Source organism: Colius striatus, chromosome 2 (assembly GCF_028858725.1).
Source record: "Colius striatus isolate bColStr4 chromosome 2, bColStr4.1.hap1, whole genome shotgun sequence".
Lineage (NCBI taxonomy): Eukaryota > Metazoa > Chordata > Aves > Coliiformes > Coliidae > Colius > Colius striatus.
This window is the reverse complement of record NC_084760.1, coordinates 90,056,934-90,345,291: the sequence shown is the minus strand read 5'-3', so window position 1 is coordinate 90,345,291 and position 288,358 is coordinate 90,056,934. Positions and strand designations below refer to the sequence as shown.

At 35.9% G+C, this 288,358-nt stretch overlaps 2 protein-coding genes across 2 annotated transcripts; one reads left to right on the top strand and one right to left on the bottom strand.

Moving 5' to 3' along the window:
- Positions 1–67,013: 67,013 nt before the first annotated feature.
- SPATA17 (spermatogenesis associated 17) lies at positions 67,014–150,359 on the bottom strand. The gene is made up of 10 exons (XM_061990733.1): positions 150,292–150,359; positions 145,435–145,524; positions 143,420–143,501; positions 137,625–137,675; positions 132,134–132,237; positions 114,987–115,110; positions 99,017–99,220; positions 94,022–94,173; positions 85,422–85,557; positions 67,014–67,156 (listed from the first exon to the last, which is right to left on the bottom strand). The coding sequence occupies exons 1-10, from the start codon at positions 150,357–150,359 to the stop codon at positions 67,076–67,078; spliced, it is 1,092 nt and encodes a 363-aa protein (XP_061846717.1). The 3' UTR covers positions 67,014–67,075.
- Positions 150,360–150,641: 282 nt separating this feature from the next.
- On the top strand, positions 150,642–278,559 carry GPATCH2 (G-patch domain containing 2). Its single transcript, XM_061991443.1, has 10 exons — positions 150,642–150,862; positions 158,953–159,666; positions 164,899–164,960; positions 171,553–171,735; positions 172,811–172,890; positions 235,357–235,421; positions 237,685–237,724; positions 241,361–241,431; positions 261,382–261,464; positions 274,812–278,559. The coding sequence occupies exons 1-10, from the start codon at positions 150,807–150,809 to the stop codon at positions 274,979–274,981; spliced, it is 1,524 nt and encodes a 507-aa protein (XP_061847427.1). The 5' UTR covers positions 150,642–150,806; the 3' UTR covers positions 274,982–278,559.
- Positions 278,560–288,358: the final 9,799 nt, after the last annotated feature.

Here is a 288,358-nt window from a genome sequence, read left to right as displayed (position 1 = left end):
CTAATGATGTTACATTTGTCCTGCAGATGATGTAGAGCACGCTGCAGAGGATGAACAGCTCTGCTCTGATCACTCCTTACTTGGCAAGTACTCGCGCTTCACACCAACACTCCTCAGCACCATTAATATTATATATAGATACCCTTGTCACAGATTTACATTCGGTGATCCGAAATCAGGACAGGAAGGGTGAAGTGTGGAGGGAGGGGGTGTGGGTGAGGAGGTGATCTGATTTATTGTGAGGAATGTTGGTGAATAAAAAGGAAGTGATCAAATTTATATTAATGTCTTGACCTATATTCTCAGTACTGCTTTTTTCACTGCTCAGCCCTAAAGTATCTTTCTTTCTGCAACAGATTTCAAAAAGTCTTTAAAAACATGATGGTTCGGTGTCTTGATATTTATTTATTTGCAATAAGATCTTTCAAATCACAATTTTGTGCGTGGGTGGCAGCCCCTGGGGAGATTAATTAGTCACAAAGTAGAGGCCAGGTTCTCAGTCTCTAAAATGATTTATGCATGATCTGCATATCCACAACTGGATGCACAGAGAAGTCCTGAGCACTGACACTGTAAACCACCATGCAGTTACCACCCTTTACATACACATCTGTAGATCATTTGCGTAAGACTTACTTTAAAGTTCATCAGAGAAAGAGCAAGTCTTTGGTATACACCTTGCAAAGGAAATGCAATATCAAGCCGTTCAAAAACGTGTCATAAAGATGGTAAATCAAAGAATGTAAACTTAGAACAGCAGAAATAAGATTACTTACAACCTAACTATAACGTCTTTTATTTATGTCTTCTAATATTTAATTATTTAGCACAATGAATTTTTTATCAGATTCCTTTCTTTGTTCAGTGCATGTGGAAACTGGCTCTGGGGATGAATCAGGTTGTTGTAAAGAAAGAGATCTTTCCTGGAAGAAGGCCAGCTTTGTTTTTCAGAGGAGATAGACCACAGGAGGTGTGAGGAATAAGGCAGAAGGTTTCCTGAGGTTTCTTACGTGACATTTGCTAAGTTGCCTACATTCGTATACTGATTTCTCAGTAACTCCCTTGAGGTTTGTAGGTCAGAGTGCTAAAGAGTGAAAAAACCACAATATTTCGAGTATCTATGCCCCTCTTCTGCTTAAGTGTGGCAGAGATAATAAAGTCACCTTAGGAGTGGCAGACCATATAGCAAAAGTGCTGTTCTTTGCTACATCTCTCAATAGAGTTAGAACTATGTAAGTAATCAATTGTACAGTTTGTAGAAAATTTCCCTTAAAAATAATATGAATTGAAAAGTGGGAAATTGGCAATTTGTGCTGATTATATTGTTTCATTTCTGCCTTCTTTTTCATTTTTTCTTTTTTTTTTTTTTTAAATAGAAAAAGTTCTAATTTGTTCCTGGGTGAAACATTGCTTCAAAGTGAAAGAGGAATAGTTTCATACAGAAAGCACTGAAATTATGTCCTTTTAAAAACCTGTTACTGATTGGAGGATATTGAAATGGACTGTTTTGTCCATCCATTTTAAAAAGGGGTTTTTACTCATCTTTAATTTTTTTGCAGTAGCAACTGTCTGAAATTGGTACAAATTGACCAAATGTTTTTGTCACAAGAAGCTATGTCTTTCAGTACAAAAAAATGTTCTGACTGTTGTGCTCTAGCTGAGATTCCCCAGACCATGGGAATGCTACAGGAGAGAGTATATTCATAGCAGCAACCTGATAGTTCTTGTTTTATAGGAGAATATGTATGACTCACACACTACAGCGGAACTTGAATCCATAGTTAATGCAGTATTGCAGTGAAGCGCTAAGCAAAAACCCACCATTATGAGTACTGCGCAGTGACCCAGTAAGTTAAGCTCTCTCTCCTACCCACCTCAGGTAGATGGTCAGCATTAAGATAATGATCTCTTTATACTTCTGAAAAGTATATTCAAATAAGTCATTTACAGTTCATTAAATACCTGCTCTTGGTACTTGAAATGCACAGCTTTATAAGAATGTTTTGACATGTATAATCTAAACCCCAAACAGTACAAAACTTTGTTCTATTTTCCTGTTTTAACAAAAGAGGTTTCTGACATTTTGTCACTTTTCTGAAAGGATTTGGCAGGAATGTCACCATGATTTTAGAGCTTTGGTTATTGAAGCCATGGTGGTTAGCTAATGACCTTCATCAGTTTGGTGCTGTCCTCTTCTCTCTGATTTCTAGTTCAGAAGACCTATTGCTATTTGCAAAATTGAAATTGGTGGATTTTCAAAACATGAGGTAAAAAGTAATATTTATGTCCCAACCATGGCTGCTTGATATATTCATTCACATCTAGATTTATTGGCAATAATCAACTGACACATCAAGCTGAAGCTAATACCAGCTGATTACCATCAATGCAACTAGGCATGAACAAATACATTATAATGCCTCGTTGCAATTATAAAGTTTTCTTATAAAATGCTTTCAAACTACTTACATTAATTTAGTTATAAGGCTAACACGTACTGAGCAGGAAATTATGTTGCATTAATTTCAGTACTCACCTCTCTTATTAGCCAATCATATCACTCTTCCACTTTCCATTTTGTAATTATCATTAATTACCAGTTTATAATAAGTTTATTCAGTTAATTCAGTGCTGTTCATGCCCTGAAGCATAAACCAATATTGCTATCATTTGAACTTGTGACTAATTAAAAAATTGTAGTACCATTAGTTAACTTGTTCTGTAAATGATTTCATCCTTTCAGGTAACCCCAAGAATTTTTTTTTTAATTATTAGTATTATGAACAGAAATAACAGACATTCCTGACTAGTTTCTTTGAAGTTTGCCACAGCAAGATCTTTGATGGTTTTGTTTTGAAACATAATTTTTATCAGAAATATGAAACTGAAATAGGTTAAGCCAGAACAATCTAAAATAAATGAAAGTAGAAAGTAAGAACCGGATCTTTTACAAAATTATTTTATCTGCTCCATAACAGAAAAATCCGAAGACACAGACATCTGAAGGTAAAATTCAGGAATAAAGCTTCCTGGAAACTAAGCAGATTGTTTTATTGAATAACTTTTTCTTGCACCATGTTAAATAGGGCTAGACAATGTCATTGATCAAGTACCGTAAAGGATCATCTTGTACTGAGTAGAAAAGATAGACTGTCTTCTGCCTGTAACTACTTTAAGAAGCAGGGACACCTAGATAAGGTCGCACAGCAACATGTCCAGGCAGGTCTTGAAGACCTCCAAGGAAGGAGACTCCACAACCCCTCTGGGCAGCCTGTGCCAGGGCTCCCTCACCCTCATAGTGAAATAGTTTTTTCTTATGTTTAAGTGGAACTTTTTGTGTTCCAGCTTCATCCCATTACCCCTCTTCCTGTTACTATCTACTCTAGACAAAAGGGATGTCCCAACCTCCTGACACTCACCTTTTAGATATTTATAAATGTTAATAAGATCACCCCTCAATCTCCTCTTCTCCAGACTAAACAGCCCCAGTTCCCGCAGCCTTTCCTCGTATGAAAGATGTTCCATTCCCCTGATCATCTTGGTGACCCTCTGCTGGACTCTCTCCAGCACTTCCCTGTCCCTCTTGAGCTGAGGAGCCCAGAACTGGACACAGTACTCCAGATGAGGCCTCACCAGGGCAAAGTAGAGGGGGAGAAGAACCTCCCTTGACCTGCTGGCCACACTCTTCTTGATGCACCCCAGGATGCCTTTGGCCTTCTTGGCCACGAGGGCATATTGCTAGCTCATATTTAGCTTATTATCAATCAGGACTCCCAGGTCTCTCTCTGCAGAGCTGCTCTTCCGCAGTTCAACCCCCAGCCTGTACTGATGTGTGGGATTGTTCCTTCCCAGGTGCAGGACTCTGCATTTGTCCTTGTTGAACCTCATGAGGTTCCTCTCTGCCCAACTCTCAAGCCAATCGAGACCCCACTGAATGGCAGCACAGCCTTCTGGGGAATCAGCCAGTCCTCCCAGTTTGGTGTCATCAGCCAACTTGCTGAGGGTACACTCTGTCCCCTCATCCAGGTCGTTGATGAAGATGTTGAACAAGACTGGCCCCAGAACTGATCCCTGTGGAACTCCACTGGCGACAGGTCCCTAGCTCGATTCTGTGCCATTGATCACCACCCTCTGGGCTCTGTCATTCAGCCAGCTCTTGATCCATCTCACTTTCCACTCATTCAAGCCACACTGCTTGAGCTTTCTGATGAGGATGTTATGGGAGACAGTGTCAAAACCCTTCCTGAAGTCAAGATAGATGACATCCGCTGCTCTCCCCTCATCTAGCCAGCCGGTTATGCGCTCATAGAAAGGCTATCAGGTTGGTCAAACAGGATTTCCCCTTGGTGAAGCCATGTTGACTCACCCTGATAACCATCTTATCCTTCATATGTTCAGTGATAACATTCAGGATAACACATATTTTAGTTGGTTTTGCACCAACTATCCCCAGTCTCAAAGCATCCTTGTAGTTGGGAGATTTTCACACTGCTGCTGGGAAATTTTCCTAGCAGAAAAGTCACACATGAGAGCACAGGGAAAGACAGATGTCACCTTGAGCCTCATCATCTTTAGATAATATCCCACTAAATTCATGCTATGAATAGGATGCAATAGGCAGAAAGATACTTTAATAGAACCTTGGCTCTTTACCACACAATATGGTGCCAGGCACAAAAGGAGGTGGAAGAACAAGAACCTTTCTGGGATGACAATGGAGGAGGAGGCTCAAGTAATGACAAACTAATTGCCAGTGTGAATTACCATGAGGCTGGAGCCCTGAATTGACTCAGAGTGATTTGTTCAATGACACACAGAATATCTATAATCTCTGAAATCTAGCCTGATTCTCTCAACCTTTCTGTTGTCTCTGATTCCTTTCATAGCTCCAGTCACTTGAATTTTATTACTGTCTGTCTGTTCTTAGCATCATGGAAACAGCCACACTGATAAGGACTAGTAGTCATTTTGTTGTCTCTGTTACTACTAAACTGCTTCAAACTTAGCAGCAAAAAAGCTTTAAGTGTGCAAATATGGAATAACTGGTACTTCACAGTATTGTTAGATTCGAATGAGGTTTAGATTTTATTTGCTAAATATTTCATATAAAATAATTTTTTCAATCTTGTTCTTCATATTGATACAGTCTGTGCAGAGGGATTAAAAATTCTGATCTCACATGGATGGTTACAAAGCATGGTTTTGATTAATCAGAAAATTGGTTTAATCATTTGTTGCTAGGAATAATAAATTAATGCAGATGAAATCTGTACTGCTGTCTGTTGAACTATGAGTCCAAAACCACAGACATTTCTGAGAATTCAGAGGAACTACCTATGTGAGTAAGAATATTCATCTATATGTTTGGTCTGAGTCTTCACTGCTCTGTTTGAAGTATTTGAGATGGTTTGCTGTTGCAGCTAACATTTAATTTCCTTTTGTATTCACAGACGGTAAGTAAATATTAGGAACTAATGTGGCGAGGCATATTAATATTATTAGCTGGCATTTTGAATAATGGAGTCATGATAAAATGCTACAGTGGAGAGGGATTCTGGACAAAGATAATTAATTGTCTACAAACTTTATTCCAATATATTATGACTTTTGTACTTAGATAATAACTCTGAAATCCATGCTTTAAGATTTGGTTTATAATCATATATTGAATGTCACTGTGGCTAGGTTACACTGTGCCACTTCAAATACAAATAATAGAAACAGAATTTCACTGATATGGTCACTTTTTTTGAAAAATATAATTCTAAATGAAATATCACGCATATGCTTACAAGTTGACTATGAATTAGAGAACCTTTATTTACTACAAGTCTAATAAAACAGAAGACAGGATTAAAAATAGTCACAGAGAAAAATACTCTATCAACAGGAAAGGCTTTTGGAGGTGAATAAGATTTTGCAGCAACAATGCTGGTATTGATGACTTCTGAGATTTTAACTCTGTGATCTCAATAGTATCCAAGTGAAAATGAGATTTTGGACATGTCATACGTTGGTTTTCTGCAAATGTGGGAGATGGGAACCAAAGCCCTAACTGTGCTATGAGTTGCCCTGAAAATTCTCTTAGGGTCACTTCACTTTTCAGACCTCTGATTATTGGGACAATACACCTGCAAGCTATATTCCCGTGAGTAGACCCTCCTCCTCACTCTAGTAGTCCTGTGAATTCATGTAAATACAAATGATAAGCTTAGGCTTACTGTTTATTTGCATGTGTACTTTCATTTTAATTTCATTTTAATTAATGAACCATTATTTCACATCAATAAGTACTGTTGATTTCCTTCTTATTTAAAAACAATAGGTTTGCATACACACACACACACACAAGTACACTTTCAAACAGAAAACAGACCACCTCTTCAGAAAAGGAAGTATATTCAGGAAAGGAAAATATGTATTATAGAGAGTTTTTACCCAGATAAAAGTCAGCTGTCAATATGTGAGTACTTATCTCAGAAAAAGAATACCAACTGTAGTTATATGTCATGTACCTTTACTCAGAGAGTTCTGCATTTCCTGTGATCGGTCATCTCTGTAGAAAAAATAGTCAGAAAATCAATAAGTAGTGTAAGAAACGAAAGAAAAAGTAGAGCTATTTTGGATAGAGTATTTCTCTCTTCATCATTGACAGAGGTAAGAATTTTGTGACATATAGTAGCATGTAATTTGAAAAACTTTGATCCAAGAGGAAGCAGAGTATAAAATCCACTGTGAGGTCATTCTGAACTGATAATGTTTCAAAGATGTTTCATGTACTTTTAAGTATAAGAACTATCAGAATATGCAAATGGTCTGAAGTAGAACTGTTGCATTTCCATATTACATAGGCTTGAGGACAAGGAATTACAAATAGTGCAGATATACAAGTGTTATTTTATAAGCAGTTGTGGATACAACTTATTGCCTGATTTAATTACTTTTGATTAAGTGATCAACACAATTTAGATTCTATTGTTCTAAAAGTAATTTGTAAATAATAATGAGGTAGAAAAGTGTTATTTGTAAAGAAAAATAACATTGATAACGAACAAAGATAGGCTAATGACAAATACAACTGAAACTCATAGTAGAATCAAGACTTGATGCTATATCACTGTGCTTCAGTCATCTTTTACTCTTTCTGGATAATGATGTTAGTGCCCCTCAATTTCACTTGAACATTTAATCTATCCTGGCAAATTTCTGGCAATTTGACTTTTCTCTATTGCTGTTCAAGAGTACCTGGAATCTCAACTTCTTTCTGCATTTGAAGGTTAGCGGTGTGGCTAAGAAATCCAGGCATCTTATCATATTCAACAGCAGTTGCTGTCTCAGAAATATTTCTTACTTTCTAAACCAAAGGTTATGGTACTGAAAGACTGCATGAATGCTTAATGCTAAAAAGAAAGGTTTACACTGTCCTAATATTTAATTTATTTGATCATGATAATGTTACGAACCTTTTTGTTGCAGTTTATAATAAAAAAAATGTAGCTGAACTACAGATTTACAAAGATTTAGAAAGTATGCCAATTCCACTGTGCCAGAGAGATCTCTAGCATCACCTCCATTTTCACAGATCTGAAGAAATCAGTTTCAGATTCTGGAGAATGGTGAAACAATGAGTGTCTTAGAACAAGCAGCAAGACAGTGATTTCAATTTATGTCTTACAGATCAAAAGAGAGAAGTGAGCTCAAATCCTAAGCAATGTTTCAAGATCTGAAACATGGGGGAGAATTTCTGAAAGTACGATCAACCAAAAATAGCTAAATCTCTTGATCTTCAATATCCTTCTATTAGAGGATGTTCACTTCCATGCACTATTTAGTTTACAAGTATTGATGCACTGAATGAGTTTTAAGAAGCAGCAGGGGATTTATGGCCTCCTGTTTTGTTATCTGGGTCATGAATATAAGAATTTCATTCTAATGTCCTGGAGCTGTATCATGCATTGATTTTTTTTTTTTTAAACAGATTTGGCCATTGATTTAAATGGGGAGTTCTGCTTAAAAATCAATGGCACAATATGGCCCCGAGACATTAACACATTCAGAATATTGATGAAAAAGGAAAAAGAAAACCTTTTTTCAAAACCTTTTTCTCTCAAAATATTATCTTTCCCCAGAAGGTCCACACATTCTCCTGGATGTTCTTTTATTAAGCATCAATGCTGTTGAATACAAGTTAAAAATTAGATTAAAAAAAAAAAAACCCAAACCAAACCCCATATGACTGGCATCCAACCTTTTGATCAAATAATTGACTAATCACTCACTGTGGTACAGCTTCACAATCAACTCTTCCAACTAAACTCATCTCCCCTGACCCCCACCTCACCACTTTCCCTCCGCACTTCACTTCAGAAAATGTTCAGTACAGCCCATTAAGGAACACTTTAATTCAAGAGAGTCTGGCTGATCAAGAAAAATTAAGCTCCTAATAACAGCAAAATCGAAAGAAATTTGGACAAAATGACTCTCCGCATCACAGATTTTGTTTACTAGTGGGTAATTAATTCTCCACATATGTTGGGAACATCTGTCGCAGTGACCTGCCGTCGTATCTGTGAAATGACTGCTGTGCAGCTCCTCTGCAGGTCATTAGCAACGCTCTGAAAGGAATCTTCCTCTTTCTGCCCCAAATGGGTAGTGCTCGCTGGGGTGTCTGCATCCCATGAATCAACCATGTCCTCCCCTGCTTCCAGCACCTACTTCTCCTGAATCACACAGTGCTCAGAGGAAGAGCTGATACCTGATAGGAAAAATCAGATGGATTTCATCTTCTGCTGCATCACCTGAATTTTGTCAGACCTTCTTGGGCTATCCTTTTTCTCATCTAAATAATCATCCTAATTTAGTGCTTTAACAGCTAAACTGTCTATTCTGTTTCTACTTTACCAATGGACTTTGATAAACTGATAAGAGGAAAATAGAGGGTTTTTCTGTTTCTGCACAAAGCTTCCTTTTCTGCCTGTACAGGGGCATCCAGACAAAATAAGGATGTGTCAAGAGCGGTAAAATAGAGGCCAAGTTCCCAGGCTTCAAGTTCCCAGGCTTCTTATTCAATGTCTGTGTTAAATGATTTTGTAATATCCAAGGAGTGAGTCCCAATAGAGGAAATCTTCCTTGATTGGAGAAGTATCAGTGGATACTGATGCATATGCAAATCCTTTTTTTACCATAAGCAAAATAAAAAAGCATAACCCCCCACCCACACAAACACACAAAATAATTCCACAAACACAAAAGGCAAAGCCTAGTATCTGTACTTGAAAACCGCATTTAGGTCATATATTGGCCAAGTACTGCTCACGTGCCAAGGCATAATCACATGCTTCAGAGCTTTAGACATTATTTTCAAGGTCATGCAGAAAATATTTTCTGGTGAGGCAAGTTCCCCTCCCTTTCTCCCCCCATACCCATAGGGACTAGAATAAGCTGAGGAGGGTGAACACCTGCAGCTCTTCCAAGACACCTGTGTTTACAATGAATGCCACAGAGCCAACAAATCTTCTTTCATAGGAAACAAAAAAAGATGCAGACATCAAAGAAAATTAACCTGAGATACCATTATATACAAAACAAAGCATTTACTGTAAGAATCATATATCTCCCTAATGTTTTATTGTAGTCAAGATTTGCAGCTCCTGCCATTCTCAGATTTCCTTTCATTTTTAAATACCTTTTCTTACCTTCCCTTAATACGTATTATATTCTGAAGTTTAGGACTAATTAATGTCTTTAAGTAATCTCCTAATTCCTTTTTCTCAAGGGATGCTGACACATAAAAATTCTGGGTGGATCTGAGCCAATGTAACCTGGTGCAGCTCCATTGGTACCTGAGAAACAGTGCTAATCTATACTGAGACTGTTGGACCTCTCTATTCACTAAAATAACAACAATGTATCCACTGTTTCAGATAGTAACAGAAAGGAGAAATCCTAGTTTTAATGCATGTTCTGAAATTAAGAAGTTACTTTTATTTTCTGTGGTAAAGGCTGCTCCATGTGTAGTCTGAAGTAAACCACGAAGAAGTTATAATCTGTAAATCATTATATATATATATAAAATACATGTCTTGCTGTTGAAAAAAAAATAGTTGTATCCATCTTTCAACATATATAGTTTGTTTATATGTGTACAAATCACTTCAACGAAATTGTAGCCAGAGCACAAGACTGGGAATTGGTAGTTATAGGAGCTGCTCCTGACTCGGCTGAAAACTACTTGTGTGACCTTGGCAAACATCTTAGGACTCACAGGACTGATGGCTGTTTAATGAGATAATCTCCTATGAAAAATAGGGGTGGAGGTATGAGGCAAGAACATATGTGTGTGCATGAAAAGGAGTTTCTGAGGTAAACAATTACTTAATCAAGTCAGTGTTTTAAAGGTTTTGTTACGTTTATGTAAAAAGTCTGAAATTATCAAGACTGTAGAAACAAGAACAAATGGAAGAATTGTATCACCAGAGTTGCCTTGTGGAAAGCAACAGGGTCAGAAGGCAGTTCCAAACCAAACTGCAATTCGGGGCAGGATTTGGTTTTGCACTAGGAAGAGAACAGGCTACCCAGGCAGCTTAGTGGTGACTTTGACAGCAGGAGAGAAAATGAAGTTGAAACACTGGTCCTTTACAGTACTGGAAACACTGGACGAATTCTCTAGCTGAAGATACAAAAACTTGTTGCTTTGGTTTTACCATGAGGGTTTGTTAAAACAGAAATATATTTTGTTGTATTTCTAACAGGAATAAGACAGAGTGTCTGGTTTCCCCATGTGGCCCTGGGGCTCAAGGAGAGGAATCAAAGAAAAATTGAGAAACGCAAAATCTAGTAGTGGTGTAGAGGCTCTGGCAAGTGATCTCAGAAGCAGCATGGCCTCCAGAAGACAACACTCAGATGTGTTTATGTATATTTATATCTATTCGATTCCTATGTCACATGGTACTAGTCAGAGTTATATCAAATATTTGATAGTTATTGCAATGTGGTAAGATTCAGAATCATGTATTTCTAGGTAGAATTGTTTAACAAATGCTTCAATGCAGATGTTTTCATCATGGATCACAAAAAAAAACAATGCGAGAAAGTTGGCTACGATGATTGGCATAGAAGCCGTGAAACATTTTTGACAATTAAGTAATATATGTAAATCACATTCCCATCTCCATCATTCAGTCCAGTTCCAGAAATTCGAGAGGACGAGGGTAGTGGGGAGAAAGTGGACATAATCTCAGGCTTTGTCTTTGAAGGTCACAGCAAATCTACACACAAGTACTGCATCCTGTACTGTCTTCCTTCCATCTGTAATCCCTGACAGTGTAGATTCTTCTGCATACCTTCAACTGAGAGTCCAGAGGAAGTTGATTGTGAAAGAGTCAGAGCAAATTTGGAAAATTACAGTGTCCAAAAGACACAGGGATATCAAAATGGCTATGGCAGCCCATAGCTAATGTCTCTGGAGACTCCTTCAAAGGCAATCTGAAATATTGATCAAATTTGTCAGAACCTCTTGCACACTAGATTGTTGTGAAGAGATTGTCTTCATCCCTGCATTGTCTTCCTTCACATTTCTTCCCATATACATTTCCCTCCTCCTTCAAGCGGTAAGAAGTTGGAAGTGATTCTTCCAGGGAAGATTTTCATTGTTTTACTTTCCCCAAATTCCTGTCACATGGCTTTCCCCTCACCCTCTCCATGACAGACCTTGGTCTGACCGTATATTATTCACTGTTCCTTCTGGAGGCTGTCATCTCCAGCTCTCCCAGGGGAGCAAACCAGCAGCCAAATATATGCTGATGGCTTTGCTTGTTTAAATCCATAGCAACTTCACTGAAATCGGCCGAATTAGTTTGGTCTGACACCAGTGAGAGGAAGAGCTGGATTTGACTTATTAGCACAATAATGGAGAAATTAGTTATATTACACTAAGGATTTCTGTGATAAAAACATTTAGTTTTCATTTAACCGGTGCAAAGGTAAGAGCATAATTCCCTTAAGGAATGTGCAGAAATAGTAGCCTATATACAAAGAAGGAAAAACCTTAAGGAGGAGTATGCTGTCAGAGAGAGTGATACTAATGCCCATGAGAGCTGTATATAATTAGCTGTCATCATTTACATGGTTAGTTTCTTCACCACATACAAAATATACATAATTACAGTTCAATTACAAAGGATTCATTTGCTGTGTTCCACATTCTATGAATTTTTATGGCACATAAGTCAGTTACCATTAAGTTAAAATCTAGGCCAAAATTCCTAGAAAACCTCCAAGCAACACTTGCTTGCAGGTTGCAGAGGAATCGGCTGTGGCTGCTTGATATTATAGTCGCTAATCTTTCTAAAAGTCAGTGTTTAGTTATTTATAACTACACCAACTACTACATTTGTTGCTCATTAAATGGTAACGCTTGTCTTAAAACATCTAAAATTTGCTGCTTCTGATATATGTCAAAAGGTCAGAAAACTTCAATGAGAATAATTCATCTATTTCAAATAATTCATCTATTTCAAATTCATCTATTTCAAACCCCATCTTTTGTATCTTGGAAATTATTAAAAAGTATGCCACCGAGAAGCCATACCTAAACTGGGATTTTCAAGGCTGATCTTTTTGCCAGGAGTGGGAATGCATCCACTTTAGAAAGAACTATGAACTTCTTGCAAAAATCAGTTCCTATGTAATCTGCAGACACTTTAGCAGGTAAATTGTCCAAGGATTGGAACCCAACAAAAATGTCATCAGGAGTCAGATTTGGGAAGAAACAGTAAGAAAATATTTCCAGGTGTTAGACTGTAACCAAGTATTGCTGGGCTTGAACATGCCTTCACTGCTAAGAAGTGTGATGTCCATTGGATGTCCATTGGCTATTTGTATTTTTCATCTTTTTTTTTTTTATAGATTCAGAGCTGTTAACAAATTAGTGCTTCTATTAGGCACTTTGATAGGAAAAAAAAACCAAAAACCAAAACCGAAAACCAAAATAAGGCAATAAAAGAGACCTGAATTAATTTCCACCTGTAACCACTGTGAGGAAGGGGAAAGGCAATATGTTTAGAAATAATACTAGTGAAGGTCCTTGACTGCAGTGAGTAAACATCTTTTTCTTGGTCTATATATGTCTATGTTAATGAACATGAGTTTTGAACTCAAAGTCTATAGAACAAGACTGACTCTTGAGTGATTGACTAGAAATCAAAATCTCATTGTTAGCACTGAGTGCTGATTTAGCACAAATATTCTTGGTTGGATCAAATTGGTTTTCATAGTACTTTAAAGCTCTAGTATTGTCTTATCAGAGGTTTTACTGACTGCATATACTCTGCTGTATGCTTATCAGGACAAGAACAATTATGCTTTATGGCAATAGTGTTCTCCCTTACTCTCTTGCTCCAGTTCTTGAGCTATAAGACTATTTTTTCTTCCTCCAAATTTAGGCTACTAGAGAAGCTGAGGTCAAATGAAGGTTAAGAAGGGACCCGATAGTTCAGTCATCCTTTGAGGAGAGGGAAAAATGAAACTTAGGAAAAAGAAGTAAGGGGGCACTTTTACTATGTCAAAAGTAAATTCATCATGAATATGAAATATATACATGTACATATATTTATAGAGAAAATATTTTTTTTCTGGAGCTTGGTACAAAGTCCATTAAAGATGGCAGCTTAGAAACAGCAGGCAGAAAACACCAGGGAAAATGTAGGCAGGAAAAAAATCTCATGTCAGTTTATCTTCCAAGAAAAATGTTTTCCAGTTCTTTCCACACATTTAGAAATTAGTCCAAAATACACCAACCATCTCTGAAAATAATTTTTAGGTGTAGAATATGTAATTGAAGTGTCTTTTAAATGAATTAATAAATAACAAACCCTCTATGTACTGCTGCAGAAGAATTAAACTCAAGACTGCTTGTTTGCCACAGAATTTGATGCTGGCCTGAGAGCATTATTAGAATTTCACCCACTGTCAGTTCTACACTTAATGTCCTTCAGTTTTCTCAGATCACTTTCAGCTTTGCCCTACACAGTAAATATCAGTGCACTTTCTGTAAATATGTGTATGTGAACCAGAATATGACTGTTATTAGTTGTGGTGTTACTGATTAATACAGTCTTACTTTTTTTTTTCAGTCTGCTTGTGTCTGCATTGAGTGATCTTTGGATACTAGTAACTGGTCTATTAACATCAATTGAGTGACACTGATTTAACTAAGCTGACTATCTGTACCTTGGTATGCTAAGCATCCTTGACACTTGTGAAAGCAGGAGCCTGTCTTCATAAAGACAGGAAAACAGAAGTACTAAAATGATGAGTTAATTGTTTTAAATTACATCTAAATAAGAGTTCTGGATTATTTCTGAGATTTTTAAAGTTTAAACTTTCGAACACAGATACCTAGATTTCTACCACTTTTCCTTTGTGGTCAAACACTGAAGCTTTAGCAAGGATCAGACTTCTTCAAGCAAATGTGAGAAACTAGAAGCTGCTTTAAAAATGTGATTCGGATGGCATTTTAACAATGTATTTAAACTGCTGGGGGACATGGCTATGAAGACTTGTGTGTACCACACCTTCCTACACACTGCATGCAAGACTGCATTCAAAAATTTGCGAAGTCTAAGCAGATGCTGTTACCATGACAAATTACTTTTTAATCAGTCATAATTTTGCACTAAGTGCTGTATAAGTGCCCTTTGTTTCACTACTTAAACTGTCAATGGCTAACAATGGAAGTCAGAGACTAGTGCCTGTCATTAAAAGCAATGGAAAAAATCAATACAATTTTTAATTAAAAGTGCCCAATGATTTGAGCTTTTAAGAGAGGAATTCTCCTTGTCAGTACATCTTACCTTCAAGTCCTTTCTAGCATTCCAGAAGTTAACACACAAGCAAAGGAAGGTATTTGTAATATGCTCCTGGAAATAGAGACAAGAGGGGCATGAGAAGAATTCAGAGAAAAAAAATTCTATTTGATTGATGTTGTTAAGGAAGGGATAAAGCACATAAGTACTGATGTCTATGGAAACCCTAGAGCGTGCTTTTCTTTAGACTTTTGAAAAAAAATTGAAGAATAAACAAAAGATATCCTTTTCAGTAATATTCTCGATATAGACTTTTTTGTACACACTTGTGAAAAAGCAGCTTGAAAAAAACTTTCCTATTACTGTCATCATTATTGGAGTATTCATGTTATTTGCTGCCTCAAGCATCTTGTCTTTGTTTAGTCTCTTCTTACCGCTGAGTGCTCAGGTTCTTTTTGTTGTCGTGTTTTTTTGATACCTTCTGCTTCTCTGTCATCTGCAAATGTGTTTGTTGAAGAGGCAGATGTATGTTTCACCCATAGTGATAAAATCTTCATTCTTGTATTTAATAGCAGTATTTCTACATCAGTAGATGAACTCTAATTTCTCAATAGAAGAGAAATTGGATAGAAATAAATCTAAGGTCTGAGCCAAATAGATGATCTTTCTGGATACTTTCTGGATGGGAATATCTCCAAAGGGACCAAATTTATTTTGAAATGATGATAGATTTTATGTTTAAATTGTACTGAAAGGCATAGAATATGAGGCAAAAGAACACAAATACCTTAGTATATAGTCACAAACCATATGATTATCAAGTAATTTTGCAGTATATGTGAACTTGGCAGGACCTTTGAAATCTTATATCACTTTTGTATTTTGGAGAATTTTACAATCTCAGAAAGTATAAATGATAAAAAAATATTATATGTTCATTCATGTAAACAGCACTTTTACCTTTTTATAGATTTAGATTTTCATCCTTTTGATTACAAACTGAAGAATGTTAGACTACGAATTACAACTTGGAGTATGAAAATATATATTTGTAGGACTACTTCTGAATTTGACATTGTATTAAATCTTCCAGAGCCTACCATTCTATGATTCTATGATTGGAGCAATAATGTTAGACTTCTGGACTCCTGCAACACAAAAACCATATGGCAATATCAGTAAGCTGATCCTCTGAGCATCACATGGTTAATAGTGCTTTTACTTCTCTACAAGTCATATTCATAAGAAAAATTTAGTTTCTAATATAAGCCATAAATTCCTCCTCATATTTCTAATTTAATTGCCTATGCCTCAGTGCTTTTGTTTTTCCTTTTATTTTCCTCTCTGTAATATGTAAAGAGTAACCTGTTTGTCACAGCAGTACCAGGTTAGCATGTAGCATTTCTTAAATTACAGGGCTTCTGTAAGGACTAATGAAGAAAAGAATGGCAGTGGAAAAAAAAAATTAGTACCAACTATGCATAAGAAAAATACATAATGCTAGCAAATGAAAAAATACCACAGTAGCAATACTACTTGATTTGACAGTGCATCCACCACTCTTGGACACAACCAGCATGGCTTACCTGTCCTGACTGAGCTTCAGGAACAACTTACTCTGTTTTGGTCTCAGTCAGTTTTTCTCATTTGCCCCCTGATAAAGATTCAGATGTCTGGAATTCACTTCTTTAAAGTAAAGTTACAGGTGTGGAGTTGAAGTTGGTGCAGATCATTTCCCATGTTCTCAGTTGACAAGAACAACAATCTTCAGTACTTTGTCCCTCAGTCCAACATAGGAGACTTAAAAAGTTTCAATGAAGATGTAGCCACTCTTCTGTCAAAAGATCTTGTCCACTTTCTGTGATTAACAGGCAAGATGTGATAAGGGATGAGGTGGGATTCAGGGCTTCGCTATCAAGACTGAAGGAATGGTGACAGACCTCCACTGTCTGGACTGAAGTAATCCAGAGTGAAGCCAGCCAAGCTGGCTGCATCTGTGGTCACTGTGCCCCCTCAGAATTGGTACAGGAAGACTGCCCCAGAAGGTTCATGAACTTGTTTAGGCTGTTAATGTTTTATATGGAAATGGTATACACTCCCTTGTGTTCCTTTCTCAGATTATCATTGCTGAAGCAGAACACTACCCTGAGCTGTTGCTCCCATGTCCAAAACTGAAAGGAATCTAGGAAAAAGTGCTTGTGAAGAGGAAGAAGCAATGGTAATTAAGGCAGTAGACCTCTGGAGGCAGGACAGGTCTGGCTCTCAGAATATTATCTTCATCCTGGCTCTTTGGGTGCCACTGACATATGCTTGGGCAAGGATCTTAGTTTCCATGTCTCTACACCATAAGCTCAACAGGCAAAAGAATCACAGAAGTTTAAAGAAAAAAATTACTGCCCTTCCAAAAAGTGTCTGGTATCTACCATGGGTCTGTGTCCTCCAACAGAGTACTTTTCCCATTCCTGTCTCAGACAATGAACTGCAGTATTTCTGGGGAGTTTTTGCCTTTTGATCTCCTTTCTGATCTAATGCAATTGTCCACTGGCAGAAGCGCTGCGAGGTGCAGAATAAAGGAAAGAAGCTAATCTGATTTCCATCCCCCAACCCCAGTATCTACATGCCCTTATTATATTAGATTCCTAATGAGATTCTCTGTCTGCACTCCAGAAACAGGGCTGAAAATGTATGTATATGTGAGGAGGGGGGATGTTGCGGAAGGTTGCCTCCATTTACATCCCATCTTTAATGGATAAAATCTGCCCGTCCTTGAGTTCCAAGGTATCTACCTCCAAGATTTCTTGAGGGAGAAGCTTCTGAAATTGTCAAGACATATGCATTTAACACTGATGTGTCTTTGCTATGGCAACAAATCTAAGCACAGGAGCAATAAAGGGAGCAATCTTGTTGTGAAGACCTTTTACCTTCCTGTCTGATAAAGCTGAAAGATATTCTGACATGTATGGAGAGTATGTTGGAGCGATGTGCCTGAGCTGGGGTTGCCAGGAAGAACTCTGAAGAAACTAGTTTTGTGTGGTTAAGCAGCAAATATAGTTGCTCACTTGTGAGTAGAGTTTGTATGCTTCTAAAGGTTCCATGAAATGGGATGTAGTGATGCATTACTTGCAAATCATCCAATCTATACTTAATCCTTCCCATAAAGTGAACTCTTATCTTCCTTAGCTGTACAGACCCAATGCCAAGCAACTTCTACTAAAGAAGGTGAAAGCTACTGGATGCTGAAGAAGTGGCCAGTACCAGTCATCCCAGGCTAAACTTCGCCATGCACCAAAACTGTGTTTCACCAATCTGGTCATATATAAGCCCTCTCTTGCTTAATTGGATTAAATGCAATGTATAAAACCCAAATAGTATTGCCCAGAGAGTATATAGTGACCATAGAAGATTTTTTTTTTTCCTTGCAAGGAAAGTTTCAACTAAATCACAGAAATTTACTCATTGTAATGTAGGAAACAGGTTAGCTCTCATGTAACAGGGAAAAACCTCAGGCCTCTACTCAGTTCAGTGAAGAGTCTTGTAAGCAAGGCCTGATCCAGTCTCATGTTTGACGAGCCCAAATTTGATTGCTTCAAAATTGAGTCATTTGATCCCGAGGCAGAATCTTTTTTGTTGCAAAGAACCCTCATGATTGCTTGGTGTTTATGGATAAAATGCCTTTAAAAGAAATTTAACAGCCTTGGCCAGGTCATTGATGGACAAAGGTCCACATCATAGAAGCAGTATACATAATTCACCACAAGAGAGCCCCAGAACTAAGCTAGAAAGCTAAATTACCTGTCACTTCCAGAAGAAGTGTTCCCTTTGGGTCAAGGTTGAAATCATTGGTAAACTGATGTGAAGAAGTTCTCACATTGGTCTCCATATGGATTCCTTCCCTGTATCAGGACTATAGAGAAATAAGGGAAGCAGAACGAACATCTACTAACATTTCCAAGTTATTCACAATTCTTATTCACAAACAGCAAACCTCTCCCTGATCAAAGTTTGAGAGACACATGCAGTCATGGAGGGGAGAGTATCAGCATCTCTAAAGCAGCAGTGATTCTTTTGCTAAAGCAAAACAACACTTTTGTCAGAGCATGTATTCTGTTCACAGGGGCATCCTGTCAGAGGTGCAAGGCATTACGGCTTCGTCTGAATACAAAAAACAGCTCATTATTACCCTAGATAGGAAATGCTGCTAGTTACTGGGAGCAAGTATGACTTCAGGAGTACAGTTCATGAGAAGTAGATGCCATCTGGCTGTCATTAAGTGGCTGATTGTGGCTTTCTGTGATTGACTGGTGATTGATTGACAGGTGGTAAAGAGGAAAGGGATATAGTGTGTCAGACAGACATGCCAGCCTTTTGTTTCAGTCCTGTAATTTTTGTGGTGTGTGTAGCTATCAGGGGGGCAATTTTTCTTTCAGTCCCACTCACACTGCAGCCTCCATGTCAAGTAGGCCTGAAATCTGCAGAGAACAACAAGAGAGTGTGGAGAGTGTTTGACTACACACTTAGACTCTCTTAAACTTTTAAAGTTTAATTCTATGACAAAGATGCAATTTAAAGAAAACATTTTGTCCTGTCCTCCCTTTCTCACATGTTCATATTTCAAAAGACTATAAGGAATGAATTATTGTTCTACCACATTCAATTTCTAACAACTTTAAACATTATAACAATTTAATATCAACTTTTCAACAAGTTTTTAATTACAAAAAGTAGAAGCTTAACCAATAGGACTACAATTTTCAATGGTCCAAATTACTGAACTTAACAAAGTAGTTGGAGTGGAGGTGTTTGCTCCACCCTTAAAATCCAGGGCAATAGGCCTAAATTGCGATGAGCAACGTTTGTTTTCTTTAGATATGTGCAGGGTAAATTGGTTTCTGGAAGTACAAGCACATGGCAAAGGCTTTATACAGAGCTGGATCATAAATACTCAGTGTGTAGTTTCTGTGAGAACTGCATGCCACAGGAGCGAGTAGCAGCAAATGCAAGTATTTTTAAGACAATGTTTCAAGTTCTTTATGTGTATGAGATCTCTGCTAGACATCAAATTTGCAGTTTAGGCAGTGCCACCCTGAGGCAGCCTGGCAGGCAGGTAGGGGCTATTCTGAGCAGGACGAAGGATGAAGCAGTTTTTGAGGAAGGCTCTAACATCAGTAAGTGTATAAGTAAGGTAAGAAATCCTCTTGACACAGATCAGGATGATTAGTTGTATCTATTGACTGTGTCTTAAACCATAAAGATTAGAAATGTATCTTTTCCACTGCAAGAGGCTAAATTGTCTTAATGAAGGCTTTGGGGATGGGGCAATCCATGCTTATGAAGTGACTAGTGTATGTCTAAGGCCCTATCAGGTCCACCTAATTTTGCTTTGCACATGTCATGGTTTTGCCCAGCCAACAATGAAGCACAGTAACAGTCTCTTGCTCGCTGCCCCACATCCACCCACACCCTCCTTAGGGCGGCAGAGGGCCCAGCAAGATGGGAGGAAAATAAATAACCAAAGACATTGTGGATTGAGACAAGGGCAGGGAGGGCTCGCTGCCAGTTATGGTTCCGGGCAAAACAGACTCCAGTACTTGACTTACAGAGGAAAGTAGGAAAGTTTATTCTACTACCTACAAGAAACAGAATGATGAGAAAATCACAGCCAGTACTTTAAGATCTCCCTCCTCCATCCCTTCTTTCTTCCCAGGCCCAGCTCACTGCTCCTGATATCTCTACCTCCTGCTACCTCAACGGCTCGGGGGGGCAGGTAATGGGGGATGTGATCAGTCTCTCACAGGTGGGGTCTGCTGCTTCTGGCTTCTCAGAGGACGACTCCTTGCATTCTTTCCCTGCTCCAATACAGGGTCCCTCCCACAGGACACAATCCTTAACGAACTTCTCTGATGTGGGTTCTTCCCAGCAGCTGTGGCTTCTGCCAATACAGGGTCCCTCCCTCGGGACACGGCCTCCTCTGGGCATAGTCTCTGCCCCTGCCATGGAGTCCTTTACGAAATGCAAACAAATGTCTGCTTCGGCAGTCCTCTCCATAGGATGCAGGAGGGTTTCTGCTCCACCACACCTCCTCCTCTCTTCCCTTGCTGACCTTGGGGTCCATGTGGTCGCTTCTCCAATTCTTGCACCACCCCCAATCAGAAAAGAAGGAAGAACAGCAAGAAGGAACAAGAAGAACCTTCCTCTTCCGGTTTCTTCTTCTTAAAAAGTGATTGTGGAGGCACATAATTGGCTCAGCCCCAGAAGTGGGTCTGACTCAGAGGTGGGGAGAGTTTCAAGTAAATTCTTACAAGAACTACCTCTACAGCCCCTTCCTCAGAAATGGTCTCACACAAAACCAAAACAGCACATTAAACTGAAGTCTCTCCTTGGGCAAAATCTTTGATTTCAGCACTAAGAATGTTGTTTCCAAATAAATAATTAAAATAATCTGTTCAATCTCAACAAAGATATTAGAGCAGAAGAGCTGATAAGGGTCATTGTTGATATCAAGAGGGATTTCTGCTTAAAATTTGTCATTGATATTTCCGCACATAAAGAACTTCCACTGAAATCCATGTTTCTTACATAGTTCAAAGTGATTTCATACTACAAATCAATTTTTTAAGCGGGTTTCTAGATGTTTTAGCAATTTTGGACAAAAGAGAATGAAAGAAGTAACTTCCTCTGACTATCTAGAGGAGAAAAATAATCTATTTCATACCACTAAGGTTGGAATATTTGGAATGTTCCAAAATTTAAAATACAATGTGTTTCAAGTGTAAAAGCCTCTATAATACAATGTAAAATATCTTTATATATTTGATAAGCAGTTGAATATATACATGGAACATAACTAAATCCATATAAATTAGTTTTAATAGTTCCCATGGTAACTACACGATGTACAAGAATTATTTAGGTAGATAAAAACATGAGTTAATATTTTATAGTCCTGATTCCTAAATACCTGTTACTTTTTTGATACTACTAAATAGGATAAAATGTTTCTTTTTGCATTTCTTATGTTTGTGCACTGATAGAGTAGCTCTAACACACAGTTCAATTCCTTCTGTTCAAAACAAAGCTTGCATTTCAAGCATTCCTGCATAGAATGCATTCTTACAAGAAGAAGAAAAGAATTAGCTGGAATTATACAAGTTATCACATACAACTCAGTATCTTATTCTGAGAATCAACAAGACTACTGCTACTTTAAGGAAAGATGGTCTCCAAATGGTTTATGAAGTGATAGATCATATATAAATAGGTTGTTTGCTCTCAGTACAGATGCCATCATTACTAACTACTTTCAGGCTCTTTGAGAGCTAAATAATTTCGTAATGCATCATTGAACATTTAGTTGCTTCGGTAGCAGATGGTTTCAGGGGTCCATCTGCTCACAGCAATGTTTTCAACAAGCCCCCTTCACCTTCACCAAAAGGTTCAGAAACATTAGAATATTCATTCCTCACCACAGGTGCCTTTCCTGGAGCCTCCCCATACACAGGCATAGTGGGTCGCACACTCAGAAAGACAGAGGTGGTTTCTGAAATATGTGACTTAATCTATTGTGTGCAGATTACTTCTGTCAGCACATGAAGACAGCTGCAGTATTAGGAAATACGAAGCATCAGGTTACCTGGAAGACAGCTTTTGTTTGTCAGGGGTAGATTTTTAAGAGGCTTGCATCTAAATATAAAGACTTGAATAAATTTTAATAGCATTAATAATTTTAACTGTGTACACACAGCTAACTGCAACTGTGACTGTGTGAACAGTTAAAATTATTAATACTATTAAAATTTATTCAACTCTTTATATTTAGATGCATGCACACTTAAAAGATCAGTGCACAGCATAAATATCCTGATACCAGCTGCTGAAGAGAGAAATCTGATGTAGTGAAGTGCAAATATGTCAAATATGTATTGCTTTGCGGTGTTAACAAGTGTAATAGCAAGGGAATAAGTTATAATATTCTTCTTGTAAATTACCTGTCCTGTATTAACTCCTATATGAGAAATGCAGTGAAGAAACTCAAGAATGAACTGTTAACTCTTTGTTGTACTTTTTTTCCCTTGAGATGAGTTAATTGCAGACAAAAAATTTACAGGGGTCATAGAATTCATTTGGCAAAGGAAATAAACATATTGGAGACGAATTGCTCTATCATCTGTTTTTTTCTGCAGTTTTCTCAAACCAGACAAGAAGGCTCTCTAAGGAGAACACCTCTTCACATAGTCTGATCTGTTGGACACCAATGGGACATGTGAATTAGAAGAGCCTTTGTATCTGAGTAACTGCCTCCGTATTTCACAGGAGAGCTAACCTAAAGTCACTTGGATTTATCCTCTCCAAATTCATATATTCCTAAATAGATTTTCAATTTTGTAAAGTGTTTGGAAATAGAAATGAATCCCAAATTAACTGAAAAGGCTTTGAGCATTGATGAAGTCATCCTGTCTAAGATGAGCTAAGAGATGGGTTTTATGCGAGTAATACAAATTGTTAATGATTTTTAAGTAAGAAATAAGAGTTCACAACTATGTGACATACCCGGAAGTAAGGGATGCTTCTATTTCTGCCCTTGTACCAGGTTTCTAATTTTTTTTGCTTATAAATTGGAGTATATATATATAGTATCAACTTAGATATCTTCTACATCAAAAGCATATAGTCCGTTATGTATTTAAAGGACCTAGAACAACAATGTACTCAACTTCATCAGAGAGCCTGAACCAGTTTCAGTAGGTACTCAAGAGTTCCTTTACCTGTCTAAAGCTAGAGAAATTGTCATCTTGAAGCAATACAATAGGTTTCATGATTTTCTTTTGATACATGACATAGCTTCCGAGTTCTGACTATGTAGCTTGGTGGAAGTAGCTACAAGCAAAGCACTTAGGCTGAAAATTCAATTTGTCATTTAGTGTAACTAATGCAAAAAGCCATCACTAACTTTCCAGTTTTGTCAATGGTGATGAAGTTCTTTTATTTATCTCAACTCCTTCCATCCCCGTAGTCAAAACTCTGATTACTGCTGACTGAACTACCCCAGCATCAGACATCTTCATTTTGTAACAGCAAGGAAAAAATAGATTAGAGGGGGATTAGTTATTTTGTTTAGCTGGAAAATAAAGTTTTTTACTCCATATTACCAGCATTATGACAAAAAGGTCCATATTACATGCATGCAGGTACATCAGTCACTGAAACATCAGTTGAATCTCAACTGCAGTTTGGGATATAATTGCTTTTTTTCTACATAAATACACAGTTGAACTTTTTTGTTATTTTTACCATGTACAATAAATCACAGCTGCAAGCAGTACTTTTAGTAAAAGTCTGTCATGTAAAATCATTTTATGATTGGAAAGATTTTATTTGCGTTGTACTTGGGACTTCATATGTTAATAAAATAATAGCTTTTCCTTAACAATAATAAATAGAACGTGCCTACCAGAATACACATAATAAACAGCTGAAATCTATGGATAGATTATGGCTAAATCACTGCAAGAACACTGCAAAAGCATTCAAATGGAAAGATTAATACTTTAGAAATAAAAGAAATCTTTCTGTAGGGTTTACCAGCTAAAACACTGTATATACTACGTGTGTATACATCCACAAAATAATAAAAGCAAGTGTTCACATGTCTTCAAAGATGATCAATGAGAAAGTCAGTTTAACACTCAGAAGTAAGGGATTGGATTTATACTGGGGCTGTCATTCCCATCTATACTGTCTACTTTGTTTTGTTGTAGCATCACATTATTGCTTTAGATGGCTGTGTATGGTTGTGATGCTGCAATCTTTCTTCAGTGAGTAGCATCACTGACATTTTATGGGACTGCTCATTTCATGAGACTGCTCTTTTTTGCAGCTGCAGAACCTCAGGCTTGATAGCAGATGATCATTTTTTGTCAGTTATCACATGCTCATCACAATATGAGACTTCATGCTACAGTGAATAAAAATCTAACTATTAACAATTAATTCTAACTACTTTGTTTACATTAAAAGTAAGAGGGTCAGAGGACCTTGATCTGATTAAATATTTGTCCTTTGTGCTTTAAAAATACCATGTCAAAAATCTATTTAAAAATGCTCGTAGTGCTTTCTCTAAACAACAAATTGTTGCAAACACTCTTTTTCTCAGGTGTTTGGTTTGGTGCACAGTGCTAGTAAACTGAAAGCTCTCTGAGAAAAGCAAAGCTCACAGATAGGCTGTTATATCTTTTCTTATATGTGAGTACATCTTTCTTACAAACTACTTTGGATGCAAATTTCGTTCTTTGTTCTGAAGTCCTTGGGGTGGCTCACATATATGTGGCATGGTTGTTTTTTTTTTTTTTAAAGATGAAGATTATTTTCCCATATACACAAGTTTTCTGAAGATTTGCAAGTAGTTCTTGTGGGAAAATGCAATGGAAAAAAACCAAAAAAGCAACGTGTACTTTTTCCTACAAAGAAAACTGACAGCACTTGATAAAAATCTATCGAGAGTAATAAAGAGGGTCATATCTTACTCAGAAAGCAACCCAGTTTATACTTTGAAAACAATTTGCCAGTCTTTTCTCTGTCCTGGCACTTGTTGAACTGGCATTTCTTCTGCATTCAGATCATCCCGTGACAGACTCTTCTTCATCACCACTCCAATTCAAATTGTAAGTTTACAGGAAGATAAAATATATCACATTTAAGCTGCAAGACAGCCCAGAACAATCTGAACTAAACTTATGTCTGACTATGACAAGATGGGATCATAACAAAACTACAGTATAACTCTTGTTGTACTTGGACATTGCAAGCCCAAAGTAACTCTCTCTTCCCCTCCTCTGCAGTCCTTCCTATGATTAAATTCACTCAGACCTTGACTAGTCAAAGCCAAACATCACTAGTCTCATTCTACTGATTCATTTCAAGCAGAAGCCATGAACAGCAGCAAAAATGGGAGAAAGAAAAAAAAGAAAGATAAAAGAAAGAGAGTGTGATAAAGATGGTTTAAATACTACAGGGAACAATTTAGAGGGAGAAAGTTTTATCTAAGTATGTAAAACTGAAGTAGAAATCATGTAACAGGTCTTTTAAAGCCATCTGGAGAAAACATTTTTAAGTTTGATGTTGTGATGGCAGATAGATGGATTAGACAGTTTTGTAGGTCATAAATATCTCTTTTCTTTTGTATATTCAACTAACTGATTTATAACTAGAATCACACCTGAATGAGTCTGCTAGATAGTTCATCAGTTGTAACTTCCTTTTGGAAGGAGCTTGGAAACTTGCAGCATCAGTATGGAAGGAAGCAAAAAAAAAGAATGTTTGAATCTGGCATGTCACAAAAATTCAAAGTCATTTCAATGGCAGATCAGGTCAGAAGAAAAAAGATTAGTATTTGTTTTATTGAAAACGTTTGTGCAATGTTAAGATGCAATGATGTCAAATAGACTCACACTAATGTATTCTCTGATATCTACCACTTATTTTCCTCTGGACTGAAATTTTATGAATATAATCACCACTGGAACAATCTGGCTGATTCCAGATCAGGAGAGAATAAATTGTGTTTGTTTTTTCTCTTCAGAGCAGGAACAATGGCCAAATGGCACGATATGATTCCAGATCCTGTTCTCCGAGCCTTACTTTACTGAGTACTCCTAAGTCTATTTTATCTTACTGTGCAGAACACTGGAGTAAGAGGGAAATGGAAACCACAAGTGAAAAACAACATCAGGTAAGGTCTTTCAATTTTGACTCAGGACTGACATGATCTATAGTTCTGATATGTTAATTTACCCCTGAATCACCCTCATGTTAATATGGTGTCATTTTTATATGGTTATATGGTCATAGTTAGTGAACCTTAATAGCCATTCAAAACATGGGACTGCTAGTGCTATTTTTCTTACTCAATTTAATTGCATTTCTCACTTCAATGTTGAAACAAAACAATTGCAAATTAAAATACAATCATTAAAGGAAAATATTTCTGGCATTTATAAAGATATTGCAGCTACTGAATAGCTGACCCATGATTTTAAACTGTATAAATTATAGTGATTAAATCTTAGTCAATTTAAGCATTTCATTAAACATGAAGGGCCATACTGGTATCAGTGTATGCTTTCAATCTACAGCTAGCTGAGCTTTCTTGCTCTCCTGTCACCAGCCCTAGTGTCCTTATTCCCTTTAGAAATTCATAAAAACTTTTTTAGTGAACAATGAAAATTTTAATGACAATATCTCATAGTACTAAACCACATTGATAAAGAGTATTTTCTTACTGGACATCTTTTAAATGAGTTTAAAATTTAAATTAGAAGTATAATTGGGTAAGAGTATGATCTGAAAAATAATAAAAAGTTCCTTAAATCCTCAAATCTGAGCAGTTAAAGAGAGAAATTATGTTGGGAAATGGAAGGGAAATGCAGTTAATTGTATAAACAGTGATTTATGTACACATGCACAGACATATCTTCATATAGTCATATATATCTACATTTTTTTTTATTAATCAGGCACTGAATTAGTACTTTTTCATGACACAGACCCTGCCATGAGGCTCTTCAATATACTTAAAATACACAGCAAGATCTACCTAAATTTACCTTTAGCAGATGTCCAATAAGCCTTTACTGATAGCTTTTCCCTTCCTTTGACTTTGTAACAGTTTTGATCTTCTAATGTTATTTCACAAGGAATTTGAGTAATTTTCTTTCCTGACTGCTATGCCTCTTCTGCTAGCTCTGCTATGCATCTAACAGAGCACAGAATTCTTCCTCTCTTTCTGGCCCCTGGGCTTTTCTTTAAAATAAAAAGCTAACAAACATGCCAAGTTGTATAAAAAAGTGGGATGTCAGTGCTCTGGTGAAATACTGACATTCCATGTCTGCAATCCCAATTTTTAAGGCAGTGTACAAGTTGGAAAACCACCAGTGGCAAGAGCAGTTGCCATTTTGAATTTCACTCTGACTCTCACAGCAACACTGTGGAAGAGACTATCAAGCTTTTAATTTCTATTTACAAATGCAGGTAGACAGTGGTCTCTGTCAGAATAATGCAAAACATGCCAAATCAATTACTGTGTTGTTTGGGGCTGCACATTTTTCATCTTACAGTGAAGGCTGGAAGACCATCAGATATCATCTTTTAAAAATGTTATTAATAAAATGACAAAAGATAAAAAATAGGTAAAAGAAAATTATAGCCTTTTATTAACTTGCAAAGTTATGATTTGTAAGTATAGAGGCAATCAAGCAAGGGTTTTATGAAACAGATTCCTGACATTGCAGTGTTTAAATTCAGACTTTGGTTTATCAGTATGCAGTTGCCTTTTTGCTAAGAAATAGACTTCACTAAATTACAGAAAACTAAGCTTCTCCATTACTTGAAATACAAAGAACTTTCTTGTATTGTCTGGATGAACACTTTCCACAACTTCAGATTTATAGGAATTAAATTTGTTTCACACTATCATAAGATTGGAAATGTTAATATCCCATTTTAAACTGATTTATCTTCATGGTTTTCTTCATATATGTGGCAAACTGATTGTGTATATTTATCTAGTTAAAATGCAAGTCCAAAGTGGCACATTAATCTATTCTGGCACATTAATATCCTCAGTCTCTGTGCTGGAAGTTTTAAATGTAAATTAAAATACTAATATTAAGGTCAGTTTTAAATGGAATTGCAAATTTTTGTTCCAAAAATGAAGTCTTAAAATGAAGCTGAAAATATGCTTTGATGCAGATATCAGAGGGTCTGTAGATACCAAATTAGAGAGCCATCCCATTATTTCATTAGTAAGTTGCTTATGATTAAAAAATACCAAAATAGTCCATAAAAATAATTAATACAAGAGTAGGTTTTATTATTCTTACAGGGAATATGTGATGGTGATAATTTCCAATTACGTTTCTCTTGGTTAGTTAAGATGCTGAAATTTTGTTCTTGTTGACCATGGATTTTCATTCGTGAGGTGGAAAGTATATCAACATTTAAAATCAAACAAGCAAACAAGTAAAATCTAAAAACAAAATCCCAAAAAAAACCCCTTAGAGAATTAACTGCATTAATTTGTAATTTCAAATTATATTTAAATTCCCACAGTCTCACATTTAGTCTCACTTCTGGCAGTCTCATCTGAGTCTATAAATTATATAAATCCATATGTTTGTTTTCACCTGAAGATTAGGTTATGTTACACTAAGTTTAGTTTCTGGATAAAATAGATGAGATTCATTACCTAAGGGTTTACTCTTTGTAGTAATACCAGAAGGCTCCTCTAAGTAATCAACAAGAAGCTGTTCACCTCTAAAGGCAAGATTACAGTGTGACATATGTGGATATTCACTCTTTCTGTTGTTGTGAAAGCTGATGTTCTGGGAAATAGTTTCCCTCTGATATCTTCATCACTTTTGTGCACATACAATCACTCTGGAGAGGAAAGTATTATAATAACAAAATATCTTACAGAACAGTGTAGCACACAAGTACCAAGTGAAGCTTTTTGGAATGAGCAATGATTTAGTTCCTATAAGGGTAATTATTTATAAGGAGTATTATTTATGAAATCTTAAATGTGTGTTCCAGAAGTGTATGTGTTAATTTATTGTGTCTTTTTAATGTAAAAGTTCCTGGAGACTTTTTAGTTTACAGATAGTGCTTTTAACCCAGCTCAGAACATAAGTCATAAAGTTTATGTTTTCTTCAGAAGCAAAGAAGAGGGTTTTTTCTGTTTCCTTTTGCCTTAACTGGGAAAGTTATCTCATCTTTGACAAGAATTTTGAAGTTTTACAGCAACCACATAAGCTCCATCTTTAATAGATGCAGTTTTCCTTCCTTGTTTGTATGTCTTATTATTTTCAACCTTTGGAGTTAAAAAGTTTTTCTAGTGTTGGTTATATGAAAGGTTACTTGGTTCTATATTTTAAGGAAGAGTGTTGAATTCCAGCCTAAAAAAAAAAAATTAAAAAATAACATTATGCTGTTCGAGGGGAGAAAAGGATGGAAGAAGGTTACTTTTCAACCATTTAAACAATTGCCCTGTACTCATTTTGGAAAAAGACAGGGGCTCCCTGCACCCATTTCTGCTCCAATTTAATGAAGTTGTTAAAGTAGCAAGACTGACAGGTTAATTATCCTTTATAAAAGGGGGACAAATTGAACTGTGTCTTTCCATCATTTTTTGATATATCAAGAAGCTCCTGAGGTGCTCAGATGCCACTCTGGTGAATAGAACAACTAATCCACTCTGCTATTCTTTGCTGACCCTGGTCCCCCCATCGGGGCCTTGTAGTATATTGCAGTTGGTTTTTGTTTCACATTCAACAGATTCCACTTTATTATAAATTCAGAAGGATTTTTTTCCTCCATATGTTGGCTGACAGCTTCCCTGAAATAACTGATGGCTAAATTTAAACTCTGATGAAAATTAACCCGAGTGTTAAATGCAAACAGGAGCTGCTTGGAAAGAAAAGAGTTATCATGGTAAATGCCAAACAGTGGAAAATGTGTGTAAATTAATGGAGTCTCACTGGTGACAAGCTGTCAGGCAGTTTGATGGCTCTTGCTAGTGCTTCAATCCCACTGAAGTTGGCCAGAGGGCAACATGGACAAGTCCTGCTTTTCAAAAAGACCGCGGGATGCTTGACAGTAACGCTAACTAGATCATCTAAAGTTCATGGTCAAATAAGATTTTTTTTTTCCTTTTTGCAGAGCTTTGCACTAAACAGAGTTCATGCACAGCTGGGCTATGAATGAGATATCAAATCACAGTTTCTGTACAGCGGTCAAAGAAAATGTAGATTTTAGAGACCAGAAACTTGGGGTGAAATGAATTCAAAGAAAGTTAATTTCAGATAGAAGTTAATATTCTTGTATTGCTGTATTAATTGAAGATAAAGCAATGCTTGAGGGTTTTCTGGATGAAAGTCTCCTGTTCTAGATTGTATTTTAAAGGGGAATTTAATGTATTTAAAATCAAATTAATTTTAGTCCCTGATCAAATCCTTCAACTGAAGCATCCTTCAGCTCTAAAGATTTGACATTTATAGTAATATGTAATATATCCCCTACTTTTTATTGTTCTCTACTTTTTTATTTTTCTACATTTTTATACTGCATATTTAACAAATTAATTAGTTGATTTGAAGCAAAGTGGTCTCACTATTTAGTTATGTGGAAGTGTCTAATCCTGACAATGTCTAAATGCTCTCGTGTAGTCTATTCTGAAACAGCTTTAACATGAAATAAACTAATTTAATGGGAATTAAGTGGAAACCACTATAATGGATCTGGGTGTGGGCTAAGCTCTACAGACCTAAGGCAATCTGTTTCTGATTGTGTTTTTTGTCAAAAATAGGAAGGAACAATATTGTTTAAAGCAGCAGTTCTAATAATTTAATAACTTTTATTCCCAGTCAAATTAGCAAAGCTTCTACCTAAATCACCTGTAGATTGGGCAAAGAGCATAAGATACAATAAAAACTTGCTCTAGTGGATAATTCACAACTGCCAATATTTATATGGGATTAAAGGAACAAAATGCCTTATGGAAATGACTGCCCATATTGGTCAGGATCATGTCTCCTAGACTAATGCTCAAAGGGATCAGTCTTAAAATCTTAGTATATGTTACAAACTGTATCAAGAAACTATATTTTAACAATACCTTGGAGAGGACAAAAGATGAAGTACAGAGCTACCCTCTATAATCCATCTAACTCATGTGACCCCACCACTTCGTATTACCTCCTATGACTGATATCACGCATCCATTATCTGTTTCTCCATTATATTTCTTTATTTCAAATGCCTTCAAAACAACACCAACTTCTTGAAGTTCTCCTTTCCTCTGTGCAGTAGGTTGGCTTCTACATGAAAATTGTCTTTGTCAGGGCAGGTAAAGTTAAGTAGAGCTGGAAACCACTTTATTCTGTATAAAAGTATCTGTCTTGACTCCTTGTGTACAGTGAAACTGGAGACCTGAGTGAAGGAAGTCTGTATGTCTTGATGTACAGAGTTTGCACTTGAGACTGGGAATGCTTGATTGGTTTCAGTGAAAATCAACTAATCTAACTCATAGTTGAAAATGCTTGTCTTTCATTGCATTTTTCTTTCCTTGAACTCTGTCTATATGGAAGAATGATAACTGATTTCTCGTTACAATCAGATATTAAAGCGTGGCTTAATGATAAGTGTACAAGCAGTTACACTAATTTTTGTGGGATTTCTCATACAGATAAATTGTATTTCTCACACTGCTAAATTGTATCTGTATCATTCAGGGTGCAATTAAGAGAGAAGAAATAGTCCAAATAGTCTGTATTCTCTGATCCATTTACTGAATACTCATACTGGTAGTTGTGGAGTATATAGGGGTATTACGTAGGTAAATCAGTACCACACTGAGAAAGTCATTGCTCTGTGTCACAACACCCTTATGAAGTAGTTAAAAGGAAAAAAATGAAAATAGAAACTAATATGTAATCTATGCCTTAAATGAAAATCTGAATATCACAAACTCAGAATAAATATAGCATTGGTTACTTTCTAGGTTTCACTCATGTGCCTATGGTATGTGTATTTTCCTAAATGAGGAAGATTTGCTTGATGGTACAGCTAGAAGTAATCTTAGAACCTGGTCTTCTAACTACTCTTTCATAGCTTCTCTGTGTTTTCATAAACAGCCTGTGACAGCACTGTGTGGTGCTGCTTTATCCTTTCATTGTTTAATTTCAAAATTTAAATCATATGGAAGGAAATTCAGTTATTATAGAACTGTTTGCCATGAGGGATCATTCTGTATGGTATTTCCAAGAACATAAGACTCAGACTAGGTTCACAACTGTGTGCACTTCAACCAGAACTTTTGTTTGTCTTGGTTATCTGTACAAGTTAATTGTGGACTTCATTGACTTCAATAGCCCTTTTGACTTCACGATATTATGTTATGACCTGGAGTAAACCTGATTTCATTTAAGAGAATAGGATTTGTGTTCCTGCTTCCCTGGGCTGTAGTATTTCATCTCCAAAACTTGAAGAAAAAAGTTTTTATGTGTATAAAGGCCAAAACTCTGAACTAGACCTCACACTGCACACGTAGCTATAATGGCACATTGTTTACTCTCCTGATGTGCTTTCATCACCTTTCACATACCACTAGGAAGGCTGAGAACGCTCTTACCCACTTGCACCCAATAGCCTAACAAATAGGGGAGTTAGGTGTAATGTATTCAATCTCTGTCATCCAGTTTCTGTATGAGAGCTGCAACCATGAATATATTGTGTGTAAACTTCTTTCTTGTGAGGCTCAAAATGCCAACACAAATAAAGACTGTCATTTATGCATTTCTACGCACTTGGGGTTACAAGACTTTTCTCCATAAGTAGGGCTAATTGACAAAAGAAATTATGTTTAGAAATTATGTTGTTAACCTATTTTGTGTGATATTCAGGCTTGTGAATTTGCTAACAAGAAATCACATCGACTGGAGTGGAGCCCAGACTCAGAGCAAGAGTGACTGCTACTGCTGCAGCTACATAACACTTGAAGACACATGATCAGTCTGCTTTTTCATTTTTATGGCTTTAGACTCCTGCTCAAAGACAGCAAGGTTGATGGACTTCTACCTTAGGGGGAATTGGCTCTATGTAATGTCTGAAAGATTGAACCTTGGATTAAGCAGAAGGAATAAGACTATGTTTCCAGAACCTATGTTTTCTAATGGGGCTCCAAAGAAACAGAACAAGAGTTGATGAGTCTATTAGTTTCTCTGTCTTCAAAACAGAAGGATCTTTGCAGGATAAACTGCATGTTTAGCACTGCCTTTGTCATATGTTTTAGGTTACATAGACCCCACATGGGAGGGAGAGTCAGCAAGAAACAAGATTTGAAATAAAATATCCACAGCTCCGTGATTCAAGGGAATTTGTGTTTTCTATCTCAGAGTCAGCGCCATTTATTTTAGATAATGCAGAACAATTTGTTTCACAGTGTAAAAACATGCATGTGGAATCAGAAAGTAAACTGTTGAACAGTGATGACAAAACCTGAGGAGCTAGCTCATGCTTAAATGTAAATTGCAGCAAGCAAACTGTCTGTGTAGTTGGTTTCAAGCAAGCTGAGGGTTGTGCAGAAAGAGAACTGCAGCACAGATAACCTTAGAAGGGACTAAGATGTCGAGTCCAGCAGCAGCAATGTGAAGCTGTTGCCACTGCAGGTGTTGCCTCTTCAGGGTGTTAAACTGGCAGCAGGTGAATATAAATAAGGTGCACAGGCGGTGTTTTGAGGAGTAAGGGTGATTAATGAACAGTCTAACCACTGAACTCAGTAACGCAGAATGAAAACACGTTGAACTTGACATGTCTGTGCTGCTGTTTTTGAAAATGCCGATAGCTAAACAGTGTCTCTGAGTAAAAAATATGAAAGCTATTACATATCTTAGGGATGTTAGTAGATCATCTGTTTGCTTAATCAGTAAAAAACTGATTGCTTATCAAGTGTGACTTTGACCCTATTCCTGAAAGCAAGCATTTAAAGAGGAAAATATTTTCTAACTCTGCAATCTTTTTTGGATGAAAAAAATATTCACAGCTCCTTAGGGAGCTGTAATCTTCAGTGCCCAGTATTATCCTACATCTTACAACACAGGGTGTTGCAGAGATACAGAGTGGTTTAAGCTATCTCCAGAACACGAAGCAGCAAAAACCTGTCAGCATGGTCCTGTGTGAATGTTATTTGCACAGCTGGAAGTGTAGAGAAGATGAGATTAAAAAAGTTTTAGTCCTCAGCTAGCGTCTCTTGCACAGGGCTTTGCTATGCTGTGCCTTAGTCTCACTGGGAGCTGGAAAAGAGATTGATAATACAGCTCATTTTTTTGGAGCTGACATGCTCCTGTGTCTACCAGTAGAGTTCCCACAGCGTTTACCACTCTGTTGGTGCTCCTGCCCAAAACTGCTTCCACTTTGACAAGACTTAAACATATCAGTAACTGTACAATGACTGGGTTCTGTCAGATGCATTCTTCAGACTATTCTTTGGTCAATCTTCCTCTGTTTTTAGTGACTAATTGAAATTCATAGCTGATCCTTGAAAGCTGACTCAAAGATTACCCTTATTCTGATGAATACTCTAATCCCTGAGATGGAAAATCCCACTCCTTTCCCCATGGAGACTTGTAATTGTTTCACATAAAGAAGGGTCAGTAGGATAGGTGGGGAGTAATTCACCTAGCAGACTAAACTGCTTCTAATATTCCCCACATATTTCTTCTGTCAATAAACAGATGCATGAAACTATTTTGTATTTTTCTGAGTTCACTTGTTGGTGCTATTGAGGTTTTTTACATTGGCATAGCTCACAGAAGCTGGTTTTACTTGAGTTGTTCTACTGCACATGAACAAGAGCCTGTTCCTAATTTTTGCACAATCTCAAGTTAGCAAGTAGTGACAAAATGTGGATACAGACAAAGCCTAAGAAATGAGCTGGGGCCCATATGAAAGCTTACATCCAAAGTTTATTCCTTGTGTTTCTGTTGCTGCTGAAAATGAGATATATAAAAATAGTGAAATATAAATGTATAACCAAAGATAACTGTACGAACTGATAAGATGTGGGAATCAACTTGCTACTTATCAGGAGATGATGGATAGTTCACAGAGAGATTCTGGAAGTGAGCATAAGTGATGAATCTGATGCAACAGAAAAATGATGTTGCAATCATCAGGATGTGAAGTGAGCAGAGATACCATCCAAGAATTATCTTTAATAGATTGACATGAAAATCTATATCATGGAGATGTTACACAATAAATATCTCCAAGGCTTAGGCACTAGCTTTTATCTGGGCCGTGTTGGAGTTAACGCCCAAGATATGCACCAGAACAACTGATAACAGCAAAAGGGAGGAAGCAAGGAAGTCTCTATAGGAAGTCATATGTCAGAAGATAAAACAAAGTTTGGCTTTTTCTTCATAGTAAATGTAACTTATCACATTAAATAAATGGGAAGGGAAATCACAAAGTCCAAGATTTTATTTTGGACAATATGAGACAGATTAATGTTTCAACATGGAGGCTGGAAGAATATTTAGAGGAAAAGCATAGAGACAAATGCTGTGGTGACTAAATCCCAAAACTAAATCTCTCCAAAGTTAGGCAAGGATAAAGAGAACTACAAAGCAATACACTTAGAGAGGTGAGAGGAGACTAGATCAAAGCTGATGAGATGAAAGTCGTGGCAAGATGGCAGATTGAAGGACACTGCTGAAAAGGATCAGTCAGAGAGATGTGATTTAGCAGCAGAGAGACAAGTGAAGAAGAACAGCTGGCACAGAACAGCTATTGTTGTTGCAGAGAGGATAGGAGGACTGAAATACACATGCAAATGAGATGTGTTAAGACAGGGAAATGAGGCTGATGTTCAGTTGCCTCTTCATCATGGATGCTGAATTGTGAGAAGAAAGATGGTGAGCACAAGAGAAAAGAGACTATCAGTCAAAATCAGAGAGAATACTAAGTGGAGGAACAGAATGAAGAAACTAGTGGCAGCAAATTTAGATGGAGGCTGAGGAGAGGAAGATTGACTGTAGCCTTGTGTGAAAAAAAAAAAGACACAATGGAAAGGCTGGAGGGGAATGGGAGAAGCCTTTCATATAGGTGAAGCACACAGCATCTGAGGCAAATACAGTGCAGGCAACGACCCAAAGAGGAGCTCTCATGCCTTCTAACATTGATAGCCAAAGCAAAGGAAGGGTGAGAAGGTAATGGATAACTTTGTGTGGAAAGAGATAGAAGAAACTTAGAGGAGTAGAGGAGGCAAAAAGCCCAGAAGACTCAGAATAGTCAAGTGAGAGAGATGGTCAAACAATATATCCTAGAAGCTGGAGTGGGGAAAAGGGAGGGGAGAAGTGGGAATTCCCCAGTGACGACCCTCAACAGCACTTTGTGCCTTGTAGCAAACAGGACCTAAAACTTGGCTTTTCTTGCAGATTCCTGAACTGATGACCACAAGATTTACAGTAGCAGTTTAATTTCGGATCTGTATCTGAAAAATATTGGGAATCAAGCCTCTTGAATATTGTGTTATTAGTTGTGTTGCCAGATATGTTATTAGGTTTGCTAGCACAGCATCAGTCATCTCTGAAGTCTATGAATCTGCTTCAGTGATAATACTGATCTTCTGCTTACTTATCTAGTGGATTGGAGATTAGTTTCTATAATCAGTTGATATATTAATGCAATTTATGAATCATTATTAAGCATGGAGATCTAAGAGAACTTGTAGATATATAGATAGGTTTGTTTTGTTTTAACATAGGATAGATATGAAGTAATGGTAATTAATTTGTTAAAATGTTTCAGAGGACAAGGCTATGTATGTGTAAGATATAAGTTTTCCTGTCTTTTTTAGGTTCTGTTTAATGCTTGAAAACAGTTATTGAGCTTAATCTCTTAAAATCTATATTTGTATTATTCTTTGCTTAAAAGACTTTCTTGTACCACCCAGAAAGCGAGAGAAAGCTGCTGTCCTGAAAATATCCATCTCTGCAATTGATGTAATTAAAAAATTCTACTTTTGCTATTTCCCTTCAGGTATGTAAAATGAAAGAAGATTTCAGGCATCATCAGAAACAACTTTGGTAAAAATAACAATAATAATACCAATCATAAAATAGTAATATCAAAACTCCTACCAACTAAGATGCCCCTGTTCTCATTACCTTTTTTAGATGTCAGAAAACATTTCTATGAAATGTGTTCTTACAAGCTGGTCTGAACCACTCTGACATGCTGGGTGATACTTGATGAGTGGCATTACTCTTGCAGACCTCTTGTAAAGGTGCTTTATCAGACAATGTTTTGACAGATTTTTACAGGCATGATTTTATTTTCCCTTCCTTCTTCCATGAATAATTGGAGAATCTCTCCCTCTCTTGTGTATTGAGGGGAAAGAGTATATATTTTGAAGTCTTTACCTACTCTTGAGAGGGAGTTTAAAAAACAATCTCCAAATCTGATGGAGTTAGAGTTACATGGTTTTTAAGAATAGTTACCAGTCAATTGCCCAATGTTAACAATGAATAGAGGTCCTTGATGGTTTAAGCAGTATTAATAGACTCTAAAATATCTTGAATTTAAGGATGCTATGCAAAACCTAATCGGCAACCATCTTCATATCCCCAGTGAATTGAAAAAACCCTGCAAGGCAGGGGAGGCTGAGAGAGGCAGAACTGTCCTGTAAGGCTGCATCAGCCCACAGGTAACTGACACTACCTCTTCCTCCGAACAACTCTGGCCCCTCCTGCTTCTCCATCTTCCTACCTTCCCTGCCATCTGTTCCCGCTGCTCCCGCAGCCTCCCCGCTCTCCTCCCACCAGGGCCTGTCTGAGCAGACGGGTATGAGAGCCTCTGATGAGGTAGGCCTCAGGCCCCTCCATCACTCCTTGCCATGAGGAAAGCACCAGCTGTCTGGCTTCATTTGCATTTTCTCTCCAAAATAATGAAATTATCCATGAGTATCCTGAGGTGATGTGAGACACAAATTTAGGCTGGATGTGTCAGCATGCACTAGGAAGGGAGAGGGAAGGTCACGGAGGATGCTCACTGCATTGAAATGGAGGGCAAGACATCTCCTGCCTGCTGCAAGGTCCCCATGACCCAGGGAGCAACTCAATGTGTGGCACACCTCCCTACCACACTGAGCCCATGAGCTTATCTTCTTATGCGTGACAGCTATGTCCACTCTGAATCAGTAAAAACGGGGATAAAATACAAGTGTGCTTTAGCTTCTTGCCAGCCTTATCCAGATGTCAGCAGTTAGCTAGCGCAAAAGTGCAGCTGGGCAGTATTTCAGTATGTAGGTAGCTGTGTTATTGCAATTTCTGACGAGGCTGCTCTGGCCTCCCATCACGCATTTTCACAGCACTACCATTTTTAATTGTTTCAGCATTTGTTCAGTCACAGCTGTTGTATGGCAAACCTGATCTCTGCTTCATATTTCTGATCACCTAAAGTGGAGAGGAAGATATTTGCTGAATTATTTCCAAAAGCATTGCTAGCACAGTTGAATGAGGAGAACAAGACAAGATTCAAGCCTTGCAAGAGCTCATTCCACTGGTGGTGATCACTGGCTCTTCTGTTTTTACTGTTGCTCTGTGAACATACACAATTTATGTACTGTGTTTATATTAATATAGTGTACAAGTATTTATCAATTGTATGAGGAAGTTGACTTTTCACATTCTGCAGTATCTTTGCCTTAATCATTCTCCAGTAATAAAGACCCTTTAAGATACATGTAGACAAGTTACAACAGAGAATACTACTGCACTCAGATGAAGACTTAAAATATTTATAAAAAAATATATTATGAGAAAAAAAGGTATTCAACTTTTAGTTTGTGTGCATATTTTCTCAGATAAGCTTATGAATTAGTTTATGTATAAAAGTAACTTATTTCAAGTGAATATCATGAAATATTCTCAGAAAGCAGAATTTTTGCATCTAAAAATCAATATTTTCAAAACTGGACTCTGTAATAGATCTATATCAAAACTAATCATAGCCCTCTGATTTTACTGTCAATTCTCCCGTTAAAATCTTCATGACAAAGTAGGCACCATGAACTCATCACAGAGTGACTAGTTTCAACAACTAATATCTTCAAGAATTTGGTAGATTACAATTGAAATTATCTACTTTTTCAATGTAAATTATTTGCTCTGCTGCAGAAAACAAGCTATATATGTGTCTGTGTGTTTGTGTGTGCAAGGAAACAAAGGGCCATCTGCCAGAAAAGATTTGGCCACTCATGACATTTCTAGGCCAGGTGGCTGGTGTTGGATTCCAGAGCAGCCAGTGAGTCTGTGCTTCCTCTTGCCAATGTGGAAAGATTGTTTCCTTCCTATTTTTGTCTTTTGTTCTACAAACAGAGCAACAGTTTAGGTTTTCAATCCAATAGGTTCATTCATTGATCATAGGTTCTTGTGCTGAGAGTCCCCAAGACAAGATGGAGTATTCTCCATGTGGTCTAAGGAGTGCTGAGATACACTCCTTACATGACAATTTCATGGGCAACTGGCTATGCCCTCTTAACATACAGATTGTGACCTATAAAGATCTTTATTTTTTGGACTACAGATTATGTCAGCAGCTATGTGTTATGTGCAATTATGTTCCATGCTCTTGTTGTCCAGAAAACAGTGGAAAAGTTCATCTGGTCATATACTGGACTTTCTTGAAAAAGAGAGTACATTTCAGAAACTGGTATGTTTGTGAGATTTTTCTGTATTCTTGAGGGTGAAAATGCTTTTTCTACTTTGTACATACTTAATATCTTACCTGTGCCCTGTAGACAATGGGAAGATGTGTTGGAGTGGAGAGAAGTTATATAATTATGATGCATCAGTACAGGACTTTCCCTAGTGTGCTTAGAATTTAATCACAAAAGCTTATCATATAGTTTGAGTATAATTTATCTTTATTTGTACTAATCACAAGATTTTGATATCTTTGGCTCTAATTCCTTACTTTTATCTTCAAACATATTGTACTTCATTATTTGTTCTGTCCTACGACTTTGCTCCACCTGTGTTTAAATAAAGGTGAACTAAGTCAAGATGGTGTTATCTAGTTCATGAAGTCTTCTCCTTATTTTGAAATGGAAACAGATGTCATAAGACCAAGACAGTGTATTTTCAAGTTCATGACAGTTTCCATCAGAGCAAAGCTGTTTTTGCAAGTTCAGGATTTGAACAAAGACAGAAGCTGACTTCTGTGATATTCCTCCATCTGCTTAAGAAGGACATGGGTATCTTCTCTCACAGCCGTGAAGACGAGTAGATTCATATGTGAATGCTGATTGCCCACTTGTAGGATATATATCTTTCTTAGAAGTTTCCAAGTCTTGAGTTTATAATAGTCCATTTCAATTTCTGATATCTGCCTGAAGATGTAGATCTACCCATTTGCTTCAGCTGCTGAAGTCATTTTATCTTTGAGGCATTTCTGTACTTGCTTACAGTTCCAGATCATATACCATTTCCACTTTTTCTACATCCAGCCATGGGTATGTTTGATAAGTAAGAGGTGTAATAAATAGTGAAGTATGCATTGAAAAATAGTTCCAAGGACCTGCTTCGGGGGAAAGTTTAAGCTTGGTGACTATAGAGAGCAAGGATGGTACAAAACGTGCAGGTTCTCTGAGACAGGGCAAGATAAGAAGTATTTTGGCATCTACAGTGGTTCTCCGATATACTCAAGAATTGCCAGAGAGAATGATTTAAGGGGATGATAAACAGACAATGCAAAGTCTTTATTATGTCAATCTCTAATTGTGTAAATCCAGGTAAAATTGCATTCCTTGCATTCTTTCTTTCAATTTGGTTCTCACTTCTTCTTTCTATCATAAGTTATTTTACAAACAGCAATGACCCAGACTTCTTCAGTGCTTGCTCACCACATATAATAATGCACCTTGCCTGACAGCTCTTCATGTCAGTCAAAAGTCTAGGTCAGGCACTTATCAATTGACCCTGTGTTAAAGGTAGACCCTCTTTTCAGTACCTGTCAATAGCAGCTTTCGATGCATTTAGAGTGGAGGCTGTCTCAGTAGAGTTATTAGTAAGTGAGCATGCGTGAGCTTTACAGAAAGAGAAGCATTCATAAAACTTTGAATGCACTTTGATGTCTGGTTTATTGGTATTTAATAAAACTACCTTTTTTCCTTCTTTGTCTAGAGGACAATTTTTGTTGCAGTAATATCACTGGGAGATGTGCTGATAGGGAGAAATGCAGTAAGTCCTACTGATGTACACAGCTAAAGCCCTTGCTAATCTCACATCCCTTTAACACAAATGAACACAAATAAAATGCTGGTCTCTTGTACTGTGCTAATGTGGAAGGAGAACCTTTTGATTATTAGCTGCAGTTACCATGAGCTCCCAACCTGGGATGGTGTCTACACTTCTCCTTCTGAGGTGTTAATCACAAATCTGCCAATCCTATCCCACTTACAAGACAAGGAAAGAAATGTGAACATGTAAAAATTCACAGAGGGGCCCAGGAAAATTTCCCTGACACACTCCTGCTGTGACACCACAGCAATTGAAGAAGGCCTGTCATTTGGTTGTCAACCTTTGACCTCAACCAGACATATTTTGAAATGATGTGAAAAGAATTGCTGCGCAGTACGGCTGGCTCCTTACAGCTTTGCATGTCTGTCCTTGATGTCAGTCAAAAGTAGTTAACTGGCACCCATGGAGTCTAAAAAAAAGCTCCTTTAAAATATCAGTAATGACTTCTGTTAGCAAGACTAGCTCTTGTCAAGTAATGACTTTATGACATAAGGTATTGTTTATCTAGGCATCGTTCTCTTACTTGCATTTTAATGAGCCTAATTAATAATAAGTTAGAAGTCCTCAGCTATTTCTTCACAGCTGGACCATATGCACTAATTACACTGAGTGTGCAAACTTAGACTAATCCCTTCGTCAAAAGAAATATTTTAATTTAAAAAACCTCAATGTACTTTTTTTCACCTGATTACTTAAAAGATGTAATCTTTTCATTCTGGTAAATTTGCACAGAATGAAAGTAAACCTGGGAGTGGGAGAATTCTATAATTTATGGTTTTTCTAGTGGTAGACTTCGTTCTTAAAATAATTGAGGAAGATCATTCAAGAGCAGCATAATGTCAGGTTCATTTCTGATGTACGTTACACTCCATAAAGGTAAGGGATAATAATTTTTAAGTTGAAAAATAATCATCAGTGTCTATGAAAGGATCCTTCCTGAATAGAAGTATAAAGGATAACCATCCTTAGGTGCAAACAAGCTGGCGATGCTTCCATCTCAAAATAAAACAATGCATAACACCAGTCAGATAATTCCTTAAAAGTGAAGTTATTATTAGCTCCAGTGTAATAGTAGTGTAGTCAATATTAGATCAATTATTACTATTGAAAAAAAAGAAGGGTGATTTTGGCGTAAATGTCTGTATTTGTAAGCTAATGAAATATAATTTGGTTTTAGAATAATTTTCCTTTTATACGATGTCACTTGACCAATATGTTTTCACAAGAAAAGCTTTTTCAGTTCTTTGATGACAAATTTATCTATTCATCAGTCCACAGATTGCAATAGGATGTATTAGGAACTAGAACAAAGAATTATTTTTCATTTCAGACTGATTATATCACCATATTTGATGATTAACTACACTGATATCAAAATAGTAGTGGTATTACAGATTCAGTAACTAAGAAGGGAATGGTCCAAAAAAAGTATCAAAATCTTGTTGGCAGGTCTAAAAATGGCCAGTCATCAGATGTACATATGTTCTATAACAAATCAGTTCAAACTCACGTATGTCTAACTTCACAGTAGAAGCAGAACTCAAACCAGTTTCATGAAACATGAGCTCTCCCAAGCAGGATCACTGTTGCCCAGCTGTTGTGATTCACAGAATCAGACAGTCCACTTAACAGTTTTTCAGGTTAGGCAATAAAACATGTTGGAATCATATCCATATGCACTGCAAATAGTTGATTTTCAGACTCTACATACTGGCAGGTGGTCATACAGCTTCCTCTTCATGTTTACAAACTTGAACTACTGTGAAGAAACAATTTTGGTAACACTGTAGTTCCCTTTTCTTATTTTTTTAATTCCAAGCTGTTATTTGAATTGAGTGAGTCTGAAGAATGGTGCTGGTGACTCTTCTTCCACTTTTGCAATTTGCCTGTAAGGTTCCTTCCTAAAATTAACAGTAACAAGTTTTTCTCAACGACTTCTATCACTGTGTGTGGAGATACACATGCAAAGGCCTTGGGAACATGTCTTTAATATTAACTTCTGCTAATGGAATCAACAACTCTTGACCCAAAGGAAGCTTTTCCCCTTTTCTAAATTGTTCCTTCACACAATCACATATGAAGCCACTAGACAGCTAAAGATCCATCCACTACAATACTGTCCCTCTGTCTTGATCACTTAAGCTCTTACCCCGTGTCAGTCTCAAAATAGTTTCAGTTCTTTTAGTCATTTCCCCAACACCTGCAATTTCAACATACAGCTGGATTCTTTCTTAGGAGATATGGTGTGTACCTGAGCCAAAGTCATCTATTCTTAATGAGTTACACTGCAATGTGCAGTTAGCAACACTATTAGCTGAAATGCCACAAATATCCTATTTATTAGCATATGGTTTTCAGTGGCAGGAATGGAATGAGGAAATGAGAATGAGTGAATATTGCTATCAGGAAAAACGGTGTTATAAAGTAATCCCACTATATGTACACATTGAAAAGGTCTTATCCAAAAGCTTGGGTTTAAAGTAATCGTACACTGAAAAGACGGTTTCCTCAACAAAATACGACATTAGGTAGTTACCTCAGCCTGGATGCATATGAAGAGTGTGAGGTCTTTTAGCAGAGGAAAAAGTTGCTTGATGTCATGAAATTCGGTTTGCCAGACAGAGACCCAGTTTCAGGCTGGACACTCACTGATGTGGAACTGAAGGCAGTTATTTGTGGAATTCCTACCCCCATGGGCCAGTCAGGGTCAGCATTTGTATAATTTACACATTATTCTGAGGACTATGAAGGTCATTTCATTTTTTTTTTTAAATGAAAGCACAAAATGTGGACTTTTTTTTCTTTCACTAGTTACTTTTGTTCTTCCAATTTACATTGTGATGCTTCTACTGTGGTCTCAGGAAGATGCAATGAAGAGATGAAACCAGATAACTGTAGACTGAGTTCTTTTCCTCATCATCCATCCTGAAATTGCTCTTTCCACTATGCTCTATTCTACTGTATGTAAATTCATTTTAACTGTTTCAGAGAATGTCAGCAATTCCAGCATAGCTTTTGGAAGGCTCTCTGTTCTTCTAATAAATTTTTCCAGTAAGAGGTTTTTCCTGATGTTCTCAGCCTAAATTTTCCTTTTCTTCTTTTCATTCTATTAGTCTCTGCTGCACTTTACTGTACTTTTCCATAATTCTTCATTCCTTCTGGCTCACCCACCATACAGATCATAGCAAACCATTAGCTCACCCTTGCATATTTGTTGTTTAGTCAAGCTTTCACAATGTATCTTCAGACCTTCCAACCCTTGTTTCAATGAAGTGCTATTAACCTTTCAAGTATTGACTCTGGAAATATAACAGTTCTTTCATAATGAGTTACTCCATGCATAATGGTTTGCATGAAAATTTAATAATGATGCTTTATCTTTGTTTTAGAAAAACAGTCACAATTAAATTACAAATATCTTTTACAAAACTGTAACAAGCATTTCTGTAATTTGGAACAGAGGGAGACTTTCCAGCAATACAATTAAATGAGTTTGAAGTTTCTCTTCTATGTTGTTCTCTTGGAAATCTGAATGCTATTGATTGGTTTTCTAATTTGTAGTATTTCCCTGAGTCTTACCAGACAAACAGGGTTAGCACACCAGGCAATCACTCCTTGGTTAAACAATGATGTTCTAATCCTTAGAGTCTCTCTCCATGCACAGAAAGTCTCTGCCTGCTTTACATAGGAGCTTCCTCTATGAACAGACCTCCCTGCTCTGAAGGGCAACATAGTACTGCTGCAGGCATATTTCAGAAAAGACTGTTCCCCCTCCTATTAGGCATTGACCTATGTTCACCTTTTTTTCTCATGGAGATGTACATTTTGGGGGTAGATACAGTACGTCTAGAGATGTCCTTGATGTCAGTGTGCTCTGGAGTCAGAAACAGCACCAACTGAACTTGATAAAATCAAGTAGTGAGTAGAGAAAGGAAACCAGGAAAGACTCTGGGCTGAAACTTAGTTAAAGTTCCATTCTATAGACCAGACACCAGCTACAGCTGTTCAAAGCCTGACCCAAAGTTCCTGGAAATCAGTCTGCTTTTGGTTTTGGTGCTCTTATCAGCTGTGGCAGCACTACCACTGAATGCTTAGGAACTCCAATTGTGAATCAAGGCACAGAAGGAAAAAGAGACTAAGTGTACCTAAATTATCTTCTCTGTACTTAATTTATGCTGATGCTGTTGATTCTAAAGTTTATTCTCTCGGGACCTTCCAAATATAGACACAAAATCCTGTTTCTATTGGAAAGCTGAGAATTTCTCTGCTCCAGAAGGTTAGCTCTCCAGTTTATAACCTTGATATATTATCTGATCCTAACCTTGTTATTTAATTAAGTCTGGGCTCTAGAGCAGTGCAATTCCAAGGTGCTAATACCGTGTTCAGTGAAGATGAGGATATTGCTTTGCATCTTTTTACGGAAAAGCAGGAGTATGAGTGTTTAAATACAATGCTAAGTATCAGTCACAAGAATTACTTTTAGTAGTACAAAGCCTTTTATTCTTCTTTGCTTCCCATAAGAAAGATTCAGCTAATTTAGGTACATAGGACATTATTTTAGCAATGATTAATGGATTAATCTAACCATATGGAATTAGAAAATTAGTGTATCAGTCTCAATATTGCATCAGATATCAGATTATTTTTCTGGTTTAGGACTTTGAGGGCTCATAGAATTGTTCTAGGTGGTTCTGGGGACTGGAAAGGGGGTAATTTTTTTCCTTTTTCCCCTTTTTTGTCCTTTTTTTTTGTTTGTGTTTTTTTTGTTTGGTTGAGTTTTTTTGTTGAGGTTTTTTTGGGGTTTTTTTGGTACAAAATACCAGGACTTTTTTCCAGGACTGTGCTGGGAGCCTGACCTCACCTCTCTGTTCCATCATACAGATTTTTTTCAGGAGCAGAAAGGTCTCCAAGAGCTGTGGTAAGGTGTCTCCATATATTGGTCCACTCTCTTTTTGCCATTTATAGCTTTAAAATGGCATGAGATGGGTTAGCTGAAGGTTGCTGACATAGCTAGCATTTACTATGATTAGATAAATCTACGTTATGTATAGCAGCAGGTTGTTTTGTGAGTTTTTTTAGGGGAGCTGTTTGATGTTGATCAGATCTTTTAAATGATAGAAGTGGTCCCAGTGGAGATGAATTAGTAAGCAGAGGGTAGATGAGGCAGTCAAAAGCACAAGCTGTAATTTACCACATGGTCTGTGTAATTTATCACACAAATGTCTCTGACATACATGGTATGTGTGTATCCTACGAGTCTGATTGTGTAGTACTTACCTGCTCACTGAAGACATCACCCAGCTTTCTCTCAGTACTGAAAACAAGTCTAAGTTGCACTGGGAGTTTGCTACTATTTGATCTACAAAGCATAGCATAATAATGGAAATATTTGAAGCAGAAATTGTACTGAGGATCACCACAAAGGTTTTTTTAAGTCTGATGATGAAAATAAGGCTTACTCTAGATTAGATATGGATGCACAAGAAAGAAAAAACATAACCTTAAGGACTGGAAATGGGTTTATTTAATCAGAAAAATACTCTGTGCATGTCTATAAAATCTAAATGCGGTACCGCATAGGGATGCCTGTGCTGGCTAATGCAGAGACATGTATTTTTTGTGGTCTGCAGATAATTGCATGGATATTAATGAGATGCAGTCGTTTGTGCTAGAGGCAACATTTCTCCTAGAACATTTTATTTGTTCCATATTTTTATCTAGTGCTGCATCAGATTGGTTTATTTTGCTGGAGTTTCTTTAAAATTTGCATTGTGAAAATAGTGCAGGCATCATGCTGTGTGCACCTGACAGTGTTCTGCACCATCAGTAGTCCCTACAGTGCTTTGTGCTATTATGAAAATACTGAAACGGAATCAATGTTTTTCTAGAAAGAGTCTATTGATTAAAAAAGAACACATATATACTGTAATTTTTTTTCAACTGGGACTATAGATCCTATATACGTCCTTCAACAAATGAGAAAGTTACAAGTAAAGAGTGAATAGTCACCATTTCTTGATTATATTTTAAATTAAAAATAATAAATTCTGTACATAATATAAAAGTGTTAACAGAAAGAAAAACAGGAGAATAAGATAAAAGTTCAAGAGTAGATTTTTACTGATAACATAACTTACAAAAGGGTTCTTAATATCTTGTTGTTTCTTAGTACTGCCTAAATATTGATTGTAAAAGCTTTGTATGTGCAGCAAGAGGAGATCCAAGTTCTAGGATGAAGAATATATAACATTTTCATTGCCTAAGGTTTGACCAAAGGGATACTCAAGACAGATCAAAATGAAATAGCTTGAAAAATACATGAATTGTTACAATTCTTTAAATACTTAAAGCGTAGCCAAAAAGAGGATGGCTCTGAAAATCTCAGTGGAGACAGATGAAAAGATTTATCACTCCTAGTTTTGTGTACATGAACAATAATTATTTATCATTCCAGCTAAATAACTGCTGAAAATTATTTAAACACTTAACTTTATTATATTTCAAGGTAGGTACATTTCACATATTTCCTTCTTTCATGTTGCAAACTTGTGAAAGCAAGATTTTAAGATAAGTTTCAGTATTTAGACAAGTTTTAATTTGTGGAATGGTATGAACATTACAGATACCAGACACAATAATGGGGTTCAACTCTAGGTTTCCCCATAAACCAAAAGATTCGTTCCTTTATGAAAGTACTTTGTATATTGTGCATTGGTAAAGAAGGCCAACGGCATCTTGGCTTGGATTAGAAATAATGTGACCGAGGGCCAGAGAAGTGATTGTCTCCCTGTACTTGGCACTGATGAGGCTGCATCTCAAGTACTTTATTTGGTTTTGGGCCCCTCACTACAAGGAGGACATTGAGGTGCTGGAGCATGTCCAGAGACGGGCAACAAAGCCGGTGAAGGGTCTGGAGAACAAGTCAGATGAGGAGTGGCTGAGGGAGCTCGGGATGTTTAGCCTGGAGAAGAAGAGGCTGAAGGGAGACATAATCACTGTCTATAATTACCTGTAAGGAAGTTGTAGCAAGCTGAGGATCAGTCTCTTCTCCCAAGTAATGAATAATAGGACAAAAAGAAACCAATTCAAGTTGTGCTAGGGGAGGTTTAGAGTGGAGATTAGGAGGAAATTTTTCATTGAGAGGCTTGTCAACCATTGGAACAGGCTGCCCAGGGAGGTGGTGGAGTTGCCATCTTTGGAAATATTTAAAAGATGCATAGATGAGATGCTGAGGGACATGGTTTAATGATGGACTTGCAGTGTGAGGTTAGTGATTGGACTCCATGACCTTAAAGGTCTTTTCCAACCAAAACAATTCTATGACTCTACCTTTTATTAACAGCATTACAGTTCAAGACGGGAGACTCCAAAGAGAGACCTTGGGCAAACCTTTAGAGTTTAAGTTCCCCACTCCTCACACAATAATTTGGAGCAACAGTAATATAAAGTTCTGGGGTGTTCTTGCCTTTTATAAGTCTGATTTGTTTGCTGTTTTGTTACAAAGCAGTTGCTAAGTGGTCATCCTCTTATACAATAGCACACCTTCAGAGGCTGATTTCAGCTGATTCTGTAGTTAGCTATAGATCATGTTGCAACATGGTTGTTACAGTTCACATACTATGATCTAAAGGTTTTCTCTACTCTAGCTAATAATGTTTAAGCTGCTGACTTTGTCCACTCTAGCTATTTTAATGTTTAAGCTGAAACTCCAACTTTCAACTAACTTTCTCTACAGCAGGAAGCACGGGGAAGTTTAAACAGCACTGATGCTTGCTGTTGAACTGTTACTTGAGAAACCTACTAGAGTTGCCAGAGGAAGCTTGTGACATGCTGTAAGTTTAATCATGTTCAATTCATTAACACAATTAGAGCTGTGAACAAATTTATCGACACAGCCAGAATCACTTAGAAACAGCTAGTAAGTCATAGATTACAAGGACTTGTTCTCCATTCCTACGTGTCAGGCATGATTCCCTGGCAAAATACATCAGCTGGTCATTTGGAAAAATGTATTTCATGCCAGGTGTTTGCTCTTTTCCCTGGATTAGATCAGATATATTACAGCAGACACAACCTATAACAAAAAAGAGCCTGAAAGCAAAGGCCTTAATGTGCATTAATGTTAGGCAGCGCAAATGATTCTTTTGCTGAATTTACCTACAGATCTATTTGTTGATAAAAAAGAGATACATTTCAGGTCCAGAACTTGATCAAAACCAAAATTCCCTTGCAGTTTGGGGTGAATTCCTCTCAGAGCTCTAGTTTTGTTCTGAGCATGTTCGTAAGTAAAGCAAGTTGAAGAAGTGATGGGTTTCAAGAAGGAATATGTAGAAATGTGTAGGAGAGGTCTGAGGGGAAAGAAAAACTTACCAAAATTTCTAGTTTGTACTTTCACCACAGCACCTCTCTGGTTTTTTTGATCCACTCCCCAAAGAAGAAATTCCTGCAAGGTCAGAACCATCTCTGCGAAAGTCTTTTGATGCCACTGTAATTTCAGCTACTTCCTGGAAATCTGACTGCTCTTAGGCAAGTTTGCTAACAAATCCCCGTGGTTGTTTTCACAGGTCCATTGTGATAAGTGAACCAAGCAGATGGAAGGAAATTATATGAAATATTTTGTGCTCTCTTCTGCAGTTTGTGGCCTGATTTCTCTTCTTTTCCTTCACCTTGTGCGTTAGGACATTTAAGGAAATGAGCTAAGGTGGTGTCTGTGTGAGCACCTTGCATGCAGGGTCACTTTTAATCACAGTTGCTTGGGAAATAAGCTCAGTTCCTGTGTACTGCCAATTTTCTCCTAAGGACTGTTGAATAGTCCTAGTTTTGTAACTGATCTATAATGAAAGAATAAAGATTGTGTGCTTTTTAGTCTTTTCGATTTATTTTGTAATAAATTTTCAAAAGCACAGCTCTCTTCCGCTTGAGCTTCAGGGCACAGAATAGTCCCAGATAAAACAGTTTAACAGCCTAAAATTTATAGCCATTGGGAAATCTACTTACAGACATGTGTAGTGAAGCTCAGAAACAGTTTGATATCTTTTTCCAAGTAGGATTTTGTACCTCTAGGGGCAATACAACAAATCAAAACACAATATGGGAAGGCTTTATGAACAATTTGAACGGTCTTGATTCTGCCTAACACAGGACAGCAGTCTACAGCTCTTCAAACTTATTTCCTTGAAAATAAATTTGACTAAGATAGTTTCCAGTAGATTCCAACAGGGAAGATATGTACAAAATCACATGCAGTTCTCTGTTGTGTCTTGTGTAAGATGTATAAATTCTACATGTGGCTTCTTACCGCTAATGGTCTCTGGCACTAACACGTTAGCATTACTCTCCACAGTCATTAACTCTTACTATTATATTGAAGAATGAGAAAAGGACGGGATAGCCCCCATCTTGGGTCAGGATTGGTGATGCCAGTAACCAAAAGCCTGTCTTTAACTAGTCTGGAGTAAACTCGTGAATTTGCAGGTACTTGTGATGTAAGTGAGAAGCATTTTGAGGATTTTTGTTTCCTACTTCCTGCTGAATGCTTTAAAAATACTGAAATAAAATATATGCTCTGATACATGCATGGCAGTTGTAAAAGTCATATACACCTTTTTTCTGCATTTATAAAATAATTAATTAAATAGATGTACATAATAATATAGTAGAACTGTTGTATCTACCTTAACTGAATTATTAAAAACCTTACATACTGTATAAACAGTCCATAGAACATCTGAAGACTTTTAATAGATACCATAAAAATTAATTAAAAAATATGTAAAGGATAAGCTACCATGAAAACTGCAGAGGAAAAGGATGACTAGTATATATTTTAGATTAAGTAGCTTACATGTATGTTACGGTATTGCTTATGTTTACTTTATGATTTATTGAAAAGATGCATTTAAGGTTTAGATAACCTGGTAGGTTAGTGCTCTAGCTTTTCACATCAGAAAACCAAAGTAAAATTTGGTTGGGTGTTGTTATGTTCCACTTCTGAATGAATCTTTCAAGCAGTAAAACTATTGCAAGAGTTCAGTATAATTCATCAGAACTAACCTTTCCTGCACAAGAGGAATCCATGAAAAGTGTATTTGAGGCTACCAAAGAGGTTGCAATGGAAAAAAGAAACTGACCAATTACACCATTAATGTTATCAAGCAAATAAAAAGTAATTCACTGAGCTGCTGCTATGAGCCAGTAATAGACTGGTGATAACAGACAGCCCTTTTAGCTGTCAGACCAGGGAATGTGATTACCTGTAATTACATACACATCTCAACATGCAGTACCATGAAGAGATCCCAAGTCAACCCTAGGCTTGCTAGGTCCAATACTTTTAGCTAGGCATAATCTTGTGTAAAGTCAAATGTCCATTCCGGGAAATAAAGCTGTACTCTGTCTGCACAATCTCTGTTTGGCACTGCACTGTGCTGTGTTAAGACATAATAAACTCCTCTGCAGGAATTTCGTCTATGGGGGTGAAATGCATCAGTATAAACCAGTGTAAAGCTAATTTAACTGGTTTCTTTCAAAAACATAAAGCTAAAAAATATTCACATTTGTAAACAAACAGCAGCTTTCAATCTGTAATTCTTTTCACCATCTTTAACGCTAACCTTTTACTTCGTATTTGCTTTTTGCATCAGTCTTTCAGTACTCAATAAAAGAAAGACATGGTGAATTGACCACTGCCATATCTATGGTACAAAAGTTCCCTTTAATGATCAGAGACACAGTTCTGCCTCTGGATCCCCAAAGTCAAGCTAACCAGTTTCTTGCCTGCAGCACAAAAACTGTATCTACTTGGAGTTTGCATCAGTAGAGTGGCTGAGACCAACTCACAAGCACAGAAGCTGATTGATGAAGCATGATGCATCCCTTAATTAAGCAGAAGCTACTAATAAAAATGAACTTACTGGATGATTTGTGTGATTCTTGCAAGGCAGCCATATGTGCTGCTTACTCATAGTAGGAAAGGGTGGAACGCAGCTGATGCTGGGAAACTACAAAAGAGGAAACTTGTTATGAGAGGCAGTTTGGCTACTGTCACTATTGAGGGCAGCCCATAATTGATGCCCTCCTTGCTTACCCTTGCTTCTATAGTAAGCTGTCCTCTCCTCCTTGTCTGCACTCTTTCGGCATTAGTCCTTACCGTCCGCACTGCTCCTTTTACTTCTTTGGCTGTGACTGCAGCATTTAAAGGAATAAAATTTCCTAATTTGCACAGCCATTCCCCTTTCTGTGAGCTATAAACATGTGTTTGTATCAGCACACCTTCACACCAGTCAGGGTCCAGACACCTCTTCCTGTGCATGTGTACAATACTTCACTGCACTGTTTTCCTAGGGATCTGGAGTAGGCGCACCCTTAGTGCATGAGATCAGACGGAGGCTCCTGGAAGTCATTGTGCCATTGGCCAGCTGCCATTGTTTTACCTAAGTATGCTGTTCACCTGTTGAGGATCCAAACTGATTTTAGTAAGATGGCACAACCTTGTGGGGTTGCAATGCCAAATAATCAACTAAGTAATAATGAACTAGAGGTCAGGATGCTGTGAAAACATGGCAACATTTTCTTGGTTTCTGTCCATGATCTGCAAGAATTCCTGATGCGAGCCAGAGATACGAGAATGGAATTTAAAGGGAGAAGTGATGTGTGACGCTTGTATCCTCAAGATTCCCACTCCATATGTTTGAGAATTAAAACATTACTTCCAGATGTACGTTCCTTAACAGGCTGAAGATAACTGACTCTTTCACCTAATTTGCTTGTGGGATGTGATAACGTTTCATGCAAATAAATATTCTTTTTCAGCAACTGTACGCAGTGAAAAACAGCAAAGAAATCCCTTCTTCAACATATTCTGTCAACTTTTATTAAAACCAAGCTAGAAACAAGTGGCTAGGTGAGAGCTCTGTAGGAAAGGAACACGAGTTTAGCACAAACCAACAAAGTTAAAACTTAAAAAAAGGAGCAAGCCTCCTATCAGGATACAAAACAGCTGTAACACACATGATACAGTCCTTTCTTTGTGCCGAGCACAGCTGAGAGTGCGGCTACAAGTGCTCAGTTTCCGATGCCACCTTTGAGAGACATGTGGTCCTAATAAAGGGAAACCAAATGATCCCTTTTCTCCATGGCTTTGGTCAATAGATGAAAAAATAGATGAAAAAGTTTAAATTGGAGCAATGGTGATTCAGAGTTAAACATTACGAAAAACTTTCAAACAAGGATAGGTAAGCACCAGAATAGATTGCCCAGGGATATTTTAGAATCTCCATGATTGGAGCTTTATAAGAACAGGTTAGACAAACATCTGTCAGGAATGATTTAGATATAGCTGATCTTGCCTTGGGGTAGGGGGATGAACTAGACAACCTCTAAAGGTTTCTTTCAGCCCTCTTTCCTATGATTCTATAAAAAATACACTAAATGATTGCATGTGGAATTCAGTTTGGCACCTCTAGGTAAAATCTCATTGTTTCTGCTTTTCTGTTGTTCACTTTGCCGCTCAGCCATGCTGAAGATTCCAGGTTTCAATAAGAATCTTAAAAAGCTATTTATTTGATGCCAAATAGTGCTCTGTTTCTTTTACACTGTTACATTTAATTAGGGTTTCTAATTAATCTTCTCTGTGTATTACACTATATCCAGCCATCAATGTTAATAAAATCTTTGCTTAGTTTAAAGACTCCCTGAAAGTTTTCATTTGGAAAGAGAGACCATCTGGCCTCTCTACCTCACTAGGATTAGATTCTGGGTAAAGTGTACTCCATCTGTTTCTGAGATTCATGTGTACCTATTACACAGGAATGTGTGTTGGGGCAAGGCTAAGAAGGGATTTCATTGCCAAGATAGCTGAAAGAGTCAGATGTGTTCAGAGAATTTCTTTTACATTCTTGAGAAAAAAAAAAAAAAGAGAAAATTTATTTTACAAAATGTTCTCAATGTCTCTTTGGAGAAAGGTTGTTTATTGCTTCCAGTTGTGTGAGGTGAAGTAAAGTCTTCCACAGAGGATATACCTCAATCATGAAGATATTTAGTATCAAATATTGAAACAGTAATCCCTGCTTTACACCGGAGTTTCCAAGAAGGATTCTGCCATTGACTCTGGGCATTGCTAAGGAGTCCCCGACAAAGGTGTAATACTGGGAGCTACAGAATCGTGCTGCTGGCAGACAGTACAGCAATGCAAAACAAGCCCACATATTTAAATAGTTTGTAGATAACATGAGCTCGATCCCACCTGCTTGTCTATATCCTCTTAGCATCCCACATGGGATGTTTGTCATTTCCATGCCTTGGATTACTAAACAAAGCACAGCATGTTTTTTGACTGGGAATTTTGGCAGTCATAATGCTTCTCCATCTGGGGTTATAAGGTGACTTTTATCCAGTCTTCTTCCCTTACCCTGTATTTCGAGCAATCTTGTGGATGAAGGCCCTGTCATCTGCATTCTGTTCCAGCCATGGCACATGCTTCCTCTTAGCCTCTGCCCTCATCTTATTATTTAAAGAAGACATAAAGTGGTTATGGGGCAATCACATCCTGTCACCTAACTGGCATCAGATGTTTATTTTGTATCATTTTAGGCTCATTCCCATCTTTCTGTTCTGAGTTTGGTTGGATGATATTAAAAAGATCCTGTGAATTGCTGTCCATATGAAATTTTTGGTAAGTCATAGATTTCTGTCCATAATTTAGTGAAGATCAGGGTTAACAGAATTTTTTCTGTAGTATTTTGATCAAAATAGCTTCTAAGGTTTCGTTACTATTTAATTTAAATCTTATTTCTGATCTGACTGTGAAGCACAAACAATACATTGACATTTAACAAGAATATCACTTTTCCAGCCTTTTTTTGTTCAGATTTTTTTGCCATAGTCAATAGACCATATGCATGAAAAAAATTCCAAATCCTATTGGGTTCTTGTCCTTCTTGACTGAAACCCATAAAGATAAAAGAGGTACAAAAAGGCTTCTAACATTAAAACTACTCTGTTAAAAATTGCCATGGGTATGTGTCATTTCTTCCTCTTTTTTAATGTGCCCTGGTTTTGTTCATGTGTTTTAAAAGAAAAAAGCAGGAGAGTTTTGAAAGAGATAAGTATGACAATTTGGCTCTGGATGCAAGGAACCATTAGCTACAACTTAGCTTCCTTAATGTTGTCATTTAGAACCTGAAGTAGATAACAGTGACTTTCATTGATACTGGCAGATTTACGGCGCCATCATTAAAAAAGAGCCAAGTGGCCTTGATCAATGCTTTCAATGGATGAGGTACGTTCTTGCTTTCCATCAATATCAGACATGCATCACTACTTTTCCAGCCTCTTCTTTTTTTTTTTGTTTTTGAGAAAAGATACAAATTGTGACCAAGGGAAGAGTAGGTCTTTTCTTGAGGCTGCCTGGTATAGTGTTCAACAGAACAGATATCCACACAAAAATTTTCTCTGTTGCACCCATTCCTCCTTTCTGATAGGTTCCACCTCAGGTCCCTAAATAAAGATTGAAATTATTTGAACACCGATAGTTGCACTTTGTATTTTGGAAAAAATCAACGTGATAATTTTCTTTCACACAGGAAAATACAGATTGTATCTGGATTGTATCAGTGTAAAAACTGGGACAGTCTATTAGTTTTCCAGCTCTGCAGGTTAGTAATGACTTTTTCAAGGTGAATCATCTTTCATTCTATCTTTTGAGTCTTTCAAACTTCATATGTTTATATGAGCTTTTCATATTTATAAGAGAATCTGAGATTCCTCAGAAAGAAGAATTCTCATGAATCATTGTTTTTTTTCTTCCTAAATGGACATAAAACCACAGTTTTGGGTTATCAGTCTGGTTGCTGGACTTTGGGGGGAAAAAATACCCAAACCAAACCAAACCAAATAGCGAAATTATAACACTTTGGAAACATTCATAAGACTGAAATAGAAGTTTAAATTTTTCAAATATCTTAAATTGTCTGAACTTTTTTTGTTGTTTTTTTTTTTTACCCATGTTAGAATACTCAGCATTGGAAAAAACTATTCTTACTTGTGACCATGAGATGGTGGAGTTCAAGATCATGGAAGAAGCAAGACATCAAGCTGGGCTGTGATTCCGGACTGCAGGCAAGCTCACTAGCATCTTCAAAGACCTGCTTGGAAGAATCTCATGGGGCAGGATTCTCAATGGTAAGAGCACCCAAGAGAGCTGGTTGATCTTCAAGCACCACTTCCTCCAAGTCCAAGATCGCTGTACCCATAAGTAGAAAATCAGGAAAAGGAGGCAAGAGGCCTACATGGATGGAAAAAGAACAATTGAATCTACTCAAGGAGAACTGAGAAATCTATGCAAGGTGGAAAAATGGTTTGGTTGCTTGAGAAGAGTACAGGAACATCACCAGTGTATGCAGGTACGAAACCCCTTTGGAATTAAAACTGGCAAGGGAAGGATAACAAGAAGGGCTTTTCCAAATACATCAGCAGCAAAAGGAAGATTAGGAAGAATATGAACCCGCTGCTGAACAAAGAGGGTGTCCTGGTGACAGAGGATGCAGAGAAGGCAGAACTACTGAATGCCTTCTTTGCCTTAGTCTTCGCTGTCAAGGCCAGTCCTCAGAAAGCCTAGTCCCTGGAGGAGAGTAGAATAGTCTGGAGAATGGAAGACGTTCCCCTTGGTGGACAAGGATGAGGTTAGAGACATGTTAGGCAAACATAACATTCATAAATCTATGGGGCCTGATGGGATCCACTCACGAGTGCTGAGAGAGCTGGCTGATGTGTTTGCTAAGCCACTCTCCATCATTTTTGAAAGATCATGGAGGACAGGTGAGGTGCCTGAGGACTGGAGAAGGGCCAATATCACTCCAATGTTCAAAAAGGGCAAGAAGGACAACCTGGGAAACCACAGGCCAGTCAGCCTCATCTCCATCCTTGGAAAGATGATGGAACAACTCATCCTGAATATCATCTCAAAACACATGAAGGAAAAGATGGTTATAAAGGGGACTCAACACTGATACACTACGGGGAAATCCTGTTTGATCAACCTGATAGCCTTTTATAAGAGCATAACCGTCTGGCTAGATGAGGGGAGAGCAGCAGATGTCATCTACCTTGTCTTCAGCAAGGCTTTTGACACTGTGTCCCATTACATCCTCATCAAAAAGCTCAGACAGTGTGGGTTGGATGAGTGGACAGTGAGATGGATCAAGAACCACTGAATGACACAGCCCAGAGGCTGGTGATCAATGGAGCCGAGTCAAGGTGGAGGCCTGTGGCCAGTGGAGTTCCACAGGGATCGGTTCTGGGGCCAGTCTTGTTCAACATATTCATCAACGACCTGGATGAGGGGACAGAGTGTACCCTCAGCAAGTTGACTGATGACACCAAACTGGGAGAACTGGCTGATTCCCCAGAAGGCTGTGCTGCCATTCAGTGAGATCTCGACCGGCTTGAGAGTTGGGCAGAGAGGAACCTCATGAGGTTCAACAAGGGCAAGTGCAGAGTCCTGCACTTGGGGAGGAACAACCCCACACACCAGTACAGGCTGGGGATTGACCTGCTGGAGAGTAGTTCTGGGAGTCCTGGTTGACAATAAACTAAACATGAGGCAAAAATGTGCCCTTGTGTCCAAGAAGACCGATGGTATCCTGGGATGCATCAAGAAGAGTGTGGCCAGCAGGTCCTGCTACCCCTCTACTCTGCCCTAGTGACTCTTGTGTCCAGTTCTGGGCTTCCAAGCTCAAGTGAGACAGCAAACTTCTGGAGAGAGTCCAGCAGAGGGCCACCGAGATGATCAGGAGCATTTTCCTTATGAGGAAGGCTGTAGGAACTGAGAGTGTTCAGCTTGGAGGAGACTGAGGGAGGATCTCATTAATACTTACAAGTATTTAAAAGGTGTATGTCAAGGGGATGGGGCAATACTTTTTTCTGTAATGTCCAGTGATAGGACAAGGGGTAATCGACAAAAGCTGGAACACAAAAGTTCCACTCAAACTTGAAAAAACATCTTTCCCCTGAGGGTAAGGGAGCCCTGGCACAGGCTGCCCAGGGAGGGTGTGGAGTCTCCTTCTCTGGCAGCTTTCAAAACCCACTTGGATGCATTTCTGAGTGACCTGATCTAGGTGGACCTAACTGAGCAGGGGGGTTGGACTAAATTTCTAGAGGTCCCTTCTAACCCCTACCATTCGGTGATTCTGTACTTTCTTTTCCAATTCTTTATCTGTTCCTACAAATCTGTTCCTATCATGAAGAACACATTTTTCCATCTTGAACACCTATTCAGAACAAAGCTAGAGCAGTTTTACAATTCCTTTGCATCTAAACACATTTACAAGTTTGTCTCTATCAGTCAAATGTGTATAGAGTGGAAGTAAAGACCAGTGAGACATGTGTCCTCTTGAAACCTGCTGATATTTGGAGATATCATGATCAAAAAAGATACAGACAAGTGGCAGATAATAATAGAAGACAGAAACACAGACATCTGAAAGAACCAGATTTTACACACTTCACTTCTGGGAATCCCAGATGATGATATTGTGAGAAAGACCTGCAAAATACTCCGTGAACTCAAATCAGTGGTCAATGTACAAACCCTCACATATGCCTGCCCTTACTCATAGCTTCTAAAAAAGCCCACAGAAGGATCGTGTTTGCACAATGTGCTTTATTGTCTTCCTTAGCACAAATGAGTAAACTTGCCAGAATCTTTTGTAGCTGGTGCAGATCTTCTGCCAGTCCAGATGCAGGGATCCACCAAGTTGTTACTGAGTAGCAAAGCACCTATGAGGTACTGTCCAAGCTATGATTTTATAAGTGCATGCATGTGGAACTGTTACAGCACTGTGAAGTTCTCACTGGGCCATAGAGACATAACATTTTTCTTTGTTATTTTAAGAGAGATGTGAATGGGTTAAATATTGATGCAGCAAAATCACCTTGTCATTTTAGCTACAATTGTACTAGAGAAGGAATCAAGCAGTTTTCCTTGTAAAAATATAACATTTAAAAAGGAGAGCTGCACCTGGAGATCTTTCAAGTGTCTTGAATACTGTTATTATGCTTGTTATAACATAGGTGATTTCATCTCAATGCCTATTAGCTGTGAAGAATTAAATAAGCAGATGGATATATTTTACAAGAAATGAAATACACCATCACTATTTTCACATCACTAGAATATACTAGTGGTTAAATAGAAATAAAAACTTCAGAGCAACAGAAGCAATAGTCCTCTTTTTTAACAACTTACAGATCTTGTTGTAAATGGTCAGATCTCACCATTTGATTATGCACTTGTAAAGTATAAAGTCATCAAAAACCTTTCCTGAGTCTTGGCGTTCAGTAACAGCTGTGAGATATATGACCATGAATAGAAATGAATGAGAGCTAAATCATGTGTTAATCATTTCCAGAACTAGGTCAAACATAAGCTCTCTCTTGATGCTTACTGATACAGCTGTCTGTCACGGTCATCCTCCTCAACTGTTGTTAGACTACAAGTGACAAACTAACAAGTTGCAGGAGCTGTGATACCAAACACCTATGTGAAAAGCAGTCTCAGTCAGAATTCCTGCATTCTCAGGGGCAAGAATGAATTTCAAGTTTATCCTTATCACAGAGATGTGGCTTTGAGTCACTGCACTGTAGATTCGGAGCAATTGCCATTACTGTTTTGCATAAAGCAAACAGTGATTCACCCTTTCTCAGAATACTTCTTTTTCTTTCTTCTTTTCTGTTTGAAACCCGTATAGAATTGTTCCTACTACTTGCAATATATGTCACTGGTTAGATTTCATGGGGAAGATTTTTTCTATGGTTCCTTCCCCACTTTCCTTGCTCATTTGCCCTGGTTCTTAAACTTTGTGTATCATCTTCTTCCTTTTTAAATAATTTATTTTTCCTTTACATTTGTGCAGCAGCAGTAGTACAGAAGGGTCTCTGTTCTGAACAGGGCACACAAATCTTCTTGTGAAACCGTAACAATGTTTACCCTCACAACAGATCCCCAACAAAAATGTGATGGGCACAAAACAGGACAAGTTTTTAGATATAGGAGTCTGGTGCTCTTCTGTATCTAGTTTAATACTGGAATGACTGTCTGCCTCAGTGGAGTTGTAGCTGATCTTATGGATTGTAAATGACTTTAGAAACAGAGCCTGGCAATATGGGTAGTTTAAGTAATCATCTGGGCTAAGCAGGATTTAAGAATGAAATTTAAGTTTAAGGAAATATAGCTATCTTTAAATAAACTGACATATTCTGAATGAGATTAAGACATAAACTGCTGAGTCAGATCAATAGTTGCAAAATCCTTGTGTTTATGGTACTGTCATGTGTCTTCAGGGAACTGAGAAGAGATCAGAAAGAGCTTTCTGTCCCAAAGAAATGTTTTGCTTTCTTTTTAAAGTCACACTTATTTCTTCAGAATACTCCTTTTGCTCTGTTGTCTAGAGAAAAAGACTAATGGCAAACTAGTTCTCGCCTCATCTGCAGATGGCAATACTTTGTGGCAGAGGAGATACAGGATCTTAAGAGGGAAAGAAATCTTACAAACATAAATTTCTTAAAGAATTGAGCTTTTTACTCGTAATTTATCCTTAACTAGCTTCTTTCAAGGTTTTTTTAATACCATTATTAGCATAAGCTAGAGGTATCCTATGTTGCAAGGGAGATGGAACAAATAGAATGGAAAAAGCAAAGGTCAAGAACAGAAACAAAACTAAGAGGGTGAACGATTCCTAGCAGGGACATGGGCATCTTGTCTATCTGGCATACACCATCGGAAAAGAGGAAAAACGAAGCCAGAAAATGTCTTCTGATGTAACGAGACACCCATGTCGGAGGTTGTTTGGTCAGTGTCTGAAATACAGATGATTATTCATTATTACTCAAAACTAGTAGGTGTATGAGAGACTATTATTGCTGCCAAACCATAAAGTGTGGACAGTTTGTTTCCTGTTTTTTACATACTACACATATTTTCTCCTTTTACCGGTAAGAATTGGCCCAAATTTTGGTCAAAATACCAATGAGAAAAAACAAGAACCATCTTATTCAAGGGAGAAATGTTACAATAAGAGCACATCAGAAGAAAGTTGTTTCTGTACCACAAGTTTACCTTTCTTTCTTTCTACACATCTTTTACCACTGCATAGCTCAGACTTTTGTAAGAAGAGACAATAAATTGGAAGAACAATTTGCAGTAAAAAATGATAAGGTAGAATCAAATGAAGCAAGTGCACAAGGATTCACCACAGCATCTTGCTATAAACATAAAAAGTAAGAAAGTAAATGAACCCTACTTCACCTACTTCTCACAAGAGTACACAAGAAGCATGTCTTTCTAATTTAGAAACACTGTCTCTTTTCAAAACTAAGTAATTGCAAGACGAGCAAGTACAGACTGCAATTGCAAGTGTTCCTTGTTTGTATCATGAGCATACATACAGACTCCAGACGGCTGAAGTTTTTATATTGTTGAATATCTTGACTCAAAACAAAATCAACCTTAACTTTCATTAGACAGCATAAAGTAATAGAGAATAAGAAAGAGGGATCAATTTGGGATAATACTCATCCAGTTTATACACATTAGCTGCTACTTGCATTTGAGGATGCAAGAATGTCACGTGTACAACAGGACCAGTGAATGCATTTTTTTTAACTAAACGTTATATCTGTGGAGTCTCTGTTTGTCTTGAGATGCTTGAGTGATTTACCTCAACAGGTTTATGCATTTAAGAATTTCTTAACCAAAAGATTCTCAAAGGAAGCAGTTTAATGCAAACTCTCAATATGTCACATCTTGGCAGTGATTGCTTAATGCAGCAGTGCACTAATGAATTGCTCCACTGCATCCTCTGATCATGAATATGAATCGGAGTACTATAAACTGAACTCAATGTACTGATAAGTGACTGTATCTGATTGTGCCAGCAGCCAGATGATTTTCTCGTTAATGAGCTGAACTATTAAAAGATGGAAGAATACAAAGCCAAGCCAGCTTTGTGTTGTCTGAGCTTCTTTACTGATGTTTTTTTTCAAGCCTACCAGAAACCATTGTCAATCCATGAAAGAAAATATACCCCCAACAAAATGTTTTACAAATGCAGTCAAGACAAATAAAAATTCTGTTTCAGATTATACGAATGTGACTCCTTTGCAGTTGTAGTGCTTCTGTTTTAATCTGGGGAATCCCAGATAGTTTAAATGAAGGAATTATGTACATTCTGTGCTTTTCAGTCTCTGCTATTCTGAGTATAGGAGCCCATGGCTGTCCATTAAAGACAAAGCTCCTCATCTTTCTAACAAACCCAACTACAGGACCTCCAAATTCTTCAAATTGAGGGCCATGGATTTATTGAAGGCATGTTGCAAACACATCCTTTTCAATAACAATAAACTGTTGGAAACATTTTTAATTTTCATGCTTTCACAGTCTTATTCAATGTCAAGCATTGGTATGTCAAACTTTATTATTGTTGACAAGCACCACTATTTGGCTTTGTGGTTTAAACATGGACACATCTCAGCTGCAGATTTCAATATAAGTCCAGAATGAGGCATCTAGATCAGTTGTAGAACTCTTAACAGTTCTAGATATCTGTTCCTACAGAACTGTAAATTGTGTTTTTTTAAAAAAAACAAAAAAAAATTCCAAAAAACCAAAACCAAAAACTCCAACCAGAAGAAAAAACCCCAAACCCTAGACGGTTCCTCCACAGCTGCAGCATCACGGTTGGACAGGAAGAGTGAATCAGTGGTCAACACTATTATAGCAATTCTTCCTCTAGAGGGCAATACAAGCTAAATGTTTTCTCTGAAAAGTGTTGGGAACATTTTGGATCAGTCTAGAAAATAGTTCTGAAATTACCGGAGAGATTTTCCTGCTTTTACAATATCAGCTATGTGGGAGTCAAAGAAAATTATTGGGCAGCAATATTGAAAAATCTTTAATCTACTGAGTAAAAGCAGATAGATTTGTTAAGAAAACATGTTACCAGACATTTTCTAAAATCCCTGAAATTTCTCATGGTGTGAGATGTTGTGAGAAACATGTACCATGTTGTTGATCCATTTAATGACTTTGCCTGCATTCTTTTCATGAGTGCTGTGGTTAAACCCAAAGGTTTTGAATTCTTTGCACCTGGCATGTAGGCCAATGTAAATGATACAGAAATAACTAACATTATAATTTGACTCTCTCAAAAACTATGATCTATATACAAATTGCTCAGATATCAACGGACATCAAAATATTACAGTCCAGGCTTTTTATACATTAGACAAAGATATCTAAGTGACATATCAGAGATTCTGTTAGCAGGCTGATATGACAGGTTTTCATGGCAAATGCTGCTGCCTAAAGGTATTTGATAAACCTCTTTGGCCATGCAGTATGAAAATGTCCAACAGTAATTTTTGTCCTCTGTACATGTGGACTAAATCAGTTGACATTTAAAAAAAAATTTGTGTTTCTGAGTATGTCTCTCTGCATGTTGAAGGCCATATTTTATTACTGCAGAAAAGTCTCTCTGATAAGACTTTGGCTATATATGTTTTACTATCTGCATTTGTTCAACTACAATTAACTGAAATACATTTAACAAGGCAAATAGAGTAATTATGCCTCCTTTTCTGAAAGAAAATCACAGTGATTTTTATTTGTTTGTTTGTTTTAGATAACTTTAACTGGCTTAAGATAAAAACTGTGAGCTTTCTACGTGAAAACATTTTGATTTAAATGGAAGACCAAAGCAAAACTTTCTTTGGCAGACAGATACATTCACTTGCTTGCCATGGAAGGTTAGCAAATGGAAATTAGGTCCACATCAAGGCTAAAATTTACCTTTTACCTCTGTTCCTATCTATTATAGAGTTTTTAGCATTCACTTCCAAATGATCTTTTGACTCATCCATAATGTGCAATTCCTGTACATAACAAAAACCTACGGTGTCCTCTGTGCTATATACTCTGAGCTTCTTCTGTAATCAAGGGAGTCCAACACTTTGAACATATCCCAAGAGTGACTTTTCAAATTACTACTATTTAATGTTGGGAGTTTTCTCTATCAGACTCATCCATTTGCAATAAAAATGTCAGGGCAGGTTCTCCAGTCCATGCTTTCAAAAGTTCCTGGACAGTGCAGCATCTGAATGGGAGTTACAACTAAAAGAAAAAGTCAAGATTCATCTAAATTTTCAGAGATTTACATGCTTTAGTATTTTAAAAATATATTCAAGTTAATCCTCTGTCAACTTACCATGCATTTATACACAGTTTAAGAGTAATAAAAGTAATAATAATGAAAGAATAATTATTAAATGGTTTGTATAAACATATTTAATAAGTGCTGAATGTGCTTAACGAGAAATGAAAGGATTCTAGGATTATAGTGTGTCCACACAAAATAGTTTGGGTGTAATGACATAAATTCTGTGTGAACTCCAGTTAAAGTATTGGATTCTCCATGAAATATTATTGGCAAAAGAATCCCAAAACCCCAAACCTAGTAAATAATGCAGTTGCTATTGTATTAATTTTGTGGATGCTTATTTAGCTCATAAAATGAACATATCTGCTTTTGTGTAAGAAGGTTACTGGCAAGCAGCTAGTTCCTTAGAAGTGGAAATGTTGGGGTTTTTTTCTTAACAGGAGGAAAAGCATGTGTGTATTAAACAATTACAATTAGAAGTGTTGGTTTTAACATCCGTCTGTGCTCCAGATCCTTAGCTAGGAGCAATACCACCAGCACAGTACAAGATGCACGGTAGGCTTTGTTTTGTCCTGGGGTCAGAGATACTGAAAGGAAGAAAGAGCGAAAGAAAGATTAATTTGATAAAGGCATTGCCATTTCTAATCGGAGTGATGGGAAATTGTGGTACGAAGTTAAAGAGGCAACACAGGATGAATTACTGTGATGAACTACTTCAAAGCTGAAGCAATCAGATAGATAGCTCTCACATATAAAAATTACTGTGGCATCTTTATTCATCAACAGTTTTGCAGAAGTGTTTCATGTTCAATTCCTTCCATGAACAACTAAAGCACTCTGATACATTTGATCAGATTAAATCTTATCGGGGAGACTTAGCCATTGAGGTGGCTGCTTCTCACTTCCCAGAGTTACTTTCTCATTGTCATGCAGAAGAACAAACTTTTCAGAGCTTAAAAAAAAAAAACTCTAAAAAGTGGCAACAGTACAGGCCAGTGCCTGCACTCCTAACCTACTGTAATGGAACTGAAAGTGCTTTTACACTTGCATATGATAGCAGTAAAACTTTTTCACATAGGTTGACAGCTGAAAAACCATGGAAGTGAAATTTGTGACTCCTAGTTCAGAAAGTACTCGTACAAACAGACATCTCATGGAGGTTTTCTTCACATTTGTAGTGGACAAAAGAATCACATAACAAAATTTAGTAGTAAAAAGCCTATTACTGAGAAATAGAAAAGCAAATATATTAGATTGAAATATAGTAAATTGATACAAAAAGCTAATATGGTATCCCAGAGACTTTGGCTGCTGTAAATATTCACAAATGTGATTTTAAGAATTAGGTTGTGATTAGCTCTTGAGAAATGCTGAAGTCCTCCCACGATTCGGAATTATTTGAGTCTTTTGAAGTTAATGGGTTCTGAAGATAATATTTTGCAGGACTGCATGCTAGTGAACATTGCAATCAGATACCAGTTTTATGTGATCAAATGTGTTCTTTTTTGCAAAGCATCAGAGGATTATGTACACATGTATTGGTCTGCTTAACACAGGACTAGGAGTAAATACATAGCTATTTAAAAAGAAAATCAAGTGGATAAATATAAAAACTGCTCTAATAATAAGGTGTATATATTGTTAGAACTTAATTTGTTCAACACTGATGCTGTATCACACAGAGAAGAGCTAAAAGGATTTTAAATAGTATTTTCCATGTAAATAGCCCATCCTGTCCTTCAGAAGATACAAATCAGTGTCCAAAAGGGATGTGTACTATCACTGAAAATGATGAACAGCAATGATTCACCAAATCCATTTATAGTTGTGAGAAAAAAAATGGATGTAACTTTTCTCTGTCTTTCTTTCTTTTTTTAATGTTAAGTGCTCTTACGAATGTGTAACAAATACAATGGGGTTTTTTATCCTAAAGGATTTACATTCAACAAAATACAGCCTTTTCAGAAATTATTTTCCTAATACTTTTTTTTTTTGCAAAACTGTAAAAAATATTTTTAAAAATAAATCTTGGAAGCTGTATTGCTTAAAGATCAAGCAAAATCGATTTACACTCCTTCAGACACAGTATACATCACTTTACAGAAACAGTACTTTACAGGACACTGAGTCAACATACTGCTGTGCATTCACTCAAATACATTTATTGATTACTTATCAGGTGTCTTATATTGTGTCGTTTACAGGACGATTACACTATTTGCCCAGCCCTGGAATAAGTTTTTCCAAACTTATCGAAGAGAACAATCGGTGGTAACACTGTTTGAAAGTCCTAAAGAAAAAAAAAAAGAGACAAAAAAAAGTATTAAGTTTGGCTTTCATGGGTTTTTTTTCTTTCTTTAAGATCCATTTGAGCTCTAAATGTTGTCTCATAATTCCTTTTCATTATATGAGTTAGAATGACAATTATGAAAAAAACAGATATGAAATATAAATTTTTACATAATATTTACATTACTTTGAAGAACACAAGAATTGTTGATTTAATTGTAAGCAAATACGCATTTCAAACTCGCAGTAACTCTGGGCACTGCAAACATTCCCTGTTCTAAAACCTAGATTTTTTTAGTCTTTTGCAAATCATGGTATACAAAACTGGATTCTCATCCCTGGCAACAAGGTAGGTTAAAGACAGCGAGACATCTTTGCCATATATTAACTTTTTGACCTTAGTTAACATTAAAGTATCTGTATTAAACCAGTTCCATGAGAAACAGCAAAAAACTAATAGATATTAAATAAGTGTTGGTGGCTACTAATTGATTAGCTATTCTGATAGAAAAAATGCAAGCCTGAACATGTTTTTTTCCAGGAAAAGTTCTTGGTTATTACATACAGTTTTTAAAAATGCAAAACCTTACAATTCTTAATTGAATAAGAGAAATACATATGAATCTGTGCCTTAAGAATACAATGTAAATACAGACAACAGAGAAGAAAGTAAAAAAAGCTAAAGTAGTCTAAACAGGATTTTTATTTAGCTGCTTAATAATAAATGATCATAGCAAATGATTAGCAAGCGTTTGGTGTTTAAGATTAAGGTTTTAAAGCATTCTTAATAAAATTATTTTCTTTAACCATCATATACTGGGAATAATATCAACAATATAAAATATTTGTTGTACATTAAAATTGTTTTCTGCTTCTGAAACTAATATGCCACAGATGAATTATCGGCTTTCCAGGATCTGATGATGAATTTTTAAGAAAGAAGTTGGTCTGAACACTTTCTATCGCTTTCTGTGCTCAACATGATGCTCTGTGAAAGTACATGAAAATGCAATATCTTCACAAAATTACTGAGGCCATCAGTGAGTGAAAGCTAAAATCTTTGCCTTTTTGATACATTTAACAATTTGAAAGGTTTCATTTTCTCTTAAAAACAGAATGAAAACTATGTATTTACTAAAAAGATCACATGAAGAATTATCATTAGCAGACAATTAATATTAGCAGAATTATCATACCTTGGATAATTTAATTTAGCTTCTTCACAGAGGTCAGCTGAGTCTCCATAAACATACAGAGCAACTACAACTTCTGGTAAGCATCGTGCAAACACTGCCCCAACCCACCAGAGTTTTATCTGCACTGTGTGTTGCCAAACTACAATGATACAATTTCTTACGTCATAAAGTTATTCAGTATGATTCCTACAACAAACTGCTGCGTGAAAATAGCGAGGTAGGCATATACATTCAAAACTAAATACTCTCTGCACAGTGTGAAAGTGAGTACTGATGCATTCTTAACTGTTCACAAGATTAAATTTTCAATGTTTCTCTATGCTTTACGCTGCCCAATTTCTCACCCAACAGAAACAGCCTAGTTGCAAATTTTCTCTTTGTACTTCAAGAATGGCACAGTATTTTAATTTTCATTGTGTGTTTGGCATCATGATCACCTTCTTATGGCAAGAAAAGTTGTACATATAATTGATAAAATAAATATTACTCTAACTCCAACATAACTGCAAATAGTTTCCTTCTAAAGTGAAGCTAGTTGTATTTAATTCAGTAAAATCACCAGGCTAATGTTGTCTGTGGGAATAGAAAAAACTGAACTCCGTTTGCTGAGAAAGCAAACAGATAATATAGCTATCATTTAGGATTAAGCAGTAATTCAGACTAGAATACAGTATGCTTTATTTTGAAAATAGGAAGTATATTTTTTATTTAAATGCAGAAGAGTTAGGTACAGATTAACAACAAAAGCAGTGAACTAGGGGTGAGATGGCAGAAATCAATAAAAGGTGTTTACTCCTCACATCAGGATAAAATCAGGAATGGTAAACCTGAGTAAACCTGAGCATTGAAGAGGTCTTCATTTGCTGGAGCAGACGGCTTTTGCTATTAGGATGCCTGGCCGAACAAAAACAATTGGCTGCCAAAATTAGCTCCTTGGGACGATTTAGGAGCCTTTGAAGTGAACAGTTTTTTGAGCTGGAACTAAGCCCAGGTCCAGCTTCAAACTCAAATCAAAATGACAAAGAGGAAATTTTCTGTGCCACACACCCCCTCAGTGTAAGATTACTTTGGTTTGGCAGCTGTACTGTTTATCTTGTCATTTAAAGCTATTTCGCTAGATACTCACAACTGAGCATTTAAACAACTGGCTCTGATTATGACAACAGCAGTTATGTTTGACCACATTTAGAAAATATCACACAATCTGATGGGTAAATACAAGTGTTGCTGGCTTTACAGTTAGACTAATTAAAGAAGTTAAAATATATATTAGATAAATGTTGCACAGTGTGCACACAAAATATGAATCTATTTTAAAATAACTCCAGCCATTTCTGTATTTGAAGATACAGATTTTAATCAGGTTTCAACAGTGTGAGAAAGTAAGGCCTGAAAACAGCACTTGGCCTTGCAAGCTCTACTTCACAGCACTGGCAGAAAGTCTATCCCACTGCATCATTGTAGCAGCAAAATGAGAAAGGAATTGGAAGCCAGGTTCAAGTCTATATCTAATTTGATAGTGAAATTTAGGTTTGAATCGTGCAGTGAAGCACTGCATCTTGAGTTTAAGCTGATTGCTGCGCAGCATATAAGTTATGAAGTTATGTGGATAATCTTTTTGAAGCTGCAAGAACAAAAGTTGTGAGAGAAGAAAAACAGGTTTCTTCAAAATTATTTTCACTGTCAGTGCCTCATTGTTGGTAGCTGAGATGAATGAGCTCATAAATATAAATTCCTACATATTGATGAGATTGACCCTACCATTTTGCAGCCTCAGGATTATAGCAGCATGGAGTGAGCTTTATGGAACTTTTCCAACAATGCATTCTTAAATCCTGCCATATAATTCCCAGCATCAGAGACCTGTAATTCTCAGGACCAAGACCTACTTTTAAATTCCCAAAGTTAATATAACCTTTCCTTTTTAAACTTGTCAAGCTTTGACTCCTTCCAGTCTAGTAAATTGTAAGCGACTCAAGTTCAACTGACAGAGCTTAACAAGACCTATGGACCCTTTCAATATACTTGACTACTTGATTGTCGTGTGTGCTCATCAGTTCTAAACAATGGAGTCAAAAAGGGTGACATAAAGCCATCAAAGATTTGTCTCAACCAGCATACTTGTGATATCATAAATTAGACCTGCCAAATGTCCACATAGTTTATCTTCAGTATGTTATTATTAATGCGAATTCTAAAGAGATTTTGCATCTGAGTATGCAGACATATAAACACAGACCATGTACAAATAACATCAGCAAACTGATGAGACTATGTAAACCTACCTACCAGCCTGCTGGCCTTTGAAAAAGTGTTCCCACATATTCCAGAGATAAATTTGCACTAATGTTGTTCCTATCAAAAAAAATTTTGAGTACTGTACAATTTCCTGTAATATAATAATGCACTTTGGAATGAGACAGGAATTACAATCACCTTTTTTCTTGGAAATTTAATGAAGTAGAAAGTCAGCTGCTTCAGACCAAAGCAAGAATAGACAAACAGTAGTAGCATATATACTCAGATTCTAAGGCCATGGAACAATCTTGCTTTCCCCACAAAGCCGGGACACATCTCACATGCTCCCCTCATTTAAAAATCTGACAGTATTTCTGAGTGTCACTGTACAGCCATAGTTCACAAGTCCCTCTGTTTAGTACTAAGTGATCATATTTAAGTATCCTGTATGATCCTAATGCTTGTAATAGTAAAATTAGAGTTTTAAATTGAGCTATCATAGTAAGCCTCCTGACCTATTAATAACCACAGAATTCTCTAACCAGGAAGCAAACCAGAAATGGTAAACTGTTATACAAGTAAAATGTTGATCCAGCCAACTTTTATTCCTAGTAAATTCATCAATACTGGTTAACAATACTTCCAACCAGTACAGGGCCTTCTGACATGACAAAATGAGTGTAACAACCCATTCTGTCAATACAACACAAATGTCATTTCAAGTGCTCAAAACCCACTAAGCTACCCTAAAAAAGATTGATTTATGTGCTCTAGTGTTTCTTTGGGGCAAACTTTTCTCACAACTGAAACCAATTAGTGGGACTGGCACTTGTAGTGCAGAATGTAGGTCAGCATCAAGTAATAAAAAAGTATTGACTTTTCTCTGTCTGTAAGCAGCATGAAAGGGGTGCCATGGCCTTGTCGTATATGAAAAGAGCTCCATTAATTTCACTTATTTCAACCAGGGCTGTCAAATACTAATGCTTCTATTGCACTTTTCACACAAAGTACATTGACACCAATCCTGGCCCCAGTGAAACAAGTTTACAATATTTCAGTCAGTGAAAGGGGTACTATCATTTTTAATTCCCTGATGTACATTTAGTCTCTTTAAGCAGCACTGTTCATAAGACCTATTGAGAGATATGAGCTGGGACATTAATAATGGCTACATACTTCTTCCCATGGGCAATAGAATCTATTTCTTGGGCACAGCTTCAACAGATAATCAGCCATAACGTTCAGGACATAGTTGTTTGGTGTATCTCTGTTTTTGTGGCTGGTGGGCACAGACTGCCAATTTTGCTTTCTGCTGTGGAGAAATATCCAAAAATGAGGAATAGGTCTTCTGTGACTTAAGGCTATAAAATTGAAAAGCTAATGCGTTAACCAATTGGGTCAACCATCCTCTTCAAATAAGAGATAATAACAAAAGCCTGGATCATGCCTTAGGGACTGGATCTCATTGTGTCAGTGCAGAGGTACTGACTTCCAGGGAATAGCATGTCTAATTGGAGTTGCCTGTGCCACAGTGGACAAGTGACCGTGGCCGAGAGGAAGGGAGCAGAATTACATCTTTCCCTATTCAGCTTGTCAGTGCAATGCAGAGAACGAGAACAAGGACCCATCATCCGTCTCCTCCTTCAACTGTCTACTCCTGCTGCCAATTCTAATTTTGTTCTTTTGGGTAATCTGTACTTCGATGAAGATTTTGTGAGCTTCTCCATATTGTGGATTGACATAGTGGTGGTCAAACTGACCTCAAACATTATTATCCTGTTTCCCCAAACTGCCTGCTTTTTTTTTTTTTTTTTTGCAAATGAAGTTGTTTATGGTTCCGCGTGACAAGCTTGAGAGCTCCAAGTGTGTTGTCTAACTCATTCCCCAATTACTTCCTGCAAATGCAAACATCATCAACAACAATAAAACTCTTTGATTTAAAAAGACTGGGTGACTATGGTAAAAGGCAATTTTCTACTTGCTTTAATGACTTTGTAAGTGCAAGTCTTACCCTTTGAATCAACTTGCTATTAGATCTTAAAATAAAATGATATTGTATAGTCATCATAAAAGGCGACTTTATAACTTTCTGTATTACACTTACATCAGGCAAGTTTTTTTCTACTTCTTAGTTTTAGTCTTTTATTGACATTATGATACTGTGTTGTAAAAAAAAACAACCAGAAAATTATGTTCACAGTAGGAAATCTAACAATTCTATTTTGATATCCTATCTTCCAAATAGAAAGAAGAAAACATTAATTACTATTTAATTTATGTAACAAACATTTCATTATTATTAGTCTTAAATTTTCATGGAGATTTATAACTGTCATTGGCTCTTACACATTTCATCTTTTTGTATTATAAAGGAGGAAACTAAATTCAAATAGTGCTTTCTAGAAACTATGAAAGATTTCTAATTACGGTTCATTAACTCGAAAAACCACTGATCTGATAATCACATAGGTTTAGATACTTCCTGTGTGATATGTCTGGTACAAGCAGCACAGCAGCATGGGCTCCTCTGACAGTCTAACATGGAAATTATAACTTTATTCTTCCCTTTCTCTAATATTTTGAGAAAGAAGTGCTCTAGTGCAAATCTATGCCCACTGAAGTTTGCTTTCTTAGCTCAGCAGCTAAGCTGTTCTAATTTCTGCTTTGGAGGAAACTGGAGATAACTCTCTGACACAAGTCAAGCTCTAAAACCTCTTGTCCTCATCTGTGCAAGGTGGAAGAGGATGTGTTCTAGCCTTGAAAAGAGCTCCTTTCTGCTCCTGCATGGTTAGAAGCAGTTTGACAAAGGAACAAAAGCATATTCCACTGTACATTTCCATAGCTGCACAAATTAAGTTATGACATGAGAGGAAATAATAATGCTTTGGAGAATGCAATAGTTTGAGCCATTGTACAAAAAAGCAAAAATATTTCTAAATGAATAAGATATTTTGCAGTATGCAACAGATGTATTCATTAAGAACTACAAATATGTCAATCCTTACAGTGCTTTCTCACAGGTGAAGTCAAATTTTCTCTTGGCTTGGATGGAAGTACTGTGAAAGGAAGGACAAAGGAAAAAAAGAGGAAGGATTTGCTCCAGTGAATTAGCTTTTCTCATAGGTATTGCCTCTCTAAAATTAACCTGGGATCTGAAACCAGCCTGTCCTTTTTGTCATGTGTAATATAACCAGCAATGAAGATTTGTGATCCAAATTTGCATTTGGTACATTTACTTAGTACCCTGCAGTCATTTGGGTTGCCCAAGGGGAAGAAAGGGTGGAATTCACAGCTTTACCCTCTAAGTTCATTTATTCCATTTATTGACGACCTGGAAGCCAGATGCTGTCTGGCCTTTCCTCCCAAACATATACTGGCTTTTCAATGTTTTAAAAAGAAATATATTCTAGATAAATAACTATTCAGATAATAAATGTATTTATGTGTATAAAGCTAATCTACTGAAGAAGAATAAATCACCTTTATGTAGACACTTTTCAGGTACTTTCAGACATATTCAGAGCCAGTATTAATATTAAAGGTATAGTTTGCCACATAGAAAGTTACAGTGCGTGCTGTACCATACTTTAGTCAACATTATGAAACAACATCACCCAGATCCTATTCTGAATGTCTGTATTTGAACCAAAATTGCCAAAGATAACATTCTATTTCTGCAACAAATGTATTCTTTTTAAAAAAAGTAAATTAAATTAAGAAACCAATGTGAATTTCTCCACAACCTATTTCATACTTGGATACCCTTGAACTTTACCGAATCTGGGCTAAAAAACAAATGTGTAGTTGAAATAGTTCAGTAGGTATTCAGAATCCCAAGAGATACTTATTTGCTATGGTCATGCAAATGTCTGTTTCTTGCAGAGCATTTTAAAAAAGTATTTTTGAAGAAGGGAATAGATGTTCATCTTAATTAAAGACATATAAATAATATGTCAAATATAAAAACACACTGATGAGCAACACATAATCCTTTTATGAAGTTATTAAATATGAGATAGAACTATGCCTAACACTATATTCCTGTGAACGGAAAAACATAGTCTTAAAACCCTCTGATGAAAAAGTAAAGGACATATTTTTGTCATAGTGCTTTTATTTTTAAATCGACTCCCTTCTCCTGTCCATCACACACACTCCACTAGCAACAGGATTTGTATTAGAAAATAATGCACTTAGGGATAAGTAGCTTGACTTATGCCATTTATAAGCTGCCCCTTTCATTGCCTAATCTGTTCAACCACGAGATTCTCTTTCCAGATGAAAATAAGCCAGTGCCAAGTGTTGACTGCCAAGACAAACTCAGAACCAATTTTAACCTGCTGGACTAAAGCCAGAAAATATTTAACCTGACAAGATCAAGTTGCAACTCTCTCTAACTTGCCAAAATCATGTCACTAGGGCTTAAGGATGAGAAATTTAGAGTTAAAATAAAAAAAAAATATTTTGACTTGAGGATTTCATCAGGTTAAGTTGCACCTGTTTGGGAAAAAAAAAAAAAGTTGTAATCGTTTAGAACCAATTAAAAAAACAGTGTGTTAATTGCATTGTATTTTGAGTATGCAGCAAAAACAGTATTTCAGTTACATTTCATCTGGTTTGACATTGTTCTGGATGTTGCTTTCAAACTTGATTGCTTTAGTTTTGAAATGACTAGATACGCAGATCAGAGGAGAACATTGGATGCTGTGTTGAAAGCTCAGCTAGATAATCTCCCAGAGAATCTTTTTAACCAAGCTGGTAAATTAATATCTAGATGTGCAGACTAATAGATGTAATAATTGTCTGGAGTATCAGGTTCAAAGGGTAGTAATGACTGTTTTGTACCCTAACTGGAACCTGGCTACAAATGTATTTCCTTAGGTGCTATCTTAGGACCTATCTTGTTTAATATCTTCATTGGTGACCTGAAAGTGGAGATGGAATGCACTTTCATCAAGTCCACGGACAACACAAAACTAATGGATGCCACTTGAGGGCTATCATTCAGAGTGATGTAGACAGGCTGGAGGGTTGGCTTGACAGAACCTCACAAAACAGACGACAGATAAACACACCTGGAACAGACTAATTCCAGAAACAAAGCAGGCTGGAGGCTGACAGGCTGGGCAGCAGCTCTGCAGAAGAGGTCCTGGGGGTCTGGGTGGGCAATTAGCTAAAGGTGATTCAGCAATCTGCCCTAGCAGTGGTGAAAGCTAAAGAGAAAAACAGTTTTTCTGGTTTTCAAATGCAATCAAACTTCAGAAGAGTTGGAAATATTCAAAAAAGAAAAGAGCTTTCCCATTTTGCAGGCAGCTTACTCTAACAGTTAACACTAACACTAACACTAGAAACACTGCTCATCTCCTATCCAGCACTCACAAGCAGCCTCACTAACCAATCAAACTGGAACAATAGCTCTTAGGCTAATATCTACTGCTGTTTTTCTGTCTGCATTTATTCATAGATGATAATATATCTTTTTTATGTGTCATGTCTTTTTTCATTTTTCAATGGCACATTTCCTTTTGTGTAAACCCACCAGTTCTTTGATACAGTTCAGGAATAACATCAGAAACACCAATCATTCACTCAGATGTCACAGATTTGTTTTGGCATTGACATGAAGTCAGCTCTATCAAACTGCTGCTAATCAAGAAACCTCAGAGAGAGGAACAGTTGATATTTAAAGCCAGACATTCTTTCAGATTTAACAGTGTTCAGAAAAATTAAATGGATTACACAAATTAGCACAAATTTTAAAAATAGATCATAGAACACTTGAAAAACTAAAACCATGCTGTCTTGGTTATGATACGAATATATGTTATACATATGAAATGTAACAACTTGTGCAAGCATATTTTATAGCAGTGCTGAAGCAAAAATTTTTCATTTTTAGTCTGGATAACTTCCAAACTAAATTCTACAATCTGCTCTCCATATTGAAGAAAGAATTTAGCCTTAAACTTTCTTTAACATCTATGTCTTTAATGTCTAAGCAGAAATTTCAATGTGTAGCTGAGTGCTATTATATCTTTTAAATGAACAGGAACTAGGAATTTTTACAACATTTTATATGCTAATTTATTCATTGACAGTGTAGTAGCAATATAAGTTATACTGTAAAGTTTCCCATACTTCTCTGAGGACTTTGGATTTGAACCTGAAGTGTTGAAATTCTTCAAATAGCAACACACATTTTGGTCTTCCTCCTGCCAAAGGCTTGGGCATCTGCAAAAACTACAAATCATGCCAAACTCTCTGAGTGATATATGGAGGACCACAATCCACTAGGAAATAAGCTAAGACCAACTCATTCATTTCATTTGGGTTCTTCAGTGGGATTTGAACCATCCAGTCCACAAACCATGTCTCATGAGATTGCAGTATACATCCAACCCACAGTAATAATGATTCATATACATATATGTGTATATGCTTTATTGCTACCTTTAGCTGGATTAAAAGCAATATATCAAATTTTATATTTCTGCTTCTTTTATTAGCTTTCTAGCACTTGATCAGCTGATAGAAGCAATAATGAAATGTTTTTTTTATAAACTGGAGTTTGTAAGTCCTGTCCTGAGAATGTAATATTTCAAAAAATAGCCTAAGCTTTGGGGAAAAAACCAATTACAGAAACGGCATTAAAAATGCCAAGCACTGGGCAGAAGCAATTCTGGATCAGTTTAAAAAAGTGATTGATGAAACTCTAATCCGAGCTGAAGGAACAGTTTCACGACAAGCTGTGACCATTCCACACACTTCATTAGCTGCCATAATTAGCCTGGTGTTTCAATTTGTTAGAACTGGTGGGGACAATTTTACTCAGAATGCAAACATCAAAAAAACAGGGTGCCTCAGACTTCAGAAGAGGCTGATGAGAAGCTTTTCTAGTCTCTGTTAACTGAAAGATTAATTACAGCTGATGGGAGGCTGTACTCTGATTGTCACTCTGTCTATGTGCATTACTTTTAGCATTAGAAGAAAGACATGGTTGACACTACACTGCTCAATCAAGCAGCATTGCATTAGCGTGCAAGTCTTGTTAATATGCAATGTTTTCATTGTTTGTCTTTTTCTTCCCCCTTCCCCAAGTTTGAGTCTTTCATACCTAGCAAGTCATACTTTAAAAGAGCAGATAATGATAAGAGTGCTAATGATAAGGACTTACCACTTACACTATCATTCCTTCATGCAACTACAGGGGAGAGATCTTAACACATCTCAAAGCTGCTCGGTGGAAATATCATTAGTTCCCATTATCACAGTCAAAATGTAAATTCCTACTCAAATAACCTCATTATGGAAAACAAAACCAATACAGTTGTGAAACAAATACTGTGTGCATCACAACTTTTATACTTTATCCCCTTTACTTTAGGTGTTATTACCTTTGTACATTAACTCAAAGCTTGTAAGGCTATTTAAATTGAAGTAAAGTCTAAATTTGAAGCACAAAGGTTATTCTTGAATAATTCCGTAACTCTCATTCTAGAATATTAACACATGGTAGCACACCTACTCATAAGTAATTTCTTATGGGGACATATTTTATGCTGAGATCAACAAAAACTGTAAAAGAAGAAAGAACAAAGAAAGTTTCTTTGCTCTATCATGACAGAACATCCTTTTAGTCTGATTTTGTAAAGGACAGGATGAAACCAAATCTTCATTGCATTAAATGAATAAACACTTTGGTGTATTCCAAAGTGGATATCACATTACTGTTTAAAATGGAGCAAACAAGTTTAGAGTTGATATAAATTTTAAAGACAGAAGCAATAGCTACTTACATCAAATGTTAAGACAACAAGCAGTCTTTATTACTTAAATCTCTCATTCATTCCAGCTTAAATGAACAAAGTTGTCTTTTACTGTGATTTTTTCCTATTCAGGGAACGTAGATTGCTCTAAAATTCATTTTACTGCACTGATGTCCTACTGCTCTAAGAATAATCTACTCTTCCTCTCTGAAGAGATCATCAAACAGAAAAAAATTGCAGTCTTTCTCTCAGCCTGGGCATATACCTGGTACAATCTCTCAGAATCCATCCAGAACAGATATAGGTATTAATAACACTCCACATTACACAACTATTCAATCATAATAGGTCAGTGTGACAAAATACGGCATTCAGACATCATTTAAATATATCATTTTCTGTAGTCTTAAGCCTATCTGTTTCAAGAAGTCACTAGAATATGTGCTTCTGATCTTGGACTTCATTTTGCAGACCAGCAATGGTATTGAAAGGTCAGATTTAAAAAAGCAATGCCTATTTATCCTGTGAAAATGGGTAGCATCATTTTTCCTAGAATACTTTCTAAATAATGTTTATTTACATACTGCTTCTATTCATTATGGGCTAGATCCTGCGTGATGCAAATTAGCCTAGCTCCACAGATACGTCTCAATCATGCTAGGTCCTGAGGATCAGTTCCCATACCTGATTTTCAACAATTATATGGACCATGTAATTCTTATAGGTTTGTGAAAAGCTCTCTGCTATTTTCATTTCTACTCTATTTAATCAGCACAAACAAGGCCTAGGTGAGTATTAGCAAATACTAAGAAGTTTGCCTTTACAGATATGCTCCAGAAAGAATTGTAAGTGGCTTCAAAATATAGCTTCTTTTAATTCAATATCATGTCAAATTTAATTGAGCTGAAATACATTAATTTTGGCAGATATATAAACAAACCTACTTAATTTTAAGAACAACCCATCCAAAACTGTCATAAAAAGGCAAGGACAAGCTCCTCCCCATTTACTGTGAGAACTTTTAATTCCAAACAAACAAATATCCAAATAGTGAACGCTTAAAAACAATGTAAACAAAACATTTATGAAGAGCTCTACCACAAATTACTGTAAAGTACTCAAAGCAACTGGTCACCATACTCTATTTCTAACGTGTTTCTGATTAAGTACTAAGGCTTTAAAACGTTTAAGCACAATGGGATTTATTTATAAAGTTAAAACATACATATATCTCTCTCAAAGAAATAATGGCTAAAGTTAGCTCTTTCTATAAAAGCAAGATTTTCTTTTATGCCACTAACATATGAGTAACATTATTAAATGAGGAAGGTAGGAAAAGCAAGACATTTATCACCCAATAGACAAATGACACAGGATTGCTAGTTAGACAGTATAATAAGTACCATCTAATTTTCTCTTTTAAATCAATTTATTCTTCAAAGCCTTGGATCATCATCCCATTTTCCCACTGAGAAATTATAGAACTGAAAATCAAGTTTTATAAAATATTCAACTAGATGCTGACAAATCCTTACAAATAACCACTAGAATGCATTTGATTAGGAGAGTGGTGACAGTATCTTCTCAGTCACTAACTTGTAGCAGTCCCTCAAAAATCAGACTCTGTAACTCATCAGTAATGTTCACCAGAAAGTTTTTCCAGTCTTTCTTTGCAGCCTTCTAGTTAACCACAGATTCTTTTTTGCATTTAGTTAAACAGTAGCCAGGAATATATTGTGCGTATTTTAATTTGCTTCACATCATTTACCTTCCTTCTATACCTAAAAAAAAAAATTCAAAAGATTGCTGTAGTTAATAATCATTTGCATTACATTTATCAAGACTGACATTTTTTCAAAGGCAGCCAGCAGGAGACAATCTGCAGCTCAAAACTTCCAATGAGACCTCTGAAAGTGATCTTTGTAACTAAAAGTATTTCTGTAAATATGACACAGTCATTGGAAAAATCATTATGTCAACTGTCAGAAGTAATTTGCTGTCTGGGAAGGCTGAATGGGTGCATCTTATGATGAGAGATACGTCATTCTAGTCCTGTGAACAAGAGGTAATGTCTAATCTTCCAATGGTTGGCTATTTGCTTCTCAGCAGTACATTATGACATTTACTTAAAAAAGCACGAAATTCAGAAGCAGAAGTTGCAAAAGTAACTTCAATACATTTTTTAATACCCAGTTTAAGAGACCACTTGCTTATTAAGCTGACCTGTGACATCAAATTGGGCAACATGGCTCTTTTTTGGTACTACCTAACCAAGTAGTTGAATATCTGAGCTTCAAAGAGCTTGCAGCTTAAGACTAATGCTGCTATGGGAATTACCTTATGTGGAACCAAGGAACTACTCAAGTTGATTTCACGTGAAGACACAGCAGTGTTCTGGCTCACAAGAGTTATTCTGAGAGCAGAAGATATATGCTGCAGGGTAGAAAGACTTTCCAGGAATAATACTGGAAATATTGCTGTTGTAGGACCAGATCCTTGGGTTTAAATCATTTGGTTTGGTGCAGGACTTAGCGTAGGAATAAATGTGACAGAAAGCAGCCTTATCTTGGAAAAAGATAGTTGATAACTCAAACTAAGAGTCCATTTGGAGCATCTGAATAGAAACATCAAGTCATGCCAGCAGTAATAATCATACAGGAGCCATGTCATTGGCCAGGGATTGTTGGAGTGCAACACACTTTGGCAACAGCCCTTATTATCCCTGACATGGCTCATGAGGAAATTGGTAGTATAACACGCAAACTCTGATAGAACATCTAATAATTCCCCTCCAATATAGCCACATTATGTCAGCTCTGCATTGCTTAGGAAAACACATTGCAGTTGGCTTGGGGAAGTAAGAATCTGATACTCAAAATACATGCTAACTCTTTCCATTGTGTATTAGTGACTCCTGACACAAAGTACAGTAGTAGACATGGCCTTAAAAGCTTTAAAACATGTAAGATGCAGATGTGTATTAGGCAATATCATATGTTATTAGAAAATCTTTTTTTCCTAATTAAAATGAAAACAAGAAAATTCCTTTAAAAAAGTGCCAGGGAGTCACAATCTAAGAGAGAAAAAGTTTACATACACAGTATACTTCTCTCAAGTCCAATCACTGCAACTTTAGGAAATGTGGAGTTCAGGTGAAATATAAATCAATTTCAGGATAGTCTGAGATGGAAAACCATGAATAGTGTATTAAATAATTCTGCCACATAATGACACCATCCACTAGACACATGAATGTTGCATGTTGTTGGCCCTGGGGATGAAACTCATTTTTAAACAGAAGATATCACTTCTCTCCGGCCTTATTTTCCCCTCACAGTAATACTATGCAAAGACAAATTTGCTGTGGAACTACAGGTTGTAGTGGTCTCAGAAGAACGTGGGAGAAAACGGGTCAGCCATGGCATTGTAGAAGAGTCACATTCACTTTTTAAGGCACCGACATTTTTGGGACATATTACATTCTTCCTGTGGACCTCTTTCCATATATCTTAGGGCCCTTTGGGCCATAATGTGAGCAACAATGAAAAAACACAGAGGCTATAGAACTTTCAGAGGTAGCAGACAATATAAAATAGAATTAGTTCCTGGGACACGCAGCAGAGTCTGTTCTTCCTCATAAAAAGTCTAATCTTAGGACTTGTGAGAAGAATTATGCAACTGAGACATTCATAGAGATTTGATTCTTACAGTCTTCTTTATCATAGAGAACAAGTCAAAGATCTAGAATTTTTTCCATAGTCTGTTATCTCTGCTATCCCAGGTAGGAAATTTTTGCCAGTTCTTGGACAAAGTTCCACAATTATGGCTAGTGTAAATCAAACTCTATACTTTGGTTATACAGTAATATTCTTGGCTTAAAATACATGCACATACTGTGTTTGTTTGTTATATATGTCAAGCTTTAATTAAATACTTCTGCAACTTCATACAATCTTCAATGCAGGCAATCACTATCCATAAAAATCAACTGAAGCTGTTGATTGTACCTTTCTCTATACTGGTTGAATCTGAGCCTGTAATGCTCTGTCTCTGGTGACAAAGATGGAAGCAATACAAATACAGTGAAGATTCCAGTAGTGTTGACTAAAGTCCAATCTCTACTGCTCCACCAAAATTAGAATTGTGTTAGTGGTGAATTACAAGGGCTATTTTTCCAAGAGTAGGCAAGGCCATGACAATAAGACATATTTGAACTTGATATTTGATTAATGCTGGCAGTACACCTTAATGATTTCCACTCAACTTCATCTAATTATTTAATTATTTCTCATTATTAATGAAATGAAACAATTCAAAACAAACAACTAGAATGATTGTTTTGCAGTAAGCTCATAATCATCAATTCATACATGTAGAAATCTTCTCAAAATTATATTAAGCTGGCCTGTTGAACTTGAAAGGCATATTTTATCCCAATCAATGCATAAAAGTAAAATTATCCATAACTAAGGCATGTTTCTCTGCTGTACAGTTCAGCTGTAATGATCCCCACACACTGCACTTGCACATCAATTATGATAATCATAATCACGGTCGTTAAGCTGAATGTTCATTATTATCAGGATGCTGGTGACAGCAGATTCAATCATCAGGTGCAATGGGCAGGCAGTCACAGTCCCACCCAAGTTTCTGCAGACAGCGTTGTGCCACATTAAATCTATGATGTGTTCCACATCCCACTCCATTCCAAAAGCTGTAGACGGTAAAGGTCAACTTTATGTTCTGTGCAATATGCTTAGGTTCTCTAAATTAATTCTTTGCAGTACTAGGTATTTTTATGCTTTGTAGATAATAAAATTCTGTTTAGGGCCAAAATGCCTGTGCAAATAATGAAACAGTAATGCAGTCGTACTGTAATTCACCTATAATAAGGCATCAGAGAAAAGAATCTATCAAGAAGGAACATCTTAAAATGTCACATCCTGAATTTTGCAAATAAGAAAACATTAAATTATGTCATTAAAGTCAGTTTTCTAAAATGCACATGCAAACTAATTCAAATACCAATTAAAGGCTGCAAGCTATCATTTCTGCCTCAGTAAATAGGAACATATGTGAGAGTTTTGACAACTGAAAGATTATTGTTGGTGTATTTGATCCCTTGACTTTCCAGGTACATTGGAACCTATCATTGTAGATTAAATTAATAATGACTGGTAATTTTTTTATATTGATACTTTTCACATAAATTCTACCAAAGGCATTCCAAGGTATTAAGACATACGACATTAAACTTAAAATATGTAAACATTTTTATAGTGGTTTACAAATGTATTCAGATTCACTAGAGGTATAGTATTTCCATTTCTTGTTTATTTTTAATGAAGAATTAGAAGAATAGTTTTTCCCTTAACTCAGAAACTTCTTTTAAATGTAAATGGAATGAGATAAAAATTTTCAGATTGTAACAAGATTAAAAGAACTATTAACTTTTCCTCATATAGCTATGGTAATTATTATGTTTAGAGGAAGCCTATGCTAATATCCTTTCATTTTCCAGAAGAAATAGAACAAGGCAATATTTTTCATTGTTGTTCATTTTGCTTCTAAAGTAATTATATAATTTACATACTAATCTTTTTGTGACTTGAATTAAACTACACACTTATAAACACATTATAACCTCAGGAAAATACAACTAGTATGTACTCACGAACGTACACAAGAACAATTTTTTATATGTTGAAACAAGCCAGCTAATACCAACTAATATCAAATAAGACCTCAGCAGTTCAAAGGGGTCATTGGCCACTGACCATTGAACTCCTTGGTAAATCTTCCAGTAGTTTGCCCTGCAGCAAAGATAAATTAAACTTCTCTACTATAATGCTGTCAGTAGCTGAATATACATCATGGCAGGGTTATCAGCCATTCAGGTTGCAATAGATGTTGCACCCACAGAAATATCCACTCATGAGAAACTTCAAGGACGATTACATTTAGTTGACAGTTTAAAGCAAAAATCTGTTTGGTTTTGATAATATTTTGATACATGCCCTTTAGCCTGGTGATACATTACAACATAATCATTTTATTCATAACATTGGTAAATACTAAGTTTTAATACAGTTTAGAAATAAGCACGAGACAGAGTGTTCTTTCAAATTTAACAGTTACAAACATATGACCTCACACCTGCCCATAGGACCTTTTCCATTAAATTATAGTCGAGGTGGAGGTTGGTTTTGGAGTTTTTCTTAGAAACTAATGACTCATTAAGGCAGCAGGTAGGTCATAAATAGTTATCTTCTCTTATCTCTCTGTTTGGGTAAGCAGCTCCCCATTGAAGCTTCATGTACAACTGGGGTTGGAAGGCCTCCTCTGAGCCTTTTTTCTCCAGACTAAAGAGTTCCATCACACTCATGCTCTCATCATAGAAAAGATGCTCCAGAGCCCTTTGTGGCTCTGTGCTGCACTGTCTACCAAGTCTATTATCCTTCTTAATGTCATTATGATACCTAATACAAACACAAGTTACACAAACATTACATAGACTCATGTTAGAACATGTTCTGAGGAAAATTACCTCTTGTACTATTACATAACCAGAAACAAATGAGATATTCCTAACAAAGCAGGCAGTTTAATTAGACTATTTAAAATAAAAATGGCTCTCCACTTTTAGAATTTTCCAAAGAAGGTAAGATAATATTTTGTTGCTTTTAATGAGGTTTTTCCATAATTTTCAGAAGCTTATCTTAATGTGCAAGTATATATGTAATCCCTCAAAAATCAGAAAAGATGATAGAAATTAGAACAAAACCTTGTAGAACTTTAATAACCAGAGCTGTACTTAATCAGGCTTTTAAATCCTTATCTTGTAGGTGAGAGAGGTGTTGAATTTCCTGATACTGAATTTACCAGAAAGAGAGTCAAGGAAGCCTGATATCTCATCATATCAGCTCTAACTATATGATTTTTATAATACACTAGAAAAATTTCTCTTGCATTCCATGATCTCTGGATCAGGCCAAAGTTTACTTAGTTCTAATATAATAACAACCTACAAAAAGTAAACTATTATTTAATTTTTGCAGTGACTTACCTTGTCCACTACCCATTTCTTAGGCTGTATTTCTCGGAAGTGTTTAATTCCATAAGTTTCTTGGCCATATTTGCCCGACCTATGAATTGACGGTTCATATTTCTCGTTTTTACGATATGAAGAAAATTGCAGAAATCTGAAATTCAAGAATATTTAAAAATCAGTTATGGTTTACTCTAAAAGCCCTAGGACTGATGTAAATCATAGATACCAACGTTGACATGAGCACTGCTCCTGCTATTTTCCACTACCTTCTTAATGTTCCTCCTCGGTATTTTGAGAGGATTACTCCAATTTCTCTTATAGCTACTTTTACATTAACTTGGAGTAAGGAGACATAGAGTTTCAATAAGATGAAATTTCTGTACAAAGATATAACTTGGTTAACTTGCATTATTTGATTACTATTTTGGCTGTATATATATATATGAACTACCAACTGGTGTGATGTGAAAAGAGAATGAGCAGGGTTCAATTTGACACCCCAAGCCTTAGCATGCAGCACAGTCTGTGCCAGCTGTCAGTGGCAGACACGCATCACACACAAATACAGAACTCATTTCAGGACAACTTGCATACACTTCACAAGTTATGTAGGACCCTGACACATAACCTCAACCCAACTGCTCCATCAGGACAGAAACATTTCAAGCATGCCAGCAGTGTAAACATCAATGAAGGCAAATTTGCTCCCTATATCTTAAACTAGGTATGCATCCTTTGCTATCTGTTAACCAAACCTAAATAAACCATAATCTCATTTACCAGAATAGTACTAGTGACCATATCTTGTCACAAAGCAAAGAAATAATTTCTTCTGAACCCACAAATGGTGTATTTTACTCTCAAGTTATAATTATGTCCTAATTAACAATTTTTTTGAAGCCTGATTCTTTCACCTTTGGTCATATGGACGATTTGGTCACCTTTGGTGGACTTGCTGTGTACAGTTTGCTACTGAACAGTGAAACCCCAGCCATACCTTTAGGCATGGAAGAGGTTTTCAGATGGATGTCCCTAACTCTTACGGACAGCTACAGGTTTTCTGAGTAGGTTCCACAGCAAACTGTATGGAGGACAGTGAAAAACATTTTACATATAAAGGATCTGCAAGAGACTCTACAAGGATGTCTTGGTTCCATATATTTCCATTTGCAAAAGAGTTATGAGAGCTAATAGGTACATTTTAATATAAAGTAAAATCTTGTTAATTAATCTTGTCATTGCTGGCATTAGAATAAAGAATATATGTCGCTTTTTCAGAAAAGTGCAGGAAAAATCACTATACAATAAAATTAGAAATATATGCTTCAAAAGTTTTAAAAAAATCACTAACTGCCTTGACAACAGGTATAGTTAATTAAAATCCTTTCCTAGATGAAATCTTTTCTGAATCCAGAGTCTCTACAGCAGTTAGACAGTCAAACAAATTTGTCATAAAGATGGCAATTAAAATATTTTTCTTTGTCTCTCAGCTGATGCAGATTCAGAAAATTATTTGTTTGGACTAACTGATCCATCAGGAACTGTTTGGGTATTTATTTTTTTAAATTACATGTCTTTCCATTTCATAAAAATAAACTATTTTAGAATCTTGCCAACTGTATCAATTTATTTTATCAAGTACCACAAATAAATGTCATATAAAGTTCGCAAAAGGAAAACACTGAGTTAGCAGACTTTTAAATTATAGAAAGCTATAGTAGCATGTGTATACTCATGGGAAAGGACACTCTCACATAAGACAGATTATGGTACTTGTAATGCTAATTTGCACATGGGATGGACATCACACACACACAAAAATTAATGTGGCCCCTGTGTCCCAGAGAATACATCGAAGGTGCTGTGAGCCGGCTGCTCCACTTGCAGTTTTTATCACTTCTGAATTGCATTTTAATAGTACATTTTTCTTTTGTTCAGACATGAAAGAAAATTGGCTTTCTCAGGGGACTGGATAGCTGAGAAGACAAGGCTAGCAGTTTAGGGATTTGCCCATATATGCATAGAATTTAGTTGAGCCATAGCATTCATAATTCAATATGAATACTATGACTGTAAAATTTATATACAAAAAGGCAAAAAAATAATTATTTAGGGAAGTAGAAGAAAAAGTAAATTTTCCCCAATAAAATTTCCTGCATCAAGGTTTTGATTTTACTGTGAATCAATTAATCTTTGTTAGCCAGTTAATCAGGCAATCAGTCAAAATCTTTGCCAAAAATGGCATATAAATACTCCATCTATGTTCTACCACGATTGCAAACAAAAAAATACATGTATTTTAACACTTTAAAGACATAACTAACAGTATGTTCTACATGTAGTTTAGCACAAATATGATCTTCTGAATTCTGCTGCCTGTCTTCTCTGAGATCATTAACTGGAGTGTATATTATAGAGCCTGGAATGTATCACTGTGACTGAAAAAATAAAGTCAACTACAATTTTTTCAGGAAGAAGAGATTAAATATTTTTTTTTAAATTAAAAATTAAATGAAAGAATGTCATGGAGTATAATGGTATAAAGTAGGCTGAAGTACAAACTTCATTTTTTTTCTTCTGTCTATAGTTCTGTTGTCACAGCCAGGTGGGCAGATCCTTAGAATGATAACAATTTAACTACAAGAAAGAATCATATGCTTCCAAATTCAACGGTTGTTTAAAGTAAGAATTTTCATTACTCTACTTGAATAAGTTATTAAAAAGAACACTAAAACAATTTTTTGTGTTAAGTAGGGTAACCATATTAATGAGAGTCATACAAAAGTCATTATACCCCCACAACCAATAATAATAGTAAAAAGCAATAGCACTGCAAAACACTTCAGTAATGGTATCGTGTTCTGTAGCTCTATATATACACCTGACACAATTTTTCCCCAAATTAATGACAGTATGTTCTCTGAATGTGACATAAGAGAGATATGGAAGAAGAAGAAAATTAAATCCAGACAATGGTATGATGTCATTAACAACTGCACAAGTTTAGACCTCTTCAGGTTTTTTTCACAAAAAGAAAATAAAATCCCTCAGAGGATTCTTGCATCTGGGCTGCAATTTTTCCTTGTGAATTAAGCATACATTCAGAAATTCTGAAAGTTTTTCAGGAAATATGACAGAGATAGAAGTTGCAGAATCAAAGAAAAATTAAATTCCATATTGATGTTATATCATGACATAAAACATGGTACAGATTGACCCTTTCCAAAAGTTGGTGATTTAATAGGAGGTAAAATTACCCCAAAAAAAGAGAAATTTTAAAATGAAAAACTGTTTCATTTCATCCACCACAAAAACTTGAAGAGATATGCCAAAGAATACATTCAAGGTGAGGCAGAGTTGAAACCAAAAATAGGAAACCATCTCAGGTTTTACAAATAACAGTATTACACATACACAACTTGAGGGAGGACCAGGTCCAAAGCTGGCAGTGTCACTGGTAATGGAAGCCAGCTATGCTGTTGTCAGGACCAAACTAGGTTGAACCTAATCATGTAAAATTGGGGTAAAAAAGACCAAGAAGCCACAACTTAATAGCCAATCCTGGATCTGATAGCTGTCAGTGGCATGCATTTAAATTTCAAAAGACATCCTAGATATTTTTTGCTTAACAAAAATAAAGGCTGCTTTCTCTCTCCTTTCAGTCATCCCATCATGCACCTCCCTGCCATTTCATCTTTCTAATCCTTTTCCCTACATTTTACCTGTCTCATGGTCTTTCTTCTTGTGTGCCTTGCCTACCACTTCTTTAAATTCTGTCTCTTTTATCATGACATCTCTCACTATTGTGATAAGTGATGGAAGACGATTTTTAGACACTGAAGGCTTTCCAATTGGATTGACCAATATGATGGAAGCAGCAGTAAGTACTGGGTTTTAGAGTCCTTAGTAATGGGAGAGGAGAGAGTAGCAACAGAGACACGGAGGATTTGTCAGGTCCATCATTGACTGCAAGGGCAGCAGTGTCCCAGTGCTGCATAGTACCTCTCATTAGGGCACAATTAAGAAGCATTAGCTTTTTCTTGAATTCAAATGGCAGCAAAAAAATAGAGTGGTCCTTCAGCACATTCTCTGAATAAGCCCACCTGGCAAAAATCCCAGTAGTCTAGCAGTAAAAGCATTCTGATACCAGAAATGCTTCAAAATTTACCCAGGCTTCTGAGAAAGATCGACTGCCATAAATACTACCAAGGCACAGTAGGAAATATTAAAACCAGAGAACCAGAAGGAATATTCTGCTTATTTGGTTTTTTTCAACTTTCATAATATTTGTATATACTGTATATTTTTGTAATTTAGTAGTAAAAATACTACCAAGACTTTAACTTTAGATATGTGATAGTGTTGTTAATTTTTTCCACTGCAAAACAACTGCAGTAAGGTATCCATTATTTAGCTAATGAGTGCATATTAAAAACAAAGTGTAATTTGCAAAAATAAAGACAGAATATTTTACTTACCGTATCTAGACAATTACCTTAGAGCAGTATTTCTGTCACAAGAAACTTATTTTTTGAGTGCATTATTACAAATATTGTCTACAGTAACAAACTAAGTACATTCTTTTTCAATCAACTATCAATCACTTTTATCCTAGCATCAGTAAATCTAAGAATCTTCTGGCAAATTTTGCTTAACCCCTCTTTGTGATAATGTAAATTGTCAAAAAAAGCATAGTCTAGTTCTTGTAGGAAGTAAAAGAGATCTCTTCTGCAGCAAATTCCAGAACTTCTTAATTATACGCAGACTTATTATCTGCATCCCCAGTGTTATAAAGTCCCAGAACTTCATTAGAAAAATTAAGATGGAAAAATGAAGGCGCTACTTTGTAAATTTCCAGTGGAAATTAGCTGGAAGAAGCAGAGGAATACTGGATCAAAAGAGGGTAATCATGCTTAACTGTGCCCTAGAGCACCCGCATGTATAATACGATTTGCACAGTAACTACCTCTCCTATTACTGCTTGTTTGGAGTATTCTGTGTTAATGGGGTTAGCTAATTTAGTATTTTAACTTAAAAAGACTCTGCTGATTAATAAATGTTGCACACTGTGCTAGTAATTAAAATAAATGGAAGAGTTACAAATAGAAGTTGAATTGTTAAGAAAACATTATCGGAAAATATATGATAATCCCTGTTTATCATAATACAATAACAGTCCGGAAAATATGCAAATTGTGAAAGTTGCAAAGCATATGGAAAACTAATATAATCTGAAAAAAGTTTTCAGATGTATTATATTTCTATGACATAAAATGTAGTAGCCATTTTCAAGGCAGCTAAGTTAGAAATACAGCAAAAGCCCTTATGAAAAGACTTTTTTATTGGACTGGCTTGCTTTTAAAATTTTAATTCTGTTAATACTAGCAGCTCAAAACACCGATGTTGAGTATAGAGCCTATTTAGAGAATTCACTTATCTGTAAGTGTACCTCTTGTGCACAGCACTGTATAGAACAGAAGCACCTAAGCTGGTTCTAAAGGAAAGTGTTATCTTGCTGAGAATAAGCCCACCAGGAGCACAGCACGCAAGAGGCAAGGCAAGGTAGGGCATGCAAACATTGCACTCTGCAACACACACAAGTGAACCAGTGTGTTCAGGACTAGCTTGGCTATCTCCACTACAGCACTGAGCACAGTCATAGCCAGAAGTTAAGATGACTTACTTGCCTGATGTCACACCAGAAAAAGACTACAATAAATCAGGAAACCTCAGCCTTCCACTATTGCTGGTTTATCCCTGTTCTGTCATCACATTGTAACTCATTCTCACTGACTTTACAAAGGTGTTGAAAAGTACACTTTGAAGCATGAGGCATATTACTTCAGACACATTTCAGTAAAGTTAATGAAAATAATTTACATTACTGTTATCTGGAAAATTAGGCCAGCATGCAGCTGTATGCAACTGAGTGAAGAACTTCTCATGCTCAAAGATCGAAATTTGTTGGATCCAGCAGTTGGTGTCTTAAACTAGACCCTAGCTTTGTTTATTGAGAGGCTATTCAGAAGGGGTCCAACTATAGGGGTCATTCCTATCCAAGCAGAGGGGGAAATCCATTTGTATGAAAAATAGCACAATAAGGTGTAACACCTTCAATCACATGAGACAAAGGAAGAATTCTTATTAGGCTAGATTACTCAGTTGCTTTTTCATTACAACCTAGGAAATTCCAGCAGTTGCTTTAAATAAGCACAACATTCTCTCTTGTTTTCATTTGTACTGCTTCTATCTGCCTCAAACTCTCCCACAGCTTTTTCAATTATTTTTGCATTTTATCAGAAACAAAAACTTTCACAGAACTTGAAACATTTAGCAAAAATGTATTGTCACTTCAAAGAAACCTGATAATCAGAGGTTAGGGGGAACTCTGAATTTTGTTGGAAATTGTAGATATAAACCGACAATTTTTTTGTCTTAAGAGATATCATACAATACTCACTCTGGAAAGACAGAGATCAAGGATTCTGTTTGTCATTTTATGCAAACATAAGCTTTCTCAAAAAATGCCACACACTTCCGCTGCTCACTCTCCTTATTTTCTAAAATAGGAAAATAATCAGCATAGAACACACTACCAGGAAGAAATACAGTCCCAAAGTACACAATTACATAGAAAGAGACAGAAATTTGTCAATTCATAATAGACACTGCTGAGAAGAATCTACTGTAGAATCTGAGTAACCCTTTGCTGACTCCTCCCTGGAGATCAGCATCCCACACAGCAGCTGCAGCATTACTAGTGAGTGTTAGTCCTGATTGTGACCTGCAACTCTGCCATCACCTTTTCAAGGTTACAGATGTGACCCTCACATGGTTGGTTGAATATGAAGCACAAATGGAATGATCACAGCCTGAAAATGTATAATACGCTATGCATTTAGCATCATAAAGCTGAGAATCAGTGGTGTTAGGACACTGCCTCTGTGCATTAAGGATTGCAATAAATTCTTCCTTATCTATAAGGTAGAGACCTCCAATCAACTAATATCTATCAAAATTGGAGACTCCAAATTTATACTGTACCAAATGAAAGCTTCACCATTCACTCACTGAAGAGAATCAGTGAAATATTTACTACAAGATCTGACCTTCTGAAACTGTTGACACAGTGATGCCTCGGGTAAACCTCATCAAATAGACTGGGTAACACAGTCATGCCTGTAAATGAGGAACATTATCCAGCCTCACTTGGAATGCATCAATTAAAACTTATTCAGTGAAAAGAATACTTTTAATGTCAGATGCAAAATTGTTACCTAGTGTTTGTTTGGTTTTTTTAAATTTCATTGATAGAAGCTAGAAAGAGGGGGAGGAAAAAAAAGGCCCACATTTAAGATGAGATGTGAAAGTTAAGCTGCTTCTCCCTCATCCCAATACATGAAAGAATATAGAGAGGAATAGAAAACAGAAGTACATTTTTATATGTAACTTAATTCAGTTATGGTTTTGGTATGAAAGGGACAAAAAGTACGGTATCTCATTTTTGGAACCAAATACAAAGACAACATTGTCTAAAAGTGAAAGAGTAGCTGAAATAGAATTTTTTTCTTTCCAAACTGTTCTCAGTAGAATTTCTATTTAAAGCCACTCTTAATAATAAATCAGAGAAAATGTGAGGAAAACAATCCAACAACAAAAAACATAAAAGCCAAACCATGCAAATGTAATTGAGTCTGGCATTCTTAAGTCCAAGTCCTGAAGCTGACACATGGCAAGATGGAGCTGATAGAACAGCTTGAAACACATCCAAGACAGCAAAGCATCGTGTCCCAGTGAATCAGTGGATCACAAGCTGTTCATGAGGAAAAGTGATTCCTTTCGGTCTTGAATTCTGGTAGTAACATGTTAAAGGATTGTCAAGAGCAGTGAATTCAAGGCAAAAGTTGACAAAACGTAAATTTTTCCTAATTAACTCCAAAGCTTTTATTATTAGAGAAAAGTGTTTCATTATGATAAGAAAAGAACTGGAAATATTTTTGCAATAGTCTTAAATCTTATGAGATGGATTATGTCTGTATTTGAGATTGTACAGAAAAGAAATGGCTTGTCTGACACTATTACAGATGCTAGGGCTTAGGAAAGTGCACTGCTTCAAAGATGATTACAGTTTTTGCATCATGTTTTAACACGTGCAACATATGCTCCCTTCTCTTCCCAGTGAGCTTTGGGAGCCTACTGGGAGAGAAAGCAATTCTCATTGGCATGCAACACCATTTTTTCCTCCTATAGTCTGTAAGCTCCTTGAATACGGAGACTGAAACAGTATTTTTCGCTTGGCAAGGTGCATGTGGCAAAATAGAATTTGCATTTGTTTTCTTATTTTGCATTAAGCCCATCTGTTGCTTTACATATGATTACAAGTTCTTCTATAGATTCATAGATATGGATGGCACATGTCACACAATTACAAGATAGGGTCTCTGCCCTAAACAGTTTATAATCTAAGGACACAGAATTTAGAAGTACGTACATAGCATGTATGCTAGTAAGCTGTCAGGTTTGACATTTCATTTTGTCAGGCATGAAAGGTTTCTGAAAGCAACAGAATAAAGAAAACATTCTCATAACAAAATAAGAAAAACCAGAGAACTTACTCATTGTCATGTATACTGTTTCTCCATTCCTCCCTTTCCATTTCCTCTCTGGCCTTCTCTAGTGGTGAATTGATTGATGCTGCCACTCGCAAGGTTGGTTCCAAAGGCTTGTACCGCTGCCGCAATACTTCAGCAGGATCGCGGAAAGGCCCCTGAAAGGTATAGGATAACGTAAGTGTTTTATTGTGGGGTTACAGTTATTTTCTTTCCTTCTTTTATTCATGACACATCACTGATGAAACAGGACACAGCATGTCTGGGAAGTGTAGCAAGACTTTTCTTCCAAAATAATTTAAGCAGTTCAAGTTGATACAGACTTCCAGATAACACAAAGGTTGATAACAAGCTCCAAAGCTCCAAAGAAAGAATGACAAAGGTGCACTGAAAATGTATTTAACTACTGATAAATATTTATTATTTTAAAACAATACATTGTTAGAAATTATTAGGAAAACTTAATTTTTCCTTACAAAAAAATATGAGTGAAATAAAATCTGATACACAAGTATTAGCTGCATCTAGATTCTCCTTATGTAGAGCTTAAGTTTTTTCATTTACAGAGAACAAATAATGTTTTCCTTGAAAGATATCCTCTTTTCAATTTAACTAGAATGCTACCTGGAAGGGAACTTAATACATGACTTAGATACAGTTATTCTAACAGAATCCGAACTAATGGCTTCAATAATATAGGTGTATAGTCCATTATTGTTAAAAACAAACAAAAAAAAAAGAAAGCTCATAATCCTTTGACAAGCCTATATATATATATTTTTTCCCCCACAATATATTGTCTAACAACTGACCATATCAGCATCAGTGATTTAACAACAGGGGTAAATAGCAACAGGAAGTCCTTTCCAGCCTTGTCAAAGTGACACATCCTATATCTTACTTTTAGTACTAACCAGGATGAACTTACTTGGAGTATAATTAGTGCTATACTATGTTCAGGACAGTTTAGTAGCAACTCTGGATGTAGAAGTGTTGATAATTAATTTTTATTTTCATCATTGTTGATCCTGCAATGAACTAGTGAAACCTTCTGAAACTATGAACAGACAAAGAATCCTAACCACAGTCTTTATTCTTAAAGATATCCTTCTTTAAATAGGCTATCACTAACAAGTCACAGCTGGAGTTACTGCAAGCACTAAGTGAAGACTGTGGGGCTAATAAAAAGAAATGATTCACGCCTCATTTATGTTCACTTATGTTTTACATTAATAGAAACCAATAATAGGAACCAGTTACCATAAAAGTCATGGACCGTAAATAACACAAATGGCAAATAAGTATCATCTAGTACTTTTCACAGCTGGACAGGAGGATTGCTATATTTGAAAGTAGTTAATGGATTTTTATTGGAACTTTACTTTTTAAAGGCATAGCACCATGATTTGGAGACCTTTTTACAGGTCCTAGTAAGCAAGTAAGCATAATATTTACAGTTCTTGCAGATGTTTTCTTGCTTCTACTTTCTAGGCCTCTGTGAAAAAAAAAAGTTCATTTAATGTGACCACAACAAGTCTTTAAAAACAGAATGAAAAGTGTTATCACTTGTGAGAGAATAGTCAATACTAGAATAGGCCATTAAACCTAGTAAGCAATGCTCTAGTAATATATAATCTGATGATCAACTATTTTAAAAGTGTAAAATTTATAACAAAAAAGAAATACTGAGTATTGCAAGAGGTTTGTATGAAGTGGATATATAGAGCAAAGAATGCACTATTATCAAATAATATCAATATAAATACATTTGCTTTCCAAAAACAGTCTTTCAGAATATTTTATTTCTCCTTAATTGTAAAATATCAATTCATATGCGACCAGAGCAAGGGCCAAATCAGATATCCAAGCAAGATTTTTTTCCATCTTTAATTTATAAGACCTTCTAACTCTTCTTCTGTTATTAGTTCAAATGACATTAATATAGTCCAACTACTAATGGAAGACCGGGGGGAAAAGTGTAACTAAGCAAAGGTTTCTCAAACAAGGATGTGCCATCACTGATGAAAGTGCAATATATATGTTGGAATAGTAAGATAATTCTAAACATTCTTGAAGATTTTTCTGTTCTCTGAATCATGTATTTGAAGACACTTACCTAGCAATAGGCATCTAATGAATATATCTAAGATGACAGGACCTCTAAAATTCCATTACCTATTTTCATTTTACAAGATTAAGATTTGTGGAATCTGTGGTAGAATGATGCTTTCAAATGTTTCCAAACTGGTCGTGCCTGCAAGCACTTTGAGCACTCTACCTCCAAAGAAAAATCTTCCTGGGAAGGCCAGGCTAGGGAAGCAAGGGATGGAGTCAACTATTAGTCTTCACACTGAAAGCAACTTGGCAGTATGCTTTCTGTTATTAATGCCTTTTAATGAACAGATGATTAATTTTAGCATTATCTATGTTTCAATGAAAGTGTAGTTTTAGTTAATAATAAAAAAGATAGATCTAACTGATGTGTAAGAATCACTAAAATCTTTCTTTTAAATACACTGTCTTACACACATAGAGCTTAGCTATAAAATGCTAAATTCCCATTGCCCTAAGGGAAAGCTGATAGGCAGCTAATTTTTGTTCCTTTAAACATACATAGTTGACATTCTTGTATAAAATATTCAAACCTATGAGCATAGCAATTTTAGATATCTGAAAGAATAGTGAAGTAACAAGTGACTCATGGTGGGCCTTATAGATATTAGAAAAAAAAGCTTGTTTCCCAAAATTGTTACCACAGAGTAGGACACAAGTATATCTAGTAATTAATTGCTTATTGTCTCACCAGACAACTTTCAGGATGATGCATTCTGATGGGTTTTCAATTCCAGCTGTTTCATCAGCTCAAACCAGTGTCCTTCTCTTAGACATACAACCTTAAATTGTCAAAGTGTTGTGCAGGGATTTAGCCGTGTGACTCCCATTAACATCAATAAGAGTCGCGCAGCTAAATCCACGCGCTGCGCTTTGAAAATTTACCCCACAGTGTACATCCCAGGGTGCTGAAAGGATTAAAGTATTATATAGTAAATTCCCTCTTTGAGGTGCAGAAAATAAACAGAACTCTTCTGGTTTGTTCTAAAAGGCTATCTGTACACGACTGCTGTGCATGTTTCTGAACTTAGAAAGGTCTATAAATATTAGAAAACCTAACAAGAAGCTTGTAAGATACTTTGTATATAGTAAAGCATTTTTGCAAGAGCAACTTAACAAAAAACCTCTGAATTCCCTCTTTAAATAAGTGCATGACTCCTATGCCATATCCACTAGGCAAAATCTTCCCTTCTTATCCTGAGAGACAGTGCATTCAGTCACATCCCAGTGAAGGACTATCACAGCCCCTTTGGTCCCAGAAGGTAAAGTTATGATGTCGCATTTATCTCAATCCTGAACTCCCTCATCACCCAAACCACTTATTGGCTCACATTTTGTCTCTTTTCTAATGTGAATCAATGAGTTCATTCCATGAGCAGGCTCAAGCAGTCAAGGTAGGGGGAACCTAAAGAGGGAAGGAGAAAGGGGAGAGTTGCCCTGAAGCTGATCCTTACTACTAGAAGCAGTGTGGATCTATGTGTGGCTCACCTTCATTTCTCCAAAGCTATTCTGGCAGGCCTGCATCTTCTCTCTGTGCTCTAACGCAACTGCCTTTGCATTCATGTCCCGCCACCAATATAGACTCACCCTGCTATGGACAGGTCAGTTATAACATAAAGATGAGAAATGCCTCTTTTCTGTGGTTTAGCTGGTACGTCCACGGCTGACCCCATTGAAGAACAATGTGGATGCAATCAATAAGCGACAGGCAAACAGTGGTAGGTGACATGCATACACATAGTTTGAACTCAGCAGTAGTTCAAACTTAAAACTGTGCTTGGATCACCTCTACCAAGGGCTGTAATAATGTAGTGAAAATAAGCACATTGATTCAGAGTACTAAAATATCAATAAAAACATATTATACAATTCTGTAGCTAAATGTTAGCTTTTGTGAAAATTACTGAGACAGATTCATTTAGAAGCATTATCCTTCTAAGCAAAATAGAGACAAGACAACTTAAATACAGGACAAGGTATCATGAAAAAAAAAAAAGTGTAAGAGGTTCTGAAGACATTGTGGTCATTCAAAGAGAGAAAGACAAAATATTTCTATCCCCAAAGTACCTATAACAGGCATTTACTGCAAAAAGCTACATGTCATTGTACTGTCATCAGGTCTCAAAAGGTCTCAAAAGTCTATCTGCTGTGTATATTGGGCATATTCCCAGTAGGTTTTAAAAATAAGGTGGCAAAAGCTGTTCATCATTTTGTGGGACATTCATTCTGATGCATTATATCAGAGATCTTCATTACCTTACAGAAAATTTTAAAAAAAATCTATCTGTAACATATGTTGACATCAACTGAAATTAAAATTGAGACCATGACAGTTAAGAATGGGAGATGGGCAACTTGGCTGTGATGCAGAAGAAAATGTAAGAATTTTTGTAATTAAAGCTGACATATAGTTAGTGGACACAAAAGAGCAGGAACTATTCTACACTGAGAGCATGTCTCTTGGCCTTCATTTGGAAAACAATTGCAAAACCACAAAATATTTATTAAAACTCATTAATTTGTCCTATTACCTTTCTTTCTCCATATTTTTAACTGATTTTAAATTGGATTTTAAGAATTCTACCTCTAATGAATCATAATCCAGCTATTCAACTGTATCAGTTCTTCCCTTTGAAATGACTTTTTTTCCCCAAAGAACACAAGAACAATCTATAGAATCATATTTCCCTGTTTTAACATACCATCTAGGTTTCTGTAAGACAAACCTGTTTCAAAGACTTTATATCCTGAATGCAAGCAACTAGATCTATACATAAAAACCAAACCCACAAAAGGGATTTTTGGACTCAACCCAACTCAAGATATTCTGTGATAATCTATGATAAAAGACATGAACAAAGCTGCCTCAGAGACACTGAAAAATGTTACCTGAGGCTTCTGCCTGTCAATAGGAGGCAGGGACTGTGCTGTGGCAAAAGCTGGAGGCCTTCTACAAGTTGGCCAGTCATAGATGTCATCGGCGAAGGGACTCTTCACTTGCTGCCGTCTGTGGCTCAATGGCTTTGACTTCTGTAGCAGCAGTTCCATTGGATCAGGTGATTTTCTGAACGGTGAATTGTATATGCCTGCAATCTGAGCAGAAGATGGAGTTATCTTGGATTTCCACTAACTTAAAAGTCATTCTTGCACTTATTCTATGAATCAAAACAACCCTATAAAATACGTAGTTCTGAGCAGTTTCAGATGACTACTGACATAGGATAAATCTGCAGCTTAAGTGTATTGCTGGGCATTGCATTACAGTTAAAAAAGGATTTAAACAGAATGATATCATGTATATTCTTGGTTTCAGCCCTTCAAATGGGAGAATCTTTCATTTTATGGAAGGAAGAGCTTCCCATATTCCAAACCCATGCTTTATTTCAGGGACATTCAATCTTCTGTCTTCCATAGCAGCAGTTACAGTTATTTTGAAATGTAAAGTTCAATTTAAATGCCACTCTAATTTCCTGTACACAATATGAACAAAAACATATTAACTATTAACTCTAAACACATCATTGAAAAGAAAAATAAATACTTGGGCAAGGGAATATAAATCCTTTCCCTTTAAACTCTGTGTAGCTGACACACAACAAGGACTAAGACAGTGGCAATCACAACATTTCTGAAATTAAAATTGAATGATTGGTTAAGCAGAAATATAAGAAAACTTATGGAATTGTTCCTTTCCAACAAATTTTCAGGTTAAATTGTTTAACTATTAAAATATATTTTGTTTCCATGGTATAAAATTTGTGAAAAAAAAAGAAGTTTCTGAACTGTGAAGTAAACTGCAAGATTCTCTGCTGAATTTGAGACTGCATTTTTTTCAGGTTAGATCATTAATTGCATCACTAGTACAAACTAATACAACAATTACTAACATCAAGCATACATTTCAAATTCTGAACTAGTAATCTACATCATTAACAATCTATGAATATCTGGCAAGTCAAAATTATGTGACAGACAGTTCCAAAATAATTCCTAGAAATTTAACAATTTTATCAGTTTTATATAAAAAAAAATTAAATAGACATGTGTGAGTTGACAATTAATTGTAAACTGTTAAAATGAGAATTCCTACACCATATTGCATGAAGCAAATAAATCACCTATGAAACAGATGATATTTTCTTAAAATACATCTGGTGAAAATGAAAGATATCGAGTTCCTTAAGGATAATTATAGTTTCTACAATGGTATAGTCAGAGTATTCTTAATATTTTTAAAGTAGATTTCTTCAGTTAAAATATATTGTCCTTCATTTTTATCATAATTTTAGTTGTTAAGAAGCACTGAATAAAAACAATAGGAAAAGAAATCAGTTTTGTGAAAGGTAAGGTAAGGAAAAGATTAAACGTTTAAATTCCTGCATTTCACCTTTGGAACACTACTGATGACCCACGAGAAAGGCAGGTAGAGCATCAGTCTCCCCATAAAGTATTAATCTCTTGGAGCTGAGAGGACTGAACACTCCTCAACTAGCTCTACGTCTTTTTCATTAACATATCCTACTGGTAAGTTCCAATTTCTTGTGTCAAAACCATTAAATAAGGCCCATATAATACCTATTGTTTAAGGGACAAACATTCAAAATATTGTTGGGTTATTTAATATTTAATGGGCTTTATTCTTCAACTCTGTAAGTGATCTGGCTATAATGACAATTTTGGCCCTTTATGTTCCCCTGTTAGTGAAAATCCTATAAACTATTCCACTATACTATCAGTCAAAACGTGTAAACTGGGAAAGAGGACGTGACTAGAGACAAGTGATAGAAACATGTGCATGTCAAGTAATCACTGGTTGTTCCTCCAGCTCTTCAGGATGACAGACTAAAATAGCAGGGATCCATGGTTCAAAGAGCAGGCAAGAAGAATCAATGGAGTGAATGCAAAATTGTATCTGTATAGGCTGTAAAATCCATCTGCATCTTAAAAGCTGGGTTCTACAAGTCTGGCTCTTACTCACATAAATATCTTGCGAAGCTACACATTCTCCCAATGCTGTTATTAATCTTGTAGTATTTCATACATTGTTCTATTGTCATTTTCTTATGAGCCCACTATATTTTGTGCTTGCCAACACCCACTGACCTGCAAGCACTACATAGACACAAGCTCTATATATTGTCCTGGGCTTCATTGCACTGTTCCACAATTATTGAATGTATTTACACTATATACATGTTGCACAAGTTCTCTCAAATATAAAATGCTACAGTCAAGGTCTTCCACACAAATTAGGTTCCATGCTGGAGATGTACAAACTGTTTCTGTGCCATAGTCATTACAGGTCTTCGTAATTTTAGTCGCACCATAGCCATTGGATCTGCCTACATTCTGATCAATGAATTTTTGCCTTCACAATGTTGATGACAATAAAAGTAAAAAATGATCGCTCGTGACTACCTTTTTTTCATATGTTACTGAACCGCTCATTGTATTGTTGGAGTATCTTTCCATCCACTCCTATGCCATCTACGTTCAGCTGTTGTATCCTCCCTAATGTGGAAACTGCATTCCAGCCATGCCATGTGTCTGCAGAGGTCCCTCTAGCTACTGAGAGACACTGTTCTCTCATGGTAGGTCTGTGAATCACGTTTATAAAAAACTACCATGTAACTACCATCACTGAAAATGTAAATATTTTGCAGAAGACAAATATCTCCACATGCATCACTGTAAATCAGGAAGATATGGGATAAACCACTATGGCATAATAAAAACTCTCTGAAGTTGGTAGGCATAGTTTGTTCATCGGTAGAAAACCTTGATCAGGGCTGCATCTGCCCAAAATTTCCACCTCTTTTTAAGTGTTTTCTTTAGAAAAGAAAAATAAATTTTTAAAAGCCGAAGAGTAAATTGGATAAAAAAATTTTAACAACAACAACAAAAGAGATTATTTCAATCTACACAGCACAAGTTTGGGTTTTGGTTTTTGTTTCCCTAACTTGAAAAATACTACATGTTAAGTAATGTAAACATTTTTTACCCTGAAAAATTATAGGTAAGAATAACTTTAAAGTGATGAACTGTCAGGGGTTTTAAGAAATTGTGTTGATTCGGTTAGACATACTTAGAGGAAGTATAAATGGCTTCATGAGTGTAATGACTTTCTGAAACTGCATTTTGCAACCTATATTGAGATACTGGGTACATTCTATTTAAGATTTCTTTATTTAAATGTTTGACAGTATAAAAAGCAATAATTCATACAGGGTTCAAACACTCTGAAATGCTACTACTGACTATCTCAAGGTGCACAAATAGGATTGGCTTTTAGCGCTTTTAATGAAACCAAAATTAACCATAATAGATGGGGGAATCCATTTAGTATCATCCCTTGGAATTAATATTGCAGAAAAGATGTCTTAATAAAGAAATGTCTTTTGTTGTTCTGTTTTTACACACTATCAGGTTGAACACATACAGATAGTATGTCAAGTATGAAAATAGATTTGGAATTTCAGTGAGGCCAGTTGGAGACATTAAAACTTGTTGCTTCTTCTATGGTTGAAACTCTTTGTAAGATCTGGGTCAAAATTGATTATGAAGTGTCTTTTTAAATAATAGTTTTTCAAGTGATCCTTGTTAATTACTTTACATTTTAATTATATGTTTTCAAGAATTCAATAAGACGGATAAGAGAGCGATCAGCAGAGTTAGTATCTAGACAGATAAAATTAATACTAATTTACTATAAATTCCCTATGGTTTGTGGTAAGGATTTAGGCCTAGATTTAAAATTGGCAAAGGTTGGCAGGAGAGACAAAGGGATGTTTGGTTCTACTTTCCAGTTCAGAACAATCTCTGGCAAAATTGCTTCCATTCATTTTTTAATATCTCTGCAAATCAGCGTCTTAATTTTGTAATTTTGTGCACATGTGCTGTGTGCTGATGTATCCCCTACTCACTCTATCCTCTTCAGGGAGTTGGCAGTCTGCAGAAATCTAGGAATCTGGAGGATCAAAGCCTTTGGTACTTAATAAATTTGCATATCTTCTTGAGACCAGTACAATGTGTTAAAAGCAGTAAAGCTTCATCTTTTCCTTGCTTTAATACAATGCACTCTCAACTACAAAACCATTGTAATTGATACTGCTTTTTCAATGGCAGAAAAGTATCTGTCTTGGGATATTATCTCATACTTTTATTCCATTTACCCCATCTTTAGTCGATAAGAAAATACGTTACTCTCCAAAATATTATTAGACTACAAAAAGTACCCATTTTCTGCAGAGAGAATGACATGTTTTTCAGCACCCATGCTCCTCACAACTAAGAAGGGATTCTGTCAAAGCCAGTATTCTGGGACTTCATTTCCAGGAACAATTTTATAAAGTGACAAATACTATGGGGAAATCTGTGCTAACTGTTAAAAACCTTACAACTGAGTTATTTGCAGTACTGTCATGCTAACTTCCACCTCAATACGGCCAAACAAATCTCAGGAGGACACTCTGCTAATAGCTTCTTACTGACCTCCTTGCATCAGGCCCTTCTGGTGAATGGTGGCTCAGTGGCAAATATGGCAAATGAGGTGTGAAAGCACAGATTATTTTTTTAGGACTATAGTTCTGACTTGTCAGGGAAAATTAAAAAAAAAAAAAAAGGAGAGAGAGAGAGAAATGAGTTATACAATAGATATATTTTTCCCCTAGAATACTCTGTCTCAGACCTTCCATCATGGAAACCCAAGCATGACCTGGAATATTAATTGTGTCAGGTCAAGCATACTGGCAAATGTACCATTTGTTATCCAGCCATCCTTAGCATTACATTAATATTTTGAATCATTTTGCATTTCTAACATTTTATCATTTAGTTTCCTCCCAAACATTTTCTTATCTTTATAATTAATGGTTGCTAAAAAAGGAAGGAAAAAAGATAAGGAAAAAAAATTATTAATATTAGCTAAGAAAATATTAGGGTTTTTGTATTCTGTATTGCTTTTGACTCTAATTCCATATTTACTGTATGTAGTTGAGTATTCATTTTTATCTTTTCCTGTTTATCATTTTTATGTAGAGAAAAAGATTTTACTGTTTTTTTCTCAGAATACAATAAAGAAACTTTAAGGACCTTCCTTTGAAGGGCAGCAGCAAAAGAAAAGGAAGGAAAGGAAGGAGAAAAAGAGAGAGAGTTAGAGAGAGAGAAAAAGAGAAACAAAGATACAAAGGGAAATACAAGGCTGTGTTGATCCCTAGTGGTATAATAGAACGTGAACAGTTTTATATGCTGAGAGTTTAATTTATTAATTACTTTTTATTATTGTTGTTTCTTGACTGAGCTTTTAAAGTCTACATATAAAATTAGAAACAAAATACGCCCTAACAGAGCCAGTGTACCTACAGCGCTACAAATAATTACACATATAAAATGTAAGTGTGAAGTCAATAGAAACTGTATCTTCAAGTCTTGAAAAAAATTTTACCACAATTTAACTAAACTATTATAATGGTATGGTCTATTTTAATTCGTGTTTGAAAGACTAAAATCATGAACATATATCATGAATACAAATGTTTCATTTAACAAACATTTAATCTTGAAAAAAAATCCTTTGAGGAAGGAAACTTTTGCAAGAGTTTGTCACATTAAGAACCTAAATAAAGTCTTACTTTCTCACTCTGGTTTCTTAATGAGGAGTTAAACGAGAAGGAAAAGGCTTCAACAAAAGAGGGACTTAACTGGGAAATCCTTTTATCTTCCATTGTAATTTGTAAAAAACTAAGCAAGCTGAGAGGAGAGGTAAGAGATCTTTAAAAGCCATAAAAGTAAAAGCATGAAGGAGAGCTGTGAATGAAATATTTGCTAGAGATGGGATTGCTGAATCAACACTGACCAGTGCACTTCATCATAATTATCAGGACATACTACTGCCAGGGGATTTATAAAAATCCCACTCAGCAAATAATTGCCCTGCTGTTAGGAGATAGTCGGAGTGTTAACACACTGTCACAGTCCAGCGTTTAGTAAGATATTCAACATTCAATTACTCTTGCTGAGAACTAAAAGGAAACATGATCATTTCTCAGCTACTGCAGTAATGCTTCCACATGAATTCCAGTCAACAATCTTGTTAATCTCCAGATACAGTTTCTCTAGGAGGTAAAAGAAATACCTTAAAACATTAATGATTTGCGAGGAAAAAACATGTTTATGTGATGTTGCAGCCATGTCTGTAAAAGAAAAGGATTTAAAAAGTTCTAAATAACTGGATTATTGTTGTTAATATATTCGATATGTAGTGAAAATAAATAGATAATATCTTTATTGTGAAATTAATTGGGAAGTCATCTAGAAAAAATCTATTAATACTGTTCTAGCAACAAGTATTATAAAACTATATCCATGAATGAAAATTTGAAATATTAAAATATTTAAGCCACAGAGAATGTATCCTACTAGGAATAAACTGTGATTTTGTTAACTAATATGGACATATTTTAATATTAACAATTAAGAACTAGAGTGTAAACTTTATTCAGATACTGGAAAATTACCATAGTGTGGTTCAACATTCGAATTTGAGATAAAATTTCCTGACTATGGCTGACAATAGGAAAAATGTCACCCAGATTTATAATAGTAAATTCAATTCTCAAGGAGTTAATGCTACTCCTTAGGCCTGATCCTGTAATCCCAATAAAAATATACTTCCAGGAACTTCACCTAAATAAGAATTGGAGGGCCTTGGCTGTTATTGAATCTAAGGTATTTTAGCTTTATTTGAGATACTGGCTTTATGCAGACTGAAGAATTCATAAATGAGTGATGAGTAGTGTATATTCTTTCAAGTGGGATTAATTACCTGTCTTCTGCTTAATATATATTCTGTTTAAACAGAGTAATAGATGCATTAATTATTGTTATTCTGCCTTCAGATTGTAAAGCTTGGTTTAGTACTTTTCATCTGTGAAATGTTTGCTTGATATCAAAATAATAGTGCAATCACATTTTAAATGCACTTTTATAAGTAAACCAGGCTGCAATTTTATGGACTATACAATGAGGTGTTAAGAAAACATTCAAATCTGGTATACTGACCACAGACCATAAAATCAGGCTCTAAACCCAAACAGGCACTAAGTTCAATTCCAGGAAACAAAACTGTAACTGAGTTGCCAAACAGGTTCTAAATGCTTCGCTATTTAGGCAACAAGACAAAAGAGAAACAAATCCTTTGTTGAATGCATGGATAATTGTGGCACAATATCCAAAACACAGCGGCCCAGCAAACGCAGAGACATCCCAAAAATGTATCCACCTTTCATTGATTCTATCTCTGACTGAGGTTTACTCTGTCAAATCTAATTCTTACACAGGCTCTGGATGACTTGACTAGATCATGGATAATAACTTGAATGAGTGAGTGATGACATGGGAAAAAATACTTTTATGATGAAGACACAAAACAGAGACAGAGCATTCAAAGTTCTCTTATTGACTTCCCATTTGACTTCTATTTAAAAACAAGCAGAAAAATAAAATTTTACTTGCTTAATGGCTTTATTTTTAAAATAGGAATGTAAAATTACCATGTATAAAATCTAAGAATCTCTGAAAAACAACCTGTTTCTACAACAATCGTGTATGAATGAGAATTAAGGGCTTAGCTTGAAGAGCAATCTCTGAAGGGGATTTAATTCTTCCATATCTCAATAACTGCATGTGAACTTGCAGACAGTATTTCCTTCCTTCATAGGGATATTTTGAGGCTAAATTTTTTTTGCTTGTGAGAAGTTTTCAGAGCCTTAAAACACTTATTTTAAGGTGTGATGTTATTTACATCTTAAAAAATTAAATTCCATCTACTGTCATTGCCATAATGGAAAAGATTAGCTTTGTAAAAAAAAAAATCAAGTCAAAATTCACTCTTTTTATCACTGGATTGAGGCAAATCTTTGTAATGATACAATTTAGTATCTTTGAAACCATCACACAATATCTACAATAATATATCAGAAGACAGAAGAAGCTCTTCCTAACAGGTAGATTTGGAAATCATACAGTAATTTCCTTTGTTAATGAAATAATTGCTAAATAGAGATTCATTTCTCCAAAAATACATATGTATAACCAAACAATGCAACATTTCACTGCTTTCCATTGTTTCTTATGTCTGTTGCATCGTGCTTACGTGTGAACCTTGCCTTACAGACATATTCTGACACATTTATTAAACAACTTCCTTTAGTTAATGTATAAGGTTAGACAGTGACTAAAAACTCTGAGAAGTAGCAGTATGTTCAACAAAGCTGTGTTCAATGAGGCCAATAAACAATGAGGTGCAGGTTTAATGAACGGTCATAGTATTGTGTTCAGGAAATAATAAAGAAGAGAGAGGAGAATCACATTAGTCAGATTAATAAAAGTATCCAGAAATTAGTAGAAAAGAGTGAGGTAAGATAAAAAAAAAAAAGAAAATATAAAGATTTTATTAAACGATTACTGAAATAGAAAAACTGGAAGCAAAGAAAAAAATAGATGGGGGAAGATAGAGTATTTTCATCGTGTCTGTTGCAGGACAGACATAATTCCCAAATGAACAGTATATATTGGATATGAAACAAAAGCTTTGAATATTGAATAAACTCTGCAAGTTAATGAAAGAACTTTTCAATTATACTATTCAGCTGCCTAAGAGCTGAAAAACAAAAGAATTGGTGTATACATCACTCATCCTGAAGTCTCATTAAAGCAAGGATACCATCAGCGCCACTTCTTAATCAACAGGAAGGTTTGCTGTTGAGAAATGTATGGTATTTTATCTTCATGACTTCTCCCATGCCATTTCTAATCTCCTTCTTCTTATGTACTTATCTCTTATTTAGCATGTACTTCTGACATAACAGTTTCAAAAATTACCTGAGCAAGACCATACATCAGATCAAACTGGTATAAACACCAGATGGACTACTACATATCAGCCAAAATTATCCTAGTAACAATTTCAGGAATGTCATTGGAGTTCCACTCTGTGAAAATGTATGTGAATATGGCTCTGTGTGTGACCTATTTAGTTGGTATTTGCACTACATTGTAATTTCTTCACAATATAGATTCTCTTAAATGTGTGTACCACATGATACACAAAGCCAGCATTTAATACATAACTCACTCTTACCAGTTTTCTGACCCTGCAGCAATACAACCCTTTTGCCACCCTAATTGACAGTAATACACAAAATGTGGTCATGTTTTTCCAAGATCTCAGCATGTACACTTTAGATAGATCACACAGCTTGTCCTTTAAACTTTGCCATTAATCCTACCCACAGGAGTTGAGCAAGAAGTTTGCTGTCTAGAAAAAAACCCACACAAATAGAGATCATACAATTCAGATGCTGAAAAAGACTATTTAAGTACAGGGACCTTCTACCTAGTGATTTTTTAAATAACTAATGCTAGATGCAGGGATACTAAGTGCTGTAATACGTGGTAGATACCGAGATGCCACAATCCTATAACAGTATAACCTACTAGGAGTGAAATGGCTAGTAACAAAGTATTTAGAAGTTCTGAGAAATATTGTCACGTCTACATGGATACAAATGTAAAATCTCAGCTTGCATAGGATCAGTCAGAAAATAGCACTCAAGCTTTACATTCTATTGTGTGTTGAGCTCTTTCTAATGACAGATATTTTTCTGCATAAACTTTTTAATTTCTTTGGATAGTCAACCAGCTATCAAACTGAAATGATTTACAACAAGCAGCCTTTAGGAGAAATAGAGTTTATAATATTGTCACAGGACATGGGTTAAATTATTAAATTTGTTCTATTTTCCAGTTCATTCTCTCACTATCTTTAAAAAATAGGACATGAATATCTTGTTTATGGGAAGCATGGAAAAGGACGAAATTATTGATTTCTGTTGAAAATACTACTTGTGCTAGAATAAGACATGCTAAGAGTGAATGGGAAGTAAATACTGTTCACTATGGAGAAATACATCTGAAATGGTGCATAGCCATCTGTTTCTTAGAGGAGGTAGGTTATAGTGTCAGCAGATAGCATTTCCCTGTCCTCTTCCCATTACTCCCTAACCTATGGTGTTAGCCTTTTCTACACATGAAGATCACCACATTTGCCATCTTAATTTTGGCTTTGATTATGTTCTCTAGGGAGACAACCACCCCTTTTTACAGAAAAAGAAAGGCTGATTGAAAAGGATATGAGCAAAATTGGAAAACCTACAGAAGTTACAAAATTAATTATTAAATGGCTTTGGCTGAGTGTGCACTAAATAGATTCTAGAGGTATTTGTTGGCTTTTAACACTTGTTTTTACATTACCATGATAATGTTTGGAGTAGCAGAATTGCAGATCTGAGTGTTCCTAGGACGAGTAATCCCAAAGGGCAAGAGCTGAACTCAAAGTCTAGAAGAACTAAAGATTTTTAATTGTGTGTGCAAATCACTTAAAGGATATTTTTTGGAACTCAGACCTAGTGGAAGTAACCCTCTAGACATAAATATTTTTCTGTTCAAGTACAATGTCTTCCAGAATCACAAACAGCTCAGGTATTGGCTGCTTCAGTTTACCTTACTTTGTCCTTCTTTTTGACAGAAACATTCAGCAACATTAACTGAGATTCCTTTCAAATGAACTGGGATTGTGCGTATAGTGTCCCACGAGGCACAAGGGTTGAATGATTTTCCTATAGCGAATACCTGTGAATAGACTGATACATCTGCCTTCCAATGCAGAAGTGAATAGGCTCGCTAATCACACATACCTGTCACGAGTATTGTAAGAAGGATTTAATGTAAATTGAGAATCCTTTGGAAATAATATTTTATAAAAACAGAACACTGCAGCATGAAGTATTTTATATACTAATGTTACCCAAATGTAGCTTCAAGCCTGTCAGAGGGCTAGGAAATCTCACTCTCCTCTTTAATTTAAATGGGATTTTTTTATGGTACAAGCTTTGGAAAGAACTCAGAAATAGCTGACTCCTTGGCAGAGAAGTGATGATTGGGTATTAAACACTCATGGATAAGTGGGGATGTTCAGTGACTGGGGTACCTACGTTTACAAAAAAAAAAAAATCCATTTTAGTTCATCTTCAGGAAGTATTAGCAGTTATAATGAATGATAATTTCATCCTCTGAATGTTTTAGAGACCAGATAATAAAATTACAACAGTAAAGACTGAGGAAATAAAATGTAAAAGGTAGGAGTTAATTCATTCTTCATGCTAGCTCAGTCCTTGGCCTTTCCTGAACAGACACTGCCAATAGTAACAAATTATGTATAATCATTTTGTGATGTGGACTGTTCACTCGGGACTAAGCTCAAATGACCAAACTTGCAGCCTTGTCTCTTAAACTGTGGATATGAAGATCAAAGGCCAGAGCTTTATCCACTGAGTCTTCACCTTTATAAGAATAAAACTGCCAGGTGTCCAGAGACAGAGCAGATGTCAAACAGTGTCATTTTAGACCAATTGTTTTTCAAGTTCTTACAGGACAGCACATTAGGTTAGAAGCATATTAATAAGTTGTGTCTTCTGAATATTCATTAGCTTGATCCAGGAAGGATTTTGTGGCCTTTTTTCCTTCCTCATTTGAAACACTTACTACTGATTTAAGTGCAGTAACTTCAGTAGAATTAACTCCTGATTTCCAGTAGTGAAAACAGGGACAAAGTCAGTGGAATGTTTATGAAAATCTGAAATACAGAGAAACTATTTTTTAACATGGAATTTCGTTTGAAAGACTCACATTTGTCATCTCACAGATTTATTACACCAGAATCTCTTGCCACAAGCAACCAGTAGTTGGAGCAGATAAGTTAACTTATCACGTGATGAGAAAGACATGAACTTGACTTTTGGGTTTTTTTTTCATTATCATGGGAATCATATAGGAGATATTTCTTCCAAACAAAAGAAGCTTATGTGTATAATATGTTACTTGAGCAGTTATTAACTGGCATGTACAGCAAATTGATTAAAAGCTCAATATTTCATAACCATGAGGGTTTAGAGCTCATGCATTGTTTCTCCAGACATTATTTGGCAACTTACTTAATTTAAATCAAACTAAAAATTACCTCCTTTTTCAAGTATGCATTTTTGCCTACCAATAGGATTATATTTGTGTTGCATGCTTATCACTGGCCTTATAGAAAAAAAAAAAAAAAAGTGTTGCTGTTTTTTAGTAAAGCTGGCAGGATGTGTATCATTGTACTTTCATGGCAAGACAGTAAACAAATATAGTATTATTAAAAAAATATATATTATTAATAACAGCAAATTAACATTATTACTCTTAGTTATTGTTGATTATGCAAATATCCAAACATGTTTAACTTTCTTCTCTTTAAACTACTTTGCCGCAACAGTACTACTATTTTATTCAAATTAACTGTTTAATTCATATGTGGCTTAAAATGCTCATGTAAATGCAATGTATTTCTACAAGTAGCAGGGGGGAATAGTCACATTTAGGTAAGTTTCTGTGCAAAATACACTCAATCAACTGTTTACAAAAAATAGTAAATATCATATAATCCTATATGCTTTAAATCATCCAATGATTTTGGTGAATGTCGGTGTCATAATAATGGTACTTAATACACACAGCTGTCCCCCAGAAAGGTGGGGAACAAAACAAAACCTAAGTGTAGGTATGCCAACAAAGTATTTTCTAGGCAAATCAAACTCCCCGTTTTTGAGTTTAAAGCATGCACAGACTTATTCTGCCCATGTTTTGAGCCAACCAGGAGCTCTGTAACTGCATTAATTCTTGAGCTAATATACAGTGGCTCTCAACAGGGCTAATTAGTTTGGGTTCAGCCCCATGTTATAGCTCCAGATTGGCTTGGAATGTAATCAAAGTAAGCTCACATCTGTCTGTATAAGACTATTTGTGTATATGTCTTCTACTAGTAACAACAAATAATGCATACTAATTTGATATCCATTTCTTCCTCTTTTTATTAGTTTTTCTTTATAAAGGCAACAATTTATTGAAGTAATAAATGCAAGAATAACAAGTTAATTTGTCAAAATGTCAAAATATGTTGACTTTACCATAGGCCATGCTATTATATACATCCTAGAAACTCCTGTACATTCATGACACCAGCATTCTTAAGTTTGACATTTCAAAATGTGAAACAATGGTACCAATTAAGAACTGGCACAGCCATTTATATATATATATATACATACATGTATAATCTGTGGAATAAGAAGAGTAAATTCTGCAATCAGTAAGGATTCATAGACTTCCAGACCAGAAAGAATCACAGTACTTTGTGCAACGCTATGATGTTTGATCATCTCCCTGTTTAACCTGTACCAACAAACTTGTGAGATGGCTTTCTAGGCTCCAGCTTGTAAGTAGTGGAGAATGGAACTTGACATGTCTTTCTTTTCTAAAACTGAGGCACTACAACTCCTTTAATTCCTTTCTGTTCATAAGTAAACACCCTTTTCTCATCCTTTTTACCTGTTGTAAAACAAAAATATTCAAAATTCTAGGACATATTTGAAAAAAATATTGCAAATACAGATTTTGTAATGCTGTCCATATAACCTGCCTGAACATCTGCAGCCTTGATGCATGAGGTGGCTCATCTCCATCATTGCATCTTGTCATGCATGGCAGGAAGGGAAGATGCCTGTAGCAATCTTTATCAGATCATTTGTACAATTTATTGGGCTTCAGTTAATACATGATTCTACAATAAGTCCAGCTCATCAACCTCCTCTTTCCCTTTGCTATGACTCCTGCACACAAATGATACTTTTTCCCTAAATCACAAGTATATCTAACAATATTTAATTATTGAAATATATACTTTAAAAATATTTATAGAAATAATAGAAATAGATAATTTATTTAGTATATAATGATATAAATTTATTTATATTTATTAAAATGTGTTTCTATTTTATATAAATATATACACATGTTTATCATTGAAAAGTTGATTACTTTCGTTTCCTGCTTCTACTGAGACCTGGATGGACTTTGCTCAGTAATGCAATTAACTATCCCTTGAAGACCACAAGATGCAACTGTAGTTATATCAAAAGTCCAAAATGTCTTCTGCACTGAAGTAAATTTACCCTGTATCTTAGCAAGATACCATATTCTACCACTATGTACAACTGTGGAATACAGACTTTGTAATACTTGGTGTACTTCATACGTATCTTTGGTGGTTTGTAGCTTGTCAGTAGGTATTACATTGATTTACACTCATTTATGTTTGACTGCATAAGAAGATGGGTCTTGGTGTAGAGTTCTCAGCAAGCAAAACCAAGAAAATTTTTGTTCTGCAAAACACTGCTAGCTAAATTTTAATTCTGTAACATTATAAACCTAAATTCATCAGAATATGATAGCTACCGCTGTACTCTACCAGCAGTTCTCCAGGTGGATTGCTGAAATAAAGCAATATTTGTCATTCCTCAAAAATGCACTACAGAGCGCTAAACCAGTATCATCAGAATTGAAGTAAGTTCACTACAATCTTTCTAGACCACGGGTCATTCAATATCTCTGCCCAGACAATTTTTGTACTCCAAGTAAACATATTAATGTTTATGCAATTGTTTACAGACATTGTTCTGTTCAAGACAAGAATTACATAAATTGTTCTATTCAAAGCAATAATTCCTTAGTTTCTACAGTTTAAAACATTATAAAACACAGCATAGATTACCTTTAACATTCTAGATCTAAATCTGAAGAAATCAATTACTGTGAGCTAATTTCAGTTATTAATTAGTTCCCCTGTCTAAAAGTTACTTAGAAAAATTTTCATATTTGTTGCTACATTATTTTTTCAAATAAAATTACTTACATTTTATTTTCAAATTGAGATTTCATAACTGATATTCAGTTTATCAAACTATATTTTTATTTATTTGATAGATCATAAAAGATTCCCAAACAGTGGGAAAGATTAAATATTCTGTCACTAAGTGTCATGGTATTTTTTCCTGTGTCCTTCAGGATTAACAGTTCTTACACACAGGTTAAAATTACCAATCTATGAAAAAGAAACATTTAGTTCATACTAGCATAATCTGATTGCATGTTAATTCCTTATTTTTGTGAAGAACAACCAATCATCAACCAATTGTGGAGACAAGATGCCTTTTTTTTTTTTACAAAAGTTCACAAAAGAGGACTAAAAAAAGGCAAACCCATACGCTTTACCAATCATATCAATTTTGTATAAGATATTTCTCTTGCTATATTCACCTGTCTGTAAAGCAGCTTACATAAAAAAGCTTGAAAAAAATCCTCTTTTATCAATACGAAATAAATGAATCAGTAAATATTTAAAATTTATGAGGTATTTCTATATTAAAACAATCATGCTAAATAAGCTGATTGAGGCAGTTCTAGGAAAAGCTTTAGCTAAAAACCTGCATTTACAATCTATCCTAAAAACAAGCAGAACACAGCACAAATCCAAGCGTTAGCTCAATTAAAAAAAGGGAAAAAAAATGAAATTCCTTCTCAGCTTAATAACTTGTTAGTTCTTGACAAGTGCAACAACACAACAATAAGCCAGTCAAAATGAGTTTTTAAAGCGAGGTTATGCCCTTCGTGTTGTGTTATCACAGTGGCAGATCAAACTGCTGACTTGGACTCTTTCTGCCAGCAGTGCTGATGCTGCCTCTATGAAGCTGCTGTCACAGAATAGTCATGGTACCTGCACTTGCCTATAGAAAAGCACTAAATTGAACTCGAAGTAGTGTCTTTGTGATATCTTTTCAACAAGTCATGTCCCATTCAGCCTGCTAGTTTATCTCTGTCAGGCTGGGTGCCCAAGTGGTTTGCGTGAGCTGTCAGGGACAGGTACACCAACCTGCTCAGTGCTAAGGAGGTAATGCATCTTTCGGGCTTGGTATTTCTTTTCCTTTTCTTTCTTTTCTAGTTCTTTCCTTTTCTCTTCTTTTTCCTTCATTTCTGTGTACTCTTGGAGTTCAATTCTGTAACAAAATAAGCATGCCAATTATATTGCAATAAAATACATGCTTTTATAGCTTCAAAGTGTTCTGCTATTATGTATTAGCAGTATATTGACACCAGTGGAACATTTATAGTTCACTCAGTTCCACAGCAGCAGGAGTCTACATAGATATAACTGTGAAGAAATAGGATAAAACCACTAAAAACTATGAACAGTGTGTTCATTGATACTGCTTACTCTTTTGAAGAATATGTCAACCTAAGTATTTTTATGGCTAGCTATAATAGCATTTTATCATTAAGACTCTTTATGAGTCATTTTAGACTATTTTCTCTAAGCAGAATATAATGTAATTTAGTGATTTTCCTTTAAATAGTTTCAAAATAAAAGTTGTTCACCTATGTTTCAGCTAGTGCCTTGCAACACTTCCTTCTGATCCACAGACATTATGGAACGGCAGACAATAGGCAACACAGGATAAAAGCTGACATTCACTCCTAGATACTCGAGTCTTTTGTAAAGCTAAGAATGTATGCACAGAGAAGAATTGGATGTAAACCTTTTATGCATGCAACGTCCTTAAGAGGAGTTTCCATAGTATTAGGCTTCTTGCACAGGTCACTTACTGCTTTGGTCTGATAGCAATGGTACAGGTCACCAAAAGAAACAACATGACTGCCTCACGCATGACAGAGGTTTGGCAACAAGCAGTGTCATCTAAATGGGTGGGTCTATATATTCAATAGGTTGTAGAAAATTCTTTTATTGTGAAAGAAATAATGAATTGAACCGAACATCAGGTCTCAAAGAATGGAGAAAACTCATTAATGTAATGTTTAGAGGAAAACTAACAGAAAAAGGGCACAGATTTCTTCCTCAAAGGTTTTTTTTCATAGAGTCAAGATTCCCATAAATTATGCAAACACTGGAGTGAATTAATGTTCTATAAGAAATGAATTCTATGTTACTGCGCACTGTGAACGTGTATGGAATTTTTTTGACCTGGTTAGATAAGGTTAGTTTGATTAATATTTGTTATTTTTGTTATTAAGAAATAGCTAGTTCAAATTAACCTGTGTGCCAAAGACACCAAGTATACTCAGTCAAGCATTCAGATTGTTTGTTGTGTAAATTCCAGTCTTTTTTTTTTTAAGCATGTGTGTATACAATAAAATAAAAGGCAAAACAAAAAATACCAGTCACATATCTGGCAAATTCAAATATTCCCACAAAACAGATTATTTAGAAGTCCACGTGAATAGTCACAGTTGTTTTAATGAGTACCAAATAAGAAACTTTAGGATAAGGGTCAAATCTTGTCAAAATACACACATGAATAAATTTCCTGATAGGAAAAGTCATATTGCTCACTAAACTGTTTTTAAGATTGTGATTCAGACCTATTGTTACAATTTTAGTTATCATAGTATTAAATTAGTTCATTAAAATATGTGAAAAAGCACTAAGTGCTTTACAAATATGAACACTATGAAATCACACTCTTAAATACAAGTTGCAATCTAGATTTTTTTAATTTGTTTTGTGCTATCTTTCAAGTTTCATTAAGTAAATTAAGTAAATTATTAGGTAATCAAACATTTTATTACCTAAATAAAAAAAGAAAAAACAGAATGAAAAGGAAATAAAGATTGGAAAAGATGTATAATTCTGCTTCAATCTCTGGAAATATTTTTGTTGTAGTTTACTGTTAAAGGCTGCTAATACAATATTTCATACAAGGTTACTTATGAAACATACTGACGTTTAAAAATCACCATGCTATGCTTTTGCAGCAGTGTAATTTTTTTCCAACATAAGATTAAATTGCAAAATAAATGAATTACTTAGAGTGGCATGGCCCCCATTTTGCCACCCTTCTCTTGAAAATTGCTTATTAATATGAAAAAAGAAGTTGGAAAATAGCCTGTTTTACTTTATGCATAGCGTTTCGGGGCCTCAAAGCCTGCAGAGCCGGACTAGCTGCACATTTTAGATTGTGTTGGCAAGCAGGGACAATGACCTTTGTGACCTGCATCTCAAGGCTATTATTAATCGCTAAGTAACCTGGTAAAGCCAAACAAATTTGTTTCCATTGAAAGGATCTCTATCTGTGTCTGAGAATTTGTGCTGTACCAAACAAACCTCATTAACTGTGTCCATTTTTGACAAAGAACTCGGAGTTGGAGAGATTGGTGCCCTTTCTTTGTCCTTAAAGTACAGATTTCAGAGTCACTGCATGTAGGTACATAAGCATTTTTACGTGGAAGCTCTTTGTTCTATATCAATCAATTATAAACAAATAAACAGACAATGCATATAGTAACAACTTTATTCTTTCATACCACTTTACCTTCAATATCAGAGTCTATGATCCATGTTTTACATATTTAGTACTATTTCTTGTTCCTTTTTGATTAGAGCCCTCTATTCAGCTTTAGCACCACTATCTATAACTGATGAAATGTCTACCAACATATTACAACGGTTTATTCATGTTCATATATACTCATGTACTTCTCCCCAACAATGGATATGAAAGAAAACAACTGGTGATGAAAATCCTCAAATATAAATTAGTATTACAGATCTAATGACAATTATCACAGATCTAATGACATTAGGATGCAAAATTTTTCTCCTTACAATTAATCTGAATTTAACTGATCGAATGAATGACTAATAATCATTATTTGCAGAAGTTCACTGCAATATATGATATTTTTGGACTGTACTGTCATACAAATCATCACAATCCTTCCTGATCATTCTGGGTTCTCACTATTGCTTTACCATAATCCATTTAAAGTTTGAGGTTTTTTAAGCAGTTACAAATAATTTTCAACATACTTTTTAGCCTATACACTTTTTCAGTTGTGACAAAATATTTCTATTGTGCATTATACTGCGTTGTACAGTTGTACAGAACACACAGAAGATTCTGTCTCAGAGATAATAGCTCCCAAGATGATTGTCTCCTGAGAAGAAGTGAAAAATAAGGTGAATGCAGTAGTCGAAACATTGCGTTACTGGAAAGCTTTATTTTACTTCTTTGCTTTTACATTATTTCACATTGCTTCACTCCACATAATAGCAGACTCATACTAACATGTTTTACACTGTGCAGGGGGTTTCACTGTTACCATATAAAAGATACTGTAAAAGTAGTAAGACTTCCAGATACTTTACATGTAAATATGTTTATTGAAAAGTTTCATGCATATGATGGTGTATGTGTCTGCTTTCCTAGGGAAAATAAATCCAAATTCCATTAAAGTCAGTTCAAAATTCATTGAAATTAAATGGTCTTTGGATTAAATCCTTATACTTACTGCCTTACCCCTACCACTCTTTGTTCATACATACCTGCAGTTCACTAAGCAATAGTAAGCAATCTTTTCTTGACACTATGATATCACGAATACTAGCTATAATGCATGACATTCTGAGGACTCTGCAACACATTTGTTTCAGAGTAAACCTTTCATGATCCAGAGTGAAGTAGGAGAATTGAATATGGGCAAATTGTCTGGCCTGTGTTTTTAAATGTTCACCGCATTTGGGGGGATAAAAAGAGTTCTGTAAATGCAAAATATGTTTTAGGTTAATTAATAACCTTGTTCTAGTTGTCTGTTGCATAGCTCATAAATGGAACAGCACTGCTTAATGAATTGCTATAGCTGAAAAAGCGAGTAATTTTTTTTAGCACATAATCTTTTCATTATCTTAAGGCTTACCTCAGCATAACAACACCATCTACTGCATCTTCCTACAAACCTGGCTTCTCATATGAGCTTAGTCCCATCAGAGTTTCATGGAATTTCTTTGTAGAGGAAATATTTAGACAAATATAGTGTCTTATCATGACTGGAAAATTTTTCAACAAACAATAAAAATGTCAGTGTTTATTACTGCAAGTTTAGGATGCATTCTTTTGTTAAAAATTGTCTATACTGAGTAACACATAGTGTGTTTTCCTTGTCACAGGGAGTGCCTCTAGTTGAAAACAAGCATAGGATTATCAATGTTTGTGCTCAAAGCCAAAAATTTAAAATTATCTTGTGTAACAAAGCTGTGAAGCAGCTACAGATTTGTTAATGATAAAATTATTTGCTTTATATAGTTTAAAAATAAAATCATTTAATATGACAAGGTAACATTGTTATTCTGATACTTCATTATGCAGTAAGCAGTCGTGTTGGTTCCAGCTATGAGATGCAAATTTGGTTGACAGTGCTCCTGCTGTCTGTATAAAGGTTAAAAATACACATATAATATCATTCCTGGCACTTTTGGAAAGGTCTTCAAGTGATGATTTCAGCAATATACAGATTTTAATAATTCTGCATAGAACTGTATCATTTTACAAATTCACACTGACCTACATTTATTGAACTTTATCAAACTATTGCAATCTGTTTGCATTTTCACCTGCATTCTGTGGTCTTTTGACCGGATAACCATAAAATGATAAGATTAACTGAAGTAAAGCGCATTTGAGAAAATCAATAATTAGCATAGTTGCCTAGTATACTTAGACGGAATATAAAGTTGTTGTGATTTTAAACAATTCAGACCCCAAATCATCCTGCAACACAAGCAGTACCATAAAACCTTAGCATTAAAGAAGATAACCTAAATTGATTTTATCTTCCTAACTATATATCATCCTCCCAATTCAAATACAGAATATGAAAGTGACAATGAAATTAGTGGGAGAATACTTTTGGTACACAACTGCATGCTATTTGATTGCACATTACATTGGTGTGGGCAAGAATGGCATATGACCCAACATGATAATATCATTTGACTTTATTATATTTGGGGAAAAAATGAAATATAGGTATGGACTTGTCTAGGATGTAAAAATAGTTTAGAGAGCTCTATACTTTAAAGGTAAAGTTTTAACAGAACACACATACTACATACTTATGTTAGCTATGTACCATCGGTCAGCTTGATCATCCTCAATCTTTTTCTGATTTTTTGAACAAACCTCTTCAGCAGCTCTGTAACCCCCTTACGCCTCTCTACCATGATATGTACTCCCGTGTATCCTGACAGAACCTGTTAACCAAAGTGTTTGCTCTCAAGCTGCAGTGACACAGATATTCAAAGAGGCAGTCAATTGTTACTGGTACAAGGTGTCTTATTGTCTAGAAGACCTACAAATTTTGAGTGTCCAAAATTCTCTACTAATTTGAAATGTGTATGTTTATGTCAATCCATTAGACAACTTAGACACTCTTCAGAATCTGGAGCAATGGTACTCCTCTGTCATTGCAGTGCAGTAAACAGGAAACTAATATGACTCCTTAAGATGAAAAATATATAAAACAAAGGTAAAAAGTAGGCATGGAAAAACACCATATAATTTCTACTACTATTACTTTTAGAGAAAGAAACTCAGAACACATTAAAATCCCATTAGAATTTGTGCATAGCAGAACATATTCTGTCCCTCATTCCTTAACCAGTAGTGTACACTGCCCATGGAATTAAGTGACATATCATTTTGACTGTCAAGGTCCACAACGTAGGAAATCTGATGAACATAGCAGTGAAGGGCATACAGTGAATGAATATCTCGTGCAGATCAGGAGATCAGAACACAGCATGTACCAGACAACAGAACAGACAGATGAACCCTTCTTATCCCTTCAATTTCTACTGCTGCACAGTTACTCAAGACAGTGCAGCAGCTTTTCAAAATACTGATTTCAGAGACAGTTTGTAACTGAAAAGGGATTATTTTTCCTAATCTATTACACAGAATCTTCTAAATAACGTTTCAATAAGAACTTACACAGAATATCGCCTCATGCCTATTTGAAATCAACTTTTTTGGTAACATATAATATATAATCTTTCTTTTTTCCATTTTCTGGAAGCATACAAACTTATTGGTACAAATTTTTATCCCCTGTACCTATAAGCTAAATTCATTTCATATTCATTGGCAGCACAAAATACTGTGAAGTTGAAATTAATTTTTGTAAAAGGTCTCATTTAAAGGATTCTTTTTTGTTAGCTCAACTATTTTGATCTAAATAACTGTAAAAAACACTCATTATGGATATGGCATGAGAGTTAAGTATAACATTGAAGCTTCTATTGGCTGAGGAACTGGGTCCAAGAACATGGGTTCAACTTCGTTTATGCTTAGGTCTATGACAATACAGCTAACCAGAACAGGATACGTTTTAATTCCACACCTGTTTGTTATTGACCCCTTATCGGAAAATCCGCTTGAGTGAAATTAGTATTTGGGGATAACAAAGTTGATCTGGTCCAAAATGGATAACAGAGCCCTAACACAAATGATTCTGATAGCAGTTTGGCAGCAGTGGTCATTTCTATCATAGTGGCAGAGCTAAACTGCTAAAAGGGCTCTCATGTTCTTAATTTTTCCAGTAACATATAAGAGAATCTCTAACCACAGCCAAATACAATTGAAAGTTTTCTAATGAATGTCATGTGAAACTATCTGTTATCTTTTGGCACTGTAACTCCCAGACTACTATATATGCCACCATCTGCACAGTAATAACTAGAGGAAAGTACACTGCTATGTCTTGCTATAGTTAAGCTGTTCCCAGTACTAGAATGAACTCATTTAAGCTGTTATCTCTCTGCTGCAGTGCAGGACAATGTAGACATATCTGTATTCCTTTCACTTTAATATATAGTACTTGGCAACATTTACAATATAGAACATTGTGTGATTTAGAAAGTAAACATGACATTATAACTTCTAAAGGTCATCAGCTAAGCTGATTGGTTTTTTTTCTCAGGATATAATGAAACAATCATGTGACTGAGGTCTATTGGCTGACATATTTTTCACTTACTTACATATAAAAGTCTGCATAAGTTTGCAAATAAAATGGTACACTTTGTTCACATTGAACAAGTATCACAATGGTAAGGTAGGGAGAGCTTTTATGTTTTGATCCATTACGTATAGAAGAGCAGTAGTTGCCAAACAGCTACATAGTGACTTTCATGGTAACTGATGGTTTTCTAAAATTCCATATTCATGAAACAGTGTTACCACTTTAGCATCTATGACGTAATTTTTCATGAAGCACAAAGCATTACAGCAAATTAATATGTTTCTTTATAAGCAAACTCAATTATTTTGGGAGATACCTGACACATTTGTAAATATGTGATTTCACAGCAGTAGATAATTACCAAACAAGTTATCAACTTGATTCCAATTTTCAGAAGTGTTAGGAAACCTTTTATCTTATTGTCTTGAAAACTTTGAAGTAGTCAATATCCATAAAATTGGACATTATTTAGTATGTCATGTAACAAATTACAATCAGAATTATAGTTTATTCTCTGAAATTTGGGTTCCACTATATAAACCAAACTACATTTAATTACATATTTAAGCATTCGATGATTCATGCCTAAAGAGCACATCCCATTTTAGGTTCTATTTCTATATCTAATCACACAATTTTCTGATCCAAGTACTAGATCTCTTCTTGAGTAGCAAAGCACAATGCTAGATGTTTGTGATGTCTTCCACCACCAGGTAGGCTAATAAGTGCTACACTACTTTGGCTGCCAATGAGGCTGTGAACATTTTGCAATCATCTAGTTAATTGGACAAGAAAACAATACCCTATTTGAAGAAAAGCGGTGGAAAATGTTACTTTTAAAAAATAGTTTATCATGTTGATGTGGTTTGAAGACAGTAGGAACTACGGAAATCAAAGTAAAATACTGCGTCTTAGCTTCACTGTCAAGGATAAATAACGGATTCATGTAATTATCCCTATAAGAAGAAGAGTTTGGAAGGGGCATGACAATAAGTAAAAGTTTGCCACAGCTTAAAAAAAGTCATGCTCACAGTATGAGGAAGTATGGCTTTTAAGAAGGGTATTCTGAGTAGCATTCATAGAGATGAAGAACCTCTTTAATGATACTGTCATTAAAACGTGTAAAAACCTCTGCAAAACCTAACAATATATCAGAAGGAAAAAAAAAAATCTTTTGCAACATAACTGTGCTGAGTTCTGATTCTGACAGTATTTTAAAGGATGGTTCAAAGTCTGTCCAAAATGGTCACAAAAATTATTTTAACATCTTGCAATGACCTCATTTGTTTATGTTTACCACAAAAAATGCTAAAACATGTCTAGAGTAATTCTGATATTCTGTTTAATTCTAGACTCTGAATATTAAAGCAGATTTCACAGGATAACAGAATCACAGAATGGTAGGGGTTGGAAGGGATCTCTCAAAATCATCTAGTCCAACTCCCCCTGCAAGTCCACTTATATATCAGGTCACACAGGAATGCATCCAGGCAGGTTTTGAAAACCTCTAGAGAAGGAGACTCCACACCTTCCCTGGGCAGCCTGTGCCAGGGCTCCCTCACCCTCACAGGAAAGAAGTTTTTTCCTTCAGTTTAAGTGGAACTTAAAAAGTGTTTATAGGAGAATGTATACTGCTGTGGATTTCATGCAATTCTACATACTTCATGGAATATTATAGGATATACCAGTATAAAGGTAAGAACCGTAATTTCCCACCATAAAAAAAAATCTGAAATGTTAAAGATCAATAAGCCCTCATCCTCAGTTGAAAATCAGATCATTTAAAAAATGTAATGCATAGATACCACACATAATAACAAAAAACAACTATGATATTTTTTAAACATCATAGATCTTTTTAAAGATCTTCACCACTATAGTCGTTATTTCTCCCAGAAAAATGGGAAATGAAAAAAGTAGCGTAGCCTCAAAAGCCTTCCATCAGGTAAGGCAATGCCAAAGAACACATTACTTCCTTAATATATCTACCATCTCTGAGCATTTTTTTTAATTGTGAGGTATATAGCCTATTTAATTATGAGTTATGAAGTATGAGAGTAGCTAATGGCTGCTCAAACACAGTATGAAGTTTCTTATGAAAAAACCTTGTGGTGTTAAATCAAATGGACTGTTGTGCGTTAATTGAAAAAAAAGCTGACAAGTTTCTTTTTATCTTTTTTTTTTCCTTTGGAGAATTCAAAAAATAAGCTACATTCCAGGATGTTCTGGAAAAGTTGTATATGAAAATGAAGTATTCACTGAAGTATCTGCAGATACACTCACATACAAGCTGGAATATCTGGAAAGCATAGAGCAAGCTTAGTTACATAATTGTTTGGATACAGCTTGCTTTTAGAAATAAAAGAAATACATGATTTTTTAAATGTTGCACATAATTTTGTATATTTAGATTTTGTGCTTCCTTGTTAAACTGAAAATTGCACACCAAAAAGAACCATCACCTTGTTTTAAAGAAAAAAGAACTGCTTTAAGTGAGTTGAGTAAATGGCATATAAAATTTGTCATACTTCTAATGACCTAAATAGCTGAAATGACAAGTTCTCCAAAAGGCATGTGAAAAATATTTATATAGTTTTTCATGAGTCTTTTTCTTCAGGTGGCAGAGCTCTTCCCTGATAACCTAGTATAGCCTGTATATAGATGGCCTGTCATGTTTCTACAATTAGATAAAGCCAGAACTGCTATAATTTAATCAGTTACAACCTGAAAATTATATTTTGAAAATCAAGTTTATTAATATGTAATCTTTAGGTAATCATATTTATCCTCCTAATTTACACAATATTTATGATACTCTACATGTCCTTGAAATAGGGAACAGGGACACTACACTATGAAAAAGTGGCCTAGCTGCTGGAGTTCATAAATTTTGTTCAGCTTTGGATGAGTTCAAAGAATTGCCATGTAAGAAAAGCCTTACAGAGGGAATTTATCTGATTATGGCAGTAATAATTACCCAGCTGTTTATTGCAGATAGAGAAATAATTCATGTAGGCAATAGGCCGTGGTGGCAATGACACTCCGCATTTAGTAAATATGCAAACTGTTCACTTCTAATTAACCAAGCTAGAGGATGCCCTTATTAAATGTATAAACTAAAAGTGCCTTCCTGACAAGTGATGAATTGTTACATTGCACAAACTCTTGCCACAGAATTACTGGAGTGAACTTGGGGCTTAACTTCATTAAGAGATCTTGTGGGATAGTTAAATGAGGATGGACAGCATAACAAGATCTACCTGACAGTCAATGATATGTTAGTGCTTAATGAAACTGTACCTCTTCCCCTTTTCTACTTATTTTGCATTGAAGAGCCTTCTTCAGACAAAATATAAGACTGTGAAATTTGTCTATATAAGAGAATAAAAAATGCTAAGATTAGACAGTTTATATCTACAGAAAATATTTTATGAGCTATCAAGACATTATAATGCCTTCAAAGATCATCGATACAACGCTACTGTTATTCTACAATACTATGTTCTCACACTTGTTTTATTCTGCCTTCACCAAAAGTAGTCAGTTGCACCATATACTGTTTCGTCCAACAAGTGAATGAAAGGATCTCAAATTTCTTTCTACACACTCAATTTAAAACACTTCATTGAATACAAGTGAAACAAAGGTTAATGTTTAATCTGTTAGTCCTAATGGTGTGCTTAGTGCTATACAAAAATACATGAGAAAATACAGCTTTCATATTTTTAAAGGCTACAATCTAAACACTTACTTATGTTACTTATGATATTCATGATTTTCTGTAAAACAACCTATATTACAGAGAACTACTTAAAAACATGCTAAGACTGCTTTCACTCCTAGCTTGAGAGAGACATGAATAGAATAAGGCACATGAGGTATGTCTACTTGAATTTGCATTCGAAATTCAGCTGAATCTTACGGGTTCCTACCTTAGCCTCACTGCATTCAGAGAGTCCTTTCCTATGGACACAAAACAGGGTACTGTGTGCTCAATAGCTTTACCCAGTAATTTCCATTTCATGATCAAAGTAAAAAGACAAAAAGTCAGTTTAAAATGTCTTGGTTACAAGTGTATAAGCATAAATGCTATATAAAAGTATATATGAAAATGAAACTCTGTTAATACGTGTAAAGTAGAGAAAGAGAACTTAAAAATGGACTGACTTGTCAAAGAGGGTTTTTATGCTCAGAAACTGAAGAAATCTGGATTTGGGGACAATACATTTAAGAAAGAATAACTATCACAAAATATACGACTGTAGAGAATATTTTAAACAGGTGTAAGTCTCTTCGAAATATATCATTCTAAAGTTTTTTCTGTTCTGATTCCCACTTAAGAACATCTGAATATTGTTCAATGGAAACTAGGTCAAATCACAGAGAAGAATGAAATAGTGCATTTTTATATCTTCCTCTTCCTAACAACAGGTTTGTAGCTACAGAAGTAGTGTGGGATGCTCAGTGGATTAGGGTTCTAAGTTTCCTACAAGATCCATCAGTTATACCTCAGTTCCTCTGGAAATAGCATTTATGTCTCAAACAATGTTGATATTAATATTTAAAATTAATATTTAAATAAAAGAAAGCATATTTGGCATTTTTCTCTATTTCTATGGCTCTCAAATAAAGTCAACAGGTTACGTTTACATTCACAAAATTCTAATTGCAGGTAAATAAGTTTAAAAGTATAATGTATTTCCTCTACATATCATCGAAGACAAGGAAAAGATGATTAGTTGAAGATAAATTAGTTAATTAGAAATGAAGTGAAAGATAACATTACAAAAATTAGTTTTTTATTGTTGCAAGAATTCCAAGGAGCTGTCTGAAAGGCTTTGGCACTAATTGAAAATAGACTACAGAATCAATTGCTTCTGCAGTCAATGAGGAGGAACATTTTAATTGAATTATAAGACAATACATACATTCTTCAAAATGCTTTGACATTTGAGAAAATGGCCAGCACCTAGACTTATCTTTATCAGAAAAGAACAGATAGAGGAAGGCTGAGTAAGTTCTTATATTACTATGACAACAGATGATTTACTTCAAGACCACTTCATGGAAAATAGCAATGCCTTAAAAGTTTTAAGAAGGAAACTACTTGTCATGCTAAAAGTAAACAGATCTCAGTAATGCTTTTGTAATCAAGAATAAGCTAGATGCTCTTACTTTTTTCAGTACTACATGCTCAGGCGTGTTTGCAGAAAAGCTAAACATTGCATTAGATCACCAGCAACATGTAATAATACTGTATTTCACTGTTCATTAAGATTACAAAAAAATTAGACTGCATGAAGGATTTGTAAATATACATACTGCCAAGGAAGTGATTTTTATCACTTTGCATTATAGATTTCCCTGACATTTCCTGAAGAGCAAAAAGCTTTAATGACGACTGTGATACTAAATCTGCTGAAAGAACAGCTACTAAACTTGGATGAAAGTTACACTCTTCAGGGCCATTCTCAAGGTCTTTTTAATACTAAAGCAAAAAAACAATGTAAAGAAGAAATTGGTATCAATCCTCTAAGAGTAGGAAATTCACAATTTATAATCATAACAATGTTCATGTATACTATGATGCCTGCTACTGCTAGTCTCAGGTCTTACTCTGTTAACTTTAAGTCAGTATTTATTCAATAGCTAAAAATGCTAAACTACTTGCCTTAATTACACAAGAACGTCGATGCCAGTACTTTGCTACTGCTTTGTTAGTTCTCTCATACTGATATCTTACTGAGTTCTGTGCCCAGCGAAAAATTTAAATGGTGCCATTCATCAGTAAATGGAGCACCACATCCCAATATCTTATCTCTAGTTGCACACCTGACATATAGCAAAGTTGCTTTAGTGTAGTTTAAAGGCCAGTGTGCAGATAACCTTAGACAACAAACTGGAAATTAATCACATAGTTGGATAACTGACATCATCCATAAATTCTTCTGCTATAATGGCACCACCATATTAATTTATGTGAAGTGACGTCCATTTGCTTATCATGGATTCAAAACTGTTTCACATAAAACAAAATTCAAATGCATCACATGGAGTTATAGTTTATGCTAATTGCTTTTGGCATTTTCCTCTTGTAACCATTTAACCAGCTCTTAAAGACGTTAAATGCAACTTTATGAATGTTTCAAAACCAGATATTTTCCCTTGAAATTAAAAGCAATAATTTCACTAGAGAAGTAATAAAATTTATTTTAATGCGTGCATTTATATATACAACTACCCAACTAATTCATGTTCAGAGAGAATACAGTATGTGTTGGCATTTATTTAAATATAAATGGATGCTACAGATAAAGATTTACTACTAAAAATCCAACAGTAAAATTTTGGAAAATGAATATTTAAGAACACATTTGCTACTTGGTGGTTTCTTACTTCCTAAATCTTGTACAAAAAACAAAATTCAGGACTAATTCACCATTTCACAATTACAGAGGCTAAACTGTACAAGTGTCAATAAAAATCTGATTATGTCCTTATGTAGACAGAGTTCAGGGTTCAAATTTCTTCTTTTGTCATTTGTCAAGGGATTCTTTGAATGACTTCTCAGCTTAACTGCTAGAAATTCTACTGGGGACACCAGCAGTCATCACACCAATTGGTTCAGCAGCAAGTAGTGATGGGAATGCTGGACAAAAACCCATAAACTCTTCAGCCAGTCTGAGAGATAAAGCCAATAGTTATCTTCAATTTATACAAAAACAGTGTCTTAAGTTAGGATAAGCAGTCTGTTAAGTGAGTGGAAACTCACACGTAATATGACTATTATTATTTAATTATATTTTAGGTCAATTTCTGTTACATCAATTTCTGTTAAACTTAATTACATCCCTCTGTGGCTTTCAACTGGGACAGCTTCTATTAAGTTTACCTTCTCATGGGGTTTTCACAGTAAAGACAAATGATAAAGATCTGGCTACTAAATGAGGACAGCTATTAAATAAGGATGAATTCTATTAAAATGAATGGTAAAGATGTGGCTACTAGGTGAGAAAACTCCTTAGCAAGGGAAGTGACTTGTATTTAAAAAAAATAGACTGAAAGAGGAGATAGAAGGAAACAAACTTTGTTCAGTAACTCTTACAAGACACTCTAATAAGAAACTAACAGAATGCCCAAAGTTTCATGGCAATTTTGTCTGTAGTTTCTCTTAGGAACAAGTGAGTAGTACTTTGATACAGGCTCCTCCTTAATGAAAGTGGAGAAAATTAAGCACAACCTCTGGTTCTGGAGACCAAGAGGTAAAATGTATCTCGGAACGGCTTGCAATGTGATTTCAGGTAGCTGTTGATAAATAAAAGTTCTGTCAGCATTATTCTAGAAGACTGAGAACCACGCATTGTAGTTCAGTTTAGAATTACATCATAACTCCAGAAACAATACAGTTTAAAGAAACTTGTGAAATGATAAGCTCTGTAGTGTACTTTGTTGGATTTTTGTTGGTTTGGGGCAGGGGGTGGTTTATACAACTCTGTTTAATTGTGGTTCTATTGTTATTTGTGGAAGAACTTGGTTCATTACTAGCACTGACACTGCACAAGGGCGTATACCTTGATGAATACAGCTCTACCACAAATAAGAAAATATGCATTCACATATCATGTTGTGGTGGTGTGAATGTGAAACACTCATAGACACTCCAATCTCACTGCACAAATATATTAGTGGCTCTGTCCATCAACATGTACGTTTCCACAATGCTGATTCTGGAATAAAACCCAGTTGTTTAACAAATGTACTCCTTCAATTTCAGACAGTTCTTGGTGTTTTATACAATGAACAATTGCAATAATGTTATATACACAAAAACATTTTTGAACAATGAAGTTATACTCTTCCCTATTTGATGTGATGGCTGATAAAAATATGCAGGGAATCTCTCCTCCACTTTGTTCAGTATTCCTCATACAAAACATAGTGGGCCACCTTGGGGCCAAAGTAGTTGGCAGCAATTTAGCCCAATGACAGGAAAAATCTGTTTGGCTGAGGGCCTACACCTGATCTTCACTAAACATCTGTTAGATTTCAAAAGAAGAATGTTGAAGATAACATACATATTAGCTTTCAAAGGTATTCCACTAAAAAGATAACTGCAGTAATTCTTGATTGTACTTGAGAACTGATACATTTTTAAAATTTAAATTAAGAAATCCATTTGACTATATTTTCTCAAATTCATTTTTAATTTTTAATCCAAAACATGTATCTTTAAACCTGAAAGACATTTACTTCTGTGAAATAGAGAATAAAACCCCTAAAATCAGCAGAATATCAATATATCAGTTGCCATGTAAAAACTCACACATACCAACGATAACACATTTTTATGTACCTGAAGTAATATTGCTCACCTTACCTGTTAAACACCACTAAAGTATTCCTTGATTAAAATACCTACCCAGTGCATAGGCTTTATTTTTTTTAATGCTCTGGGACAAATACTGGGGAATTTGATGAAAATTTCAAAGTGAGAAAAGAAAGATAAATATTTTTTGCCAAAGTTAGATGTATCTAGCAGAGATCTGTTGTGGGTGTGGGAGAATAAAATATAAAGCTCCAATCAATCTGTGTTCAATACAGCAGGAATACCAATTGTTATCTTGTTTTGTTCACATACATTAAAGGTCATAACTGACAAGTTATGAAAGTTGTTCCAGGTTTAGGAAGGGAATAGAGAAGAGTGATAGAACTATTATGAACAGAGAGGCATGTTGTGTCTCTGCAGTTCATCCAGTTAAATTCATTTTAAAACCAAAAAGTGACGGCTTCATTTACTTTCCAAGATTTGGGCTAGTCTTCCTAGGATTCTACCTTTTCAAAAAGGGTATGTGTTTCCAGGATTCTAGAACAAGGTGGTACAGTTGAAGAGATGATAGATTTTTTTAAGTCTGATTTTGCTAGGTTATGATCTACTTTTCTATATAAAATACATTTAAATGAAGAATAATGAGACATTAGATGCAGGCAGCTATCAGTATGCTTCATTATATGTAAAACTTTAATACACAAATTATAATGCTATGACAAGGAGGATATGGCATCAGTTCTACTTGTGGAAAAATAATGTAAATTAATAAGCAGAATCCAAATAAGTTGGCCAAATCTTTTTTCATATATAACTTGCATATGCTGTTTTCTGTAACAGCCTTCTGGTTGAATTGTCTTTGCCATGTGATAGAGATGAGATTTCCAGAATTTTTTTTTTTGCTAGATTCTCTTATATTTCTATGCTTCAGAAAGCCAAGATTTGTCTTGGGCTTTCTGAACAGCAAGAGTTGTATGAATGCTGTCCAACACCTTTTATTTACAACAAGAAAATAATGACCATGGTCATCCAGTATTTTGTCTGTTTCTTTCCACTGTTATCTGAAGAAATAGTCATGGATCAGGACATCAAATGTTCTACAGGGAAAGAATTGCATATATTTGAGAAAGCCTTCAACTTAAGTACAGGGAAAGACAATGGATTGATAGGACAAGAGAAAAATAATATGAACATTTGGCAAAAACAGTTCTAGCCAGAAATCTAATAGGCAAATAAATCTTCCGTAACTATGAAATAAATCTGCTTCACTATATTCACACCAGTATCTGCACTTTCATTCATTGCCAGTAACTGATTTTCAAAACCAATTCTGAATTATCACTGGAACAGGCTGCCCAGGGAGGGTGTGGAGTCTCCTTCCTTGTAAGTCTTCAAGACCTGCCTGGACACATTCCTATGTGACCTGATCTAGGTGGACCTGCTTCTGCAGGGGGATTGGACTAGATGATCTCTAAAGGTCCCTTCCAACCCCTACTATTCTACGATTCTATGATTATTTTTTCTTTTAGCTTACCTATACTGGGAAAAAAATAATATAGTTAACAAACTGTACCTAGGACATGATAATCTACTAGTTCTGATCATAGGTGAAGGGCCAACTTTGGTTTTATAAATGTGTAAACCCAGCATGTCTAATTAATTCAAAGAAATTATTCTGAATTCATAACAATGTAAATGGGAACAGAATATGGTGCAACACATATAGGCTTAGGATAAAAAGAATGAAGGCCGATATGGACATATATCTGATACTTGGGGGGAATCCACACTCAAATAAATAGTTTAATTAGAGTCATAAACTTTTTACAAATAAAAGAAGAGGAAATTAATGCTTTAACACATGGAGTTTTTATCCTTACCTGACAAACTCATTATTCACAGAAATGGCTTCCAAGTAATTCTTCAGTGCATAATAATTATGGATATATCTCCGAACATAATAGCCTCGCCATCTTTTCTGAATCTAAAGGAAATAAATATTTACTTAGTGTATTTCTAATCAAAAGTTTGTATGCATATCAAATATCTGTTGTACTTCACAAGTAATATGATTTCCTTAAAAGTGATATCAAATAGAAGCACCAACATGTTTCAATGCCGAAAATTAAGGTAGGATGCAATATATTGTAGTTAAATGGTGATATGAATTAAGATGCCAACATTAAAAAGATAATATCAAGCTTTAAAATACTGTTTATGTTGGAGCGTGACAATGAAAAGAAGTGTCTGCTACTGCCAATGGCATTGCTTTATGTAAGAATATTAAACAAACAGACAACAGAAGTGGTGCCTTTTCTCAGGCACAACATGCATTCCCTACTGAATCACCACCTCACTAATATCTACTACACTCTCTCCTTTATGCTCTGGATGCAATCTAAACTCAATAGCAGCCTTCCCAGTAACTCAATGAATCAAGCTTTCTGAAAAGATCATTTACAAATTGCAGTTCTTTCCTTTCCAATTTAAGGCAATGAATGTTTATTCATTGCACAATAATTACAACTTTCTCACAAAATCTATTCCTCCTGCATAACAGATACAGCTTAAACTGGAAAAGGAAACTTTTTTATATGTAGCTATTCCTAAAGCTGTACAAAGAATAAAAATTCAGTAACATCATGCACCAGAAAGGATTTGTTTTGGTACATTTTAAAAAGCACCAATTAAAAAGGAGGGGAAAAGGGAAAAAAAACCACTTAAGCCTATTTCAAACAAAGAATTTAAAGCTTCTCTGACTGTTAAAAATTCTAATAATTGTATTTCTGAAATGATTACAGATTTATCAGCTAAGCTGTTTCATGAGAAGATAAAGTAAGTATTAATTAGGTAAATATTATCAGTACCACCATTTGGTTAACTGTATTTATTCCTATGCCACAATATGTACACAAGGTGTAACTTGCTCTATTCAGTCAGAAGCTGCTCTCACTCCTCATTTTCGTTCACTTAAGAGGTCAGTGTATTCTAGATCAATACATCTGAAAAATAGATTCACGATCTTTTCCTCTGTTCTCAGTGTCTAGTTCCTCTTTCTTCACATTCTTCCATCCTTAAAGTTATTTATCTTCCTGCAAAACATTTACTTACTTCCCCCTCTGTCTTTTTTATCCTCAATATATTTACAAATTAATTTTATTACCTTCATTCCTGCTCCAACTTCCATCTCTTTGAACATTACAGATTTGAAATCTTTAGAGGAATAACAGCTGAAAGACAGAAGGAACTCCAAGCTACACCCCTTCACTAAGTGTATTGAAGAGAAGACAGTTACAATTTGCCAAGAGCTTTTCTTCTGGATCTGTGGCTACTAAACTTTTCAAGAACTTAAAACCTTCAGTGTAGCTGTAGGGAATGTTTTGGTTTTGTTGGGTTTTTTTTCCTTAACACCTACTCTTCTCTTTCCAGAACCAAGGGATGACTTGGTAAGTGGAGTACAATCCATGTATTTGTGGTAATGTCTTTTTGCTTATCCTATCTTCTCTTCCAAAGAAGCATGTAAAAAAAAAAAGGAAAAAAAAAAAAGGATGGCATATTTTGTTATGTTGAATTTAGGAAGAGAGTAAAAAAAAAAAAGCTGTCATTGCCCACATTACTAATCAACCCTTTCACTTAGTGACTTCAGAGTCTATGTCATCAAGTTTTAAGAGTGTTCAATAACTGGCAAAATTGTCTCTACTCCTTCCAGTTCCCTTGTAGTCCATTTCTGTACCATTGTGATAACTGACAAAAGTTATTGCAATTTTTCCATCTCCTGATATTTACTGAGCTAAAAGCAGTAACACAGTGGAGTCTCTATAAGAAGACTATGGCAGGGTTCCATATTTCCATACTTTTATCTTTGGCACAATTTTGCAACTACAAATGCCAAAACACTATCCTTTAGAATAAAAACTATCATTCGGTTTCAACTGATGGCACCTCGTGGTATAGTTGTAAGAGAATAAGTATCATGAGAAAGCTTTCAATAAGTCTTTGAGTGATAGGTCATTGATAAAATAAAATGATGCACTAAAGCTATTGTGAATAAGAGGATATGAATTTTTAGTGTTAGTACACTAGTCTCAAACTAGACTCTAATTTTAAAAGTTGATGTTGTTTATTTAAAAGTTGATTTTACCTATGTGGTGTTATTTGTTTGTTTGATTTCTTTTAATAGAAAGAGTTTGGACCTCTAGACTTTGTTATTATATGAATAAAAGTTACATGAGCAGCTGAAGATGAGAATAAGAAAGGTTAAGCACTAGGTATGCTTCGTTGCACTAGATGACAGTAAGTTTCATACTGTTTGCAACTCCACTTTCTCATACACAAGCTTATTGGGTTAAAAAGGGATAAAGAGAAAAGAATGAGCATGCCTACAGAGGTCTGGGATTAAGCAAAATCCTTTGCATGTGAATAAGTACCTTAGCTTTGTTTTTCTGTTTGGCTTCAAAATTTCTCAACAAGAGCAACTTGGCACCCATATAGCTGTATGCTCATTAATGCAGGATTATAGTCCCTTTGAAACTCTTTCTGACAGTCTTCACCTCACAGTTATACATACAGAACTGGATATTTCTGAGTTAAAAGATCAAAACTCAAACAGGAAGACAAAAGATTCAAATTGTATAAAACTATAATTATCTCCAGTGGGCTCAGTGTACCAATTAAATGCCACATTTTACCTTATTTACATCACTTTCTGTTCAGAATGACTTCACGAATTTAAACTGAATGATTTTATGCTAGATTTCTGTTTCCCTAATATTGTAAATTAAAGATCACAAAACTGAAGACTAATCTTTTTGGAAGAGAACATTTTACATAAAGCTTCTGATGATATTCATATTTCCAATGCGAAAGCTCTAAATGTTTGCTTTTCTAAGGAAGTATAACGTGTTATGACTATATTTCATTTTAATTCCAAGGTGAATGTTTAAAAATTCTTGAAAAAAAAAAAAAAAAAGACAAGTGTGTATGCCCTTCAAAGTAATTAGCAAGTTTCAACAGTGATTGGTACAAAACAATTATTGTCATTGATCAGCACTGAACAGATAATTTTAAACAAAGTCATTGTGTGCTCAGCAGATTACAGCTTGTTAACGGGCAAGTTCTAAATGACCTCTTAAGCTAGTCAAATCAATGATGCATATTCCTCATTAAGTAACATCAAAATGTAAGTGGTCTTATAAATAATGTTTATTTTAAGCACTAAAACAAATGGCAAAACCTTGATATATCAAAAGCCATCTGCTCATGGAAATATTTTTTTTTTTCCATAGGAACTTTTGTTGCTGAAAAATTATAGCAACCTTAAATCTTTTAAGGGAACGAATCATATTCTGATCCAGTACTAAAACTGAAATTGATTAAAACAAGTTCTTGGATTTATTTTAAAAAGGTGAAACTGGTAGTTCTGGTCACAATTAAATGCAATCCAAGGAGACAGAGATGTAGATTGACTTTGAAACTATGAGCATGTGCACACCTTCAATGATATTTCAATTTCCAAAATCAAAAGTGCCTTTCTAATCAGGAACTACAAACTGATATCTTAATAATACTATGAGGTAAAAACTAACTGGTTAGAATGTTGTTATATTTTCAGAACACTGAAAAGTATTATTTATGAATCAAGCTCACATTGTACGAATATGAGTCACTGTTGGCTTAGGAAAACTAAAGTCTAGCTATATGTCTTCTGTGCAGAAACCCAGCAGGCCTTTATTGTCTTGGATCTTGGTTAATTTTTAAAAAAAACAGATGGCAGCGAGACAAAAAAAACCCCTCAGTGTTTCAGAATGGTAGCATTTAAAACTTACTCTGCAGATGGATTAAGTCAGAGGAGAATCAGATTCTGACACTTGCAACTAAATAAAGACCTGTTCTATTGTTTTCTACTGATTTAAATTTCCATTAAAGAAAAGGACATGACTTAAAAAATGGTACTTTGAAGATTTATATCACCTAATGATTCAACATTATATTTCCATTACAAATGAATGGGAACACATTCAATTTCTTCTAAAAATGAAAGACCAAATGCAAAACTCCATTTGACTAGAATGCATAATTACCTCTGAAATTTGGTCTTCAAATGTCTTCTAAAAGTACACAGACAACTTTTAAGAGCTGGCTTGCATCTTAGGTTTTCTCACTGATTTTAGATGCATGAGTATGCAGCACCTATCCACTATGGAATACTTTCAAATCAGCTAAGGAATAAACTAAAACACACATACACACAAAAAAGTGCAGTTCTGAGAAATTGTATTGCTGTTAAACATCTTCAGTTCTCTAACATGCACCAAATGCAAGGTTCTATTTTGTGCCTTTGAGAGAATCAATTCTAAATTACAGTCCTAATGGGAAAACATCTCTTGAGTCTGACTTATTCTGGAACCAGTAAGGCCACAAAGTTAAAATCCATTCTGGGAATCTTCCTACTTTACAGGAATTTCCCCATCACATTCCTACATTTTGTAGAATTCAAGAGGTAATATGTCTTGCCTAAAAAGATATAGGCTTCTAGAGCAAAGCAGGTTTATTTCACAAAATAAAAGAATTAAGTAAGATAAAAAGATGGGACTTCTACTTCCAACCCTCTTGCTACATATGCACAGGCATCTTCCCCTAGACCAGGTTGATAAAAGCCCCATCCAACCCGGCCTTGTAAAAAGTCGTTCTTCAAAAAGTCCTCTCCAAAAGTTCCTCAGCCCAAGCATTATCTCATGTTCCTCCCATGGAGTTTTTTTACATATTTAAGTGCAGTTCCAAATTTAGCAGGGGAAAAAATAATTTCTAATTATAGGTATTTTTAAGTTTTCCCCATAACAAATTTCTTTTGCTGCATATTTATCAAAGCTCAAGGACTGTTTATACTCTTCTTTATCCAGCAAAATTTGCTCATAATATCATCAATGAGATCAATGCAGTTTCACCTCTATGTTTAGGCAATTAAATTGTCCTATGCTCTTTGAATAAACTCTTTCAAGATTGAATGTATCAAATGTCATGTACTAGCAAAAGCACAGCTACATCAACAAACAAAACAATAGTTTTTCATAACTGTAAATACATCTACATTTGTAACAATGCTCACAGAATGTTTGGAGTTTTTATCAGTATCATATACGACAAGGTACAATGAACATTTAAATGGGGCAGACACATGCCTTAAATTCAGCTAGTTTTCAAATACAGCCCAGACTACTGAGTGTAACTTTAATTTTTAACTATGTACTATTTCCCGCTGTTGCCATCAGCATATCAATCAAGTGTATATTATTCTGGTTTGCTCATTTTATTAAAAGCAAATTCGGAGCACAATTGACTTTTCATTTGTTTAACAAGTGAAGAAATATTTACCCTGACAGCCATTTCATTGTAGAAATTCATCTTCATAATAAAATATGCTGTCTGTGAATCAAGGAAAAAAAAAGATGGCATATATTTCAGTTACACAAAGACAGTGCTCCTATTTTTACATATAAAAGATAAGAATCTTTATACATAATACATAATAAGAGTTCTAGGCTTAGAGAGAATAAAATCAAACTTTGTATTGAAGAGATAGGCTTCCTAATACATAATGCAGGCTTAACCAGAAAAATCTATGGTAGTCAAACTAGGAGCTAATGGAGATATATGATCATAAAATGCTCTCCGCTGAGTTTGATAATCAATGGTGCTCTACTGAGAGTAGAATAACAAAGCAGAAATATTCACAAGTGCTGGTGACACATAGTATTGTATGATTTATTCACTGGGGTTCTTTTAGCCAAAACTCACAGAAACATAAAAGGAATTCATATTTCAAGACGTCTGATTTAATGAAAAATTCAAAGAAATGCTGTCTTCAGTTGAAATCGTTCAAGGATACGGATGCAGTGATGGAGCAAAATTGTGCCTTCCAACCATCTGTACTAAATGTTATGTACTTAGCTGCCTCCCGAGTAATCCTTGGGAATTTTGTTTCATTTAATATTCATTTTAACATCATAAAATCATAAATACAATGATACCATGTTATAGTGAATCCCCTGATATGGAAAACATTTCCTGAAGTCCTGGGTTTCCTTCCAGTAAAGTAGAATTCCTCTCATAGTGAACAAACCCCCTATTATACTAAGCAATCACTTGGCAGCATAGGTTATTTTAATGGATACATCACTTTAAACTAAGCTTTCACATCTGTTCCGCCCTCTAATTACAAATGCAAAATGAACATAATTCACAATTGTATCATAAAAAGTAAAATATAAGTACTTTGAATGCAAGAGTATGTCCTTTATTTAGCACAACATGCAGCTTTTATGTGTTTCTCATGTTTTAGACACAAATCAAAGGCAAAAGTGCTTTCCCCTGATATAGTGATTTTCTCCCCCATGGCAAACAGGAATTCACTATAAAAGGGTTTCACTGTAATTAGTGTTATTTGAATTGCCTAGTCTGATCCAAAGCAAATTGTCTGTGGAGAGCAGCAGGACTGGATTATTTATCAACAGTCTGGGCAATTAAGAAACAGTTGGCTGCAATATGTTATTTACAAATGAACACAATGATGCTACTTCATTTTAAATTCTCTTTCTTCATTACATTAAGCAAGGCATAATTCCTGCAGTTTAATTAAGGTGCATTTTAAATGCTTACTTTAATATCATACCAATCTACTATTAATGGAAACAGTAGAAAAGATATTTCTTATATGAAAGAAAAATGCAGGACTGCTAAATTTCAAAAAAGTTTTATATACATGTACATGTAGACACACTTGTATACAATACATATATTTGAGGTAACCTCTGCTTCAAAGGTATGAAATAGAATAAATGGTGGACTCTTCCCTTTTATCTCTACAAATATTTTGTGAGTGATACTAATTGAAGATAGCTAACATTGGAATGAAATAATGGTTGCCAGGTCTAAATATATTTCTAAATTGTTCGATTAAATTGATACAATTTTGCTCTGCAGCTCATCTTTTCTTTCTTTGCACCACCAGATAAAGTACATTTTTAACAGAGATTCCCAAGCTCAAAACCAATCATCAGATCTCTGTCCATTGATGATCAAACTAAAAAAAATCTCACAAATTTTTGTTTCTTTTTCTCATAATTGGAGGCTCTGAGTGCTTAGGTCTGAATCCATCCCATTTCACCGAAGAATTAAATTGGAGACCTAACATCATTATGCTCTTTATATCATCAATACTGCAAGACAGTAGGACCACTTTCCCTCTGAGCTTAGCAACATATTGAATTATATCTCTGACTACTATTTGCAGAGAAAGTCAACAGCAACTAGGGTCTTAACTTGAATATCTCATTTATATGTGAGAAATTCAGGCCTTACCCTAATGTTGCTTAACAAGGTCACTCACAATGAAAAGGAAATTGCATATACCCACTCTTACTTAACTTTGTTCTAAATCACAAGTCAGTCAAATGTTGAATTGCTCATATAACTGTCTTAGAACCTTATCCTTGTGTCAAAAGCCGAAATCTATGTCGCCACTGAAGTTCTATCACAAATGGATTTGTCCTGTTTTCTAATCCAGATTAGAATAACGTGTACTAGTTCTGCTATTAGAAATAACAGAGCAAAGAGGCATTTGCCTAATTCCTACTGGACTGGCACTATTTAAAACTGGTTACTGAGTTGAAGTTGAATTACTTAGGGTGGTATCAAAGTACATCACATAAAATATTCACTTCCAAAGTGAGCTGAAAATATGGCCATCATGCATACTGACTTAATGTAACAATGAAATGCTACAACTCCCTTTGCTTTAAGAAGTGATTTCTTGACTTTGGGAAATAATGTTAAAAGAAACAGTGATGTACAGTTTTATTCCTGTCCTCATGTTTATCTGGATCAAAAAAAAACATACTTTCCTGCAGGTCATGAAAAGCTTTCAGAATCCAATACAACCAATGTAACTAAGTTACTAAGAAAACTATCAGAGTACAGATTTTAATTTTAGTTTAAGATTAATATCAGGAAATAAAGCTTTATACCAAAGCACCTATGTTTTGAATAGAGAAAGGCATATAACTTTAGTCATATGAACACCATCAATAGTGGGTTTTTTTCCTAACTATGTATTTTAACACTCAACAGAAGAGGCACTAGAGGAGTAACAAATGAAATAGTAGTAGTGATGCACATATGGACAGCCAATCTGATGAGCTTCAGCCTTTGTTATTTTCCGCATCAGTACCACTCACATTTCACAATTTTGAATATAATCATTAACATGATTTATTATCATGTAATCATGGGTATTTTGTGCATATGCTTTGCCTTGTTTGCTGGCAGCAGATACCAATCCAATCATTACCAGCAGACAAATTTTAAAGTGACGAATTTTTTTTGTATTTAAGGAACTATCATGTCAAATGTATTCTTGCATTTCATAATCAGGAGTCATTACTACAGCAAGAGTTCAATGCAAACATTAACTAAATTTTAACTTAAAAATTGTGCTAAGCTGCTGAGAAAACTTTTGTTTATTTTAAAAATATTCCAAGTTCAACCATTGATTGAGTAAAGATAGTGTAACGATGACTATAGGGAATTAACTTGAACTTTATATTTAAGTCTACCTCAAAACAGACAATCCTGAATGCAGTGGTCTAATGGGAGAAAAAGGTGCCTTTTTGTCTGTTACTTTTGAGACTTTCTGGTTAGCTTCCAATCAAGCTGTCCTATTTAGTACTCTCCAATCAGAGACAGTAAGCATAAAATGAAGTATTTGAGGGAAAAAGGTTGTTTTCTATGCTGATTGTTGTACATTTTGTAAGCTTGCTGATGAGATTCTGCTTCTTAAAGCCCAGACTAATATTGGATAAGTACCAGAATCCAGAAACTAGATGAACTCATGGTCTGATTTAGAATGTGTATATTAAGTGTGAGTTTACAGGATTTTTTGTCTTACATTTCTCCATAGACTTCAGATTTGGCAAGGGCTTGTCACTTATGCCTATTTAAAGAACTATATATGAATCAGGCTTTTTTGTCTAAAGTCTTTTTTAAAAAAAATATTTTCAGAAATATATTCCAAGAATGGAAAGCTGAGGGAGTTTTATGATGCTACCTATCTCAGCTTGGTTATTACAGGAAAGCTGTGCTAAGTTGAGAGACTACCTTTAAAAGTAACAATGTTTTCTGAGAAGCAAGAAGAAAAAAGTTGTAATGAAAAGATGATGTAAAAGACTTTCAGTTTCATAGATGCAGAGAACAATTGAAGTTGTCAGGGACCTCTGGGGCTCTAAACCACTGCTCAAAGCAGGGTCAATATGAGTAAATTGTGCAGGGCATCATTCAGTTGGATTTCGAGTACCTCCAAGGATGAAGATTCCAAAAAGCAGAGCTTGCACTCTTTGGGAAACCTATTCCAGTATTTGACCACTTTCCAAGTTTAAAAAAAAAAAAAAAAAATCTTATCCTTGTGGGGAATTTCCTGTATTTCAATTTGTGGCCACTGCCTCTTATCATCCATGCCAAAGGCTGATTCTCTGGGAAGAATTATCTTGCCATCTCACAGGGCATCACTCACAACAGTGCAACAGACAGTAGGCACAATGATGATGTGTTCATTTTGCATCTTATCTGGATACCAATGTTTTTACAAACTTTATATATAAACATAAGTCTCTAAAATGACATTATTCTCCATAAAATAGGAAAAGGATTAGTATCAACAAAGAAAATAGCATTTAAACGTGGGATGGCCAAAGACAGATCTTTACGTTTGGGGGAAATGAAAATTATCTTAGATGGCCATCATCAGATCTTTGCCCTGCTTAAGCCCTCTTAAAAACCTAATGATCAGATGCCCAAACTAACATAGTTCTTATTATCATCTTGAAAAACATAGAAACACATAAATCACCCTGATTCTGTAGTGAAATTCAACACACTTTAATGTTTTAACTGTGAAAAAATGTAGAATGGAATGAGACAAGACAACTTCATTTAAGACATTGCCTGAAGTATATCTAAGCCATCCATGATAAGCATTTGTCTAACCTCCTCTAAAAAACCTACAGTAGTAGGAGTTCCATGATGTGTTTTAGCAGTATGTATCAATGTTTCACATTAAATCGATTTCTTCCTTGCTTCTTTTTTCCCCAGTGTCTGCATGGAACTTTTCATTAACAATTTTAAACATACATTAACGTATCATGTCTCTCTTCTACAGAAGCTTTTCCAGATTAAACAAACCTTCTCTAAACTCAGAGACAATATTCAACTAAGTCCCTTTTGGTTTCTTAAAGCAGAACTCAATCCAATCATGCAGGTATATGCCGTGTATTCAAAAATCAGTGTTTTAGAAGACGGACTGAAAATTGCAGAATGGAAGTATGACTGATGATTTGTTAAGCCACATAAATTGGAAAAGATAAAATCTTTGATTAGATTACTGATAGTCTTGGGGGAAAAATAGACAAGCCTTTAGCCTTATAAGTCATATTATTTGTTTTAACTGAAACACATCAATTTAACAAAATTCATCAAGACTAAATGACTAACAAGTTTAAAACTATTGTAAAATATTAACATAAATTGATAAGTTAGAAAAGTAAAGTACATATTCAAATTTAATTTTTTTATGATAGTTCATTCTTAATCTCCTAAACCTGTTAACAGAGATTTTAGCTTATGTTTTAGCATACACTTTTGCTATCTTTAGGTCTATCAAGGGAATTAGATTGACTGTGATCTCCTGTGTGCCTTAAGGCAAAATCTCAAATACTTCAAGGTTCATTAAGTAAGAAATTTCAACCACTAAAACATAGAAGAGTAATGTGTAGACACATTGGCTTATTTTACTTTCAGAATTAAAAGTTCTGCTAGGAAAAAAAAATCTTGAAAAGCTTCAATTCTGCAATTAGTATCATGCAGGTAAGCTTCTGCATGAGCAGATCTCATTGCTAGGGACTAATATTCCAGAGCTGCAAACATTTTTATACACTGACTTAACTTGACCATTATGAGTAGGCATACTGAAATTAATGGTGCTTTTCACCACAGTAAAGTTAAGCACATGTCTGTGTGTATAAAGGGCCAAGTTTCAGCTTTTTAATCTCAAAATGAGTGATTTAATTACTTCATATGTATTCTATAATAAAACATTTTTCTTAAAAGTGGTTCTCTACCTCCACCATTTTTCTGAAGTATCGTCTGCTTCGATAACCTCTCCACCACTTCTGTATAAAAATCACCATTTTGTTCAAATATCTAAAATGAAATATATTAACAAAATAATGATTATTTTGAGACTTCATGTATAGTGTCCAAACAGATGGACAGTGCAAACATACTTTCTACATGTGCACACACATACACACTTATAAACCAATATACAAATATATTTATACATATTTTGCTTTTTAAAACAACTTGGTTACTGCAAAATTACCTATACTCTGTTTCAGCTATCATAAATAGTTTTAACCAGCACATATGCCTAATTCAGAATTTTTTCAGTTACATCCAACGTTTTTACAATCTTTAAATGTTGACAAAACCCACAGCTACCTGGAATTTTTAGACTATTTTTTTGCTTTTATTAAATTACATCTAGATTTATTGTAAATGCATCTTTACTCTGTCCTTATTACACACACTTTATTATGCTGCTAAAATGTCCGTAATTGAAGGTTTACATCAATTTTGCGGAATATAATGCAATCATCACTTTGGGACTGCCTAGAAGAAGTTATATAGTCTAACCGTGGACATCAAATTTAGACACTTTGCAGTGCAGCTAGAGTCACTCAGTGACGGCAGCCTTTTCCAGCAAGTAGTTCAAAGGACCTAAATGAGAGGGTCATTCAGAACACTGACAACAAGCTGTAGGAGCTTAGGAGTTTGTGTTCCCAAGTCAGACACCACATTCACAGTTGCAGGGAAAATCCTCTTCTACACGTAGTTGATTCAGTTCTTCTTACATGCTCATTATAATTACTTTGCTCTTCTCACATTGGTTATTTATAATTACTTTGCTCTTCTCACATTGGTTATTACTAGATACAAGTGTGTGTGTGTGTGTGTAAGAACATATTCCTACAGAACAGAGTGGCAAAGACACTGTTTTCAACCTTTTCTGTTGTTACTCATGGGCTGGAAACAGAGGGGTAATAATCTATCCTCTGTTGTTGTAAGGGCTTTTGACACTGACAATATACCTGATATTCCTTGGAGGGCTGAAACATCACGTTTATTTGCCTGCTGAACATTTTCATGTGATGGCTGCATCCTATGACAACACACTTGAACCAGCAATGGAAAAGTTTACCAATGCTTTTTTTAACAAGTGCACATGATGGCCGTAGTGTATCTTTTCATGAGGGAAATATCGGTCATTAAGTGATTAATGTTATTTAACCCAATTATTTTTTTAGGTTTGACAACAGTATATCTGGGTGATACATAATGACTCGCAACAGGTAAGAGGTCAAACGAGGAGATGTAAAAATCCTTATCCCTTACAGCTTTAGTTTTTATGAAGATACAGACATTAAAGGGCATGAGTTTGACTAATAGGGCTTAAGGTCATAAAAAATGGTGGAGAGGCTCCTTTGTAGAAGGGACTAACTGTAGGGTTTCCAAAAATTTTATATCAATGTTAATACAGCACTTTACAGAACAAAGTAATCGTACATGATCTTTATCTTATAAATTAAGAAAATCAGGCCAAGAAAGATTATTTTTAAATGAGCTGGCCAAATAGAGGAGATCTTGAGTTTCTACAGTAAAACTCCAGTTACCATACACTCACTAGGTAAATTTTTCTGTTATGTCAACAGCAACAGAGATAAGGAAAGTGTCTGCAAAAAGGGTATCTGAGGGACATCTGGTTTTTTGCAGTAGTACCAAGATTTCCTAAATAATACTGTGTATCTACTCTGAAGATTAATTATTTCCATGGTACTTGTTAGCATTGCATCACTTCAACTGTTTGCAGTTGTGAAAATCAAAAGTTATTATTTCTTATAGTGGCACAACATATATCTAATTCTATTCAAAAGTAGAATAACAATGGGAATTTTTTTCCCCCCAAATGCTCCCATTTTATTAAAATCAAGTAATATCATGAGAAATTTTGGGGAAAAAAAGATCAGATTGAAATACAGATAAATAATGTAATAAAATAAGCTTATTACATTACCTTAGATAGGCTCGAACTGCACAACCTCGAAACCAGCTCTGGATTTTGACAACAGCTTTGTACTCTATTTTTCTCTTTTCATCTACAGATCTGAAAATACAAAATGTAGTAATACTTTAGTACATAATAATTTAATACCAAAGCAGAAAAATGCTTCTAAACTTGTCTTAATATTGCAGTTTGTGATCTTTTTCACCAGGTTTGTCACTTTGTAATTCTACATAGTTAAATAATAGTGCTAAACAAATTAATCTACATTAGTTGCATGTTAAGATAACAAAGATGATGTGTATCACAACTTGTTGATGATGTTTATTGCCTGAACAGTGACAGCATCAATAATGGTGAAGGATAGACTCTTTGACTGTAGAATTTTTTTCCAACAAATACAAGCTCATCTTACAGGGTCAAAGGAGAGGATTTAGACCTTTCAGATACTGTCTGAGGAAGGAATTGAAAAAGGAGGAACACAAAAAAGAGGAGATGACTGAAGTGAAATACAAATGTATGTTAAAACTGTTATGAGCTGGACCAATGAAAGCATGGGAAAAAAAACCAGATGTGGAAATTTCCAAACTTTAGGTGGCCTGAAAGGAAGTCAGGAATTGGAAAAAAATGGTATAATTTGGATAGATGCCAATGGGATTTCCATAGGAAGCTTTTACATGGAATTACAGTAGTCAAGGCAACAGCTTACTGAGTCTTGACAGGACTTTTCACAATGAGAATCCAAAGACACATATTTTGGAGACAATGTAGAAATGAAACTGGCAGCATATTGGCATGTGTTGCTGACAGGTAAGGAGATAACTAAAGGAAACAAATAGGAAAACATGCTAAGGTTGCAGCATTAATACAGTCACTAGAGAAACTAATGAAAAAGGGAGGATACAGAAAAAGATCAAGAATTCATCTTTAAGTTGCATGAGATTATCTAGCAAGAGACACTGGTGAACCAGTTGAAGATACAAGACAGATATAGCTGGAGAACTGACTTCAAGGAGATTTTCAAGAACTATTAGCCATCAACGGTTTTTGTCAAATGACACAGTACAAGGAAAAGGCATATTCACAAGTGTGAAACATACACAGGCAAAAAGACTTCATCAGAATGTCAGAAAATAATTCCAAGAGGATGTCCTTGCTTGCCTTCTTTCTGTGACTCTGACTATTAGAGTGCTGTTTGTGACAAAGATAAAAGTAATGTCAGGAAAATCATGAATCTAAAAGATTAAAAAAAAATATGAATCTGGAAGAGACTTTTCAGAGAGTAAAGAAAGAAATTGTTACCAGGATGAGTTTCAATGACAAGGGCTAGAATCCAGTTAAAGTAGATCACCTCTAGATTTTGACAGTTATTGACATTTTAAAACAAACAAGTCAAGTATTTTGCAATCTCATTTTTATTAAGAACGTATCTATCAAATAGTTTAACTTGTTACACTTGTCACAAAATAATAAATACTATTAGTTACTATTAGTCAGTTTTCTTACCTAGCTGATATTAGTGAGCTCTTCTAAGAAAGTTATGTCAACATTAATTGCCTTGGTAAACACCAACAAGACTATTTTTTACCTGATAAATTAGGATTACTCTCATTTTATTTCTTGAAAAACAAACCACACATTTACTACCAGAGATCAAGAAGCATTCACTTCATTCATTTTATATCAACCAGCACAGCATGTGCTTTTCAATGATCCTCATCATCTGACCTGCATCAGACCCACTCACTTCCTGGAAACCATGAAAACCAAAATTTTTTTACCTGACCACAAAACAATTCAATATCAATGCTGGCATTTATGCTAGAGACCTTCCTTGTTCCTTTGTTGTGCAGCTTCTCAGACTACACAGGAAGCAGACACTTCCAGAATACTTTTACCTACAGGAAAATTGTTTTAATTAAAAGAATATCACTAATTTGGCCCTGGATAGACAGTCATGACTACAGCCTGGAAAAGAAAAGGATATGAGACTGGCCATGTCAGAGGTGGCAGATCCAAAACCAGTCCTACCTACCTGGCAATGGAAACAATGTGCTTCTGGAAGGGCAGAAACCTTTGCCTGTATTACTCTCTTTTGGGTTTTTTAGTTGGCATTCTGTCTTGCCTGGCCAAGTCAAATTAGAAGCTATTGTAAAGTTTACTAAAGCAGACCAATAATAGATTTGTTTACAGTACAGTTCCATAAACGCTTGCAACTGCCCTTGCCAGCAAAGAAGCAGTTTGAGCTGTAAATTGCTCAAGAAGGTATCTGTCTTTTTGATCAGATTGCATAGTTGTCACACCACTTGAATTAAGCTTTCAGAGTCACAGATACTTCTCAAAGACTTTGTAAAATGTTAAAAAGGCATACTTAAGCTCCCATTTGACTTCTAGATGTTAGACAAAATAAAATAAGTTCTTGAATAAGAGATAAAATTGTTTACCACTTAAAATAAGGGAATGCACTAACAGATGCTGTATATTGTAATGCTTATGCTGATAGGGTATTTCTCAAGATGCAAACTTATGATACATTTGCTTTGTGACATCATTGGATAAGTCTTTCCCTAGAAAGGTGCTTTTCTTAAAATGTCAGTTTAGAGCATTACTAAGATTAGGCAAATCTGACTAACCACAACCAACAGTCCTCAGCTTGCCCTAATTTTTAATGGGACAGGTGCAGAATCGTAAAATAGCAAGTGCATTACTTTAAGGCAATTACTGCCTGCAGCAGTTTTTACCAGGCCTGCTGTAAGTTGAGCTGCTCTGGAAGGTCTGTGTCTTCTAGATGTGCTATAGAACTCTGCTTTTAGGTCTTAATATATAGGTGAAGAAAGAAATATTTTTCTTAAAAATGTGTTTGTCACAGAGAACTAAATGGTTCAGGTCTTACCCTTGGAGGTATTTGCAAACAGTGCAACTCATACAAAAAAGGTAAATACTTGGTAATCTGAATTCTTATGCATTTTCTGATGCTTCAAGTCAACTCAGTCTTTAGGGGAATCTGGTATTTCACTGCAAAATACCAACTTATATAGTAAGTAAAGGGTTTTTTTAATAGTATCATGTATTTTTGTCTGAATGCCCTCAAACTATTTGTGAATGATGAGTGACTGCAGATTACAATGAGTCATGTGCTTGCAGCATCCTAGATTTGGCAATTTTAACAGATCTGAGATCTATGTAGATGAAGCATAGTTCTGAAATGGAAATTAAAGCTGTTATCTGACTTCAAAACACAAATGCTTCAAAAATACCTGGAAAGTCATTGCAAATCTGACATACATTAATCCCAAAAGTTATTCAATGTTATGTCTAAAAGTTAAATAAGGACCTACCAAAATCTCTAAACAAGCTATTCTGATTTGTTTCAGGATTTTTATTGACATCTCTGACAAAGCAGTCCAAGATTTTCACACTAAAGAATAAAGATCAGATTACTGATCAGACTTTTAGTTGCCAAGTTGGACTGTTTGAAGCCTCTCATTTAAACTGTCAGTTGAAAATACAAATTTCAAGAAGCTGATAGATTACAGCATGTTCTTAAAAGGGAAGCAATTCATTTTTTGGGAAGCTCGGCCAAAACCCAAATCCCTAAACATCAAGCATGCTGCCCTCCAATGGATTTCCATGTCTGGCTCAGCCTGTTCTTTTTAACCTGATATATGCAAAATTCAGGCATAGTCTCCTGTAACTGATGCTCTTTTAATGAACTGCTGCGTGTACAGCCACATGAGTACCAGCTAAAGTTCAAGGTAAGAACAGCAAAACACAACACTTTATAAGCAGGTAGGACTTGAACTCAGTGTAACTTATAGTGAGCTTTGTTATTCATGCTAATTATGTTGTAATTGGATTCTAAAAGTATTGATTCATTAATTAGTAAGGAAAACCTCCTCTATCTATGATAAATACGCTTTATTTTTCTGTGTGTTAGCTTTACACATGCTGCAACAGTTCAGTAAACAAATTTATAGGACAAATCTATGCAATTTTAAAATAGGTCTTAAAATATTTTATTTCCTAAAATCTGATCTGGTGAAATGTTGGCTACAATCAGCAGTCAGAAAACTCAGCAGCACAAACTGTCCCACCCAGTCAAGAGAAGGGTAACAACTTGATCAATCAGCTCAGCACTCTGCCTGTGACATGGATCTTCAATAGACTAAACACCCCCTTAACTTAGTAGAAAAAGACAAAAAATGTTTCAAAAAATTGAAGCCGCATAATCTAATTTAGGGGAAAAAACGATGTATTTTAAACAGTATGGATAATAAACAAACAATTTTCTCAGAAGCGGAGGGGTTCCCTGTCAATTAACTTCAACAAAACAAAATGCGGTGGCTTTTAACAGGATAAACTAAAGGTCCACTACAAGTAACAGTTTGAGCAAACAGAGCAGTGGCTAGGATGCCACTCTGGGGCTCGCTACGGATTAGCCTCTGGGAAGAGCTGCGCTGTCGGAGCGTGGTGAGAGAGGGTACACCGACTGCTGATGCAGGAGACGGCAGGTCGCTTCCCGGGACGGGAGAGGGCTGAACTCGCGAGGCTCACACCTCCCGGAGCTTTCCAGAGGTTCTTTTCCCATCAAAATTAGCAGGAAGCGGAGGAAGAGTGGGACACTGACTATTTTCAGTGCGTAAACGGAACCCTTAAAGAAACTATGCCGCTGCTATCAGGTCTCCTCAAGCCTGACATCGTCTGGGGGCAAGGACGTGGGTAGTCTCGAGAAGAGTTTTTAAAGCCAAACCATTTTCACCAGGAGCGTCGCCCCTTCGTTGCCGGGGAGACCGTAGGCTGCCCACCCCACTAGCCCTAGTCCAGCAGGAGAAGGTGCGTACCGCCCCACCACCAGTGCAAGTCGGTTACCTTTTCTTACGGAAATATTCCTCCCGCAGCAGCACTAGCCTCGCCTCAAGCCGGGCCAGAGCAGCCATGCTCCCTTCTTCCTTCCCGCCCTCCCGACGCCGCCACCATAGCAACGGGACCGTACCACTCCGAGCGAGCGCGGGGATAGCAGTCTCTACCACAGCCCGGTCGCTTGGAAATGGCAGGGCATCAGAGGCAGCGAGAGCCTAGCGAAGCTGGACTGGGAAGGAAGCGGAGCCGAGGTGCGAGAGCTGGAGGGAACAAGATGCCTCTGGGCAGAAGTCTGGAGGAGGAAGGGGTGAGATAGTCGCGTCTGACTTCCTCCCGGTGCCGCAGCTGCTTCCGGGCTCTCATCATGGGGGACTGAGCAGTGTTGGGCGTCCGCGTCCTCCCCTCTGGCTCTTATCTGCCAGTCTCCGGCGCTGTCGCCGGCCTCCACCCTATCTCCCCTCGGCTCAGTCTCTGCCAAGTGTTACCAGCCTCCCCGGGGAGCTGCCGGGGGAGGCGCCGGGTTCATGTTCCGGGTCGCTGAACCTACCCCGACCCGAGCTCAGGCGGCGAGAAAGAGCTGGTAAGCGCAGGCCCGCGGGACCGGGGGAGGCCGGGGCACCTCAGTGAGGCCACCCGCGGCCCCGGGGTAGATGTCTCCACCGCTTCCTGCTCCGTCGCGGTGGCAGTGTCGGTATTTTGGAGAGGGGATGCCCCCTAAAAATCTCCATGTCGTGTGTGGGGCTTGGAAACGTGAGGGCAAATGGTGTCCCCACTCTGTGTCCTCTACCCGCTTGCCAACCCCCGGTTGCTACTGGTTGCACTGGGAGAGAGACGTTGGTGTTTCCTTCAAGACCTCGGGGGGAGTAGGGGTTGGAAGCCTGGCACACCTCAGTGGCTCACCACGTTTATAAGCGAGCAATGGGCAGGAGGAAGACGCTTCCTCTTGTTGCCAAAAAAAGGACAGCTGGCAAACAACAAATAACGGCTTTTGTCACAGGCTTATTTAGGTTTTTTTTCTGTGCATTTGGGTTTTTCTAATTGTGGTAGACCCTCTAAGGCCTCACCCCACTGCAGTGTGTGCTACAGGAACATCCAGTTCAGCATAATTGACTGTTCTGAAGGTATTTTGTTGCAAACCAAGAATCAGCAAGTGCAGCTGTAGACAGGGATCAGGGAAAGTATGGGTAATTCTACTGCAACAGAGTTCACTGATTTACTATTTTATGTAATTCTATGTACTAGCTTAATGACCCAAGGGCCATATATTTTTGTATTTTTGATTGTTGTGCTGTGAAGATGGGAAACTGACCAACAGAATAACAAAATGGAAACGTGAGTTTTATTAATAGGCTATGAAGGTATAAAGATTAGTAGTGGAGAGATTTGATGGAAACAAGATGTCCCATTGTGTTCAACAGCACATGGTGTGGAAATTTGGCATACTCTTCTGTAATTGTCATCAGATAGTAATGATTTTACTTGTGCAAGTACACTACCTAGAGGAATTTGATACAGAATTACTGAAATCTTATCCATAGGGTAAGATCCTATGGATAGGACTATCCATAGGACTATTGGTTTAGCAGCTCTGAAGGAGGATCTGTTGAAAATTTACTTCTCAGAGGCCCTCTTTTCTTATCTTCATATGTAACTTATTTCAGAAGGTATCTGATAAAGGAAACCCATTTGAGTGTGATGAGGGAAGATACCTTTTTTTTTGATGTTCAGTGCTTTATTTATAAAATTAAGAGCCTGTGTTTTCTAAAAACATTAAAAGACCTGAAAGAAGTTAATAGATTCAGAACAGCCACAGAATAAGAGCTCACTTGAGTAGAAAAGCTCCTCTGAAAGCGAATTATTTCAATTTCTATTGTGAATATATGTGACAATTTAAAGAACAGTTTGCATTTTGGGTATTTACTGGTCACTCTGATTCTTTTGATAATGACTTTGGTGCTATAGTGTGTTGCTATCATTTGACAGCTTATGTGATTCTCCACCTTGAGAATTAATTAATGAAATCATACTTCTGAAAAGTGTGAGCATATCAGTAAATTACAGCAATGGGATTGCAAGAATGCTTTCTCAGGCAACAGCTATAGAAAAGTCACATGTACCATTGCTGTGCTTTCTTAGACAGGCAACAGTTGTAGAAAAGTCACATGTACTTATTGCAAGTTTGGCCCTAATTTTTAGAGGGATCAACAACATAATCAAATTCCATCATTCTCAAATACTAATAACTTTTTATTGTATGGGCCAATTGTAAGGCAATTGCAAAACCTATCTAAAGAAGTTTCTCAAATATAGACTTGATACCAAGAATTTATGTATACCACATGTGATTAGAGGAATAGATATACAATTAAATGTATGGGAGCTCTATATTTAATATAAAAAAGGGTTCATAGACATTTCCAGCAAGTATAGCAATTATGTCTTTAATTGTAGAACAATGTCTTTCATAATTTTTTCTTTTTTAAAACTCCTCCTATATTTTTATTATTTTGTGAAAGTGGGTTATATATGTATACAACTGAAAAAAAAAAAAGGTTGACATACATTGAAGATGAGAAATAGCCTGGGATTTTGGGTTTCTTTTTAGGTATAACTGTGCTCAAGTCCTCAATTCTTATAACTATCTTACATGAAATGCAAAATGAATATGATTCTCTGCTTTCTGACATTTAATTTCTGTAGGTTTCAGTTCTGATACTCTTGATACTTTTAAATTTTTTAGTATGAAAATTAGATTTGTAATAAGTTTCTTTGGTCTGCTTATCAAATCTACTTTGAATGTTTGGCAATGTGTTAGCTTTTAGTCTTTACAGGAAGTCTTAAGAGTTTGGACTGAATCCACAGAAGTGGCAGCGCATGAGGAGTCTTGATACTAGCTGTCATGCCATTCAGTGCTGACTGGTACGGGGGAATAGATAGAATGCATTATGGTCGTTGTATAGCTTTGCATACCTGGTTCTCCGGCAGACACTGCCTAAGGACATAAATAGGTATGGACATGGAACTGGATGCTTTGCATCCGCCTCTTGGTGATGGCTGTTTGATGACAGATTAAATAATCTAGGGACAAATTTGTGTCTGATGTATACCATAAGCTTCTATGTAATACAGATTTATTGTCGTTTCCTAATCTACAATATTCTCTTGCTAGTTTTTTAGTACTTTTTAACTAAGTTATGTTGCTCTGTTTTGCCTTCCTCTTTGTGTATCCCAAGACCCATGATATTCTTTTTCCTTAACTTCTTAAATTCTTCAGGCAAGGTCATGAGATTATCATTTGCTCCTCCCTCCAAATCACAGAGTCATAGAATGGTAGGGGTTGGAAGAGTCCTCTAGAGATCATCTAGTCCAGCCTTTTGCTGAAGCAGGTTCACCTCGATTGAGTTGCACAGGAACATGTCCAGATGGGTTTGAAAGCCTCCAGAGAAGGAGACTCTACACCCTTCCTGGGCAGCCTGTCCTAGGGCTCCATCACCCTCACAGGAACGTGTTTTTCCTTGTGTTCAAGTAGAACTTCCTGTGTTCCAAGTTGTGCCGGATACCCCTTGTCCTGCCACTGGGCACTACAGAAAAAAAGAATTGCCCCTGTCCTATAGGTGTTTATAAGCATTGATAAGGTCCTCTCTCAGTCTTTTCCAGGGTAAACAGCCTCAGATCTTATAGCCTTTCCTCTAAGAGATGTTCCACTCCCTGATCATCTTTGTAGCCCTCTGTTGGACTCTCTTCAGAAATTCTCTGTTTCTCTTGAGCTGTGGAGCCTGGAATTGGACACAGTACTCCAGTTGAGGCCTCATCAGGGCAGAGGAGAGAGGGAGGAGAACCTCCCTCGACCATCTGCCCAAGCACTTCTTAATGCACCCTGAGATGCCATTGACATTCTTGGCCACGAGGGCACGTTCCTCGCTTACGCTTAGTTTGTAGTCAGAACTTTTGGGCCACTCTTTGCAGAGCTGCTCTCCACAAGTGCAGGGTCCTGCACCTTCTCTTGTTGAACCTCATGAGATTCCTCTCTGCACAGCTCTCAGTCTGATCAAGATCTTATTGAATGGCAGCATAGATTAATCCAAATTTCAGTCACATGAAAGCAGAGGTCTCAATGTTTCTAAGATTTTGTGGAAATAACTCCCGAGATGGAGAAAGGGAATTCATATTATTATAATCTGGAGATAAAGTTGTGCTGTGATTACAGCTGTGTTATGAGACATCAGAGAATCCAAATGGAAAAATATTTTATGAAGTAGGTTTTATAATTCTGATGTTGAAGGAACTACATGATTTTTCTTGTGCTCATAGTTCATGATTGAGGTGGATTGTGAAGGTAGCAAAAATAATGTGTCTTTTCAGAATTAATAAGACACAGGTGCACCATAACTTTAGCTCCAAGAAATCCCTTATCTGCTTAACAGAAAAAAGATTTAGAACGAGAAAGTAAATGTAAACGCAGCTGTCAGTTTAGTAAAAGATACTACTTCTCCTTAAAAGTTGTGCAACTAAATTAGCTTTCCTGTGAATGTGTATGTGAAATATTTTGTGAGCAGTCAGAGCTCTACATTGATATATGCTTTAGGTGGGAAGTGAATAAAACTTACAGTTTTCACTGAAAAGGCAAGTTATTCCCACTAGCAGTTGCAATGTGAGTGTTAATACTGCAAACAAGTTCTGTGGGCTGTTTTGAAGTAGATGAAAGCAGTTACACTGTTTCCTGCAGCAGTACCTTTATGGTCTGTTCTGGTAAGGGTTAGAGAGGAAGTGTCAGCCTTTGGTGAACTTAAAATTGCTTCTGATAAATGTAAAGGTCAGTGTAAGCAAAACAGATTTTCTTCTAGTAAAGTAGAATCTTCTCCTCCTGAAGACATTACAGTTTATTACTAGCTATGGGCTGTTGCTGTAACAGCATTTTTATAGCCTTATGTGAGTTGTGCTAAACTATGGCTCAACTTAATATTTTATGTACCTCAATATGTTGTTCTACGTTCTTTATTACAACCTTTGAAATTTCTTATCTTTCTGAATGCAATTGATACTCACTGGTAATGTCTTTAATACTTCTTGTAGTTATTTTTCAACCTATTTCAAATGCAAATGTTTTTGTTACAGTAACATCTGCAGCAATGATTAAAATTACTTCACAGGTTTGGAATACAAGCTTGACAGCTGGTTGTGAACAGTGGAAAAAGTTACAAAACTGTGTTTGTCTGATAAATAATGCTGCAAGAGAAATACACTCCTGGAGTTTGGAGAGAGGCTTCAGATTTAACTATTGATTGCTGTTTTTTTCCCTTCAGTTATGACAAGATACATTATTTTTAAAAAATAAGAATAAATTAATCAAAAGATATTTCTTGTGTTTTCAGTAGAAGGGATTTTAATCTGGACCACTGGCACGTTGAAAGTGCAGCATGAATAAAAAGTAGTATGTGTATTGTATTCACAGTCAGTTACAAAGGAGTTTTCACTGTCCCAAATGGATCAAGTAATTCTCATTATCATTTTAAGGAAATATATTATAGTAATTATAGTATTAATTTGTCTAACCTAAGATGTAATTCAGTTAGGATACAGTTATATTATACATGAGACCATGGCTGTGGTTTTCAGGATAAACAAGATTGCTGCCCTGTAAAGATCTTAGTTCAGCAGCTGCAGTGTAGACACCTGACATTCAGTAGAAAAATTTAGTTGCAGGAGTGCATAAGATTCAAAGTTGTCTGATGGAAACTAAGTGTCTTCACTGCTCAGGGCCTTATAAGAGTCATATTATCCCTTTATTACAAAAACATTTGAGGGTGATCACTCGTCTTAAGTTTCTTTTTTTTTTTATCTGACATCATCTATATTGTCAGTATTTTAGGAGGGAATTCAAGAGAATTCTGATCAGATATATGAATCCAAGCTGGATGTATTGTGTTTGATCTTGAAGTATTTCACAGAAGTGTAACAACTTTGCCACCATACTTCTATCATTATCTTGAGTTAATTGGTATATCTGCTCTAGGAGCTACGTTGATTTTAATGATACAGTTATCCATATGGATTAAGGATACTGAATTTAACAAATTAATCATCAACTGTGGTGTAAGACGTTAGGGTCTTCCCTTTCCCTTTTACTTTTTGCTTAAGAGGCAGTAGCAGAATTGACTGCAAAAGATTATATATGCTAGTTCATATTCTGGCAAATTAGCAGAAACCTGTTTGTTTTGAGAGCTAAATGTAGGTTTAAGCCTACTACTTCAGTTTTTGGTGCACCTCTGCTTCCATCAGTTCTCTATAAATGTGAAAGGCTGTGGCAGAAGGGCTAGTCAGGCAGCTGGAGGAATTGACATCTCAAATTAACCCAAATAAGTGTACTGGAGTTTATCTATTCGAGCCTTATGGCTTGTGTTACATTAGTGCAGAAGAGTTAGAAAGCCACTTAAATCGCAAGAGCATCTCATTTTTGAGATGTGCAGCTGTCAGGATAGCTGTCTTCATGGGGATTTAGCTGAAGGGACTAGTCTTCTCCCTGTTTTGCACTTGTAGCTACTGAGAAACATGGATTAATACATGTACTTAAGTCATGTGTGGAAACCCTGTACAAATATAACTGGACTTGCCCCTACTGGTTGAAATTCCTACTGCACTCAAAACAACCAAGCAAAAATCAAATAAACTCCCTTCTAAATAGCCCTTCATAATAACTGAAATTTTGAAAGTTGAACTAAGAATTCGTTTTAAATCACTTTGAAGTCACATGTCTCCAAGTAGTTTCTAGGTTAATTAGCTTTTCTTTTTCTCTTTTTTTCCTGAATTTTCACAAAACGATTCATTTAGAATGCTTTTTCTACTGTGTAGCTTTTCTCCTAGTGGTTGATAGGGCTAGGCCAAAGACTGTACTCGATCTTAAAGGTCTCTTCCAGCTAAAACGATTCTATGATTCTAAGTATTTTTGTGTGGTTCTGGAGGTTTTGATTCTTATGAAGCAAATGGATTAAGGAGAAAGTATAGCCTCCTGGAGGTGTCTCACTCCTTAGAAAATAATGCAATGATTCTGCTGTACTAAGAACCAAATAAAATGTTATGTTGAGAAGCAGTAATAGGACTAGAGATTACAGCAGGACAGAAAAAGAGGTATGAGAAATTAATGGAAGTGAAGTGATAGTTTTAGGACTTCAAAATGAGCTTGTGTTTCTAACACTCTCTGTGATTTTCATGGTCTTACACCTGAAATGTTTAAAATCTTTCTGAATGTAGTTTAAAAGGAGAATAATTTTTTAGAAGAATTATTTCATGACTAGCTTGGATTTCTTCTTAGTCTCTTCAGTTCCTGCATTAATATTAAAATGTGCATACTTTACTGTCATGACTGTCTGTTCAGCCATCATCATTAAGTACCTTTAGCATTGGAGTTTGTGGTGAGAGAGACTTAGTACACACGCCTGTGCACTATGTGTCCAGATAGCTCTACATGTCCAGATGTCTACAGCTCTGCTGGCATAAGTAGAAAGCTGTTTGTTTGCTCTATCAATTTGTATTGAAAAACAAAACGAAGAGTCTTGCTTTTAAGTGTCCTCTACATAATTTACCATGTATCTTCTGGATGGTGCAATATAGTAAAGAGTATGAATGTTAATCTCTGCTGTACTTCAGTGAAAGGAGTCTTCTGATGCTTTGTTGTGAGAATCTGATTACTGTGTTTACAGAGAATGTTCACAGCCTTCAGAGAAGGATTAAAGTTCAGCAGCAATCATTTAATATTTTCTTTTTGTAACTATGTTGATGTAATGCATGTGTGAACTTACTGAAGCATACTGAGTTAGACATGCTAAATGCTAGTGAAATTAGAGGAAGGAGCAAAACATTTGAAAGGATAAGGCCATAATCAGATGCTATAAGTGTTTAGGAATATTTTTCCTTACACAAGTGTGTGATTCTATGGATGTGAATGCCTACATGTGGTGGAAAACTTTCCATTTAATACTTTAGAATTAACTCTACCAGGGTGTTCTCTCAATGTAATATCACTCTACTGAATCAATATTTTTAAAAAATATCAGTCATTTGGAAAGACAGGATTTAAAAGTCATATATTATCAAAGAATTATTGTCTTCGTTTTGGCATTTAGGCAGCATCAAGAGATAATTATCCTTAAAAAATATTTTATCATAATGACAGCTCTTAAACAGAACTCTCTAATATACTATAAACGAGAAATATTAGATATTCCATTTTGCATTTAGAAATTTTAAGTGTGCTTCCTACCTGCAATTATAGTGAATGGTCTTTGTTGATGCTTTTGCCATATGGAATCCCTGAAAAATCATAAAAACATGATGAGATGAATTAAAACTAAACAATAATAGTGAGTCAAAACCAAATGGTGGAACACACACACATACCCACTTATTAACCAACTTCTTTCAAAGACAGACATTTGAGAAGATACCTCTAAAAAAGAACATGTATCGATATGTTGCAAACTGTGTAGGATTGATTGACAAGGTTTGGTCTCTTTGCAGGAATAGAATAATCTTCATAGGACAGACATTAAGACTACCTTGCCTAAAGTGACTGAAGTGATTTTAGCAGGTAAAATTGTTTTAGAGTTTATAGTAAAAACTTTAAATTCTTTTTTTGTTTGTTTTCTTGTGTTTTTTTTTCCTTGACATATACAGGCATTTCAGTAGGACTATGGAGGAGCTGGTTCACGATCTAGTCTCAGCGCTGGAAGAAAGTTCTGAGCAAGCCAGAGGAGGTTTTGCTGATACTGGAGATCATTCTCGAAGTGTGTCTTGTCTTCTAAAGCGACAGGCAAGGAAAAGGAGGGGACGAAAAAGACGTTCATTTACCACCCATCATCCCTGGGAGACTGGTCACTGCTTAAGTGAAGGTTCCGATTCCAGTTTAGAGGAAACAAACAAAGACTACAGGGACAATCATGCTAATAAGAAAGACCATAGTGACTCTGATGACCAGTTGTTGGTTGCTAAACGTAGGCCTTCCTCAAATTTAAATAACATTAGAGGCAAAAGACCTTTGTGGCATGAACCAGATTTGGCTGTTGACAGTTTGGGAAACAGAACTTTGCGCAGGAGAAGAAAGGTAAAACGGATGGCAATAGATTTGCCATCAGAAGTCTCTAATGCACTGACAATAACTCATCAGCAGGATAACAGCAGAGATCAAGAAATGGACAATAACAATAAATCATACCAACACCAAGAGTTTTCCAAGAGCAAAGTGAAAAAAAGAAAAGTAGCCGCAGCTCGACAAGGACCAGAAATCTTGGATGAAGGAGTAGTTATAGAAAATGAAGAAGTGAGCCAAGCAAATAAGGACAAAATGGAGTATGAGGAGCAAAAAGGCTCAGATGAAAACATGAGTGACAGGTTATTCTTTCTCTTCCTCTTTACAGAAACCTTGGATAATCATAGAATCATAGATTTTTTGTTTGCTTTTATTACTGTTACTTGTGTTGGGAATCTTTGGATTTTATTTTTATTCCGGAGTCAAAATGCTAGCATCAATAGTATCTGGTTTAACAACTTACTCTTAATTATTTTTCCAAGTCTCCTATTTTTAATATATATGAGTTTATCAGGTTGAGAAATTCATAGAATAGAGAGTCATGTCACAGAGGAAGAACCGAGAAAATACTTTCTTGAAATAATACATTCTAATTGTTTCAAGAATAAGAATGACGGAATATACAAATGATTAATTATTTTTTTTCTGGGTATTTCAACTGGTGACAGTTCTCAGACAAAAATTAAGTGTTTTTCCAGTTTCTAGACATTGGTGCTTTGACTGTTATCTCTATTCATCAGAGAGGTTGTCAGTGTTTAGATTCACCATTTAGACAGTATGTGCTTATGTGTCATGGGCATAAAAAGTCTGCAGATTGCCAAGGATATACATCATTTACGAAATGCAAAAACCAATTTACAGTTCAGAAACACCTGAGCTTACCATTAGAAAAATGGGGGAATGATGACCCCTTGGCAGTACACCTCATTCATCCATTCCAGACAGCAGTCATACTACAATGGTAATTGTTTCCAAAGTACTATTTTGACAGCACAGTAAGGTGTAAGTCATTTTTTCACTATCCACAAGGGATGTTACCTGCAAGGCCTGATAAGCTTGGCTATGTTTGTTCTGTGACTGCTTCTGAATGCAGAACTATCAACAAGAAAAACTCATTAAAACATATATTTTGTTCAGTCACTTGACAGCATCAGTGTCCCTGTTTCTGTAAGCCTTTGCCTATAAGCTTTGAAGCCCTTTCATTTTTGGAGAGGTAGAATTAAGATGCAGAGTACCTGGCGGTTTTGATGATAGCAGACGGGTTGGTTACTGTAAAAAAAGCAATACTGATGACTAACTCCACTTATTGTCAGAAATGTTCTTCTAAGTCTTTTTATTACATACTAGTTCTGTCCCTCACCTGTGAACAATAAGCAGCTGAAAGAGCTGAATGAATCCTGAGTCTTAAAGATTGTTCCTAATGTCTTAGTTACTAGAGCAGAAGCAAGCCTTCAGGGCAGCAAGTGAACTTCAGACACCTCACTTTGACATGCAAGATAGGAGTGGGTGCTGTCAGGAAGCTTTTAGAAAACTTCACTCTTTTTTGATACTGGGAATCCTTTCCCCAAGATTTGGCACCTGAAGGGGAAAATTTCCTTGGGGCTTGGAACCATCACATACTGTATCATATTTCCATAGTCTTGTCACTTTTTTTTATTTATAAAATATTTTCTGTTACATTACATGGGTAGCAGTTGTCCAGCTCAAAAATTCTAAGCTAATTTTTGGATGAAGATTGATCAATATAAAAGTCCTTTTGTTGATTCCCCAAACTGTGCTACCTCCAGGTCAGTCTGAATATCTTTTTGTCTTTTTACAAAATAAATACTGATTTAAAAATTCATCTTTCTCTTCAAAGTGCTTAATGTTTTGTTATACTAAATGCTGTTATTTTTAAAACTGTACTTTAAATGTTTGGCCCCAACAAATGGCCTTTAAAACCATTCACATCTTCATAGTGTTTTCTGATCATGCATAGGGTTGTAGAGATGGTCTGTCATTATACTAAATTTCCTGCAATGGTCATATGTACCAAAAGACTTCTAAACCACTGAATTAGAAAATTTGTTTTCCATAATATTATTAGAAATCCACTATGTCTAAGGCACTTGGGTACATACAGTATCTGAATATTTTGTGCATGAATAATTTTAACTTGTTTTAAACCAACTTCAGTTAAATGCAATACTGCTTCTATTGTTTGAGATAATTTTAACAGAAGAATTGGAAAGAAATAGCGAACTGTTCATAAAAGTATGTTCTAAAAGTAAATCTGAGACTTTAAAAAGGAACATCAGTTCTGTAAGATTGCACAAGATACAGAGAGCTAGCAAAGCATCTTGCGTAAGACTCGTGCTTGGGCAACACTTGCTAGAAGAGAAAACATAAGTATCAAAAGCTGCTCTAATGTTGTACATTTGTGTGCATACATTTTAATTATTCAAAACAAGGACTGATTTTTTTTTTTTTAGAAGTTGAGTTTTTAAAAACAAAACAAAGCCAGTACTTTTTAATGGGAGTTACATTGCTCAGATCTAAAACTGGTGTGAAGTTTTCAACGTATACATGAAATTACTTTATAAAAACATAATATATGTATACATCTTTGAAGTGCACATTAAAAAGGCTAAGTGATACTTCTTTTGCAGTCTTCTGTCTGTGTGTGTTGAAACACAATAATAACCAGTTTTTACTGCAGGATTCAGAAGTAGGAGAAGTTATCAAGCTCTTGATGTCAGCATCTAAATGAACCCAAAGATATGTTCTCTTGAGGTTGGTTTTGAGTGCTAGAAGTGAGATTTTTGAGATCAGAGCCTATCCTTCTCCTCAATGCTTAGCCATCTAATTTCAGCCAAATTTGGCAATGCATGCAGTCATGGATTATATTTAATTCCTGCACTTTTAAGTGACTTAATGAAGAAGAAATCTCAATTGCCCTCTTTGAAATAGAGCAGTGGTGAAATTCACAGATGCTCACCCACTGACCCGACAGTGAGTGTGAGAACAGTGGCTGGTCCGTTCCTGGGGCAGGCTTGTTAAACAAAAATCACACGTGTCTTATGAAACCAAGATGTGGGATAGTTTCCTAGTAATAGTAATTAATAATAAATATTTCTTATTTGTTTCCACAAATGTATAAGTGAAGCCATGAAAACTTTTTGCATGGCACAGCTGTTCTTTCCAAGTTTCTGCTTGCATACACTAGTTTATAAGACTAAAAGGAATCTGTGGCTTTTTTCTTTTTCCTGGAAGTCTTGCTGGCACTAGAATTCTCATTACAAAGCAAAGGAATTAGCAATATACAGTGCAAAATTATATTAAAACGGGAAATAAATTCCATCATAACAGCTTTCATGTACTTAGATATTAATGTATTAATTCCAGAGGTTTTGAATTTATTCAGTGAAATAACTACCATGTAGCAATTATCTCAGCTGTAATCCCTGCCCTATTTGACTGTGAAATGAGGAGAATGAGCATTGGGGCTGCCATGGATATGCCAGTGTTACGGTTCAATTTAAAAAAAAAAAAAAAAAAGAAACAAAACTAAAACAATATTATGTGTAATTACTAAAATTTCAAGTGAGTATGTTTTCAGGAACTGGCTAGCCCTTCAATAAGAATTATTACGCAATTAAAATATCTTATTTCAAAAAAAAAAAGGAAGGAAATCGATCTCAAAATTAAAAATTTTGGTAGGGGGAAGCAGCTGAAAAAGTGAGTTGAAAGGATTTCCTAACTTTTAAAAAAAAAGTACAACTAAACAATAAATAGACAGGAGGAATCTATGAAAGGGGGACGTTTCTTTGAGATGTATGATAAATTGTGCTCAACTAAATGTTACGACATTAAAGCCATCTGTTGCAATTAAAGTGAGGATGGAATGCTTGCTAGAAGGAAATTATCAGGATTTGCAACATTGAGATGTTCAAGTTTGGTCATTCTCATGAAAGATGGATGTTTTTTCATTGCATATCTGTCATCTTTCTTCTGTATATGGCAGTTGTGCAAGTGCTTTAGTCTGTTGTGATTATATTGTGTATAAAAGATGGTGTAAGTATTGCTAATACAAGAAGAGTATGGATAAGCAGAAGGTACAGCAGTGATTAAGAAAACTTAACTTTCAAACACAGCTGTATATTTTTTTTATTTTTTTTTTTTAAAGCACTGGTTTGTGTCTGCTGATATCATGCTGTGTTCCAGATCCTGTGTGGTGCCTCACAAAGGAAGATACAAAACCCAAATATTTACCTATAATTAAATACAAATTAACCTAATATTATATAATACATATTACAAGATTTTAAAAAACTTGAGAGATTTGGTGGTTTTTTGGTGAGATATTGACATTAAGTATACTAGTTATTTAGAACTGAAAACTATTACTAGAAAGTAACTAAAAATAATTGAAACCAGTTGAATTCAAGTACAGGATTCTGCATGTATGTTTTAATGTTGAATGAGTGTAGAAATGTCGAAACACCTCAAGTTATTGGAAGTAGCTTATATGCAACATTGAAAGGAAACACAGTATTTATAACTTGTACTTGAATTTCTGTGGGGAACTAAAGTGACTTTTTTTTAATTCTTTTTTCCTCCAATTACTCTGCATCTCAACATATGTAAAATGTGATTTACTTTGGGTGAACATATTAATTCCTTAGCAGAGCTACTTTCTTGAATAAAAATGAAATAAATGGTTTACAAAAAATCCTTTTGTCCGAAGCTCACCAAATTGTGATCTATGTTATTAATAGACAAGTCTGTTTTACTATTTAGGGACGTGTGACTATTGTTTGTAACAATCTGTATACAACAAAGAACAAAGTGCTTTACCTATTGATGTCTTTTTGAATTTAGACAGAAATGTGTGCATGTTGTATAAACACATTCTAATTATAAGGCTGTGATGTAAGTAAACTGTACCTTGTGCTTTTTTGGATGATATTTTAGTCATTGATCATACTTATTTTCTTCAGGGTGATCTTTATTTTGGTTTCATTGGCTACCTTTGTTATAAACTTTTTTCTTACTCCTGAAGTAATATGTTGTGCAACCTTAAGCAGTGTCTTTTCCACAACATTTGCAAATGTTCAGAAAGGTAATTCGATTTTCAGACTCTTATATTTCATGTGGAAGGAAGGCTAAGGCTGCTTTTGATTGAGACTTTTCCTATTTTATTGAGCAGTAGTGTTCCAGGATCAAGCTGAATTGCACAACATAAGAAGAGAGCAGTGAGCATTTGATGGAAGCAGATAATAAAATGCATCAATTGTGTCAGCACCTCGTTGCAGTCACATCTGGCTTAGTGTCAGAGTACCATTAGATTCCTGTGGTTTTATGTGCCAAAAATAATATGCTTTGTAGTTAATGGAACTGAGATATTTGCAGTTTGATTAAAAAAAATCATCCTATTTTCTTTCCGATCTTTGTTGAGCTTAAGTTCAATCTGAACACAACCTTGTCTCCTTAAAATTTTACAGCTGAAAGATCAATTGTTCTTTTGATCTGTTTCTTTCTTTCTCTTATTACAGTGAATCCAGCAGTCTGAGCAGCAGTGATGCTGGTTTGTTTACCAATGATGAGGGAAGACAAGGTATTGAAACAATCTTTCCCTTCTCCACCCCTCAAACCACATCAGTTGAATTTCTGTAAGCGTTATGAAATATTTCATAGGTTAATTACTGTATTGCAGTTGCTATTACTATTTTAATGAGCTGAAGTATAGCTTGCTTTCTGGGTTTTTTTGAAATGTTACCAGAGGGTGTTATGAATCTATGCCCTAGTCAAAAGCTGTCTTGAGAAGCAGTCTCTATAATATAATAAACTTAATTACAACTTGAGCATCTCCAAAAGATCATCTATACTAAGTTTTAATTCCTCTGTTACTCCAATTTTCAGGCAGATCTTAGTGAACATAGTACTGCTCTTCAGACTTTTTTCAAGGTGGCTTTTTTCTTTCTTTTCATCCAAATTGATATGTCAGGTTTTTATAATTTTTTGATTCAATCATTTGTTTCAAAGCAGTCTGAGATTAGAAGATGCATGCTGTTCATTTTCCTCAGAAAAGTTTTTCTTTAAAATGTACTGAAGATTCCAAATTTTCCTTCTGTGTGCACAATGTTCTCATATGGGTTTATGTGATAAAACTATTGAGGATGAAAGGGAAAGGTTTGGGGTTTTTTTGGGTTTCTTTTTCAGCTTTAGTATTAATTGCCATCTTTAAGTTCAACACATTTACCTATATAATGCTAGCATTATTAGTGGCCAGATCGTGGTTAAAGAACTTACTGTCTTTGACAGTATACAAAAATGAGGCAAAAAAGAGCCTGTCAGGTGATTAACACTTGCTTTTATGTTAGAATTGCTAACTTAGTGGTAACAGAGTTTATTTTCTTATGCAGTTTACCACAGACTACTTGAATTGGCATGAAAACAAATCCTGGCCCATTCCACAGATCTAGCTTGTTTCTTCTAGTTCTTATTATCTTCTAGTTTAACATTACATTAGAAACAATTTTTCAGATTTTCAGACAAACACCTTTTCAGAGGTGTTGCATTCCATCTCAGTACTAACTTGTGCTATATAAACTGTACCTTCTAGCCTATCTGTTTTAAGTTATGCTAAAAACATAGCTTTTTTTTAAAGAATTTAGGATCTCTTTGAAGGTTTAGATCAATCTCTTAAGTATTTCAGTACTTATAAGTATTTCAACACGAGGCACATTAAAAAAAAATTATTTTCCTTCTCTGTATGAGGGAGTATTTACTTGAAATTTTTTTAAATGTTTGTCCTTTATATTGTTGTCTAACATGATGTACCACATTTCATAACTATATATGTTTTTTAAGTATTTTTAAATACTTTTGTCTTCAAATCCTGAACTAAATTATTTAAATCTTTGAATAATAAAGCTGAAAACGTCTCAGTTACTTTCTAGTTTTTTTACATATTTTTTGAGAGGAGAAAAGAGGAGATATCATTGAGCAATAATGTTCTTTCACTGCTTACCTTTTTTAGTGTTGGCTCTTTACTAACTGTAATTCTTATTATTGCTTGTTTGATTTTTGAACTTTGATTCAATTTGATTGCAATTTTAAAGCTGAAAATGTTAGAACTGAAATAGTATTCTGAAACAGAAATGGGAGTAAGATGATCAACAAAAATTGAACTTGAGAAGGATACTGTGAAAACAAAACATTAAGTTTTTCTACTTTGACCTAAGTATGTTCTCAGTATGATTGGAAGACCATTAGCTTCATACTGGATTGTAGACATTTAGATCTGCATTATAGCTTTGGGTTTGTGAAGACTTTTTCATTGAAAATACTATCAGCAATCCTATTACAGAACTACAATTGTTTGTTTTCTAATAATACTTATTCTCCCTACCTGCCCTGCCCCTACTTCAAGAAAATGCTAGTAATTTTTTTCTTTATACTCCCCTTATGAAGAATTAGGAGGTTGTTTTATCTCTAAATTAATTTATAGCTGAACTGAGACACATACAAAATTAAAAATTATAAAGGAAGAAGAAAATAAAGCTGATAAAGCAAAGGAAAAGCTTAAGTGTCAGAAAAGAAGATGGAAGAAGATAGGATGGAAATGTGTTAATGGAAGAACTGGATGTTTTTGTTGGCTGTTTTTAAAAGCTAGACTCTGTTTCCTGTTTTCCCAGTGCACCTCCTCCAGGATATATGTTCAGAACATCAGCATCTTGACCTCATTTGTAGTTCAAATTTTCTGCACTTCTGACTTCAGGTTTCTGCTAAGTCAAGTGGAGAACCAGAGACTGATTAATGCTGCCTGGTGAAATACTTGGTTTAAATGATATGCCTTCCATCATTCAGAAGTTTGAGTAGCAGAGAACAAGAAGATCTTGTTCTCCAGGGCAACATTTGTTCCTTTTGTGTCTCTGAGATTAAGAACCATATCTCGTTTATTGCAGACAAATGCTCTTTATAGAACCCTAATTAGTTCCCAAAGCATATTCATCCTATGGGACAGGCATTCTAAAAAAGAAAGTGATCTAAAGCACCAGTTTCTTCAAGCATTTGGCCAGCCAGATAGTTATTTAGTTCAGAACATTGGAGTGTCTGACCTTGCAAGTTTTAATATTTTCTGAAACTATTTCAGAAAGCAAATGGAAACAAATTCTACCACAGTAGCTGTACTCTTCTGTGTACAGACTCTCAGAAGAGTGTCAGCTTCTGTCATTTGATTCTAGAAGACTGGGTGTAGCTGTGATTGAGGGTAGTAGTGAGTTAATTGCTAGATAGATTTTAATTGCCATCAATTGCTTTAGTAAAAGAAAGTTGCTGAGAGTGAAAGCATTCAGTTCCTGTATGCAACTTCTAATATGTGGCATGCCATCTGACATTTTATAAAAACTCTTCCCATTCCAGCCTGCCGCTGTGTTTCAGTCTCATAGCTTTTTTTGTTTGATTTGTTTTGTTCCTATGAAGTCCTCATCTGGGCCTAGCTGTGCTTTCTTTTCCAGGCTATTCAGATGCTTATGTTAAGGGTCTAATCTTACATTGCAACACATAGTATGACTCTGTAATAGGCCTAGCTAGTAGGTTCACCTATAGTTTCAAGGGTCTTTACAGGTGTGGTTTACAAAGGCACTTTCTAAATTAAGCTTTCAACACCATGTTAACAAAACAATAACTGATTGCAAATATATCCATTAATATATTTTATAGTGTGCGTATGGCAAATAACATTAAATTTTGCATTCCTAGTCCGTCTTATACCTATGAGTACACTTGAGGAAATTCAAAGTTTGACCTAAGATCTTAAATCATGACATGCAGCTCTTGAAATGTCCTTTAAGATCTAAGCAAGTAGGTAGGAAAATTATATTAATGAAGTGTTAAACGGTTAAAATTGGACAAGGTCAAGGAATGTCACAGTTCCACCATGGATGTAGCTAAGCTTTTAAAGGTGGCTGTTCATTATTTTATGACTAAACATATATTCATTACTGTGTCCTTTATGAAGATGACCCACTACTGATTCAGTACAAGAGAGTACCACCCTTTTGTCTTTTCTCCTTTGAAACTAATTGGGACATTATATAGTATCTCAGTGGCTAAAGGTGTCAGAGTAGTGTTCTCTATATATAAAAGAAACAGAATGGGCAAATGTAAGTTGTAAACACCACCAGTTTTGAACTATTGTGGCTAATAAGTTTATAGTCTTTGCAGGTGAAAAAGAGAGAACATGAAGTTGTTGTATACAACGACACCCTGTTGGTGTCTGAGTGATATCCTGCTATCCCTTTTGCCAGGGAATCTCTGGAGAGCACCAATAGCAAGATTCAGTGCGTGTCTGTAGATGAATAATGAGCTTCTGCTTTCAGAAACACCTTGTATGTATTATAGTGGATCTTCTGATGTGTCCAAGTTATTACAGCTACTAGCAGTTGGTTTGTTTTTACCTTGAAAGAGGTACAAGGGTAAGGGAAATGAGACTAGCATCCTAGGGTATTTACAGTGGAACTGTTTAGGTTGGAAAATGCTTTTAGTCTGTCCGTTAATGTATCACTGCCATGTCCACCCCTAAACCAGTGTTGTCTGGCCATTTTGAAATAAATTAGGAAGAAGGGGAAATAATTTGTGTGCAGTGAAAAGTCTGTGCGTCATAATCCCACACTACTGTAGCTAAAACATAATTCAAGTGAAGTATTCTTAACGTGAAACTCATGGTGATGCAAATGTGGTCTGTGTCCATAGAGAAACCATAAGAAGCCCACATAAATAATATTCTAAACTTCTTAAAGAGAAAGAGATGCAGAGATGGAATTTAAGTAGGATAAAATCTTAAGCATTTGATGACCAAATTTTAAGTGGGGAGGGCTCTCTGTTGTATTGCCTATACATATGAGATCAGGGAACTGATTAAATGCAGTGGTCTTCCCTGACTCCTTTTGAAAAAGGCAAGCATTCAGGGTGGAGTAACTGATAAACAAAACGTCTGTGGGTGCTCTCATCTGGACAAGAATTGAAGTAAGAGGTTTATGCTTGTCTCAAGGTTACAATATGATTGAAAATAGTCAAAGAATTCAGAGATGTTTGATGTGCACAGACAAGGAAGTTAAAGAACAGGTACACCTAGATTCAGCTGTCATTTGGGAAAATCCTATATGATTCAGATCTGAAGTCTGTCTTTGGCAGTAAGCAACACAAGTGCTTAGGGAAGTGTATAATAGTGTAACAGGTAAGATATCTTAACATACTTCTATTCCTACTGTACAAAAAAGAAGAGTAATTTTCTATATTTTCCCCAAAGAACTGTTGTTGAGCATATAGCAAAGGTATGAGTTTCCTTCCATAGCCACTGTTTGCCTTATCCTGCAGTCCACCAATGCAGTCTTAAATTCAAGTAGTTTCTTCCAAGACTATGTTGCACACCTTTTACAGGCTTCTACTCAGTTGATTTTTGAACCTAAATTCCAGAATTTTGTACTTACATGTAACTCAGCTATGAAAGTAACAAGACTTCTTTTGCATTTCTAATATTTCTTATTGGTCAATGTGTCTAGAGCTGTTTTGATTAAATAGGCAGACATTTTTTCTACATAAAAGGTGGGAAAGTCACAACAAAGGAGTTCAAACTTAGATTGATCTATGGTTCAGAATTAATGAAAAGATGTTATTCTCCCACCACCACCACCAACACCACTGTGTCAGTTCAGTATTTTTAGACATCCTTCAAAGAAACCATACCTGGCAGTAACAAAACAAGGATGAAGTTACTGGTGAATGCCTTTGTGAAGTATCATGGCTATAAATGAGAAGTAGAATAAATACGGAGAGTAACCTGAAATGCTCCAAAAAAACAGAGAAGCTTAAATCTTATTTGGACCTACATCTGTCTTTCCACCTGTTTTCCTCTTCTTTCATCTAAAAGTTGGAGTCATCCTGTTCTCTAGGCTCTGCTAATTTTACTTTTAGTAATAATCATTAGACGTGTCAAGATCATGATTTGACCAGTGAGGGGCCTTCGTGATTCTGTATTTTCTTGAAGTACTTGTCCTTATGAATACTTACAGCCATCTTCATTTGTGCTTAGTCTTGAAATATTCTTCTTATTCCAACAAATTATTTAGAGAAACTATGTTGAATTTTAATTGCCTCAAATTTTGACTTTTTGTATTTTCCCGTTGTGATGTTGAGTGGCAATGAAATCTTACACAAATGCTTCTTGTTCTTGAAAATTGTGTCTAATAAATCTTGCATTGGCATCTTCCTTAGTTCTGCCTAATTAAAAATTGAAATGCCAAACAATTTCTATGCAGAAGTAGTGAGGCAGGGTTTGGATACTTTGAAGTAGAATTAAAATATACAACAGATACTTTGAAATAAATATTGGTGTGTGAGAAAAGAAACTTCCCATACCTTATGAAGATATTTTCTGATATTCTGTAAACTACCTGGCTTGTATAAAAGAACATATTTAAAACTGAACATAATTCATTTTTAGTTATCACTGTGTTTAGTCTAAGTTTAAGGTCAGATTTTTAGTCTTGACTTACTTGCAAAGTTAAATCTAGGCATTTAAATGCTATATCTATACATATTGTTAGTAAAAATGAGCAGTTTTGTGGTATAACGTAGTATAATTCTCAATCACATGATACTGTCAGTTTTCATTTAAAATCAACTTTTTCAAAACTTACTTCTAAATGAACTTAATCAGATTAACTTCATTTAGTCACATCTGTTCATGATTGTTTTCCCCTTTTACTAGCCATACAAATCATGAAATTAAGCTAATTATATATCATTATCAGCTGCAAAGGACTAGTTTCACAGTTTTTATACCTTTTTAATTCCCTGCAGGAGATTAAGGCTTGTTTTTTGTTGAAGTGTAAAGTGCAGTAACTTAAATGGATTTCTTGGCAGTTATTGTCAAAGGATTAACTAGTTTATTATTGGGTTTCATTGTTGTAAATTGGTTTTAAAACATTGCATTTTATGTAGTTTCAGTGATGGCAGCACTTGTCATGCCTCTGAGAAACATTTTCCAAATGGAACTGGTAAATACGAGTAATTGTTATACAGCTATGAAGCAAAAGAAATAATTGTCCTGTCAGTGTTTATTGATGTTAACATCTGATTATTATCTTTCCTGCTCCTCCCTCTTTTTTGGGGCGTTTGGGGGGGATACTGCCCTCACACAGGTGATGATGAGCAGAGTGATTGGTTTCATGAAAATGAATCTGGTGGAGCATGTGGAATTACGGGGGTCATTCCATGGTGGGAACAAGAAGATGCCACAGAATTGGAGAGAGAATTGCCTGATCCAGTCTTTGAAAGTATCTTAACTGGTACTTTCCCTCTTATGTCCCGTTCAGGGAGGAGAGGTAAGTAGCAATCAAGGAAATGCAAGCTGTAGAATCATTTGGGTACAGTAGAAAGATATCTGTGGATTATACAAAATATGTAAAATGTTGACAAGATCAAATTGAGTTGCCAGTTTGTTTCCTTGAACTATTTAATTTTTAAGATACCATTAGAGAGAAATAACAACAACGACAAAAATTAGAAGAGTCGGGAAGTGTAAAACTTGGTTTTAATAGCCTGTTGTTTTATTTGTTGTCTCAATGTTTGCATTGAGATTTATTGAGCATTATTTAAAGTGAATCTTTGTATTTCGTTTAGTTTTTGGCTTCTGTGATAGTGTTTAGCATCCTATAGAAGTTCATTAATTCAAAGACTGGGAAGACCATCTGCTTTGCATCGTATTGTTTGTAGAGAAGAGGGAAGGGTTCCTTTAGAATGAGGATTGATATTATATAACTTAGAATTTTTTTTTTCTTTGAAATACTTCAGACAACTGTGTCTCCAGTGTATCCAATGGTAAGTTGTACCTATGTTAGATTGCTTTTACACCTAGGAACTCAATCATGTCTAAAGATTGAGATTTTCAGACCTCAGCTTGCTGCCAAAGAATGTTGTATCTTTCTTCTGAGACAAGGATCTCCTTTCACATTCAGTTACAACTCTTTAATGTGAGCAGCAATCAAATCACTTTTAAACTACTCTGCAAACTAAATATACTGAATTATTTTGAGGCTTATTTTCCAAATGCATGGAATTATTTCTGAGCATTTGGTCTCTGTTTATTCACCATATTTAATGTTTTCTAGTACTAGTAAAGTTCTAAGTGATAAAAAAATCACTTTCCTACTGTAGTTCAGTATGCTCTGCTTATGCAGCCAACTGTGCTTAGAATCAGGATGACAGAATATCCACAGAAATGTTTACTTTTGTGAAGACTTTGTCTTTCCTTTTCCCCCTTCCGTACAATGTTTAAAGCTATTAAGATATTTTTGTTTAAATTAAGTCAGATTAATAGATTGGTATGTAGTGGTCAACACTATTCGTTATATGATATAGGAAATATTCCTAAATCAATTTGTACTTCTATTTTTGTAGGTTTCCAGAACAGACTTAATCATCTTCATGGAATACCAGCAAGAAATATAAAAAAGGCTTCAGGAAACCAGAATACATTGGTAGGTGCTTTTATTAATGTAGGTTAATGTTCACCGTTCTTACAAATTTTTCTTAATGAAGCACATTCCTCTTATCCTTGTTCCTAATATTCTAGATAGGTAGTGGGATGGTAAGACTAGTGCCCCTGCTGCCTTATGTTGTGTTTGATTTTTTAATAGTTAGACTCTTCCCGATGCAATTCTATTGTAATTGAATATTTACATGTACTTGAATTGCAGAAACAGTCTTATACTGTTTCTCCATACTTATTTTGAACTGAGTGAAGGAAAAGATTGGAAGAGTGGGATGTTATTAAACATTTTCAATATATTTTTATATCTATATGAGAACGTACTCCTCTTACAAGGAAAATCAAAGTTATTTTAAGTTTTTCAGATACTGAAGATAATCTAGGATGGATTGTGGTACAACTCTGATTTATCTTTTTATTTTTAAATACCAAAAAGTCTGCTTTGAAAAATCGTGTTTTGTTCTCTTTTCTTGACTTCTATGTGGTCAGGGAAAAGGCTATATACAAAAAATTTAAAGCAACTTAGTGATACACCTATCATAGACATCATGCATTCCTTTGCACTGAGTCCTAAGGCTGTGACTACAAATGGGAGGTGTTTGGGCATTTTAAGTACCCTCAGCTCTAGGAACAATGTTTATAACTGAAGGGTAAAAGTTGAACTATCCTTGCAATCTTGCAATTATATTTTCCTATAGTTTTATTAAAAAATAAGATTCTAATAATTTGTTAAGAATTTTTTCTTTGAAGGAGGCATGATGAGAAGCTTGAATTTTAAGTTAAAATACTGCAGTGCCTTCATTGCAGTGCAGTTTATTCCTTTCTTATCAGATTAGTGTTTGGAAGAGGAGCAGAATGTGTGAGACTCTATCAGTATGTAATAAACATCCCAGCATGATAAATACTGCAACGTTGATGTTCTTGATTTGAGAAAATGAAATGTTTTCAAATTTTAATTTGCCTAAGTAAAACAAAGTGTTTCTGAGAAATGTAAGAGATATTATGTGTGGAGAGAATAGCAAGGAACTGTTAGAAATTTAACTTGTTTTGAAGAGGAAGATTTTTATAATTGAAGTCCCTGATCAATAATTGCCATTTGGAGCTGAATAAGATACTTTAAAACCTTGGCCTCTGATCTCTGCTGTTAGTGGTCATGAATTAGGTGAATGCTATCTAGTTCATGGCTTCCTATCTACCTATTTTTATTTTTGGTTCAGTGCTTGCTTGAGCATATCTGGGATTTGTAGCCCATTTTCTAGGCTTATTGCAATTTCACTCCGGTATTTTATAGGAGCTATTATAACTGATAGGTTAGCTTCATGGTATTGATGATACATGGTTTAACTATCCTAAAAATGGCCTTTTTCTCTAAATTGTAAAAAGGTGATTAAATTTCACTTGATGAAGATATATTGTGAATTCATATATATTAAAATAAAAATCCTAATGTTTATTTTCTGCTGCACTTTCTGGGTTGTCCTTAGGAGCGTCTTTTGTCTTCCAGTCATATGTCATATATAAAGATGATATCATAGTTCTCTTTGTAACAAAAATGCAATCTGATCCACTAAAGACTGATAATTCGGTTATCTCCAGTTATTAAGTATATCATTTACATAGTCTTGTGAAACAAGGTTGACATACGAATGTACCTTCTAAGCCACTATGATTAGGCAAGTGTCCATATACAGAATGGATATGCGATTGGCTCTTCAGATGCAGTTTTCTGACCTCTTAATGACTATTTATGTTTGTGGGCACATCTGCTACATCCATCTTTGCAAACGTAGCTATATAAGCCAGAGCTCATGTGCTTCCTTTTGTCAGTGATTGCTTCTTAAAGAAAATCTTTTTTAGCTACTTCAATTCAATGACAAAAAAAGTCATTTAATACCTGTGACATCTGATAACGCAGAACAAGAAGTAATTACTTCTATTAGATGGTAACAGTGAAGAAGAGCAAGAATGCGTTTAGAAAGATTAATATCCTGAGGAAAGAACACTGCCGACTCAACTCATTGAACCGTGTTGCAGTGTGACTTAATTCTTTTTTAACAGCAAGGAGTGTGATGTCTGTATCACTGTTTTACACAGACTTTAAAGGGAGACAAAGTAAAGAATGGAGTTCTCTACTGAGGTACACTACTGAAAAGACACGTTATATTCTATGTTCAGTTTAAGAATTTGTAGTTTCTGTCTATGGCATGTGAGCATATTAGCCCTTTGCATATGGTCAGCGTGCGATTTTGGAAAGTTTAGATGAAGGTTCACAATTAGAGCAGCTAGCAAAGCCTTGGAGAGTTTTACTAGTTTTAGGGAAGGCAGAATAAATAGCTGTGATAATACCTTGATCTATTATCATCCTCTGTCAAAAAGTGTTTAATGCCCAGTTGTTTGGATGTTTTCTTGTAAGACAAACATCAGACTAGAAGGTCATTATTATTTGCTATTTACTACAGAAACTGCCAGCTTACATCATTTTCACATAACGGTTTCTAGAAGCAGTGGGAGCTGAGAATCAGAAGAATGCTTCTCTTTATGGACCAGTTACTGAACTTTCGTTTGAAGTAGCTAGAGCTGACACTCAAATTCTGTCCACATACTTTACTTGCATTTCACCAATGAGTTGCTTAATTTCAAAAAACTCTTGAATGTTTCTGTCATCAGGCATGTACTGCCTTTGAATCAAAACATGTTTTTTTCATTGTCATACAACACTGGACAAGCAAGAGAGAAGTCCTGGCATGTAATACTATGAAAAGCCTCACCTAAACCAACATCCAGTTTGAAAGAGTTGTCATACAGCAGACAAAAACTAACATAGCTTAGGAAGAAAATAATAATAATAAAAAACTCATCACAATTGGCTTGTGTCCTTTCAACTGTTAATTTGCTTAAGGTAGGCACTTTTTTTTTCAATGGAATTGTAATTAAATGGTTTGTCTAGCATATGATTTTGCATACAATTTAAATGCCAGCTTTTCATGTCTTCATTCCTTTGTTTTGTGGCACAATCATTTATAACAGAATTTTATTTGAAAAAGAATAGAAAAACATGTGGCTTTTCTAACATGCTATGCCTTTGATCCTGTCTATGTCAAATTGCTTGTAGCACCATCGTAATAATAATCAAAAACATGATACATGTACTCTTACACCTTATCTTGTTACAAGAGTATATTGAATATTGGTATGTTACATGAAATATTACTGTGCCTTGTTGAATTCTGCAGTTACGTATAACTTCATGAACAATTCTCAACCTCCACATTCTTTGGTACTTGGCAAAAGTTCTACAATTTCCAAGTAGTGTTCTGGGAATGAAACATTGATTTCTTAGAAGGAACACTCTTTTTTGGCCTATATGTATTTAGACTTGCATGTAGTTTACCTAGTAATATATATGTGCTTTCCAGTAAATTGCATGTGAAACTTCAGTATTTAACAGAAAAAAAAAATCATAAATCTAGCATTTTAGATACATTGGAGATCTGAACATTCATTAATATGATGTAGCATATCAGCTGAACTCTTTACCTTCAATGATTAAGGCTACTATGCTTTTCTTAGATGGATTCCTAGGGTGATCACAAAAAAAAATCAGTTAATTACTTTTGTCATTTGGAGACACAGTCTTTATGTCAAACACGTGGAAATGTGAGTGGTATTAGATGATGTCTGTTAAGGAAACTCAGCTCTTGTTAGATTCCAGACTTTGTTGAAGTTCAGAATAGTACACCTCTCTGTCTAAGGATAACATTTTGAAACCTTAGAGTGCTAAAACTTCAAATGAATTTTCCTTTGAGTAGGAGGGTAGGGGCTTTAGTTTTTTTGTAATGAGGGTTTTATTAATGAGGGTTTTATTAAGATTTCCTGTCACCAAAAATGTTTTCAGCTATTTAAAGCAATTCATGCTATGCTTTTCCTCTTATTTTTATAGTTATTCCTTTTTCCTAATTGTCTTAATTTTAAATCTTGTTCACTGCATTTTGTGTAATAATAAGTTAATCCTCCCTTTCTTAACTCTGTACCCTTACTTTTACAACATAGAGAGAAAATCTTCCTTGAGGGAGTGTATGGTTTTCTGCACTTGTACTTCCTGCAGATAGGGGTTTTCAAACAGAAAAAAATCATGTTAGAATAGGTGCTGCTGTGATGTCAGTTTAGGTTCCACCTTTGATTCCTTAACTGTTCAGTCAGTATTGGCAAAAATGCTACTATCTTGCTAAAGCCCTCTTACAGACTTCAGAATTTGGTCATGTTGAAATACCTTTATTTTGTGAGGAAACAAAAGGAACGGAAAAATGCTTGTCAGATTTCAAAACCCCATTATAAACAACATATGTTTCAAAAATGGAATGTAAATTGGGGATGATGCTGAACTATCTATGATGTTCTTGGCTTCATGTATCTAATATTTTTTTGGAAACTGTTTCTGTTCTTACACATGTCATGTATTTTGCATAGTAAAAAGTTCTTTTTTTCCACAAATTAATTTTCAAGTGTTTTTTTGCTAAAGCTTTCGCTTATGCTGATGCAAGCTTAATATAATTTGTTATACCTGCCATGGTAGGCACCTGATGGAAAAGTAAAAGCTTCTTGGTGACTTCAGTAATAGCTTACTTGCTCATCAAAAGAATCATAATTATACATCTAACATGCCTCATATTAGATCAGTATTTCCTAAAGTGGTTTGGTTTAACAAAGTCTGCCTTACAACCTAAGTTTGTTTTAAACAACAGTGATTTTTGTGTCACTTGTAATGGTTGAATGAAAATCTCTGATCATCTTAATATCATCAAACCATTACACAAGCCAAAATACCACAGCATTTCTGTCTCATTTGAAATCACATATGATTACACAAAAAGGAGTTATAGGTAACTGAAATAAGAAATGTTTGGATTTCAACAACTGTAAGGTTGGTCAGTTTTATTAGTTGAGTTACCGAAATGTAAAACACCTCTAACATAATTAAATAGCTAGAGAAATTATCATCTGGTTTGTAATATCTGTAAAGACATCAACCAAAGACGGTCAGCATCTCATTTTTTATCTTTTCTGTATCCCTTATCTTGTAAATTTGAGTGTAAAGTCTTGAATTGTGTCCTGGTTTCATTCTTAGAAAATGTTTGCCTGCCAAGAAAAAAAAAACATTAAATACATCAGGCAATTAATAGCTTGTAGAGGTAATAATAGTACTCTATGAACAAAATTAAGATAAGTTGTAGGTGTAACTACAGAAACAGATATTCTGTTTCTGAAACAGAGCTTGCAGTGTTTTTTCTTGGTATATTTCACCTTCTGTGACAATCAAAACTTAGCTTACCTTTAAAATATCAAATATTTGATGCTCTCTTTAAGTATAGTGTCAAAAACAGCATCCCACTTCATCAAAAAAGTTGCCCTTCAGCACTAGTCTCAGAAATGCCAAATGTGCTGCTTATTTTTTAAATGTATTTTGTGGTTTATTCATGGCGACAAGTGCTATGAACCCTTTAGTCTGAGCAATATTCCTTGTAATTCACCTTAACCTAACCAATCAAATGATAATCAACTGCATATTCACTTAAGTTTACTTTTTAATGAAGGCAAATGGCATAATGATATCCCTTTTAGTTTTCAGTTAGTGTCTCTCTTAAAAACACGTTTAATACAGTTTTACAGCACTTCTTACAAATAATAATGATTTTAATGATTTTAAAAACATCTGACCCTAAAATATGAGGGAGATAATTGTTTAATTGTTTCTCTTGTTTTCTGCTGTTTATCACAGAGAAGTCCCTCTTTACAGTGTCTGGCTGCATTAAATGTTTCTATTACAGACATTTTGAATTTTCTTGTTTTGGCTTCCTAAGTCCATATTGGTTCTTAAATATTTTAGTGCAATTCCAATGGAAAGAATTTGTCTTTAAATGTAATTGGTTTCAGTCTCTTTTCTGCAAAAAAAAAAAAATTAAATGTTTCTTAATGCTGCAATAGCAGTATTTTGAAGAATTAGTGGTAGGACAACAGTATCCAGAGTTAAGTTAGGAATCATGTTTTCTTGTGTTGAGCCTGATGAGGGAGTTGATCATTTAATGCTGAGAATAAACAGAAAATCCTATGTGTAATAGGCAAGGAACACATGTACAGATAGTGTGACTGATGAGCAACATCTCATTTATGCTGTAGTAACATCATCAGTGTCAAGTGAATAATGACAGTTATTTTGGCTAAAATACTGTTACCATTTTTTAACTGAAAGCAAGTACCAAGATCATATATAACTTAGTGTTGAACGTTTCTTTCTGTAATTCAAACCATAATAACTCATTCACATGAGTGGGTTTTTCACTTCACAGGAAACTGCCTACAGTAGGCCATGTGGAAAAATGTGGTCTACCAATAAATGAAACAACAGCCTTCTGTTTTTTCAGTTACATTTCTTATTGGTAGCTAGCTATAGGGAAAACAGTGGCACTTCAGATATTTAATAGAAATACTCTGCCTGTCTCCAGACATCTAGATTAATCCTATTAGTAGTGACCTTCTAGTCTTGTTCCGAGATACACAGTTTGTACTCGGATGCACTCATTTGTTTTGTTTACCAGCTCTATTCCAGCTTTACTTTATGTAACACATTTTTTTAAAAAAATCTTGTCTGTAAAGGGATGAATACTATTTAGCAGCTTATTTTTGAAATCATTACTAGAAGATAAACCTAGGCACTTAAAATGTTTTAAAATTGCTTGATTTATAACAAAGGCAAAAATATGAACTGCAACTTCAATGAGGTTTTTTTCTTTATACTGTCTGAGTTCATATGGTTCGTACCCAAAGTACAAAAAAAAATAGCGAGTTAAGCTGGATCTCAAGTGTCCACTCCAGCAATTTTTCATGGAGATGCATATATCAACTTCAAAATACAGCACAGAAAATAAACTGGCAAATGCACATGCTGAATTTTGTCGAAATGGAATCATCCAGGAAAATTATTCTGTTGCTTTTGTTAGGTGAGTTTTAGTACTGGAATGAAGAGGTACTCCTCTGCCATTCGTTTTGATTAGCATGACTTCAGTTAGACGTAAAGACAATATTCCATAACCTCTTAAAAATAACGATAAAGAAGTGGCAAGAACCACAGTTGTTGTAGCCTAACTTACCTGTGACTTAGCTGGAAAATGAAATGTTTGCTACCATTTTGTTTCTTGAAATAAGCAAATCAAATGTGCATATTGAGAGCTTAGTTTTGAGGAGGGAAGAAAGTAGACGAAACTTCTCAGAGCTGCCTCTTCTGATAGTTACCTTGTGATACTTACTGTAAGTAAACACCATTCTTCAAAAAGGGCAAGAAGAATGACCCAGGGAACTACAGGCCAGTCAGCCTCACCTCCATCCCTGGAAAAGTGATGGAACAACTCATCCTGAATGCTATCACTGAACATATGAAGGATAAGATGGTTATCGGGGGGGTCAACGTGGCTTCACCAAGGGGAAATCCTGTTTGACTAACCTGATATCCTATGAGTGCATAACCGGCTGTCTAGATGAGGAGAGAGCAGCAGATGTCATCTACCTTGACTTCAGCAAGGCTTTTTACACTGTCTCCCATCACATCCTCATCAGAAAGCTCAGGCAGTATGGCTTGGATGAGTGGACAGTGAGGTGGATCGAAAGCTGGCTGAATGACAGAGCCCAGAGGGTGGTGATCAATGGCACAGAATTGAGTTGGAGGCCTGTGGCCAGTGGAGTTCCACGGGGATCAGTTCTGGGGCCAGTCTTGTTCAACATTTTCATCAACGACCTGGATGAGGGGACAGAGTGTACCCTCAGCAAGTTCGCTGATGAGGCCAAACTGGGAGGACTGGCTGATTCCCCAGAAGGCTGTGCTGCCATTCAGTGGGATCTCGACCAGCTTGAGAGTTGGGTAGAGAGGAACCTCATGAGACTCAGCAAGGACAAGTGCAGAGTCCTACATCTGTGGAGGAATAACCCCATGCACCAGCACAGGCTGGGGATTGAACCACTGGAGAGCAGCTCTGCAGAGAGACCTGGGAGTCCTGGTTGATAATAAGCTAAACATGAGCCAGCAATGTGCCCTCATGGCCAAGAAGGCCAACGGCATCCTGGGATGCATCAAGAAGAATGTGGCCAGCAGGTCAAGGGAATTTCTTCTCCCTCTCTACTGTGCCCTGATGAGGCCTCATCCGGAGTCCTGTGTCCAGTTCTGGGCTCCTCAGCTCAAGAGAGACGGGGAAGTGCTGGAGATAGTCCAGCACAGGACCACCAAGATGGTAAGGGGTATGGAACATCTTTCATATGAGGAAAGGCTGCGGGAACTGGGACTGTTCAGCCTGGAGAAGAGGAGATTGAGGGGAGATCTTATTAACACTTATAAATATCTAAACGGTGGGTGTCAGGAGGTTGGGACATCCCTTTTTTCTGTAGTAGATAGTAACAGGACAAGGGGTAATGGGATGAAGCTGGAACACAAAAAGTTCCACTTAGACATAAGAAAAAACTGTTTCACCGTGAGGGTGAGGGAGCCCTGGCACAGGCTGCCCAGACAGGTTGTGGAGTCTCCTTCCTTAGAGGACTTCAAGACCTGCCTGCACATGTTCCTATGCGACCTGATCTAGGTGGACCTGCTTTGGAGAAGGGTTAGACTTGATGATCTCTAAAGGTCCCTTCCAGCCCCTGTGATTCTATGATTCTATGAACTGAATGCAGAAGAGACCTGTTTCTTTACAGAACTATAGACTTTGTTTAATGTCTGAGACTTTTTCAAATTCAGTAAGTTGCAGAATGTATGCTTTCTTAAACATGTTTATCCAATATCAGATGCTGCAGTGCTAACTTCAAATAAACAGTAATTAGCAATCCTAGAATGAAAAGGTAATTGGTAAGTTGATAGTGTTGTGAGTTGAGGTGAATCACTGGAAAACTCAAAGCTCCTCTGTTTAGTGCTCTCTTGATGTTGTGGAAAACCCTACATGTAATGTTGGTATGATCTTTTCAAAAGCATCTTTACTTTGTGTGTACTTAAACCATTTGTCCAATTACCAAATTACCGATATCAGAATAAAGAGCACAACAAAAAAAGGTTGTTTACATCAGCACTTCCAACTGGAGTGGTTCAAGAACATGTTGGTCCTTGCCTTTTAATTACTGTCCCTCCAGTTAGGACACAGCAGCTGCTTATTCAGTTTTTTTTCCCTAAGTGAAGTGTAGACCATTGTAACTAATCAAGTGAATCCTTTTAGACCAGCAGTTCTGATAACTGTTCAAAGTCTTTTACTTCTCAGTCCCTTGCAGTTTGATTCAGCAAGCTCTTATTTCTAATGGTCTAATTTTTGTTGGGATTTGTTTTTTCTTTTCTCACAATTAACTTTAGATAGTTTCTTGTTTGATGTGATTTTAGAAGTTGTATTCACAAGTACAAATTTATTCTGCAGGAGTTCTAAGTCAAGGCTGAGAAACAACAGAATAAGATAATAATCTGCAGATTGTATTTTTAAAGGTCAAGGAAGAAACTTATCCTCAGTTCAGAGAACTGAAAGTTGTTTATTTAGGCAGCCATTTTCTTACTGCTAGATGATGGAAAAAATCTGTTGGAACTGTATACTTTTTTTAACACAGTGAAGTTCACTTTAAAGAGCATAACATAAAATTTGCTCCATTTCCACTTTTCTCATTGGATTACTTAGTTCTAAAAGTCTTATTTTATAAAGACCTAAACAGAGAGAAACAGTAGGTTTAAAGTAGATTGACTATATTCTGTAGAGAACAAAAAGTCAAACTAGAGAAAAAGAAAACTTTCCTATTTTATGACATGCCTTGAAAAAGAAGACATGCTGGTTGAGATTTACTTACCATACTGCTTTCTCTTTTGTTTGTGTTTAAAATCTGGACTCTAATCATTGATGTAGGCCTAAGACAATTGAAGACATTTTACATTGCCTAGAATAACTTCTAGGGACATGGCCTGTGAGTTACCATAAGGCAGTTTTCCCATGCAGTAAAATGCAACACTTAATGAAATAAGATGAGTTGCGTAAATAAAAGCTAGCATTTCATTCTTAAAATTTGTTGTTATCCCATGTTCAGGAGAACTGAACTCTTAACTATATTCTGTCAGATTGAGAATAAAATGTGTTATAGTCGCATCATAACACGTTAAAAACTCTGAAGACTTTATTTAAATTTTCTTTGTACATAAACTGATATAATATGAATTCCCTTATATCAGTGAGATATACATATATACACACATATTTTCTTTAGGGTTTAATGTAATTTTTTTCTGGTGGGTTTTTTTCAGGAAAACTATTTACATAGAATGTTTTGCTGAATCTTGCATTAAATATTACTGGAATGTGGAAGATATTTTTTAAATATTTGGAGTTGATGGATTAGTACTCTTCAAAGGGAAACAAAACACTAAATATTTCTAATCCTGCATTATTTACCGCATGGGTGGTTAAATGCTACTTTAAGCCCCATAAAATTAAAAGAGAGAAATCTGCCAACTGTAGCAGGAATTGGATTTAGGAAGAGTGGTAGAGAGCCAAAATATTGCTACAGAATTAAATGTCAAAAATCTTCTTTAATAGTAGATATATAGTTCACAGTGCCTGGTTATGATTAATACATTTAATCTAAATCACTGAAAGTTGCTCTCTCCTTTTCCATAAAATACAATAGGACACAAATCAGTTTTACTGTAGGTGGATAACAATTGGAAAATAATGCATCTTCCCGCCCAATAAATTGTCAGTTATACCTTTTAAGTAAAATCGATTCATCTTTCCAAAATTTATTACAATTTCTAATAATAAATCTTTTCAAATATTTATTCATTTGCTTTTTGATACATTTGTGCCACTTCTGCTATGGTCTAATGTTTTTTCTTTTGATTCATTGTAAATTAGGAAATCTATTTTGAGTCAATTTTCTAGTTAAGAAGTTAAAATCTATAACCTAGACATTTTTTCATAGTCTCCTTTGTGCAATTTAATACCCTTGAACTTAGATACAATCCAGTAAATTCTGATCAGAAGGTGATTAAAAGACTTTTCACTCCAACTTCTTGTCTGAGGACCAGATTCATAAAAGAAGTACTTGTAAGATTGCCAGCCTGTTTTCTTGTGCACGTAGCTGATGCAAAGAGGAAGATGGAAACAATTATAACAAATTAACAGATACATAGGTTTTGGCCAAAGATTTTTCATATGGACAATCAGAATTGCCCTTTTGAATTAGAATCCAGCTGTAACCATACACAGAATGATGGAAACCTCCTTTTGTTCCCTTACAGAAACAAGATAATAATAGTACTGGAGATGTTCCCATTACTTGTTGTCTCTGCAATTATCCAGTGCTAACCTCTTCAAGTGTGGTTGTCTGCCCCTTCACATTCTTACAAGTAACACTTTTTTTTAAAAGCTTCTAAAAGAAATTTTTCATCACTTTAGTGATTGATCTTCTAATCTGCATTGTGAAATTGTGTTCACTGTTCAGCAGTTTCCTGCTCTGTATATAATGAAATGTGTCAGAGAGGGATGATCTTAATTTTTTTTAAAATCTCCCAATAAGCATATTTCCTGTTCTGATCCAGTTTAATAATGTGGTCTTTTAGTCAGGTTTCTGTCAAGAATTACATATGGGAAGCTTAATCTAGTATGTAGCCATATCAAATTTCTGAACACAAAAATCTGTTTTGTTTATAATGTAAATGTCAGCATTGGCAGAAAATTACATTTATAATTCGAAGTTGATCTACAGTATCACTTATTGGCAAATTTGTGTAGCTGAAAGTATCTTGGGTTTTAAAGTGTGATTGATTTCAGAGTTAAAAAAAATCATTTGTGTGGATGGATTGGAATTCATTAATTTTACTAATTACATAGTGAAGAAAACAGATGTTTTCTTAGGCAAAGACCAGGCTTTAATTACAGGTCTTACCTGCTCATCTAAAAATAGCATCAATATGTTTGTGTCTCTCAAAGTTAATTTCTTATTTTTGTATTGAAGTATGACTGTTAAATATTTATTACGCCATATTCTAATTGTGTACAAATTAAGGGGTACATATGTAATAATGGATGTATTTAGAAAATACTTAAAAGGATTTCAATTTTATTCAAGAATTTCAACATCTTCATCAATGACCTGGATGAGGGGACAGCGTGTACCCTCAGCAAGTTCACTGATGACACCAAACTGGGAGGACTGGCTGATTCCCAGAAGGCTGTGCTGCCATTTACTGAGATCTTGACCAGCTTGAGAGTTGGGCAGAGAGGAACCTCATGAGACTCAGCAAGGACAAGTGCAGAGTCCTACATCTGTGGAGGAACAACCCCATGCACCAGCACAGGCTGGGGATTGAACCACTGGAGAGCAGCTCTGCAGAGAGACCTGGGAGTCCTGGTTGATAATAAACTAACCATGAGCCAGCAATGTGCCCTCGTGGCCAAGAAGGCCAGTGCCATTCTGGGATGCATCAAGAAGAGTGTGGCCAGCAGGTCAAGGGTGATTCTCCTCCCCCTGAATTTTGTCCTGGTGAGGCCTCATCTGAAGTCCTTTTCTGGGCTCCTCAGCTCAAGAGGGACAGGGAACTCCTGGAGAGAGTCCAGCACAGGGCCACCAAGATGATCAGGGGACTGGAGCATCTTATGAGGAAAGACTACAGGAACTGGGGCTGTTCAGCCTGGAGAAGAGGAGATTGAGGGGAGATCTTAGATATTTTTAAATGTTAATAAGTGGTAGATGTCAAGAGGTTGAGGCATCCCTTTTTTGTGTTGTATCTTGTGACAGGACAAGAGGTAATAGAAGGAAGCTGGAACACAAAAAGTTCCATTATAACATAAGGAAAAACTATTTTACTGGGAGGGTTTACAGGCTGCCCAGGGAGGGTGTGGAGTCTCCTTCCTTGGAGGTCTTCATAACCCACCTGGAGACATTCCTCTGAACCTGATCTAGGTGGACCTGCTTTGGAGAGTGGTTAGACTTGGTGATTCCATTCCAACCCTTTCCATTCTATGATTTTTTTATAATAACTTGGGTAATGACTGGCTCTTTAATGTTAAAATCAGTACTACTCAGTACTGCTCTTTTTCAAGTTATAATAGTATGTGTTACAAAAAATCTAGAGTCCCATTAGCACTCTTATTCTGAAATATATACTCTGTAAGACTACAGGCTACGTGAGGAAGGCAGATTAAGCTACGATAGAATTAGAGGAAGAACCAAACAGAAGTATTATGGATTTTCATTTTGTCCTTTAGCAAATCATTATAAATATGTTGTCTATTTTAATTGGTTTAAATATATGTTTGTCTGTGCCACGGGATAGTGGTGATCACCTAACTGCTTCTAATAATTGTCAAGATCCATAAAGAAATTATCTTTGAAAAGGAGCATTTGCAACCAGTAGCCTCAGGATGCATGATTTTTGCCACATTTTTTTGTGTTTGGAAAAGTACATAAGATAAAAGCTACCGAAGCATCAGTATGTGGTGTTGGTGTAATAAATATTTAATGATGTAAACTAGTACATGGTTGGAAATTAACTTGGATAAGTAATATTAGAAAAACTTAATCATTTTAACTTTGTGTAAAAGCTTTCTAACTTCAAAATGTCATTTTCTTTGTTATAGTATCTGTTCTCAAACTTTAGTGTTAGCCAGGATTATTCATGGCAGAAAGTGCATATGTTGCATAGAAAATATTTCTCGTATCTTTTCAGTGTAAAAGTGTGTTCTTAAAAATCAGAAGACTATCCTGTAGTAAATAAAATTTCTACAAAACAGAAGTTGAAATGTGTGTACAGTAAAGTAACACAAAATGACAAAACATAAGCAAAGTCAGTATATACCCCGTTAGGAGCAAACTCCAGTGGTTGTTCAAATGTTCCATTACAGTTTTCTCTGTCTTCTGGATGCTATGAGGTGGAGAAAGATGCTTTCAAAAAAGCAGTCTGTTCGGATGTTTTTTCAAAGTTTTGGTAAGGGAGATAGTTTTGTGGGGGGTTTTTTGTTTGGGTTTTTTTTTTTCTGTTGAGGGAGATTCGTATGTGATTTGCTTATGTCAGGGGAGTTAGTACTGCAGATGGTATGGTCAAAGCTGTTCAGCTGTCTTAAGAGTGCAGCATACCGCAAGTCCTTCATGAACCTGGGAAGCTTCAATATGACTGCCTGCTTTAGTTGTAGTGATGTACAGAGAGGTTGTGGGACCTTGGAGAAGTAGGTCCTTAATTTTATGTTCTTTTAATGCTAGGCTGATAGAAACAAAATTATTATATCGTGTTAGATTACATCCATTATATATGTATTCTTCCAGTTTACTACATAGTGATGATGTAATTAGAAAATATTTTCATTTTGAAGAGAATCTTCACTAAAAATCTAGCAAAATTATCCAAGATTATTGCAGGCTAATGGTGTATTTATTGTTACTGGTTCTTTGAGAAAAAAATGTGACCTTTCCCTTAATATTGGTTTTGATTTTTATGTTCAACAATTCTGGGTTTCTTTTGGATTTGTTTCTTCTGCAGTTTTTCTGTTAAATTAGTAAGGTAAAGAAACTTAATTTCAAAATAATTTAAATGGGAACATTGCACTATGAAAAATGTGTTTGAATGAATAGCTCTCAGTACTCATTGTGGCTGTTTTGGCAGGTGACTAAATGTTACGATACCATTCAATCTTCAGTTATGATTTTGTTGTCATGAAGATCAACTGTAGAACTGTTACTCTGAAAGGAGGTTAATTCTTGCTTCCTGTGCATAGGAATGTTTAGGGAACAGTGGAATGTTTAGACACTTTGCCTTTGAAAGTTAATAATATCCTTGAGATACTGTCCACTGTGTTACCTGTGGCTTTCAAACTGTTACCAAGCACAACTATTTCTTATGCCTTCACATGAAAATAAACAGGCTCTCTTGTCTACCTTAACTGAAAGGGAGACAGAAAACTGCCTGGAGATTCAGGTACATCTGGTGTCCCTTTTATTTTACTGTCTTGCTGGAGGAGCTGAAAGTGGCCAGCCATGCTGTCAGCATACACGTAGCCCAGAGGTCTCAAATGGCCTTGACTTGCGCAAAATAGATTATTCCAGTAGGGTGACAGAGCTGGTCAGGTGTTAAGAAAGCTAATCAAAGCAGACACAAACCCAAGTATAATACCAGTTATTAGAAACTCTACTGGCATCAGACTAATTAAATGTAAACACCTAAAGCATTCATTTATTTCTTTATCAAAATTATCAAACTGGTGAAGTGCCCACAGCTGGGGAGAGGTGGGACTTTTTGACCTCACTTAACCTTTGTAGTATAACTAAGAGGATTTGTCTTGGCAGCCTCCTCTCCAAGGGGAGATCATTGAAACCATTAATGATCTATCCTTTGGCAAACTGCCTGGCACAGATTCTCTCAGAGCAGACTTGTAAAGCTTTTTGTGCTTTTCTTAACACATATTCTGACTCTGAGCTTTCTGAGGAAGCTAGTGGTTCTTGCTAGGTTTGTACATAATTCTTCTTAACATTGACATGGCTGTGTCCTTTGTATGTATCAATCCTTTTAATTTGCATGGCCAGTGTTCTTTAATATTATCTAGATATTGGGTGGCCTGGCAAAAAAGTATTGCTTATTGTTCTTTGAGCCAGCAGCACCAGTACACTTCAGAGCATGTCTCTGAAGAACAATTTACAGAAGGCTGGCAGACCCCAGGCTCTTTAATTCTTTTCCTGCAGAAGTGATAATCCAGAACTGGAATCCTCATTAATTCTCTTGATGCCAATTATACCTGGTCAAGGATCTCATGAGAGTTTGTCAGGGTCTCACCTACTGTGCAGCAATGCCTGATTTGAAAACTGTCAAACAAATGAGGTTAGACAGACGCTTTTCTTTTGGCAGGCGTTCTCATGAGGTATTCAGCAGAGGGGTTGGTTGAGATTGGGGAGAACTGCTTTGAGATTATCATAGTGTTTTGCCATGTGCTTTGTTTTAATTTGTTTAGCCTCTTCCAAGTGAAGCAAGTTGACCTAAGAACTACAATTTATCTCTGTCCTGTGCTTATGATCTTTGTGCATTTTACTTACCAGGAGATGTTCTGGTCTGGTATTAATCAATTGGTGTGCTCTCCTGGCTGTGGATGTCTCTGAATTCTGTAAGTGTTTTAGTTTACATAGGGAAGCATTAGCTTGGTTTTGTGGGCTGGAAAAAGATGGTGTTTCTAGGACATTCAGAAACTGAAGTGCTTATATTTACTGTGTTAGATTTCACATAGACTGAACATCTATTTTCAACTTGTTGAAGGTTTAACAAAATGCCTGTTTGCCTGTTGACGATATATAAAGTGCAGTTAGCAAATTAAATTCTTCTTGACCATCACAAAGAGTTCTAGTTTCTTAAGGATTTCTTTCGGCTGCCACCTGGCAAAATCTTTTAGCCACAGTAACCTTAGGTTCCCCTTCTCCTTTTTTCTGATGAGTCTTTTCTCTGTTCCCAGTGATACATACAGTTCTGTTTTCCTATCTCTGCATACCTGCCCACAGGCCTCATAACTGCTAACTGCCAATTTGAAAAGATGCAGTATATGATGTGAATAGTTTCAAGCTCCATGTGTAACCTGAGTTTGTGCTGATGTCTCCCTGGACTGAGGGCACTGCTTTGGGTGTCTCTGCCCATTAGGTGTCTCAAACACAAACTTATTTTAAGAGGTGTGTCTGTTTAGAGCCACCTGAGATTTGCTAATGAGCTTAAAAGCTGGTGAGGGAGTGCTAGGAGGTCAAAAGTTGCAGGTAATCATGTAGGCCTCCTTTTTCTCAGAATACTAAGGTAAAAATTATTTTTTGAAAGCACAAGTAGAACAATGACTCTTATGGAAGAGTCCTTGGTTTAGCATAAAGAATATGGTATTAAGTGCATGTGTATATTTATTAAGTAGTACAATCTCAGGATAAACTTACTTATCTGTTTTTAAGGCTGGCAGTTTTCCTGCTTAGGAGTGTATCATTGGCCAAAACACAGCTTCAAGTCAGGGAATGTCAATCATCTTAATTTACTGTCATTTAACAACCTTTCAATCACTGATCTTGGTGTTGAAAAATAAAAACAATCACTTGGACAAGTCTACCTCATCTTTCTTCCAGACACCTCCTCCTTTTTTTTTGGTCTCCAATCCCCTCACAGCACATTGCATTCAGTCCTTTTAGTGGAATGATAGAAGGCACAGGAGATGGGAGTCAAGTGTATTGCAGTTGCTTTTCCTTTGCTGCTGCTTCTTAGCAAAATACTCTGGGATGGGTTGCCCCACCAGCTGCAGTCCTTTTGGGGTTGTATCTCCTCCTCAATTTTGTCTCTAGCCCTTGCTCAGATTTGCTTCAGTAGTTCTCCTGCTGTACTATCTGCCATGACAGTCAGTTTGGTTTCTCACTTGTGCCTGTTCATATTTCTATCCTGCTATCAGTTCTTGCAATCTCCTCTGTATAGCATTCATCCTCCTCTGGCATCTGCCTTCTGTATTGTGCTCTGTGTGTCTCCTTCTGCATTTTACCTCCTTTTCCTAAATATTCTTTTGCAGAGGCACCAGGGACTCCTCTGGTTCCATTTTGGTGCATAGTGGGCTCATTTTGTCCCTCACGATGCAAACTGGTACCAACTGTGACTGGCACAGAGCAGCCCCTGACATTCTGAACAGGTCACCACTGCAGCCTCCTTTCCAGCCACCAAAACACAGACGACAGTGCCCAATACAGTGTAGGTAGCCATGGTTTGATTTTACATATGTAGATGTCTTCAATAGTACAAAGAGGAACTTAGGAAAATGGAGGGAGGAGGAAAGAGTTATGTTCAGAAGTGTTATTTTACTTCATTTGTCCATTGCTAAAATTACTTACACATGCTATTTTCTTCATTAAAATGCCTTGAAAAAGTAAAGTTAGAACTGAAAACTGAGTACATACATTTAAAAAACATTTTGTGTGCCTGTATAACACCCAAGTGTAATGTGCACAGCTTACTAATACTGTTCGTACTTTAAGAAACCAATGCAAATTACTTCCATGGAACAAGTTTGCTTCCTAGCAAGGAGAAAGTAAATAAATTTCCCAATACAGTGGTTAACTATTTTGAAAAGCTATGACTTTTCTTCAATATAGAAAACTATAGTTTTGGTAAATATGCTTATTGTACCTCACGTGACTACATTGTCACAGTCTCTTGCTTTACAGAGGAAAGACTTAAGTCTCTTTCGAGTCAGTAATCCAGATTCATAGGGGCTAAACTTCATCTTGTCTAAGCCTAGTATTGTCTATTAGTTAGGTATCCCTGAGCAATTAAAACTAATAAAATCTAAGGAACAGAGACTTGAATAGAGTTTATATATTGTAGGTTTGGGTTTATTGGTTTCATATCTCTCTATCTAATAGCTAAAAATATTCTCCTTTCCATTTTATAGGAATGCAAGAAGAAAATACACAGAAAGTTGTAAGAATATGTGAGGGTATGGATTTTGAGCATGGAGTCATGTAACTTTTAAAATTAGTTTTAACTTTTTGTTAATTTCTATTATTAGACTATAGGACCAACTTCTCAGTATGTGTTCGAATGGATAGCGATAAACCCTGGTGAAGTTCTTGATGCAATCTATCTACTTTTAAGTTATTGATTTGTGGCAGTTTGTGAATTTACTGAGAAGGATTCAAGTGAAATCTTGAAAAAAAAAGCATGATACTGGAATACTGTCAGAAGAACCTTGGAATTGAATTACCATTTTAATATTCAAACTGCAGCATGTATTGTTATTTGTAGTATATGTAAAATTACTTTTATAGATGAAATTTAAAGTCGGTGACGCAGAATGGGTTTTATAGTGCATGGGCTTTAAGAAGAGCAAGGGAAGATCTTTGTAGATCATATATCAGAAAGGTGCATATTTAATAAAATAAAGGCATTTTAAAATGAGGGTGTGGTAAAAGAAAATTGTGTTCTTGCTGATGTGTTGTTCCGATGATAGTCTGTGTTGCCAAAAGAAATGCAAAGTGTTTCTCTGAACTTAAGTATTTTATTATATAAGTATTTAGATTTACTAAAACCAATTACAATAATGCAATATTTATCGAAGAGCTTTGTCAAATCTTAGTGCTTGAGGCTTTCATTTGTAGGAGTCTGATGCTTTGTACTGTGGTGTCAGTATTGCCCATGTTTTTAACAAGGCGCTGTGCTTTCTTCCTATCCCTGGCATTCTGTCTCAATTGTCAGACGTGGCCAGTTAGACGACTGAATTCCAGAAACCACAGCAAATCTGTGTAGTATTCCTTAGGACTCAGTAGACATAAGCATGCTATCAGAGGCAAGTGTTTGGAAAGGCACTGCATAAAATACCAGCTCACCAGCAGCAGCCCTTATCATGCTCTATTTCCTATCATGTAACCCACTGCATGGAGGCACAAGTTCCATCACTGCAGACCATTAAGCTTCATGTATTTGATAAGAACATTAAGTGTTTCATATGGTCCAAATGTGAGCTAAAAATGTTTTACTTAATTGTCTTGTTGAAGATAAAAAATAAGTCAGAATTCCTCCTTTCTCTTGCATCAGTCCTGCATTGGACTACCACTTAATGTCACTGCAGAGGCAGGTCTGGAAGAAGAGACAAAGTCACTTGCTGTATTGCCGCCAAACATTTTGTGGCGTTTCTGTGTCCTTTCTTCAGCATTTTCATGGTATTTTCTCTTTGGATCTTTTTATCTATATTCTTTACAGTCATCATTTCCTTCTTTACCAGCATTGTTTGTGCTAGTTTTAGTAGTAATTTCAGTTGGTCTGTTTGTCACAGTAAGCCTGAAAAGCAACAACAGACAGTCCTCCTAGTAGAAGGAATTTACATAGATTGCAAGAATATTGTAGCCAGCGAAGTCTTTTATCAAGACTTAGATAAAAATCTTTGGCAGCTTACCAAGAAAGATCGGCTTATTTTTTCCACTACACAAAGTACAGCAAAAACTTTGTTCAGAGATTGCTGTGTAGACTGAAAGAGAAGGCTGGTTTTTAAGTTAAAACCCAAATAATTAGGAAGCAGTTACTTTCAACATACTTATGATATTTTGCATTTTTCACTTCTAATGGCAAGAATATGATAAATGTTCTTTCTAAATTATTTAATTTTCTATTCAACCTAAAATGTGACATGAAAACCTTTTTAAATTACAATCATGATACATTAAATAAGATTCTTACTGTCCCGTTAAAGGACACCAGGTCAGCTTGCTAGGCAGTGGCAGCCATATGAAATACTACGACTTTAACTGTAATCATATATTTTGGGATTTGCACATTTCAGTGGAGTTTAGAGGTGGTATTTAAAACACCTTTTTATTTTATTGTCCAAACCATTTCCCATGAGTTTATGTATTTAGATTTAACTTCAGGTAAGGGTTAACTGTTAGAAGTGAACATAGTACTAGTTAGTGTTTACAGGAAATGGGGAGGAAGACAAAGAAGAATATTTTCCTGGTCTTCGTAAGTTCCCATTTGCTAAAATGCATTTTGAATTATTTAGTACTGGCTTTCAGTTCTTATATTTTCTTACTATGCTTACAAGTAAAATAATAATTAATCTTTTACCATTCATCAGAAATTTATCATGGCACCATGGTAAATAAGCAGTTGGCCTTATTAGCACTGATGTGTTATGATCAAAGTTGTTGCCCAAGTGAAAATTACTATAAACTTGATGTATCCATTTGCAGAAACAGCAGAAACTTTGAATATATGCTAAGCTATAGAAAATAGGGCAAACACAAAGAAGAGCGGTAGTGCTGCCAAGAAAAATTTTAGTCCGTACAAGTAGTAATGTAATGTAATGAAGGTGACATCATTGTTTCTAAAATAAGAAACTTTATAAATTTAAGACAACTTCATTGCTTTAGTCTCTATAGGTTTCTTCTTTAAGAATGTTTATCTCCATTTATCACAATTACCATTCAGTGATAACACAAAATGAGAATCACAAATAACTATTATGGAATATATTAATTAACAGTTATTTAATTTCAGATCCTTTTAAGACTGTCCCAGCTTGCCTGCTGCTTTTCCTTAAATAGGTATTCTTTCAATACAGTTAATAGATTCTTCCCTCATCAGCTTTTGTTAATTATTTCCTACCAAGCTTTTATTTTCAAATTTGCTAAAAGTTCATTTTGCTGTCTTAAAGAAATACTCTAATTCTACCATAGTATGGGTTGTTTTTAATTTATAAAACCACCAAAGCCAACCAGCTGTTGTTTTTTCTCTGTATGGCATGCTTTAGTCTATGTTAAAATGTGTAACTGAGATAATGGATTTTAAATGTATATAATTTTACTGAAAGTTTATTCAACTTAGTAAATTTATAAAGGAACAAAATTAGGAAAAGTAGTAAGATAGTTTTGAAGTAGCATGGGGAGAATGTGTGGGGGCAGTATTATACCATAAGAAAGAAATGAGTCTCTACTTGAGACTTTTAGAGCTGCTTTTTTCCTCTTTTCCCTTTTGCATGTTGATTTTACTGAAAACGGTGTGGGTCTGAACTTTATGACAGTAGCAAGTAGATGGAGCAGATTGCAAAACAAACACTGAGCATTTTGATAGTTTTTCCCAACTCTCTTTTTCTTGACTTAATTAGGCAAATTCAAGCCAATGGTAATAATTTTGACATGTTCCTATTTTTAGCTAGTATATTTTTCAAAAAGTTTAATTTTTGTTGTGTTACTTGCATCTAAGCACTGCATATTATCTTATCTTGTCAAAAGTACCCAGCAAGCAAACCCTTCTGATTTGTATGTGCTAAGTGCATAGATTTAATGCTACAGTTTGAGCATATTTAATTTAAAATCTATTACTTGTTCCAACTGTATTGATTTACACATCTCTGTCAATATTAAGAAGAATTAATTTCTCCAGTGTTAAAGAAGATCTGATTACATTTAGTGGATTGGTGTAAGTTTATATTTCTACATGTTACTTGTTTACACAAACTCTTTTTCCCCTTTATTCTCAACTATTACAGGTATTTGTACTGTCCCCTAACTGATAAAAGATACAGCCAGTTGCACTACAAATTCATGTAAAGTTTCAGTCATTGAAATGTGACCCTTCTTAAGTTTTCATTGAGTTTTCTGTGCCTGACCAGTGTTAAATATGTAAATTCAGCCTAAGGTTAGGAGACTTTTAATATATACCAAAAAAATCTTTAATTAGACTTCTGAGCTCTTCAGCGTAATAAGATAGTGTAATAGTAATAATTCTCAAAATTACTGCCTTTTAAGTGCAGTAATATTATATCACAGTTCTGTCCCCATTTTGTGGGATAGCAATATAATCATCTCTTTTGTCCATTTCTTGTCATCAGTCAACTAATTGTGCAATAATAGTTTGTTTTCAGAATATGTACAGGAGTTACCAATGCAAATAATCTTACTGCTTCTCTCTCTTTTCTGTTCTCTTGCACCTGAATGTTGAACTACTTCATTTGTCCCAAGTAAGCAAATGAACAAGTATGTAGTAGTTGATGGACTAATTAATACAGGGGCATCCTCTAACTCTGTTAAAACTTCTTTGTCTGTATCTCTATTTATATCTGCTTAGCCTATTCTTTGAGTGTTGATCATAAGAGCAGCCAAGATGTAAAGCTGGGCATAGCATTTGCTAGTGCAAGGTCGATCTGGTGCAGATCAGGAAAATATTGTGCATTTGAACCTCTTTTTTGTCTGCACATGTAGACTCAGATCATGCTTAATACATTCATATAAATCTTCCAAAAAAGAAAGTGGCAGTTATCTTTGTGCCTTAAAAAAGAAATGTTAAGGAAGAATGTGACCTGGCTAGTGTGTATCTGTTGATATTAAACATTTACATTACTTAAGTTTTAAAAGCAAATATCTATTTTAATACTGTCCTAATTTTTAATCTGAATACTTGCAGCAAGTTAAAAGAACAGATTATGACAACCTACTTTGATTTAATGGAAATAGTATATACTTTGATTTAATGGAAGTAGTATATTAAAGGAGGAAGAAAAGGAAAATTGTAGAAACATTTCCATGTGCTATTGAAAATCTTGATTTGACTGATGTTTGTCAGCAACTTCTGGAAATAGGGTACAAAGTTTCTGTGTTCAGAGGTAAGTTGATAGTGATTGCTAGAGCCTCATAGTAGAACATCTAAGTGGTATTCTCTCTGTACATAGGCAAGAAAAATTAGTTATACCAGAGCTGCTTCATATCTGTAGAGACACTAGATCTTAAAAAAAAAGTCAACAGCTTTCTTTGTCTCTCCAAATCACATAAATTTGAATTTCTGTGTATCTTATCTTAGACTTTTTTTATGACAGTGAATTAAAATTCATAACTAAAATTGTATAACCTCTTGTGAAGGTGTATTCTATGGTGTTGGTATATATATTTTTTCCAGTATAATAAATCTGTTTTTTCAGGGAGAGGGCTGTGTTATGAATTGTTGTTCTTTAGTGGAGAGGCAATTTTTTGAGTTGAGTAGTCATCAGTTTTCTTTATTCCTTCGTCCCTCACTCCAGTATGTTTGGAAATTCCTAGTTAGTTAGACAATCAACTTAAATTTGACAGACATTCAAATGTAAGTGATACTACTAGTTTTTTAAAATTAGCCAAACTGAGGTGACAAATCTAAATTTATTAACACTCTTGACGAAAGGCTTGCAGCATGAACCCAATTATTAGTGTGAGAGAAACCTTGTGAGAGTAAACATATAAATGCTCAACCTTTGATCCGTGGGTTTGCCTTTGTTAGACCACAAAGTCAGTTAAATGTCAGGTGTAAAGCCATAAGAAACCAGGCGGAGTTGCTTGTTTTGTTTCCAGTTTCCTTTTCATTATATGTTCTGGACAGAGGTACAGATAGAGGTAGTTAAAGTAGAAACTTCAGAAGCACTGATTTTTATTGATTTGCTGTCCAGTTATGTTTAGTAATTAGTATCCTCTGTTATCCTTAATATTTCAGACATTGTTTTTATATTTCAGTTTATTGTACTTGAAACTTTTTTTGCGACTTTTTTTTAATGTGGTTAGATCTATGTCTGCAGTGACCTCTAAGTCTTACTTGAACATTTGTCTGAATATTCTGAAAATGTTGTGGGTTTGTGTTTTAATGATAGATCTAAGGTTAAATTTCCCTAAGGTGCTGATAAAAGATAATGTCGAGAAATTCTTGGCAAATTTTCAAGAAGGGCAAGTCCCTTGAGTTCCAAGAATGATGGGTCAAGGAGGAAGCAGACATATCCTTTCCAGTAGCCCAGAACAGAATTGGTTCTTTGGTAGGTTTAGTCAAGTGAAGCATAGAACAGAAACTGTAATATACTAATTCTTTGAATTTTCACTGTATTTGAAGCACATTTATGTCAGCCTTAATAAGTTTTATGTAAAATTAAAGAATTATTGCACGTGCACCTTTGTACAATCTTTTTTATCACTCACCTGAAATTTTAATTTCATTCCTTCTAATTTTCTCTTGCATTGTATTATGTCTTCTGCCGTCCTTAATGTTTGGTACAAACAAGCAAACTGAGTAATACAATGCTAGTAAGTTTTTTGAATATAAGTGTCTTCCTTAGATTTGCATAGAGAAAGGATTCATGATTCACTACTGCCAATTTTGGAGGAAAAACCCATATTATAGCTGTGTAATTCTGCAGGAATTTAATACTTTTACTAGAAAAAGAAAAAAAAAATAAAATAGCATTCAGAGGTAAGTATTTGAGAGAATTTGACACAATGTCTCCAAGGGATTTGCCATATATGTCAATAGTATTAGCATCGTCGGTAATAATATCAACAAAATTTATATTCATCACAACTTTATTGGCTTCGTTTACATGGATTGACTCATGTCTTATGCTGTTATATGCCTATAAATTTAGACCATAGGAGTTTTAGACTTAGAGTCAAGGTTAAATATGAGTCTAAAACTCATATATTGTCGTTCCACATGGAAGTACACTCTTTACATGTTGAGTCTGTGTTTAAAAACAAATTCTTGATTATCGTAGCTGCTGATAAAGCCATGTTGCAACCTGATAGCAATATCAGTCAAAATAAGTAATAAAAATTCTAGATCTGCCTTTTTTTTCACATTACCTGGAGAGCTTAAAAAGATTTACAAATACACTATGAAGTTAACTTCTTAAATGCCAAAAGTCCACCGACTTTTTGAAGACTGCTACATTTAACTGACTTTTTTTTTATGGTTTGATTTATTAAAATAGTTCTGAAGGACTCAGAAAAGTACCACTAACATAACTTAATTGGATTACTTTATGGCATTCAGATAATTGAGGTTGAAGTTGTCAAGTTAATATCACATCATATTCTTGCTTAAGTGGACTCTACTTCAATACTGTATTTAGGTTTTGGCCTTGTTTTGTGATTGGCTGGAAAGCTAATGTATATAACTGCTACTTCAGGACATAATACAGTATTCTGTATAGTATATTCCTTTCCCATCTGAGGGTTTTTTCAGACTTTCTGTAGCAAAAAAAAAAAAAAAAAAGCAATGCTAGCTGTATACTCTGTCATCTCCTTAATCCTTATCCCCTTCGCATTGTCAATACTCATCTAATTCCACTTTAACAACAGTAATTGGCTGATGGAGTAGCAGATATAGATTTGTTTTCCTGATGACTCCTTGACTTTTTTCCTTTGGTAATACTAATAGAATTCCAAATCCTTACTAGTGTGATCATGTCATGAGTAGGTCAACAGTCATGTCAAGGTCCTATTGGAAACTTCATAGCCAACATCTTAATTTAGACTTAGCTATCTTTTTGTCTTGTATGTGCAATTGTAAGCAATTCTTTGAAGTATCACACTCATTCCATTATAACGCAATTCGTTTGATGCAAAGGGAGGCAGTTCTGCATGTGAATTATTTACTGAATTATAGTTAGTCACACACAAATTCAGTAAGCTTCCTTCCAGATGTGATGCATTATCGGAATTATGTTAGGAGCTTGAAGGAAACAAAATATTGCTTGTTTGCTGACATTTTGAAAGTTATTTCAGTCTTTCAATTAATGGGAATTGAAATGGGTATTTTGAGTTTCTAACATTTAAGGAAAACATCTGAGAATTTTGAAATGTAAGGTCTCTGGAGTTGCCAATCCAGTGATTTCTTACTAACCTGATTGTTTCTTGCTTTCTTTATGCTAGCACTTAATCCCGTCTCACTTGCTCCAGGCCATGTGGTTCCTCCCCTACATCTTACTCCGTTTTAAACTGCCTCAATTCACCAAAACAGGGTGGGGGTAGGGGGAACCCAGACTTTTGAGATTACCTTTTTGATCTTTTTAGTGAGTTGGAAGCGATCTGTAGAGGATATGAAACATCAAATCTGACAGGAATGTGAAGCTGGTAACAGGATGGAAAGGGGGACATGGAACAGCTCCTTTTAGCAGTAGTGAGTCATTTAGGACAGGCTATTTCCTGGTGGGATTTTGGCTTCATTTTTTTATCCTATGTTTTAAAATTGAGACATTGGACTCTATGAAGTCTTTCACATCCCCATGCTAACTTACTTTGTCTTCTCTATTACTTGAAGCTTAATACTTAATTCTGGCATCAGTGTGCATCCAGTCTGGAAATGAGAAGCATGCTTTGTAGCCTTTCATGGACTTGAGGAAACAATGCAGAAATTCTTGGTATTGACTGGAGTAAGAACAGAGTAGACTACATACGCTCAAGCTGTCAGAAAAACAACTGATTAAACACCTTTTGTCTCTTAAAGCATGTCAGATTTAATTGAGTGGTTAAGAACCAGTTTTGGCAGAGACTTAATCTCACTTAGTCTTTTGGCTAACTGAATAATACTCAATATTGAAAGGATGCATGCAGTCTCTTGATAGAGATTTATGCACTTGACCAAGTGCTTAAATTTTACAGGGAAACATTTAAATTCAAGTGCTTTGGTAGTCCTACATCAGAAGCAATGCCTATCTTGGGAATTACCACTGTTAAATCAGCAAGGAATGTTAACCAGCCAGAGTATACAACCTGGCTGACTGCCTTATCAAAGCTCCCTCCTGTCCAAAACCTTCACTTTGTGAAGTTGTTGACCCCTTATAGTGAAGTCAGCTGCTAACATTTCTTTGTCTAGCATATTAGCTTCTTCTCTTAATGTTTCTGCATGTCTTATAGATAAAAGGCAGAAAGGGGCAGGGATGAGAAGAAAAACCGCCAAAACAGAGTATTTGCTGTTCAGCAGGCAAATTATCTTCCATATTGGTGGGTTTCTTGGTGCCAAGCCATACAGGTCTTTGACATCCACTGTAAAGTACAGGTAGATCTAAGTGCTTAAGAAAACATTCTTTTATTCTAAAAACTGACAAAATGTTTTGCTTTAAATAAAAATATATACTGTTTATTGAAATCTTGGTTATATTGATTTTTCTCTTCTGGAAAGAAGCAGCCCAGAAGGAGGCTTCTGGAAAGAGAAGCCCAGAAAGCATAAAAATAGTAAACTACCCATGTTTTAAATTTTCACCTATTCTGTAACTGAAGCAGAAAACAATCAGTTGGGATATTAATCTGTAACTTTAGAAAGACAGACTGCATAAATATCTAAACTCTCAATACTGGTAATACTGGGGATCTTATTGATATTTACAAATATCTAAATGGTGAGTGTCAGAAGGTTGGGACATCCCTTTTTTCTATTGTAGCTAGCAACAGGACAAGGAGTAATGGAATGAATCTGGAACACAAAAAGTTCCACTTAAATATAAGAAAAAACTATTTTACTGTTCAGGTGAGGGAGCCCTGGCACAGGCTGCCCAGGGAGGGTGTGAAGTCTCCTTCCTTAGAGGTCTTCAAGACCCACCTGGACATGTTCCTGTGTGATGTGATCTAGGTGAACCTGCTTCTGCAGGGGGATTGGACTAGATGATCTCTAAAGGTCCCTTCCAACCCTATAGTGTATAAACAAATGGATAGTCAAAAAAAATTGTCTATGCATTGGAAGATAATTGTATTCATTTGCCCAGCAAGATAATTCTTGTAGCCAATGTAAGTTCAGCTTTAATAGAGCATTACTGCCTCAAAGAAACAGGCTACTTTTCTAGTGTAGATGTGCACAAACACTGCATAATAATAATGTGTTGTTATATACATCGTTTTATGTGTACAGTGCATATAATATCTGCTGTTTTGTAGGGAGTGGCTGAACTTGGTTCCCTTGTTAAAGAAAGTATTTGGAGTATTTTATTTTAAATTTTAGTTCAAATGTCTTTAAAATGCATGTACACTTCAATGTTGTTGTTTTCTGCATTAATATCATAGAATCCTGAAGTCCCTAAAGGAGATGGTAAGAGGATGCACGTTCTTGGTTGATACTGTTCCTTTCCACCTATTGGATTACTTCAGTATTTCACCAAAATTATTCAACTTGAATTTCTTAACTTGCTCACACCTTCCCACCCCTCTCAGCATGTCATAGCTGGTGCAAGGTGTCAGGTGATAGAAGAGGAACAAAGGAAAGGATGGATTAATATGCCATTTCCCCTCTCCAGCTGAAATATACTGTGAACTTAAGCAGTTTTATTAAAAAACAAAGAAAAAAAATCCAGAGCAAGGTTAGATATAGCCTAATTTCAATAAATATTGATAGAAAGCAAGAAAAAACATCAACAGTTGAACTTTTACTATTTCAATTGGAGGAGTTTATGAGTCAATTCTTAATGTATTTACAGCTTGGGATTTTTTTCCTTGTGGACTTGAGTGTCACATACTTATACTTGTTCTTTCTTGCACTCACAAAGTAATAGGTACTTTCCAAACATAAAAAACTGTCCCTGACACAAGGAGATAAAAAAATACATGCAAAGGAGATTGAGGGAAATAGTATAGCATCTTATTTGACTGTTGACTGCTACATAAGAATAAGCTTGGGTTTTTTTAATTACCTTGTAAATATAAATCAGCTATATTTCCCATGGGCAGCATGGCAACAGAGAGTCTTCCAAAGGGTATTAACTGGACAAAGGGTGAAAACTGTACAGATCAGTTCATTAAAAATATTCTCTGAGATGGGAAGAAGTCAAAGAACTGCTAATGCTAGGAGCATTAAAGAAATAAACAAACAGAATCTGGTCTCTGTGACACAGGAAAGAGAGATGGCATGTAAGAAAATGGGGGAAAATGTGTGTGGGATGTGAGAAATTATGGAAATCTTGATTTAGATTTTGCGATATTGGTGGTGGAATTCAAATAATCCTGTAATCTTTGAGTCTGAATTCTGATCTTTAGTCTAAGATGAGAATAGCAGGCAAATAGGAAGACTGTGTCGTCAGTATCTCTGCTGGTCACAGTTTTGTAGAGTTATTAAAAGGTTTGTGAAATAGGAACAAGGAATAGGTGGTTTGGGGGTTGTTTTGTTCTTTTAGAACCATATTAGTATTAAACTAACCCTGAGATATCTGGGTGGCATTCCAGGAAGGAAAGGAGTTGGGATCTGGTTTAGATGAAAGGTAACAAATGGAAGATAGGCACATTTGAGAACCATCAACATGGATGTTCTATTTTGCAAAACCTTGGCTACTTCTCAGGTCTTCAGGCTATACAATTAAATGTCCTCTAGAGTGTCGACTTAGCTTGGTGTAAACCTAGGAAATGCTTTGAGTGACTGCTAAAGGAAGAACTCTTAAAAATTTAATTTTGGAGTTACGATTCTTCACTTAAGCCCTTGTGTAGACTTTTAGAGATCCAGGGCATTAATGTTAGCTGTATGTTTCAGCAATTTCTTTTCCCTTTTCCTGTCACCGTTCTGCCCTGAACAGACTTACTTCTGTTGCTAGAGGTTTCACATTCTTTATAGAAGTATTTTGAGTAATGATATGAAATACAACTCCTGTTGTATGCAAAATACTGCCATTTGTTTACATATTAAGATACCAGTAAGACTAAACTAGTTGCATTTTGAATGTACTTTTTTCAGTTACTGTCTTAAGAGAAACCTAAGTTTCTGTGAACTTGAATCCTTTTATGAAATGAGTTTAGGAGTTCACTTGACTTCTTTCCTTGCTTGAGCCTGAATTCTGTATTTCCTTCAGAAATTCCTTTCTGTGCTTTCATACTGTCACAACGTTATTCTGTTTTCAAGACTGATTTTTATGGTGGTATAATTAACAGACAGAGTATGTTGATACAAAAAAGGACATCTACTGGTTTTGACACTGAGAATTAATTATGAAATAAAAGACAGATTTGTGCTCAGGCTAGAATTAGCCTAGCAGTTCAAAATATAAGCAGTCACCTTGGAATCATGTAACAAAAAGTGACACCCTTTCTTTTACTATAGGCTAAATATATCTTGTGAACTTCAACTAGATAAATCATCTGTGTGTCAGTTCTATCTGTTATTCTATTTAATTTGGAAAATAGTTGTTACTTTCATTTGACAAGCATGGAGTTCATGTTTGCTAAATACTTTACAAAAATGGTTATGCTTTTTGAAGTGGCTTAGATTATTATCGGAGAGATTGTTCATTCTTACTAGAAAAAGGTGACATTCAGCATATCATTGGTAGACAATTTTAAATGAAGTAAAGTTTCAAAAGAGTATCTATAATACAGTTTTTCAAGCCCTTTAATTAGTTTTTGCATTAAATACCTTACACAAAGTGCTGGCATCGTATTTTGCTCTTGTTCCTTGCAAGTGAACACAATTCAAATGCCTTTAATACAGCTTTCCTAATTTTATGGCAACAAAGACTCCTCCAAATGTCTTGTGCTGGCTAATACAGAAAAACATTGTGTTAGTGTGTTAATCTTGGGTGCACAAAGAGCCAGTGGAGGGTAAGAGGAGGGCATCTGTTGGATAAGCTTTCAATATGATGGGAATGATAACAGATCTACAACTGGTGCAAAAAACAGCTAATCTTTTACAGTATGTGATTAAAACCAATGAATATCTTTTTTCCAAAATTTGTTTATTGATGTCTGTTTATTTCCTAAGTAGACATAAAGGGAACTTACTTTTGAGAAACCTGACCATTCAAAGCTAACACAGTTTATGCTCCCTGCAGTGACCATTTAAATTTTTTAGGCCTGCATGTTCTGGATGGGTTATTTTTGTGATGGATTGTAAGTGTGATGGACGATCTTCCACTACCTCCTCTATATATTTGTCAGTACCATAGTAGTTGCAGTAGGTTTTAGGCTTTTGTAGTAAGAATTCTTAGGAAGATCAAGAAGTTATAAATCATACCAGAGTTTTGTGTTACTAATGAAAAAGCTTTTTATTACAAGAAAGGAATAGTTACAAGGAAGAAAACAAAGATGCTGATAAATCAGCTTTGGGAATTGGTAATTAATCTCTTCATTTTCTGCTGTATAACATGGTACAGAGTCCTCATGCATTTTATGATTTCAGTGTAATTGGTGTTCTGATACAGATTGAACCTTTCTTTAGAAGATGAGAATTTTTAAAGATTTATAAAAAACTTTTAAACTATTGATATTACTTTCAAAAAAGAATTTTTCAATTGTGTGCAATGTAAAGACAACTAGCAATTAAAATATTTACCAAACAGTATGTAATAGTTTGGAAACATGTATGTAAATGGTTTCTTTGGACACAAAGTTAGGTAATTTTCAGACAGGTGACTGTTGATGATTCTTCAAACGTACAAAAACTACATATAGAGCTTTCTGACTGCTGCCAGAAAGGGTTTTCTTAGATTTTGTACATGAATGCTTAGCATGTGCACTGAGGAGTTTTTCAGAGTTCTATTTTAAACATGAAGTATTCCCATGAGCTGGCAAGCATTAAGGGAAAAGAAAACATCCAGGTTTGCAGGAAGTTAGTTCTGGCCCACAGTCTCTTGCATAGTATTGTTTTAAAAGTTACATGCATTAAAAAGAATACTCTGTATGCACATTTTCTGAACGTTAATGAAAGGCAGACATGACAGTCTGGGTTTAAGTCTTTGAGTCTCAGTTTTATGCACAAACTCGTTTCTATTCAATAATGCTTCTGTTAAGCAATGTGTATCTTTTTAATTACTAATGCTGGTGAAATTTCTTTTGGACTTCTAACAGACACATGCTTATTAATATATTTTTCATAAAACAAAGGAAATAGGGGCTTTTGGTGTCAAATGCAGAAATGAAATTAATGTAGAATGGAATCAGATCCGTGTTCATTAAATCTAAAAGCACCTGCTGTATTATTATTTGGCTGTAAACCAAAGAAAGAATGGTTTAGTTAAAACTGAGGGGAGGGAAAAACCACTTCATCAAATTTATACAGCTTTCTGAAAGTTACTGGAACTAAAGTAGTTGGTGATGTAATGTATGAAGTCAAAGAGTATTTTGCTATGCTGGAGAAAACTAATGGAAACATTCACTTGGGGTAAGACAAATGGTATTAAATGAGAAAACACACCATGAATTGCAAATGGAGCTGAGTTAATTTGTTGCTACAGTAGTGTTGCCCTACTGTTAAATGAAGGCTGTGTAATTATCTTGCTGGCAGAGATAATGTCAAAACCTCATTTCTCCTTACATGCCTCATTTTTACATGAGAGCTAATTGAGCTGCAAGGTGACAACTGATTATATATGGCTATCATCAGGTCCTCTTGCTCAATTTGCAAATAATGTTATCTTTTTTAAGTGATGATTTTTATCACATGTCAAATTAAGGCATTAAAAAACTTTTTAAGGCTATTTTAGTAATTTGTAGCATTGCATTTCTGTCACTATTTTATTTATATTTTTCAGCATTAATTAATTCTTCCTCTAAGATTCTTGACATCCCTTTATTAAAGCAGAGAGACGTGTGCTAGTAATTTCCTCATGCCTCTTGATTATTGTGAATGAAAGGACACTCTAACCCAAATATATTAACTTTTCTTTAACTTTTCTGTTGACTTTCTTGTTTACTGCAAATGCTGCTAAATAATTTTTGTTATTGTCCAATTTAACAAGTCCAAGGATGCTCTGTCAAATAAAAGTACCATTACTTCTCTTTATTTGTTGGCTTTGTGAATAAGAAGAAGCCACCTCACTTTGTCAAGGGAGAACTAAAGGCCTGATGCTTTTTCTTGGTCTGCTCCGTTTCTCCTTTTGCCATAGATGCACTACAGTGTCTTCTTGAGATCTCTTAAATTTTGTTAATGTAGCTGCCAAAAGAACCACAAAAACAACCTAGTTCATTGTACACTCCACTAATGTAAAGGAGCAGCCTGGATTTTCATATTCCTTCCCAGGAGTGCTGAGCTACAGAAGCAACACGTGAGGTGACCCTAAAGAAAATGCTTTAAAAAAAACCTTTTGAAATTTGGCACTAATCTTCATGGGGGAAAAAAAAAATCACAACTTATCATAAATTTCTTATGTTATTTGGGAATACTGTTCATAAGGTATATGCAGTATATCTGACAAGTCATTCTATCACTTCGCCCTCCTAAACTGGACAGGGGAGAGAGAAATATAACGAGAGGTTTGCAAGTCAAGGTAAGGACAGGGAGATTGCTCGGCAATTAGCATCACAGACAAAACAGACTCAACTTGGGGAGAAATGGTTTGATTTATTAATGAACAATCAAAATAAAGCAGGGAGATGAAAATTAAAACCAAATACCTCCCCCCACCCCTCCCTCATCCCAGGACTCTCCTTCCTTCCACCCCAGCAGCACAGGAGATGGGAGTTACGGTCAGTTCATTACAGATGGACTTTGCCACTGCTTCTCAGGGGGAGGCCTCATCACACTTCCCACTGCTACAGTGTGAGGTCCCTCCCCACGGAAGACAGTCCCTCACAAACATCTCCAGCATCAGTCCTTCCCATGGGATACAGTTCTTGAAGAACTGCGCCGGCATGGGGCCTCCCACAGGGACAGTTCTTCACACAGAACAGTGTGAACAGGCTGCTCCAGCGTGAGTTACTCACAGGATTACAAATCCTGACAGCAAACCTGCTCTGGTGTGGGCTCCTCTCTCACCACAAGCTCCCAGGTCCTGCCAGGAACTTGCTCCAATGTGGGCTTCCCAGAGAGTCACAGACTCCTTCAGGCATCCATCTACTCCAGCGTGGGGTGTTCCATGAGCTGCAGTTGGATCTCTTCTCCTCGGTGGTCCTCCACGGACTGCAGGGGCACAGCTGCCTCACCACAGGTCACAGGGGAGCTTTTCTTCGAGGGCCTAAGCACTTCCTCCCCCTCCTCTTCACTGAGTTTGGAGATGCTGTTCTCAAGTTCTGAGTCCCTGTTGCTGCTGCAATTTAGCAACTGCTCGGCAACTTCTTCCCCTTCTCAAATACTTTATTCACAGAGATGTTACCTTCATCACTAATTGGCCAGGCCTGGATCAGTGGGGAGGAAGCTTAGAATTGACTGGCAGTAGCCCTACTAGCTACCCCTGTAGACACCACCCCCCCCCCAGCAAAACCTAACCCAGGCAAAACTACTACACTCTTGCAGATAAAACGTGTATTTAAGTGGAACCTGGAACGAACGATACTCTTATAATGGCTATCTCAGGCTCCTACTAGGAATATGACTGTAGTCAGTACAAGAAATCTAAAATAGGAAGATTTTTTTTTTTTAATTAGACTCATCAATTTGTGCTGTGTTAAATACATTTAAAAAATAAAACATGATGACTTATAGTTGATTGGGATTTAAAAATGTGAGACTCTTTTGTTTGCTAAATCCATATACTTACCCAGGGTTCAAACCAAATATACACTTTCACTCTCAGATCTTCTGTTAGGCTTAGATATGTATTTTTATCTCTTTAAATAGATTTAATTTGTAAGACATGGTAAAGTTCAGTCCTAACCTGGGGCTGTCTAAATAAATGGTCTCCTATTTTACTTTATACTAGGTAATAACAGAATAAATTGCAGCTTTGAGATGGAAAACCTGAAAGATACTTCAGTATTTTCTTATACTGATTCTCTTTTCCAAACTATTTGTATCTTGTAACGGAGGAAAGGTACTCCTCTTTATTAGAAACCTCATGACTGATACCTTAAATCATTTTACTTTATTAGATACTTATGCATTTGGAAATAAAATGATGCTGCTTAAAAAAAAAAAAAAATTACTCCAAGACAATTCTCTGTGTTGCTTGTCTGACATAGGGGGAAGGGGAAAAAAAAAAAAAGCCAGAGAGCTTCTCCTGGATGAAAGGAATTACTTGAAAGTGAAATGTGCAAATCCATCACTGATATTTTAATAATGCTGGGTCATGTTGAGTTCTGAATAATTTAATCATTTGGTGTATGTTTGCACTTCTGTATGAGACTTTGTTAGAAAATACCTTTTTAATGACTCACTTGAATCCTGAACTATTTTTTTAATAACCTCAATGTTCATGTGATAATTCTATAGATCTGAGTATATAGTAAGTTTATACTTATTAAATTCTTCATAAATATAGCACAGTTCTCCCTCACACAACGTAGTTAACATAGGAACCAAAAGAATACTGCTGATGTAACAATACCAGAAAAAAAACTTTTTTCTTGAGTTTAAGCAGCATATGTAACCATTAGCCAGGTCAGACTTACCTTTTATTTTTTGAAAGCTGCACCTTTTGAATGACTTCTAGGTAGAAGCATTTCTGCTGTGTTTACTTACTACTTAAGTGTGAGGTCCTAGTTAACCCTCTTTACTGATGACCTTCAGCCCAGCTTAAGCCTGAACAGAATTTTAATTTTTTTTTCCTTCCTGAAGCCACTTGATTAAAACCTTGACTTGCTCTCTCCCTCCTTAAAGTACTGCCTGTAATGAACCACAAAAGCATTACTCTTGTTTTCCATATATTGAATTTTAGGGGGTTTTTAATATTGTAGATATTAGAGAAATTGGCAGATTTTCTTAATAACATATCCTCGATTGCTAATAGAAGGAAAATCCATACTTCACCAGATTTTCACTTTAGATAAAGGTAATTGTTCTAATAATGAAAAAAGAAGTGAATATTGAGAGTGTTATAATAAAACCAGAAAATATTTCAGTAAGTAGTAGGAATGCAGGAGCTGAGGAACCAGTGGTGTTCTCTCAAGACAGCATTTCTGTACTTGAATATTTACACATACTAAGGAAAACTTAAACACTGAATAACCAACTTCCACTTTTAAAATATTTATGCGGTGAGAAACCCATCGTTTCTTTTCATGGAACTATTTTCTTAAGCTACTAATTTTTTATTTGTTTAACTTTGGCACGTTGTGCATCGTGTTGCTCTGTAGTCTTAACAAAGCCTGTCTGAAAAACACATTCCTGCTATATTTAAGAGAATGTTAATTCTTTATACATACATAAAATATTAGTTTACAAATGAAGAATACTGAAGCAGGTGTTAAGTTTTATTATGCTACTAAAGGATTGGAACTTGGGGGATTCTCTGAAGCATGTATGAACCACAACTACAATCAAAATATGGCATTCCAAAATGTCCAAGATAATTATACTGAGCATACCAGGAGTGACATCAGCTCATGGGGACTTGCGGAGCTCTGTGGATGTTGAGCTGCCCTAGCTCCTGACCTCATAATTTCCAGAAGCAGGTGGAGGTGGCAATTATAGCTATGGCCACTATCTTGAACCTTCTGTAGTAAGTGATGAATTGTAAATGGCTAGACCCGGTGCACAACAATAAACTCAAATAAATCTTCAATGTGTAATAATGACAAGACTGAAAGACTGGCAGTTATAACAAGGCTGCTATTGTCACCCACTTTACTGTAGCCTTGATATCCATCATTATCAGCTGGAGCTAGCTCAAGAGTCGGACAAGAAGGTCTGAAGAAGGATGAGTTGTTTGCACTGAAGCGTCCAGTAGGTCCCATCTGGCAGAAAGTAAATGGGATTTTTTTTTTGCCTGTTCACTGGGCCAGAGCTGTCCATCATTTTGGGCAGATATCTGATCACTTCATGCTGTGGGACAATATGGCTTTGTGCTGTTTGGTACAGCAATGGCAATTAAAATAACAAAAATTTTCATTTATTTCAAGCTTCTGTTTTACCTTAGCCAAAGGGGATCCTAAGAAGTCATCTTTACATTAACAGAGCTTTTTATGTCTCTTAGGAAGTCAAATTAGATGAGTCAGTGCCAAGTTACTGGAAACTTTAAGGTGGTAAACCAAAACTGTTTAGAAATACATGCATAATGGAGTTTTTTCTCTGTGTTTTTCCAGTAGGTACCTTCCACTACCTGAAAGTATCAAAATAGAACACAGAAATTTACAAAAATACAAAAACGTCATAAATAGAGAAGTAACAAGGTTGTTCAGCCACTGGCAAGTTCCTTGTAATTACTATAAATCCTAATTATTTTGATGCATCTTAACTTGATGCTTTTTCCTGCTAAGTACAACTCTGCTGGGTTTACATCACGTGTGTAGCCTTCATATGTGTTTATCAGACAAGCAGGAAGGATTATTCCAAAATGTGTTGTACACCAGAAATAAAATGTGAGAACTGAATACCGGTTAGTTTAACAAAGCAGCTCATCTAGTATTTGTTTGCTTTTTAGACACTTTAGTGAGATTGTAGGATTAATAAACATAACATGTTAATTAGTGAGTCTAGGTTGACCCACCCCTCCTTAGAGGTGTAGTACTGCTTCAGCAGAAGACAATTGAGTTTATTGAATATTAATATATGAAGTTAATATAATTTGCACTATGTAAATTTGTTTTGTACTTGTGCTTTCAGACACTTAGTTGCAAGAAAAAAATCCCGTCAGATATCATTTCTTTAAAACAAAGGTGATTTTATTAAAGGTTAGAATTCTATAGTAAATAGATTGCAAACTGCTTAATAGCAATGTCTTCTGTAAAGCTATCTTATTTTGCATTCAGGGTATGTTCTTGCAAAGCTTAATCCTGGCTTTAAAAGATTCAAAGTTGTGAAATGATGCATTATAGATATGTAGAGTCAGGAGTTCTTTTAATTTTAAGAGTATTAAGTGCAATGGGAGAATATTATTCTAGCTTGTACATTCTTTTGTTTAGATTTCAAAAGTGTTACATTTTATACATGCCTTAACTGTTTGATAGTAGTTGTTTTACAAACATTTTAATACCTATGATGATTAAAAATGTTTTGAAATTTGTTTCCTTCCATAATGCTGGTTCAGTAGCTGATGTCCAGGCAAACTGACATATTATCATTCATTTTTTCTTTATTTCATAATGCATCTTGAAGCCTAGAGGCATCAGGCCCATGCAGATTTCTCTGCATTTTGGTGTCTTGACAGACTAACAACTTCCAAATTTAAAGTAGCAGCATATTGTATTCTATCTCTATAGACTTAGTTTGAAACAGCAGTAGCCACATGAAAATATGTCAAGAACACTCTTTTCTCTTATTGGAATTTAGGCAATTTGTTTTCAGTCAGAGAGCTGTTTCTAACCTATTTTTGGATCCCCTCTGTGGCCTGACCATACGTTCTAACATAATTTATGGTGGCACTGTAACATATGGACTTTTCATCATTGTCCAGCTGAAATCCTCTGTTGGACATGGATGCTACCCACATACACAAGCTCCCAAGACAGGTATTTTAAAGTACTATTTAGCTTTGTGTAAGCTCAATTCATCAGTATGTCTAACATAGTGTCAGAGTTGTTCCATGCTTTTTCTTTTTAAGAGTAGAAATATAGTTCACGTGTGATTTCTATCTGCAAATTGTCAATTAAATTTGGAAAATTTTAAGAAATAAACTAATTACTAACAAGCACAAGTATTTTGAGACTCCAGAGCTTCAGATTCTCATCGGGCTGGGCAATACAGAAATAGAAGGTAAAAGTAATCCTAGACCCAGGAAGCTTTACAATTTTAAATACTTAGAAGAGTAGAAGGAGGAAGCAAAAATATTGTCACCCAAATGGTGATACCTTGTGACTGAAACATTGTGCTTGTAATGGGTATGTTTTATTTGTATTGCTTTTTGGTAGGATTGGGTTGTTTTTTGCTTGAAAGAGCATGAATTGAAGGAGGAGGGAAGACAGCAAGGGACTAATGTGAGCAAAACAAAGGAAGAGTAGTAAAATTAAATGGAAACAATTTGCAGACAAGTCTCTGAATAGTAACTAAACTGAAAGAAATAAGAGATTTCTTTTTAAGTGCCTTTGAATTTGTTTCCTTTAAGAACTGATGTAGAAAATGGTATGCAGGTGATATTAGGAATTTTGTGACAGTAACTGGGAACTGTGAAGTAATAAAAATACTAACAGTTAAATAGTAATTATTAAGGTTATCTAAGATTCATCTTTAAAAAATTGTTATAAAAAAATCTTTCTTCATATACTTGTGCTTCTTAAAATCTATGTTCAACCAAACTGAAGTATTGAGAGTTATCAAAAATAACTTGTATTTGAAAAGGGATAGCTCTTTTCTTCATTCTCTATTTTTTTTTTTTCCTGTGTGTCTATGTTTTTTATAACTACTAAATCTTAACTGCACTATTTAGAAGATTAAGTATGGAGGTTTTATCAGCAATATGTCTCCAAAAAGTGGCTTTATTTTTCTGTGACTAATGACTGACTCATTTACTACTAAGAGGATAGCAATACTCAAAAGATGTAAACACCTCCAAACTACATTTCAATAAATATTTTGTTAGTTTCTGGTTGCTAGAAAGATTTTTTTTTAAATAATTTCTTTCACTCCCTAGTGTTCTATTCAGTGCACGTGTAGGTCAAACAGAATTAATAAATGTAGAGATATGACTGAAATCCAGTTTTCCTTGCAGGACTTAGGCATTTGGGGCAGGGCTGTAAGCAAGCTTCTTTCCTGGCACAAATTTCTTAGCCTTCTCACAGGGAGGATACGTAAAGCTGCATAGACATCCCGGGAAGCAATGTTAGTGTTGGTGGCAGTAATAGTATCCTCCAATCTTTGCATAACTCCTTTCCTTCATCATAGTGAACAGGCAAAGCCCAAGCTCAAGGTTAGTTGCTCCTCTCTGCTAGCAAAGCTCTTGAACCCACATCTTGCGTCTCAGCCAACTCTGTAACAACCAGCTTATAGTGCCGTGTGCAGGCACCATTCTCTCTTGCTGTTGACATTGTGTCAATGAGCAGAACAGAAAGTAGGACATGTGGGCAATAAGCAAAGCAAGCAAGAACATAAGCCTGTTGAAATCCTAAATTTCTGTAAAAAGGATGGTGTAGGGTGATGGAGATGCCATATCTCATTTGAGAAAGACTAGTACCTTTCAAGGAGTTTTAAGCTTTCCCATAGCTAGTGCTGTAATAACCCTGCATTTTCTTCAGTTTGGTTATCTGAATAGTAATTATCTTTCAAACAAAAAAAAACACCAAAAAACCAGGGATCTCATTGATATTTACAAATATCTAAATGGTGGGTGTCAGGAGCTTAGGACATCACTTTTTTTCTGTTGTATCTAGTGACAGGACAAGGGGTAATGGAAAGAAGCTGGAACACAAGAAGTTGCATTATAACATAAGGAAAAACTACTGTGAGGGTGAGGGAGCACTGGCACAAGCTGCCCAGGGAGATTGTGGAGTCTCCTTCTCTGGAGGTCTTCAAAACCCTCTTGCACATGTTCCTGTGCGACCTAATCTAGGTGAACTTGCTTTGGCACAGGGGTTGGACTAGATGATCTCTAAAGGTCCCTTCCAACCCCTACCATTCTGTGATTCTGTGAAAAGCTCCTCTAATACTACATTATTAATTTGGCATCAGAAATATAGACTATAGTAATGTTTATTAATTTAATCAGTGAATGCATTTAGTTATATTAGTTATTTTCATGTTGATACTTTGAAATCAAGGTACTGCAGTGATCAGTTCTGAAAACCTGAGTATAAAGTGTCAGAATTCTCACAGTCAGCTCAATACTGATTGTTATATTAATGTTTATCACCTGTTGTGCTGTAATGATATTTTTCTCTCTTCTATAGCTACAATTATCTGTGGGTTTTTACACAGCAGATTTTTTTAGTGTGCAACAAAACCATATAAATTCATAGTATTGTTCATGGAAACGTATTGTGTAACAAAAATTACAGTGAAAGCAGTTCCTGGCAGGAGTCTTTTTACTCCATTCTCAGTGACACACTTTAATTCACTACCTTAAACACTCTCAAATTAGTAACAATTATTTCCATTTTGATGGAATGAAACAGTTGCCTGCTTGATATTCCTACCGTTAAAAAATACCTCAGGATTTTCAAATATGACAACCATTGTGCCAGTCCAGAAATCTTGAAACAGATACACTCCTGCTTTTTCTATTTGTTTTGTTCTGGCAGTGCTTATATTTAAAAAGCAAATAATTCTAACCAAAGAATCACAGAATCTTAAGGATTGGAAGGGACCTTGAAAGATTGTCTAGTCCAGCCCCCTTGCCAGAGCAGGACCTCCTAGAGCAGGTCACCCAGGAACTCATCCAGGTGGGTTTTGAATGTCTCCAGAGGAGGAGACTCCACAACCCATCTGGGCAGCCCATTCCAGTGTTCTGTCATCCTCACAGTGAAGAAGTTTTTCCTTGTGATTGTTTGGAACCTGTTATGTTCCAACTTGTACTCGTTGCCCCCTGTCCCATCAATAGACATCATTGAGAAGAGCCTACTCCATCCTCCTGATACCTGCTCTTTATTTGCAAACATTAATGAGGTCACCCCTCAGTCTCCTCTTGTCTAAGCTAAAGCACCCCGGCTCCCTCAGCCTTTCCTCATAAGGGAGATACTCCACTCTGTTCATCATCTTGGTGGCACTGCACTGAACTCTAATTTGTCTCACTTTGTACAGATATGTTGCAGCAAAAAGCACCTTTTATAATATTAGCATCTCTATACCAGGAACTGTCTCAAAAATCTGAACTAATTTCATTATAAAGCTCAGACTCTTAGCTCAGATGTCATTAATGCTATTTTTAATTACACGACTACTGTGCCATTTCTACTGTTCACATTTGCAGACAGTTTATTCTCAAGGAAAAACATTCAGTCATTTAAGTCTGTCATACGAACTGGTTATTTGGATGTAATCCACAAGATAAACTGTGAAAGCCTGGCATCTCTTCAAATTATCTTTCATTATTTCAAGCTAAGTTTTTAGAAAGCCTATATAATAACACATGATAATTGTATAATTGCACATCTTAATTATTATATTTCTTACTTAGCAACTTATGTCTATTTGCACTAATTATGCTAGCAAAAAGTTTAATTACTAAATTATTGGGGGAGAGGGGGAATGGCTCTAATTTACCAACTGAAAGCAAGTTTAGAGCTAGCGTTCTACAAGCATTGTTTTGTTTAAAATAAACATATTCAATATAAAAATGATGGTATGCTATTTCAATGGTCTCAGTTTGAGTAGAACTAACAAAATGGTTGTTTGAGAGAAATATTCATGATACTATAGCTGAAGACAGGATAGGGATATACCAGCAGATGTGACAGTAGAAAGAATTCAATATGCAATGTTGACTTTTAATTATCATAGCAAAGCATAAATAAAACCAGTTTTTATAACATTGTTACCTGTAACTATTGTTTATTCTCACCTCTCACAGTCCTTCACTCTCATCTCTGATAGTCTAGTATGTCGTTTGGGCTATCATGTTTTAATTTTAATTTTGTTTTTTAAATACATACTACTCCCTTATTTAATCACTGTGGAGAATACTCCCAGCCTTTGTCATGTCGGTCAATAGTGTATGTCATCTTTGACTTAGCTTTGTTTCTAAATCACATTATTTGGCTTGTCTTGCTAAGAAACAGCATTCATTTTTTCTGTCCTTCTGCACAATTTTAATCTTTTGTTCAGGCTTCCATCTTTATGTATTACCAGTTACAATTTCTTGTCTAGTGTTGACAAAACGATTCTTACCTGTTTATATCCATTTACAATGTGGTTATGAAAACTATTTTCTTAGCTGAATGTCTTTTTAGTATCATCCTTTCACTGCCTGCTCTTTCACAATTTTTTAAAACTTAAGAAGCTTTTACCTTACAGATTTGTTTTTGTAGCCAACAATCCAGTACAGCAAGTTAATTGAGTTAAAAAATTGGTTTAAAATTCACACCTTGTTTGGGGGGAATTTTTATGTGGGTTTTTGGATTTTTTTCTCTTATGCCATGTAGCTCTGTGTACAAGGTACTAAGATTACTAATTTCACCTTACTGCTTTTTATTTCTTCAGATATGAAGATTTGAATAATATGAATGATATGAATGCAGTCAAACTGTCACTTTACTATGAAAAACAAAAGCAGTTCCTCCAATATATGATGTGGTCTTGAGTCAAACTTTCTTGTTTGTCACTAATTTGTTTTGAAACCACAGTTGGTTATTGGATGTTTTTCTGTAAAGCTGAAGATCCTTCATCTTTGGGGCTTCTGTACATGATCTTATCCTAGGAAAGTTGCTTTTTTCTTCTTTAATCTTCGTTCTTGCTGTCTTGAATTTCTCACACTCTTAGATGACAATTCATGTGCTTTTCCATGTAGTAACTTACTGTCTTTGAAGGCCTGTATGTTGTGCTTTCTCTCTGTATTCTTAACAGTAAAACAGCAGTATGACGTGTTAAGTGCGTTAAGATATGAGGAACCAAAGTCCTATCACCACTTGTCACTCGTGTTCCCAGAAAGTGTCCACTTCATGAGGTTTTCATCTGTTTTGTAGCACATAGTTTCCACTGCTTTTTGGAAGAAATGCCAGTGAAAGAATGGAGAAAGACCTCACTGAGGCAGTATTACAAAAGTCAGTCCATCCCCTTGAACAGAGTTTTGATAAACCAGTATTTTCTAAGGAAAGGAGATGATAGTTTAGTGAAATAAGTCAGTCTTCAAAAGCCATCCACCTCTTTTCCACAGCTTGATTGCTGTACTTGCCACAATAGTAACTTTTGCATTGCTTACATGCTAGCTGCTGTGACTATAAGGGGTTTTTTTCCAGTTATGCATTCTTAGGTTTTTGCTGTTTAGCATCTTTATCAGATTCCTATGCAGTACCACTAGGAATATGTCTGTTGGAAGAAGAATCCTCATATGCAATTATTTCTGAAGATGATCAGCTGTGATTTTAGTCCATTATATATACACTAGGTGGTATATTGATTTTTGACTAATGATAACTTTTAATAGACTTGTCATGCAGTATGAAGTCAGGTTCTTTAGAAAATTCTTTAGGCTTAGATGTACTTCATAACCTCTATGTGATGAAGCAAATGTATTCACCTTAAAATACTGGCATTATCTCAATTGATGGGACTTAAGATGTGCTTCCAAGCATGCCAAGAGAATCACTGTCATGTACTCTGCTTATGGAAGATATGATGTCTTGCACCAAAACTAAGCAATGAGCCTTGATTTTCACAACCATCATTCAGTATCAGTAATGTTTCTGTGTGAGCGGTATGTTTACTTAGTTTGTATAATCAACACCTAAGTGAATTTGGAATGAGATAAAGTTTTATTTGTGCCAAAGAGATGTGTATGTTTTCTGTGAGAAAGGAGACTTTTGAGTAGGTATGGTAAACAAACGATCAATTTTATGTATCTCAACTTCACTGAATAGATACAGACAAGTGATATATCCTGGCAGCTGGATCCTCAGTTGGTGTTTCCATGGATGAATGCTTGATCCTTCCCGTACAGTCATCACTGATAGTTGCTTAATCTTAGCTAAGTATTCTTTTGTTGGTTCCAAAACTGTAACTGTATTTGCTCTACTACATAATTATATATTTTTGACAGATGTTCTTTGACACCAGTTCTGAAATGTCTCACTTACTTTGTGACTATTGATAAGGAGAATGTTTTTATAGTTTTTAGTAATCAGATAGTTACCTGAGAAAACTTTAAAAGAAACTCAAGAAAACTTTAAAATTAAGGAATTATGAAAAAAACCAGCTTTTTATCCTTTTGATCTTAAGAATTTCCTCATGTAGCTGCTGACATTTAGTTGCCTCCTAGGATTGTATGTTCCAGTTTTCAACTGAGATACTTTTTGTCAAATAATCACTTTTTGCTCATAAGAAATGTGACATAGTATACATCTAAGTACATACTTTCAGGAAAAAGAAAGGAATAATCCTTTTTAAAGAAGACACCAAGATGTATGTAAACAGTTGGTGCACAAACATTTTCATTTCTTCTTTTCTTTGCAGTTATCTGGAGTAACATACAAGTATGTGTAACAATAAAATTCTCTATCTGTGAGATCTTTGTTAAATTCGCAAGTTTTTATCAAGACTCTATTTTGTGGAGGATACACATCCAAAATAGAATATTAGAAAAGCATTGTGAGACTTTTCAGAAACACTCTGCTTTAATTTATAATGTATAATCTATACATGCTGTATAAACTATATAAAGAATCAAGCAATCATGTCTTTCAGTGTTATCTATTGCCATCATTCCCCATGCATTGAGGCTCTCACTATAGCTATTACTATAAAACGTTCCCTAAGTACATAAAGGCTCTAATCGTTAAGATTTTTATTACCAGCCACACATACAGAGCTGCAAATTGCCTTGTTTCAGATTTATTATGTATTACTCTAGAAATTCTATAAAGATCAAAAGAACTGATTACAATGTTGACCTTTGCATTAACTCATCTGAATTTAAATTCAAGTGTTTGATTTGGGAAAATAAGTCCATTTATCATAGGTCTGCTACTGAGGGGATTGTACAGCCCTGATTGGGAGTGCTGAGACCAAATTTATTTATTGAGCATGGGCTTGAAAATTGTTTGTAGGACAAGAGGAACACAAGTTTGACCTGCCATTGTGTTGCACCCAGGGAACAATGTGGCAACTGCCCTTTTCAAATATCTAGCAGTCTGTTCTTGCTGAAAAGACAAAAGATATTTATAGTTTAAACATATATAACTACTTGGAAAATGGAAGCCAATGAGCCTTTTCTTACTGTGAAATAATTAACTGTTAAATACAAGTGTTACAGTCTAGCAATATGGAAAAAGACATGCAGTATTCAGGATCTTTACATTTCCTTTTTGAAGTCTATTTGAAGTTTACTGTTGTGGAAATATACATATTTATGAATATACATTTTAGAGCTGGCTCCTCAGCTAGGAGAAGAATAGTAGCATTATCAATTAATTAATTGTAGTTCATTTAATATGCATATTTATACCCTCTGAAAAGCTAGTCCCTTCAGTAAGGTAAATAAAAGAAAACGGATCTAATAGAGCTGGAAGTAATGTATCCATTTGAAGCCTTTGTAGTAGCATTCACTTTCTTGTGAAATGCTAGAAACAGAAGAAAAAAACACTACAATTACCCACTCTGTTGTTCTGCTACAGTGTGGTGTCTTTAAAACTGTATGTTTGAAACTCTATATGTTCTTTTCTGTGAGCTGAATTGAGTGATGATTCAATAATAGATGAGGACCGTTTTAATGCATGTAAAGTACATCCTGACCTAATCAACCTAAAGTTTTATGACTTTTGATGTTAACAAACTTTAAAAAAAATTGTGAGGGATATTGTCTAGTCTCTGGTGTTTATTTCCTTTTTAGACATCTAGTGTGACTCTAAGTGCTCCATTAAAATGAATGGCTGCAGCTTTGGGGGAGTTAGTGAGGGTGTTTGTCTGATTGTGCTAAGTCTTTTTAGTCTACCACACATTTTGTTATCTGTGCCATCATCTGCAGGTTTATGGGGTTTTTTTTCTATGTGAAGAAATGTATTCCAAAGATAGAAAAAACTCCATTGTATTAAGGGTAAGATTTTTTCATTTCAGAAGTTTTTAGTTATTTGATTAATGAGGACTCCTCAGAAACTGTGAAAACTGAATCTTTTAGAAATTTCTTTTTCAGAATTGGGAATGGAGAACTAGCACCAACTATAAGTCTCCAGTTTCTTTACTGAGATATCGTATTTGTAACATTTGTAACTGGTTTCATCACTAGTAATTTTTAAACCCTGCCATAGATCTCTCACAGTATTCTACCTGGTTTAAAAAAGAAATATATTTAATAGAATCTTAGAATCGTTTCAACTGGAAGAGACCTTTAAGATCATCAAGTCCAGCCACTTGTGACTGGCCGCCAACTGGATTTAACTCCACTGACCACAACTGGTTGGGCCCAACCCTCTAACCAATTTTTCACCCAGGAAATTAAGTCCATTCAAGCCAAGACCAGCCAATTTCCTTAAGAGGATGCTGTGGGAAACATTGTCAAATGCCTTACTAAAGTCAAGGTAGACCACATCCACAGCTTTTCCCTCATCCAATAAGCGGATCACCCTGTCCTAGAAGGAGAAACTAAAAGCATAAATAGTGTTTTGTGAGCATATAAAAAAAAGGTGCAGTTTACTTTTGTGCATATCCTAAAGCACATTGGGTAGACAATATTATTCATACAGGGAAGACTAGGGTCTGTTCTTTTGGCATGAAGGCATTCAATGGTTGACTGTCAGGTGGAAGGCTGATTTTTTTTGATTTAGAAAGTAGCTCCTTTATTTAAACGTCAGTAATTTGCAAGAATATTTTTAAAAACTATGTTACTACAGATATACCTAGAGAGTCAAAACAGAATACTCTTGGTCTTCCCACCTCTGTCTCCTCTGTCTAGTTCTTATAAATTTTAAAATGTTAAATTTGGTGATATGATGAATAAAACATAATCCAGTTGCCTAAGGATGATCTTTTCAGGTATTGAGGATTTTACTCCTACTATTCTCTATTGGTATGTTTACCATTTGACCTCTAAAACTAAACCTTGGAGATAGTATTCTCTAAATATTTTTAAATGGCAGAAATTGCAAGAATATTTAGATTTAACAAAATACAATGTTATATATTTCTCTAGTCAATACAGAGTACTGTGTTGTGCTGTTTGCTTATGTTGTCTTTCACTAGAAGTGTTTTCGCAGATGGTAAACTAAGATCTTATCTAAGATGAGTTAAGTCCATTCAAAGGATTCAAGGGGCATAGAAAAGTACCACCATATGGAAGAGGAATCTTTCATCAGAGTGAAATGATGTTATAATGGTAGATGGTACAAAATTGTAAGGAACCACTTCAGAAACTTTAAGGTACAAATGGAAAATATACTCTTGTTCATTTTAGCCACAAAACCTGTCTTAAGTAGTTTGAAACAAGTACATCTGGAGCCAATAAACTTCCACTTTGAATGAACAAAACACATTTTCTTATAGTAAGGAGGACTTTGGTTAGAGAAGAAGTTTCCAAAACTCATCCTACAGGTCTGCAAGTAAAGCCGACAAACAAAATTGAATTCCTGTAGTGCACAGAAGTCAAAGGTATTTCTGAACAGGTTTCATGGAAATGGTAATTTACCCACTACTTTTACCCTGGCACCAGAGAGTCACATGAACTATTTAACTGTAGAAGGAGTTGAGGTAAATATCTTCATCGATGTCTTTTTTATTTAAAAAAAAAAAAAACAAAAACATTTCTTTGTGTACCAAGTTAGGTAAATAAGATATTTTCAAGGTTTAGGACACTTCATATTGTTTGCACTTGGTTCAGCTGAGGTTAAGGATGAGCTAGTCACAACCAGAGTAAGACAAGTGTGCCTGCATCGCTCAGTTTCAGACTTGCAAAGACTTCTTTTTTCTAAAGATTGTTGTGTCTGTTGCTTTTCCAAAAAGGTGCCGTGAACCATGTAACTAATAGACATTCCCTCATTAGATACCATCTTTTGATCCAGTATTGTACAGATGACCTCTCATTTAATAGTAAGCTGAAAAACTCCTCTTGAATATGAACTTCTTTGATAACTTTCCAGATATTTCTCTAAGTTTTCTTTGTTCAATTGATTGTTTTCCTCAGCATACAGCTACATGGAAGAACAACTTGAAAATGTTCCCAAATATTTTGTGGTAGTTCTGGCAGCTTATAGTGAACATCTATTTCTTGCCAACAATATTCCTCCAAATTAATGTATTACTATATATTTAGTAATCTTATAACTTAAAATACATTTTGAGTTTATTGTCTTTGTGCTATTTAAATATCCGTGAGTCATAATGCCAAATTCAAATAACTGTTTCCATATATTTTTCCTCTTGGCCACCTGCTTAATTTAACACTACCAAGGATGTGATGTATACAACAGCGCTTTCTGCCAGTATAGACTATTTCTTCGAAGCTGGCATCAAATGCATTTTCTTAAGAAATTCAGCCAAAGTTATAGATGTGCCTATTCATATGTATTTATTTTTTTAAGTTGAACTATTTATTTTCTATAACTTCTTACACTCACTGTTTCCAGTTAACTTTGTCAAATGCAATATTTGCCCTGGTGATGTTGAGCTAGTGACTAAATAAATGAGCTTTCTCTTGACCAACATTTTAAATTTTTCCTGGAGAAATCTGTGCATGTCATCAACAAGTGGGAGCTTACCATTCCTGTGTTAAACTCCCTGCAGACCAAACTAGACCAAAAGATACTGATCCTGAAACTTGCATTTACCATCATAGATATACATCAACAGCAAGTGAAGTGCAAACTTAGTAACTCACTTTGTAAACTGTGCCCAGGATTGTATCAGCAAGGCTTTGTGTTGGTCGCATTTACTCATCCATCATGGAGATGGGAGAGAAGACTGATCAGGTTATATTAATCTGATGTCTTTGAACCGTGTACGAGACAGAGAGATTCGAAGAATTCCCCAGTCACCATTTTTTAAAGGACTAGTCAGTATTTTAGTTCTCATCTTGCTGTAGATTTCTGTAAGTACGCTTAAAAGTGTACTGTTATACTTGATACCATACAAAGAGAACCTGGAGGTCTGATAAGAGAGAACTTGGAGAACTGATAAGGAAGGATTTGATAATATAGTTTAGTCTTCAAATCAAAGTTAATGGTGATTTTGCACAATCCATTTGTGAGCTTTTGGTAGGATACATCTTGCATTATGTAAGAAATTTTGAAATTCAGTACTACTTTATTCAAGTGTCAATGTGGGACTGCTATTAAGCTTAACAAGCTTGACAGTTTCTTTTAAAATGTATGAGTGGAATTCCCACTTTTGATTTTATTTTTTTTTCCTATTAGGACATACTTGTTTCCATTTCTTCTATAATAGAACTCATGAATTATTTACATTTGATATTTGATGACAAGATGATGGAAAAGCCTGAGAATGTCTTGCTAGGGAAAAATGTATTTATTGGAATGTATTTTAAAATTTACTAGTCATATAAGTTTGCAGGGTAAAATATTTATGTATAAGCAAGCTTGAAAATAATGAAAAGTTTCATCCTTATACAATAATTGTCAGCAGCAAAATGCTATCTACAGATTCCTTAAAGCCTTTTTCATAAGTTGTCAACTCTAGTGTGAGCCCTTCTGATGGGAATTCCATTTAAAATAAGAGAAGTGATTTTGCGTGCACTAATTATTTAAATGCTACCTAACCTAAAGGGAAAAAGGTCATGCTTTTATTTTAGTAGTTTGATTAGTAAATTTCATAAGGTCTCTTATTGATCAACCTGCATAAATTTTGAAAGGTATGTTATTCCAAACCATATCAAAGTGTAGCTTTTTAAACCAAAATTTTCTGATATCTGAATTGTTTTCTTCATGTGGGACATTCTTAGGTATACTGCTATCAGTGTTCTCTTGTGCTCAGTTTCATTCTCCTAAAAATAGTTCAGGTACCATATGGTTTTTGTTGTCCAAGCTGTAATACAGGTCATTGGGTACCCCTTTAGGTAACGAGGTTTTCATGCAAATGAGACTTGACTGGTTCGGGACTTTAAGATGTATGGGACTGTAGATTCTATGATAGGAAACCATTCTATGGCTGAAACGGCGAGCAGTTTCCTAGCAGATAAATTCTGCCCACCCCCTGTCTGGGGTTGCTAATCCAAGCCACTTTCCTAGTCACTGGAAGTGTAGTACTATGGAAAAGATGAGACAAAGCATGGGACCTCATTGTACTTTTGTCTGCTGCGAGTCTTTTTCAGATAGATAAGACTGTGGGTTTCAGTGCAATGCAGCCAACAGAGCATTCTATTTAATTGCTATATCTGGACATTTGGTTTTTTGTTCAGTTATAATTTGTTAAAAGAAAATTGTATTTTAAATAAAAAGACGTTACTTTCAGTCTGAAATCTAGTCATAGTATTTTTTTATCTATTTTCTAGTAATATTGAAAATCTAACATTAAGATGTCAAAACATGTTCATGGCTATATGGATTAATGCAACTGATGTCTGCATGTTTAAAATGAGTCTTAATGTATAAGTAAAGTGAAAAGACTTTGAAGTAAATTATTTGGCTTGAAGCTCCTTTTAAATGGCATATGTTTCAAGCTAATAATCAGGGCTTACTGTGGGTCAGCATGTCATATCCCAGTGGTGTCTAGTGAGATGGAGGGTTATCTTATATGTCAGCCAGATAACCCTGTGAACAATTTTGAGCAGTGAAGATGATGGGACTGAATTCTGAAATGGAGCAGAATTCAGAACAGGTGCTGGAAGTATCAGAATACAGTGTTGTATGTGAACACTGTACAGCTGCTTAGGAAGGCAATCATCTTTTGTCATCAGTAGTCACGTTTGACAGTAATCCTTCTTGGTAGGGTGCAAATTTCCTTGCTACTGGTGTTATCTTTTTTTTTCTAATAATTATTTTTTATTAGAATACAGATATTGTGTGGTAATCTAATAAGTTTTTTTGGCCATACCTTGGACAGTTTTACTCTCCTCTCTAAGTTGAACTGTCTACAATTACTGTGTTTTTTGTGGAAATAAATGATGTTCTTTTTTTCTTAATAAAAACATAATTTTATGTACTTTGAGGAAATTGTAGATCATCTTTATGGCAATAGATGTACTTTCATACTTCAGTTTTTTAGTTTTTCATCATTACATATTTTAATATTTTAAATTTTATAAATTATGAAAAGGCCAAATTTGTTGCACATTTATCAAATGAATAGTTATATAGTCTCTGGTTTCATACCTTCTCAGGTGATGCAACAGGCTTTCTAATTGTTCATCCAAGTGAAACCTTTGATATCATAATTGAAATAATTCAGTCTTCGTACAAAATACAGAATTATATCAACATGTTATAAACTACTTGTATTTCATGTTTGTTTTCCAAAAGAGCTAGCACAGTATATCCTGTTGAATTCCATTATCAGTTTCTGCAAAAGAGACTTTTGCATGTGTATATTAACAGTGTGTAAATATATATATATATGTGTGTGTGTGTGTATATATATGTCTATATATATATATATATATATATATATAGACAACTCTTAGGAGCAACAATATTAAAGCTATTTTTTTCCCTACTGTCTCATATCACTCATCTTGTGTTTGCTTTCTACTTTTAGCCATAACATACGTGAATTATTTAGCACTGAGACAAGTTTATTCTTTCTGTTAGCATTTCTTAACACACCTGATAACCAGGACTGTAACTCATAGCAAAAGCTTAGTGACTTCTCTAACCTTTGGTCAGCCAGTAGAGGCCACTCATAGCTTGCTGCTGAAGCTGGGCAGTGATTTGAACATGGAGTTTTGTGTGCATGGGTTTTTTTAATCCACTCTGAGCAAAGTTATGCTGCCGTGCAACTGTCATAGTATGACTTGTACCTGCAAAGAGTTCTGAGTAATTCTGTTTATATATGTGAATGCATTTAATATTGACATTTTTCTGTTTCCTATAATGTGTCCCATGGCAGTGAGAATAAAAATCATCTTTGGCAGTGTACTTCAAGCAGTTTTAAAGCAAATGCTTTGATGACATCCTTTATTGTTGGTACAATCTTTACTGTCATTAAATTACATTAACAAAGTAAGGAAAAACTATGACGGATTACCTTGCAGGGATGAAGGGGCAGAAAGGAGGGTCTTGTATGTTTTTCCTTGTTTTTCCCAAATGAGGAACTGAGCTGCAGAAAACAACTTACCAAAGGTCAAAGCAGTAAGCCTGCAACAGAGCAAGGAATTGAACCTTCATCTCACAGGTCAAGGCTGGTATCCTAATTACTTCTCTGCTAGTTCCTCCTGCCTATATCACCATGTGGGTAACAAATCGTTGCTGTTAATTTTTCAAGTGAAAACATAATTTCAGCATTTTAGGTTATTCTTACCTACAAAGGATACAGTCACAGCATTAGTAAAGTCAAAATCCTGTTCACTTAGTGAAGCTAAGGTTTCACCTGAGAATAACTTTTCTATCTAAACAGACACCTAAAATATCATAATAAATTATTTTATTTATGCAGCATATTACTGCAGCATTTAATTAGTAACTCTTTGTAGTAAGACAAATTTCATTTAAATATTTTCTTTCAATATGAATTATTTATAGAGTAATGAAGCAGCAATATTTTGTCCATTGTTTTGTTGCCGTATCTAATACAATTCAGAAAGACTTTTGCTTTCCTAATATTAAAAAAATGAAGAAATGGTGCTGTATGATGTGAAGTCCTAAGAATCTTGGGGTTTGTGGGTTTTTTTTAAATCTAGTTTTATATTTTCGTCTTGAGACTTACAAATCAACCCATTTTTTGCAATGTTCTGAACTATTGTTGGAGCAGTAGTGCCATATAGTACTATTTCATGTTAAATAATAGGAATATCAAAAGAAACTCTCCTGCTGACTTCATTGCAGATGGGATGCTTGCACTTTTCCCTTTACCTGATGCCTTCTTTATAGGCAAAGGTTTTACATTATTTTTTACACCAGTACTTATTTTCTCTGCTTTATAGCTACTCCACCGTAACCGTATCACATACCTACAGGCACCATGTATGCACTAATGTATATCACTAGAATGTATAATTGAACTTATTTTGTTGCCCATCCTATATAGTATATAAAAGCTTGTGCCTTTGACAAAGTTTTAGAACAAAATATGTTCATCGATATTTTATGCTAGTGCTACCATTTAAAACAAACAAAAGCATCACACTCAGGCCAGTCTCTTTTTAAAGTTTGTAATTATTTTATTTCAAGTTCTGTTTTATCTTAAAAGCAGCAGAGAAAAACTGTGTAGTAGCAAAGATTTGCAAAGACATTCCCTGTTTTGCTTTCCTACATGAGATTGAAATTTTTCAATCTTTCTCTGAAGGAGCTATGTTCTATAGTAGACTTTTCTTCTTTTAATCTCCAATATCATATTTTTTTCCATTCCATCTGTTAATCATTCAATTATAAGCTGTGTACGAAGAGACAGAGGTATTTTGATCAGTTTTGTGAAAAGAAATGTAGAGAAAAATCTTAACATTGTGTGAATCACCAGAGAGATTGGAGAGCTGGGACATATTCTTTAACTCATAAGAAACTTACTGATTCTCATTTTATCTAGAAACCTAACTCTTTTATTACTTCCTCTTTTTTATGATTAAGAGAAAACAATAACATATGCAGGGAAATGTGAGAGCCTTAGTAGTAAAATCTATGTCTTTCAACCTATTTTTATTGAGTTTTTTCTTCTTTTTTTAATGCAACACTACAATAATAAGAGTGTCAATTTTAAAGAATTAAAACAAGAGTAGCAAGAAAACGACACAGAACTGTTTTGTCAGTGAGCTGTGTCTACATGAAGACTTTGCAGAGTTTGACTATCACTTCAAGGTAACCTACGCGTTGAAGAGATGCTTCTTTGGAATGCTTAGTTTGGGCCCTTCAACAAGAGTGTGCTTGTAGAGGGAATAGAAAACTCACGGTAATGTCTAGCTAGAGTTATGGCACTGATTCAGTAATGTATACTATGAAAACTGTTTCTGTTTTCTTAGTTTTCTGTCTTTTTCCAAGTCAAAGAATTTTTATCTATATTTTTTGAGATTTATTTTAAATCAGAGCTTTGTTCAGTGTAGGTGCTCACCAACGCTTCTAGTGAAGAAGGGATATAAAATAAGAGGTAATGAATTGCTGGTGAAAATAATAAGAAATTTCTCTTAACACCATAAAATATAGATAAGTTATGTTTTTCTCCTATTTCTTCCCTTGATAAAGGTTGATTTCATTTCCTATAAATTGACAATTACGGATCTGTGAATTATGGTAGTGCCATTGTGATGCTGTAATTTCCACTGCAAACTCCTATTGTCGAGGATTTTAGTTTAATTGCATTTTGTTTTGGACAACTTCTTTAGCAGAAACTCCTGCCTGAGAAAACTGGATTTGCTACTGAACTTTTCAAATTGTATTCATCAATGTAGTGTTTTTAGGGAAAGATACTAAATACATGTGAACCCAGAAGAAGCTTTTCAGAAAAAAAAAATCTTTAATTATGGAATTTTATAGATTTAGTTAATATATATTTTTATATTTATATGTGTTACTCTGCAGTTCATAATGGTATTTAATTTATAGAGTGGAAAGAGAGACCTATTCTTTAATTTAGAAAAGTGGTTACCTCATATGCGTAAGTAGTGTTCAGCTAAATTTGGCTGAAATTTTACTGGTTATGAATACTGGGAATGTGACACACTGTGATGGCTAAGTTAAACATTCAAGTCAAATGCTTCCATATTTGCTTATGTGGGTTCTTTAAACACATCATAGAATCATTTAGATTGGAAAAGACCTGCAAGATCATCCAGTCCAACTGTAAACTTAGCACTACCAAGTCCACCAAATCATAGTGAGAAGCTAACATCCTGTAAAAAACAAGCTTGGTAATTCCTTTTCACTGCATATGCTGTGAAGCTTTTGCCATAAAATCCAATTTTAAATACAAAAATATCACTTTTAGTATTTAAAAATTACTTAAGCAATAATAAATTTGTTTTTTTCAGTGATGGAAAACACATCTGGGGTACAATTATGAATAAGACATAGTCTGTATTTTCTGTGATTCTGTGAATTGTACTTGCTCACATGATTGTGTGATAACATGGGAAAAAATTGGGGAGAAGTGGTATAACTGGGTATACATTTTAAGATAGTTTATATTACTTTAAGAAAATAGTGCGTATGGAATACATCTGTACTTGGGAGCTCTGTGTTAATGATTTCTCTTGAGCTTTTTGGTAACTGAACATTCAAATATAATTCAAATGAGAGGTAAACAGAACTGTTAAGTAACAATGTAACGTATTTTTATTATTTTTTTGTTGGCACGTGGTAGTACTTCTTTATAGTACATATAAATTAAAATAGCACTATATTTATTTTAATAGTGAATGCATACATTTAACCACTAAATTAGTTATTTTTCTTCAAGTGTTCTATATAGTTTCCAGTCTTATTACACACCTCTTACCCTTATTTATAAAAAGCAAATGGTAGTGTTCAAGCAACCTAGGACAGGACTGCAGATGTTTTGCCCCCTCACACTCAGTGGTATGACCAGCCAGTCAAAGGAAAAGATTATCTCAGTTTTCAGCCTTGAGTGCTGTGTGCAGTTATGGACTCCACAATTTAAGAATGATGTGAAGGTCCTTGAATGCATCCAGATGGCAATACCGCTGGCCACAGGACTGGAAAGCATGTCCTGTAAGGTGCAGCTAAGGACTTTTGGCTTGTCTAGATTGTAGAAAATGAGGCTAAGTGGTGACCTCATTGCTCTCTACAGCTTCCTGAGGAGAGGAAGTGGAGAAGGAGGTGCTAATCTTTTTACGTGGTATCCAGTGATAGGACGCTTGGGAGTGGTTCAAAGCTGTTCCAGGGAGGAAGATTACGACTGGACATTATGAAGCATTTCTTTACCAAGAATGTGGTCCAACACTGGAACAGACATCCTACAGAAAGGGTGACACCTCAAGCCACTGAGTATATGAGGCAGTGCTCTTAACATGCATTTACCTTGTGGTCAGGACTGAATTGGTCAGGCTGTTGGACTAGATGATCATGGTAGATCCTTTCTATATTATTAGCATTTAGAAATAACAGCTATTGTGCTCAACATTATTTCTGTAGAGTGAAAGGCTTTCTCTTTCTGGTCCTCTTCTTTCTGTTTAATCACACTTATCTTTTCTTATATCACTACTGAAGTTGGTCAAATGTAGTATCTCAGGCAGCAGCATACAATGTTGTGTGTTCTGAGACGAAAACCCCGTAATACTGAATACTTTTGCATTTACTGTGTCCATCAGTATAGGTCATAATTTATGACACAAGACAATCTTGGCAAAATATAGAGTACTTTCAGCTGAAGGACTTGTGTTTCAGGGACTCTGTAAACAGTGTACAGCCATCACCATGTTCTCTTATTCAAGCAATAGTAAAAAGAGTTGTAGCCAGAAGAAATTAAGAGTTCCAAAGATGACTTTTAAATTTTATTCATATTAGAACGATTATATCAAGTATAGATTACAATATCTCCCATGCAATGCGTTGTGTTTGAGAGACATTGCATGGGAGAAAGATGACAAGCAAAGAGACTCAAAGTTTCCCTTTATACTCCTACTTACTTTGCTGCTTTATGCAACTAAGGCAAAGTACAGATTGCAACACAGCTGGTCTATATGAAGACCTATGATATTGCTCTTGTACTTTTTGAAGTTTGATATTGTTCCTTATCCTCTAGGAGGCTATTCCCAGTAATGTGCTACATCTAGTAAGTTTTTCAAAAGCTACTGTTCTTAGGCGGAATAGAAATAATTCCTCTTTATATACCAAAGTTATGTAAGTTCTAGTAAGAGTGTGATTATGTTTGTATAAGCAAACAATAGATATCTGCTGTAACTGGTAAAGGAAGTCAAAAGTATCTATCTCAAATGTTATTCAAGTAAACTTTAGGATAAATGATGTACATTCAATTAAATTTGTCACACAACTTGCATTTTAGAAAAGCACCAGTCACTGGCTGGCTGCCACTATTCCTGTTTCCAAACATGTCTCCTAAAGAAACTAGACAGAATGAATTATGACCTCAAAATTTTGGAAGCCAACGGAAACCTATGGATATTTTTAAAGTTAAGTCTTTGATGAGTTAGTTCTCAGATCTGGGATCAGAGATGTGAACTAATTTCTTTACTGTCTTATTCTACAGAAGTAAAAAAAGTTATGTAATGAAGATGTAATCAGGGCAGTGACCTTCTTGCTTCCCTTTAAGTGGGAGCCTGGGTATTAAATTGTTTCTTTATTTAATTGCTTCTGGGTGCAGATCCAGGGCTATGACATCGTTGTGGTCACAGAGATATGGTGGGACAACTCCCATGACAGGAGCACAGCTATGGAGGACTATGGATTGTTCAGGCAAGAGAGGTTGACAAGGCAAAGAAGTAGAGTTGATCTCTATATGAGGGAGCAATTAATGTGTATTGAAGAAGGACAAGGGGTAATGGGATGAAGCTGGAACACAGAAAATTCCATTTAAAAATTAAAAAAAAAATATTTCCCTGTGAGGGTGACAGAGCCCTGGCCCAGGCTGCCCAGAGAGGGTATGGAGTCTCCTTCATTGCAGGTCTTCATGACCCACCTGGATGTGTTCCTAAAAAATTTTTTTTGAGAGGTGGGCAGAGAGGAACCTCATGAGGTTCAACGAGGACAAGTGCAGAGTCCTGCATCTGGGAAGGAACAACCCCATGCACCAGTACAGACTGGGAGTCGAACTGCTGAAGAGCAGCTCTGCAGAGAGAGACCTGGGAGTCCTGATTGATAATAAACTAAATATGAGCCAGCAATGTACCCTCGTGGCCAAGAAAGCCACGATGCATCAAGAAGAGTGTGGCCAGCAGGTCAAGGGAGGTTCTCCTTCCCCTCTACTCTGCCCTGGTGAGGCCTGATCTGAAGTACTGTGTCCAGTTCTGGGTTCCTCAGCTCAAGAGGGAGAGAGTCCAGCACAGGGCCACCGAGATGATCAGGGGACTGGAACATCTTTCATATGAAGAAAGGCTGTGGGAACTGGGACTGTTTAGTCTAGAGAAGAGGAGACTGAGGGGAGATCTTATTAACATTTACAAATATCTAAAGGGTGAATGTCAGGAGGTTGGGACATCCCTTTTTTCTATTACAGCTAGCAACAGGACAAGGGGTAATGGGATGAAGCTGGAACACAAAAAGTTCCACTTAAATATAAGAAAAAACTATTTTACTGTGAGAGTAACAGAGCAGTGGCACAGGCTGCCCAGCGGGGGTGTGGAGTCTCCTTCCTTGAAGGTCTTCAAGACCCACCTGGATATGTTCCTGTGCGACCTGATCTAGGTGAACCTGCTTCTGCAGGGGGGTTGGACTAAATGATCTCTAAAGGTCCCTTCCAACCCCTACCATTCTGTAATTCTATGATTCTGTGTTTGATTGTGAGAGTGCAACTTCTAGAAATACAGACTATTAAAAATGCTTGAAAGAGGTTATTGGGCATTTCCTAGGCATTTTAATGTCTCATAGGAAGGAACTTTTGAAGACAAAATTCTGTTCACGTTGCACATGAAGTTTAAAGCATGCTATTTCATTTTTTATCAAAAGTTTATCCATCCAAAGAATTTAAAAGAAAGATTTTTAAAATACTGTATTTATACTATTAGAAAAAAAATCTCATGCACTTTTTCCTGTGAAGTATGTGGCAACAGTAGTCTACAACACTTGTTAGCTGTGCTTTCTCAGATTGCATTTAACTTACCCATGGCTCAAGTGCTTGTTACAAAAAAAAAGAGAAGCCACCCTCTCCCTCAGTTTCCGGAGGGAACAGTAACATAAAGACTTCAAACATAAGCAAGGAGAATTTGATGAGAAGGAAGACAAGCCCACTTCAGTTCCAATATCTTTTCTCAGATGACTCAGAGCTGATCACCTTGATCTCTGTGACCTATCAAGGGCCATACTCATTAGTGCTAACTCTGCAGTATCAGCTCTGCGATATTGTGTACTCAGAGGTAATTTAGCATACAAGTATTAAAAACTAACATTCTTGTATATGTAAGTAGGATGTTTAACCATGTGTAAGAATTGCCCAAGAAGAGTATTGTTAATTCTTTAAGTATGAAACAGGTCTGAGCTATGAGTCTTCTAAACATTCCTATCACAGTGATTCCGATTCGCTGGTACACATGAGCACACTCAGACATGCACACTAGTATACATTCCATTACAGCAACGGCAAAAGTGATATTGTGTAAACCTTAAGTGCTGCTTCTTCCTAGTTACTCAATGGAAAGCTACTACCTGTATTACCCCCAGATTTCTTCTTCTGCGCTGTGATTTCATCACCTAAACAAATTCTAGATAAGTATGCATTGTTTTCACAAATAAAGAATCTGAACAGGTGAGATTGATTCTTTAACAAAGATTTAGCAGATGAAGATGAGTGATAGGGTTTGAGGGTTTTTTTAGCTTCTCACACCCTAGATATGTTTTGCAAACAGGAATTAATTAGCATAAATATATTGTGAACCTTAAAATAATTAGCACGCAGCTTTATGGAAAGATCTGTATGTATGCATTGTTTTATAAATATTCTACTGCTCGGTAACGGAAGCTCTGTAGGGTGTGTAAGAGAAACCTGAGCAGTGTGCTTTGTGATCAGTTGTAGCTATATTCCAAGCAAGTTCATATTCTCATATAAATCGGTGGGAAAACATACTTCTGTGCTTTATATATTATTTTAAAACTGGCAATATACCAAGTGATTTTTCTTGAAATTTCCATTCTTACTAAATTTCAGATTATGTATTTTGAGTAAGCTGGAAACTTAAACTTGTTTCCATAAGTATGGCTGCAGGTAAACAACCAATTTTAGTCCAGAAAATAGCTTTTGCTTCTGTCAACATGTTGTTTATTTTCTCCCTGAGATAAAAAGTTCAGTTTTCTGATATTTGTACCGAGATAAAGTCTGTAAACAAGATTAATATAGTGTGGAAAAGGTTGTCAGCAGCCCTGGCAAAGGAAATAAGTTGCCTGTACACAGAACATACTGTAAACTGAATAAAAGTGTCAGGTCCACCATGAGATAATGTGATCATGAACCTCTAACAAAGCATGACATAGGCACAGTCGGCTTTTCTTATAGCCACAGTGTAGAAAATGGATTACTATATTCCAGGGATACCCACTGGAATAGCATGAAAACCTCATTTTGAGATTAATGCAGGATGTAACTCTCAAGAGCTGAGCTACATGTTTACCTGTAGTGTTAAATTAACAGTTTAGCTATTAATCTTAAAATTTAGAAATTACGTATTTAAATACTTGTTCGTATTTCTAGGTCTGTCTCTGGGAATTGATATTTCTTGCTCTTATCATTAGGTGAACTATGACATTGGTTTATTATTATCATGTGTGTATGTAAGACCTCATTATATTCTTACATGTACATACATACAGTCTAGTAAACTAGTAAGTTCCAAATACAAGTAAAGCAATAGGTGTCACTCTCCCATGTAACAGCCATAATTTCCTCCACTAGGGTTTTGTTATGTTTGTGTAGATTTTTCTGTAGTAAACTATTACCAATTCTTTTTGATTACGGTCAGCCAAAAAGTGACAGCACTTCAGAGTTTCTCAGTTTGGCCCCAAGTAACATCATTCTTCAGGTCAAAGAAACAGATTTTAGTCAAATACTTTACTGCATGGAGCTTTCAAATTATTAATCGAATGTCCTTTGACTGTTTACTAGACTTGGAGCTCCATCTGGCTTCATCATGACACCAGATGAATAGGGGTTTTTTTTCTTTAAAAGTTGAGTGCATTGTTCTTTTAGTAAAGAGTAGTATATCTGTGAATATTCTGCTTATGTACTTGTTGGCAAGCCTTAGCCATATAAATGTATTAACACTGAATTTTTGTGATCCCCTTTCAAAACTGGCAGAACATCTGGCTTTATTCCCACCTCTGGTTGTCTATAAACTGTCTCTGAGGAACTGAAAATTTGTTCCTCCATTCTTTCCAGCAGGAAATTCTTCAAGTATGAGTTTCATAAGGTGGTCTCTTATTCTTTTACCTAACTACACGTGCAGTCAAATTAAACAGATTATAAAAATTGTTTAAAGAGCTACTTCAAATATCATCATCTGCAGAACTCTGCATGTGCTATCGTGCATTCTTAAGATCGTTATTAAATTGAGAAAATTATGTATGTTTGGTTTTAGTATATATAAAGCAGCAGACAAGGACTACAGTACAGTGGTAAAAATATTTTTTATTGCTTTCTATTCCAAATCAGTGTGAATTTCAAAAGCTTTATGTTGAGATATAAAGATTGGGAGCATTTTTTTTATAAACGTATTGTTGTATTATCCATAAATAAGGATAATATGTTTAATATGATTTTGAAAACATATAACTTTTTTTGGAGGTGAAGTGCTTTATGGAATTTTTTGAACAGTCACTTAGATCCTTGATATCTGTAAATGTTTGACATCCAATCAGAATTGCACATAAAAGATTTTGGCAAATCTTATGTAGTTTTCTGCACTCAGACTTTACTTAAAAACTAGATATTGCCAATTGTATTCTACTATCTGTTTTGTATTTACTATTTGTGATACACTTTCTTAATAAACAATCACTTTGTGCATATGTTTCCCCATTATTAAAATACTTCTTTTTTTCTACTTTTTTCCATTAGATAAGTCCAGGACCAGGTGGTAGCAGGAAAACAGTTCACTTGTCCCAGGATTCTCTTCACCATGAGTGAGTATCAGTGACAAGAGATACATTTTTTTATTTTTGCTTGCTTTACAGTATTAGCTCTGTCCCAACATTTTGTCCCAATGTTTTACAATGGTACAAAGATGTGATGAGAGCATCAACTCAGTTATGTAATGATGTTTAATAATAATATTTATAATCCTTTGTAATTTGTTTAATGTTTCTTAAGGAAACATTAAGTTCAGCACTTTGGGATTTTATTAAGTGTATGCTTTCCTTAAACTTAATGTGCTAGATACCAAATATATGCTTTATTTTTCTCCAAAGGGAAATTCAGAAATGCCAAGCTTGGATATATGAAAATAAACAAATATCACATATTTAAATCATAAACATGATATATCGTGTGAGGAAAAAGGTTATAATTCCATAAAAGACATTGAATTAATTGTTTAAACAATGTAAATAGAGTATGTTATTCAGTTCATTTAGTTACTCCAGCGTGCTATTACTGTAAACTTGTATTCTGTTCAACTGACAATATTTAGCAGAATTATTTCTTGGTTATCTCTCTTGAATAGTTACAAGAAGAAGATTAACTTTTCCTATAATTTCTAGATCAGAAATGTAAAGCACAGACACACATGATTAAAAAATAATATATTTGGGGATATATTTGTATGTTCTGACTGCTACCAGATATAGCAGTCACAGTTTAAAACTAAACTTACCAAAGCACATGTACTACAAACCACCTGGTTTATGCTGCCAACATCAAAGTGTATGTGTATGAGACCATCCTGTTTTCCTGATTTCATAGAATCTTTTTGATTGGAAAAGACCTTTTAAGATCATCAGTCCAACATCTAACCTAACACTGCTAAGCCCATCACTATTTCCTTCAGCACCTTTTAAATATATTCAGGGACAGTGACTCCACCAACTCCCTGGGCAGCCTGTTACAGTATTTAACAACCCTAGAACTGTTTCAGTGGTGCAGTTGATGAACATTTTGTGTACAACATATGTAAATGTCTCCTTTATCTGAAGGTATACAGTTAGGTTTATTGCTGTCATTCTTTTTTCATTTTCAACAGCTTTTTCTTCATCTTAGAAATAGAGAAGGGAGTAAGCAGATTATGGTGACAGCTGATCTTGTATACAAGAATAAGAGTTTACTGCTAATCAGCAAACACAAAGGGAGTGACAGAAAGCCACAAAACTTTTGGATTTGTAAGAAAAAAAAAAAAAAAAGTAATTTAGACCAGTCAATTACATGGAATCTGCTGCTTCTCAATATATTAATTAAAAATTTTAGTGTCATTATGTGGCTACTGTGGGAAAAAGATGAGAGTGAACTGTATTGTATTTAACTACTTCATAAAAAGCGTGACTGGGTTAAGCTTATAATTACACTTCTAGAGGAACTTACAAGCATAATAGCACAGAATGCAATGCGGTTTTGTGCAACATTATAATGAATGGAATTACTTTATTCTTTGCCCAAAACCTATTGCTTACTTAGATGAGTAATATGTAGGTACTATATACTATTTCAGGTCCTCCTTGTTTTGCTTTTTCCTTCTTTTCATTTTACAAGTGTCAAGATTTGCTCACGTTTGTATGTTTAGTACAGATACATTCAGATGTTATTTCGGTTCTGTGTGATCACAGTGTATATGTGAATCAGTATTAATACGCTTTTACTGCTATTGAGGGAAAAGTCATGTTCTAACTTCTTGTCTCTGCATGTCAACAGCTTAGACCAAATTTTCACCTCCATGAAATAATGCTGCCAGTAGTCAAAATTGTGCAATTGTATGGAGATAGGAAACCACTGAATTTGCAGGCTTTGGATTTCACTTTACATTAAAACTCAGACCTCAGTTGGTGAAATTACACATTAGCAACTACCAGGTAGTCTACAGTACCTTAAAAATCTTTTCAGGTGTAATCATTAATAAGTAACACTTCAGTACTAAATAGGGAATTAATTTTATTTATAGCGCACATATTATAGTATATTAAAATACTATCATTTATATATTCTTTTAGCTTGTTTGACAAAATATAATTGCCTATAAAGCCAATAGCTGCTCAGGGGTGAAATTTGTGGTGCATTCTTTCAGAACTGTTACAGAGTTAGAGACTTCAATAAAAATATCCCATTAAAATAAAGCATAGCCAAAGGCTGTATTTTCCTGGCAGACAATAAAATACCCAAAAGCACGCACAGACTGGTCATATGACAGCATGTGCTTTGTTAGTTATATTGTTAAACCTGTCTTTTCTTTTTCTCCCACAGCCACTGGTTTAGCCCTGGGGCTAGGAAGGAACATAGCCAGGTAAGAACTGCTTTGATCAAGATCACTTTACTTGAGATGTATGAAGGAATTTAACTACCTCTACTCCAAAGGTAGTGTGCTAATATTTTTAGAAATTATAAGCAAAGAAGGTATGATTTCATAGTTTCTTGTATGTAAATGTATTAACAGCAGTGCGTTTCAAAATTCCCTAGGAGGTCTAAACCTAGAATTGTGGTTGAAGGAATATGCATGCATGTTTCGTATTTCATTAGCAACATGGCACCTATTTCTTAAGCTTCTCTTCAGACAAGGATTGGTACCTTTTTTTTGCAAATGGTAGCAAGAAATAAACAGAACATACTGTCCAAGAACTATAAAATGTGAAAATTGGTCTGATTTAATTTCAGTAAAAGTAGCTGAATATATCATCAATGCAGTGAAATTCCACAGTATTTTTTTTAAGTTAGCAAAAATTGATTCAACTCAGCTAATTTCATTAGATCTGCACCAAATCACTAGTACATTTACAAATTTCAAGAGATTTGAAACTTCAAAGGGTAATAAGATCTATAGAATCTTTGAAGAGTTCATCCTAGGATCATCCAGCAGGAACACTTGTAGCTCCAATAAGTCATAGTTTAAATCAGTATCTATGCTTTCCTGTCCCCTCATGGTTATTTTGAACTACAGAGCAAGCTGAATCTCACAAAGTTATATTACTTAGCCAAAATTACCAGAGTGCTTTAAACAGTACAGTTTTAGCTGTAAATTGTGAACTTCTGACATGTTACAGAAAGCTGCCTGACAATATGTAAACAGAGGGCTCTATATGAGTCACATTTAACTCTTATTATTTTGAAACACATATCTTAGTAGAAGAAACACGATTCTATGATGATCATCATCTGATGATGATCAGGGGACTGGAACATCTTTCATATGAGGAAAGGCTGCAGGAGCTGGGGCTGTTTAGTCTAGAGAAGAGGAGACTGAGGGGAGATCTTATTAACATTTACAAATAACTATAGGGTGAATGTCAGGAGGTTGGGACATCCCTTTTTTTCTGTTGTAGCTAGCAACGGGACAAGGGGTAATGGGATGAAGCTGGAACACAAAAAGTTCCACTTGAACATAAGAAGAAACTATTTCACTGTGAGAGTGACAGAGCAGTGGCACAGGCTGCCCAGGGGGGTTGTGGAGTCTCCTTCCTTGGAGGTCTTCAAGACCTGCCCGGATATGTTCCTATGTGACCTGATCTAGGTGAACCTGCTTCTGCAGGGGGGTTAGACTAGATGATCTCTAAAGGTCCCTTCCAACCCCTACCATTCTATGATTCTATAAAAGAGCATTTTAAATATAAGCACACTTTGTCTTAATCATAACGAAAAGTTTTCTTTGGGGTAACCGTTATCACATTTCTGAACATTTTATTCTATAAGTAGTCAAATTTGCTATATTAGAATGAGTTTGAGTGATTTTCTTTAAATATATTGTCTCACATAGCAGAGTAGCTAACTGAAGATGTACAGTTTACTTCTTTAAAAGATTCAAAAAACAGTGGAAATTTCCATGCTGAGAAATGTGTTAACCTACATCTTACATACTGGCAATATCCATTCAGAGTGTGAGAAATGTCTGCTTAGCTGGCATGTAATGATAAATTAATTCGTCTTTCTCACATGAAAGTTGTTTTGAATTAATTTTAAGTTTTATATATGTATTCCATATTTAAGAGCTGTATTTTCAGAATTTTCTGAGCTTCTGAACTTTATTTCTAATTTACAGATTGGTAACGAATTGTGAATAAAGTTATATCATCAAACAATATAGGTGTTACTGGCATATGATGGGGTGGAATTTTTAGGCAAGGACAAGAATTGGGACTGATAGTGCAATGTAATTAAAACAATTTTGACATCCTATAAAATTCTCATTAAATTTGGGAAGACCCATAGCGTGTAACTATTGGTTGCATGGGTCTACTACTTTTAATTATTTTCTGGAGTTCATAGAATCATAGAATGGTGGGGGTTGGAAGGGACCTTTAGAGATCATCTAGTCCACCCCCACCCCTCAGAAGCAGGTTCACCTAGATCAGGTCGCACAGGAACATGTCCAGGCAGGTCTTGAAGACCTCCAGGGAAGGAGACTCCACAACCCCTCTGGGCAGCCTGTGCCAGGGCTCCCTCACCTGAACAGTGAAATAGTTTTTTCTTATGTTTAAGTGGAACTTTTTGTGTTACCCCTAGCTACAATAGAAAAAAGGGATGTCCCAACCTCCTGACACCCACCTTTTAGGTATTTATAAATGTTAATAAGATCACCCCTATTATGTTAGAACACAAGTCATTAACTGGCCAAATGTAAGTCTGGCAGGTGATCTCTATTTGTACATGCTATAACTACAATTTACTTAGAGAATATTGATAACAGTAAGACTGTTCTCCTTAGTTTAATCGTGAAATAGATACACATTGAATGAATGTCTTGCTAGTAAAAACTGTGGCTACATTTAAATGTGAATTGTAAGTGCTCGCTCTGATTCATTTGTGTTAAGAAAATGACAAAAAAAAAAAAGTTAAAAATATTTTAAAGGTGCCTTAATTTAATTTTCAGATTGCCTTTTAAAACCAGACTGCACTATTGTACTGCATCTGAGAACTAGGTAGTTAAAATGATGAGAAGCATTCCTTATACAAGAAACAAGCTATAGACAGTTGGGGAAAAAATAATCCTGTCATTTTATAGATAAGTGCCATTTTTTGCACTCCATGCTCATTAAGGAGTGGTTGTCCAAGTCATAAAGTTCATAGTATTCTAATTACCAGTGGACCTCTAAGTGTGTTTGTTGTGAATATTAGGTATGTTTCTGAACAATCTTTTCTTCTATACTTTATTCAATCTATTATTAGTTTCAAGAAAAAATTGTAATTTTTATACTGTTTAGTTTTATTTTCTTTACTGTAACTTTTTGATGGTTGTTTTTTACTCTTACTGGCACTTTACTCATACTGACAAATAGCACAATGCTGGAAATAGACTTCTGAGTAATGGATGTAGTCTAAATAAAAAGTTTTTCTTTATTTTTCTAAAAATAGAATAAACCAGAGCATGTTCCAGAAACTAAGTCACCATTTCAGTTAAATAATTCCCTTTTTATTCCTACTTCCCCACTATTATGGGAAGCTTTACTACCTTTTTTGTTGATTCTGCAGCTTTCAAATTACCAAATTACCAAAGCTCCTGAGGCTTAGATGAGTTTACAGCTGTTTCATAGCTACTTAGATACAAGTGCCAGCCTGAAAAGTTTTTCATGATTTAAGAGTTCGCCAACACTTTGTATTATACAAATGGAAATTTTGAAATTTTTAATTGAAATTCTGAAAATTGTAATATGTTATATATAATTGTGAAATCATTATTTGCATGGCTTTATAACTTTTTTTACATTAAGTTTTACATTTTTGGTTCTTTGGGAATTTTAAATTTGTAGATATACATTGAAATATTGGTTTTATTGTAAAATTCTGTAGATGTCCGTCTTTTTTGAGTCTTAAGTGAAAATTAATTTTGAAATATTACTCAAACAGGGAAAAGTGACATTGACAGGATAATGTTTCTAAAAAGTATATTAAGGCATTGCTTGTGAGACAGTTCTGATCATTTTTTTAACAGCTTCAGCTCTTGCGAGATAACCGATCAGAGAGAGGGCACAAGAAGAACAGCTCTGGGAAAACAGCTAGCAGGTAAGTTAGTGATGCAGCTCTCATTAATACCATTCATGAGTTTATTGATTATTTAAAAACTTTTAAATTTTTATGTAACAAATGACACCATTCTTTTGAGGTACTTTCAGTGTTCTTTTGGGGTTTTTTGTGATTTACTTTCAAGAATTTTAATAATGGCATAATCTTTGCCTAAAATATGGGTATTAGACTTTATTGGTGACTATATCCAACTACACTTATAAACATAATCTCTGTAGTAAATACTAGAATTAAATGTATACCAAAGTAAGATTTGTGCTTCTGGCCTGTAAGTTAAATGCTGATAATGTGTAAAATTACTTTTACACATACAATCATAGAATCATAGAATGGTAGGGGTTGGAAGGGACCTTTAGAGATCATCTAGTCCAACCCCCCTGCAGAAGCAGGTCCACCTAGCTCTGGTCATACAGGAACACGTCCAAACAGGTCTTGAAGACCTCCAAGGAAGAAGACTCCACACCCTCCCTGGGCAGCCTGTTCCAGTGCTCTGTCACACTCACAGTAAATAGGTTTTTCCTTATGTTTAAGTGGAATTCTTTGTGTTCAACTTTTGTCCATTATCCCTAGTCCTATCACTGAGCACTACAGAAAAAAGTGCCACTACATCCCCTCAACATCCATTTTAAAGACATGTAAGTATTAATGACGTCCTCACTGAGACTCAGCAGTCCCAGATCCTGCAGCCTTTCCTCATAAGGAAGATGCTCCAGTCCCCTGATCATCTTAGTGGCCCTGCACTGGACTCTCTCCAGAAGTTCCCTGTCCCTCTTGGCCTGGGGAGCCAAAAACTGGACACAGTATTCCAGATGAGGCCTCACCAGGGCAGAGTAGAGGGGGAGGAGAACCCTCTTCAACCTGCTGGCCACACTCTTGATGCATCCCAAGATGCCATTGGCCTTGATCACAAGGGCATGTTGCTGGCTCATATTGAGTTTATTAGCAGCCAGGACTCCCAGGTCTCTCTCTGCAGAGCTGCTTTCCAGCAGGTCAGCCCCTAGCTTGTACTAGTGCATGAGGTTGTTCTTCCTCAGGTGCAGGACTCAGCACTTGTCCTTGTTGAAGGACAAGTTCCTCTCTGTTCAACTCTCAGGCTAGTCAAGAAATGGCAGCACAACCTTCTGGTAAATCTGCCAGTCCTCCCTGTTTGATGTCATCAGGGAACTTGCTGAGAGTACACTCTGTCCCCTCATCCAAGTCAGTGATGAAGATATTGAATAACACTGGCCCCAGAACTGACCCCTGTGAAACTCCACTGGCCACAGGCCTCAAACTCAGCACAGCTGGTCACCACTTCCTGGGTTCTATTACAGCCTGCTCTCAGTCTACCTCATCGTCCACTCATCCAGCTCACACTGCCTGAGCTTTCTGATGAGGATGTTATGGGAGACAGTGTCAAAACACTTGCTGAAGTCCAGGTAGATGACATCTACTGCTCTCTCCTCATCTAGCTAGCCAGTCATGCCATCACAGAAGGCTATGAGGTTGGTCAAGCAGGATTTTCCTTGGTGAATCCATGTTGACTCCTCTGGTAACCATCTTTTCCTTCATGTGTTTCGAGATGGCATCCTGGGTGAGCTGTTACATCATCTTTGCAGGGATGGAGGTGAGGCTGATTGATCCTCCTTCTTGCCTTTTTGAAGACTGGAGTGACCTTGGCCTTCCTCCAGTCCTTAGGCACCTCACCAGGCCTCCACGATTGTTCAAAAATGATGGAGAGTGGCTTAGCCATAACTTTAGCCAGCTCTCTCAGCACTCATGGGTGTAGCCCATCAGGTCCTATAGATTTATGGGTGTTGTGCTTGCCCAACAGGACTCTAACCCCATCCTGATCCACCAAGGGAAACTCTTCCTTTCTCCAGATGTCATGGTTTGACATGATAGCCTTTTCTGGTAAGGGGGAAGGGGCTGTAAAGATGGCTCCTGTAAGAAGTTGCTCGCAACTCTCCCCAGCTCAGAGCCAGACCCACTTCTGGGGCTGAGCCAATTAGACACCTCCACGATCACTTTTTTTGAGAAGAAGCCGTAAGGGGAGGTTTCTTCCTCCATCTTCTTTCCTTCTTCTGCCCCTTCTTCTTTCTTCTGGCTGGTGGTGGTGCACGGAGTAGGAACGGTCAGAGAAACAACTCCAAGGTCAGTGATGAAAGAGAGGAGGAGGTGTGCTGGAGCAGAGACTCCCCTGCATTCTATGGAGAGAGCTGGTGAAGCTGAGACTTATTTTCATTTCTTTAAAGACCCCGCATCAGTGGTAGAGACTCATTTTGATAATGAGCCCACATCAGGGGCAGAGACTTATTTTGCTAAAGCTGACCCCGGACCAGGGGCAGCGATTCACTTCATTAAAGGCCCCGAGCCAGGGACAGTGATTTTGGCCGGAAGAGGCCGTGTCCCAAAGAAGGGACCCAATATCCACAGCTGCAACTGTGGGGAGGAACCCACGACAAAGCAGCTCATTAAACTTATGCCCAGAAGAGGCCTTGTCCTGAGAGAGGAACCCTGCAACTGCAGAAACTGCAACTGCGGTGAAGAATCCACGCCAGAGATATTCACCAAGGACTGTGTCCCATGTGAGGGACCCTGTATCGGCAGAAGCCACAGCTGCTGGGAACAACTCACACCAGAGAAGTTTGTTAAGGACTGTGTTCCAGGGGAGGAACCCTGTGTTGGAGCAGGGGAAGAATGCCTGGAGTCGTCCTCATCTGAGAAGACAGAAGCGGCAGAGCCCATCTGTGAGAGACTGACCACATCCCCCACTCCCTGCCCCCCTGAGCTGTTGCGGGGGGAGGAGGTAGAGATATTGGGAGCAGTGAGCTGGGCCCGGGAAGAAAGGAGGGATGGGGGAGGGAGATCTTAAAGTGCTGGTTGTCATTTTCTCATCATCCTACTCCCTTTTTTCTGCTTTTATTCGGTTCTGTTTCCTGTAGAATCAACTCTACAGTACTAGAGTCTGTTTTGCCCAGAACCATAATTGGCAGCAAGCCCTCCCTGCTCTTGTCTCAATCCACAACAATCTTGCTTATCTTTTTCCTCCCATTTTGCTGGGGCCTCCACCATTCTAATGAGGGTGAGGGTGAATGGGGGCATCGAGCGAGAGACTGTCGTGGTGCTGCTGTGCTAGCTGGGCCAAACCACGACACCAGACTATTTCACTATCCTCCAGGGACTGGGCTTCCTGGGGGCCAACCTTGGCAGTGAAGACTCAGGCAAAGAAGGCATTCAGTAATTCTGCCTTCTCTGCATCCTGTGTGTCATAGTTTAGGCCCATCAGGGACAAAAGACCACAATTAGACTTAAGTACCACAGACTTCAGAGTTCCCAAAGGACAGGAAGGGCTTAATTGCTGCTTATGGTCCAGGACAAAACAGACCAGGCTACTCAGCTTGGGGAAGAAAACAGAAAATAATTTAATCCACCAACAACCAAAACATAACTATAAAACCCCAAAACATAACAAACAGAAAACAACAGAGTGGTACAATGATGAAGAGCAGAACCAGCCCTTTAAGACCACCTTCTCACCACTCTTCCCCTCTTCCTGGGCTCAGAGCCCTGACCCCAGTGTCTTTATCAGCTCCTTCCATGAACAGCTCAGGGGGGCAGGGAGTGGGGATTTCAGTCAGTCTTTTCTAAATGGCTTCCGCTGCTTGTCTCTCCTCAGGGCAGGTGCGCTCCTCAGCACAAGGTTCCTCACACACTGGGCAGCCCTGTACAGGCTGCTTTGATGTATGTTAATCCCAAGGGCTGCAGCTTCTCTCTGCCTCTTGTGTGGGTCTGCTCTGTGGCACACAGGCTCTCCAGCACAGCCTATGCCATGGCCACCTCCTCACACATTCTCCTGGAGCTGCTGGTGGCTCTCAGTCCTGCCATTGCCCTCCATAGGTTGCCATGGGCTGCAGAGGGATCTCCAGCCCAGTGCTCCACATTGTTTCCTCCATCTCTGACTGTGGGATCCTCATGGTCGCCCCCATCTTGTACCACTCCTACACCTCCTCACATGTACTTCAATTTCCCATCCTTAAATAGGGATGGCAGAGTCGCCAGATGGGCCCAGTCAGGCCAGAGATGAGTCCGAACCTCAGAACCAGGGGAAAGTCTGGAACTCTTTACTGGGCCTGCACTGCAGCACCCTCCCGCTGTTACCAAGCAAAAGCAGCTCCTCCAAAACCACGACACTCTATCCCCAGGACACTCTCCTTGTTCAGCAGGAGGCCTACATTCTCCCTAATCTTTCTTTTGCTGCTGATATATTTGAAAAAGCCCTTCTTGTTCTCTTTTACTTCCTTTGCCAGGTTTACTTCCAAAAGGACTTTGGCTTTCCTGGTTTCATCCCTGCATGCTCTGGCAGCGTACATATACTCTTCGCAAGCAACCAGACCCTTTTGCCACCTTACATAGATTTCTTTCTTCTCCTTAAGTAGTTCTAGTAGTTCTTTTTTTGTCCATGTAGGCCTTTTGCCTAATTTTCTTGATTTTCTACTTGGTACACATCAGTCTTGAGAGCTTGGAGGAAGTGGCGTTTGAAGATCGACCAACTTTCTTGGGCACTTCTACCATCGAGAATCCTATCCCATGAGATTCTTCCAAGCAGGTCTTTGAAGAGGCCAAAGTTAGCTCTCCTGTAGTCCATAGTTGAACTCCACCATCTCATGGTAACTGCAGCCAAGGTTGCCTCCAGCCTTCACACCCCCAACCAGACCTTCTTTATTTGTCAGCACAAGGTCCAGCAGCACACGTCTCCTTCTTGGCTCTTTGACCACTTTTGACAGGAAGTTGTCATCAACATTATATAGGAACCTCCTGGACTGTGCGTGCTTGCATGACTGTCTTTGCCAGCAAATAGCAGGGTGGTTGAAGTCCTGCGTGAGGATCAAGGGTTAAGATTGAACATAAATCTACTTCATTGTAGACAAGTTCAGGTTACATTCTTTAAAAGACTGGTTATGCAAGTGTTGTGGTCATTTATCATCAGAGATCATAGTTATCTTTGTCTATTAAAACTTTTATATTAAGACAAAAAATTTTGGAAACTTCTGCATAGATTTTCTGGCAAATGCATTTGCTAAGTCAGTATTTTGCTTAAAATTTTTGAATGAGATCACTTCTGAGAGTATAAAGTGGATATAAAGTGAGCAGTAAGAAATAGATTATATTTTAAATCACTTTAGGATCTTTTTTCTCCTGTAATAATATAAAATGATGCTCAAGGAATTCAGAACCATAACTTATGTGTGTGTTATTCTGACCAGTGACGTAATTGCTACCTACACAAGCAGTTAGAACAGAGATTTTTTAAATGACATTAAAACACCTGAAGTGCTCTTCAGCCTCGATTCATGTCCAATCAGCAGTACATTAGTAGTCTTTTACTCCAATAAACATCTAACAGGGTTCTCTGGAAGCAATAGATGGCAAATCCAAATCTGAAGACTAGCATTTTCTGTAAAGTATTTGTAATATTAAAGTAAGACTTACATAAAACAATATTATGATGTACATAAAACCACAATATATTATTACACTGTAATATCCTTAAAATGATATGGCTACTGATGAACCGAATGTTAAGGCACAGTCCTGCACCACGAAACTTAGAACCTGGATAGATTATATCATGCTGATCCAGTTCAACATGTGATCTTGTGTATTTGACACATTTAAATATATGTATCTATTTATACTACCTTTACAGATGAGTTTTAATCTACAAAGATATAGTTTTCCCATTAATTATTTAAAGTATATTAACAGCACTAAATAATACTAGTTTAGAAGCTGCATTTATTCCTCCTGTAGAGCCTTGAAAAAGTTCTCTGTTTATATTATCTTTCCACAATAGGATAAGAACAGGCCTCTCCCCAGTCCAGCTACATTGATGAAAGGTGTTAATTCTTTTGGCTGCTTATTTTCACCCTCTACTCTTTTGCCTTTGTGTTTGTCTGCATTATTTTTTAATATGCTTTGGGCAAAACCAGCCTGGTTATTTCAGCTCACCTATTTAAATGAAATTGACTGGTTTTGTACAAACCATGTTAGGGAGTGCTCACATGATTTCTTCCTCCGGCAAAGCTGTGGAGATGATAATCTCCAGCAGATGTGTGATAACAAATAGCTTGGGATAGTAATGTCTTCATCTGGCACAGTTGTTAGCAGACCAAATGTCTGTCTGTAGCCTGAGGCTGTGGGCAAACAATTGAACATGATTGAGTTATGGCGAGTTAACAAGTTGCTGCTTGGCAGATGAACTGCCATAGCTGATCATGTGCTCATTGTTTGCCTGATCCCATCATGAGGTAAAACACATTTTCTTAAGTCACCTTTGTAAAATTTTATTAAAATGAATTCTACCTAAAGAAGATTCTCCAAGGCTAAGAGACTTATTTGGTCAGCAGAGGAGACAAGCGTGGAATGATATTTTGCTGAGCTGCTATATATATGTGATTATATTGTTAAATATATGAGGGACATCCATCACACAACTGCCTGCCCATATCTTAATATTTAATGTATTTATCTTCACAATACTCTTATGAAATTAGAACTACTTTTATCCTTATTTGACAGAATAACCAGAATACTTAAGCAACTTAATATTTTGCCTTTGGTCATACAATAAATGCTGTAACTAGTCAATTTATGCTGTAATCTAGAAACAACAGAATTGCAAATGGGGAAAACAGCAGACTACTGAATAGGTTAAACTCGTGTAATTATTTCCTTTATTATACATAATGTTCTTGTGTCATATTTCCTTTACAGTGTGTTCCTGTTAAGTATCATTAATTATTTTATCCAAATATTTGGGTTTTTTCTTACTGTACTGTAAGTAGAATTTATGACACAAATATGAATTAAGAAACTGAGAAGAAAATGGTGCCCAAATTTTCACCACTTAAACTAGTTTTCTAGTTTCACTTAAACCAGTATATTGAGAATTCTTTGTTGGCTTTCCACACTCAAATGTTTCCCCAGTGATCTCTTTTTTTGGGGGTTTTTTTTGTAATTCTTATGCAGTTCAGTCACAGCTTGAAAGAAAGCTAAGCCATACTCATTAAAATGATTTCAAGGTGGAGCAGAATAGTAGAATTATACAAGTTAGGTTTTGATTAGCTAACTGATGCTGTGTTAACAATCTAGTCAATGTAACAGCAGCCTGGTATGAACTGCTTAGCCACTTCTTGTGGCTGCAAAGTAAACTATAGCTTAAGGTAGAGATATTACCTTGATAATTCTTTAAAAATCAGTAGGATACACCTATTCAGACATTTCTGTAATGTGACACAAGGACTGTGTACTAGTCATCCAATGATCACCTGTTGCTGCTCTTTTTGAAGATGGACAGAAGTCTTTGCAGTCTTCTGCTACTGCGATGAACAGCACAGAGTGAAATACGGATCTTTGCACATGTGGAGAACATATTCAGGAAAGCAGACTCTGCAAATAGTATGAGAAGGGTTATGTAATGGAAATGCTACTAAATGGTGGTAACTGTCAATAACCAAAACCCAAAAAAATTAGTCATAACTTCCCCATGTTTTCTGCAACTGTCTCTTCCCATCCTGTCCCTAGTTCTTCTCAATCCAGTCTCAATCCAGTTTAAATATATGTCTCGTGTTGCTACAAAAGAATGAGTCTCAAGTATTTTCACTTTTTATAACTAACAGTATACTCCATGAATTCATATTTAAAGAAAGCTCCTAAGAGAAAAATGACACCAAACCTGCTGAAAGATTTTCAAAGCATATTATTGCTTTGGTTAGCAATACAGCTCTCTGTCTTTCCCAGTTTGGAAGGGAGTATGCTTGTTCATTTGCAGATGTGGATGATGGTACTTTTTTACACACATGCAATGAATAGCATTACCGTTGCTCTTTACTTGATCTTCTAAAGAGACAAAGATGCGCAAGAATTCCACCTGCTTCCTCTTTCGCACTGTGTCATCTGTTGTTTGGGAAAGAGTCCTAATTTGCAGCAGATACAAAACTATTTGTTGAGTTGCAGGTTTGCCAAAAATAAATGAAACCATTAATTACTACATTTTTTGAGCAGCTGTTAATGGATTGGGATAAGAAAACTGTACATTAGACTACTGGTTAATTACAAGAACTGTAATTGTTTAATGTGGCTTTTGCAGAATGAAATTACAGTACCAGAGGAGGTAAATTCAGCCAGTTTTTTTTTTAAATTACACATAAAAGCATGTACATAGTTACAATACAGTAAAGCTAAGAAATGCATAACTGAGATGATTCACTTCTGCCATCATATAAACACATATTCTGAACAAAAAATACTTTAAAATAAATAATGTTTAAACACACATTTAAATTCAAGCGTAAAATTATTTAAGGTAGTAAGTTAATATCTTGAAACCCCAGAGCTAATAATGCAGGAGATTCAGATATAACATTAAAAGACAAATGTGTTTACATCATTAGAAATTAACAACTAAGCAGTTTTATCTCCTCTTTGGAGTGCCATGAAGCAGTAACTGTACTGTTATGATTGGTGCTTAATAGTATTTACAGTTCCAGATTAAATTATGTGAATGTTTGAGGACACACTGCTTTCTTCACTTGCTGTCGCCCTCAAGGACAACATTATTCCATCATTTTGGTATTTTTCTTCTCTTAGAAGAATAAAAGATGGTGCCATTTTAGGCAACTGCAATTCCTGATTAAGTTTTCTATACTATGGCCTTATTTTTACAGTCCCTGAAAGATTTTCATCTGGGAGAAGGGGATGGGGTGACGACAGTTTGATTGCTATTTAAAAATGTAGCCAATATGTGATGCTTTAATATTATTAAAATTTTCAGTCCTCAGCATTGTTTCATGAATAGATTTAAGGTATCCATTGATTAAATGAACATTGTCACTAATTGTCTTAAAAGAATCATATATTTACTCAACTTCCATAATGAGATTTGCAAAAGCAGCAGAAATTTTTAAAAGACCGTGCTTTGTTTTGAAAATGCTTTTTTCCATATGATCTGAGCAATTTCGTAACATCTTTAATGCAAAACTCATGAAGTACAAAATCAGAAGCAAAAATTTGTTTATGTACTAAAATCTATTATACCTTTTTAATATTATACATAAATAAGCTGCTAAATGATACAGAAAAAATGTAATTTATAATTGAATTCCAGGTATACAGGAGTATGTTAACTAACAGGAAGTCAAGTAGTCCTGATTTTAAAATAGGTAAATAATAAAAAATCAAAATATTTCTAGTAATTATATTCCTCTGGATCCTTTTGATGCAACATCTGGATCGCATTTTCCCCTGATTGAGTCAATTGCAAATTTCTTACTTTCAAGTACCTCAATTTTAGCATGATATGCTTGTTTCTCTTACTGAACTACATTGGACTTTTTTTTTTTTTCCAGAGCTCAAGCTTTGCTTTTCTCAGCTTACCTGTTCAAATGTTAATAGCATAAGGTTAAAGTTAATTTGGGCTTCAGAGATGTAAAGACCTTTCCTTATTTTTAAGGTCTGAGCAGGATGTATGTGCAGTAACTTGCACTGCAGTTCCACAAACCATTTAGCCTATTGTTAAACAGCATTGCAATCAAAAGAGATTCTTTGGCAGTCTATTTTACCACCAGTCATTTGTCCCAGCACATCCTTGCCACAAAAAATTTACATCTTCTCTATCTGGTTCACCACCCAGGCACATGAAAGCAGTATACCATAAACATAACATTGAATAGCCTTACATGAAAGAAGGGTCTGTTTGCCGCTTTCTGTTCTCACTGTAAATTAAACTGTGCAAGCTTTGCATTAAGTCCCTGGTATTCTTAAAGGGGTCCCTGAATCATATATATGTAAAGTAACATGTGCATGCTACTGGTGGTTGTTCACTAAAATTCTGAGGCTTAAGCACACTGACTTCTATTCAGACTGTGGTTTTGCATAAGGAGAAAAAGAGTTTAGAACACAGATTGAGTAGTTTGTTTTGAATTACCTAAAATTCTCCTTCATTGATAGTTTGAAATTGTTATCATATATTGTAACAAAACATTTCAGCCTCTCTAGAAACTTAACACTCAAGAAATGTCCTAGCCAAAAAGAAACTAAGGATAATATGCAGCCTGCTGATTTTTTTAATTTTGGAATTAGTCTTACCATTAATTTTGCCATTTTCCCATTACTTTATATACAGACTGTTAGAAGTGTTGATATTGCTAATTAACAATGTAAAACAGAAGGACATAAGTGAAGTTTCTGCCATTGAAGAAAACTGAAACTAAAACAAACCAAAAAGTCAATATTTCTTTAACTTTCTCCTTTATTATTACAAAATAGTAACAGACTCCACTTGTACTCAATGGAGTTACATGAACATTTCTGAGGGGAACAGCTGCAGAGTATTGGTAAACATAATTTGGTTTATATTCAGTCTCAGCTTTAGTTATCCACACCCCCCCTCATCCCAACTTGCATACAGTTATATCTTTTTCTTTTTTCAGATTGACTGAATTATAATTTTACTGGCTTGGCCAGACAATAAAATTGTTTCAAGAGTTGTTTCTCAAGGATGGTATTAAAAATACAGAAGTGAAAGGGACTAGAATCATGTTGAGCTGCAAACCTGTCATTTTCTTGGAGCCATTTGGAAGGCAGTACGTTAAAGACTAGCCCACAAATGGTTGTAATATGATGAAGAACTTCTGGATCACTGGTCCAAATCTGTATCTGAATGACTGATTAAAAATCATTGCATTGTTCTGGCTGTTTACCTGCATTAATTGAATTATTGGTCTCTTATAGTGGACCATATTTATTCCAGCTGCTCATGCTTGCTTACCTTCCCTGCACAGATGTAAACAAAGCCATCGGCATACAGGTTGACTGTTTCCAACTTGATATGACATTATCCTTCTTCCTTTTTTGAGCTACTAAATTAAAAGTTTGGATTTTTAGTATTACTTCTCGTTCTGTACCTGTTTTAAAAGTAGGAGATTTTTTATATGGCACAATTTTTGGCAATAATTTGACCTAATTCTATTTGAGCATAATACAGAACTTTAAGACATGGTTTAAATCTTTTCCATAAAAAACACTTGTCCTGCACTGAGTTTATTTAGTGAATGTCATACTTAGTAAACAAATATGGAACCAGAAATACCTGGAAGAAATAGTGTACCCGACTAAGCTATGGAGTCCTTCTACTGAATTAACTTTTCAAGCCCATAGTTACTGCTCAAGTCATATATATTTGAAATAATTTCAGAGTTTGATCAGGACCCATGATGTTGCAAGACAAAAAAAAGAAAACAAAGAATATTTACTTTAGAATTTATGAAACAATATTGTCCTCTATCAGGGTGATATTCTACTACTGCAACCTGTTTGCTATGTTTCACCATTACACAAATATATCAGCATTATTTTTCTCAGTTGTCACTTGAGAGAAAATAGTGATGGAGCTTGCCATTAAAAATACTTAGAAATAATCTGAATTAATCTAAAATTTATATTCTGAATTGTATAAATATTAATTTCCTGTCTTGAAAATGTGAAATCATGTTCTTATTGAAGAAAACTGTAGAGTTTAGCTGTTTAACTGTTAAAGAGAAGTGAATTTTTTTATTTTGTTCCCTCAGTGTTCCTTGGTGACTTGTTTGTACACCAAGATATTGGTTTGGATTTGCCTTTGTGTAATTCATATACTTTTGATCAATTCCAACTCATGCCCAATTATATTACACTACATTAACATAATTCAACAGATGTTGATATTTAAATGTTTTCTGGCATTCACATCTTGGACAGCTGTCTTAGAGCTTGGGGAAAAGGCAAACATTTAGAGTTAAATGCTGAACATATGCTTAAATTACTAATTAGAAACAAGAAAAAACAATGCATTATCCTTTCTGAGGGCAGTAGGCCTCTACTACAGAAATTTTTTTTTAGAGACTCAATTCACAAAGTACATAAGTGACTTGAGTGTTAAAACATATGTAGTGATGTAAGATTGTGGAGTTTTTACATTGTGTTGCTAAAATTATGCCAATGTGGACTTGAATATTTAAATTTGTAGAGTTCACGTAAATTTTGGATGACTACTGTGTCTGAATGACATTTGAAAGTGCTGAAAAAGGTAACAGAAAGGAACATATTCAGATACAATGTTAGGTGATGAGGTAGTCTGATAAGGCCAGGAAAAGATTGTATTCTTATAATAGGATTGCACTGGGATTTTCAGTAAGACAAGTATGTTTATGTTTAAAGTTATTTTGTGAACAGTTTGACATAGTATGAAAGGAGTTTGATAGAGTTGCATGTTTTTTCAGATGTGCTTTAAGATTTAATAAAATGAAAATAAAGTGCATAGTTCTTTAAAGTAATAGTTAAAGTAATAGTGTTCACAATTTTGGAGGCAGATGAAGCAATCTGTTGTACAGAGGATGTCATCCTTTAGACAAGTCTGAAGTAAAGTTTTACTGTTCATAAAGGATGTTGAGGAATCAAGTGTGGAGCTGATTTCACCTGAATATTGTCTGAGAGAAGTGGTACCAAGAAGAAATATATTTCCATCTTCATAAGCATTGAAAAATAGTATTAATATAAATATAAAATTAATATGCTCTATGTGTTTTGTATTACATTATTATATAGCCAGTTGTTTAGCACTGAATTTAGAGTTTCTATAAAGACTTCTCATGTATTTGTTGACAAGACTAATTTGCAGCAGCAGTTTGGTACCACTGCTAGCCAAGAGAGAAATCCTTTTAATACTGTCAGCATTCTAGTGGTGGATGGTGGATATTTCTTCTATAACCTGCAGAGTTAGTGTGAGGAAATATGTATGAATTTGTGAATTACTTCACATGTTAAAAACAAAATCAAATCCACTGCACAAAGAGATTTTTGCATTTGATTTTCAAGAATTTGCCTCCTGATACTGCATTATCACCAATACTGCTTTCACAGGTTCCATAAAAACTGTGAAATTCACTGAGAGGGTTTGATGGAAGTAGATGTACAGCCTGATCATACAATTACAATCTCTGTGTCCAATGATCTAAAGTGTATTTTGGGGGGAAAAAAAGGCTAAAGTGAGGAATGCAGCTGTTGCAGCAGCTTTGGTCTAAACTGGTGAGTGTTCTGGCATTTAATGTACTGACTTCCCAGATTGCTGCAAGGCACACATGCATGTGATATGTTTCTGTAAAAAACACAAAACAAATTTCAAACATTGATTTAAAGTTGGGTTAAACTTAAGTTACTGAGTGAGGTTTATCTCGAATGTTCTTAACAAAACATTGCTGGATTGTTTTTCAAGATTGCCATAAACCATAATACTAAGACATGGAGTCCAAATCTTCATTGTTAAACCTACTGATTTGTTAAGTCTTAACTGTCTCTGTCTACTCCCCAAAAATGTTAAACTTAAAGTAGTGTCTGTTGGAAGTACAACAGTACTGTGTATATTGGAGAGTGAAAGACTATGTGTACCTTCTTCAGAACGGGCAAGGAGCGATCATTGTCTAATTGTTACAGCGCACAAGCATTACTCTGTAGGTTACTCTTCTCTTGGCATTCAAATGAAGACCAGAAGCTGTGTTCGTGTTTTGACCAAGCTGTATACTACAAGAGAAATAGGAGATTTTTTTCCTTATAAAACTCCTTAGCAATAGGTTTTTATATTCTTTTCCTCAAAAACAAACATAATTTTCAAACATACTTTTTTCAGTGTAATATTAATGCATAATTTCTGTGGTTATATTGAGATGCATATCCAAGGCAAAGATTGCAAGTATTTGCTATATCTAGATAATACAGAATAGTTTTCCCAAATTTACACCACCAACTGTCTAGTATTCAGGCAAGGAACTTTGTGTCATCTTACATAATTAGCTAATAGGTTGACTGGACATTTAGAAATGCATATATAACAGTTTTGTGATGGTATTTACCTCTAAAGTGATCATAAGCTATTCTATAGACCGGGATGCTGTTGAAGCCATTTTCAGCCTCTTGTGGGGATTAGGAAGGTACAGTAAGAGTTAAAATTCATCCAAGCTCTATTATTTAAGCAGCACTGATGGATGCAGTTCCATCGGGCAGCAGATACAATGTCTGCATTTTAAGCCATATAAGAACTGAGATAGCCTCTTCTACAGGTCCATTCTGAGTAAGGACATGAGAACTATTTCTGTGATATTTTTTTTGTGTAAAAGGTACTTAAGTAATGTGAGGTTCACTCAGACTGTTCTTTGATTTTTATAAAATTGAATTGTTCACATGTTCTGTTTTTTACTTTGTGGCATTGGTTTATTTCTCTGTTGTGCAAAAGTGAGTTCTGTTTTTTCACTTTTAACTGCTACTGTGAACATTGCTTCACACACTCCCTACTCAATTTCCACTTATAAGAAATTGTCCAGTCATTTCAAGCTTAAAGTGAGTCGTGGTCCTCACTGCATTCTCTCTTCAATCATATCCATATTCATATCTATTTTGTATCTATATTTGAAGACTGACAATTGACAGTTTCAGTTAGATTTCTCCTTCAGAATAATTCTCTCAAGTCCCTTCTAAAATGCAAACCAGTCAACTCTTGCCTAGTTGTAATTGCTTGTGAAAGAAGTCCACTTACAAGTTTTTATCATGCCTCTCCGTTAGCTGAAGCAATCAATGGTGATAAGCTTGAAGTGTTCTACAGCCATCTGCAGGAATGTATTGATGCTGTTGGCAGAACGGTGTGTCAGTATTTACTGTGGATTTGTTCCTCAGGTGAGAGGGATGGTAATTGGAATATAGTGGATATGCAAGTATTGATCATTACCATTTCTTCTAGTTATGAAATAGGAATAAGTCTTCTTTAAAACATCATAGTAATATGCTACACAGGATTTTCCAAGTTGGCATGCAGAAACATAATAAATATTGTTAACCAAAAAATACACTCTCCCACATCTACATTTGTTAGTAATCCTTACTTCTATGCATTTTTGACACAAAACACAAAACCATCACCTCCATTACTTACAAGTAGTCTTAGCAATGTCGTAGTGTCATCTGGTAACCGTTTTGAAGTTAAATATACTAAGGGACAAAATTAAGTTTGCCTTTGCTAATGTTGTAACCAATGGCCCAGTTTCAGTGCACCTACAAAAGCAACTGCACTAATACCAAATAAAGCATTACAACTTGCAAGGAAAGTGACAGCTGCTAACAGAAGACAGACAAAGTAAAATAATCAACAGACATGTTACAGTAAAATAAACATGCAAACATTCTGTATTGAGTTCCCCCAAACAAGATGACAGTCTTGCTGGTTTAGGCCATTGTATTAGTGCATATGAAGCTATGTGCGTCAGCAGCTCTGTGGAGAGGGACCTGGCAGTTCTGGTGGGCAGCAAACTCAGCATGAGCCAGCAATGTGCCCTCGTGGCCAAGAAGGCCACTTGCATCCTGGGATGCATCAAGAAGAGTGTGGCCAGCAGGTCAAGCGAGGTTCTCCTCCCCCTCTACTCTGCCCTCATCTGGAGTCCTGTGTTCAGTTCTGGGCTCCCCAGCTCAAAAGGGACAGAGAACTTCTGGAGAGATTCCAACACTGGGAGAGCTACCAAGATGATCAGAGGACTAGATCATCTTTCTTAGGAGGAAAGGCTCCAGGGTCTAGGACTGTTTAGCCTAGAGAAGGCTTAGGGGAGGATCTCATTAACAAGTATTTTAAAAATGTATGTCAAGAGGATGGGGTGACACTTTTTTCTGTAGTGGACAGTGACAGGACAAGGGGTAATGGACAAAAGCTGGAAGACAAAAACTTCTACTTAAACATAAAGAAAAACTTCTTTACTGTAAGAGTGAGGGAGCCCTGGCACAGGCTGCCCAGGGAGGGTGTGAAATCTCCTCTGGAGGTTTTCAAAACCCGCCTAGATGTATTCCTATGCAACCTAGGTGAACCTGCTTTTGCAAAGGGGTTGGAATAGATGATCTCTAGAGGTCCCTTTCAACCCCTACTATTCTTTGATTCTCTGAAAAGACTGGAATAGTTACTGAATTTGGATAGAGTGGTTTTTTTGCATTTTGGGTGTGTTGAGGGGGATTTTTGTGAGGATTTATTTTACGTATGGGATGATAGTGATTACTGATACATGTAATAAACCAGAGACCTAGAACTTAAGTTCAAGAGCATATGCTGTCCTACACCCATTTTATTGTATTATCTTTCTCTGACTGGACTGGTGATTTTAGAACTCTGATAGTGGCAAAGGTGATAATGATTAGTGAAAGAGTTAAGAACCGTTTTCTATGTTCAGTCGCTCAGAAGGCAGGTTATGACCAAAGCAGTGCAACTATAGGTTCCCCTACAGAACAGATGTTTATGGAGAATGTAACCCAGTGGTCCATTGACTGCAAAGATCGGGTTAGATAAAGATCTGACATAGCCTGTTACAAGTATCTTGGAGAGGTAAACATGTGTAAGTGAAGGAAAGGCACTCTTTGAAACTATTGAAAATTACAGAAAAAGAGATTGTGTTCTATAGGCATGGATCGAAATGTTTGGGGAGCTTAAAGTGCCAATTTTAGGCATGTTACCATAGTAAGGGCAATTACCTTGAAAAAAGATATGACCCGACTGCAACTATTTAAGAAGGAGATAACAAAATTTCTGTCAGAATGAATGCTTGTCACAAGAATGTATAGATGCTTGTGAATTGCTTTACATGTCATTGCTTCTATAAAAAAGTATTTGCTGTATCAAAACTGATTTTACTGTGTTTATTGTTTCAATAGTTTTTTTGTTGTTCCTGCCTTCCTAGTCTGTCTTCATTTTTTTAGGCTCTTGCTTACCACTTAGAAAGGAAAATCTAAACACTGTGTGCAAGATGAAAAAGAAATAAAAATTGACAGTGGCTTTTCCAGTGCTTTTGTTTAATACATTGAGGCATGACACAACAACAACAAAATTCTTGGCATGCTAGTGTAAGTTCACACCAGCCTGGCTTTTGCAGCCCTCTTATTTCCCTCTGCCACAACTTTGCCGCTGCTATGACACTTGCAGGCCTGTTTGGCCGTGGTGCAGCTGATGCCCTGTCCATGCTCATATTTTTCTTATTGACAGTGAGTGTTCTTGCCAAACGCCAGGGACCATAGTCACATCTGTTTGTCTCCCAAGCTTGTCTGAGGCTGCTTGGGAACACTTTTTATCCAGAGGGCAGCTTTAACTAGGCCTAATACTCTGAAAAGCCTCTATTTGTAAATGCGTACAATGAGGCGACAAGTTCCTGTTGTCTTTCCTTAAAAATTATTCCATTTGACACTGCTTGCTCCAGTCCCTGTCACCAGCACGTCAAAAGCCAAGTTTTCAGGCAAGGTGGTCTTAACAAGTTTTATTTTTTCCCTAATAAAATGCCTATCTTCCCTCCAGAGCACTATTTATAAATGATAGCTGGAAGCAAGCTGGGGGTAAGTAGAGAGAAGTCAGGCAAATAGCTTTCTTCTTTTCTGTAATCCGGGCTCTTCTGATTTAATGCTAAGAAACATAATGCTGAACTTAGCCTGATTGAGGGTCAGAGTTCTCTCTACTTTATAATACCCCATTACAAGCATTTTAAAATGTACTGTGCAGCTTCGGAATGCTACTTCCTTTTGTCTAGTCTGCCACTTCCAGAGCAGTGATAGTTCTTGTCTCTTCCTCTTAAATAAATGGAAAATGCTTTTTGTTTTACTATGATCTACGCTGACAGTGCATATCAAACGTTAAGACCACACAAAAGCAAATGCCACTATAGAATTGCAAGTTAGCGTAATGTTTAATGTTAGTGGCTATAGGACCAGGCTTGACAAAGCTTAATTGGTCCTCTAGCATATTGTTGTTTATTTGTGGCATACAGAATCTTCGATGACAACAAAGATATACCCACTCTCACCTTGGCTTGTGATCGGGTTGTTGTGCTCAGCAAAGGCGAATGATTCATTTATGCTGAAGGAACAATGCTGCCTTTCAGACATTCATTGATTTTAAATTAAAAAGTAACTGCTATGTTCTACATGAAGGGTGACAACAATAACAAAGTGGTCCTTACTTAGTGTTATTTGTTGCAACTCCATTCGGTGTGCCTGAAGGAAAAGTGGGGAGACTCCAGTACCATAATCATACAGATCAATAATCTAGATATCTCAATGTAGTGTAGCACATAATCAATTCTGGGTAAAATAACTCAAATGCTGCTAGCTGTTACTGCTGTGGCTTGGGTCTTCAGGTTCAATTGCCTGACTTTATTAATTTTTATCTTTCATCCTATTTGTATTTCTGGATACCTTCTCCATTTTTCATTCAGAAAATGAATAGTTGCAAGCTATTTAATGTATAATTTACCACACAACTTATTCTGTATGTTTACTGTATATGTTAAATATTGATCTACTGATGGTTAAACTTCTCTTAAATACTTTTTCTTTAATAATTGTTTCCCCATATTGTATTTTAATTCTGTTTATTTTGCAATCAGTTATGAAAAGGTTACACATCTTAATTTTTTTCTAAACTTGGAATTGAACTGTTAATATACTAGTTCAACTCTGTTCAGTTTCTGGATGTTAGAATAGTATGCAATTTCAACTTGAAAGAATCGCAAGGAAAACGTCTGGTATAAAACAAAGAAAAATAAATATTGAAGTAAGACTTCAATAGGTGAAGTGCATCAGTGCACTTCTGTGTGAAACTTAAATTTCTTGGAATATTTACTATTTAAATAAAAGCACTGTTGTGTTTGTTAATTAACTTTTCAGCATAATTATGTAGAGGATTATACATTGTCATCTTTTTCATCAAGGTGTTGTTGTCACTCTTTTACATTATTTAACAGAACCGAGATCGCTTAACATAATGTGACCATTTGTTATTCATTTAGAAGCAGCACAGCTTTAAAAAGTTTATAAATGCAGTAAAGGGTAAGTTATGTATCCACAGTGAAACCTGAGCCCATGAGAGAGACAGTGTTATTGTGCTACAGTAGACTGTCAGATGTAATTCTTAGCTTGTAATTTTATCAAAATTCACTGCATTTCTGTAGTAAGAGTCACATTTCTCAGTAACATTTCTAGAGACATATTAGAATTGTGGAGTTTAGAAATTACTGCATTTTCTTGTCTTCTAGTTCTTCCCAAAATAATGCCAACTACATATTCTCCAATCTACAGGCACTGTACATTAAGAAAAATGAAATCTATAATTGTCCTTTAAGATTATATTTCAAAATTCAATATCTAGAAATTCCTAATTTACCCTTTTCTGTGCTAGCAGACTTCTAATAGTTGGCTTTACTGAAATAAGATTTGCTTGTTTGCCATCCTCTACAGCTCCACCAATTTTCCAGTCTCCAAGCATAAGCTCATGATTGTTTAATGAGTATACCAGTTACTTCTGTGTTATCATTCTCACAACTTACCAGTGAATTAGAAAAGGACAAATTACTGTGCTACAGATTTATTTCATGCACCTTTGAAGAGTTCACTGTTTTGTGTTTTGTTATTCATTCTTCATCTTACCTTAAAAAAAAAGTTGATAATGCTTTTCATGTAATAAATGTTGTTCTGACAGTCAGGCGTTACTAGCCAATTGATAACCTACCAACAGTATTGCGATCTCTTTAGATAATTAATCTTAGCTATTTTCCTGTCAGGAGCAACGCTGGTTTTGTTTTATGTTCAGCTAGACAGATTGCCAGTTTTGAAAATTAAAAAACATTCCCTTTATATTATTCATTCCAGTAACAATTTATGATGCTGCATTTAGATACTGAGTGCTTGTCAACAAACATAATTATGCTTCGGTATAAACAAGATTGGTGGCTTGACTGTGCAGCTTCAACTTGGTTGAAAGTGTTTTGATATAGATTTAGATTATATAAGCTGTATATTTGTGTGGCAGTTTTTTTGTTAATAGTTTTCTCCTATAATTACTTGCAGGCAAACCAGTGTACATTTAGGATCACTGTGCATGGGAGACATCAAACGGAGAAGGAAAGCTGCTCCCCTGCCAGGACCCACAGGTAACCAATTTCCCCAGGACAGAGCACAAAACACAAGATGTTAAATCTCTAAATACAAAGCAATAGGTCAGTGACCCAGGGAAATGCTTGATAAATTCAGTAACTTCCCATAAAACTTCAGATATGTCCTATCCTTATTTATTAATAAACATTAAGAAACAGATAGACCCTCTTAGTCCTCCCTCAAACATTTCAAATTTCTAGTTGTCTTGTAGCATGATACTTCTTTAAAGATAATAACTCCTTTTTTTTATATACTGAGAATTGTAGACAGTAAAGGCTACTGCCTATGTCTGTTCACGCATTGCAAGGTAGAAGACATGAGATATTTTCTGTGAGAAATGCATATGAATATTATAAATACCTTGCACAATGGAGTTATAATATGAATTCTTGGGCAAACAATTGAAAATGTGGAGAGAAGGCTGTGAAACAAAGCTTTAAAATTAGTCTGCAGATTAAATAGGAAGCACTTGCAAGCACATTTCCGAAAGATTTTTACAGATGCGAGGTCACATCCATTGGATGCATTTTGCTGATGTCACAGCTGTGAAATGACTTTTTCAGTACTTTGCAGTGATTTGTAGGACTCTCATCAGTTCATTGTATTAATTACATATGTGCATACTGGAGGAATTAGATTGTGTGTGTGTGTGCCTGTGTGATGCTTTTTATCTATTGCTACTATAGAAATCTGGATTGCATGTCCTAATCATATATCAATTACAACATATGCGAAACATATAGTTCTTCAAATGTATTTTAAATAGGTGTCTTAAGAGAAGCTCAGTATTTGTATTCCAACTGAATTCTCCCTCTTGAAACTTCATTGTTTAAAACCTCAGTGGAAGAAATAGACCAAGAATAATATTAAAAATGTTATAAAAGCACCTTAGTGACAGCAGTATGGAAAAAGAGACTATATGGGTCAGCTTCTAAGACTCTGAACATATGTGAAGTGAGAAAGGAAAATACTTAATGGCTGAAGAGAGAATAATATAATTATTTCTACAAGGTTATTTTAACTTCACAACTTTCAAGTACTAGAGGATGTAATTTTGTACTGAGAGAGTATGATGAAATTAATTTCATTACACATTTTACCTTGGACTTTCAACATTCAGTATTTTATTTTACAAGCTGGCTCCTTTGTATAACTTTGCAAAGCCAATATTTTGATACTAAGGCAAATATGTGGTCATTCAGTGTTATCTACCTATATATTCATATTTTTAGAGATATTTGGCTCCCCAAATTTGCCTTTACATGGAGAGAGAGAATAATCGTGGATAAAAGGATCATATGAGAGGCCTTTTAGCTAATGCAGTGGGGTTTTTTTTGTTTCAAGTTCAAGGTAATCTTTTCAATTTTGTTCTAGGCAGGAAGACTTAGAATTTTTTCTATAGTCATATAAAAGGGTTTTTTTCTGCATTTCAACATGGTAAATCTTTAAGCAAATATAAACTTAGTAAACTTTGAATAAATTTATACGTATGTGTAGGTAATTTTATACATTTTATAAATTATATAAATATCATTTTATAAATTAGTACTGTTTCCTCAAAGGTTAGCCTTCCTACAGCTAAATTATTGTTTAACCATCATGGACCTTGTTTGTTTGCTTTTGGCAGTATTTAATACAATTTTATTAAAGAAATAGTCTCCTACCAGAATGCAGAGAGAGTTGGAAATTTGAATTAAAATGAAAGATCACTATTTAATTATTTTTCTTGCAGTAGTTTGAGATATCTGAGATATAGGAACAGAAGTATTAGATTTTATGTAGAAGAATTTGTAAATTTCTTGAAAGAAAGAAAGAGGGGAAAGGGAAAGGGAAGGGGAAGGGGAGGGAAGGGAAGGGAAGGGAAGGGAAGGGAAGGGAAGGGAAGGGAAGGGAAGGGAAGGGAAGGGAAGGGAAGGGAAGGGAAGGGAAGGGAAGGGAAGGGAAGGGAAGGGAAGGGAAGGGAAGGGAAGGGAAGGGAAGGGAAGGGAAGGGAAGGGAAGGGAAGGGGAGGGGAAGGGGAAGGGGAAGGGGAAGAAGGCTTTTTGCTGGTAGTTATCCATATTTAACATCATAATGAAACCTGAAACAAATTTTTCTTTGTTAATGAGTCATTAACTGGAAATGTTTTCTTGAGCTATATGTGCTGCGACTTATAGTTTCACCTAATATCAGCCAATGCATTGCAAAAAGTATTTTCAGAATTCTTGTCTACATTTTTTGAAAAAAGTGCATTGGAGCTACAATAAATTATTATAGTACAATGCACTGTGGTGAAAATGATCATTTATATATTTAGGTTCAGTAACACTGAAGAGAAAGACTGATGATCCTAATGAAGTATCGAAACACGTCCTGTCATTTTTTGAGTCTCACAAGGGTAGCACCTGCTACTTTCAGACACCTTACAAAGCCATAGACTTCTGTAGCAAGCAATGTTATTGCTTAAACATTTATTAATTGTGACAAGAACACCCAATTTATTTCAGTACTCCAGCTTATTTACTGCTCTTTCACCTTTGTATTTTGTATTGAAAAAGTAAAATGAATATTGATAGAGTTAGATATTGATTTCTAAATTTATAGCCTGTTCTCAGACTGGAGTCAAAGTCACATACCAATAGGTTTGTGTATATTAGTTACAAAGGATGTAGAGTTACTTGTACAGCAGTGAGAAACTAATGAAGCAAGAAAGTTTGAGCAGCACAGAGAATTTTATAGTTTCAAAAATGTCATTTCTAAAGGTGAAGAAAAGATGTATTGAAAAGCAATGAAGAAAATGGCAGATAATATAGGCATGGATTATTAGGAGGTGACAGTACTGAGACGGGATATCTTATTCTACTGATTTTTCACAAAGAAACGATTTTTTTGGTTTATGGATGCTTGGTATAGCATGATCTATGTATTACTGAACCTTGATATTTAGTTTTTTAAAATTGTTTACTTCCTATGTGTTCTTTTAAGAATTAGGTGTTGTGCATTATATATACTTTTTTGCACAGCTTCTTCCATGGTCTTTCAAGGTCCCTTCCAACCCTTAAGAATCTGTGCTTCTATGATTGCAGTGATTCCAGAAAAGTTTGGGACCAGGTCATTATCAGTGACTTTATGCCCTCTCTGACTACCTGAGCAGTAGAACAATTTCATGTGTCATCCTGACATATGTCATTGCAGTTTTAAAGTGCCCTCGAGTTTGTATAAAAACCTTTTAGAGAAACTTGTAGAATATCATGGAAATAGCTCTACCAAAATTGAGTCCAATGTTAATGAAACTAGTAACAAAACAGCAACAAGCACGAAAAAGAATTTCTATTTAAGAGAAAGAATATATGCTTTGGGAATGTTTACACTAATTTCAGTCTTGGATCGCCTATTTTAATTCTCATATTAAACCAGTAGATGCTACAGAAGTTTAAATGCCATGTTCATACACTGAATATACATTTAAGTCAGTTCATTTCCTATTGACTCTGTCTTCTTCTATACAAGCATTTTTTCTCAGTCAGCTCCTGTTAAATTCCCAGACCTTTTAGATTATTTGATTTATTTTTTAATAAGAAACCTCTAAATCTTCAATATTAGAAAAAAATCATCAAATACTACTTCACATCTGCAGAGTGTTATTAATTTACAGAATGTAGAAAGATTGTTTCAGAACAAAAATAGTTAAGTTTTACTTGTTTGCCCTGTAAAGAGCCAATTGTTTCTATTTGAAAACAATCTTTTTGCTCTGATGTTTTAGGTAGCACGGTCTGCAGTTTGGAGCAATGTTGAAAACCTGCAAAACTAATTTTAAAAAAAGAAGGGTATTTTGTACTTAAATTACATAGGGTGTGCATATAAAATACTGTATATGTTCTGGGCACTTTAACTAACACATTTTGCAAAAGCAAATTTCAGATGTAATTTTCTTTATCTAGTTGGCATGTTGCATGCTACACTTCAGGCTGGTACTGATTGAAATGACCAAGTTAAAAGTCTCATTTTAAAGAATGTGTTTTAATGAAAAATATGACAGATTCTTAATTACAGCAGAAATACTGAGCACTGCTATAATGCCATCATGACTCACTTTAACAAGGTAATCAAAAGGGTACATGTTTTCATTCCTTTTTAAAAATTGCCAATGGAACAGCTAAGCAAACTATTTTGCTGATGCTTAATATGTCAGTGATTAAAAATCAGACCTGAATATCTGCAGCACCAAAATGATGATTTGAAAAAAGACTGTGATTACACTGTGATAACAGAGGTGGCTGAGGCTAAGTTTGTGGTGAAGGTCAACTTAGTAAGAGAGTGGCAGAGAAAGTGTAGACTTTTGTGTACACTTTCCCTTGTTGTTTCATGCCATTTCTTATCCTTAGTACTTTCCAGTGTACACACCGTATCTGCTTGATTATTTCACCCATGGATACTCTATTTTGGTTGGATTCTGCACCAGATTAAATTTTGGGGATTCCTTTCTCTTTCTTTGTTTGTCCTACGATATTGTCTCGCTAAACCAGTTAAAAAATTAAAAGATCACAGAGTACCATCCAGAATCAAAAACTGCTGTCCCTTCAGAGCAAAAGACTTCACGTTGAGCTTGAGGTCATTGGTTCAGGTGAGACCCCTTACATGTAAACACCGGAGTAATAAGGAGAGTTCAGTAACAAACTTCAGAAGATCCACAATGTAACAAGAACTAAGCTCACACCGAGAATTACTGACAGAATTTTTGTGATCTAGAGGGAAGAAAATATTCTTCAGGCTCTACACACAGACAATATAGAGTCAAGAAGAAACCTTCAGGTTGATAAAAGGAGAATGTCCCTATCTTTTGTAACTATTGTTGTCTTCTGGATTATGGAAGGTTCAAAAATAATTTCCAAAATTATTCTGGGAGTTTTTCTCAAGGTAGTTTTTTGGGGTTGTGGAAAACATAAAAATTGCCTCCATTGGGAATTGGACTCAATGATTGTTATAGGTCCTTTACAGCTTGAGATATTTTATGACTCTATAGATTTCTTTGGATGTTACTTTCAAGAATCATAAACCAGCTTAACAGATAATATTGCCAATGGGAGCATCCTTCTAAGAAATTTCTGCTCAAAAAAAGCTTCACCAGGCATTTTTTCAAGTTCTGGAGGATATTTTTCATTAGATAGTTGCATGCCTAAGGAACAGCTTAACAGGACATGGAGGTGTCAGTAGAGAAACTCATCCTCCAGGTCAGTTATGTATTCTGCTTGTTCTCCACCTGATACCATAGTAATGCGCTCCCACAGAGAGGAGCCACATTCATTTTGGATTCAGTTTGTTAGATCTTTTCCAAATGGGCCAATGCATGTGTTTTTCCTAGAACTGAACCAATGAAAGCCATACTTGATATTTCTGTCCATCTGCTTTATGTTGGTAATACTAAAGGGCTTTTAGTACCAGAGTACTCTTTAGTAGCCAGAGAAGGTCTGGGAGTTAAAATGTGCAAGGAGGAAATACATGTGTTTTTTCTTCAGTCAATATAACTTTTTATCCCAGCTGTCCACAACCTCTCAATTGATGGAGACTATTTTTTTCTTTCTCCTGAGGGACCAGAGAGCACTGCTGTGAGGCTTTTGAATAAGGAAGGAGGCCTTTGCATAAACCTGATAGCTTTATGCAGAAGGTTTTTTCCACTTCAGAGGAATAAAAATAACTGTTTAAGATATGAAAAAATATTTTCATAATGTGATAATGTAAAATTAATTGATCAGGTTTACAGTAGAGTAGTTTGGATTTCTATTTTCTGTCTTTCTATTAAAGCTTTGCAAATTGGTAGAAAACTTTCTGATAACAGCTGCCACAGATAGCTGTTATATTTTGTGTTTTATAACAAAAAAATATTGCTTTTGATTTCCACTAAAATGAGAGGAAACTTTGATTTATTGATTGTAAGAGAAGTTTACCTTTTAGCCTTAATACTGACACTTCCAATGCTAAAGTAAAACTAAGATTTACATTCTGATGTTTTCACTACTGGTAGAGGAATCACAGTGAGCATTGTTTGCATAAATAAATAGGCACATGGTTATTTAACCTGTAGTAAAAAATCTGCAGATATATTTTTTATTTTTAGTGAATTAATCTTAATTTTTAAAATAATTTGACAGAAGATAATACTCCAACCAAGTAGTCAATAGAAGTAGAACCTCCATTATCCTGGCAATCCATCCCAATGAGTTAGGGTCAGGTGGAGCTACTGTAATGTGAATAGGCCTAATACCTGCTTAATTCTCAATCCATTGCTAAAATTAGCAGTAACCATGTTGTTTGTTTTGAGAGAATTACCATGTTTCAGATCCTTTCCCTGTGGCTTTCAGTGTAAGGTTACACGTCTTTTTGTAAAAGTCAGGGAATGGTTATCAGAAGGGGGCAAGGTTGCCAGGTTTTGAGGAGTTTGAGCAGAACCTTGGAATGGACCCCAGTGAGGATTCTTCAAAAATGCAGTCCAGTGACTTTCTGTCATTCTTTTGGACTCAAGTAAAAAGACAGTCTTGGATATTTGAAAGATTCTTCCTTACAGAGGGATAAATGGGAAGCTAATAATTCCAACTCTTCCCAACCAATTTTAGTAGAAGTAAAGACTGTACGGCCATTTCCAGGTGATCTGTGATACTGGATGACCAATTGAGCCTAAAGTTCAGTGTCTCAATTTTCATCAATATGTGAATTTATGTTTATATATCCAGGAAAGTTGAAAATGGATTTAAATCTAGGGTCTACGCTTCAAAAAGTGCATTTACCCACACTGCAATCATGTGACAATTCCTTTCATACCCCTTGCAATAGGGCAGTAGAAATGAAACTGTGGAAGTATGGACATTAACAAAGCTCTGCCGTGGATGCTGGGTAAATATGGACTTCTCCAACACCTACTGAAGTTATAGCTCTGTTACCTTTGCTATTTTTATCTCTCTGCTAGCTAGAATAAAATACAGTGCAAGCAGACTCACCTGTACTGTAATCATTCTAAGGTTATTCTTTAGACAATCATAGATAGCTCAGTGTGAGGGATGTATAAAAGTCTGGTACAAAAATGCAACCTCAAATACTTAGCTAAATAATACAATGGTTTCATAACTAGATTTTTTTATGCTATACAGCCATAGTACATTTAATTTTGAAAACCACTGCAGGTACTGATTTTAAAAATCATATTATAGCTGTCAGCTATGCTCATGATGCTGACTGCACCATTATCCAAAACAATTTTAAGAATATAAACATCTAGATAGTTGGATTCCCATTTCACTAGAGATAGGTGGCATAAAAAGATACACTACAGCAATGTATTGTTCTGATTTCATTCTTTGCGAAATTCTGTATCAGGATCAGACTCTACTGTTCTGAACTCATCTATCTAGTCAGAAAAGAAAAAGAATAGTTGGAATATTAAATGCTTTCAGAAAAATGAGAGGGAAAGTGCACTAGCTTTTAAAGTGAAGCAGCATGTATCGTTTTGCTTTCCATTGGCTGTTTATCCAACATCAATACAACACTTTAGGAGCCAAATTACTAAACAAGCTGCCAATTAGGCTTGCAGTCAGCTGGATAGATTAGTGGCTAAGAGAGGCAGATACAAGATTTTCATCTCTTGAGCCAATTATGCAAGTGAATTACCATCCACAATGCTCCTTGGAAGATTTGAGGTAGAAAGACTGACTCTGCTGTGATAGACATAAGTGAGATCTAGGGTAGGGGGTAAGGGTTAGCGGGCCATGTATTGCAAAAATTACCCAAGCAAAAAGAGATCCTTCTAGGAAAGGATTTAAAGGATTTAAGGCTGCTGGGAGCAATAGAAGAGGAAATAATAGTTGTGGTATGCTCTGCAAAGGCATTGCTGTTCTGCTCACAAGTCTTAATCATATAAAAGAAAGATGAAAGGCCAAGACTATATTTGTGTACAGTGTCATTTTCTCAGAACTGCTTAAAAACCCATTTTCTTAACATCAAAAATAGTTTGGTGCCCAGAGATTAAATTACTTCAGTATGCCTTCGTTTGTTTCTTCCAACTGGGAGGGGGAAAAAAGGAAAAATAATAAAAAGAAAAACAAACCACATTTTCTTAAATAAGGGTTATTTAAGAGATTGAACCTGGCTGTATTCTGATTTTATTCACTCTAATGTAAAACAAACGTGCTTGATGTTAGTCTTATCCAGCAATTGGACCATACAAATAAATATTGTCACAATAGTGGTTTATGGGGTCATGGTTCCTGTGTTATTCTAGAATAAATTATAACTCGGTGAGCTTTTAATTTTTTTAGAAGCATTTTGCAAACAAAATGGACCTGTCAGATCAAAACTCTGCATAGGCTCATTTGTTTCTTTCTGAAGATGATGTACATTGATGTAACATTGTTCCTTAAATATGAAGCAAATTTAAAACCTGAACTTTTGCAAGCTGTTGTATCCAAAAATGATTAAACAGATGTGGAGCCTGCAGCAGCATTAGACCTCTGATCTGATTTTAGCTTACAGATGGAATTAAATTAATTCATGGCAATCACTGTAAAATCAAGGGTATGGCACTGAATGCTAGTGTGCTATTTAACCAGGACATACCTGTCTCAACAGCTGTTAACAAAAAATTACGTACCTTTATTTTTCATTGAAACCTGCCTTTAATGCCATCATAAATATAATACCAAAATTAAACAAATGTGATGAGTTTTTTGTTTTCTCCTTCCCAGTTCTGCTTCTTTCTCTACTTATAGGTCCCATACTCTGTGTATGTAAGGTTATATGCATAATATGTGTAGACCTTGAAATATATCTGCTCATACACACGAAGGTTTGAGGATTGGCTTCTTTTTTAATTTCAGTTGACAGCAATGAAAAGAAAATGAACATAAGTGAGAGTATTTTACAGTACCATCTTTTCAAGCAAGTTACTGTTCCTCAGTATTTGCTTCTCAGTTGTGTAATGGCAGCCACTTCTACCTCCAGACTACTCATTTGGTAGATCTGGAAACAAGTTGCTACAGTTGCTAAAAACTTCTTCATTCTGTAGAAAGAAAAGGCTCTGCAGAGGAGATTCCTCCAAATTATTAGTGCAGAGACTTCCTCATAGCCCCTGAAACCCCACTGTGCTGGGTTTGTGTGGAGCCACTTTTGCTTGGTAACAGGCAGGGAACTGCAGTGCTGTTCCCAGTAAGCACTTCTTGGAATATCCCCTGGCTTTGAGGCGAACCCACCTCCAGCCCAGCCAGGCCACTCTGATGCCTCTGTGATCATTATTTAAGGGAAATCTACAGTGTGTAGGAGGTGGAGGAGGAGTTCAAGATGGAGGTGACAATGCAGATCCTACAGTCAGAGAAGGAGGAAAGAAGGAAGGAGGAGTGCCAGATTGGAGACCCCTCTGAAGCCTGTGGCAAGAATGCAGGCTGTGCACCTGCAACCCATGGAGGGCAATGACAGGACTGAGAGCCACCCGCAGCTCCCGGTGAGTGCACCTGGACAGATAGGAGATTATGTGAGGAGGCGGCCATGGCACAGGCCATGCTGGAGAGCCTGTGGGCCACAGAGACCCACACGAGAGATGGAGAGGAGCTGCCGCCCTCAGGATGAAGACAAGTCAGAGTGGCCCGTACAGGGCTGCTGGGTGTGTGAGGTACCCTGTGCTGGAGCAGGGAGGACTGATGAGGAATCCATCTGCCTTGAGGAGAGACAAGCAGCAGGAGACATCAAGCAAAAACTGACTGAAACCCTCATTCCCTGCCTCTCTGAGCTGTTCATGGGAGGAGGAGATAAAAACATCAGGATCAGGTGCCTGAGCCTGGGAAGAGGGGAGGGGTGGGGGGAAAGGTCTGGTCATACTCTTACCCATCATCCCACTCTATGTTGTTTTCTGTTTGTTAAGGTTTTAATTGGTGGCAGAATAAATGAATTCTGTTTTCTTCCCCAAGTCAAGTACTCTTGTATGTTTTGCCCAGGACTGTAAGTAGTGAGTGATCCCTTCCTATCCTTAGGGGGTAACAAAAGGCCTTTGGTTACTTTTCTCTTCCCCATTCCACTGAGAGGGAGAGGAATCAGCAAGTGGCTGATTGTGGTTCTTTGTTCCTGGCTGGGCCTAAACCATGACACCCATACACAAATCCTCATACAGCAATAAACTTCAAAAAATATATCCATGCTCTTTTTTCTTAATGTGGTTTTTACATCAGGGTTTTGGGTTTTTTTTTGTAGGACAGTGCAATGGGTTGATTTTGCTCTAGCTCCTGGGTGGGTCGAGACTGAACACGTCCCAGAGGTAGTACAACTGTTTTCAAGGCCAATGTGGTTGGACCATTCTCTCTAACAGGCCCTACTGGCTAGTCCAAGAAGTGCCATAGGCATGAATTAAAAACTGAACTTGAAGATGAATATTGCAAGGACAATTACTGCTCTTAATTAGAAAATAAAAGCCCAAAGCACAGGAATGGGGGTCAGGGGAATAGCACACAGCAAACCATGATTTTTAAGAGCTCTCTCCCGTAATGCAGTCAATCAGCAATGCAGATTTATTTTTTTTCTGATTGCTGATCGGTTGTGGAATGGAGAAAGGGGACAATACCACTACCTGTATTCTTCTGATTCAAATACGTAGCATCATACACAAATTTTTTAAATGATTGGTGAAAGTTGCAAGAATATTAAAGACAAAGATGGTATTTATATAAAAACTGACCATAGTGCAAAAGCATAGCCTGCATATATTAAATGGTTTTCACAATTAAAAGCTGTCCATTTGCAGAAAGGAGTAATTAGTCAATTAGTAATATAGGCAAGTTGGGTGAGATTTTTTTCCTTATTCTTGCTGCAGTATGAAGCCCCCAAACACATTATCCTTTGAACTGTGTATGGTGTTTGATTGCCCAAAAGTGAGTTGTGAAGCCAAGTTTATGGTGATTTCTGCTTTTTTTTCCCTTTTTTTAATCTGATGATACATAAGAATAAAACAGAATTGTTGAGATGTTTCAGTTTTCTGACAGGAGACAGAATAGCATGTACAGTGAAGGGAAAAATAGTTATAATATACTTTCTGTAAGTATTATATGTCTTTAAGAACAAAAAGCATTCCAATTATCCTGTCATCTACTTCAAAAAGTATCAAAAATAGAAACATCAATTTATCAAGTAACACATCAGGGTACAGATTTTACTTTCCTATATCTTATTTTGTGAGGTTGTTCTGGCTGTCTTGAGAATTCATATAGAGAGGTACATCTGTTACAAGAAAAGATCTGTGGGATTTTCCTCCAAACACACTAAAAAAATGCTGTTTATATTGTCTCAAACTATGCTTTGCATGTCATGCCAGCACCATTCCTGTCTTTGCCTAAGCAGCATTATGAGTGGTTTAATATTTCCAGTTCTTAGATGTCTTGAAATATACTATTTACTCTTTGCTTCTTGACACATCTGTTGCATCTTTCTTCCTGTTTAATTGTCCCACAGATGTTCATTGGAATGATGCTCCATTTCTTATTATTGCTTGTGAAAAATGGACCAAAATACACTTCTAGGATTTTACCTGTGAGATTTACCACAAGTTTTTGAACAGTTGAACTGTAGCTTTTTTTTCTTTCCTTTTTTTTGAGCCTGAAAGTATAACCAAGAAGGTTGCAAAGCCTACGTTGTGTATGCCAGACAGTGTCAGGGACTCGTCTGTATCAAAATTGCTTTTTCCTATGGGAGCCTGAAAAGAAAGGAAACCTTGGACATTGAATTTTGTGCTGGTCAGTTCAAGAGGAACCCTCTCGGGGACTGGAGGCTGCAGACTTAAAAGCCTTTATTTTAAGCCTAGCATTAAGCATAGCTTCAAACCAGTATTAAAAGATGCCTTTTCTCGATGCGTTTCCCTTTTCCTTTGACTCAGGAACTGAGATACTAGAAAGCGGTCTACCTTTCATGTAGCCAGCATTTTACTGAATGTGAACAGATCTATAGTGGGTAGTGCTGGAGTGGGTAAATTCATCATCACTACCAACATGAGGTTTTTTTATGTGCATCTCTCATTTTGAACTTCTGTCTGTACATACAGTTTCCACTGTGGTGCTTTGTGTGTGTGTGTGTGTGCATGATAAATGAGACTTTTCAAAAGCACATGTTCAACTTTTCTTATGTTTTTGTTTAAGTTAATAGAATGATGATCCAGCTGCTTGCCAGTGGTAAATTCTTGATTGAAGACAATGTAGTCTCCAAAAACACAACACTATTCTCCTTCTACAGTATTTTTCCAAAAGCAGCAGGTCAGAATAAATAGGTAGAAGGTTAAACAGATAATATTTGAAGCTGGACACGTGATGGGAGGGGTTTTTTTGGTTCTGTTGTGGGGAGGCAGGAGTTGAACAAAGGTGAAAACAAAATCCAGCTGCCTACATGCAACTGCTTGTGTAAATTCAAAAACTTCAACCCTTTTTAAAATTGTTTGTATGGTGTAACTTGATAGGTTTTAATGAACATTCTGGAAATAAATAGTATTCTTATCCCTCATGCAAGACTTACATATGAAAAGGCTTATCCTTATACCGTGTCCAAACTAGCTTGAAAAGTTTGGTTGATGAAGGAAAAAAAACAGCTTTGTGACTTGACTTCACTGATTTTTTAATGATACATTAAGGGAAAAACATCATCTATTACTGAAAATAAAAGTTACATTAAGAGTAGCAATCCTGACAATCCATTCTGCAGTGTACATGCAGCTTTTCTCAGAGATCTTGAAGGTATGGAGAGAAAAAATTCATGGCATTGAAAACACCAAAAGTGAATGTGGATGTATCAAATCTCTCCTACAATCTTCAATAAAGGAGAAACTGAGTAAAGATGTAGCTGAATTTCAGAATTGTAGGCCATTTGTCTGAACTGTTTCTGTAATAGCTATAATTATTTAATCAGAAATTGCTAATTGTGCTTCATTGAAAGAGATCTTGATCATTGAAAAATATTGCTAAGAATTAAAAGGTGGTCATGTTACTGTCATACCTCACCTTGGTAACTGTATAGAGCAAGAAATTCAGATCATCTGGCCAATGTATGGGTAGACTTGCTCAGGTGATGCACGTTCTTTTGCTGTATTGGGATATAAAAGATCTGTGACAATATTTGTCATACTTAAAAACTGAGTGAGTCTTTAAAAAGGTTAAAAATAAAGCAAAGAATGAGACTGTATTATTTAGAATTGTATGCAGTCAGGAGGTCAACATGTGCAAAGACAGCCTGTTCTAGCAACCTATTAGATGAATTAGGAGAATAAGAAGGTTTAAAGCTTTAAGGGAGATTATCCTGCTCGTCTCCACATGGCAGGCAGTGCTGATTAATGCTGTGTATTTCTTTAATCTCAGGGTTTGTAGGTGAAAACACCCAACCAATCCCAGAAAACAACATTGGAAACAGAATGCTTCAGAGTATGGGCTGGACCCCTGGCACGGGCCTTGGACCAGACGGCAAAGGGATAGCAGAGCCCATACGAGCCATGCAGAGACCAAAAGGACTCGGACTTGGATTTAGCTGACAGAAATGCACTCTGGCTGCCCGAAAAAGCTCAAAAGTAATTTTAAAAGAAGGGGGAGGGAGAGAAAGAAAGGGGGAAAAAAGATTAAAAAAAAGAAAGCATATTATTTGTTGTGATCAGCAAATCCAGTTATTCTTCTCTCAAAGATCACTGAAGTCAATGTGCTTCACATTAGCTACACCAGCTGCAAGGTACAACCACAGCGACAGAAGCGGCATTCCAGTCTAACTTTATAATGGTGCTAAAATGTACAAAACCTCCTACTTTATTATTTTCCGTGGTCTTAAAGTTTGTACTAAGCATAAAATTAAGTGTATTCACTTTTTTTCATAAAAGCTTCTGACACAGTAGGTTTTAGTATATAAGCAATTTTACTTTTTTTTTTTTGGTAAGTATAATTTCATCCCAAGCGTCTTGATAAGATTTATCAAGGAAAATGGAACTTTTTACAGCTATTGTGTTTTCCCCCTTTTCAAGCAAACTTTCCAAACCTGCTATTTCTAAGGTTTAACAATATTTGAGGATAAGCTGTCATTTTGCCCATAAGATATACACATTTCCTACTGGAAGGTGATATGGTATGCAATTTTGTATAAGAGCATGAAAAATGGCTTTGTTGTCATAGGAATGCCATTCCAGTGCCATTATCTGGCAATGTATCACTGTCTTCCACACTCAAGCTCAGAAGTAAAGCTTTTATACTTGTTTTTACATTTACAGGATTATCTTTTTTCAGCAAATATTTTCAAAGTCAAAGTTTATTCTGACTTTGGATTTCCCTTTGTATTAATAATCCTCAGTGTTTCCACGTTTAAGAATAGTTTGGGCTTTGAACCAGGAAATTGTATTTTAAAGATGATTGTCTTTCAGTGTTTATATTCTGGGGTCTGGCATATTTTAAACAATGCAGTGTTCAACATTGTGTTATCATTTGGCTTGTGATCATGTTGTTGCCAATGAGCCACAACCTTTAAGGATCATGAACAGAAAAAGGGCAAGGAGAAGCAGGATTAGGGTGGAGGAAAGGAAAGAAAAGAGACTTTGATGGCATCTCACAAATCTAAGCTAGCAATTTAAAATCAAGAGGGATCATTAAGTGTTTTAATCAGTATCCTAATGTATCTAATGTCAGCAGAAGCAATTTCATTAAGCACCAACCAATCAAGCTCCTAGTGTACTTATTGGTCTGCAGCATAAAACAAATTCACTTTAAAATTAAATGATAGGGCTGAAGGAAACTGTTGTTTAGATGGGCTAAGGAGAAAATCCTGCCCTCCTCCCCGCCCAACTCTGTAGTAGCTAGCAGTATTTACCCTGACTACAGAGGGAACAGGATTTGATTCTCCAGCCTTTTTTTCTACAAGCAGAGAATCTCTCCTTTTCTCTGTTCTCAAACTGCAGAGAAAAATACCTTCTTCCAGAGGCTAGCAAAGGCATTTCCTTAGAACAAAAAGAGAAGAGCTTCCTTCATGTGACTGAGAAATGAAATTTAGTGATTAATTTTGAGAAGTCTTTTTAGTGCTTTTCTTTTGCTCTCAACTTCACCCATTTTTCCAGAAAAATAATACTAGGAAAAGAAGTAGCAGCAACATTATAGCACAGAATTTGCTTAAAAGAAGTGTTCATGTTTTCCACTGTGAGTACTGTCAACTTGGAAACGTTATTTCACTGTACACACAGTGTTAATACCGAATACTGTTTTTAGTGACAGCTGAATGCACATGTTCTCATGAGTTCTCTTGAGGAGAACTATCTGTTGCAATTTAAATACTTGTTATATTGGGCGGTTTTACTTTTTGAAATTACAAGAAATTTTAAACAGACTTGGGATATATAATCAACACATACACTTTTTATTGGAAGGTTTTGGAGCATAGTATAATGTGAGTTTGCCACTTCAAATATCTCTTACTGAGTAAACTGAGTTGAATACATTCCATATCCAAAGAATTTCAGGGCTACGTAATTGCAAAGAGGTGAGAGCCTGCACTTCTGCAGCTAGCAGAGGTGCCCACTTGTGTGAGTATTACATAGAATAATTATTTTATGTGGCATTCTCCCATTCTTTCAGTGCAGTGTGCTACTGGGAGCAAGTAAACTCTAAAGAGCTCTTTGTATTGTACCACAGCATTTAAAAATTCCTTAAAATAATTTTCAATGTGTGAATTGTGAAAATGAATCTGTAAGTCTGGGTTTTCTAGTTCTGTTTCCAAAACTGTCAAGGAATATTCATTCTCTGTTAAAACTGTGTTGTTTTGCTTTGGGTGCAACACCTACATATCTTGGACTGGAAATTCTAAGTATGGCACATATAACACTTGTTTGAAGTATATCTCTGCAATTTAGCATAGCAATAGTTCGTCAAGAAATCTGTCTGCAGCTCCAGAACTGTTTGAAAATGTTTCCTGTTTTTAAAAGATAAGAGGGAAATAATGGATACATGTTGAGAGAAAACCTCTTTAGACCACTGAACTCTTTGTTCATCCATTCATACAGATACAGTGAAGCAAGCAACCTAGTAAACAACCACGATGGAGGAACTATTTAGTCTGATTGGGAATCTTACAAATTTTGGTTTTAAATCAGTCTATTTGAGTGAAACTATTAGACATTAAGATTAGTCAAATTGATTTTGATGTAGAGATAGATCCACTTTGTCTGGTTTCCAGCAGCTATTCTCACAGGTGCCACAGCTGATAGTCAGTTTTATCTGTTAGAAGCTGTAGAACAAGATGATTTATTAAAATATTTTAATGTGGTGGTTTGAGATTTTTTTGTTGCAGCAAAATTCCTATTCTGATTCACTATCATTTCATCTCTGTTTTTTCCATGTCTCACAGGAGCGGTTTTAAAGATACTACAGTACTGTGATTTTGCACAGTTGAAACTACTGTTAAGAAATGAAACAAAAATTGTCTTTTTTTTCTTTTTAAGCCATTGCAATGTTGTTTGGCTTTGAAACAGATAAAAGTACTTGGATTTATGGGGTTTTTCTTCAGGTCTTTCCTGTATCTAACTTGACATCATACCATGATACCTGCTATAAAGCTGGCTCATGGTATTTTAAAAGAAATATACAAGTGTTTTTCAGATAATAACGTTCTTAATGGCTATGACACTGAAGGGATTTTTGCCTGCATAAATAAATATGGGATCATCTTGTATCTAAAAGTTACCATCCATCACTTGCCAGATTTTTTTACCTTTAAATGTTTGATTAATCTGTAACTCAGCTGTTACTATAATATTCTTCCTCTACAGAATGTTTAGTGAAGAGAAGAGACATTGCTTGTTATCGGCATTGCATTTTGCTGTGTGTTCCATGCTGTCTCAAAGTTCTGTGAATTCAGCCATTGACTGTTAATAAAAAGAAACCCATGAAGAGTATCTTATTTTTAAATGAACATTTGATAAAGTCAGAGAAGCATTATCAATATTCTCATTTTAACAATTTTGTCCCAGCATTTGTCTTTCTGCAATTAGGTCAATAATGGGTGTAGAATGGCAGTAAATAGCTAAATAACATGTATAGAATGCTTTGCTTTAATGACACAACGCAAGATTAAATAAAATAAATAGACTCCATTCTTCTTGGGTTTTGTTTATTCTTTTCTTTAAACTTTCCTTTTCAATAGCATTGTTATTGCTTGCTTGAGTACAGGAATATATTGTTTCTAAAAATTGAATTAAAATTGCTAAAATCTTTTACCAAGCAAATACATATTATGCTAAAGCTGTTATACTGCCTTATGTGTACCTTTTTATTAGTACTTCTTTCCTTGGTTATTATTATCCAGCTAAAGAAGTTACACCAAAACGTCAGGAAATGCCTCGCTTAAGATGTTTGCAGTACTTTTGTTATTGCATTCTTCTAAGACATTGAAATATAAGTTCCCTTCACTCTTTAAGTCTGTGTATAGTCTGATAACTGTGACAGGACCTTGTCCTTTCTCTTCAAACAGGAGAAATCACACAACCTTTGTTTTACTTTCTCTCTCCGCATGCTCCCAGGGCAGTTTTTGTAAAGTCATACCACAAATGAGGATCCCTTCCCTCTTACTCTAAAGTCAAGAGACATTTTAATTAGGCTTTCATCCCTAGCAGAGCTTACAGGAGCAACGACATAGTTAGCATACAGCAACTGCATGACTGAGTTACCCACAACAGAGTGCCTGTACCTGGGGGCAGTGTGTGTGTTCCGTCTGAACAAACACAGTCTGAATTGTCTCTTTATTGGGCAACTGTAAAGCTAATGTAAAATGTTAAAAAAGAAAGTGACAGTTTTAAAGATTGTTGTATGCTTTTGCTTTGAATGCTCCCTGGTAAAGGTTTTATTGTGATCACGCAGAATTTTTTTACAGGTACGGTATTTAAGATTGTTTTGGGTTTTATTTCAATGACTTCTATACCAGAAAAAGTCTTGGGAGGAGATGCAGCAGTTTCAGCATGGATGTTGTTTGTCTCAAGCGGGGGATTTTGCTACAAAAAATATATATAAACTTTACCAGCATAGATTGATATAAGCTGTATCTACTATCTACTAAGCTATAAAAGAGTTTGTCCAGTAAAAGTGTCAACAAACTTTTTAACGTAAGTGTGCTTCAAGTTATTGTGGAAAACTTTACAAAAGCAACAAAAGTTTCATGATTGACTGGCAGTAGGTAGCTCTAGTGGAAATGTTTGAGTTTCCTATGATTTTCTTCTGTCCTACCACAAAACAGATACTGGAGATATTTTGACCATGATGGTATATTGCTTGTATTTGAATGTTCAACCAAACTTTAAGTAAAAGGCTGAAAATCACTGAGATTCTGGAGACTTTATCTTCTGCACCTGTGACTGTGGTTATAGCAGCTATGAAAAGTGGTTTAAATTCATATGAGGCATTCCATCTCTAGAAAGTTGTGATTTTGGCTTGACTGCTTATAGCATTGCTATGATGAATTTAAGTATTGGGTGTCTGACTTGTGAATATAAGTCATTAGTGTCTGAGGAATGAATGTTTTAATGTCATATATTTACATTGGTAAAATATGTGAGCTTATTAAAATATTATCTTTCAGAATATTTGATCATAGATATGCTCCGTTTAATTATGCCATGTCCTCAGTGTTGTCTTTCACTGTTCTCTCTGTCCATTTTTCTGAAAAATTCTAACTCTGTATCTGTTTTAAGTGATAATACCCAGTCTTCTCTCTTAAAGTGTAACCTTAAGTCTAGTGAAGTTGTTCATTAGTACCTCTCTTGGCCAGTTTTCTGAATGGCCTACTGTTGCCTTCATCAGTGCTTGTAAGAGATTTTGACACTGAAAACTTGAAATTTCTGTGTCCTAGTATTGTGATTTAACCCCACACAGCAACTAAGTACCACTCAGCTACCCACTCACTTTCCCTTGCCCCCAGTGGGAGGGGAGGAGAATCAGAAAAAAAACTCATGGATTGAGATAAGATCAGTCTAATAAGTAAAATTAAATAAAATATAATAATAGTCATTAAAAGGAAGAAAACAAAAAGAAAATTTAAAAAAAAAAAAGACAAGTGATGCCCAGTACAATCACTGACTGATGCCTGAGCAGCGATTCGCCTCTCCCTGTTATCCCCACCCAGTTTATATACTGAGGGTGATGTTCTATGGTATAGAGTAGCCCTTGGACTAGTTGGGATCAGTTGTCCTGGTCATGCTCCCTCCCAGTTTCTTGTGCACCTCCTTGCTGGCAGAGCCCAAGGAACTAAAAACTCCTGGACTCAGGAGAAACTAAAACAGTGTGTTGTCAACATTATTCTCATACTAAATCAAAAACACAGCACTGTACCAGCCACCAGGAAGATAATTAACTCCATCCCAGCAGAAATCAGGACACTTAGGTTGAGTGTCGTGTTGGCCCTTCTCTTTCCTGTGGTTCCAAGTTGATGGAGACTGGAAGATTTGTAGTACATTTTGCACATAAATATCTCCATTGACTTCAACATGTAAAGTACTACGTAGTTCTAAAAATAAGCATGTGTGCAAGTGTTTGCAGATTGGGGCCTCAACTTCCTTCTCTGTAAGAGATATGGATTGTAATTTTTCCATAGCATCAGAGTTCCCGCAGACTCCTGGGAACAGCTGCCTCTTAACTACATTGTGCGGACCCAACTTCAGCATCGGATTTCTTTAGAGCACTTGTTTGGCTGCTGTAGTGTACAGATTAGCTTGTGCTTAATGTCATTCTACGTAACCATACAAAGTATATCCCAACAGGGCAGGGAATCGGGATACCCTTTCAAACTGAAATCTCTCCATTTTGCACAGCTCAAAATAACACACAATGAACTGCTCTCACAAGGTTGTCCGAGTCACAGTCGGTACTATCAGGTGGTTGATCTGTTACTGGCTAGTTGACTCTGTAAGTGTTATGTAGTCTTTCAAGGCAATGGGGAAGAAAAAGCTGTAGAAAGTTTTCAATTCAAAAAGTATATAGCAGAAAAGTAAGAATTTTAGATAATGGAGACAATCAAAATAATTTCTGAGGCTACGATACAAAGAGAAACTTGAAATCTCTCTTAAATTTGAGGGCATATGAGTAAGGGAAAAACATGCATGTAAATCTTCCGAGTCATATTTTCCCTAATTTACAAAAAAAAAGGTATCAAAGTCAAAGTGTGTGGCAAAACACAGTAAACATTTTGACCCACCTTTGGAGGATACTGGCAGGTTTAGTACCAGAGGTAAGTTGAACTTCTCGTGTGTGTACCACTTTGAATCCTTCAGACTTTCTCAGTGACTCAGCTTGTACTTGTCCACTCCTGAGCTTCTTCCGTCTTCTTCTCAAGTTTCTTGTATTGTTGGTACTGAACCCTCAGATTGCTCCCTGCTTGTCCATTTCCATTAGTTTTGTTGTCTGCTTTAATGAGCTGGGTTTCTTTTTTTTCATTCAGCTTCCTCGGAAATTGCTTATAATGTGGCTTTACTATATTATCATGTAGATAGATTTAGATATATCCTAAGATAGATTGAAGTGATGCAAGGAGATTCTCTGAAGAATTGAAGCAAATGGGTTTTGATTTTTCCTCCCATAAAATGTTTCTGCATTTAGAACCTTGATTTCATTCAAGACCCTTACTGCTGTTCACCATACTCTTGTGGGTTTCTCTTTTTGCTGTTTTCTTCCAGAATATAGTGGTGTTGAGCACAGGAATTTTGCCAGTTCCATTTGCAAGAATACAGATTTTCAATTTTATGCTTTTGGTTTCAAGTCTTAAGTTTGGTTTCCACATGTGTTGCCTTGGTTTTTTTTTCAAAATGTTTCAGGTTACCTCAAGCATCTAGATATTCTGCCATTTGTGAAGAAAGTGGAGTATTTCTCTTACGTTTTCTAAATACCAGACTTAGTATATGTGCTTCTGGCTGTCTCACTTCTTGCAGTGATACGATCTACAACGTAAACCATACATATGTAACTATAGTTAATACAAGATCAAATTTTCTTCAACAAGAATACCAGTGATACTCACTATGTTAATCTGGATTAAACTCAAGTAATTCCAGTATCTGAGAGAACACTTTGATAGTCTGTTACAGATTTCTTTTTTATATGCCATGGTGTGCCTTATTACTGAAATAAGAGATCTTGAGAATGAACCAATACTAATGTTAAGGGTTTTCTTAATGTGATGTAAATAATAAGTAACACAATTACCAGGTTGCCTTTATATTCATTGTAGTGTGAAAGTTGATTTATTTTTCATCTTTTTCTCAGTGAGCATATGAATGCTAGTGAATTACAGTTCTTGTTAACTGAATTTAGATAATTTCTACCCATTACCCACAAAGATAGGCCAGCTGCTAAACAATAGCTCTTGGCCAGGAATTTGATAGAACAAGAAGTCTAGGCAGGAATGCTGCCACTTGCAGAAGTTTTGGAATAGAGAAGAATTTACCATCTAGAGAATCCTCTATGCTTTACTGACCTGCAGTTTTCCCAGTAGGCACAGGGTTTCTCATGATGAAGATTCATGGAGAAATGGTGTAGAGATTCAGACCTGCAAATTTTAGTCACAGCACTTAATATTTGCCTGCTACACTTGTTTGTTGCTAACATCAAGAAGTATTCTTCCTATAGTGGGGTTCGCTTTTGAACATCCAAGGAGATGAACGCTACTCAGGGCTTCTGGAGATCTGGTAATAGAGGCACTTTGCACTGGGTAGACTGTCCATGATTCTGATTCTCCCTCTCTGGCTTAGATTTAATACAGTAAAATCTAGATTTACACTATGATGTGCCAAATTCATGTTTTCAGAGGAAAAAAACACCTCTCTTTAGAGTCAAGGTACTCTCATATGTGATCTCGACTCCATATTCATGCAAAAGTTAAGAATTTTTGTGTCAGGTCATGTTTATTCAGCAAAATCTAATGTTTGTGGAATTCTGCTTTTTCTAATAAACTATGGCCAAGACACGATGTATTCCATGGGTTATTCAGAGGCCAGATTACCACAGCCTTTGTCTCTGACTTTATCAGGCCACCTCTTGGAAAACTAATGAGCCTGGAAGCCTTGGCAATTTGCAGCCCCTCAGATCTTTTAGCTCAGGACCTGCAGTGAGGAGGTCTCACAAAGTGTCTCCAAACTTGCACATTCCCCATCACAGAACAAAGAATTGTAAAACCTTAAATTACATAGTGGCTTTTATAGTTCTGTTATTACTCGATCACCAGAGGCTGCCCTGGTAGCAGTTTTCATGCTTCCACTTCAGGACAGCCTATGTCAGCAGGACTGCCTGAGCTTTCTGTCGGGGAGCTGCAACATGGGCAGAACATCTGCAGACTCCAGGTATGCAGCAAGGTCTTGGAGCACCAACTCAACAAAGTACATTTTGAAAAACATGGTTCTTCAACTTCTTTTGGAATTGTCGAAATGTTTTATGAAGGACAGCATCAAAGGCAACTTCCACTGTCCCCAGTAGTAACCATATACCATATAGGTCATACCTATATGACTTGTCTTTGCCATGAGAAGTTTGGGTTGTGTTTCTTCATCATCGCTGCAGCACCTGCAGCTGCTTTTTCCAGCATGGTCTATGACTGACCACCCTGCAGACTAGTAGCGTGTTGACTGGAAGGGTGATTGCAGGTTTAAAAAAGGCCCAGCACCAGTTTCTGAGACATATTATCAGTAGCAACCTGGCTTGGACTTCTAGAATGGTCAAATAAGCTGATGGTAGAGTTTGATAGCTACTACCATGGATTTTTGTTCATGGCACAGGCTGCCATTTTCCTGTGGAACAGAACATCTGGTTCATGCATTTGGCATGCAGGATTGGTTACAGATGCAGATTTTTAGACAGTGGTTTGAGGCAGAGATCATTCCAAATGAACTGTTACAAGACTAATTGGACTGGGCCATGACAAAAAGGTTACAATGCCATGGCGAGAGAGCTGTCTTGTGGCGATATTTGTCACCATCCGTGGTAATGACTGTTTGAATCATTTTGGCCAGAACCACATGCCTGTGCTATCTTTGGATGTGGCAAATCAAAAAGGCAAAAGTAAAAAAAATAACATTTGAAAAAAAAATATACATTTCACTGTGAGGCTGAGAAAATGAATTTCTTTGCCTGTATGTGTCTACACATGCGTGCATATAAGTGTAGACATCTACAGAGAATGGTGAAATACACAAAATTGTGACAACGATAATTATGTGCTAGGCCATTTGTTAAATGGTCACCCACATACCTCACAGAAGTGGTACAAAATCTCTGGTTCTGCTGAGCCTGCATTACTTAAAAGGGGTGAGTTGCTTCTACCAAAGTCAATAAATCTGCAATGTATTGTTTCATATTCTGTCTTTATGTAAACCTAGACAGGTTTTTTTAGTTGTCTTCTTCCTAATCAGTGGTAAAGTGCATTTAATAGCTCACTTAAGGTGTCATCCATTACTATGAGTTACTGTTAGAACTAATTAATAGAGCTGAAATTATTTTGTAATGAGAAATTGAAGTATTGCAGTGTTAAAAAAATTACCATTCATAGCTAATTAACGTTTAACAATGCAAATAAGCTGATAATTATTTTTCAAGCCACAGAAAAATTCTGTGACACTTTATATACTACCTTTGTGATCCTAATTGTTTCTGAAAAAATACCTTTAGAGAGAAATAGTCTGAAGACATTTTGCTGGATAAAAGGCAGTTTCTGAAGTGCACAGTGAATGAGAGCTCTCCTTTTAGTTGTATTCATCAGCAATTTCTCGCAGTAAATAGTGATGAAGAGAAGGAAAAAGTAAGGGTCAGAAAGGTAGGTGGAAGGGGAAACTATGTAGGATCTTGGCCAAAATTTCCTGGATTCTCCAAGTCTGACATTCTTCTCTTCAGCTACTGTCGGTATTATAAATGCAGCCCCAGTAGGCTGAGATCGTTCAGATCCTTCACGATGGAAGATGTTAATAGCAAGTGAACACAAAATTCACAAACCGTACTTTTAGGTCATATGCCTGGTAAAGGAATGTAGCTAAATCACCCAGAAAAAAAAAAGAAAGAAAGGAAACTGAAAGTCTGACCTTGTATGGCAATGTCAGCATGTGATGTCACAGTCCACCTGAAATCGAGATGTTGGGTTTTCTTTAGAGTTTTCATTACTTTGGATGTTACTTGAAGCAGAAGTTTTCAAAGGAAGCGTTAAACTGGTGGTGTCCGTTTCAGTAGCCAGCCTGATGCCATGGGCTTCACCTGCTGATCAGGCAGGAGTTGCTGCAGGTGCAAGTTTTGTTCTGTTACGTGGAATTTTTCACTCATTTTTCACAAGCAGTCCAAGTAAATATTCAAGTCTGTTCTGCAGCGATGCAGGTTACCACTTTCTCATTACTGTTAACTCTGGAAATGAAATATGCTCTTACTCTGTTATGATTTTTAACCCAACTTCATAATCAGTATTGTGTTTTAAGATGTTCAGTTTAACATGGCAAAAACAATATTTTTATCAAAAGTTTTCCTGAAAGTGTTCCATTTTTACTGTTCTGTTGAGTGGTGGGAGGGTGAGTCAACTGGTAATAAATACTATTTTATTTAACAGGTTTATAATAATATGTAATCAACTGACAAGTGAATCGGAGAGGCTCCTGCTGGCTTCCTGCTAAGCACAGACACGTTACATTATACACCTGATATTTTCATTAGATCCCAGGCTCTCTCCAGCAAGATAGTACTACTGGCTGCCAAGGTTATGATTGTCTTTTGACACTTTTTGTTTTATCTGTACATTAGAGTTGCCTTCTCCCTTCGATTTGTCAGATGGCATAAATCATCCTCAAGTTCACAGATACCACCTGCTTTGCCCCACAAGAGCATTCCACATTGGTTCTTAAATTTTCCTGCAGAACAGGGGACTCAGCTGCCCAGTTTTCTCCCACTACACACCTTTCTTCCAGGGCTGTCCATTGGCTGTTTTTCTACTGTTGAAGTAGTGGTCTGCAAACTGGTATCAACCCTTCTTCCTTAGAAATGGATTGAATTTCTTTGTTGGTTTCAACCTCAGGTGAGGCTTTGTGATCATGTCCTATAGACTCTTCAGATAATACCATACATTTTGTTGAAAGTCACTGTTTCTGCTTGTTTATTGTCTTGCAAAATTTTACCTGGAAAATGTCACTCATTTGTGTCTGATGATCCTGTGCCAGAGGAAAGGAAAAAGAACCGTAAAGGTAACAGTTTATCTTCTTAATTGTTTCAGTTATTTTAAATTGAAATTTTTAGTTGGTGGAAGAGGTGTTCAGAATCAAGATTTCCAAAAACTGGGAGCTGGCAGAATTGGGCCTGGAACCAGGTGACTGCTTTGATTGGCACATGACTGTGCCAAGGTTTTGCTGCCATCAGGAAGGTTTGGAACAGTGCTTGCTTGCTGATGTTTTCATCATTCTGTATGCTGATTTACTAACTAAAACTCTTGCATAGGTCAGCCTATCTTTGGTCAGTATTTTATACAAATTTTTAAATATTTAATTTGCAGTGTGGCTGTTGTAGTTGAAGGTTCTGATTTTAATGGATTCTTTTGCCAACTTTGGTGGATATTATAATGAAGCCCTACCTGGGTAGTTTTCATATCCATTGTGTGGTCCCATGCTTCCCATGCTCTCTGGGACCAAGTGCACATTGAATGGCTGCCCCTGCTTGGACTCTGGCAACCATTTGTCCCACTTGGCTCAGAACAATTATTAATGACAATTTGAGCACCTCTCAGGCTATTAGTTCTAATAGACATTTAAGATATGTGGCATGAAAACACTTTCAGCAGGTTTATTCTCCTCTGTCTGGCATGTTGAGTTTAAGCAACAATGGTGTCTGAAAATCTTCATAGAAGTAATTAAAAGATGTATAAATGAGGTGCTGAGGGATGTGGTTTAGTGGTAGATGTGGCAGTGTTTGGTTAACAGTCTTTTCAAAGAATCATAAAATGGTAGGGTTGGAAGGGGCCTTTAGAGATCATCTATCCAACCCCCCTGCAGAAGCAGGTTCACCTAGATCAGGTCGCATAGGAACATGTCCAGGCAGGTCTTGAAGACCTCCAAGGAAGGAGACTCCACACCCTCCCTGGGCAGCCTGTGCCACTGCTCCGTCACCCTCACAGTGAAGTAGGATTTTTTTGTGTTTAGATGGAACTTTTTGCGTTCCAGTTTCATTCCATTACCCCTTATCCTATTGCTAGATACAATAGAAAAAAGGAATGCCCCAACGTCCTGACATCCACCATTTAGGTATCTGTAAATATTAATGAGATCTCCAATAAATGAATATTAATATGTAAATATTGAGTTCTTACCCATCTGTTACAAAGCAATGCAACGGGTCACAGTGGCAGATTTTCAGAGCAGTTAGTAGCGGAAGTACAAAAATTTTTGACAGTTGCACTTCTAATATAGCTATAGAATTTTAAAATGACCTCAGGTACGATTTTAGTTGTAGCAATTTAGACTCTACATGCCACAGAATGTGGTTGCTTTCGAATGTGTTAATTTCTAAATGCACCTTTACAAAAGGAAGGAGAAGGCTGAGAAAGCTTACTGTCGTGGCTCTCACGCTCTTGTGTTTCTCCATTACACCCGTTAACAACTACACTAGAAACAAGCAGCAGATTTTTTTCCACTCCGTGAGTAATTGTCTGCACAGCAGTGACAGATGTGCAATATAGCAGCTTCTTCAGGAAAAAATTAACAGTTTGTCCAGCATGTCAACTCGCTCTTTTTAGTGCTTCGGAGGTCTTGGCCCCATTATGGATGATTTAGAAATTGAGGCAAGCTAAGACCAGCTGCCTGGGTTGAAAGCCTTAGTTAGTAGCCCTCATCTGCATTCCAGTATTCACTTACATCTAGAAATTGGTAAGGCCCCTCTGGCCACAAGATGAG

Coding starts and splice junctions, on each gene's coding strand:
- SPATA17 (XM_061990733.1), bottom strand. CDS start 150,359: ATGGCTGCTCTGGCCCGGCTTGAGGCGAGGCTAGTGCTGCTGCGGGAG. Junction 115,111..132,133: donor GTGAATAATGAGTTTGTCAG/GTAAGGATAAAA, acceptor ATTTTGTTACAG/AATTGAACTCCAAGAGTACA. Junction 67,157..85,421: donor AGAAATGGGTAGTGGACAAG/GTAAGTCACTGC, acceptor TTTTTTCTTTAG/GACTTTCAAACAGTGTTACC.
- GPATCH2 (XM_061991443.1), top strand. CDS start 150,807: ATGTTCCGGGTCGCTGAACCTACCCCGACCCGAGCTCAGGCGGCGAGA. Junction 159,667..164,898: donor GATGAAAACATGAGTGACAG/GTTATTCTTTCT, acceptor CTCTTATTACAG/TGAATCCAGCAGTCTGAGCA. Junction 164,961..171,552: donor CAATGATGAGGGAAGACAAG/GTATTGAAACAA, acceptor GCCCTCACACAG/GTGATGATGAGCAGAGTGAT.